Here is a 288,358-nt window from a genome sequence, read left to right as displayed (position 1 = left end):
CACAAGGAAGCCCTTAAAACAAATCGTATTAGTGTACTCCTCTTTGTTCGCTATTTTAGTGCAAATGGCATTTCTCATGTGTTTTGCATGAGCATTTCTGGATTCTTATCGTTCCCCTTACTTTCTGCTTTCTTCTTACGGATCGGTGCTGCTACCCTGGGCAGTGACTCAAACTCAACTTTAAAAGTTGAGGGTGATCCATCTGGATAATAGTTGGCCACACCGGCTGTTCAAATGTGACATCCAGTACTGATGTGATTTCAATTACTTGATGTGGCTCCTGGTACCATGTGACTAACTTCTCTGTTTTATCCCTTAGGCTACATGGGCTTATTGTACAACCTGTTGATTTACTCAGTATGTGGGAAATTACCCCTACACTGCGACACTGTTCCCTCACCTATAAGGGATTTTGCTTTCCTTTTTTGGACCCTCTTTGACATATCCTTCTATGTTTTGGTGAAGTTCCGTTACCAGTTGTCCATTTCTTTACCACATATGTGTTTAACCAAGAAATATTAACCCAGGATTGCCCAGAATACTTCACCTACGTGAGAAAACTTCCATACTCTCCTGGAGTTGTTGCCCTCCAAACTGAAAATCTAATATCGTTGGTTTCATCATTATTTCCTATCCGATGTAACCTACAACATGATGGGTTCAACCACCTCTTACATAAGGGGTCCACTCACCACAGGCACATGACCCCTGTGTCTGACAAGAACTTATGCTCTCTTCTATTCATTAAGCCATTTAAAAAACACTCTGACTCTGCTAACGTGTTCCTTCCACTTAAACTTACTGAGAACGCTGTCCAGCATATTTGGAGTTCCCATATGTGTTTAACAACTGATTACCTCACTCTTTCCCATTTTGCTTCTTATTCATAGTCATACTATCAGTGCGCAACTACTCCACTCCTCTTATATTGTCTCTGAATATAGCACAAACAGCCATTTATACGAGGGCAGTTCAATAAGTAATGCAACACATTTTTTTTCTCGGCCAATTTTGGTTGAAAAAAGCGGAAATTTCTTGTGGAATATTTTCAAACATTCCCGCTTCGTCTCGTATAGTTTCAATGACTTCCGACAGGTGGCAGCGCTGTACGGAGCTGTTAAAATGGCGTCTGTAACGGATGTGCGTTGCAAACAACGGGCAGTGATCGAGTTTCTTTTGGCGGAAAACCAGGGCATCTCAGATATTCATTGGCACTTGCAGAATGTCTACGGTGATCTGGCAGTGGACAAAAGCACGGTGAGTCGCTGGGCAAAGGGTGTGTCATCATCGCCGCAAGGTCAAGCAAGACTGTCTGATCTCCCGCGTGCGGGCCGGCCGTGCACAGCTGTGACTCCTGCAATGGCGGAGCGTGCGAACACACTCGTTCGAGATGATCGACAGATCACCATCAAACAACTCAGTGCTCAACTTGACATCTCTGTTGGTAGTGCTGTCACAATTGTTCACCAGTCGGGATATTCAAAGGTTTGTTCCCGCTGGGTCCCTCGTTGTCTAACGGAACACCATAAAGAGCAAAGGAGAACCATCTGTGCGGAATTGCTTGCTCGTCATGTGGCTGAGGGTGACAATTTCTTGTCGAAGATTGTTACAGGCGATGAAACATGGGTTCATCACTTCGAACCTGAAACAAAACGGCAATCAATGGAGTGGCGCGACACCCACTCCCCTACCAAGAAAAAGTTTAAAGCCATACCCTCAGCCGGTAAAGTCATGATTACAGTCTTCTGGGACGCTGAAGGGGTTATTCTGTTCGATGTCCTTCCCCATGGTCAAACGATCAACTCTGAAGTGTATTGTGCTACTCTTCAGAAATTGAAGAAACGATTTCAGCGTGTTCGTAGGCACACAAATCAGAACGAACTTCTCCTTCTTCATGACAACGCAAGACCTCACACAAGTCTTCGCACCCGAGAGGAGCTCACAAAACTTCAGTGGACTGTTCTTCCTCATGCACCCTACAGCCCCGATCTCGCACCGTCGGATTTCCATATGTTTGGCCCAATGAAGGACGCAATCCGTGGGACGCACTACGCGGATGATGAAGAAGTTATTGATGCAGTACGACGTTGGCTCCGACATCGACCAGTGGAATGGTACCGTGCAGGCATACAGGCCCTCATTTCAAGGTGGCGTAAGGCCGTAGCATTGAATGGAGATTACGTTAAAAAATAGTGTTGTGTAGCTAAAAGATTGGGGAATAACCTGGTGTATTTCAATGCTGAATAAAACAACCCCTGTTTCAGAAAAAAAATGTGTTGCATTACTTATTGAAATGCCCTCGTATATCAGCAGAGAGGATATTTCTTTTAACCCATACTCTTGTCACTACATCTATCACTTCGAACCCCTTATGATGACAGCCAGACCTTTCTAGTTTTCTGTATGTACGCTCCTCGACATATTGGGTTGCAGACCGCTTAGGAATGTGCCCAGTACCTTATGCTCCTCTTCCTGCAGAGGTTGGCAGCCTTCCACCAATCGAGATGTGTAGTTTTTGCACTGAAGATAAGTTATCTAGATTGTAATGACAGATGTTTTAGTACAGATTACTCACTAAATACGTGCACTAGTGTGATTTTTAAGTTTGCTGTTAAAGGTTTTACTTTTTATGTAATATTCCAGAAAACGCAAAAATATCGAGTTGTTATCCTACTATATTCCAGAAAAAGCAAAAATATCGAGTTGTTATCGTACTTTTTTCTACGTTTTGGTGTAGTAAACTGAAAAAATCTCATTTCGTCCTAGAAATGTAAGTATAATGCGCCCATTATTACTAAGTGCATGTTTCTGTAAAGCTTCGTTAATCTTAAGTTGTTCGATTTAGGAGCTTTTGCACTACTAGTTTCTTCACACAGAGTATGTGTACATTAAAGTTCCGTTACAAGATACATTCTGTTGTGAATAAGTTAATTAACATACAGTGCAGTTACTGAGCGCTGAAGTCGTGTTGTAAGCAGAAATAACAAAACCTTTTATTTTATATCATACACCAAGCGCCAATTTGTATGCCTAATTTTTGCGGCTCATAAAGAACGAAAATTCATGGAGTGTAAAGTGAGTTAAGCTTTAGAACTGTGTTTTAAAACGTGGAAGGTATGGACGCTGCTGTAGGATAGTCAGAGAGGGATTGGTACGTTTTGGTGGTGAGTTGGAGTTTCAATTAAGTGATTGTAGTGGGCTACCTGAATGGGGAACTCAAAGAGGATCTCCCATGAAACTGTAGGCTCTGAGAAAAAGGCAAGAAAATCTACCAACATGAGGCAATGATTTCTGCGCTTGAAACTGAATCAGAAAACGTGAAATTGGAATTAGATAGGATGAACGATGGGTGGGAGGGGGAGGGGAATCAAGGAAATGGGTAAGATAACAAGCAATAGGAGACAGGGGAATAGCTTTTCAACTTTTTAATCTACATTCGACATTACACTATAAAATAAATTTGTTTTGTTATCTGAAGTTGTAAGGGAAGAACCTCATCCTGTTGTACGTCACTATAGGGTGCAGTAAAGAAACTAAGAGTAAGTCAGTACCAAAAGAGAACAGGAAGAAAAGTGTGTTGTTGTTAAGTATTAGCGATGGGAGGGATGTTTGCCAACTGGTAAAGGAAAGGACAAATAAGGAAAAGGGTGCCAGGTTAGAAGCATTTAGATGAGTTTGGAGCTGCCTGACTAAGGATAGTAATTACAGCCTCAGAGGTGACCTGGATGAAATAGGAGTAGCAACTGCACACTCAAATCTGAGTTTTTTGGAGGCTCTACAGCACCATGGCCAGGTATGGGTTGACACTGCTGTGAACAAGCTGTTGCTGGCTGAAATGAAACATCAGATGAGCACAGTGCCAGTTGCTACAGTTGGGAAATGGGGATGTATTAGAAATCTGACTAGGAGAGGGAGAGAAAGGTTAACTAAGGTTCTTGCAGAAAATGTATGAGTGCCCACCGTCTCACAAAGCAATATCCTTGTGGTTACTTGTGTCAGAGAGCTATCGTTTTTATGTTAGAATCAGAATTCAGACACCCTGTTTTGAAACAAGTCAATATTGCATCAAAAGTCCACGAAATGCTTAAGAATGCACAGAAAAAAAGGTAGCTTATTTCCCCAAGACTCAGTCTTAGATCCATTATTGTTCCTCACATACATACATCATTTTCCATCTAATATACAACAATCAGAAATAGTTCTTTCTGCAGATGAGGCTAGCATTTTAGTCTGTTAAAGCATACACACAGTGACAGATGAACGGTAAATGAGGTTCTTAACAGTATCATTGGTTGGTTTTATCTCAATGCTCCCACCCCCAATTTTGAAAAGACACAAGAAATTAATTCTGGACATATGTGGTACCACACTAATGACAAGTCTAGCACATGGTGAGGAAATAGTAAATAGGATTGAGGCTTCAAAATGTTTAGATGTCCGTATTGATGCAAATTAAAACTGGGAAAAGGTAATATGGGAACTCCTAAAATGACTTCGACGAACCACATTTCCTCTTACAGTAATTGAAGATCTTGTGGAGAGGCAAATCAGTAAGCTGACATATTTTGTATATTTTAATTCAATAATGTCATATGGAATAATGTTCTTGGGTAACTCATCTTTAAGGAAGAAATCCTTAACCGCTCAAAAACGTGCTGTAAGCATAATATTTGGTGCACACCCATGATCATCACGTAAAAAATGTAAATGCCATGTGGCTAGGGCCTCCCTTCGGGTAAACTGTTCACTTGGTGCAAGTCTTTCGAGTTGATGCCGCTTCAGCAACTTGCGTGTCGATGGGGGTGAAACGATGATGATAAGGACAAGACAACACCCAGTCCCTGAATGGAGAAAATCTCCGACCCAGCAGGGAAGCGAACCTGGGCCGATAGGTATGACATTCCATCGCGCTGACCACTCAGCTACCAGGGGGGGAAGTCATCATGTAGATATATGGTGAAGGAGTTGGTCATTCTGACCACTGCTTCCCAGTATGTTTATTCCATCATGAAATCTATTGTAGTTCAAAAGTATCAATGATGTACATAATTACAAAACCAGAAAGGAAAATTACATTCATTAGTCCACATCAGAGTAGTCTTTAGCATAAAAATGGGTACACAGTACTACAACTAAAATGTTTGATAATTCACCCAGCGGTATAAAATATGTGACAGATAAGTAAGTCAACTTTGAAAATAAACTGAAAAAGTTTCTCCTTGACAACCCATTTTACTCCACTGAAGAATTTCTGTTATTGTACTGTGTGAAAGGTAATGCATAGGAATTACCAACTCAAGTCCATATATTTAATGCTGCTACTATGTCAGCTACTACTACTACTATTACTACTACTGCTACTACTACAACTACTGCTACTAGTACTACTACCACTACTAATATTACTGCTAATAATAATAATATTAATAATAACATAAAGCTTATAAATATTCAGTATGTATCCATATTTTCATATTAATTTGCTACATAAATGTAAAACGGTCCATTACACAACATTACAAATTATTATGCAAATGATCCATGTGACATATAATTAAATAACTTATTTGTTTTGTTATTTCCTGTCAAATCATAGATATTAACATTACTCTTCTTTATCCTCTCGACAAAAATTACCACTGAGTCATTTTGCCTCTGTGGACACCCCACTCAACTGTTCATGAAGGGACGTAGACCTATTTCGGTTCTTACAGTGCAGCACAACACCTTCTTTCAGCTGTTCAAACAAAAGCACATTTCTTAACTTTTCATAATACATCATGTAAGGCTTTGCTTCTCCCACTAGTTTGGTCATCTGTAACACCTGCTCATCTCTCAAAAATTTAGCTTTGTGGTTACATGTGTTGTCTCATCTAAAACGTTGCTAACAAAACTGGCGTTAGCTGAATATAATGAAGGAGATGTCAAACTGGAGGAAGCACTATCTTCTTTCACGCCAGCTGATTCTGCACCTCTGTATTGTCTGATTTTAGCTGAGATACTTGATCTACAAAAGACTATGCCAACTGCTGCGCATCATAGGATGCACCTCATATGGAGGACACTTTGCTTCCACAAGATCATAACGACATATCCGCTGGTCTCGCTGTCGTGGTCAGGCAGCTGACAGCCTTGAGAAACATCCACCATGACGAGAGTGAGAGCTCAAGGGTGGACTGGTTCCACCAACCAGTCACGCCCACCCAACATCTGACAATGCCCACTCCTTGGTCTATGTCATACCCTCTCTATCAGTGATCTTGGGCATACAGTGAAGCACACACAGCTACCCCACCACTGATATCATCAGCCACACCCTCTCACTATACAGCATATAGTTTCCATGTGTTTTCTGCATCACTCACTGCTATGCATCCTGACTGTCGCCCACTGTAGATCTTCACACATTAACAACAATCTCACTGGCTGGGTTCATCTGGTTCCACATACGACTCCCACACATCCACCACAGGGGGTCGATGTTTTACCACACCAAATACAGAACATAAAGGAGGAGCTTACCACAACATGACGCCATTTCAACTGCTGTCATTTCCTCAATACCCCTTCAATTATAGCTGGCAACTTATGGAGTCCCTTCCTAATGTGAGCTCAATGCAATAATGCCAGACTCTGTGATAGCACCTTTGCTTACACCGGCTTCAACAATGGCCCAAAAAGATTGGTACTCAATATTCCTGGGTCAACATGGCCGCCAGCCAAACATGGATGCCCGATGCACAATCTGAGTCTATCAAAGTTCACATTCACTAACAAATTAGCGACTCACATTAAAGGTACTGCTCCCTCAATGTAGCCTTTCACTTTGATTAAATCGAAGTCACTCTGGCCTGCATGGCCTCCACATCTCAATATCCTTGTCACTGACAGCCCAATCCTGTCTTTTCAATGGCATCACCAGCATCCCATGTGGATACACTGGATGCTTCTCATGCGAGCCACACCTATACCACTACTTCAGTGCTCACACCACGCCCACCACGACTTTGAGAAATGGTCGAGTCATGTCTCACACAAATGACAGCCATGGTAAACGACTGGACAAGTTCAGATGCACAGTATCATTCCAGAAATGGTGGTGTCGAGTCTTGAGAAAGAGACTGCCACAGAATGACTGGTCATATACATCTGAACGTACCACATCCTTAGTCCCTGACCTCTATTCTCGTTCTCCCTTCAGCGCTCTGCACTATAGGGCAGAGACTGTGTGGGGTCATCCACAGCGACATACGTCGTTGATGTGCTGTGAGTGCAATAACTGAGAATTGACCAGAGATTTCAGTTTGTCCTTAGCATCTATGGTGTGTTTTTCCCGTGCATACAGTCACTCAACATGGTGTAAGTCTACCGTACCATGTTATACCTCATTTATATCATATCCACACCGTACCTGATTTCCACCTAGTAAAACGTGTTACTAGAATCCCAGATTTAATTTTGTCCCGCCATGTGTTTCTGTTACTCCCATCGTAATCAAATTCTCTCAGTTAACTGTTTTTCATGCTGTTACAAATTATGTGTGGGTGATATTCCCCGCATTTTGTGCTTTTGAACTCAAGGCCCCATAATACCATAACTGATCTGCAGTGAACAGCTAACAGTTTTTTTGACAACTCAGTCATCGTTGTGATGGTAAAATTACGTTTCTTTGGTTGTAACACGTGTTCATTTGTGTTATGTGAGAAACATAATGTCTTGTTTAAGTATGTAACTACAAGATAGCAATTTAATTTATGAACGGAAGGCAACCAGTAACTGTTAAACGATTTTGTTATATACTACAAGAAATTTGCCATAACTGTTTGTTCAAAACTAAATGCAACTTCTTACCGTAACATCTGGTTACTAAGTAAACCAATTTTTCAACTAAAAAATATTTAGCATCGCTTGATTTTTCCGATATATGGTACACTACATACTACCATTTCGTACTGCTGCACCACAGAAAAATTCGGCACATGAATTGTGAATCCTTAAAATTTTGTTCCTACTGTAATCTAGTGCCAGTAAGGCGTCAGTTCTGCAGTCTTGTGGGATACGAACTGCCTTGCACTAAGGCTGTAGCAGCCTTATATTTTACATTTAGATTTGTTGCTCATTGGCTCGCAAATTTTCAGAGAGTAGATGGGTGATGATACGTGGGGAAAAATAATTTATAAGCTTTATTGAATGTATTGGTGGTTTATTTGTTTTTCTGGCGTACGAGATCTTTGAGAAAAGTAAGGAGGATAACAACGTTGTTCTGCTTGTGTAGAACAGTGTGATCATCCTAACAGATGTTCAGTCAGACTTTCAGCCCCGTGCAGTCATCACGTGATTTTTGACATCGCTATTAGTGAAATTGTGTTCTCGTTGTGTTTCAAGAAAATGGAACAGCGAAATTGCAACAATACACCTTCAAATTCTGTGTTAAAATTGGGGAATCCGTTAGTGTGACCTCTGAAAAACTGAAACATGCTTATCACGAGCACAAGTTTTTCGCTGGCACAAATCATTTTTGGAAGGCTGAGAACATGTTGAAGATCACCCTCGCTCAGGGAGATTTTCGACTTTAAAAACTGACGAACTTGTGTGTACTCTTGTGAGATTGGACCGACGTTTAACACTAAGGAAGATGGGTGAACTGCTCAGATACCTTCAGTGAATTTCAAATTCTGACCGAAGTTTCGCACACGCGAAAAGTTTGTGCCAAAATGGTGCCCAAAAAGCCACACATCTGAGCAGAAGTGCAATCGAAGAAACGTGTGCGTTGATATTCTTGAAGGGATTGCCAGTGACCATGAATGTTTCAGCTGTGTTGTCACAGGTGATGAATTAGGAGCGACACAAACTAAGACATCTCAACCCAAAAAAATTCGAATGAACAAGTCACATAAAGAATTTGTTGCTCCAGGACAAATCAGCAACCAAATGCTTTACAAAAATGTCCTTTAAAGGCTTATAGAAAGGGTGAATCGAGTCAGACTGGACACTGAAGACTAATTAATGCCACATCATGACAATGTGCTATATCACACAGTCACTTCCATCACTGGTATTTTGACCTGAAAAGCCATTGCTATTGTTCCACACCCCTGATATTCACCTGATCTAAGTCCTTGTGACTTCTTTCTTTTGCCAAAATTGAAAAATGTCTTAAAAGGACGTCATTTTGAGACACTGTAGAACATTCAAAAGACTGTGATCAGCATGTTAAATCAGCTGAAACCTTTCAATGTTGGTACCAAGACGCAACAGTGACTCTACCAGAGGGAACTGCTTTGAAGATACTATGAAAAGGACAATCTTGATGCTTGAAAAAAAATCTTGGTGCATACAAAAATCAGTCTTAATACTTTTGTCAAGCACCTTGTGATTAGAGTAGAAGTAAAATACGCAAAGTGGTAGAAATAATGTGCTGCTGCTGCTGCTACTACTGCAGCGTGTGTTGCTGCTGCAACAGGGCAAGTGCAGGTGTTAACAGAAGAAAATTTTCGCCAAAAGCAGGAACATGAGGGCCTCCTATCTAGATATGAGGCTCTGGAAGCCGGTTACAGGAAAATAAGGAAGAGTTAGGAATAACTTCTCCTTTTGATCCAGCAGTAGTCACACTTATTAATCCCTTTTGGGGAAAACAGTGGAAGATGTGTTGGTTTTCATTAATGATGTTCAAGCTACTGCCGCAGTGAGCGGTTGGTCAGAAAAAGTTACCCTCTGTGTGGCTAACTTACGTTCAACAGGGAAGCCAAGGCGTGTGTGACATATCATGAGATCCTCAGTAAAGCACAGTCATTTCAGCAGTTCTCTGCTGGACTGTGCCGGCGTTACCAAAAACAACATAGCGCCCAGTTTTCTCCTGAGAAGCTTAGGACTTTGAAACGTAATTAGTCAGTGGAACAATTTTCAGGCAGAATTCTCAAAGTCAATGCTTAGACCTATGTTTCTATGCAGAATGCAGAGGCGAATAACGTGTTACTGCAGGAGGCAGAAACTAGGACGCTAGACGTTTTCTTGCGCAGAATTCCCGCAGAATTGCCACTAGGGGTTCATATTGAGAATATGAGTGATTTAACAGCAGCTCCTAGAATCGTCACTCAATTGCAGGATATTTTGGCATGAAGCAATGGGTAGATCGCTGCACATTCGCTTCTGAGGTCAAACGCTACAGGTGTGGACCTAAGGGACACATGCAGAAACAGTGTAAGCAACCAGTGTTACTTGTATAGGAAAGTGGGCCACTGAGTGTCTGACTGTCGGAATAGAAAGAATGAGAAGCACTATTCAGAAAAGCAGCCGTTGAACTCAAACAAGTATGCTTCAACTATCTGAAATCAGTTCTGATAGACCGTAAAACCGCCCAGATAGAATGCTGCTTATTGAATTTAGATAGTGGTGTGCAACAGAGATTTATTGTAGACACAGGGGTGCATGTTTCCATCATCAGTCTAGACCTAGTGAGCAGGAGGAGACTGACAATAATTTTATCTTGGATAGAAACACTGGAACACGTGAGGCAATACTGACCTTACGACTTATCTTAGAAGAAAGATTAAGGAAAGGCAAACCTACGTTTCTAGCATTTGTAGACTTAGAGAAAGCTTTTGACAATGTTGACTGGAATACTCTCTTTCAAATTCTAAAGGTGGCAGTGGTAAAATACAGGGAGCGAAAGGCTATTTACAATTTGTACAGAAACCAGATGGCAGTTATAAGAGTCGAGGGACATGAAAGGGAAGCAGTTGTTGGGAAGGGAGTGAGACAGGGTTGTAGCCTCTCCCCGATGTTCTTCAATCTGTATATTGAGCAAGCAGTAAAGGAAACAAAAGAAAAATTCGGAGTAGGTATTAGAATCCATGGAGAAGAAATAAAAACTTTGAGGTTCGCGATGACATTGTAATTCTGTCAGAGACAGCAAAGGACTTGGAAGAGCAGTTGAATGGAATGGACAGTGTCTTGAAAGGAGGATATAAGATGAACATCAACAAAAGCAAAACGAGGATAATGGAATGTAGTCGAATTAAGTCGGGTGATGCTGAGGGAATTAGATTAGGAAGTGAGACACTGAAAGTAGTAAAGGTGTTTTGCTATTTGGGGAGCAAAATAACTGATGATGGTCGAAGTAGAGAGGATATAAAATGTAGACTGGCAATGGCAAGGAAAGCTTTTCTGAAGAAGAGAAATTTGTTAACATCGAGTATAGATTTAAGTGTCAGGAAGTCATTTCTGAAAGTATTTGTATGGAGTGTACCCATGTATGGAAGTGAAACATGGACGATAAATAGTTTGGACAAGAAGAGAATAGAAGCATTCGAAATGTGGTGCTACAGAAGAATGCTGAAGATTAGATGGGTAGATCACATAACTAATGAGGAAGTATTGAACAGGATTGGGGAGAAGAGAAGTTTGTGGCACAACTTGACCAGAAGACGGAATCTGTTGGTAGGACATGTTCTGAGGCATCAAGGGATCACCAATTTAGTATTGGAGGGCAGCGTGGAGGGTAAAAATCGTAGAGGGAGACCAAGAGATGAATACACTAAACAGATTCAGAAGGATGTAGATTGCAGTAGGTACTGGGAGATGAAGAAGCTTGCACAGGATAGAGTAGCATGGAGAGCTGCATCAAACCAGTCTCAGGACTGAAGACCACAACAACAACAGATGATAGTAGTGTTGAGTCTTTGGCTATGATGGTACTTGAGTTTACCATTGAGGAAAGTATGTTTACAGAGCATATAGAGGGTTTGCCATGTGGCTGGAGGATATTCAGTGATCTTTCGACTGGATTTTCTCAACAAACGTCATACAGTGGGTACAGATTTGCCTCGTGGGACTTCATACGTAGCTGAGCCAGTCCCAAGGAATAAAGATTTGGATGGTTCAACAGTTTTGTTCAAATGGCTCTGAGCACTATGGGACTCAACATCTTAGGTCATAAGTCCCCTAGAACTTAGAACTACTTAAACCTAACTAACCTAAGGACATCACACACACCCATGCCCGAAGCAGGATTCGAACCTGCGACCGTAGCAGTCCCGCGGTTCCGGACTGCAGCGCCAGAACTGCTAGACCACCGCGGCCGGCCAACAGTTTTGTACGAGGACTCAAACAGGTAAGCTTTCGTGTGAGAAGCAAAACATGCATGAGGAGTGTTAATGGGACATGTATGGTTCCAGTTAGAATAGATAACTTTGGGAGAGGTGAAATAAGTCTAAAGAAAGTTATAGCTGTAACAGTATTAGAGGAGGAAGACTTCTGTAGATCAAGTCAGGATGTAAACCACAAGCAAAGAGTTAATTCAGCAGTGTCATGTGAAAGGTGGGTCACTTGATGGGCAGTGATTGTTGTGGAAGAAGTACTGTTGATGTTTAGCGACTTGTTTCGTACAGATGGGTGATTACTAGCAGTTCCAGTAACTTAGCATCACATACCAGCATGGCATAGAACACCAATTTATAGCAAACCACATGGCACAGCGAGACATTTACCGTCGTTAATAGAGGAGTTCATTGAACAGCAACTACGAAATGGGACCATAGAACCTAGTGACAGTCTCTGAAGTGCAAATATCCTAATCTTCCCTCAGAAATCATTGGCTGCAAAGAAGAAATATAAGTTTCGCTGTGGTTATCGGTTTATTAACGCATAGACCATTACAGATGCTTATCCAATCCCTAATATTAGAGAAACCTTGGGTAATTTCGATCAGTATCTTTACTTACTACAATGGATCTCAAAAGTGGTCACCATCATTAGAAGTAGTACTTGAGGATAAAACAAAGACAGCATTTACCACATCATGTGGGCATTATCAGTATAAGCAGATGGCATTTGGTTTAAAAATGTACGTGCTACTTTGCAGCAGTTATTAAAAGGTTAAGGCCTATGACCTGTATGGTCTATTAAGATGATATAATAGTCATGTGACACGATTAGAGGATGTTTTTAGTACATTACGGTTAGCATATATGACATTGAGCATGGAAAAGAAGCATTTTGCTCAAACTCGAGTTAGCTATCTGTGTAAGGTGTTTAGTGAGTGTTTTCTGCAAGCTGATCCTCAACTTTCAGAAGCAATTCTGAATTTTCCAGTAATGTAGGCGACCAAACAGGTACACTCATTCGTTGGCTTGTGCAACTACTACCGTAAATTTGTAATTTCGTAAAATGAGCAGAATATTTGAACAGTTTATTCAAAAAGGGTGTAAAGATTCGGTGAACACAGGAATGTCAGCAAGCATTCGAGAAACTGAGGAGGCATTGATTTCGGATTTCATGCTGGTTTTTCCAGATTTTGAAAAAGAATTCATCCTCTCTTGTGACGCTTCTCAATGGGCAGTTCGCTGTAATTTGTGTCAAATGAATGATGGACAAGAACACCCAGTAGCATATGCTTTGAGAAAAGGAAGTGCTAGCAGTGGGTGTTGGACACTAATCCCTATACACCAAATGGAAAGAGAAGAACTTCTTGACCAGATATCATGGACTATATCAGGTCGTGGTGATGACCTCACCAGTTAACACAAAGATACAGTTTCCTACCAAAACATCTATTGCGCACTACAGTTGAGTGAAACCATTTAGGGGCTGTTACAGTATTAAATATTTCCATGGTTACCTGTATGATAGATTTAAAGTTGTGACTGCTCATGCATAATTGAAATGGTGGCTATTCGTCTAACACATTGGGTCCTCAGGCTTAGTTAGTTTTATTGCGAGGTTGTCCACAAGTCAAACACACAAATACAGACTTATGTATCATACATGGGGATTTGTTATGCACAGCCACAAAACGTAGGACATGTATCATGGTCCTCGGAGGTGTGTTGCAGGAGGCTCATGACCATGTGTCCACAGGTCATAGCGGCTGATAGGTGTGTTGCCGAATAGTTTGGCGGAAAAATTGGAAGCATGATATGAAGAGTATGTTGGAGACTGTTTACCAAGTGCGCAGAAATACGATATTTCGTATCAGAAAATCGTTACACAGAAGTTAACAAAGGTGTCGAAGTCATTTTAAATGTTTGAGCTCGACATTTATGCGGCATGTATCAGAACACCTGCAGAGAATCGGGGTATACTTACAATCATTGACCATGTTTCTCGCTTTATAGTAGTGATATGAATTCCTCACCAACAGGAAGGTATTGTGCCATTGGCAATAGTTAATAATTACATATTGAAGTTGGGAGTGCCTGATACCTTTGTCACAGATAGGGGTACGAACTTTGTTTCGTAAGTTGTGAGACACGTATGTCATGTGTAGCGTATTTGGGAGTTATTAACCAGCTGTTGGACCAATGGTAGGACATAGAGCATTCATAAGACCATTTCGAAAATGCCAATATTTGACGTGAGTGGTAGGCACAACGTCTAGGATATCTGTCTTCAATACGTGGTTTGCATGTACAACTCAAAGGTTCATGCAGGAACAGGCTTGTCACCATTTGAGGTAGTGTACAGGACGAAGATGCCGTCCCCATGTCACATTTTAAGTCTTAAATTAGGACTGAACTGCGAATCAGTGAAGAAGTTTGAGAGAAGAATGTGGGAGGTATGAAGAAATGTACAAAAGGTGAACATAAATGCCCTGGTATGTCAGGAACAGCCAACTAGAAGCATGGGCAGACCACCACAGCATCGTACAGGGTAGTGGATATTGGTCACTAATCTCTATACACTAGAGGGAAACAGAAACAGTTGTTGACCATATATCACGGACTATATTAGATCGTGGAGATCATCTCACCAATTTGATACAAAGGTACAGTTTCCTATCCATTGTGCGCTTCAGTTGGGTGAAACCATTTAAGGGTATAGTGGACGTGGTACCACAATTAGGTGCCATGGAGCTAGTACACAGAAGTTCAGTAGGCAGAAAAAGGAACCTCTAGCAGCTAGACAGCTCAAGACACAGAACGTGCCTTATGCTTTGATAAATAGCAGCTATTTATGTTGTTATATTCTCTGCAATGTTATGTGAGTGCCAGATTAATTCTTGTTATTTGTTTTATGGATATGCTTTGCATTGAGTTGTGTTCAGATGGATTTAATGTTTTCATGCCATTGGGTATTTTTCTTTTATTGTTGTAGGGTTATTTTCTAGTTGCTATTACTGTTATTTCTTGTTTCTAAATGTAGTCAGTTCCTCGTTTCAGAAGAAGGGAAAGGATAAGGGATGATGGACGGTTCCTTTCCTCAGGTGGTGACATCGTGAGGGCATCCTGGATGATGTCAATGGACGTGGGTTGGCCATACTACATTGGAAGTGGAACAGAGCGCTTAACAATCGTTTAACCATTAGAAATGTGTTGTTCTTTCGGCAATCGGGTATCTTGCTTACAAGCCATCAATGGACACTGAAATCAATAGTAGAGAGACGGTAAGTTAGGGATGAAATCCATAGTTTGGAAGATGCTTTTTCAGAACTATGTAAAGAGGCCCAGGGAAATGACATTTATAGGAAAGTGCATGGGGAGTACCATGAGTTACAGTTTACCTACGATAAATTAAGGACACAGTTTTCACAGCTGGTGGATAACGTACCACACATCATCGTTCTGAGGAAATTAGTGGGTTGAATGTTGGAAGTACATTATAAAAATCGGTGTTTGGGACAGTGGCTGACGAGGACATTAAGACTTGGTCACATCCAGCAAATGGCGAGTTCTACAAAGGGTGTTGTAGAATGGCAAGCAACTCAGTTGTCTGTTTTAGATCATGGTGTATTAAACAATACGAGGGTAGTATGGGAGTTAACTATGGTATAGCAGTGAGACACAGAAGATTTTGAAAATAGATTTGTGGAAGGTACTGCTACAATTAAGTTTGTAGGATAACAAGTTGGCCATTGCAAGGTTGTTGCATGCATTAGCAGATTGGCTGCGTGATGCAAGGAGTGAGATGACCATATTGCAGAAAGCAATTCATCATGTAGTACATGAAGGCTAAGAACTGGTGTTCATTCCCGCACGATAGTTTACGTAAGAATTATGCCTAGCAGAGAAGGATTTCTCAGCAGAATTAAAGTGTGTAGTAAAAAAGATTAAAAGTTTTCAGGGAAAATAAGTGAAACAGTTTGCAAGAAAGAAATCTTGCCCACGTGGTCTTACTTCTAGGAGGTAGGGAGGCATTGGCTGTACTCGGTCTTCTCGCCAGAAACTCTATTGACAAACTGCTGAGAAAGTAATTGAGCATTATTTTTTCTTGTGGATAAGATAAGGCTCAGAAAGGATCGAGCAGGGGTATATACAGTGGTTCACTTACCTTTAGTGGGTATTGGTTCGAAATTTAAGTGTTACATCATTCATCCATATCAGCTAAAATGGGGTAATAGGGTAATGGATACAGATAAGGAGGTGGGACATATTGTCAATTTCGGGTAGTACTCATATGGTTACGTCGTTAGCAGCCTCTCAATGGAGTACTGTTGTCTGTCCAGGAAGACTACTACAGACTGATATGCAGAAACATGAGGTTAGTATGTTTTCAGGGAAAATAAGTGAGGCAGTTTGCAAGAAAGAAATCTTGCCCCCATGGTCTTACTTCTAGGAGGTAGGAAGGCATTATCTGTACTCGGTCTTCTCACCAGAAACTCTATTGACAAACTGCTGTGAAAAAAGGGAAATCTGAGAGGATGAGAAAATTAGAGTTGCAGGGAAGCAGTATTATCATGAACAGTAGAGCTTGAGAGATAATCAGTAAGGATTTCCACCTTATGGACATGCTCACCGGTAGGACTGTCATGAAACTGATCTAGAATACGGGGCATTGGCTGGAAAGGTCACTAAAGATACTAACTAGCCAGAAATTACCTTACCTCAGTGCCATCCCCAACCCCAAACTTAGGTGTTCATTAGACAAATTTGTTGAACGACAACTGGGAAAAATTTCAGTGAAGTAGATGTAACAATATGTTCAAAATTTACGGAGAAATCATAATCACGGGATTATATCGCTAAGTATTTCAGCTACTAGTTGTGGCATGTTTTTTACTAGGTATTTTCATATTTTATTTCTGTAATAAATACAGATGAGTGCGGTCTACAGATCGATCAACCAATCATCTGCCAATCGAGAGGTTAGCGAGGATAGGCTGAGGGAAGACTTGTTGAACATAAAACTCTGTATTAAATAGTATAAGCATTCGATTAAGGATTGTGGTATAATAAGGTGCCGGAGACCGCACTTAGTAAGCTCATGTTAATAGTGGGTAAGGGAGAAATCCATATGGGACAACTCATGGTTGGACTTGGGTGTTGCTGTTAGCATGGCACAGAGATTTTTTTGGGGTTACAAGTCAGTTTAACTAAAGACTTAACTTGGAAAATTTGGGACGAGTCATTCAAAAAAGGGAAAGTGTAATGTGTCCCAGAAAAATTAGGCACATAAACTGTGAATTTTTAAAGATTTATTCCTATTGTAGCCAGACACAGAGCCCAGCCCAGCTGATGTGCTAATCAAGTAAACCACTGAACGGTATTGTTGACGAAACTCTTTGGGTGGATGAGGGTTTGTAACACCAGTCAGCAGTCGAGTGCATGGGACTGCTAACATGTACGATAAAGAATGAAGTACACTTTTTAAATCAGCTGACTTTTGAGAAAATCACACATTGTGTGTTTAACTGGGCCTAGCAACCTGTGTTCAGACCAGAGCAAGAGAGAAAAAGCTGACAGTACCAGTAAACTTACTCTATATCACAAGCATAGCTATAAGCATATACACAATCGAGCTTAGGGGCTCAAAGCATCCAGTCATGCCGTTATTCTCTCTGTATCATCAGATGGAGAGAATGATGGGCTTTTGAGTTTCAAAGGAATCATTGGTGATGAAGATTACCTGCCATCTTCTGCAGCCTCCTAGCCACCTAGACACCATTGGCCATTATCCTGGTTGCTCCCTCTGGGAGTGACTAGGGCATTGGTGTTCAGCATCAGGCATCTGGTGTCGGCTACTGCACTCAAGAACATGACATGGGGACCACAAGTAAGTGTGGGGATATGTATCTGTCAAGACTCCAGAGGACTTGGGAGGGCCATACTCGTTCTTCACCAATGGAGCATGCAAGACATCTACTGCTGGTGGACTGCTTGGTAATTGTGGTAGCTACTGCCAATGAGCCAGGACAATGAGCATCACTAGCAGACTGGAAAGTCAGTGCATTCTGTGATCACCTACATTTGCCAGCACATAACATGGCCCTAAGGGCGGATGGAGCGCCGTATAAGGTTGCTTGAATAAACACCTGTGAGTACTCCCATTGTTTGACTCTATGCCCTAGCGTAAATCTACCTTCTCTGTCACCATTCTTCTCATGCATCCTAAGGCATAGTGGCCCGGAATTGGCCAGGTCATTATGGTAGCATATGTTGTGGGCTGGTGAATCACGAAATCTAACTGCATGGTGTTTTCACAAACATCCAAACTATTTTACACCACCACAAAATGAGAAATTTTGAGTTTCATGCCCACAAGTAATGTCAATAAAAGGCAGCTACAATAAAAAGTCAGTGACGCAACCACTCCGAAAATCACTGGTGTCGTTCGTGATTTCATTCATGCAATTAAACTCTGTGTAACCCTCACCATTTTTCTTCACATAATCTGTGATGCATAAATATTACATTAATGACTAACAAATACTATATGTGTGCATCAATAAATAAATCTAAAACAGAAAAAACGATGCACCACGAACGGATTATCCGAATGGAACAGAAATCGGTACATGTGATGTAACTGTACACAGACAAACAAATATCATCTTCAGAAAAATTGGATGTTTTATTCAAGAGAAAGATCTTCACAAATTGAGTGAGTCAGTAATGCGTTGGTCCGATCTAGCCATTATCCAAGCAGTTATTTCTCTTGGCATTGATTTGTTGGGTATCCTCCTGAAGGATGTCATGCCAAATTTTGTCTAATTGGTGCATTAGATCGTTAAAATACCGAGCTGGTTGTAGGGTCCTCCCATAATGCTCCAATCGATTTCAGTCGGCCGGAAATCTGGCCAAGAAAGAATTTGATAAGCACAAAGACCATCAGTACAAATGCTCGTCGTGTACAGGCGAGCATTATCTTGCTAAAAAGTAAGCCCAGGAAGGTTTGCCATGAAGCACAACAAAATGTGGCATAGAATATCGTCACATAGCGCTGTGCTGTAGGGATGCAGTGTATGACAACCAAAGAGCTTCTGCTACGAAAAGAAATGGCATCCCAGACTATTACTCCTGGATGTCATCCAATATGGCGGGTGACAGTCAGGCCGGTATCCCACTGCCATCCAGGGCATCTCCAGACACATCTTCACGGCCTCTTCCAAGGTAGGAGACGAGATACTGGCAGAAGTAAAGATGTGAGTACCGGGCGTGAGTCGTGCTTTGGTAGCTCAGTTGGTAGAGCGCTTGCCCGCGAAAGGCAAAGGTCCCGAGTTCGAGTCTCGGTCGGGCACACAGTTTTAATCTGCCAGGAAGTTTCATATCAGCGCACACTCCGCTGCAGAGTGAAAATCTCATTCTAGTTATAACAGTTTCTGCAGATGTAAAACTAATTATATTTTCTCAAGAAATTTAAATCTTATTAAATTTTTCTTCTGTATACATGGGCAACCAGACCTACAGTTTGAAGTGTAAAAAATTTTCTGATATACATGATCCTCACAGAGTCATCACTAAAAATGGAAAATAGGATTAAATATCTTTCTACAGTATGTAAAAGCCAAAAAAGTAAATCCTTAAAGATTTTTGTAGGTGAATGGGAGAATCAATCGATCACTCATGAATTATTAGTGAATTATATAAACCAATGAGAAAAAAATTTAAAAGAAGAAATGTAATTTATCTCGGTATTGATAGTATATGGCAAGCTGATATAGTCGAAAGGGATTCAAGTAATTTGAAAGGTATTTTAAATATAAATAAAGGATATAAATTTTTCTTAACTATTATTTTCTAAACATGCTTGGTGTATTCCAATTAAAGATAAAATGTGTGAGACTATAATTGTGTCTTTTGAAAAAATATTTACGCAGACATCACCTAAAAATTTACAAACAGATAACATGAATGAATTCTATAGTAAGAAAAGATGAGGAAACAATTTGTTCTTATTTGTAACTATAAATGGATAGACATCATTTCTGAATTAGTTAATGGATGTGGTATCACGAAACATTCACCAGTAAAAATGAATCCGATAGTAGTTAATGATGAGAATTAACTGTAGTAGCAGCTAATGAAATGTCGAAATTTGAAAAAGGTGATAAAGTTTGCATCAGTAAAGTCAAAGAAATATTTGAAAAAGGATACATTACTATTTGGTCAATAAACCTTTTAAAAATTCAATCTGTTATTAATTCTAAACCAATCGCATAGAAATTAAGAGAATTAATTGGTGAAGACGCTAAAATAAATTTTTATGAACAAGAATTGATGAAAACAAAATATCCATATTTCTATGTTGTTGAAAAAGTTTTATAAAAGCAAGTAAATAAAGTATATGTGAAATATTTGGGATCTGAAAATTCACACAATGCTTGGGTATATAGAAATGACATTACCTTACAAAATTTTTTATACATAAATGGAGTTCCTTACTTTATCATAGTATCACATACAAAAATTATATTGTTTGATGCATGAAGAATTAAAAATAGAGTTTCTAATAGACAACTTGTTTGTTCTCCCTACTTTAAAAGTATTAAGTAAGGAATATCTTTTTGAGATGGCCTATTTCTAGTTTTTTGTTTAACCTTGTCAGTAAAGAATATCCAATTCATATTGACTTTCTCTGGCTTTTAATTTTTATTTCCTAATTATTCTTTTTTATATTTATGATTGTCAACTGATTTCTAAAATCTTTAGCTAGTTATTCTTTATCTTTATATATTGCTATATAGTCATTTGTAGTTTGTATTTGTCATATTTTCTAATTGAAGGTAAAACTTGACTAGCTATCCATTTTTAAACTGCTGAGCCTCTTCTTTCTTAGAAGATTAAATATAAACATGTAAACCAGATTAATTTATAAATAATTGATTGTCTTTGAACTCTGGCAAATCACTGAGGCTGAAAATATCTTCATATTTTATTTTATGATAAACATCTACATGTTTAGAGACAGCATCATTAATCTCCTTATACTCCATTATTTCAGCAAAATCTGTACCTTTACACAATGGTTCATTGTATTTATCAACATTAACACACACTTGCTTGTTGTGGCATGAAATCTTGTTGTTCTGATTTAATTCAAATCCATTCATTTCAGCATTACACATACTTGCAATAGCTGTAATTTATTAAAAATAATTTAAATTAATTCAAAAAAATTATAAGTATAAGTGGATGAGATAAGAATGAAGAAACTTACTCTTTCATTCTTTCTAACCATGTGTTATCTTAATGAAGATAAATCTGTATTTATTAGTCATTTAACAGACGAAAATTTGAAATCTTTATATTTTCTAAAAGGTAATGAAACCTGTATTGTTTATCAATACTATAAAAAACAATTTAGTGTCTAAAGATTGTATGTGAACTATAAGATTTATTGATTTAATTAGATCCCCTTTCATTGATTTAAAATTTCTGAGTCTGCCATTCCAGACCTTGCAGTTCAATAATGAATTTATAGTTAAATTTTGTAAAATGTTCCTTCCAAAAATATTTTCATATTTTTTACAAATCCAATACTATTATATTCTATATGAATCACGAGTCTAAATATTCCAAAAATCAATGAATTCAAAGAAAGAGCTTAAGAGCTAGGATTTAATGGTTTGTTTACATTCGAAATGGAAAATATTATTATATTCATTACTTATAATTTCAAAAATTTACGTTTTAAGGATTAATATAAATGGTACTCAACAACAGCTTCAACATACAGTAATAATATTATTGATTATATTAAAAAATAAAATCCAACCAATGTACTTCAATAGGATTAAGTATCATATTATTACGAATTACCAGAAAACTTTTTGAGAGAAGATGAAGATAAATTCAACTGGTAAAATGCATTACAAATTATCACAAGATTTTATTAGCGAATTTCAAGATAAATCTAATTTAACTTCTTCATAAAGTGAAAAAACTGTCTGTAGATCTTAAAAGATGGGGAAATTTATTCATATCAAAAATAAATGCCACTTGGGATTAGCCGAGTGGCCTAAGGCCCTGCAGTCATGGACTGTGGGGATGGTTCCAGCGGAGGTTCAAGTCCTCCCTCAGGCATGGGTGTGTGCGTTCGTCATTAGGATAATATAATTTAAGTAGTGTGTAAGCTTAGGGACTGCTGACCTTAGGAGTCAAGTTCCACAAGATTTCACACACATTTGAACATTTTTTGAAAAAGAATTGTCAGAAAACTACATAAGAGAATTTCCAGATAAACTGAATTGGATAATATATCAGGTTTTCAGAGAATATCTGAAGGTCTTATAAGAGAATTTATGGATAAATTAGATTGGGAAATTATATCACTTAATTAAAAATAGTCTGAAAATTTTATGAGAGAAATTCTAAAAAAATCAGAATGAAAACGTTATATAATGTCATGAAAAATCTCCAAAGATTTTATGAGCAGATTCGAAGATAAAGGAAACTAGAGTAATGTATCAACGAGACAAGAATTATATGAAGATTTTATAATAGAATCTGAAGATAAAGTTGTTTGGGAACTTTTTTATCTGAGTCATTCTTACAAATCAATAAAAAAATCCTTATTAAATAATGGATCAAGTTATTAAAAAGAATGTAATTAATTTTCACAAAGCAAGAGCTAAAGCTGTCTTTAGACTGGAGACTGGCAAAGCTGTCTTTTGTTTGTGTCTGATTCAAGTTAATTAGTTCATAAATCAACTGTTATTGACTGTAATTATTAAAATAAATCTGTCAACAAATAATTCTTATTGTTTCTTTCATTTGTTGATACAAATTTATTGAATTAGCATTATAATTAAGTCTTAAAATTTCTTCAAATTTAGGATGTTTACCTTCCATACTGTACAATTGCCTTTGTAAATTTTATTAATTAAATTGTTAATGTAATAAATGGGTTGGTGTCGTTTGAATGATTCATACATTGGTTTTGTTCTTGTATGGATTATCACTAACATTCATTATAATTATAATTCATATTTTGAATTAAATTTATTATAGTGAAGTAATATGAGTAAATGACACTAATATATTGTTGGTAAAATTAAATGGCTTTATATGACAGTTTTTAAACTGCTCAACTGGTTGAGCATAAAAATTAAATCCTTTTTCCAAATCTTCTAGTTTTTGTAGTATGGAAAGCATTTTTGATAGCAAACAAAATGCTAAATGGAAGGTAGTTCACCATAACAAGGATAACTGTTCCCTTCTTTTGCCTAGTTTTCAATATTTTTCTTATACTGTTTCATTCTTCTTAGTGACTACTTTTTATAGCACCATTTTCACCCCTACCAAATTTTTTCTAAAATCGTTTTCTGTTTTTTCTCTCTTCAATACTGTAATACAGCGACCTCGATCTATATCTTTGCAAATTTTGCATTAGCAATTCAAACAATGTCATTGCATTTATTATATGATAGTTTTAATTTAAAGAATAAAATTTTTTTAACTAAATGAAACTTCCAAACATGTGAAGTGGATAAGGCAACTGATAACATTTATTCACATAAGTATACAAAGGATAGGCGTATACATATTTGTAAGGAATGTGATAAAATTCACAAAAGAAATATATGTAACAATAAGTAAGTTCTTCTTGAAGAGTTTATATCTATCTATAAGAAACTTTCAAGAGATAAATGTTCCAAAAATATTATTGTCAATGATAAAAGATGAAGAACCTCAAAGTATTTAAAAATTCTGCTTGTTTATACTTTACAACATCTAGGAACATGCTCTCTAATAGATGTAAAATTTGTCAACAAGAAGATAAGAATAAAAGAACAATGGTGTGTAAATGTGGTTAACATGTAATTAAAAGCATTTAACCCATTTGACAGCCCAATCAACTGAAAATGAAATTTAATTTTGCTAATCCCGTTTTTCACGAAGTTAATGTTTCTTTATACTACATAAAAGGAGTGATCTACAGACACCCAACTTTGTGATTATTGCAGAAGGAATTATTTGAGAGGATATAGTAGATTAAGGGAAGCTGATTAAGTCATATTTATTAATGAAAATCACATACCTAAAGCGGGCTCTGCAATTAACGGCAATCTTTGGAAACATCTACCGTTTTATGAAATTGGAAATGATGAAATTTTTCAAATAAAGAATCGAAATCACTGAAATATTTCCAATTTATTATAATGAATTGGAGAAGCAAAGACAAAACAACACTTAGAGATCTACGTGATACAGCATTTAAAAGCAGATTGAAAGCTATAAATTCTGAATATAATTTAAACTCAAATGAGCCTAATCATTTCTTAAATGTGGCAGAACCAAAAATTATGAAAATAGTCAGAGAAAATTTAAAACTATTTAATGGTTTTCAAATAAATTTTAATTTATCTTGTGATGACAGACTGCAGGCAAATGATAAACTTTAGCAATGTGAACAACAAAAACAAACCAATGCTATCATTGTCAAGAAGGATTTGATTAAAAAATCCGAGCATGTAAGGCGAGATATTTTAATTAAATTATCTCATTTTCAAACAAGAGGATCAGGATGGACATTAAATAGAGTTATTGGACTCAGATTAGGAATTAACACATATGTTCCACTGAGACGATCCTCTTACATTGAATTACCAGAAAAAATAAAAGAAAAATAAGCTTGTCTTAATGTATGTATGGTGATCAAAAACGTTTTCTGTGATCTATAAAATATGCATTATATCCTGCAAAAAATATTCGCAAAGGGTTACAAAATATAAAAAAGTTGGTCTTGATCTTGATCAAAACTAGAAAATTTTGAATATGTTGTGGTGTTCACAACATTCCAAAAACTGAGAGTAGAAATAATGTATATATGAACATTTATTCATTTGACAGAATATTCAAGATTACAAAAAGTAAGAAAGAAAAACATGTAAATTTATTATATTTTAAAAAGAATAGAAATTTGGAAACTCATATTATTATTGGATTAAAGATTTATTTCAACTATTATTAGAAAATAATAGAAGAATTTTGAAAACTGAAAGCAAAACTGTAAGGATATGAAGTTGGTTATAAAGCAAAGAAAAATCTAAAGGATTCAAGAAATATGTTGTTAAAACTAAAACCAGTTCAGAAGACTATAAAAACTGTTTATTCAACAACAGACAATAATGCAATATGATGAATTCGACTGGAGCCAAAAATGAAATCTGCACAGTTGAGGTAAACATTGAGCACTCAGTCCTCATGATGATAAAAATATGTTCTGGAAATTAGGATAGATACATTACCATACTGACATTCTTCATTTTATCATCTTCTGTATAGTTTTCATATTCATAATTATTATCTTCTTTAAAAAAGAAACCCCTTAATTAAGGTTTATTATTTCTCATTTCTGCTACGTGTTCAACCATATACAGTGGTGTAGAGTTTTTGTTGCTGTTTTCTGAGTCTATGTATAACATAAAATTTAATTGCAAAAATATGAATAAAAATTTGTCTTCATAAATGGAGACTTAACTGAAGAAGCTCACAATTGAAAATTATGATACAGTGTCTTATGGAAACTGAAGCTGATCTGTTACTTCTAATATAAAATAAAAATCCTTACTATATTTATATTACAAATGGTACAACTTTATTAGTCGATTTTTATTGCAATCTTTGACTTCTAAACCTCTATTGATAGAGTGAGAAACTTTTAAAAATAGTGAATACACTTTAATATAATTTTGTAATATTTTTGGTAAAATTTTTTATTGGTAAATTATAATTTGCTATTTTTTTTACACTCATGAAAGAGAGAGAATCAGAATTTCCTATTTCTTTCCATATTATATAACTTTCCTTATAACTATCAAATCTAATTTTGTATTCTCTTTCTCCTAAAATTTGCTTCAATATATTAGTACTGTTAGCGTGGTCCTGACTTCTCAAATGTTCTATAATTGAAGGCGATTTAAAATATTTTTTTTTACAAATATTACACTAAACTTTTCTCTCTCCTGATTTTTTATTTCTCTCAACAAAAATGTAAAATTGCAATTCATCCCATACATTATTCATGTTTGTAAGTTTAAAAATTGTAAAACTTATTACATTTTTAATTTATAAAAGGAATATTCTACTGAAGAAGTTTAATAACGCAAGTTATTGCAATTTATTTAAAAAGAGGAGAGAGCTAAAAGTAAATCAACTGTGTTACTGTATGTTATAGTGTATTTAAAAACTAGATATGTGTAGAAAATTTGTGTGAAGCTTAATAACGAGTTTAAGATCATATTGCCTGATATATACTCAAAATTTATTACTGGTTGGAGCTTCCAGATCGTGATGATGGTATTATTAAACTGATGTATAAAGGAATGAAGAAGCTAAGAAATAATGGTAACGAGTTCCATGATGTAAAATTTATATTCTGTATCTGCCTGCATTACTTTACCTCGAGTCTATTTGAAAGTATATTTTCAACAACCTTATTAAATTTATACCTGTCATTTTGCTCTCATATGATGGCATGAGCGGGTAAATTGCATTTTTGTGGTTATTTATGTATGAAAATGTCGTTTTCTGTATGCATATTTGCCTTTTGTTTTATTTAAAAACATAGGGACTTTTGATTTTTTACGTTATTTGTGTATAAAAGTACCTATTTGTAAGACTGCGCTTGTGTCCCAATGTACATCTATTCAAAGGCGTTCATAGCCAGTATCAAGAGTCTTGAGCTCTTCTGTGAACGACCTTGCAGCAAAACATTGCTGTAATCAATTGGAAGTATAAGTGTTTATATGTGCTCCTTTTTGATGTCTAAGGGGAGATGAGGACATGTATACACAGTGATGCCCTCTTGCACACTGCAGTTACGTGCTCAGATTTTTATGTTTTATTGCTCCTAGAATCTTTGCTGAGGCAGAGATGTTGACATTTATGACATTTAGGATTAAAGATGTAAAGGATTTCCGATATTTCGTGTAATGAGTCCAGGAGACAGTCAGGACCACTTGGTTTTCGTTTCAGTTGAAGTTTAACCATACATTCACTCAGTGTCGATTTTGAAACTGCACAGATGTCGATATTTAAATTCTCCAAAGCTGTTTTCTAGTTTACTACTTTTGAACTTAGTTATAACTGGAGGTCACCACCATACATGTGGAATCCACAGCACAACAAAAGTGATGATACATCATTGACATACAATGAAAAGAGTACAGGCCCTAATGCCGAACAGTGGGGGGGAATACCTGTTACTGCGTATCACCATTGTCACATATAGAGCTGGACACCAGATTTTGGGTGCGCAAGTAATCACTGCACTGCACTGGTCCAGAAATTTATCGATGACAACATCTTGAAAGGCTTTGCTGAAGTCTAATAAGCGCAAGAGAGTGCCTCTTGTCTATCTTTGAGAAGCTTGATATCGTCTGTTCTTTACTAAGTGGGGTGACAAGCTGCGATATTTGTGGAAACCTGATTGGTGTTCGACTAGAAGGTTGTTTGTAGTTATGTAGAGGGTTAGCTGGTTGCAGACTACATAGTGTGAGGTCTTGAACAGTGTTAGAAGGATTCAAATCGGTCAGTAATGAGCGGGCGCTGTGGCAATGTACATTTTAGGTAGTATCTTTACTAGATCCTGTTACGAAGCCTCAGGTGCAACACATGTGGTTAAGGAGTGGTTGAAAATGCATAATGGGCAGTAGTGGCTAGTCATTTGGCGTGTGAAACAATTGTATCCAGTGGATGCTGTTCTAATAAATACGATGGCTTTTTCCACAATATTGTAGAGAACATGCTTTACACAGAATTTTGCATTGCTACTGTCGTTTATCACCATGAAGTAACCAGTAAGTAACATCTTCGTTTGGGGTCAGTAAATTGTCATTCTCGTTTTCTACAACGCAATTTTCGGCTTCCGAAATAGTGACTGGGAGACAACTATTCGTTTTGCCAAGCACTTAAAGCCAGTTGAGATACTGGCGATGTCTATATTTTCTCCAACTGTACCAGGAATTTTAATCCAGATATTTGAGGTTTCATTATGCTTTTACACCACACAACTTACAAAATTATAAGTAAGCCACATTCAATGCAAAAGCGTACATTTAAAACTCATTGTAGACAATGGAAAACCGAGACATACTTTCATTTACTGCCCACAACACTCTCGCAGCATACAGATTAGCTGAATTTCATGACCGTGCACTATAGAGACATTTGTGCTCAAATGTGATGCTTATTTCCAGTAATAATTATAAAATTATGTGAAGACTGCTGTAATTTGAATGATGATGTCTTCTTATGTCTATTGCAAAGTACTCATGAGCTGCCACACAGTACAAATGAAGACCTCTTCAGCAGATGAAAAGAAATGTAACACAATATGCTACTTTCAGTGAGCGCCTAAGAGTTGTAGGCCATTATTTGAATTTTGAAGAAGCAAGCTTTTGTCGAGTATGTTTTCTTGTGCAACTGCTTTATTCCATAAATAGCCACTTGACGTTTATGAATACGTGCATTCCAAATGATGTGAAAATTGGGGGATTGACTTTTCCATTCCCTGGGAAGACATTTCCGAGAGAGAACTCTCACTGCTGATGGCCTTTTCAGCGGATGGTGCACACATATAGTCTAGTAGTTTCACCATTCAGTTGATCAGTAACTTAATCTCACTGTATTATAACTTATTAGTATTGCCCAGTGTTTGTCTTCTTCCCTGGGAGCTATACAGTGTTCTTAAGCACTAAAATCTCTAATATTCTGGTCATAAAATATAAATTTAATTTTCCGTTTTTCATATTACTAGCAAGTTCTACACTTCATTTAATTTTTTAAAATCTCATGTCATTACGAAGATATTTCTTCATTTTATGCATATTTGTGCTTAACATCTGTTTACAATGCAAGAGTTCATTCTTTTAATGCTGGCAGTAACGAACGAACAGTGCACGTGCCTTGAGGGAAACCATAAGTACATGTTGTAAATAAATTCATGGTTTATCTGCTTAGCTCCGTTATAGCGTCACTTAATGTTGTTCACTTGTCCTTGTTAATGCACTTAAGATGAACATATCGATATTGTACCAAATGGATCGTGTATTTGTGAAATACCATGTGGTGATCATTTGAATTCCTTCTTGAAACTAAAGGAAACATCTAAGTGCAAACTCCAATTGTTTCAACAAATGCTAAATGATTTCCTAACTACTAGCATTCGCTCACCTTCAAGAACCTCTGAATCCTATCATCCACTGTTATAGCCCTAAGATGGTTATCCAACAGCTTTCGTACACAATGTGAAGGACAATTTAAAATCAGAGATGGTGACATAGTCTATATTAAACTGAGTGAAAGTCCAGATCCTCACAAGCTGTTTATTGTGTTTTCACTGTATGACGACCGTTTCCATACCATGAAGGTATACCTTCACGTCGTATCTGTACATAGAATGAAACTACGAAAGTAAATGCGCTAATAACCAACATAACCTACCGAACAAAGTATACACTAAAGCGATGTACTCGCTAAACTAATAGTTCATGTGCCACAAATTACAAGGTACAAGTGCGCATAAAAACATGTCACTCCTTCGTAAAACCTTGGATGAAACACCAGATGGGCATCTGATCCAAACCATACAAGATCAGTAATACAGTTCAAAATACATTCAAATGACGGACAGCTGATGATGAACTTCATATGGTAGGATGAAACCTATGAGCACAGAACATTCTAGAATGAATGTAATGTAAATTAAAATACACCTCGCAGTGTCAGTAGGATATAAGGGAGGAGAAAACTGCCAACGTCAAAATCCATGGGAGAAACAAACAATTAAAAGACACATAAACCTCAGAACTCATCAACATACTAAAATATGTTGGCAAGCGTCAAACGAAACTACACATTACAGCACTAGCCACACACTGAATACTGTGAAGCCAAGCACACGCCATCCCATTGCACCTTGAAGACTGCGACATCTAGTGGTAGAAACCAAAATTAAAAGGACACATAGGCAGGACCTTGGAAATCACAACAACAAAATGTTCTCAGTATCAAATAACTATCCTCTACAGCACACAGAGAATATTACCCATTACACTTATGAGAAGTAAGATACACTTAAAATTGCTTACAGCTAAGGAAACTCAACCACCTGGTTACAGCCACAATCCAACTGAAGCCCTAGTCCTGGATAGCAAAATGTATTAAACCAACAGATATACAAAAATATGTATAAAAATACATAAAAATATAAGGGATATAAAAATATAAAAAACAAAATATCTAAAATGGTGATGCTAGACCAAGTTAACGTAAAAATCGACCTCTACCCGTTTTTAGTTTATGGCTGCTGTAAAAATGGATGATTTTTGGCATGGCTGACGTTAGACTACTAGAGGCTGAATGGTTATCAGTTTAAGTATCTTAAAATAAAGTAACACTGACAGACCGAGTGACACCCATAGCCACAGATATAAGGTTATCAGTTCAGCACTACATGAGAGATTTAAACATATGCACTGGAAAGATAGTGAAGATATGGAAGCCTAATTAACACTCATAGATTTGTTCTGTGTGATGGGTCCATTACTAGCGACGCCTATAACGCAACATAGGACACCAACAGGATGGAACACTCCAGAGCATAGGATGTCATACAGCATCCCAAAGCATGTACAACCATTTATGGAGGGTTTCACCTGCCAGCAGTTAGCCAATGTAATCATTGAACACAATGATATCACTGAAGTGTGAGCATTGTCATCAAGCTCAAATATCGGCAGATGGTACCAAGAACTATAGATTCTATTGCGTGTGTGACTTCCTAAATGGAAGGACTGTCCGTGATGCATATACCATCCATAAAATTAGGCAACGTTCGACAATTTGGACCAATCTAGACACTTTTCAACCATGTGTTTCAAGAGGGGCTACCACCAACCTAAAGCAGTTCGAAAATATGGGCCAAGTCGTTGAATAGTGTATTGAGAAAGAAAAGACTCAAATTCGAATGGTCAGCAAAATGTCAAGCTGCTTTTGAGAAACTGAAACATTCGTTGATATAAGTTATGTCTTGGTATTTTCTGAATTTGAGCAAGTGTTCATCCAATCACGTAATGTGATCAATACAGCAAATTGGTTGTGTTTTGAGCTACATTGTGAATAACAGGATACTTCCAGGGGCTTATGTGCCAAGGCAGTAGAACGAGGAGAATGTAACAATTCCACTACAGAGAAGGAAGTACTAGCTGTCATTTATGGCACTATCTACTTTCAGTGTTATTTATAGGGACAAACATTTAACATGGATCATACTTGCCTTTAGTGATTGTTGAGAGTGATAGACACTTCCAGTATGTTGACACAATGGGTTACATATTGGTGCACATACCATACATGGGAAAAAGCACACAAATGCAGACACACCAAGTAGGAAGATTGGAGCTATGCAAGCACTAGATGAAAGTCTGTTACAGTGGCAGAAGGCACAAGCAGCTGATATAGACTGTCAGGCATTTAGGTCACAGCCATAGTTTGATACGCCTGGGGAAATGTTTGTTATGCAGTAGAAATACGAAATGCAGACTACTCATGGTGGTTCCCACATCACAGAAATAAATTATTATGACCGGCACATGACCATGACTATCATGGTGGACATATGACATCAGACAGGTGTGAAACTGACAAGGTTTGGTGGACCACCAGAAAACAGGATGCTCTACAATATATGAAAGAGAGTGTGCCATGTGCACAAAAAGCAAAGATTGGTGGTACAGTTAAAAACTTTTGAAATTCTGGGTTTGGATACCTGTGGATCATTTAATAGGACAGAAGCAGGAAATAAATATATTCTGACGATACTAGCCACTTTTACTAGTTTGTAGCAATGGTTGCAATGGATTTCAGACCAGTGAGCAAGCACATCACGAAACGGATAGTTACCACTTGGTTATAAACACTTGACATTCCCAATGCTATAATTGCAGATCAATGTACAAATTTTGTGTCAGATCTGTTGAAGCAGCTGTGTTGCCAGCTTCATATCGGAAAACTGTGCACTATCTCTTTCCATTCTCAACAAATGGACATACTGAGAGAGTTCATCGCATAGTTTTTAGAATTTTGAGTCATTATGTAAATAATCAGCATGGTAATTGGGATATGTGTCTTCAACACGTCTTCTCTGCATATAATTCCAAAGTACACACAGGAACAGGTCTTTCACCACTCGAGGTGGTATGTGGTAGGAAGATGCCATCTCCTTTAGAGATTTGGAAACCTAAATTAGGTTCTAATAAGGAATCGGTGGACAAGGTCGGGAAACAGTTAAGAGAGGTTTGGCAGAAGATCAAATGAACGAAAAGAAAGGCACTTGAACATCAAGAATGGATGGGGAAACTTACTGGAAAACTGCTGCCATATTGGATGGGCCAGTGGGTTTTAGTGACAAAACCTTACACACCAAAGTTCAGAACAAAGAAGTTTTTAATTATCATAGTTTACATGAAGTGATAGAGTTGATATAACTCGTAAATGTGAAGATGCAACTTCTAACGAAGACATCTATTATTCGTGCTTGCCAAGTCAAACCCCTGAGTGGAGTGATAGATAATTTGTTACACATTCCATCACTGCATGGGGTACAGAATAAAGTGTCTATGAGGGCAAAGAAGCCACTGTTTTAAAATGATCAGGATACATGCAGCACGTCAGATACACTAAGACTGCATGATAGGTAAAGAGTATTTAATTTCTTTAGTCTCGATACGTATTTTTGTCTGCTTGTTTCTGAAAAACAGTAACTTATTACTGCATCAAATTCCGGTTGAATGGCTACAAAAATCCAGAGCATACACTGTACTACTAAAATGTATGTAGAGATAATTGTTGCTTGCAACTTCATTGTATTGTTACTGATCGTCATTCTACCATATTTCTAACACTACTTTACGAAGATTTCTTAATACTGTTGTATTTCAAGCTATTACAGAATGAATGTATTATATACTTTTCCTAGTGAGCTAAGGCTTCCGCTTTGTTGCTTGTTAGTCATTTGTGGATGAACATAGGTGAAAATTCGAGGATACATTTTTCTGGCTGGGGGGATTGTAGGCTGTATAATAATGATGTTTGATTTAGGGTTGTGTATAATAATTATGTATCATGGTATTATTTATGGTTGTACAAATCAGGGATCCGGCAGAAAAATACGCTCTGATGATCTGTGCCAGAAGACGCTGACCCTGAGGGTCGTTGGTTCGATTCCGCGATGGAGCGTGCCACACCGTGTGGTAGCCTTTTGTTACGAACGCAGCGAGCGAATTCACAAAGAGAAAACCGCGCCACCACTGCAGAGTGTCCCGGGCATGGCTCTGATGGAAGAAAACGCCACCTGGCGCTCTGCTACAACACGAGCCGTCGCCGTATCTGTGGTCACTGGAATGTGCATGCTACCACCCTGTGCAGCTCTGCTGTCGCAAGGAATGGAGCGAGTCAGAACACATTGTACTACTCTGTTTGTTTAAAGGGTCATGTCTCAATAAATGACTGATGGTGGAATCACCAATGTTTCACGTACAACTCACCCACTGAGTCAAGGAAAGAGCCCATCCACCGCCCACAAAGTGTCGCTTTCCCTCCCGCCATCCCCGACAAAATAATGACCTGTGCTCTCCTCTGTCACTGATGCTCAATATCTAGTGTCACAAAACCCCGACCCACTACAGTAGTAAGGTTACGTAGTTTAGCAGATATGAGCAGCCAACCATAATAAAAGATGATAAAAGTACACTACATGTATGAATATAATAGTTGTCACATGTTCATTATAACTGCTTATGTGTCACGAAGAAAAAAAGAATGGAAGGAAGCATAGGCAGAGAAGGCAGAGTATGTGTGCGGGAGAAACATTTGTCTGAAGAAATCAACGTTTCATCTGTGCAGAGAACTGCAAATACCGCAGTCAGCTGTCTTGTGCATTCTACAGGAAAGTCTATGTGTAAAGGGGCATTAGAAAATGATCCGCCACAGACAGCACTTGTGACAGCCATCTGGCAGTAGAATGAATGGAATTGAGAGGAACTGAGAGAATCAGCAGACACATTATTTGCACTCAGAAAGAGAGTGCAGTTCTAGGCTCCTGTGAATTGTGCATGCACAAATTTGGACATGTACATTAGATGGCCACAACTTGCACATACTCAGAAGGGAGGACTCTGAGTATTAGTATGATTTCTGTTTGTTGTTGTTTATGGTCTGCTGTTGTTGACATATGTGGCCAGCAGTTATAGTGCATTTAAAATTAGTTGCGACTTTAGACGTTTGGCTGACAGGAGGGGAACGTGACATCCTTACCCAGTGCTGAAGTAACACCAGTGGCGAGCTGGCTTTACCTACCACACTGTTCTGTAGCCATGAGGTTCTGTAGTGTTCGCACTGCATTAATAAAAACAATGCAGTATATCTGAACACGAGATTTTAAGCAAAAGTATCACCCAATAACACGTTCACTGGCTGGGAAGATAACGTTCTGCTGCAAAACATTCTTTGGAATTCGACAATAGTAATGGACGAAACACCACACTCCTCTGCTGAGATGCATAAAGCTCCAACAATGCAGGGGTTTCAAACAGCTGTTCCTTAAGATAAAGCTGAACCTAGCATGTATAAGGCGAAGTTAGTGTAAGTTGTAATGCTGTACAAGCCAAAATCTCGCACTACCAGGTCGACGAACCGGCTAATGGTAAAGGGAGCAGTTTAATCAGACTTCCTCCTTATCATGCATATTTAAATCCGACAGAGAACATGGGCTTAAGTGAAAAGTAATGCGACAAAAAACAACAAGAAGTTTATGTTCACTGAGGTTGAAATACTGACAAAAGAACCCACTTCAAGTGGTACATGGCAGGATTAGGCTTGATGTGTCAGCCATAACAAGAAGATAGTTGAGGAGACGTTGATTCATGAAGAACTGTGATAAGTTTTGAAAAATGTGTCTTCTCTAGTTGCCATATTAAAATATGCTTCTTTTGCCAAAACACAGCAGAGTTTAGAAATATCCATCTCATTAACATTCTAATATATACCAGTAACAGCGTCACAAAAAAGCCCTTTGCTTGCAAAATGGACGTAGGAGATTTTTTATCTTGTGTATATAGTTGATGATATGCAGAATACAAGTTTCCGATCTTCAAACCCCTCAGGACAAATCTTTTCTGCCAGAAAAAGCACGAAATTTTGCCACTTTTCCAGATTTTCTCCAATTAATCGAAAATTACGCATCCTACTGAAAATTTATCATTACAAAAATGAAAGCGCATTCAATTATTCTTTGAATGACTGTTAAATGTCAAAATCTGTGCTGCCGTTTGGCCACAGTCTGTTGTCAAATTTCGGTCATTTCTTCCCAACTTGGTTCGAAAGCCGGCTCCAACGCCTTAGCTTAGAAAGAGCCACTCCAAATTTAAAATATCAAGTTATTAAAGTTGTAGAGCATGAAACTTCATGTTACAAAAGCATCACGTTTCTCAGTTTTCGACAATATTAATCGTCTTGGGGTTCAAACGGAACAACAGCATCTATTTTATAAGGGTTAAGTGTGCATGGGACTTCAATTTGCTAGCAGTGTGCAGTCATTCGAGTCAGGTATCTTTTAATTCAAGTTTCATCACTTTATCAACAATATTTCGCTTTGCGTAGAGAAGTCTGCTAAGGTTCTCCCAATGGGCATCAATTTCCTAACCACAACAAAAGCTATGTTTATTAAAATCAAATACCTTCTCGTATGATCGAAGATTTTAAGGTGGCTGAAGTTGAAGTGCACAGTTCTTGTCGGAAGAAGCACAAGAATGCTAACATGATTAGATCGTCTTTGACAATATAAATAAACAAAAGGCCCTGCAAATTTACTCCCAAGAGATGCTCATATTGGAAGACTGAATTGATGCTGCTGAATTCAACAAATTTACATCTGAAGGCTACTTCACCATTAGGTGAAGTGTTAAATTTTAGTGTGGCATATGGTCTGATATGACTATAGAGCAAATTTTAATGAAGACAATGAAAGCGAAAGGTGGCTCAATTCACGGATGGGGGTTTTCAGATTCTTTGCTCTTAAAGTGGACTTCAGGGATGGAAACCTTACAGGAGATTTGTAAAAAAATTAAAAATTCTCTGGTATATAAGAAGGAACAAGCGAGCAACATGTAGATTCAAGAGCCTCACGCACAGATGGAAATGTAGCAGACAATGACAATCTGAATAATTGGTTGTTAAAACATCCATCTTTTCCAAAATGTAATGTGATTATGTCAATAAACAGTGGAGTAATGGGTCACGAATGAGTGAACTTTCATGATTTATTAGTAGTGGAAATCAAACGGATCACCGGAATGAAAAGAGAGAACTTGAAGAACATCTCATTTCAACACAACACCAAGGTGCCTTACCACACTTGCGTCCTGCACTACGGCACTCAAGATATGGAAGAGGAGGATTTATACCATAAACTCATTAACATTGTTTTACAGACTATGTGTTACCAAGCAATCTGATAAAGATGTGAAGTTCTGTTCCTCATTTGAACTTTCCCCATCCCCCACGTCGTTGTTCACAGAAGATGGTCTCACTAGGGATACCAAATCATATCGCTATGATGCATTCGCACCTCTCCAACAGATGAAGTACCCAAAATAGAAAGCCTTGTGAATGGAGGTCACCTGCTCCATAAGGCTGCTTGGCACATCAAAGAAAAGTTTGGAATCATCTGTATGAAATATTTTGAGGACGGAGATATTAAAATGGAACAGGCAGAAGAAGTTGCGGATTCATTAATTGTCAAAACGGCTATTTCCCAAGTTGCTGAGTCTGACAGTGTGGCAGTCGTGAGCGAGTACAGTCACTTGCTTGTTCTCCTAATGGGTCGACAAAACAACTACAACAACTTGTGCTTCAATAAACAGGGAAGAGGGAAAGTAAGTTGGAGTGTGGTACTCCAGTAATTCTTTCACTTTGTATCCTGAATTTTCAGTTATGCCTTTCAAAACGCGCTACCACATCTTCTACTTTTTTTGGCGAATGAAACAGGAAATTAATAAGCCTTGTGGAGCAACAGCCACACATCAAAGTGCAAGGTGCTGAATTCGTTAACACCTTAGTCTCTCGAGAAGTTATAGCACAGGTAGGAGAACAGCTGACGTTTGCACTGTTATGGAATTCCAACTGTGTAACTTTCTACGAGCTTTTCGTAAAGTCTTCCAGAGAAAATCTCCCAAACTTGAAAGGCTACAGGCAGCATCGGACACAGCAAGGCGCCACTCATTGCGATCCTACCATCAGGTGCAATCTTGGCTGGGGAAGAAAACTGATCCATGCCAGCTGGGCTGGAAGGAAAACTTATCAGGCTTGTTTCCATGGTGATGAGGAAAGATGTGGCAGCACTCACGGTACTGAGGATGGTTTCCTGCATTAGCAAAACCGGATGCACAGCAATACGTGGATGTCGCAAATATGGACAGAACTACTCCTCGACATGCAAATACTGTTGTGGCTTATCTTGCGTGAATGCCCCAAAAATTGTGTTCGACGAGGGTGAGGAAGGGATCGAAGATAACTTACAGAACAAGTAAGTGGTGAAGGTGACATAATGGATCCTGAAGATTGGACACTGGACCGGTAACTGCCGCAGTCTCCCAAACGACCTCGATAGAATTGAGATTTGTCACAATGTGAATCACTGTTATTTAAATTCTGCTTTCTTAAATACTCTCATGCCCTTTTATTTGTTCATTTGTACACACTTGTGTATTACTCGAACGTAAACACATACTGGCCATTATTACGTACTTGGTTTTCATTTTAGCAACCCACTGCCACCAATAGAGTGATGGATAAAAATGAATAAAAATACACACGAATGAAGAAACATGAAAAGATGTACATAGAAACATATGTGCTCATTACAGAGCCGTCTTCCCACTGGAAATTCATTTCATTGAATAACTTTGCTTGAAAAAAAAAAAAAAAAAAAAAAAGACCTTTGGTTTCAACAGTATGAACACTTTATAGTGACTAAAACTGCAAGACTAGATGCTTTAGTAACATGAAATTTCATGCTCTACAACTTTGATGACGTTTACCATTTGGAGTAGGCATTTTTGAGTTACAGGAGCTGAAGACGACTTTTTAGACCAGTTGCTAAAAATGAACGAACTTTGACATCTCACTGCAGCCAGATGGGTACACTGACATTGGCATTTACGTAATCATTTGATGTAAAATTTAATGCTCCTTCATTTTGGTAATAGTTAAATTCTGAGTAGGATGCATAGTGACCGAGTAATAAGTGAAAACCCGAGAAATGTAGCAAAAGTTTGTGGTTTTCTGTCCACAGAAATTGTCCTGAGGGTTTTGGTGGTCGAAAACGTGGATTCTGCATGCTCTCAACTATATGCACAAGATGAAAATTCTATCTCAGCTTTTGCAACCAAAAGCACCCCGTTACTGGACTAATACAATTGCAATAGCGGCAGAATAATGATATAGTGGTTTAATAAACTAACAACTAAGTGCAAGTCAGGTCAATAGTTTGTGGAACAGCCGAGTCTCAGTATATAGATAAACGTGTGACTTTTTTGCTTGTACTGTTAGAAAACCTACAGCAGTTCTCGTTTCACAAAACATCTATGGTTCTCAATACTTACATTATTTCATTGAAAAAGCCTGGAGTCCCTCGAATGTCGAGACAGAAATGGAAGTTTCACATATTAATCATATTCCAAAACGCTCTCGTGCTATCATTTGCAGAAATCTTGTTTCGGTATCACAGACCATTTATGAGGTACGAGGAAATTTTGAATACGTCGTTCTAGTTTCTCACTGACACATGAATTCGTGATGGAGAGATTTAAATACATTCTATTTTCTCGAGATTGGAAACAGACAGCGATATACTTCCAAGTTTAAAGAATGATTCAATATATTATCTACATTTAATACACAGCAACATATAATCTGACACGAACCAAACACAGATTCATAGCGGTACCTATTTTTCACTACAAACTAAGAATTTCTGGAATAGTTTACCTACTAGCGAAATATCACAATAAATATAACCATTAACGAAATGCTAGATGGTTAATCATGAAGCTGGCGAATTAAGCTATGAGATGCGCGAGAATGAGCGTTTACTGCCGAATAGTTTCTTTAAAATCGTTTCAGAAAGATCGCAGATTGGCCGGCTTGAGCGGCAGTTAAGCGAGCCTGACTGGTTCTGCGCCGAGTAGGTCTGTACTGGCATTACACTGTGGTCACCTGCAAACCCGCCCAACACACACTGGCAAACTGCACTTCCCTCCACTCGCTCTGTGGTGAAGTGTCGAGAGTCGCCACTTATTTTAAACGCACTTAAACTTCAGGTTTCCATAGTGTAAATTTAACGTAGTGTAAATTTTCAATGATTAAATTTTCATAAATGTAATAATTAAACAAAAGCGATATTTTGCCAACAAACTTTCTTTTAGACAAATTGTTACAGGAAATCAGTCTTTGTACTGATTGTTTCGTATCCTACAAATAGAAAGAAATAGACAAGCATTTAGCGGTCTAAATAATGTATTTGGTGAGGAAACGTGTCTGTATACAGTCATCGGCACGTCGGCAACCGTTTAGTTCTGAGTAATTAAGTATATCACATTATATGTGTACTTTCGTTTTCTATATGTAGTGCCATAATCGCTGGAAGGTCACATTTGATTTGATTTCATCTTTTGCTATATTTCAACATGCCAGGAAGAAGAAACTAGCAAGAGTAGGTGAGAGTGCTCGATTACAAAATGAGTAAAAAATGATTTAATGGTCCCTTCTGACTAGATGAAAGTGTCTAACATTACAGTATCAGTTGAGTGAATTACTTCTTGTGTCATCGACAGCCGCTTGTCGAAATAAGCCGCCCCATTCCCACGAAGTTCCAGAATTCCTGCAGATCCGTGTCAGTTCCTTCAGCAATAGGGAATACATGCCATCAACTTCCACCCTTTTTCCCAGCCTGGTTTGATCCCCACAATATCTGCCTTGTGGTCATCATTATACTGCCCTAACCCTGTGAGTGACAAATACTGCCTGTCCAGTAGACCCAAAAACAACTGCATCCTCCAAGTGCATAATGATGTAACAGTGCAGTTCATACAAACATCTTCTTGTGATTCTATATGTCATAACTTGAAACAAACAGTTAAGCCGATAATTCAGAACAGAAATAATATAGTTCGATGATAGTTACATAAGAGAACAACAATTACATAATAAATAATAATAACAAGAAATAGAAGCAATTACTTAATAAATAGAAACTTCTAGTTCTCATGCATTTTTAATTCGAATGAACACCTTTACAAGAAATCAGACAGCCCACCTCAAGATTTGCACATAATTACCATCTAGTGTGAACGCCTGGACTTACACCAGGACTTCTCTGTCTGCATGATGTAATCAAGTGACATTAACCAATGTGCATTTCCAAACATGTACGCTTGGGGCTCTGCTGCATAGGCCTAGGACTACATCTTAGGTACATCATGTAATACAGGCTTAAAACCATACCAGCAACACGCGACGACTTCAAGTGACAACAAGTGGAAGACAGTTTTTGACAATGTTTATTTTCAGTGATGAAGCCAAGTTTTGTGTGTCTCGAAAGGTAAATCATACACACGAGATTATACGAAAAATTCGTGGTTCACTTAACATTAACGTCTTTTGTGCCACGTTATCTTCAAAAGTTTACAGACTACTTTTCATCCTGGAGAAAACCGTGCCTGATTTCGTGTACCTACACACACTGCAGCTGTGGCTTATGCCAGAAGTACAGCAAGCAAGTGAAGGGTTCATTTTGCAACTACAAAATGCTCCACCTTACTTTCTTTCAGACATTTATGATTATCTCAATACCGAACTGCCTCAGTGTCGAAATGCACATGGTTCCCATTGTCACCCTCTTCTCCAGTGGCCCCCCACAGTCACCTGTCTTAGCTTCATATGATTTCTTCTTATGGGGTTAAGTCAAAGATCACCACGTTCCTGCTTCCATAGCCACTTAATTTGGAAGAGTTGAAAGGAAGGACTAATATGGTCACTGACAATGTAATTGGTAATATAGATAGAAACTGCCTTGGACAGATTTAAAAGCACAGAGAACATAACATCATGGCATAAAACAGAAAATTCAGTTTCCAGTTCTTCAGAAGGATGAGAAATGCACTGAACTCTTCCTGGGACTGACATGAAAGAACGCAAAAAACCGATTTAAAAAAATGGATTGGGCTTGTATGCCACACAGTGATAAAAATTTCTCTGTATTCCTATCTGATAGTAAATACATAGCAGATCATATGTATATCTGACACTGAAAAATTTCACACGAGTATTAGTCATGAGCAGCATGACACCAGTAAATGATGTACTCTACAACTAGACAACCTTAGGGTACTGCTAATTATTTTGAGCAGCTTGAGCTAATATGAAGAGACTAACACATTTTTATTCTTTCATTTTTCTACAGTGCGTTTGTGGAGAAAGACGTGTTGCCCTGTGTATGTTTTTACTTGTGACAATTCTGTTTCTAATGAACTTTTTGTCAAACCTGTGTGGAATGTGCAATCCGATCTCCACTGAAATGTGAACATCACATGAGTGATGAATGCACAATGGAACATGATGTAGACCCAAACAAGTTTTTAAAGGTCTGAAGGTGACAATCTTAGCTGTTGAAACCAGTCAATAAGAAACTGTTTGGATCGAAATCTTGCCTATAGACTATTTCTTTGAAGTACATAGAGATCGCTGATTCTCATTTCTCATTGTAAAAAATTTCACAGAAGTTATATGCCAGTTTAAGCTTAGGTAACAGATGTATAATGAGCAGGCTGGTGGAAATATGGGATGAAATATCACAAAGGTGCCATTAGAAAACAAATTTTGTGAACTAATAAAACAAAAATTTTGTACGGCTGTTTGATATGTATTTATGTAGAAATCTATAGCTGGCTGTAGTACCTTTCCAATATAAGGAAACTTTTGAAAGTGGAGTCTTTTTAATTGAAATTAGCAAATTAGAATAAAAAGTGATTGATGAACTTTTGTCATAGACTTTCTTCTACCAGTATGAAGCTTACAGTAGACGCTCAAGTTAACAAAACACACAGACTTGGAGAGGAACAAAGCACAAACTGAGTGTGACTTTACCTTCTGGATTCTTTTCTCGACTTTATTTCTAAACTAATTTTTAGTAAAAATGTGAAAATAAACAGTTAAATATTCATCTAATACACTTCGCACATTTCTTCAACACGATTATTTTCTTACAACATTATAATGTTTTCTGTCATTGTTAGCACTTTTTTAAAGAGGACATTTAAGCTTCATTTGTCTCCTTATTTTTTTTTTCCTGAGGATCGGAGTTCCATGTGACTTTTTAATATAAATACTACATTACTTGTAACAATTATTAACAAAAGGTTTACATGAAGTAATTGTATTTTGAATGCTATAGTCGCTTCCTGAAGCAAAATTAAATCAATCCAAGAATAACAATAATTACCAACTGATGAAACTGTTTCTGTTATGCCACTTGCTGTGGCGTCACTTTCGTTGCAAGTCACTCCTGCACCCCACATCAGTTAAATAAGAGCAAATATTGAAGTTACTCTATAACGAATTTGGAATTATGCTTCGTGCAAGTGCACTTAAAGACACTCTAACACAATTCATTTGCATTGTTAAAAACCACACTTAATCTCTGTAATCTCGTTCATTTCCTATATTAAAGAGTACACTTAATCTGAAGTTATACTGTCACCAGAAACCTCCTTACTTCCTTCCTCAAATCCACTACGTCAGTGTCTAACGCTTTGTACTCTGTAATGGAGATAAAGGGCATCTGTGTACACTCACATTTAAATCGCCACCACCTGGTGACGAGCGTGCCACAGGTAATTGCACAAGCCTCTTTGTGGAAACAATAAGGTCACTGACCAACAATTAGGATATACATTAAAACAAGAAGAACACTTTCATGCAAGCATATTTACATAACCATTACAAACAAAAACTTTTCATTGTTTGATATTTTTTTAATCTCTTCAGGGTGGTCTGTTTCTACTATCATTTTACTCGAATTGTTTACAAATGAATCACTGTCATTATAAAAACTATTGTCATGGAAATCGTTGTTGTTCTAGTTTTCACTTTAAGATTTCTGTACAAGCTCTACACTGTCTACCTCAGAAAGCAATGTATATGAAGAATTAGCCATTTCACACCAACTTACTTGAACTTTGTAATTACAACTTTTCTCTCAACATTATCGCTATAGTTCGACACTGAGTTAACACAGACTTCCCTAAATAGGAAGCAGTCAGGTTCGAGAATGGGGCATGTAAGAGCTACGAAAAGCAATATTTGGAATATCGATCGCCACTGGCCATTGGAGTGGGAAGGATTGAGAGCATTGAAGCTGCCAACCCTAAAATCCGAATATACTGCCAATACTGTATTTAGTTTCACCATTTGTAGAAATGAGTGAGCTAATGTGAAACTACAAATCAACTTCCATAAACTATCCAATAATACTTGCTTACTCAGACAGAAATCTTAACTATGCATCGTATAATGGGACAGCATAAACAATATAAATTAACAATGATGTGCCTACAACTGCAGTGGCCAAACGTTTCATTGCTAGCAACCCTAAATGTAGAAATTAAATATTATATTCCTGTTAATATACACATCATATAGTCACAGTCAGAGCGCATGCTGTTTGGAATAAAAACACGCATGATGTTGTCAAAGTTACTTGGTGCTTACCAATAATGAAATAATGCTCCACATCTTTTTCTTTTTTTGGCTTAAGTACGGTAACATTATTATTGTGATCAGACTTTCACAACTGTCTCTCTGCATTTCAAAGAATATATAGGATATTTTTCAACATGCACACAAAATTAACTAATAATTTCTTTTAGTAGGCTATAATAAAACTTAATTACAACCATACAGTTGCAACATAATTTTTAGTAATAAGTCTGTATGGGTGCCAGTTGGACTGGCAGACACACCACTTCCAGTGGCTGTAGCACAACAAACAGTACTAAAACCGACACTTTTTGTAGAGATCTTTGATATAGCCTAAAACTGAATCTGCATATTATCCTAATACACAGGTATAAATATCAAAGCTACCAATACTGCATACTAGCTTCAGAAGCACTGAAACCATAATGGCAGTTGCTTGATTTACTTCTGACATTAATTAGTGTGGGTGAATGAAAGTGGTGCCAAATATTCAAAACGACTTTATCTTTTATGACATAATTAAAAGTGGCTTCAATTGAGTGATGCCACAGTAATCGGGGTGCTGCAATTTCTGCATAGTTACACAGTTTTCTATATGGCGTCTGTGTCAACTGAAATTATTGAGGCAGGTATTATGTAGGAGTATAGAGCGCGGAATTCGAATAATTAATTACTCATGAAAGAAAATGCAAAGGATACCAAAACGGATTTCAGGCAGGAATAAAATGGAAATCACACATTCACCTTTAAAAGAATTACCATTCAAACCTGAAAATTGTTTTATATATCATTTCTGAATTACAAAAACAAATTTAGAGTACTTCTTGAATCATGTATCAAGCTCCATTTAAAGATGAGGAACACAGATTTTGGACGCAAATCCAGTTTGCCTGAAACTGCAGGTGATAGATACTGGCACGTCAGCGTTATAGTGCCTCTACAGTATCCTCAGAAATACATTTTTGGGGTACTTACATGAGATGCTGGATGATGTTTACAGAAGTAGCAATCACAATAAAATTTCTATCTGTGGGCCACTTTCGAATAACAAGAACAAATGTTGCATAGTTGTAGAGCTGCATATTGGACACCATTTAAAAATCCGATACTCATATTAAAGATGCATTATAAGTTCGAGTGAAACTGCAAATGACACTTCGATGTTTGACATGTGGCATTTACCTGTCATCTCTCCATGTCCCCAAACACAAATTTTTAAATTCTTGCATGTTCTGTTCCATGTTGTGTACTATGACCAGAAGATACAATTGAGAGCTAATATTTTTTCATCCTTGCACACAATATCAGTTAACAATGACAAAACAATAATGTTACTCTATAATAAATTTTGTAGTTATGCTTTGTTCAAATGCACTATAATATAATTGAACTTGAATATCCATGTTCCTGTATTAAAAGCTAGAGTCAAGTTGAAAGTACAATGCCAACAGTAACCTGCTTTACTTCCTTTCTGAAATTCACTGGATAGATGCTCAAATATATGTCGCCAGTACTATAATCTAAATACGTTTGCCAATAGTGTGTTGACGTTCAACTTTTGTAGAATTTAGTGAGCTGCAGTGAAACTACAAATCCCCTTCCACTAATTACACAATGACACATGCTTACGCACAACCAGAACCTACCCATGTACCTGATAGCACAGATATGATACATTTCCACCACATAGAATAACCATTTTTGCTCATATCTGCAATCTCAAAAAACTTTAGCTCTGAACAACTTCGAAAGTAGGAGGTTGATATATGCTCCTACTGAAATAATTTAACTAAAAACATACATATCCAGTTGTAAGAATTGCTTGGTACTCACCTGTACACAACCTACAGAATGATACTGGCTAAGCAGAGTAACAACAGTATTTCTACCCAACTTTCTCAGATTATCACAACATATTTTAAAGAAAATACAGATTGTTTTTCTAACAAAAAAAAACAAGCAAACACCTTCCAAACAGGCCTTGAAGGTTCAACAGTACTGACTGGCCGCCATGTCATCCTCAAGCTTTAGGCATCATCAGATGGGGATATGGAGGGGCACATGGTGAGTACACCACTCTCCCAGCCATTGTCAATTTCCGTGAGCAGCTTTCGTAGACACATAAAATAAAATAACAGGTTTCTAGAGTACAATTTTTTTCATGTAGTGCCAAACATTTTCAGCAAACAATCTTTTTGGTGCCAGATAAATCTGTACACACGCCACTCTTCGAAGATTTTAACGATTTGTTATGTTCATTGATTTAGACATAGTGATTAATTCTTTTTTTGGCTTTTGGCACAAATAAATGACAACTGTAGACAATTTCCCGTGTACCTACATCAACATCTATGCTCTGTAGGCCAGCCTGAAGTCAGTGGTACAGGGTATGTCCAAATATCAGTTATTAGTGTTTCTTCCCATTTCATTCCCTTGGAACATGGGAAGCATGACTGTTTGAACGCCTCTGCATGTGCTGTGATTAATCTAATCTTTCCCTCACTATACCTATGTGATTGATACATAAGGGGCTATAATATATTCGCATAGTCATCATTCAAAGTCGGTTCTCGATACTTCGTTAGTAATCTTTCTTAGGATAGCTTATGTCTGTCTTCAAATTCTGCAGTTCAGCTTCTTCAGCATCTCTGTGACATTTTCACAAAGCTCAAACAAACCTGTGTCCATTTGTGCTGCCCTTCTCTGTATACTTTCAATATCCCCTGTTAGCCCTTTCTGGGACAGGTCACACACACTTGAACAATATGCTAGAACCAATCACATGACTGATTTGTAAGCAATTTCCTTTGTAGACTGATTGCACTTCCCCAGTATCCTACCAATAAACTGGAGTCTACCCTCTGCTTTTGCACTGACTGAGCCACCTCATATTCCTACAAAGGGTTATACCCAGGTATTTGTATAGCTCGCCTCATTGGTATTATAGTCATAGGATACTACACTTTTTCGTGTTGAAGTGCACAGTGTTATGTTTCTGATCATTGAAAGCAAGTTGTCAGTTATTACATGCCTTTGAAATCTTATCACGATCTGGCTGAAAATTTACACAGCTTCTTTCAGACAGTACTTCATTATGGATGACTGCATCATCTGCAAAAACTCTGAAGTTACTGTTAATATTGTATGCAAGGTCATTAATATATGCTATGAACAGCAAGAGCCTAACACACTTCCCTGGGGCACATCTGAAGTTATTACTACATGTAACGACGACCCTCCATCCAAAATAACATGCTGCATCCTCCCTACCAAAATTCCTGAATCCAGTCGCAAAGTTCAATTAATACTCCATATGAATGTACTTTTGATAACAAGCACAGGTGTGGCACTGAGTCAGATGCTTTTCGAAAATCAATAAATACTGCATCTACCTGACTGCCTTGATCCAAAGATTTTAGTATGTCATGTGAGAAAAGAATGAGTTGGGTTTCACATGACTGATATTTTCGGAATCCTTGCTGGCTGGCATGGAGGAGGTAATTCTGCTCGAGATACCTCATCATGTTTGGGCTCAGAGTATGTTCTAAGATCCTAAAACATATGGATGTCAAGGATGCTGGACTGTAACTTTGTGGATTACTTCTACTGCCATCTTATAGATGGACGTGACCTTTGCTTTCTTCAAACTACTAGGCACCATGTTTTGTTTGAGGCATCTGTGACAGATTTTAGTTACAAGGGGGGCTAACTTAGCGTAAATTCGGTGTAGAATCTGACAGGGATTCCATTGGGCCCTCGAGCTTTACTCAAGTATAACGATTTCAGTGGTTTATAAGCACCACTGACACTAGTACTTACTTCCCTCATCTTTTCAGTGTTATGAGTACTAAATTGGGACATTTCTCCTGGGTTTTTCTTTGAAATGGAAAATCTGAAAACAGAGTTAAGCATTTCAGATTTTGCTTACTACCCTCAGTTTCAGTTCCTGTTTCCTTCGCTAGGGACTGGACAGTAACTTTTGTGCTACTAACAGCCTTTACATACAACCAGAATTGTGAAATATTCCTGCCCATCAGTACGTGAGGTCTGCCTGGTCTCGGTTTATCTACGTTTATTCCTTCATAGCTCCACGTCAGAGTCACAGCATCGATATTCGACGTGGGCAGCTGACAGAACATTTGACAATATTCTTCTGCGGCAGTCACTGAAAGCCTCACACATTGATCTCTTGACAGACAAATGCGTTTTATTCAGCAATTCTCTAGCTACAGCTCTACGCTTTGTTTTACATCTATGACACAGTAGTCTCTAGTTCTTTAGCTTTTTCTTTACAGTAACTGTATACTGTAGACATTGCCTCCCATTATGGACGGTTCTATTGGGTACATATCTGCCCAGTGCATGCTCAGCTATTCTTTTAAACTTGAGCCAGCATTCATCTACATATTGCTGCCCTGTGCTTAAACTTTCAGTTCCTCATTGAGATACGACACTACTAATTTTTTTATCTACTTTACTGAATACACACACACACACACACACACACACACACACACACACACACATATATATATATATATATATATATATATATATATATATATATATATATATATATATATATACTTGTTTCAGTTATTCTTTGTACTCTGTTAGTCATTTGCTGCCACAACCATATCAAGTTCACTGATGTGGACATCCTCAAAGAGGTCAGGTCTATTTGTTGCCGTTAGAAACAAGTTTGGAAGGCAGGAGACGAGGTACTGGCAGAAGTAAAGCTGTGAGTACCGCGCGTGAGTCGTGCTTCGGTAGCTCAGTTGGTAAAGCACTTGCCCGCGAAAGGCAAAGGTCCCGAGTTCGAGTCTCGGTCGGGCACACAGTTTTAATCTGCCAGGAAGTTAAATATATATTCATCATGAGTGAGGTTCCTAACTGTCTGTTGTAGTTAGTTTTCAGAGAAGGCAACGGGACCGATGACCTCACTGTTTGGTCTCCTCCCCCAAATTAACCAACAAGCGACTTTAATTTTTTTCCTAGCAGATATGCAGCTCTGATTCCAAGATTGTTAGAACGACCTCCGTGGTAGGTTCTTTCTTCCGCATTTATTGACTTTGACCACAGCAGCAGACGGCTGTAGAGTTTAGTAGTTCGTGTCATGCGTTTGTACGGTATTATGTTGCGTTTTCTGTGTAATATGTAAGTGATTTGATGGTGGAGACAGGAAATCACGGAAACACGCATATTGAGTTTGGTACTAAGTCAATACTTAATTATCATTACAGCTAACTGCCTCGAATGAAGTAGTTTGCCAATGCCTTGTGATGATGCTATAGTAACTGTTCGTACAGTTATTATGTCGGTTTAATTTCATTTATTGGGTACATACGGACGATAAGTTTGTTCCACATTTAATTCTTGTATCATCTTTGGCGCCTCTGGTTATGGTTTGAGATAGCCTTAGAATTTCGTAAGTAATTATTTCAGGTTATGTGTATCAGAACCAAACGCTTGTTATTTTCAGTGAGCTTATGTTTCTGCATTGCGAGCAGGAGGTGACTAGTGTTTAGACAAACATATTAGTGCACATTACGTACCTGTGCTGTTCGGCAATTGCGAAAAATACCAGATCGACGTGTGGGTATGTAATATGCTTGCTGTTTTCGTTCTGTCCGATAAAATTGCTAAATGTTTCCCGTGATTTAGCAAAAGAACCGCCAGAAATTTTGATGTGTTTTCTGTAATGACCGGAAAAGTGTCTATATGTGGTGGTTAGAGAAAGTGCAGGTCAATGTGAAATACTTGGTGATTTACGAAAAAAGGCCCTCATGAAGTTCACACGCCCGCTGCATTCATATTGTTATATTTACTTGTGTTGTGCATGCGAAGTTCGGTAACAATATTTGTAAAGGAAGGAATAGGGACAGTAAGAGTTCACTGTAATCTGATCTGTAGTTAGCCCGGGTTGTAGCGCAAACAGTTGTACTGCCGATACATCAGATTCGTTAGCATACGTTAATACAGAGTACCAGAGATTGGTTATGTTGGTATGAAAGAGAATGCTGTAGAGGGAATTCATTGCGTTGAGTTTTCCATGAATTTTCAATGTGCCTATGTGCTCCATAGTTCAGTAAATAGTGTTAACTGCTGTTTTTAGTAATGTGCACGTTTCAATCTATGGAAGGATATGGGAATGTAATTGACTCTGTAAGGCCTAATGGGTATGTTTAATTGCCACCGACAAAAGCATCCGAAAACCACAGAACATTGTCATGGGTACGCTTATGAGAAAGTAATTTCACTAAGTCTTGTGAGAGGAATTTAATCGTTGTTAAATCTTGACAGTCAAGAATCCTTTATTTTTCTATGCAACGTGCAGGCAGCAGTGTGTGTTTTTTAGTGACTGGGTAAAGATTGCAGCATTGCGCTATATTGAGTTGATAATGTTGAATATAGATGACTGTATAAGGAAACAGTTGTTAAAAATACATACTAAACTGACTGAAAAACAGAAAGTTCTGTCTGTATGGGTGGACTTTCATGTTCTGCTTCTCTGAATACCATGAGCAAATATGGGTTTATAGATTGATTGAAAGTGCAGCCAGTATGATTGAGAAATAATTCTTTTCTGTCTTTGCATACGTTGCTAAGAACAAAATTATAAACCTCTTACACTATTCTGTATATTAAGGAATTTGCAGGATACATTGACAGGCTTAGATATAGCTCGAGACTCATTTTAATCTTTTATTCTTCATACGTAAAATTGTCTACAGTAAATAGATTTGTCTGGTAAATTCACTTTATCTTAGTTGCTTCACATGACACTTAGAAATTTATGTGGAAAAAGCAAGATATGTCAGCTACCATATTCAGAATATGATTGTATACCACAAGCAAATGCTACTAAGTAACAGCAGTAAGTGTAAGTCATTTGTTTCCATTGTGTGTGGTTTTTGTTTTCTGTCAAATTGTGTTTTCCATTAATGACAGTGAGGCTTCAGAGTTCTTATAACCAGCAACTTGTAAATCAGTTCTTTTTATCAGGTTCTTTGTTCCTCAGCCAGTTCTAAATTTTTAATATGCATTGACTCGTTTGCTGCAGCCAGAAAATGCTGCCTGTGCACTATGTTGAATAGTAACAATTTAAACAATATAACTTTTGCTTTCTTGTTTTTCAGTGGATTAGGAGAGCACTCATGGACTCCAAGGGAACTAGTTGGCTGAAAAAAGAGAAGAATGAAGTATATGCTGAACCAGGCTCCTTGGTAAATAGCTTCTTGTATTTTTTACCATTGTTTCATTAATTTCTCTGTGCAATGTGGTGTGTAAACAAGCAGATTACCTTCCCTGTTGTTTGTCAGATGAAATATTTGGTACTGGCTGTTGGTTTTGATTCTTGACCAAATGAAGTTGTCTCTCTTGGCTGTGCAACATATTTGCAATGGATTGGTATCTTGTAATAAATAATGCTGCTCTCCAATATTTAATTTGTTTTGAAATTTCTGTAGCTTTTTGTTAGTGTGATGTTGGCATGCCAGTAGTTAATGATTACAGGTTTTTTGTCTACTAGGAAATAGTCACATGTTCTTGAACAATTGTGGTGTTTGCAATCACTTGCTACAAATTAATTTTCTACTTTGTGATTTAGTTTGGTGTGTTGTTACTGTCTAGATTTGTTCCTTTCTTAGAAAGTGGTATTATTAATGGATATGATAAAGTAATATATGAGTAGGACTTTACTTGCTAGAGTGCAGATGATTCAGGTGGTACTGTAGATCAGTTGTATATATATATATGTGTGGATTTATTGCAAAGACAATAGTTGGCAGTCTATTTGTCATGGTGCCTGATGGAGAACTCTAAACTCATGACCTACAATATTGTTTTCCTGGTGTATTACTTTTGCTATTGCTCATCTAATTGGTTTTATGCACTCAATGTTCTTGTTAGCAATATTACTGTTCGTGATCAGTTTTTGATTTGGGGGCAGGTATTAAGAATCTATTAAATATAGGGAAGTGGTAGGTGACAAAGAGCTGTTGTTGAAATCCTTTGAGGTGCTTAAATACTATTAAATGAAAGAGCAGTTGGTAGTGTAATTTACAACCCTAAGAAGGAAATGGTGGTAATGCTGATACTAAAAGAGTAAAGAAGTGTTAGTTTTAACTACAGAATGTTTGCAATGCTCTTTAACCAGTAGATTTTCACATTACCACTCTAAATATTTGGTAACACATAAATTACTTAAATGTTAGTATAATCACAGAGTTAAACTGTGTGGGCTCAAATATGACACATCTGTAACACACAACATATGCGTACGGATTTGGTGCTCATAAAAGAAGTAATTATAGCAGAATTTCACTGTCAGCTTCATGCAAATTAAAACACGCCAAAGCTACTGTTAGAGCTCACTTCTTGATTCAGTATTTCTGTGATCAGTAGGATTTGAAGTTACCAGTGTGTGGCCATCAACATTCTGCGGATAATTCTCTCCTCATTGAACTTGTTTTGAAAATATATTGTTCATTTCTTTCTTCATAAAAGTGCTGTAATTAATTTGTGTTTTTGTAGCTAGATCAAAACACTTGTGACCCTATAAAGATGTCTTTTCTCTGAATCATTCATCTTGAAAGTTTCTCTAGAAGCAGTGAAAACACAAATGTATACCCATGCTAGACAATGTCATGTTATGAAAGTAGCCCTGACAGGTTTTTGTTAGTGTCAACATCCAAAGTCTGGGTCAAGTAAGACCTTCCTCTACCTCCCCCCCCCCTTCTTTCTATGAACTTGGTATGTGTAATGTCTTGCTCATATTAAGGATGTTCATTCTTCTAGTGGTACTGTAGGTCTAGCATTGATCTCAAAATGTAAGCAGTTGGTAAAGGCAAGTCATCGTAGATTTAACATAATGCCTTTGGTGTTCCAGTCTTCTTATCACTTCTTTTGGGAACAACTACTGAAGTGACGACTACAATGCACTTTCATATCATGTGTTACATCTGTATTGTAAATGTATCTGTTTTTCCATTAGCTCAAATCTGTGTGACTCAGCAGTCGCTGTTCCAGCTTTTCATGTAGATTGTGTCTGTACTAGTCCAACGGTGAAAAGCAAAACTCAGTTGCCGACAACTTGGGTGCCTCAGTTATATTTTCCAAAGAACAGAGAAAGTAAAATCAAACACAGAAAACGTCAGGACAGAATAATGATATACAAAGGATACATTTGTGCTCAACACATTGAGGAGGGCTTTGGTTGCAGGTAGGTAGAATCAATTGACTGCTAAATATTTAAGCTATTGGACAAAGTCATTCATATGAAGTACAGAACAACACTAGAGCATGAATACATCTAATGCAAGCAGAAATCTGTTGGTGTGACTGGTGGCGTAAATAGGTGCTGTGGGGTGGGAAGTGAGGGATAGCAGGGTAAGGGTGGAGGTGATGCTGTGCTTCCTGTGGGATTTTTCAAGGACATACGGTGACAGAATAGGGTTTCTAGGTGCAGTGTTGGGAGGCTGTACAGGGGGTGGGGGGGGGGAGAGTTGTGGGGTAGGTGTGTGCACTGCTCAGTGCTATAATGAGAGCAGGGTAGGGAATAGGTGGGGCGGAGAATACTGACTAGTGAACATTGACGCTATGGGGGGTTATGGGGATGAGTGATATGTTGTAGGAAGAGTTTCCATTTTGTACAATTTAGGAAAGCGCTATCACCCTCTGTGATCACATCCCCCAACACACATGACTTTGTCACTGAACAGTACCTTCCCCAGTGTCTGACTGTCTCCTAACCTACAGCCCATTCCTGGTCGCCATGTCCAACTACATTCTCACACACAATTACTTCTCTATTGAAGGGATTGCCTACAAACAAATCTGCAGCACATCAAAGGCCAACTGCATGTCACCATGTTCTGCAAATTTATTCATAGGCCACCTCGAGGATTCCTTACTAACCACCCAGAATCACAAACCGTTCACCAGATCAAGATTCGTTGATGATATTTTTGTGATCTTATTGGTTTGTTTATTGAACCTGATCTGATTAAGTCCATCAGACCCTCTATTAAATTGGACCATGGTTTCCCTTTTTATATCATATTTTTCTGAAAGTAAGTTTTAATATGGCAAATAGTATTACAATGACTTGAGTGTCTGAAGTAGCAGTGTCAGTGAATAATATTATGAACTAAAAGTTAATACTGGCAGTACTTCTACTACTGCAGTTGCTACCACTAGTGGTTCTGGTAGTGGTGGTGATGAAAGAATTTGTGGGTGTGCAAGGCAGACTTTTTCTGATGCCGTGTGTTATGGGGAAAGGAAATGTAAGGAGACTGCACCAGCTAAGAATATTGGGAAACTATGTGGTTTGAAGGAAATGCTAAGGGTCACACTGAGGCATGCACAGCCTAAAATTTCCTTTACAGTCTTTTCCCAGAAACGGAATTCCCATGCCTTGTCTTGTCAGTTACAAATACAGAAGCGTCCGATTCCACCCATCTGCTTTGACCCATGACGTCACAAATATGGCAGAAACGACCATACACTAAGACTACAATATGGCGCCTATGATGTCATTACATAAACATGACCACTAACACGAAAATACAACTAAAAACCAACACACACGTTCCACAAAAACCTAAGGAAACTAACGGGACAAGCGTGGGAAATGGGGGATTTTTGGGTGGGGACAAAGTAAATACAAACAAATTTACACATACACCGCCATACTAAAAGACACAAAACGACAAAAAAAACCACGGCACAAAACTACTCAAATTCCACTAAACACAATATACAGTGGAATCGGACACTTCGCTTCATCTACATAGCTCAACAGCAGCTCCCGATCCCACAAATTGGAATCAAACATTTCCCTTCACCTGTTATCCTTAAGACACCTCCACATATAGCCATCCCTGATCAGAGATGCCAGAAGCTTAGTAAGCCGCATTTCTTCACAACACACTGAACACTTCCAGACTTCATCCAAAAATCAGAAGAGTTGAAGAAATTTTATTAGAGACAATGCACTGTCCCCCATCATCGCCGACAAGCGAAAACTGTTGACCCTACCAGTCATATCCATACCTACCAAAGACATAAAAAAAGCAGTTTACCAAAATTCACACACACCAATCAAAAAAAAGTAACATTGACATAACAAAACCAAAATTGTTAACTCCCTGAAAAATATTCCACTGAAAGCACAGTCACTACCAATACCACACACATGCAATGCTACCACGCAAATGAACATCATACGCCACGTAACACGCTACCCATAAACACACCACCAGAGAGAACCACCAACTGCAACAATACACAACCTATAAACACGCCACACATGCAAACTAAACCAAAAACATCACCTAACACACAACACATGAACACACCACCAGAGAGCACCACTGATCACATCAAAAAACCTACAAATACGCCACTCTCACAAACTAAATTCCACACCGCCATGATGTCACACACCACAATAGCCTTAAGTCATGGGTCAAAGCCGACGGGTTGGATCGGATGCTTTGGTCGACCCCCATCTCCCACATACTCCTAGAGAAGCACTCCCCTTGCAAGTCAGTACTACCCATGACTGAAGCAACTGAATCACATTTTCTGTCGGGATTTACCCTACCTCTCATGCCTTGAAATGAGGAATAATCTCTCCACCCTTCCCACAGTTGTTTTGTCTCCAATTGAACTGATAAAGTATTCTTGCCCATCGCTACTCCAGCTCTGCTTCCAACCTCTTGCCTCATGTCTCATATCCCTGAAACGGAGCTTCATGCAGGAGATGCATGTTTCCTGCAGCCCTGTCAGACATCTCCAACACAAAGCAGGGCTACCTGTGAAAGCAACCTTGTGATTGGCAACTACCCGCCTGCAGCCACTGTGCTGTATCCTACAGAGGCATGACTCTGTCTGCAGGAGTGACCACTGCCAAAGTGTGGCCAAGAAAGCTGGACCACCCACTTGCTGGAAGTGCCCCCAGCATGATGTGGTTCACTTCAGTAACTGCTTCACAGCTGTCTCCAACTGGATTCTATCTTCTAACACATTATTTCCTGTAACCCCTCTAGACTCAGCCTATGCTAGTCCATGTCCTCTACCCATATCCCCTTTCCCTGCTCTCACTTCACCACACACACACACACACACACACACACACACACACACACACACACACACACACACACACACACACACACACACACACACACACACACACACACACACACACACACACACACACACACACTCCTTTCCTCCCAGTGCAATTACTATTTTCCCTTTCTCAATTTCTCTCCTCCCCTTCCCCTCCCACAGTACAGCTTCCCAAAACTACCTTTAGCAACTCATACTGTCTCTGCCACATCCTTGCATGCTATCACAGAGAACACATTATCTTCCCCCCACCTCTCCTCCCACTTTTACACTGCTATCCCTCTCTCACTGCCCCGTGCCTCCTCATATCTCACAACCCACCCTAACAAATTGTTGCTCATACCAAAAGCAGATGGTCATTCCCAGTTCCTGGAGACAGTGGCCATGCCTGTGTTTGTTGTGTTCCTGTGAATGTGTTCTCTATTTCAGAAGGGCTTTGTCCAGAACCTCAATTTTTTAATACTGTTTCATTGTATTTGTCTGCAAGTCAGTATAGAAAGTAAACATGCCAAATTTCATGTTAATGGGAAAGTGAACTGGAAAAACACACCAACCAAATCTGCAAGAAAGTCCTCAAGATTGTTCTACCTCATGTGTAAACTGAGAGGAGTGTTTGGTTCAGATATGTGTTAATTCCCCTGATATCAGTAACATAATGTGCTAGGTGGAACATACAGTGCCTTCTGTATTTTGTTTACCAGGCTTAGAATACTAATAGTTTTTGATATCTCTATGACTCTGCTGTTGGCATCAGGGAGAATGTTAAAGAATGTGTTCCCAGAAAGCAGTTTACAAACAAGATACTGTAAGTAATGCAAAAATCCACATCCCAAGTCATAGGCTAGCAAGAACAGGAAACTCTCAGTAAGTGAATGGCCTCAAAAATCTCACTTATTATTCCCTCCCTGCTTCATCCACATCATTTTAATATTTCAAAATAAAACTGGGTGATTGGCTGATAGAAAATTCATGTTGCAATTAGTTGTATGATTTGGGTATTGTTGATTTTAATATTAAAGATTCTAGTTGTACCCACTGATTTCATTACACTACTGTTTTTTTATATGGTGCGCATTTTGTATAAAATAGTTAATGAGAAGTAAATAAAGATTATGGAAGTAAGAAATATGATTGAAAATAGCAGCATAGGAAAATGAAGTGCAAGATGATAATAAATTTTCAAATATGTTGTCACTGATCATTGATATAACTTTTCGATCATTACCGTTGAAATACACCTTACTGTCTGTCACTGAGAAGGCCACTCTCTGAAAAGAATGAGTCATTTATTCTTTAGAAGTGTCATAGACTTACAATATGTGATACTTTTTTGTAATATATCTAAAATTGTCTTCTTAAAAGAACTCCTTGCTGATATTTTTTTACTATTCACCACAGGTTCAGTTACACACATCTACCATTAAAGTAAAAGAAGAATTGGATGAGCAAGTGAACCAACAGGTAAGTCTAGAATTTGTGTGACTGTATGAAATTAAGCAGTGTTATCTTATGGCTCAGTTTTGGTGAATATAATATAGATTGGCTTGGTGCACTTTAGTCTACCCTCTATAAACCTCTCAATCTCTGATGACTGTCACCTCCTACATCCATTTGAACTTGCTTCTTGTCTTCAAGCCATAGTATCCCTCTACACTTTTTACCCTCACATATCCCTCCACTACCAAATTGACTATCCCTAGATGCCTCAGAATTTGTGCTATTAACAGGTCCCTTGTGTTAGTAAAATTGGTCCCTATGTTCCTCCCTCATTTGTTTCGTCTACCCATCAAATCTTCAGCTTTCTTCTGTAGCACACTTCAGATGCTTCCATTCTCATCTTGTCTGAATTGCCTATCATTTATGTTTGACTTCCATACAGGGCTGCACTGCAGATATCTTCAGAAAATACTTCCTTGCACTTAAAATTATATTAGATGTGAACAGTCCTCTTTATTAGGCACATGTTCCTTGATTTTCCTAGTCTTCACTTTATTTCTTTCTTACTTCAGCCATTGTCTGTTACTTTGGTGCCCAAATAGCAAAAGTTGTCTGCTACTTTTAGTGTCTCATTTTCTAGTTGAAACTCAACATTGACTGATCTATTTCAGCTAGATTCTATTGCTTTTATTGATATTTGTCATACAATCTCTTCTAGTAATACTATACAATTTTACTCTTCCAGCTTTTACCTCCCACACATCCCTTCATTGACAATTTCAAGATGCTGGTTTTGTTGATAGAATTACATTTTCATTGGTAAACACACAGTTTCCTTTACCTTCCAGATTTCCTTCATGTCTTTCAGCTCTTACAACTGGAGTCTGGTTTCTGTGAAAGTTGCAAACAAACTTGGGCTTCCTATCTATTTATTCTGCTGCGGTCCAAATTCCCAAGAGTGCAGTCAACTCCACAGTCTCAAAAGCATTTCAGTAAATCTGCAAAAGCTGTAAATACAATTTTGTCTTTCTTTATCTCGTCTAAGGTAAGCCATAGTATCAGTATTGCCTTGTGTTACATGTTCCTGGTACCCAAAGTGATCTTATGTAAGGTTAACCGTCTAAAAGCTTTTCCATTCTTGCAAGCATGATACATTAATCTGATGGTCTGGTCTGATAGTATTCACACCTGTTAGCACCTGCCTTTCTTTGAATTTGAATTATTACATTCTGGTTGATGTATAACTTTGTCAGCTATCTCGTATCTTGCACAGAAGTGGAATAATTTTGTTATGGATGGCTTTCCCAAGTATCCCAATAATTCTGAGGGAATGTCATCAACTGCAATGGCCTTGTTAAGACTTTGCTCTTTCAGTGTTGTATCAAATTCTGGCCATATCATAATATCTCCAGTCTTGTCTACAACTACTTCCTTTCCCCTTTCTGGAGCAAGTTTGTTCCCCTTCGCCTTACAACCATTCTTGTTTAGCCATATTGCATGTTCTGTTAACATCATTTCAGTAATGTCTGTATTCCCTTTTGTCTGTTTTAATAGCCACATGTTTGTATTTTCTCTTCTCATCAGTTAAATTCAGCATCTCAGGAGTTGAGTTGTTAAGGTATTTGTACTAGGCCTTACTTTTTACCTATGTTTCCTCCTGTACTTTTTACCTATGTTTCCTCCTGCCTTCACTGTTTCATCTCAAAGCTGCCTATTCATCACCCAGTGTATAATTACCATCTATTTATCACTTGTTACCTAATGCTCATTTTCAAACTATCAATCATTTTTGGTTCATTCAAGTTAATCCAAATCCCATGTACTTAAATTCTACTTTTACCATTTCAACAACATTACTCTGCAGTTAATAAAAACAACTCTATCCAGAGTCCACATCTATCACTGGAAATGTTTTGTAGTTTACAATCCTGTTTTGAAATATTTGTTTTTGACATTACATAATCTGCTTGAAACCTTTTGGTTTCTCCATGTTATTCCACATACACAAGCTTCTTTCATGATACTTGAAACAAGTATTTGCAGTGGCTAATTCATGCAATGTGCAAAAGTCTACCAGGCAGCTTCCCCCTTTCAGTCATTTATGCCATTGGATGTTCTCGTAACTATTGTGCATCCTGTTCCTACTATTGAATTTCATTACCTTCTAGAATTGGCTTTCATCTTCGTTAGCTATTGAATAATTACTCACCAAACTTTTTCCTATTCCATTCTTCTGCTGGTCTGGTTGCCATACAAATTTCTACCACTGTTGTATTTCCTTCATGCCTATTTCAGGTATGGTAATTCATTGACATTGCTGTTGATAATAGCTTACTCATGTTCCTATTTTCTTGCTCATTACTAGGGCTCTCCCTGCATGACTCCTATTTGATTTTTTGTAGATAATCCTGTACTGACCTGACCAGAAGTCTTCTCCTTTCTGCCACTGCACTTCAGCTCTTACTACAACTGAATACAACCTATCAATGGTTCCTTTTTAAAGTCTCTAACCTTCCTAGGCGGTCGTCGTCAGTTCAGAGACTGGTTTCGTGCAGCTCTCCATACTACCCTATCCTCTGCAAGCTTCTTCATCTCAAAGCACGTACTGCACTCTACATCTTCCTGAATCTGCTTAGTGTATTCATCTCTTGATCTCTCTCTTTGACTTTTACCCTCCACACCCCCCTCCTATACTAAATGGGGGATCCATTGATGCCTCAGAGCATGTCCTACCAACAGATACCTTCTTCTAGTCAAGTTGTGCCACAAATTCCTCATCTCCCCAATTCTATTCAGTACCTCCTCATTAGTTGCATGATCTACCTATCTAATCTTCACCATTCTTCTGTAGCACCACATTTCAAAAGCTTCTATTCTCTTACACACACACACACACACACACACACACACACACACACACACACACACACACACACACACACACACACACACACACACACACACACACACACACACACACACACACACACGTGCAGGGAGCTGAGACCACACTGCCAAGCTGTGCTCTCAGCTCTCTGAGACTGCGTGCGAATGAGTGTCTACTGCTGACAAAGGCCTTAATGACCGAAAGCCGTAATTGTGTAAATGTTTTTATTGTGCCTATCGTGACTCAGCATCACTGCTGTATCATGAGTAGCGACTTTCCTTCTCTGGTATTGTTACATTCCATCCTGGATTTTCCATTGTTTGATGTTTGCTTCTATTCGCTTCTTGTTTAAACTGTTTGTCATCCATTTTGTCCACTTCCACACAAGACTACGCTCCAAACAAATACTTACAGAAAAGACTTCCCAACACTTAAATCTATACTCGATGTTAACAAATTTGTCTTCTCGAGAAAAGCTTTACTTGCCATTGCCATCCTACATTTTATATCTTGTGCACATTGACCATCATCATTTATTTTGCTCCCCAAATAGGAAAACTCATATACTACTTTGTGTCTCATTTCCTAATATAAATCCCTCGGCATCACTGATTTAATTCGACTACATTCCATTATCCTCATTTTGCTTTTGTTGATGTTCGCCTTATATTCTCCTTTCAAGACACTGTTCCTTCTGTTCAACCGTTCTTCCAGGTACTTCACTGTCTCTGACATAATTAAAATGTCATCGGCAAACCTCAAAGTTCTTATTTCTTCTCCATTGTTTTTTAATTTCTGCTCCGAATTTTTCTTTTGTTTTCCTCACTGCTTGCTCAGTATACAGATTCAATACCATCAGGGATAGGCTACAACCCTGTCTGACACCCTTCCCAACTGCTCTTTCCCTTTCATGCCCCTCGACTCTTTATAACTGCCATCTGGTTACTGTACAAATTGTAAATAGCCTTTCGTTCCCTGTGTTCGATCCCTTTAACATTCAGAATTTGAGAGACAGTAATCAAGTTAACATTGTCAAAAGGATTCTTCAAGTCTGCAAATGCTAGAAATATAGGTTTGCCTTTCCTTAATCTGTGTTGCAAGACAAGTTGTAGGGTCAGTATTGCCTCATGTTTTCAAACGTTTCTATGGAATCCAAACTGATTTTTCCCAAGGTCCGCTTCCACCAGTTTTTCCATTCATCTGTAATGTATTTGTGTTAGTATTTTGCACCCATGACTTACCAAACTAATACTTTGGTTATTTTCATGTGTCAACACCTTCTTTCTTTGTGATTGGAATTATTATTTTCTTCTTGAAGTCTGAGGGTATTTCACATATCTCTTCCATCCTACTCACCACATGGTAGAGGTCTGTCAGGGCTGGCCTTTCGAAGGCTATCGGTAGTTCTAATGGAATGTTCTATACCTTCAGGGCCTTGTTTAGACTCGGGTCTCTCACTGCTTTGTCAAATTTGTCATGCAGTATCATTTCTTCCATTTCATCTTCATCTACATCCTGTTCTATTTCCCTGATATTACCCTCCAGTATATCACCCTTCTATAGACCCTCTATATAATTCTTCCACCTTTCTGCTTTTTCTTCTTCGCTTAGAACTGGTTTTCCATCTGAGCTCTATTCATCCAAGTGCTTCTCTTTTCTCTAAAGGTCTCTTTAATTTTCCTGTAGGCAATATCTATCTTACCCCTAGTGATATATGCTTATCCTAATAAGATATATAATACTCCACACTCAGACATATAGACTGCCTGGCATGCTTTTCCTGATAACATCCTCCTGAGTAGACTCTGCCTGGAGATCTGAATGGGGGACTATTTTACCTCCTGAATATTTTGCCTAAGGTAATTTCGTGCAGTAGAGCTGCATACTCTTGAGAAGAAAAACAAAGAAAGCTACAGTTTCGCTTTGCTTTCAGCCATTTGCATTATTGGCGCAGGAAGTTGGTTAATGCTACAAGGCCAGGTCAGCTGATAATCCAGACCATTGCTCCTGCAACTGCTGAAAAGTATTTTGCCCCTCTTGAGGATCCATGTCTAAGTTTCATATCTCCTCAGATCATACTTATTTGTGTTTGCACCTAACACTGTTTTCAATGTTGTTGACATGCAAGCAACCCTGCCTCGGCAGTGTCCAAGGTTCATTTGGGGTGGGGACTGTGAACTATTGTTTCAAGTGCTGTCTCTGAGTAGGAGCAACAGTTCTAGCATGTATATCTGTAAAATTACTTCATTATCTATATGAAGATAAATAACAATTCTGTATGACTGCATTGGTACACATACAAACCAACAGATGAAAACTGTTGCTACGTCTCAGATTTGAGGCTGTAACTCCTAGTTTCAGGATCAGTTACTTAAACAATTAGCCTAACCAAGCATGCCTCCAGGGCTGCCAAGGGGATTTCACTTGTGTGTCCTCAGAGATTTTCGTTTTAGGTTCAGGATTTGAAGGTCAGTGGCCAGCCAATTATTTGGTAAAGCAGTATGATACCATTCTCCATAAAAGTAGAAACAAGAAATGCATTTGGCAATTGGGTGATTTGTGAGTGCTGGCAAGTGTAAAAAAATGTATTGTATAGTTGTCTGTAGCTGAGTGCATAGGATAATATTATAATAAACATAAAATTGGTGGTTCAGATCACACTAAGTGCTACCAGTTCTTTTAGTTTTATTTAAATTCCATATGTAAAACAAATGGTAATTTTAATTCATGCTGAGTCATACTTTTCTAATAGTTATTTTTAGTTAAAAGTTACATAAAAATGCGAGTATTGTTAAAAAATTTAATTTTGGTACAAAAATTGAGAGCATCAAATTGAAAATAAATAAATCTCGCATGAATGTATCAAAATTTTTGTTTTAATATGTTGAATGATGAAAAAATATGTAATTTTTACCAAACCATTAAAATTCAGTATTTGTTAAATTTGCAGTTTGTTAGACATGGAAGTTTTTAAAAAGTAGTAGTTCCTACTAGGAGATTCGAACCATCAACTTTTTCATTAAGGCACTTTTATGCTATTCTTCCAATTACCAGCAATTGTGTTAATAAATAGGAAATGTTTTGTAGTAGGCAGCACTCGGCAGTCTTCTGATCTTCAAAGTCAAATTTTTTTAGTTTGGTTACTGCCTAGTGCTGGTTTAGGAATTGATGTTCCAGCACTAAACTCCAAATACTGTAAGTCTGAAGGAAATTGAAGAGGATGATCTGCAAGATACCCTTTTCAGTCAAGTTCTTATTGTCACAGGGATGTGTCCATAATGGTTAAGGTGGCAGCCCATAAAATGCAAGAAATCCAGGTTTAACTTATCAGTGCAGCCAAAATAAATTTTTACATCTGTTGTTAGACAAATCTCTAATGTTAGACAATCACTAGATCACTATGTGAATGAATGTTTCTGATTAGCTTAAAAAACCCGGTATTCAAAATTGTATCGGCTGATTGCATTCAGCAGAACAGTGAGTGAATAGAGTAGTCAATTTTACTTCATGAATCACTGTAGGATTCATTTTTATTAATGCAGAGGAACCGTTTTCTTTCCAAAATCATGTAGGAGAACAAAATTATCTGCTGTTCAGGTCTTTAGCTCCAAACATGTTTGCTGTGCCTCTTCATACAACCTGAAATAGCCTGTGCATATTTCTATTCCCATGAAACGCCACTGTTCCATAAAATAACAGTTCCATTGCCAGTGGTGATCCTGCAACATCCGCTTGTTTTATTTCATCTGATGGCTGCCCCTCCAGGTCTAGTGGTCAATTGTGTAGAAAAAGTTTGGTTTTTCCTTCTCCCTCCTGTCCTCACTTTAGTCAATTACGTATCTGTAATTTTAGTATCTGTGCTGTAGTAAGAAATGTGAAATGCATTTTTATGGTCTTTAATGGAAAAAATTTCTAAGGCAAAGCATTGTAATTATGTCTTTTATGTTAGTCTTCTGTTTTGCTACCATCTGCATCATTGTCAACTATCAACTGTAGAGATGTCATTGATCCCTTTTCTAACATTTTTGTTCAGAAGTTCTGGGGTTTTCGTTTTTTGTTTCATGTTTTGCAAGATATGATCTTGCTTATAAATTAATGGAAGACTTCTTATATAGGCTGTCTTGGTGGTTCTCATATGTTCAACTTTTGGTTGGCCATGGGGATTCAGGGGATTTAGCTTCATTTGAATTTGCTGTACAGATACCTGCTGTCATGTAACTATGTACTGTTAACATATGCAGGTCCTCACTGTATTCCACAACATTCCCCATGCTGGGTGTATTGGCTGTTACGTCATGTCTGATCACTTTATCAGGTTTGTTACGCAGAAGTATGTTCCTGTCTTCCAGAGTTTGTTTTTAACAGTAGCAATCTGTGATGCTTCAGTAGTCCAGTGCTCATGTTCCAATCTCTGTATTTAGAGAATTTACTATTTTGGGCATGTCTATTACTAACAGAATAAATATTTTCCTTTTGTGTGGTTTTTCTGAACAGTTACACATGCTAATTTTGGGAAAACATGTTTTGTAGATATTCACAGGAATTTTTGTTCTCACAGCTGTGCTAATGTCACAGGACATGATTTTGAGATGAAAGAGTTCAGTTTGTCCTCTCAAAATTTAGATCTACATTTTCCATGGATTCTCTAAATCTCTTCAATGAAATGGATGGACAGCATGGCTCATGTTGTCTATATTTGGTCAACCTCACGTCATGTTGTACTTTATTGATGTAATTTTCCTCCAAATCTTTTTTACTGTTTGAATTCATGCATCTTCAATTATGTAGCTGACAAGTATATATATCCTGTCACTGCAGTATGATAGAGGATTTTGATTTGTATACAATATTTACCAGACGATTTCTTAAGCATTAATGTAATATGGTGGGTGGATGTTGGAACTCAAATAGTTACTTTTTCCACATCACATTTGACACTTCAAAATTATTTTTTCCTCACATTTGATACTTATCTGCATGCAGATTCCAAATTTCAGTAACATGCAATGAGATAAATGCAGATTTATCTCATTGTCCTGTACTTACTTTTCATGATAATGTATTACTGCCTGTGTTCTGTGGTGCATTTTTCTAGTGGGTCCTCAGCATGGAATATCTGATTTTGTAGCTAACTATTTCTAGTTTTCCTTCCAGTGTTGCATACAATGCCACTGTTAGTTAATGAAACTCTGGATCTTGTCTATAATGCACATACACTTTTCTAAGAGTGAAAGGATTGCTTATTGAATGGGTGTGAGGCTACAAATTAAAGTGTTCTGGGTTCCATCCCAGGCATCATCTGTCACTTTTTCACATGGAAATTGTCTATGTGGAAAATGACAGTTTCCATTCCAGTATGAAGCTCTAGGTCCTCATGTAACTTACTGTGTCAGTGAGTTCAAAAGTTGGAGGAAGCCAGTGGTGTACCCCATCCAGTAAGACAATGTCTTAACAGAGCACTGAGGTGTTAATAACTAACTCCAGGTTGTTGAAAGCTTTAGTTTTACTTCAGGTTTGAATTAGTTTTTGTGACATTAGACATGTATTTTCCTCAGTACCAAAATTTGGTGACCCACGCTTAGATCTGCATTTAACTGCATATTGTCTTTACAGGTGGTTTTCTGACCTAAAAAATGCATTCTGCATATGACCAGCTAGTTGCTTAATTTCTTCTTGACCATAGTGCCCTCATTGGCTTTGTAGAGGTACCCTATCATCTTCCACTGAATAACATAGGTCAGAAAATAGGGAGCTGAGATCATCATAAAATCAAATGTTCTTATTGGAGCCTTCACCTTGGCACATTCAGAGAGAGAGAGAGATAGAGAGAGAGAGAGAGAGAGAGAGAGAGAGAGGAGTAGTAGTACTAGTAGTAGCTCCTTGGCAAGGATGAAATAATCTCTGCTTGGTTGATATCTGTTGTGTCTACCTCCAAAGTAAACAGAACTTTGATTTCAAATGTTCATCATGTTTTTCTGACATTTCCTACGTCCTGTAGGACCTCCTCAGTATGCATCAATTGGAATGAAAGTAAATCTAATTTAATGTGACATTTTCTTGTTACCTAATGCCAGTAAGTGAATACATGTGATCAATAGCTTTTTAGCCCCACTTGATGTGTAACACAAGCACAAGAACAGCAGCTTTGAATATGCCATTCTTTCTTTTTTCAGTTTCTTCAAGATCCACCAAGGATTGTAATGCCTAGTCTTCGTATAAAGCAAGACCTAGAACTGAAACGGGATTTAGATGGCATTGAGCATGATGTAAGTTTTCACATCGGTGATGCATTGTGCATGAAGTACTGTATGAATATCATGAAATGCATTGGCTGCAGTAAATTCCAGTGATCATAAATGATGAATCATTAAAACCTAGGATATTAGCACTTCTCCAGAATTTTTATAGTATTTCAGTTGACTGTAGGTATATTGTTCTGTTGTATGTAATGGTATTTGAATGAAACTTGTAGGAAACATAAGTTTATTAACTATAACATATGTAAATATTAAATGTCTCACATTCGTTCTTGGAACAAATGTACCGAAGAAGACTTCTTTGCAGCAGCTGTCAATTTGTCTGTGTCACAGTTCTGTAATAGAAAAGATGTAAGATGTAAAGCAATCAACTATAAGCAGTATGTTATCAGATAAGTATGGTATTTGTCATACTATTTCTTTTCACTGAAGTAGTTAATGAAAAACAAACTGCATTACTGGAATTGTTTGCTCTGTGTAAAGACAATGGGTTTATCCAGTATGCATGACATAAATTTACAGTGTAAATTTACACTGCTTGCAAAGAGAAAACATTGTGATAGCAGGAATTCTTGTAAACAGCATTAAATTAGCACATTACAGTGATAGTGTGTGAAATTCCATATTCATTTAATTATCACCATAGTGTACTAAATTTAATGCTGATGAAGGTTTCTCAGGTCTTCAGCTGCATGGTAGTGTTGATATCTCGCAACGTTTTAGGATTTGTCATACTACCCATCTTCTGGCAAAGTGTCGAGATTGGTGGAGAGCGGGTTATTTATATGTGCGGTCACCCCCCTCCTCTAGACCTTGGGTAGCCACGGTGGACCAGTGGCGTACACATGGTGATAGTGATGACAGTCGCCCTTGGCAGCCATGTTTGGTTCTCGGTGTAAGCATTTTGTCTACGTCCGTGGCGGAGGACGTTGACGGGTAAGCTCCCGATGGCCTGCTGCTATCGCAGAGTTCCATGCTGCACTGAGTTGAGATCCCTCATCTCTGTTGACCAGGTTGTTGTGAATCCTTATTTCTATGGATTCTTTGATAATGCTTTCCCAGGAACCAGATGCTCGGCACTGTACCTTTGTGTTTTCGAAGTTTAAGGTGTGTTTTTTATTTATGCTGTATTTTGCTTTGGATGATTTTTCTGTGTGGCCTAGTCGTACACATCTGATATGTTCTTCACAGCGTTTACATGTACAGTGCTGTGTTTGCCCAATGTATTGTTTTATGCATTTGCATGGTACGCTTTATACTCCTGGTGTGTTAAGGATCAGCGGGTCTTTGGCAGTACCTAGGAGCTTCCTGTCTTAGGTGGTAGTTAGAGAACGGTTTTGATATTATATTTGCCCAGAAATAGTGCAATTTTGGCTGAGAGTGGAACCGTGTACGGAAGGAAAGCGAGTCGTTTGTCTCCTTCTACTTCATCATAATCTAGGGTTCTCACTGCTTCCTTCTTCCTTTTAAGTGTCCTGTTGATCTGCATTTCACTGTAGCAATTTTGGAGAAAGACTTCCCTCAGGTGTTGCAGCTCAGATGGTTGGCTGTCTTGGTTGCAGATGGCATGCGTCCTATGTACCAGCGTGGTAAGTACTGTTTGGCCGACCGGAGTGGCCGAGGGTTCTAGGCGCTGCAGTCTGGAACTGCACGACCACTACGGTCGCAGGTTTGAATCCTGCCTCAGGCATGGATGTGTGTGATGTCCTTAGGTTAGTTAGGTTTAAGTAGTTCTAAGTTTTAGGGGACTGATGACCACAGCAGTTAAGTTCCATAGTGCTCAGAGCCATTTAAGTACTGTTTGTCTTTGTGCTGGATGGTGGCAGCTTGTTGCATGAAGGTATAGGTCTGTGTGTGTCTTATTCCTATGTACTGCATGGCCTAGTGAACCATCTGCCTTCCTCTTAATTAAAATATCAAGCAAGGGGAGGCATCCATTTTCCTCCATTTCCATTATAAATTTGGTGTTTGGTTGGATGCTGTTGAGATATTCCTGAAACTCATCTAGCACCTGTTTTCCATGTCCGCATATAACAAAAGTGTTGTCGACATAGCGGAAGAAGTGCTTTGGTTTCTGTCTGGCACTTTGAAGGGCCACCTCCTCGAAATGCTCGATATAGAGGTTCGAATTCACAGGAGCCAGTGGGAAGCCCATGGCGACATTGTCAATCTGTTCGATGAATTCCCTGTGGTGCTGAAAGTAGGTTGTTAGTGCTTGTTCGAAGAGGGTGACTTTGTGGTTCAAAGTGCTGGGCTAAATGTGTCAAGGAGTCTTGAAGGACACTTACGTGAAAAGCAACGTCATGTTGAAGCTCACGAGTAGGTCCTCGATTTGTAGTAGCATGTCCCTGAGTATTTTTACGAATTTGGCTGAGTTTCTCACATGGTGGCTGCAGTGTCCCACAAGGGGTGGAGCAGTGTTGTGAGGCATTTAGCAAGTCGTTAACTGTGAGAGTTGGAGTCTGTAATCTGTCGAGAGGTACCCCTTTCTTATGGATCTTAGGGAGTCCATAGAGGTGTAGTATTGCTGGCACTCTAGGGTACAGCCACTTCTTCCTTGGCTGAGGTAAGCCAGATTTCTTCAGCAGAGCTATCATCTTTCTATTCATCGTCGGGGTTGGATCCTTCTTCAGCATCTTATAGGCCTCGTGTTTTGGCAGCAGGTTTATTTTCTACCGGTACTCGGCAGTGCTTAATAGCACTGTAGTGTTCCCTTTATCTGCTGGTTGGATCGTTATATCACCGTCATCTCTAAGGGACCAGAGAGCTGCTCGTTCTTCCGCAGATACATTATTTGTAGGCAACTGAGATCTGTCGATTATTCTGGAAGTTTCCCGCCTGACTTCCTCTGCTTCCTCCTTTGGAAGCCCTTACTGCTTCTTCCACGCCACTATAATGTCTCGTTTCGGGTTTGTTCTGGGGATGGGGCAAAATTCAGTTCTTTCTTGAGGACTGCGATTGTGGCAGCATCCAGTTCTTTCCCAGCCAAATTGATCATGGCTCCGATGTCATTCATCTCCTTTTTTGTCAAAAACGTCACAAGATATCAATGCTACCACCCGGCTGGAGACCCAAGAAACCTTCAACGGCCTTTGCCGGGAAAGCAAACAGTCAAATTTAATGCTGTTTGCAAAAATTTGTAACACTTACTAGAAATCTATTCTTTGTAACAGTATCCAGCTCTGTGGACTAAGATCAGTTGTGGTGAATATTGGAATTTTTACTAGGTAGACGTGATTGGAAAATGAAAAGAAGGGAACTGAAACATTTCAGATGTGGGATTAGGGAATGCCAGTGAAAATTAAGTGAACTTACAAGGAATATTGAGTCCTGAGTAGAACTGTTGAGGAAAGAAATGTACAGAAAATGCTGACTAAAAGAAGGGACAGGATGATAGGATAAGTGTTAAGACATCAGGTAGTGAACTAGTCAGATGTGTTTCCATCTCACTTGGGGAAAAATGCTACTATTACACATATCAAATAGGAACTTTAAATAGAGTGTAGTTAATTTTTATGTTAGTTACATAGTCAACAGTGGAACCTCATCACGCACTTGCAACTCTAAACTAGTAGATAAAGAAGTGCTTTTTTGAGGAGGATATAGTGTAATTCAGTACACAGCAAGATTTGGACAATGTACTATTTATTCCAATATATATCTTGCAAAATGAGTGTGGCAGCAAAATAGGAGGCATTAGAGCTAATATAGATGCTTCCTGGCAATTGTTCTCCCCCAAACACCACCTTCATTTGGAGTAGGAAAGGTTGAAGTAATGGATGTAGTGGTACCAGTTGTACGCTCTTCCATGCAACATTGGGTGACTACTCTGGTGTAGATGTAGGTGTACAAAGAATCGGATATTAATAGGCAGGGATATGGACTGTAATAACACATTTATTATGAGAGAATAAGGAACCCATTTCTTAAAGATCACAGTACTCACAGACAATGATTGGACAGCACTGTGAGGGTGTTGAAAAACATAGTCATCGTTGTTAAAGTGTGTTCAACATAATACTTAATAAATTAACAGTGATACATTGAATGGGAAAATCTGTGCTTGGCACTGTCATAGCAAATTCCAGAGCTAAAATGGTTGTCCATAGCATGCATGAAAGTTGGTGTGTAGAGCATTACCTGGAAAACAGGTTGAGAACTGTTGACACATGGGTACAAGCTACAGCTGAATTTAAAGCACTAGAACATTAGTAGATCAATAACATTGAAATTATGAAAATGATTGTGTGTAAAATCACAATCTACAGTAAAATTAAAACTGAGGCTTGTGATCTATACTGTCCCCAAAAGTACTTTGGTATTAACACTAGAGCAGGGACACATGGAGATGCAAAATGCAGTTGCCTCATTCTTCCTTGACTGTTCGTATGATCTGACATTTCATTGAACACACTCTAATTTGCATACTAATCAGTGTACAAAGGTGGAAGTGGGTTCTGGGGAAGTTGCACTACATTCTCATTTTAGATTTGTTTGTGGCAATAAATTTTGTTTTATATGCAGAATATTTTCGAAAATCCATTATCTAATGTACCTTAAAATTTGACTCATAGGGTAACTTTGTTACTGAGTTTAAATGACCAATTTGTGTTAACAAAATACTTAGAATATATCTTATTTTCAACAGCTCCAAACTATCAGATGGCTAACATAAGATTAATTTAAATTAAATATTATGTGTGATGCTCTGCTCATGTGATAAGGTATCAGTCATCTGTTTTGTTGAGAGAAACACAGCACAGTATTTACGGTTAACATGACATTACATTTTCTGATCAAACATTACAAATCCATGTAACAAGAAAGTTACCAATTTTGGTAGAGGTAAGGAACTTTAACAGTTTGAAAGTAAGAAGAGTAGTGATAACATCATTCACTACCGTCTAATTACAACAATTATGATTCAAAAAATTAAGATTTTTTTAGTGTCACTAGTGCTGAATTCCTGAGGTGCACTTCATTTGATTGTAGTTGCCAATAAAAGCCTTCTTAGTAATGAAAATACAATCTGCTCTGCAGATAAATACACCACACATTCTGTGGTAATTTTCTTAACAGCTTCATTACTGAGTTCCCCAACTGGACAGTGTACCTTTTTTACTTGTTTCATCAATGTTTTGCAACATAACCTTCAATTTAGGCCCATATCAATTCTGTTGGGTAGAAGTGCCAGTGAGAAGTTATCAGCCTAATTATTTTATGCCTGTATGTTTTTGTCAACCTGTAAGTTTTTGTATGTGGCCAACTGGTTTATTGAGAGGTATTGGATTTATATGCTCCAGCTTTTCAAATTTTTCACTTACTTCCAGTTACGGATGCTGAAGCCAATAATTTCCTCTTTCTATTTTAGCATAAGTTTCTCATCAACAACAGTACATTTGGGAGCACTATCAACAAAAGGTGTTGATGATGTAGGCAGATTATGCACAAACCATTTCTCTCAACTGATTTTATATCGCAGTGCCTTGAACAAGAGTGATATTGATATGTTGTTCTGGTATTCAGTCCTGAGACTGGTTTGATGCAGCTCTCCATGCTACTCTATACTGTGCAAGCTTCATCTCCCAGTACCTACTGCAGCCTTCATCCTTCTGAATCTGCTTAGTGTATTCATCTCTTGGTCTGCCTTTACGATTCTTACCCTCTACACTGCCCTCCAGTACTAAATTGGTGATCCCTTAATGCCTCAGAATATGTTCTACCAGCCTATCCCTTCTTCTGGTCAAGTTGTGCCACAGACTCCTCTTCTCCCCAATTGTATTCAACACCTCCTCATTAGTTATGTGATCTACCCATCTAATCTTAAGCATTCTTCTGTAGCACCACATTTCGAAAGCTTCTATTCTCTTCTTGTCTAAACTATTTATCGTCTATGTTTCACTTCCATATATGGCTACACTACATACAAATACTTTCAGAAACGACTTCCTGACACTTACATCTATACTCGATGTTAACAGATTTCTCTTCTTCAGAAACGCTTTCCTTGCTATTGCCAGTCTACAGTTTATATCCGCTCTACTTTGACCATCATCAGTTATTTTGCTCCCCAAATAGCAAAACTTCTTTACTACTTTAAGTGTCTCATTTCCTAATCTAATTCCCTCAGCATCACCTGACTTAATTCGACTACTTTCCATTATCCTTGTTTTGGTTTTGTTGATGTTCATCTTATACCCTCATTTCAAGACACTGCCAGTTTCATTCAATTGCTCTTCCAGGTCCTTTGCTTACAATGTCATTAGCGAACCTCGAAGTTTTTATTTTTTCTCCATGGATTTTAATACCTACTCTGAACTTTTCTTTTGTTTCCTTCACTGCTTCCTCAATATACAGATTGAATAGCATCGGGGAGAGGCTATAACCTTGTCTCACTCCCTTCCCAACCACTCCTTCCCTTTTATGCCCCGCGACTCTTATAACTGCCATCTGCTTTCTGTACAAATTGTAAATAGCCTTTCGCTCCCTGTACCATCTTCAGAATTTGAAAGAGAGTATTCCAGTCAACATTGTCAAAAGCTTTCTCTAAGTCTACAAATGCTAGAAATGTATTGATATATCCACTGAATAACATTTGCTGAAGTGGCTTTTAGCATTAAGCACTGCACAGTCCACAACTGCTAACAGTAATGACAGGTAACATTGCAACTAGAAGTATATGAAATGAAATGAATGCGAACAAAATACCATAGTGCAGTGAATGCTTCCATAGGACAGCGAGCTTCCTAAAACTGAACTGTACTGCACTTGGGAAATATATTGGCAGTGTGGTGAAGGTATATCCCTTGGGATAGACTGAATGTATGCTCTGCAGTCTTTGCATGTATCACCACACTATTTCATTTCTAGTTGCCAGTCCTAAAGTAATTGTAAATAGAGTTCAATGAAATTACCCTGTTGCTTTCTAGAACCAGGTCCTTGATTGTCACACAGGCAGTCAATGCAAAATAATTTTTGCGGGCTGAAAGTCTTGGATGTTATATTGGGTCCAGTGCAAGACACTATTGTTGATTGGAGAGGAGTAGAAGTCAAAGATTACCAGAACAATAATACATTGCCCAGAAATGGGTGTCAAATGCCTGAACTCATTTGCACTAAAGCTGTGAGTGTGAGAATAATTTAAGTTGATAAATGCGGGCAACAATAGGCAGGTGAAGGCTGAAGATGAGTGATAAAAGGTGTGTGGATAGGAAAAGCACAACACTGCAACATGAGGGAAACGTTTGGGTCACCAGACGATGGTCAGTCAGTATGTGCTGTGCTGTGCTGTGAAGTAACAGTGTAGCAGAGAGCTGTTAGTGTCTCTGCAAAGAGCACAGTGAAATGTACCACAAGGTGGAATCATGGGAATATGGGTTAGAAAAGCTGATCAGCAAATTATATCTTTGTATTACATATTTGCACAAACTGTATTAATTCGAACATATTTGTCATTTTCTTGAAGTTCTGTTGGGACTATCTTGTCACAGTGATTGTATCAGTGAGGATCCCAGACTACATTCGGTGTGGGATGATCTTGAGAATATTGCAAGCATTTACATCACTAATATTGCATGTAGATTGAGAAAAGTTATCGGCTAGTTGAAAGCTAATTGAAATAATCATAGATTGTGAGTTTTCTAGAGATCAGCAGTATATTAGTAACCAGCTGAGTTCGTGGCATTACTGGGGTAGGTATTTATTCCAATCTGTTAGTCCATCTTCTCCTCCCACATTCATTCCATCTCCTCCTTTGCCAGTCTTTTTGTCTCACCCTCGCCCACTATTTTTCCATCTCGTCACCTACTCTCTCTGCCTGTCTAATCCTTGCCCTTTGTCTCTGCCCCTCAACTTCTCCTCAAGGTGTGCAATACACCTATGAGCTCCTTTGCAGGCAGAATGACATACCTGTCTAATTACAGTGTCATGTAGCAATTGTATTCCAGCTACCACCTTGAAAAAAAATGTATTAGTCAGCAATATGAAGAACATACCAAGCAGTAGTAGGAATAAACTATTTCTTATGACTAGACACAGCCATGTTCCAGTTAAAGTTGTGCTCAATGCTATGGGATGGTGGAAACTTGTTGTTAACAAAATTAAATTCTTTTGTTGATGAGAAAGCAATGACATTGCAGAGGCAAATGGTGAAAGAATACACAAAACAAATATTAAATGTCTAATTTTCTGTATGCAAGCTATGGCAAGAATATGTAATACTGAGATTAGTGGAATTGGAATATCTATGCCAAAGGAAAAGCAGTAACATGTACACAACATAAATTCCTGGGCAATGGGAGAAATGTGTTGTATGGCAGAAATTCTGTGAGCTTATGAACAATCCAAAAAAGTACCAACTTTGCTAGAGGTTAACAGCTTATGTTGAAGAGAAATGGATAACAGAACTAGCAAACAGTCTGACAAGGGGATAGGAAAACAGACTGCGGCTGCTGTTATTTAAAGTGCTGGGTATCCCATCCAGAAACCATTTCTCATGGTGGCATTTGTTGCACATGTATTGACAAATTTAAATCTGTTTAAAAGATTACACCTCATTTAGTATAACAGATGAGGTTTGTGGTTCAGATCCTACTACACAATGAATTTTCCTTCTCTTTTCCTCTAAGGAAAATCAGTAAGATACTTCTCATTGCACCATGAACATTAGATGGACAGCTTGCCACAGGTGCATTTAATTTACAATACATTTAAGAAACAACTTACTAGGAACGTTATGCGTCATTTGTTTTTTTTATATTAATTTTACAGCCATTAACCAGTATAAGATTTAAATTCAGCTTTCTTAACCATTATTTTCAGTCATATATGCCAACACATGCTGTCATCAACAAAAATACAACAGGAAGTTTGAAAGTAGCATCAAACCTACGAGCTGTGGAGCCCCATTGTGATATTACAGCACTCTTACCAATGTTAATGCATTTACTGTTCTAATAGGTGGTAGGTCATTTCATCTCATGTGGTTACCATGCATGAAGTTGCTCTGTACAACAGCTCAACAGTGCGAACAGCTTTACTGTAAGATAGCGGACAGCTTAAGATAGGTGACCACTATTCTTCTTCAGCCCCAATATGATGCGCATCCTCCACTTCTGAGGAAATTTGTTCCCTGAATGAAATTCCTTTCTTCACTACACCTGTGTGAACAAATTATCATGCATAAACAATGCAACACAATTTCCAAATCGACTTATCAAACAAATTTTTATGAAAATATGAGGCATATTACTGAAGTGGCAAGTGGTTTATTTTCACAAAGCATGGATTTATGTATATTGTCGTATGATTAGGTACTGCCAGAGCAATCTTGTCAAAAGAACATTGCCACAGTGCCTGTCTTCATTTGTGTTTTGCAGTGATTGACATGCTGATGTCTAGGGTGTTGCATGCTTTGCTTTTTACTGATACCACAGTTTTCATCGTTATGTCCACACAATTCAGTTTCTAAAGCATAAACGTGGCAGTACTGTTGAATAGCCTATGACATAACTAGATGTCTCTTTTCTCAGAGGTACTAATGCTGTAGACACAGTACCTGAACAGTTGCTTGCATACTAATGAGCACAGAATATGGCACTGTGTTTTCAGGCGACCGACATTCAACTGAGGGTGACAGTATTTCCAAAATGCAGTGCAACTGTGGCTGTGATCTGCTATGTGCTGCAGACAAATAAGAATTGAATATGGCAGTACACAGTAAGTGGACTAAACATTGAATGTAAGGTTACAGTTATTGGTAGACGTGTCATCATCTGTTGGAGATTAAACAAGATTTTGGGTTTTTGACATGAACCGCATTTAGGGCAGATACTCACTATCACAAAGAAATAAATGTAAAGGTGACCTCAAGTGTTTGATGAAGGAATGGGACCTAGAAAAGGGCTATGTGGGGTGATCAACACACTACTGTGAGTCAGATGATCACCAGTTTGAATTTGAAGGCAGCAGGTCCTATTGCTATGAGAACTTTACTGAGACAATTGCAATGCATAAGACTTGGTGCTTAACCACATCCAATGCCTACCCATGACTCTTACGCTACTCAGCATATATGAAGATACCCATTTGGTAAAATCTGTAACAAAACATAGTGTTCTTGTTAGTGTTCAATGTAAAATAATTGCCTTTCATGTATTGTTTGTGTTGCAGCCACCTGGTGCATGTACATATCCATGATTAATCTTCATTCTGTTTATACATCTGTATCTGTACTCTGCTACATATGAGTGGCAGTCTTTAAAAAAGTTGGTTACATAATTAAATTTTGCTTTGTTTGCAGGTACATATCAGCCTTGCAGGTACCCTTTTTAATTTTCAAATCACAGTAGGCTGCTTTATGACGAAAAAAGAAAAATTATGGAAAAGCTTTAGTGTAGAGTAATTCATTTCCGGAAGCAGCAGGAATAGTTGAACTGTGTCCAGCTTATCCTGATGACTGACTTAGCTGTTTGGATTGGCTCCCTTAGTGAGGAGGCCCCCCCTCCCCCCACCCGGGCCTCGCCACTCTGGTGGGTTTGTGCTTGACTATGATGGGACCCCAGACTTTACAGCATCTTTTCCCTTTGGTGCTGCATGTCTATCCTCTTGGTATTCTTTTTCTGCTCCTGTGGGGAACAAGTCTGTGGTGTTTCTGGTAATGTTCTGCACTGTCCACAACTGACACAGGGACAATCTCACACTGTTTTTCGTTCCCTTTTCCGTTCTTCATTCACCTTCGCCTATCCTTCTCCACTTTGGCATTTGAGGCTCCTATTGTTATTTTTCTTCCCAGTGTGCTCCTGATGGCCGGCTCATCTGTGTGACACGTAACAGGTGACTTGATAATGTGTAATTCGCAGCCCTGGTTCAACATGTAGGATTCAGAAGTACAAGCCAGGCTCAGGGAGGGGAGATTGCCTGAGCTGCTAACTTTCCAATTTGCCAGTTGGTCTCCCTATCAGATGTTTGGGAGGTGTGACCTGAGGTATGAACAATCACCTAAGGCGACTGTGCCCACTTGTGAAGGGGACCTCTAGTTGAAAAGAGCGTGCCCTTGGAGGCACTTGCAGTCATGGGGGGGGGGGGATTTCCTCACAATGAGCCAATCATCTTCACAATGAATGTCGGTGGTTTGTTGTTGTTGTCGTCTTCAGTCCAGAGACTGGTTTCATGCAGCTCTCCATGCTAACTTATCCTGTGCAATATTTTTCATCTCCCAGTACCTACTGCAACCTACATCCTTACAAATCTGCGTAGTGTATTCATCTCTTGGTCTTCCTCTGCGATTTTTACCCTCCACGCTACCCTCCAATATTAAATTGGTGAGCCCTTGATGCCTCAGAACATGTCCTGCCCACTGATTCCTTCTTCTAGTCAAATTGTGCCACAAATTTCTCTTCTCCCCATTTCTATTCAGTACCTCCTCATTAGTTAGGTTTTCTACACCTCTAACCTTCAGCATCCTTTGTAGCACCACATTTCAAAAGTTTCTATTCTCTTCTTGTCTACATTGTTTATTGTCCATGTTTCACTTCCATACATGGCTACGCTCCATACAAATTCATCAGAAAGGACTTCCTGACACTTAAATCTATACTTGATGTTAGCAAATTTCTCTTTTGCAGAAACACTTTCCTTGCCATTGCCACCTTACATCTTATATTCTCCCTGCTTCGACCATTATCATTTATTTTTGTCCCCAAATAGCAAAACTCACCTACTACTTTGAGTGTCTCATTTACTAACCTAATTCCCTCAGCATCACCTGATTTAATTCGACTAAGTTCCATTATCCTTATTTTGCTTTTGTAGATGTTCATCTTGTATCCTCCTTTCAAGACACTGTCCATTCCGTTCAGTTGCTCTTCCAGGTCCTTTGCTGTCTCTGACAGAATTACAATGTTATCGGCAGACATCGAATTTTTTGTTTCTTATCCATGGATTTTAATTCCTACTCCTAATTTTTATCTTGTTTCCTTTCCTGCTTACTTAATATGCTGATCGAATAGCATCAGGGATAGGCTACAACTCTGTCCCACTCCATTCCCAACCATTGCTTCTCTTTCATGCCACTTGACTCATAACTGCCATCTGGTTTCTGTACGAATTGTAAATACCTTTTTTTTTCCCTGTATTTGACCCCTGCCACCTTCAAAATTTGACAGACAGTGTTAGTCAACATTGTCAAAAGTTTTCTCTAAGTCTACAAATGCTGGTTTGCCTTTCATAAATCTATCTTCTAAGTTCAATGAACTGTCTGCCAGCCACTTACACGTGATTTTCGGAGTATGCATGTAGATGCAGGTGATGCAGATTTGGATAAGTCGTAGGTTCAGTATTGCCTCGCATGTTCCAACATTTGTATGGAATCCAAACTGATCTTCCCTGAGGTAAGCTTCTACCAGTTTTTCCATTCATCTGTAAGGAATTCGTGTTAATATTTTGCAGCTCTGACTTATTAAACTGATAGCTTGGCAATTTTCAAACACCTTCTTTCTTTGTGATTGGAATTATTGTATTCTTCTTGAAATCTGAGGGTATTTCGCCTATCAGGCTATCAGTAGTTCTAATGGAATGTTGTCTACTCTTCGTGGTTTCACTTGCTGAAGACGGTCAGTCCTTCACAACAGTAAATCTGTTTCTAATTCAGAAAGGTGTTGATGCAATTGCAAGCCCTGTGATGTCCTGCTCTCATTTTGCGGAATAGCACTTTGCTTTTGGAAACTGCTTCTGATTCTCAAGCATGACGACTGCTTGCTGCTTTGCTTCTCGATGACATCCTGTTTGTTTTGAGGCCCATAGAACTCTGAACTCTTTCTGTGTTGGTGTTTACAGTAGGCTGCTGGATGGTCTGATCAAGGCCGAAATCCAAACATACCACTCTGACCAGGGTGCCATTGCCGTCAATCTGGTGATGAAAAAGGTAGGTGCCTCCTTAGTGTGCATGCACACGCGCACCCACTCTCTCTCTCTCTCTCTCTCTCTCTCTCTCTCTCTCTCTCTCTCTCTCTCTCTCTCTCTCTCTCTCACACACACACACACACACACACACACACACACACACACACCATTGATAGATTGGCGCTTCTGTCAAAGATCAAAGCAGGCTATGAAGTTATCACAGTCCAGCCATGTATTCTGAATCTTATGTGCTGCTACCGGTGTCATTGTTTCAATCACTCGAATGTCTTGTTTACACCTGGCCAAATGTTTAACCTATGGTGGGGATGCACACAAGGGCAATTGTTCTCTTCCTCCCCACTGTATAAACAGAAATGGCCACCATGCTGCTGCTCTTGAGATAGCCCCATGTATCTTGATGAGTGGGGTGTCCAGGAGATCTAGCTAAAAGAAAAAGTACCTTACTGGTCGCTCGAAAGCTACTGCCTAGTCTCAAACCCTGACTTCTGCTGTCAGGTACTTAGAGTACCGTTCTTGCTAAATCTCGCTCCATGCAAACCTGAGACCTTAAATTCTACTCTGAGGTTGTGAAATTGCCCAGTGTTATGGTAGCATGGCTATTCCTTCTTCCAGTTGTGAAACAAGCCATCCAACTCTGGCCACACAGGGTGAAGTCACCAGTTATACAAGCGGCAGGCCAGGAAGGACAGCAGAAATACTCCTGTGAAGAACTCGTATGACTCAACTGCCAACCACAGACCGAGTCTTCATCTGCTAGCCAGAAAGGTCCGAAGAAGTCCGAGAAAGGCAAATGGTCTTCTCCTTCGCCAATTCAAAGAGCCTCTTTGGTGTGTCGCCACGTGATACCTTGGCCTGGCTGGCCTTTGTGTCTCCGGTGTGCACCACTAACCATTTCTCTGTATTGAACTCTGCAAGCTGTCTGCACAACAAAGCCGACTCGTCTGTAGACTAAATCGAACACAATTGCCGTGGCTCTGTGCGCTGTAGCAGTGAGTCTTGACAGGATGGAAATCGGCATCCTCTGAGGTGACATCCATTCATTGTTTCCTTATCATGACTCCCTGAATGGATGTTCGTGGCCTTCAATGCAACAAAGAGGATTTAGGGCTGCTTTTAGAATTGCAGCATCCACTTGTATTCTGCTCTCAGGAAACAAAATTGTGTCCTCATAACTGCATTGAGATTCTGCACTTCTTCCTGGTCTGATTTGATTTTCCCCAAGCTCATCTATTGGGGAGTCAAGCTTCTCATACCGGATGATGTTCATAGTAAAGCCATCTCTTTGACTCCCCGTCTTCAAGCTGTTCCAGTTCGCCTTTTCCTTCCTCAATTGAACTTCTCCCTTTGCCCCACTTACATCCCTCCATCATTCAATGTCACCAGGGAAGACTCTCGCAGCTTGTTGGGCAACTTCCTCACCCACTTCTGCTGCTCAGTGACTAAAGCACACCATCCCTTCTGCCCCCCATCCCCCCCCCCAACTCTGCAAGTCCGGTGGTTAGAATATGCCCGAGGTATTCCGGCCTGTCGTAAGAGGCAACTAAAAGGAGTCTCATATGTCTTGGCCTTTGTGATGGTCCCCTGTCTGGTTTGACCATCTTTCTAAATTTTCCTGAAGAGCGAGCCAAGTGGGGAAGGGTGCCTTACATGGTGCATCGTGTCCATCGTGCATTGAGATCTTTAACACACTTTTTTGTCATCGCATTGCAGTCCTGCCCATTCTGCATATCTTGGGTGAGACACCCTCCCGGGTGCGTTTCCACCATGCACTATGCAGCGTCACTTTCTGTGCCTATGGTGACCATGGACTTCTTTGCACCTCATATCCAGCACGGTATCTAGTCCAGTGTGTGTGTACCCTGTTGGTTGCAGCGGCCCCTGACAACACAGGGATCACTCTGCTGATGTCTGCGCCATTAACTCCCCACATATGCCATGATGGCCATTTCCCTAGGGCATCGGGACTCCCAGCAATGGCCATCCTGCCAGGTGATCCTTGCTGAGGATGGGTGGCACCTGTGGGGAGGGCCCCTGTTCGGAGTGGGTGGCATCGGGGTGGTGGCATCAGGGCAGATGACACACCATGATGTGTAGTATGTCATCTCATGCTGGTCGTCCGCTGCCAGCAGTCTGTCAGTGGGAAAAGTCTAACTTCAATGCTAAGAAATATGAGCCCAAATCGTCCCCCTCCCTGGCCACATCATGGCAGGAACGCCAGGCTAAAGATGGCAGTGAAGCTTATTCGCCCCAGTACCTCGTATGTACAAGAGTTCATGGGGAATCTTTGATGTCCATGAAACCTCAATTTTTCATGGAGCATTTGGGTGACAAGTTCAGGAAGGTGGAGGGTTCGTCCAAAATGCGCTCTGGGTCAGTCCTTATAAAAACGGCATCCTCTGCTCGCATCCTCTCGCTTTTGACAAATTGGGGGATGTTTCTGTTTCCATCACACACCATAAGATCTTAAATCTGGTCCAGGGTATTACATTCTACAGGGACGGGAACAGAAAAGGGAGGTAATGATAGTGGCATGTAAAGTGCCCTCCACCACACACCGTTGGGTGGCTTTCGGAGTATAAATGTAGATGTAGACCTAGTCTTGCAGTCTGACAACGAGCTGCATGCCAGTTTAGAGCAGCAATGTGTTCATTTCATCTGCCGCATCCATCGGGGTCCGAGGAATAATCAGTTTGCCACTGGTGCCTTCATCTTGGCCTTCGAGGGTGATACATTGCCTGAGAAGGTGAAGGTGATGGTCTACCACTTCGACGTCAAGCCATATATACTTCCCCCGATGAGGTGCTTGAAGTGCTGGAAGTGGCCATATGTCTGCCTGCTGTACTTCCAGTGTCACATGTCGATATTGTGACTGTCCATCATATCCCAATACTCCATTTGCCCTGCTTCCCATCTGTGTCAACTGTGGAGAGCATTATTCACCTTGATCATGAGGATTTTACAAGAAGAGAGGAAATTCGTGGAATATAAGACCCTGGACCGACGGAGGCTAAGAGGAAATTTTAGCACCTACATCCTTTAGCTTTGACCTCTTACACAGCCACTATGAGAACAGTTGTCGCCTCTCGGAACCAGAAGGCTACACCTGCCCCCTGGATGGTGCGGGGCACTTCCCTCTCTGTTGGTCCCGTACTACCTACTATGGGAGCAACCCCCCACCTGCCACACACACACACACACACACACACACACACACACACACACACACACACACACACACAACTGTTCTGGATATCGGTACCCACTTCTGAGCTGGAGAAACGTAAGTCTTCTTTGGATCCTCTTGCTAGGAAGGGGTCACTTGGGTCACTGCCTTCCCAGGTTTCTGCTAGTGGGAAAGATGATACTCACCATTGGCTGAAGAGCCCAAAAGCAGTTGGTCATAGGGCTTCACACTCATCCTCAGTCCCGGAGACTGAATCAGTGAAGTTCTCCCAGCCATGGAACCCAGTGAGAGAAATCCAAAGGCACCGTGCGTACTGGCTGAGGCAGAGACATTGAAACTTTACTGTCTCAGTTCGACCTCTGCCTCTTAAATACTGGGGCCGCTACACGTTTCAGTGTGGCTCATGGTAGTTATTCGGCCATTGATTTATCAATTGGCAGCCGAGGACTTCTCCCATCTATCTACTGGAGAGCACATGACAACCTGTGCGGTAGTGACCACTTCCCCATCTTCCTGCCACTGCCCTGGCGTCAGGCCCATGGACGCCTGCCCAGATGGGCTTTAAACTAGGTGGACTGGGAAACTTTCACCTCTGCTGTCACCATTGAATCTTCCCCACACGGCAACATCGATGTGATGGTTGAGCAGGTAATTACAATAATCGTTTCTGTGGCAGAAAACACAATCCCTCGCTCTTCAGGCTGTCCCAGCGACAGGCAGTCCCTTGGTGGTCGCCAGAAGTCATTGAAGCAATTGAGAAGCGTTGGCTAGCTCTGCAGCGGCGTAAGTGGCACCCTTGTCTGGTGCACCACATAGCCTTCAAATGGCTACATGCCTATGTTCACCTACTTATCAAACAACGGAAGCAGGAGTGTTTAGAGAGGTAGGTTTTGACCATTTGGTGCGGTACATCATCTTCCCAAGTCTGGGCCAAAATCAAACTTGTTTTCAGGTACCTGACTCCAAAAGGTGTTGCCAATGTTAACATAAATAGCTTGTTATCTACCGACACAAAAGTGATTGCCAAGTGCTTTGCTGAGCACTATGCTCGGGCCTCTGCATCAGAGAACTACCTAACAGGCTTTCGCACTCTCAAATGGCTGCTGGAAGGACAAGACCTCTCGTTTACTACACTCCAAAGTGAATTCTATAATGCACCATTTACAGAGTGAGAGATCCTCAGTGACTTGCACATCACCCTGACACAGCTACTGGACCAGATCAGATTCAGTCAGATGATTAAACATCTCTCATCTGACTACAAGCGTGATCTCCTTGTCTTCAACAGAATCTGGTGCGATGGCATCTTTATATTGCAATGGTGGGAGAGCACCATCATTCCAGTGCTCAAACCCAGTAAAAACCCACTTGATGTGGATAGCTGTCGCCCCATCAGCCTCACCAACCTTATTTGTATGCTGCTGGAATGTATGGTGTGTCGGCAGTTGGGTTGGGTCTTGGAGTCAAGTGGCCTACTGGCTTCATGTCAGGGCGGCTTCCACTAGGGTCGCTCTACCACTGATAATCTTGTCACTTGAGGCTACCATCTGAAAAGCCTTTTCCAGCTGCCAACACCCGATTGCCTACTTTTTTGATTTACGAAAAGTATACAACACCACCAGGCGACATCATATCCTTGCCACATTATACGAGGGGGTCTCCGAGGCACGCTCTCGATTTTTAGCCAGAATTTCCTGTCACTTGGCACTTTCGGTGTCGGAGTTAGTGCCTCTCATAGTTCGCTCCATATCCAGGAGAATGGGCTCCCACAGGGCGATGTATTAAGTGTTTGCTTTTGGTGGCCATTAATTGTCTAGCAGCAGGTGTTGAGTCGTCCATCTCACCTTCTCCGTATGCAGACGACTTCGGCATTTCGTACTGCTTCACCAGTACGGGTGTTGCTGAGTGGCGCCTACAGGGAGCAATTCAGAAAATGCAGTCATGGTCTCTAGTCCACAGTTTCCAGTTTTCGGCCGTTAAGTCATGTGACATGCACTTCTGTCGGCATCGTACCACTCATCCGCAACCAGAACTTTACCTTCATGATGATCCAGTAACTGTAGTGGAGCCATATCGATTCTTAGGAGTGGTTTTCGATACCTGATCGACTTTCCATCCTCAACTTCATCAGCTTAAGTGGAAGTGCTGGCAGCACCTCAATGCTCTCCACTGCCTGAGTAACACCAACTGGGGTGCTGATACCTCTATGCTGCTGCAGCTCTACAGAGCCCTCATTCTATTCCACCCTGACTACTGGAGTCAGGTTTATGGTTTGGAGGCGCCCTCAGCGTTGCGTTTACTCGACCTGGTGCGCCACTGTGGCCTACACTTAGCGACAGGAGCTTTTAGGACAAGTCCAGTGGCCAATGTCCTTGTGGAGGCCAGAGTACCTCCATTTCAGATTAAGTATGCACAGCTGCTGGCCAGTTACATTGCACACACTCATAGTTCTCCTGCACAATCAAATCACTGTCTCCTTTCCCTACCCATGGTGGTTCATCTCCTGCATCAGCAGCCCAGGTCAGGGCTAATGATGGTGGTACGTGTGTGGTCCCTTCTCTCTAAACTGGAATCCTTCCCTTTACCACCTCTACTTGCAGTCCATTCACGTACGCCTCCATGGTATACACATCGGCCACAGCTTTGTCTGGACCTTTCAGGTGGCCATAAGGACTCCGTTAACCCTGCAGCTCTCTGCTTTCACTTCCTCTCGATTATTGACATGTTCTGGGGCTCTGGAGTGGTTTACACCGATGGCTCGATGGCTGATGGTCGTATTGGCTTTGTCTACGTTCAAGGCAGCCATATTGTGAACAGAATTCCTTACCTGATGGCAGCAATGTATTAACTGCAGAGCTGGTGGCCATTTATCGTGGACCTCAGTGTGTCTGTTCATGCCCTGGGGAGTCATTTCTTTTATGTACAGGCTCTTTAAGCAGCATGAAAACTGTCGACCAGTGCTACCCTCGTTATCCATTGGTATCATCCATCCAGGATTCCATCTATGCCCTGTAATGGTGCATTCGTTCAGTGGTGTTTATCTGGACCCCTGGTCACGACAGAATACCAGGAAATGAACTTACTGACAGGCTGGCCAAACAGGCTACACGGAAACCACTTCTGGAGATCAGCATCCCCGCAACTAACCTGCTTTCTTTATTATGTCACAAGGTTTTTCAGCTTTGGGAGACGGAATGGCAAAATCTCAGTATGCACAACAAACTGTGAGCCGTTAAGGGGACCACGAATGGGTGGATGTCTTTGATGAGAGCCTCTCACAAGGACTTGCTGGTTCTCCGCCGGCTCTGCATCGGCCATGCCTGGGCGACCCACGGCCACCTCCTCCACTGTGAAGACCCACCTCAGTGTCGGTGCAGCACCTGGTTGACAGTGACCTAAATTCTTCAGCTTTGTCCTTCTTTGGCTGCCCTGTGACTTCATCTTCGGTTGCCAGGCTTATCATTGATTTTAGCAGATGATGCCTCATCAGCTGATTATGTTTTACATTTCATCTATGAGGGTGGGTATTATCATTCGATCTGAGTTTTAGTGCATGTCTGTGTCCTCCACCCTCATACTTTTAGGGTGGATATTTTAATGTGTCGCAGAATGGCTGCTTTTTCCTTTTTATTCTCGTGGTCTGGCAGCCAGTTGTTCTTGATTGGAATTCAGGAATATTTACTGCTTCTTCTTTGCTGAAAGAGTTTCGAAAAACCGTGTTTAATAACTCTGCTTTAGTGGCACTGTCATCAGGGACTTCACCGTTATCACGCAGTGAAGGTATTGATTGTGTCTTGCCACTGGTGTGTTTTATGTATGACCAGAATCTCTTCGGGTTTTCTGCCAGATTTCGAGACTGAATTTCATTGTCGAAATTATTAAAATCATCTTGCATTGAAGAAAGCGCCATATTTCAAACTTCTGTAAAACTTTGCCGATCTTGGGGATTTTGCGTTCTTTTAAATTTGACATGCTGTTTTCGTTGCTTCTACAACAACGATCTGACCCGTTTTGTGTACCATGGGGGGTCAGTACCCTCACTTACTAATTTATGTGGTATATATCTCTCAATTGCTGTCGATACTATCTCTTTGAAAACATTCCACAACTTTTCTACACTTGCATGATCAGATCGGAAGGAGTGTAGACTGTCTCTGAAAAAGGGTTTAAGAGTATTATCAGCTTGTTTAAATAGATATACTTCGCGTTTCTTTTTGATGATTGTAGGTGTTACGGTATTCAGCATAGCAGCAGCTGCCTTGTGGTCGCTAATTCCTGTATTCGTCACAATACTCACTATATGTCAACGATTATTTGTTACTAAAAGGTTAAGTATACTTTGGCAACCATTTACGGTTTGAGTGGGCTCATGAACTAAGTATTCAAAATAATTTTCTGAGAAAGTATTCATTACAATTTCTGATGACGTTTTAAGGCTGCCACTGGCTTTAAACGTATAATTTTTCCAGCATATTGAGGGTAGGTTAAAGTTGCCACCGGTTATAATTGCATGAGTGGGGTACTTATTTGAAATGACTAAAGTTTTGTTTCAACTGTTCAGCTACTATATCTTCTGAGTCGCGGGGGGGGGGGGGGGGGTCGGTAAAAAGATCCAATAAATAGTCTAGTCCAATTGTCAGGTATAAGATCTTTTCATACTATTTCACACAAACTATCTACTTCAACTTCGCTACAAGGCAAACTACCTCTGACAGCAATAAATACACCACCAACTGTATTTAATCTATCCTTTCTGAACACTGTTAGATCGTTCGAAAAAATGTTGGCTGAACTTATTTCTGGCTTTAGCCACCTCTCTGTACCTACAAGTATTTAAGCTTCATTGCTTTCTATTAGGTCTTGGAGCTCTGGTTCTATCCGAACACAGCTACGACAATTTACAACTACAATACCAATCTTTTCTACAACTACCTTACAGTGTTTTACTTGCCTACTTTTAGACGGATGTCCCTCCTGTGGTTCCCTGAGACACTCTAACCTAAAAATCCGCCCAGTCCGTTCCACACAACTGCCAGTACCTGTCTACCCACTTCCTGTGTGTAGTGGGCTCCTGATCTATTAAGCTGAACCTGGAAAACCACCACCCGATGGCACAAGACAAGGGATCTGCAGCCTACATGGTCACAGAACCGCCTGAGCCTCTGATTCAGACCCTCCACTCGGCTCTGGACCAAAGGACCACAGTTGGTTCTACCGATGAGCTCCACCTTAATCTCAGAAGCAAGACTGGCAGTCCTTACTATTTCCGCTAGCAGCCTGAAACCAGATAGTCTCCTCCAATCCAAAGAGACAAACGTCATTGGTAGTGACATGGGCCACCACCTACAGCTGGCTGCACCCTGTACGCTCCATGGCATCCAGAAGCACCCTTTCCATATCTGGAATGACTCCCCCGGAATGCTCACTGGCTTTCTTCCCCTCCTTGGCAGCCATGTTCCTAAGGAGCCCCACTACACGCCTAACGTTGAAGCTCCCAACTACAAGCAAACCTACCCTCTGTGAATGCTCAGACCATGTGGGCCAAGAAGCTTCCTTTGAAACAGGGTGGATGACTGCATCCAGGTCAGACATCAGCCACAGATAACACCTGAAACCTGTTCACCAAACAAACTAGGGAGGCGCTACGATCGGGCCCCTTGGAAAGTTTTATGCTGCATGGAAGACTTTAGAATGATCTTCCACTCGACCACAGGTGAGGGGTCAATCTCAGTGCAGGCAGTACACGGGGCAGCCACAGCAGTGGACCGATCGGAGGACATGTGGGATGTGCTCGACGACCCTCGCGTCCCTGCATTTTATCCCCCATAGTGACGCCCCTGGGCAGCAGCCTCAAGCTGTGTGATGGAAGCCAAAGCAGCCTGGAGCTGTGAGTGAAGGGTCGTCAACTCAGCTCACATCTGTACACAACAATCACAGTTTCTATCCATTACTGCAGTCACTGCTGTTTGAAGCTGGTAAAAATATGTAAGACGCAAGTGGTTTACTTGCATTATTAGTAGCAGGAACTAGTGGTGCTGCTCTCACTGACTGTCTAACTGAACTTATGACCCGCCACTTGACCATGAAATGCAAGTATTCTCACCTCCCACCTAACTGGCATGGTACATGAAGCGGATCCTGATGCAATTTGGAATTTCTGTATAATGGTCTAGATAGGTGTCTGCCTATTACACATTATGACCCTCCTTAACTGTCGGCAGTCTGTGTCAGTTAACAGATGTGGTCGGCCTGTATGCTTTTGTGCTGTACACGTCCATTCACCTTTCCACTTCAATATCACATCAGGAACAGTGGACCTAGGGATGTTTAGGTGTGTGGAAATCTCGTGTAAAGACGTATGACAAGTGACACCCTATCATCTGACGAAGTTCAAAGTCCATGAGTTCCGTAGAGCACACCATTCTGATCTCTCACGATGTCTGATGACTACTGAGGTCGCTGTTATGGAGTACCTGGCAGCACAATGCACCTAATATGTAAAACATATGTTTTGGGGGTGTAGGGATACTTTTGATCACATAGTGTACGTGTGGGGTAGTCCAATATTTAACCAGTACCTCAAAATATAAAGTTGTGAAATAAAATTTTGGTTGTTCACAGGCACATTTGCTGGTATTGTCAGGGTGTAAAAACAACTAGGATCATACGCACCCATGTAAAAACTGTGAAACATGGAGAAAAAGAGGAGATAATTGCCACACATTAATCCCAATCGACTGAAGAGAAGACAGCTAAACACGGGGACATGGAGAAATGTCTACAAAATACATTAAAGAGAAACAGAGGTCCATCACTAAAAATTAAATGGGGTTTGCCATATCGCTATGATGGATAAGAAGTATAATGCAGTCGACAGCCCGCACATCATTCACTAAGAAAAAACGGCCAAAAACTCAGACAGCAAATCCAAACAGGTACAAGAACAGTTAAAAAAGGGCATTCACCGGGAAATGGCAGACAATTACAAGTTGGGCGCAATGTGCACAAATTGGTGGGGAGCACCACTTATCAAATGCTGATGGCTAAAAAGTCAGCACCCAATACACATCGAAATTAAAATGACCTGTCTGCAGGAGGGGGATTGTCCAAGCCGATGCTGAAAAAGCTGGAGCTTATTCCCATGAAGGGAGGACATGTGGCAATGCTGAAGTGACACCATCTCCTGCCAGACAGCAACACACAGATCACCAGAGGGAATGTAAGAACTAGTGGGCTGGGGTACAATGAATGCAGCCTTGGCAGCAGCATTAGCAGCCTCATTTCCTGTCAGACCGACACGACTAGGAACCCACAAACTTCACAGTGGCTCCATCAAGAGTGAGCAAGAGACAGTTTTCCTGGACCCACTGCATTAAGGGATGTACAGTGCACTGAGGCTTTGAAGGTCACTGATAGTGAGCAGATGACAATTGAAAAGGCTGTGTCACCAGACGTACTCCTGCATTGATACAGGGTGCGGAGCTCTGCTGTAGCTACTGAGCAGTGTGCTGGAAGCCAATACTGAAAAACATCGCCAATGATGAAGGCATACCGACACCATTGTCAGTCTGAGAAACATCAGTGTACACAAAGATACTATCACGACGTTCCATACGCATGTCGTGCAACAATGGAATAGAGCAAGGCTGGAGTAGTGTCCCAAGGAAGCAAATGAAGGCCAAGGTGAACGTGGGCCACCATGTGAATCCGAGATTGTCAAGGGTTCACACCTACAAGGAAAGCTGCAGGTAGTGTGAAGTTAAGCTGCTGGAACAAGAGCCGTAAGTGTAGATGCATGAACAAAGCACCGGTAGTCTAATTTCGAACTGACAAGGGATCAGTACAAATGGTGGCGTACCATTGAGGACGTGTAGAACATTGAGGGATCGCATACAGTGGGCTGCAGGTGAGACATGGGAGAACCAAGAAACTTTCCTACTGAGCAAGAGACCTAGGTATTTCAGTTTCCATGAAGAGAAGAGCAACAGTGCCAAAATGTAGAGACAGTGGAAGGAATCAACTGCATGCTAGAAATTCATACAAAGTGTTCTGTCAGTGGAAAAGCGAAAGCCATTGTCGATGCTCCATGAGAAAAGACGATCGAGACATCGCTGAAGATGAAGATGTTACTCAATCAGAAAGGTCCGTGGATAACTGCAATGGATGGAAAAAACAACAAAAAGAGAGCTGGAGGTACCAGGAGGGAGACAGGCCATTATAGGGTTAACGGCAATAGCAAAGAGGACGATGCTCAGGACAGAACCCTGAGGCACACCATTTTCCTGGATAAAGGTGTCGGACAAGGCAGAACCCACACATACCCTGAAAAGTTTCTTTTAAAAATTCCTCACGGAAATTGGGCATGTAACCACGGAAGCCCCACATGTAGAGACTGCAGACGATAACAGTCCTCCAGCACACGATGTAGGCTTTCTCCAAATCGATAGAGACAGCTACACCCTGGGTTTTGTGCAGTAAACCATTCATGACATTGGTGGGCGAAATGACAAGATGGTTAACTGCAGAATGGCACACTCGAAATCCATAGTGTGCAGTCATAAGCAAACTGCGAGAGACTAGCCACCATACCAGCTGGCCATGAATTGTATGTTCCATTACCTTGCAAACACAGCTCGTGAGAGAGATGGGGTGGTAGCTAGAAGGAAGATGATTGTCCTTCTCAGGCTTAGGTATGGGTATGACTGGCTTCACAGCAGTGCCTGGGAAACGTGCCCTCTGCCCAGGTGAGGTTGTACATATTAAGCAGAAAGTGCTTGCCTGCAAGACAAAGGAGCTAAAACATCTGAATGTGAACAGATCTGGTCCTGAGGTGGAGGATCGGGATAAAGTGAGAGCATGAACTAGCTCCTTCATAGTATCAGCGACACTGTAGCACACTCGATTTTGAGAAGGGTATTGCCCGAGCCTCCTCTGCTCGTTTCTGGTGGAGGAAAGGAGACGGATAGTGGGAAAAGTTCGAAATTTCCGAAAAATGGCGGCCCAAGGCGTTACGAGATCACAGTGGAGTCCACAACAGCATCATCTGCTACCGTCAGACTGGAAACTGGAGAATGGATGTTGGCCCCAGAGAGCTGTCAGAGGTTGGCCCACATGACAGTGGGAGTGGAACTGTTAAAAGAACTTTTAAATGAAATCCAGCAAGCTTTTTTGCTGTCCTGAAAAACACGACACTGTGCATGCATTGCTGTATAATGAATGCAATTTGCCTTTGTAGGATGATGGTTGAAAACGCAGATAGCACATCTACATGCCCCAGGACATGGCGTGGTAAAGAGGAAGCGTGAGGAATGGAACGTTCTGCAGCAGTAAGGATAATGTTTGTGGGATATTCCACCTGGTCATCACAACTGGTGAAATCTTCGTCAAAGGCCACCAGGGAGGAGTAAAGACCCCAGTCAGCATTAGTAACCTGCTATGTGTGTGTGCATGCAGGTGTGGTAGGAGTCAGCATATGGATAGCACACAGGAAACGGTCGCTCAAGTAGGTGTCAGAAGTAATGGACTGCTTGAGACCATGGGCAACCTGGGTGATGCAAAAGTATATGTCCAAATAGGACTAGGTGTGTAAGGAGTGGGAAAGGAATGTGGGTGCTCCTGTATTAAGATAGAAGTGGTTAAGTTGGTCAAGGTCAGCTAAGTGGGCACCTGTCTGATAGTTTGTGGGAGAACCCCAAAAGGGATGGGTTGTTGGTATAAAAGAGGGGGAGGAGGAAGGGACCAAACTGCGAGGTCATCAGTAAAAGAATTGGGCAATGGAAAGAAGGAAAAGGAGGCATACACCAAAATGACAGGAGAAAGGCAGAACCAAAATAACAAGTCGGACAACCAGCACTACTATGGAGGAAACAGGTACAAGGGGTAAAAAAAAGAAACAAGATCAGAAACATAGTAGATATCCTCAGAGTAACAAAGCAGTTTAAATCACTTAATAAAGGCAAGGCCTCCGATCCAGATTGTAAACCAGTCAGATTCATCTCAGATAATCCTTATAAAATAGCTCCATATTTAGCAATTGTATAAAACCACTCTCTCACAAAGATCCGTACCTAAAGACTGGAAAATTGCTGAAGTCACTCAAACACCCAAAAAGGGAAGTAGGAATAATCCGCTGAATTACAGGCCTATATGGAACATATTCTGTGTTGAGACATTATGAAGTACCTCGAAGAAAACTTTATTGACACATAGTCAGCACGGTTTCAGAAAATATCGTTCTTCTGAAACAACTAGCTCCTTATACTCATAAAATAAGTGCTATTGACAGGGGATGTCAAATATATGCCATATTTTTAGATTTACAGAAGGCTTTCGACACTGTTCCTCACAAGTGTTTTGTAACCAAACTGTGTGCTTACGGAGTATCGCCTCAGTTGTGCGACTGGATTCATGATTTCCAGTCAGAATGGTGACAGTTCGTGGTAATAGATGGAAAGTCATCGAGTAAAACAGAACTAATATCCGGCGCTCCCCAAGGAAGTGTAATAGGCCTTCTATTGTTCCTGATCCATGTTAATGACAGGAGACAATCTGAATAGTTGGCTTAGATTGTTGGCAGATGATGCTGTCATTTACCGTATTGTAAAGTCATCAGATGATCAAAACGACTTGCAAAATGATTTAGATATCTGTATGGTGCGAAAATTGGCAATTGACCCTGAATAAGGAAAAGTGTGAAGTCATTCACATGAGTACTAAAAGAAACTAGCTAAATTTCGATTATGTGATAAGTCACACAGATCTGAAGGCTGTAAATTCAATTTAATACTTAGCGATTGCAATTACAAATAACATAAATTGGAACGATCACATAGATAATATTGTGGATAGAAGAAACCAAAGACTGCGATTCATTGGCAAAACACTTATAAGGTGCAACAGGTCTACTAAAGAGACGGATTACACCACACTTGCCCGCCCGATTCTGGAGTACTGCTGTGTAGTGTGGGATCTGCATCAGGTGGGACTGACGAATGACATCGAAAAAGTACAATGAAGGGCAGCTGGTTTTATATTATCGCGAAATAGAGGAGATCGTGCCACAGACATGGTACGTGAATTGGAGTAGCAATCATTAAAACAAAAGCGTTTTTCGTTGCGATGGGATCTTCTCATGAAATTTCAATCACCAGTTTTCTCCTTCGATTTTGGAAACATTCTGTTGGCACCCACCTACATAGGGGGAAATGATCGTGACGATATAAGAGAAATGAGGGCTCACACAGAAAAATTTAAGTGCTTGTATTTTCCGCGTGCCATTCGAGAATGGAACGGTAGAGAGACAGCTTGAAAGTGGTTCATTGAACCCTCTTCCAGGCACATAATTGTGAATAGCAGAGTAATCACGTAGACGTAGATAAGTTACACATAAAGCCAGTGAATGCCAAACAACGCCTTGCTTGGTGCAAGGAGCTTAAACATTCGACGATTGAACAGTGGAAATACGTGTGGAGTGATGAATCATGGTACCGGGTACACAATGTGGCTATCCAATGGCGGGGTGTGGGTACAGCAGATGCCCAGTGAAAGTCATCTGCCACCATGTATAGTGCCAACAGTAAGATTCGGAGGTGGTGGTGTTATGTTGTGGTCATGTTTTTCATGGAGGGGGCTTGCACCCATTGTTTTGCGTGGCACTATCACAGCACAGGTCTAAATTTATATTCTAAGCACCTTCTTGCTTCCCACTGTTGAAGAGCAATTCAGAAATGGCGATTTCATCTTTTTACACGATCGAGCACCTGTTAATGATGCATGGCCTGTGGCGGAGTGGTTACGCGACAATGACATCCCTGTAATGGTCTGGCCTGCACAGAGTCCTGACCAGAATTCTACAGAAAACATTCGGGTTGAAACTTCCTGTCAGATTAAAACTTTGTGCTGGACCGGTAGGTAGGAGACGAGGTACTGGCAGACGTAAAGCTGTGAGGACAGGGCATGAGTCGTGCTTGGGTAGCTCAGCTGGTAGAGTACTTGCCTGTGAAAGGCAAAGGTCTCAAGTTAGAGTGTCGGTCCGGCACACAGTTTTCATCTGCCAGGAAGTTTCACATCAGCGCACAATCCGCTGCAGAGTGGAAATCTCATTCTGGAAACATTCGGGTTGTTTTGAAACACAGACTTCGAACCAGGCGTCACCAACCGACATGGATACCTCTCCTCAGTCCAGCACTCCATGAAGAATGAGCTGCCATTCCCCAAGAAATCTCCCAGCACCTGACTGAACGTATGCCTGCGACAGTGGAAGCTGTTATCATGGCTAAGGGTAGGTGAACACCATATTAAATTCCAGCAATACTGATGGAGGGCGCCATGAACTGGTAAGACATTTTCAGTCAGGTCTCTGGATACTTCTGATCACATAGTGTATCTTTACTTCTGTTTTGATGTCGTGTAGCTGGAGTCACTGTAAAAGTCTTCATGTGTTAGGTAGTTCCTCACAAGCATGAGGTCATGTTCATATTGCAGCCCACATTTTGTCACTACATGTGAAATATGGGACCCAGCTACTGGAACAAATGGTGAGTTCCTACATTATGAAATACTTTAAAGAAAATGATCTATTGGCACATAATCAGCGGAGATTCAGAATATGTCTTTGTGAAACATGACTGGTATCATATTCACATGTGGTGATAAATGCTAGTGATAGCGTATCTCAAGTTGATACCATAATCATAGATTTTTAGAAGGCTGTTAACATCATTTGTCGTAAGTGGCTTCCAGTCAAATTATGTGCCTTCAGATTGTCATACTCATGGCACTAGATTCCTGATTTTCTGTCAGTAAGGTCGCAGTTCATAGGAACTGACAGGAAGTCTTCTAATGGGATTGAAGTAATTAGTTGGTTCCCCAAGGAAATGTTTTATGGCATCTTTCGTTCCTAATTTATGTAACTGATATAGGAGACAATCTGAGCAGCTGTCTTTGTTTATAGATCTTCATTTTCTAGTAAACTCATCAGATGAAGACAAATCCAAAATGATTTAGAAAAGATAACTATATGGTGGAAAAATAGCAACTTCTGTAAACTATAAAGTGTGGTCCCCAACATGAGAGTAAGGAGCTTGCACAGAAAGATAGTGTCCATATTTCCCCCACATCGTTTTTGAGAGTAGAAGAGGAAAGAAATATTCTCGAAGTGGTTCTGTGAACATTTGTCAAACACTTAAGCGAATTGCAGAGCTTTGTAGATGCAGATTTAGATTTAGAAGGACTTATATACTACTTGCTGCTGCACCATTGGTCAAGGAGTAGTTGTTAGCATGTCCTTAATGCTGTCTCACGGTTCAAATTAACCATTGTCCATTTGAGCTGCTCTTAATGGTATATGTTCAGTACCTCATGTCAGTCCTGTTTCATAGAAGTGCTGAATGCTTCAGGTTTGTACTAGAATGGGTCGTAAGAATTAGTAAGCCATCTCCTTTGAGGCGCATAGTGTTTTTCCTGTAGTCTACCACTGAACTGATGTCTGCCATTGGCTTTACCTATAGCTAAGCCTGTGTGATTGTTGACTTTCAAATTCCTAAAAATTGCTACATTCAGATATTTGTATGAGTGGACCATTTCCAGCTGTGACTCATTGATACTGTAGTAGTGGGATCCTACATTTTTTGTGAAGTGTAAAATTTTACATTCTGAACACTTACTGCAAGTTACCCATCTTGGCACTACGAAATCCGATCAAGATGTGACTACTTCTGCAGAACATTCCTTGTATAGGTTGGCAAAATATAGACAATGTTCTACTTGTAGTAGACGAGAACCCTCAAGCAACAAAGAAATTAGAAATTCCCACACTCGAGGTATGAATTAAAAAAACGCCTTTAGTCATAATTTCTCGTGTTTTATTCAGTACACGCTGCGTTTCGGATCCTGTGGTCCATCTTCAGGTGTAATTCGTATTAATCCATGTTTTATTTGTTCTCTTGAATGTGATTTAGTGCATATTCCTGTGAAGAAAAGATTTGATGTTAGGTTACGAATTTCATAAGTCAGATGCGGAAAATATGTGCGAAATAGTGCTAAAGATGGTGTACACTTGCAAATAATCCAAGAAAATCGTTTTTAACGATTTAGTAACGGCATAAGTTGTTTCCTCCATCGTTTTCAAGCACATCATTTCATTCAAGAGACACCTTCACAAACAGATGTTCGTAAACACTTCAGACTTTTTGTACAAGGTGTGGTTAAAGATGCATTTTTCATAGTGCTAAATATTTAATAATTAAACAATTGACACATGCAGGAAAAACTTTAGAACAGATCTTTAAAATTACGGAAAAAGCTGTGGCTCGTGAAATTTCTTTGTTCATTTAATATTGATTATGGTTTTTTGATTTTGTGGAGGTGTATCTCCAGTTGTTCTAACAGATCCAGGGTCTTACCATTAGCTTCATTATGTAATACTACCACATTATTTTCTAGACTGTTGATGACATGGTTCGTCTCCAACTTATGTTGTGCAATGACTGATTTTTCAAAGTGGTTGAGCCTGAAAGCATTTACATGTTCTAGAAAACCGGTTTTGTAGTTTCTGCTTGTTTTCTATACATAGTAGGCAGGGCAACTAGGGCATGATACTTCATGCACTCCACTGTTGTATGTTTCAGTATCTGATTTTGTGTTATGGATGAGTAAGTTTCCTAATTTATTATTAGTTGAGAATGAAACTGTTACATTTCTTTCTTTTTTAAAGGTCAGCTATTTTTGTGAGATGGGGTCCAGGTACAGGAGACTGGCGAATATATTCTCTTCTTTAATAGTGTTGTCATTTGTTGTCGTGCTTTTGTGTATTCGTCTGTCTAAATTGTCAATTGATATCGTTGTGTAGCCATTCTTTATGGCAATGCTCTTTGTTGTATCCATCTCATTCTTCAGGGTGTTTCCTTCTAGAGGAAGGTAGTGTACTCTGTGTAGCATGGACCTAAATGCAGCTTGTTTCTGTGTGGTGGATGATATGATGAGTTGTCCAGTCTAATATCTGTGTAGGTGTGTTTTCTGTGTATGCTAAACTTATGTTTTTGTTGATGGTTGGTGATTTTAAGATCCGGGAAATTTATGCTTTTGTTGTCCTCATGTTCTACTGTGAATTTTACGTATTTGTGCAAAGAATTGAATACTGCTAGTTGTTCTTTGAACTCATTTTTTGTTCCATCAAATACAAGAAAGGTATCATCAACATGTCTCGAGTAATACCTTATTTTACTTTTGAATCTATTGTTTTCATTAAAGAACTTACTTTCCAGATGATTGAGAAATATGTCTGCAAGAACAATTGATAGGGTACTGCCCATGGCAAGACCTTCATTCTGTTGGTGAACTTTCCCATTGAATGTAAAGTAATTGTGAGGCAATATTAGCTGCAACTTGTCCTTGACTTGTGATATTTCTGCAGTTAACATTTTTTATATGATATTAAGTTTTCAAAAATTACGTCTATTGTTTCTTCAGTTGGTACATTTGTAGATAGGTTAGTTACATCAAAAGAGGCAAACCTGACACCTGCAGGAATATTTATGTCTTTAAGCAATTAGAAACTAAAATTAATGTTTTTAACTGAGTGTGATTTATAAAATGTATAGTGCTGCTTCAGAATTTTGTTTAGTAATTGGGAGACTTTGAAAGCAGGTGTATTACCAGAATTAACAGTAGACCTCAATGGAACTTGAGATTTAGGTTGAGGTGGAGGAAAGTAGTGCTTAATGTTATGTCAACAATGAGGCCGTTAGAGAATGAACTCAAGCTCGGATTAGGGAAGGATTTGGAAGGAAATCGGCCATGGCGTTTCTAAGGAACCATCCTAGCATTATCCTGAAATGATTTAGGGAAATCACAGAAATCTAAATCAGGATGGCTGGAGATGTGTTAGAACTGTTGTCCTCCTGAATGCGAGTAGTGTGTGCTAACCACGGCGCCACCCTGCTCGGTCTCTCAGGTTGTGCTCTGTCTTCGGGCTGTGGGATTCATTAAAATTCATGTTTTTGCTTCTTTTTCTCTGAAGAAGAAATTACATTCATTAACCATTTTTCTGATTTTGTTTTGGAAATTTATAATGGGATCTTGCTTGAGCTCTGTTACGTTATTATCAGAAAAGAAAGTGCTTTAGAGATGTATTCATCGTTTTTCATAATTACTACAGAATTGCTTTCGTCAACTTTCAGAATCATGCCATTGTTATTGAGTTTCATGATAATGCTGTTTAATAGCTTTCTCCCTTGATGCACTGCTTCGGGGGTTTCGTAAAGGTTACTTAAGCTTTCCTGAATAATTGTATTTATGTTATGTGCTAGGACAGTCTGTTCAGTGTTATTAAGATCAGCTAAATCAACTGCTTTTTTAATGTCTGTGATGACGTTTTAAGGCTGTTAGTACTTAATCTGGGTTCTATGTTGTACTTTAGCGCTTTCCTGAGTAAATGTTGTTCTTTTTCACTAAATGTGATATGAGTTTGGTTAATGACTCCTTTGTAAAACTATTTAGTTGGATGGTTGGTTGTCCTGCTGCTGATGCAGCACCAGATCACCATTTGAGTGTGGATTCGATCCAAAAAGATCAGCATGAATACAGTTCTCCCTTCGATTCTTCCTAATCGCAGTAATTTTTCTAATCTTTGATGTAGAAATATCATTAATTGTCCAATTGTAATTATTTTCAAAACCTCAGACATTATAGTCTGAACAGTATGAACAGTATTTTTTTTATTCTAGTCCTATTACGCGGACTATACCACGAATGAAATAAACGAGCCTTACAATGAGCAGAATAAAGGGTTGTAGTTAACTATAACATTTGAGTTGCATTCAAAAAGTATTGATATAATCAATCAACCTTAAATAGGATAAGAAGCGAAATATTGCAGTCATTTTCAACCTGAAACATTGGTAAATAAAATACCCTTATTCTTATTAATTGGAGCAAAAAACAGGTGTATTACTGTTAATAATATGATTTTAACTATAAAGTTCCAATTAAGGAGATGTTAAGCCAATATGAAAGCTGCTCACTTTTTATATTTGCAGTTAAACTCCGTTAACATTCCTAAAATTTATATAGTTTAAATAAAACATTACATTTTCTCTGTAAAAATAACTCATATTTGTAAATACCTAAAAGTATACTCCCTTCACATCTTCAGTGTCACACTCTAATTATAAGCTCTTTAAGTATAAGAAAAATAACATTCTTAAAATTAACATTCAAAAAATAAAAGTTAAAAGATAAATCTTAAAGTTAGAATCATATCAACCTTGGATATAACCAATTAACTAAATAAATAATCTATGTAAACCTTGGCCAACAAATAACTCACCCCAGCCATATCAAATCATTTTGATGAATAACAACCCAACTTTCAAGGAACATTTCTAACAAATGTAGTTGAAATGAAAGGTATAATCATATAGAACCAGCAAATCTAACAAAATAAAGCACACTTGCAGAAAATAAATTATGAGAACAATCAAACTTAGAAATAAGATAACCCAAATAAGCACCTAAAACAGCTATAATCGTCAAACTTTAAATAATAAGGCAAAGCAATAACATGAGAAATAGGGAGAAATCAATCAAGTTAGGACTACCACCAAAAACAGCAACAAATAATAAACGAATCATACCAAATGAAATATAGTAACCCTCATCATCAAAAGAAAGTCTAGAATAAAAATTACCCCCAGATATTGAATAATAGATGAAAGAATAAGCTGCTGTTAAACCAATAGAAAAAATAAAAAAATTAAACAATTAATTCAACTTGAACAAACCATTTCAAGAATCAAGCCCTTTGAATAAATTCCTGCCAAGAGAGGTATACCACACAGATACAAACCAGAAACATTAAAACAAACAGAAGTTCAAGGTATAAAATTAACAATTGAGCCCATAAAACTATTTTGAGAATCCTTTACATTATAAATTATTGAACCTGCACACACAAATAATAATGTCTTAAACAAAGCATGACCCAATAAATGAAAGAAATCTGACTTTCGATAACCTATAGCCAAAATTCTTATTATTAAACCAAGTTGTCTTAAAGTAGAAAGAGCAATAATCTTCTTCAAATCAAATTCAAAATTAGCACCCAATCCAGCCATAAATATAGTTATACAACCAATTAAAAGTAAAAACCAACAACAATTATAAGTATCTAATATTGGTCTAAAACAAATCAATAAATAAACTCCAGCAGTAACAAGAGTAGAAGAATGAACTAAAGCAAGAACAGGAGTAGGAGCAAACATTGCAGCAGTAAGTCAAGAAGAAAAAGGAATTTGAGCTCATTTAGTTATAGCTGCCAAAACAATTAATATAGTAATAACTTTTATTTCAAAACAATTAGAAATAAAATCATAATGTAATTTCAACCACCAACATTTAATATTCAAGCAATAGAATTAAAGTAGCAACATCACCAGTACTATTAGAGACTGCAGTTAATATACCAGCAGTATAAGATTTTACATTTTGATAATAAATAACGAACAATAACAAACCAAACCTAAACCATCCCATCCTAAAAAAATTCTAATCAAATTAGGACTAATAATTAAAAACAGTACAGAAAGAATAAATAGTAAAACAATAATAATAAAACGATTCATATTTGCTTCTCCTGATATATAATCCTCCCTATAATAAATCACAAAAGAAGAAATACACATAACAAGACACAAAAATAAGAGATATTCAATCCAAAATTAGAGTTATAACAACTATAGAACCATTCAAATTAAAAAGTGCTCATTCAACAAAAACTCTATAATCAATCATTAAATAATAAATACCTAAAATAAAAATTATAGTTCCAGAAAAGAACAAAGAAAAAACTCAAAGAGCAAATAGAACATAAATTCACAGCCTAAGATGAAAAACTCATATCATGGACTCCACAAAACAATATTTTAAATTGAAATACTTAAGCAATGTATACAAAGATATACTCACCCTTTAAAGAAAGAATATTCGAAGGCAATCAATACAAAAGTAAAAGATGAAATTCACGAAAATAACCAAGAGAACAAGTATAAACCCCAGAATAATACTTTTCATGCTGAGAATAAGACTATATATACAAAGTATAAACAGCTCCAAAAAAAGATAAAAAGATTAAAGCAAAAAATCTAAAAGAAGATAAGGACATAATTCTATTTAATAATCTAAGTTCACCTACCAAATTCAGTGATTGAGGTCATCCATGTTTGATGATCTTAAAAGGAATCGCCATAAAGCCATTCTAGGTATTAAAATTTTAAACCCTTGTTAATTAATAATCTTTGTGTACCTAAATGTTCATAAATAATATTAGATAAACAAAATAATCCAGAAGAATATGAACCATGACCAACCATTAAAGAAAGTGAGCCCTTACAACCACATCAATTTATAGTTACCAATCCACCAATAACCATTCTTATGAGCAACAGAAGAATATTCAGTTAAAGACCCCAAATCAACCTGACGAAAACAAATAAATCTAATAACTCCACCAGATAAACCTAAAGATAATCAAAAATAATTAAACCTTAAACCCAAAAAAGAAATAACTTTAATGAACCAAAAATATTGGCGTCTTAACTAAAAAAGCCGAAATTAGAAATACATAAAATATAAAATCAACCAATAAAGGGAAATACAAAGTGTCAGAAAAATCATAAACCTTAAATAAAACCAACAACAAAGGTAATCTAGCAACCAAAGTATAAAAAATTAAACATCAGCCTGCAAACTCTCAGTCTGATAAACTCAACCTAAAATCAAAAGCAAAGCAAGAACTAATATAGCCTCAAAAATATATAAAAACAAACAAGATGCAACCTAGCAAATGAACAATAGAGCATAATTATTATAATTAAAACCATAAAAGCAAAAATTTAGAATGGTAATTCTCAAATAAACTGAATCTTTAGCAGTAATTATTAAAGAACAAATTCAAAACCTCAACAAAATTAAACTAAAAGAAAAATTATCAATACCAAAATAATGTCTAATTATATTTAATTCAGCATATGAATACACAAACATTATAAAAGCAAAACTTGACAGAAACATTAAAGAATTATTTAATAAACAAAGAGGGATCAAAAATAGTTACAAATAAATACTTTAACATGAAGATAACCCAAAAGAATTTAAAAAATCATTACCATGAGACCGAATCATTGAAACCAAAATAGAAAGACCCAAAGCACCTTCACAAAAAGAAAAAACTAAAACAATAACTGGAATGAAATAATCGTAAGCAAATTCAATAAGAAAAACAATAATTAATATAAAGAAAGAACAATATACTCCGATCTCAAAAGAACCATTAATAAATGCTTACATTCAGAAGAAAAAACATAAACACCAGCAAAATATACCAACAAAGATGTAAAAACAGAGAATATAAACATTAGTTTTAATAGTTTAAAAAAAAAAACACCGGTCTTGTAAAACAGATATAAATCTAGCCCCCCACTTTTAACACATCAGAGGTGGGAAGCTTCCATCGTCGGGCCCCAAAACCGATATTTTAAATAAACCAACCCCTGAAATGATTAAAATAATAATTATAACACTATCAAACGTAATAAATATTAATTTTATTAAATTAAGTCATCCAATATCAATAATACTTGTCATTATCATTCAAACTTTCTTAGTTGGATTAGTAACAGGAACAATAATGGAAAGCTATTGACTATCATATATTTTATTCTTAACATTTCTTGGTGGTATATCAGTTCTATTTATTTATATTACAAAAATTGCATCAAACGAAATAATTCAACATAAATCAATTACCGTAATTATCACCCTAATAATATGAGTATTTATTATATCAATATTAATTATTCTAGACATAACAATATTTATAGATTTCTTCAAAACTACTGAAACTACAAATATTGATAATTCAAGCAATTATCAAGAAATAACAATATCCTTAGAAAAATTACATAACAGACCAACATTCATTTTTTGTGCCTGTGTGTGATTTCAGTCTGCATTTTATTTACAATTCTTTCTACATACTACTTAGCAGCTTTTAGTTCTAATAGTGTGGAGTATTAGGTAATTGTAAATACGTGTTACAAAAGAACTTAACAATATCTTTCTTCTTATACTAAGATTTTACTTCTGACTTCTTCCACATTATCTCACATTTCATTTTGGCAACCTGGGCTGCAACATACTTGTCTTTTATCTTCACTTTGACATAATTAGGAAGAAATCCATATGGTAGACATTCTTTGGTGAACTGAATACTAGCACTTGCTTTTATGAACTTTATTTTGTAAATAGTGTAGAGTATACTGCTTTCAGTGCCTGGGTGGTCAAATTCACTTTAATCTTATTCATATTTTGCAGCTTCAAACGTGACTGTACTCAACACATCGAGGTATGAATTAAAAAACGCCTTCTGTCACAATGTTTCATGTTTTTTCAGTACATTATGCATATTTGACCCTGTGGGGCCATCTTCAGGTGTAATTCGTCTTAATAACTGCTTTATTTGTCCTCTTGCATGAGATCAAATGCATATTCCTGTCATGTAAATGTTTGATGTTAAGATCCGAATTTTGGTAAGTAACACGCAGAAAAATGTGCGAAATAGTGGAAAAGTTTAATAGTGTAAACTTATCCAAGTAATCCAAGAAAAGCGTTTTTAACACTTTAGTAATAGTGTAAGTTTTCTGCTCCATCGTTTCCAAGCATACCATTTCATTTAAGAGGCACCTCTCCGAACACGTTTGGGAACACTTCGCAGATGCTTTGTACATGGAGTGGTCAAAGGTGCGTTTTTCATAGTGCTAAAGATAAAATTATTAAACAATTGATGTACGCAGGAAATAACTTCATAACGTATCTTCAGAGTTACAAAAGTAACTGTGGCTTGCGAAATATGTTTGTTTATTTAACATCAACTCTGGTATTTGATTTTCTGGAGGTGTATCTCCAGTTGTTCAAACAGATTTCGGGTCTTACCATTGGCTACATTACGCAGTACTACCGGATTGTTTTCTGGATTGTTGATGACATGCTTAGTTTCCAACATATGTTGTGAAATTACTGATTTTTTAGAGTGATTGAGCCTGAAAGCATTTACATGTTCCTGAGAACTGGTTTTGAAGATTCTGCTTGTTTCCTAATTTATTATTAGTTGAGAATTAAACTGTTACATTTTTGTTTTTCACTTTTCGCACGTATTTTCTGCATCTGACTATGCAAATTCGTATACTAATATCAAACCCTTTCATGACAAGAATATGCACTTCATCCCTTTCAAGAGAACAAATAAAGCATGATTAAGACGAATTACACCTGAAGATGGACCCACACGTTCAGATATGCATAATGTACTGAATAAAAGACGAAAAATTGTGACGGAAGGCGTTTTTTAATTCGTACCTCGTGCATGTTCAGTACAGTCACGTTTGAAGATCCAAAATAAGGATACATTAAATTGAATCTGCCCAGCTGGGCACTGAAAGCAGCATACTCATACAGGAATTACAAGCTAGTGTTAAATTCACCAATGAATGTCTAGAGCTCAAGCAAGATCCAACTATAAAATTCCTAAACAAAGCAGAAAAATGATTAATAAATGCAATTTCTCCTTCACAGAAAAAGAAGCAAAAACTTAGATTTTAATGAATCCCACAGACCAAAGACTGAGCTCAACCTAAGACCCATAAATACCAAGTTACATTGAGGTCTACTGTAAATTCTGGGAATACATCTGTCAAAGTCTCCCAATTACTAAACAAAATTCTGAAACAGCACTATGCATTTGGTAAATCACACTGAGTTAAAAACATTAATTTTAGTTCCTAATTCCTTAAAGACATAAATATTCCTGCAGGTGTCAGTTTTGCCTCTTTTGATGTAACTAACCTATTTACAAATGTACCAACTGTATAAACAATAGACATAATTTTTGAAAACCTAATCACATTAAAAAAATGTCCGCTGCAGAAATATCAGAAGTCAAGGACATGTTGCAGCTAATATTGTCTCACAATTACTTTACGTTCAGTGGCAAAGTTCACCAACAGGATGAAGGTTTTGCTATGGGCAGTACCCTATCAATTGTTCTTGCAGACATATTTCTCAATCATCTGGGAAGTAAGTTCTTTAATGAAAACAATAGATTCAAAAGTAAAATAAGATATTACTGGAGATATGTTGATGATACCTTGCTTCTATTTTGATGGAACAAAAAATGAGTTCAAAGAACTACTAGCAGTATGCAATTCTTTCCACTAACACATAAAATTCACAGTAGAACAGGAGGACAACTAAAGCATAAATTTCCTGGATCTTAAAATCACCAACCATCAACAAAAACATAAGTTTAGCGCGCGCGCGCGCGCGCCCACACACACACACACACACACACACACACACACACACACACACACACACACACACACACACACACACACACACACACAGATATTACACTAGACAACTCATCATGCCATCCACCACACATAAACAAGCCGCATTTAGGTCCATATTACGCAGAGTACACTACCCTGCTCTAGAAGGAAACATCCTCAAGATGAGATGGATACCAAAAAGAGCATTACCATAAGCAATGGCTACACAACCAAATCAATTGACAATTTAGACAGACAAATACACAAAAGCAAGACAACAAATAACAACACTATTAAAGAAGAGAATATATTCGCCAGTCTCCCGTACGTGGACCCCCATCTCACAAAAATAGCTAACCTTTTTAAAAAAACGGCAAATGTAACAGTTTCATTCTCAACTAATAATAAATTAGGAAACTTACACATCCATAACATAAATTAAATATGCATACAAACAACAAAAACAGCTGGGTGTACAAAGTATCACACCCTAGTTGCCCTGCCAACTACGTAAGGTAAACAATCAGGAACTTAAAAACCCGTTCTCAAGAACATGTATTTACATGCTTTGAACAAATCACTCATTGCACAATACATGTTGGAAACGAAACATGTCATCAACAATCTAGAAAACAATTTGGTAGTATTACATAATGAAGCCAATGGTAAGACCCCAAATCTGTTAGAACAATTGGAGATACACCTCCACTGAATCAAAAAACCAGAGTCTGTGTTAAATGAACAAACAAATTTCGGAAGCTACAGTTAGGTTTGTAATTTTAAATACCTGTTCTCAAGTTATTTCCTGCGTATGTCAGGTTTTTCCTGCATATGTCAATTGTATAATATTTGTATCTTCAGCACTATAAAAATGCACCTCGGAGCACACCATGTAGAAAAACATCTGCAAAGTGTTTACAGACGTTGTTCGCAGAGGTGCCTCTTGAATAAAATTACATGCATGAAAACGATGGAGCAGAAAACTTACGGTGTTACTAAAGCGTTAAAAACGCTTTTCTTATATTATTTGGTAAGTTTACACTATCCATCTTTTCTACTATTTTGCACATTTTTCTGCGTGTGGCTTTCGAAATTCTTAACCTAACATCACACCTTTCTATGACAAGAATATGCATTTAATCTCATTCAAGAAGCCGAATAAGGCATGTATTAAGACGAAATACTCTTGGAGATGGACCCACAGGGACCGAAGTGCATCTGTACGGAATAAAACACGACAAATTGTGACTAAAGGCGTTTTTTAATTCATAACTCGAGTGTATTGAGTACGCGTTTGAAGCTGCAAAATATCGATAAAATTAAATTCTTAGCTTTTTGGTTGAACGATTAAATTGTGCCACACTGATTTTTCTCTGGTGTGGTTCTTTCTTTCTTAACACAGCATAATATAAACATGAGAACTAACTGGGAACAGCTTTGTGTTGCTCTGGGATAAGAAAATGTTTGATACCCACAGCAAGTGTAGATTTAATATTAGAACAAAATGAATTTTTAAGTACTACCATTTTTCCTTCCATGTGGGCTAGAGTATGAGCTTGCTCCTAGAGTGACAGACAGAAAAAGAGTGAATTGAATCTTCAACAGCTTGTATGCTTATGCTTAGTTCAAGATTTAAAGCAATCAACCACACAATAATGAAGGCACACTATTCTGGATCAATAATTAGAGGAAGGTTTCATATTCAGCAGTTGAGTGAAAACGTCCTGTCGCATCAAGATTAATGTAAAATATTTATTATGTAACAAAAGAAACCTTTAATTTGCTTATAAATTACACCATTCATAAAAAAGTGGCTAAATCTATGCTAAAAGAACTTTTATCCACATGCTAAGCAGAGGAAGAACCGTAAATGGATGTGCATTTAAAATGTAATCAAAAAATTCAGTATTGAAAATTTGTTCATTTGTCTTTACAAAAAACCCACATGATTCCTGGAAGTCCTGCAGTCACTAGCAACTGGCATGGCAAGTCATGTGGAAATGCCTGCAGGTGGACTGGTTACACTTCATAATTGCCACCATGTGTCCGGAAAGAATTACCTCCATTGGTATAATGTATGGGAAACACCACGTGGATCCCCCCCCCCCCCCCCCCCCAGGGGGTCCACAACTCTCTTGTGGGTGTGTGTGTGGCGAGCACGGGACCCCGAGCTAATGTGGCCCTCTTTCCTTTCTGGACTGCATACCTTCCTTTCCCACATCCCTCCCCATCCCCCATGTCCCTCACCTCGCCTCTGCCTCTGACTCTTCCCCTCCCCTTCTGGGAGTATGGATTGTGCCTATGTCCGGAGACGGACGCTCGTAACTGTAAGACAGTCTCTCTTCACTTTCTATGCTGGAAAGTCTGTCCTTCCTTTGTCCTTCTCTTCTCCTTGCCTCTTCTCTTTACCCTCTTATCTGCTGTGGCGTTTGAGACCTCTCTCCTTTCCTTCCCTTTCCTTTCCTTTCCGTTGTTCCTCCCTTCTCCTTTTTCCTCCCTGCGCATGTCTGAAGGCCGACCCATGCATTCCCATGAGTAGCCGGTGACGGGGCAACGCGTAATTCCCCGCCCCGGGTAGACAGGTAGGACACCTACGTACCCCCTGGTAACGGCCAGGCCCTGGGAGGGGTGATTACCCGAGTTGGTACCTTCCGAACTTGCCGATTGGTCCCTCCGTCCGTTTCTCGGGAGGTGTGACCGCAGGTGTGGACAATCACCTAAGGCGGGAAAGCCCTCGGAGAGGGCCCCCACAAGGAAGGAGCGCGCCATCGGAGACGCTGGTAATAATGGGGGATACTTCTGCTATGGTTTCCTCTCCGACTACAATTTCTGCTCACAAGCACCGGCCGCGGTGGTCTAGCGGTTCTAGGCGCGCAGTCCGGTACCGCGCGACTGCTACGGTCGCAGGCTCGAATCCTGCCTCGGGCATGGATGTGTGTGATGTCCTTAGGTTAGTTAGGTTTAAGTAGTTCCAAGTTCTAGGGGACTGATGACCACAGATGTTAAGTCCCATAATGCTCAGAACCATTTTCTGCTCAGAAGCGAAAGTTAAATTAATCTCGGTCACAGACAATTCTTCCATCAGTGCCACAGTTCCTTGTTGTTTCTCGGTTGGACGGAGGTCACGACTTCTCCACAGTAAACCTTTCATCATTCAAAAAGGTGTCGACGCAGTTGCAGTTCCTGAAAGTCTTGTTCCTGATTACGAAATAGCACCTTGTAGTTAGAAGCAGTCAGTGCCCTCCTGGCACAAAAATTGCTGCGAACTTCCCTGTCCAGGTGGAAGCGCACTGCACACTAAATTCAGCTCCCTCCACGGATTGTTTGACGAGGAAATACAAAACTACCTGTCTGACGAGGGTGTAACGGCTGTTCATCGAGTCTTGAAAAGGGTTGACGAGGACTTGCTTCCAACCCTTACTATCTTCTTGACATTGACAGAGTTCAACTCCCATCGAACATAAAAGCGGTCTATGAGATGATTTCAGTTTGCCCTTACATCCCCAACCCTATGTGTTGCTATCAGTGTCAGCGGTTCAATCATACCAGCCAGTCGTGTTCCAATATGGCCAAATGCATTACATGTGGTAAGGCTGCCCATGAGGGTGCTTGTTCACCTCCATCCCCTCGTTGCATCAACTGTTTGGGTGACCACGCTGCTGCCTCTAGATTGCCCCATTTTCAAAGGTGAACGGTTTATTCAGGAAATCAGAGTGAAGGGAAAGGTGTCGACATTTGCTGCTCGTAAGTTATTCGCCAGTAAAAAGCCCACTGTGCCTCTCATAGGTAAATATAGCACTGTCCTTGCATCTCCTCAGTCCACTAAGGTGGCCTGAGCTCCCAGTTGGTGCACATCGACAGCGCAGAAATATACGTATATACCTTCTTTTCTGTGTTTATTTCGTAGATTCTTACTTACATTTCGTGGGAGTTTCGTATAGGAGGTGTAATTTCGAGTTTTAGTTACTGTAATCGTAAATTCAGGCAGTGTAGCGCAGTCGTTAGGCATTTGTTTTGTAATGGAGCCCTTTAGGTATATGGCGGCTAAGGAGGGGAAGAAATCCAGTGTGCACTCCGTGTGGAGTCATTCCTGATGTGGAAAGGGTCCTTCCGGATGCCATGAAGAGCACAGAGTGCAGGCAGCTGCAGGTGGTGGCACATGTCGGCACTAATGACGTGTGGCGCTTTGGATCTGAGGAAATTCTCTCTGGATTCCAGCGGCTATCTGATTTGGTGAAGGCTGCCAGTCTTGCTTAAGAGATGAAGGCAGAGCTCACCACTGCAGCATCGTTGACAGAACCGACTGCGGACCTTTGGTGTAGAGCCGGGTGGAGGGTCTGAATCAGAGGCTCAGACGGTTTTGCGACCGTGTTGGCTGCAGATTGCTTGACTTGCGCCATAGGGTGGTGGGGTTTCGAGTTCTGCTGAATAGGTCAGGAGTTCACTACACTCAGCTGGCGGCTACACGGGTAGCGGGGGCTATGTGGCGTGGACTGGGCGGTTTTTTAGGCTAGAAGGCCTCGGGAAAGTACGGGGTGGGCTGCAATCTCAAAGGGTGCATGGCAAATACAGGACGTGCTTGGATCAGGGAACAGTCGGAATTGTAGTTGTAAATTGTTGTAGTTGTGCTGGGAAAGTCCCTGAGCTTCAAGCGCTAATAGAAAGCACAGAAGCTGAAATCGTTATAGGTACAGAAAGCTGGCTAAAGCCTGAAATTTCTGCAGAAATTTTTACGAAGTCTCGGACAGTGTTCAGGAAAGATAGGGTAGGCAGAATTGGTGGTGGAGTGTTTGTGTCTGTCAGTAGTGGTTTATCTTGTAGTGAAGTCGAAGTAGATACTCCGTGCGAATTGGTAGGGGTGGAGGTTATACTTAACAGCCGAACTAAGTTAATAATTGGCTCCTTCTACCGACCCCCAGATTCCGATGATATAGTTGCTGAACAGTTCAGAGAAAATTTGAGTCTCGTAACAAATAAATACCCCACTCATACGGTTATAGTTGGTGGGAACTTCAACCTTCCCTCGATATGTTGGCAAAAATAATTGTTCAGAACCGGTGGTAGGCAGAAAACATTTTCCGAGATTGTCCTAAATGCTTTCCCCGAAAATTATTTCGAGCAGTTAGTCCACGAACCCACGCCAATTGGAAATTGTTGCGAAAACACACTTGACCTCTTAGCCACAAACAATCCAGAGCTAATAGAGAGCATCTTGACTGATACAGGGATTAGTGATCACAAGGTCGTTGTAGCTAGGCTCAATACCGCTTCTTCCAAATCCACCAGAAACAAACGCAAAATAATTTTATTTAAAAAAGCGGATAAAGTGTCACTGGAAGCCTTCCTAAGAGACAATCCCCATTCCTTCCGAACTGACTATGCAAATGTAGACGAGATGTGGCTCAAATTCAAAGATACAGTAGCAACAGCAATTGAGAGATTGATACCTCATAAATTGATAAGAGATGGAACTGATCCCCAGTGGTACACAAAACAGGTCAGAACGCTGTTGCAGAGGCAATGGAAAAAGCAATGGAAGTTCAGAAGAACGCGAAATCCCGAACATTGCCTAAATTTACAGACGAGCGAAATTTGGCACGGACTTCAATGCGAGATGCATTTAATAGGTTCCACAGCGAAACATTGTCTCGAAATTTGGTAGAAAATCCGAAGAAATTCTGGTCGTATGTAAAGTACACAAACGGCAAGACGCAGTCAATACCTTCGCTGTGCAGTGCCGATGGTACTGTTACCGACGACTATGCCGCTAAAGCGGAGTTACTAAACGCAGTTTTCCGAAATTCCTTCACCAGGGAAGACGAATGGAATATTCCAGAATTTGAAACACGAACAGCTGCTAGCATGAGTTTCTTAGAAGTAGATACCTTAGTGGTTGTGAAGCAATTCAAATCGCTTGATACAGGCAAGTCTTCAGGTCCAGATTGTATACCGATTAGGTTCCTTTCTGATCACGATGATACAATAGCTCCCTACTTAGCAATCATATACAACCGCTTGCTCAATGATAAATCTGTACCTACAGATTGGAAAATTGCGCAGGTCGCACCAGTGTTTAAGAAGGGTAGTAGGAGTAATCCATCGAACTACAGACCTATATCATTACGGTCGGTTTTCAGTAGGGTTTTGGAGCATATATACTGTATTCAAACATTATGAATCACCTCGAGGGGAACGATCTATTCATACGTAATCAGCATGGTTTCAGAAAACATCGTTCTTGTGCAATGCAACTAGCTCTTTATTCGCATGAAGTAAAGGCCGCTATCGACAGGGAATCTCAAGTTGATTCCGTACTTATAGATTTCCGGAAAGCTTTTGACACCGTTCCTCACAAGCGACCCTCTAATTAAGCTGTGGGTCTATGGGGTATCGTCTCAGTTGTGCGACTGGATTCGTGATTTCCTGTCAGGAAGGTCGCAGTTCGTAGTAATAGACGGCATATCATCGAGTAAAACTGAAGTGATATCAGGCGTTCCCCAGGGAAGCATCCTGGGACCTCTGCTGTTCCTGATCTATATAAATGACCCGGGTGACAATCTGAGCAGTTCTCTTAGGTTGTTCGCAGATGATGCTGTAATCTACCATCTAGTAAGGTCATCCGAAGACCAGTATCAGTTGCAAAGCGAGTTAGAAGAGATTGCTGTATGGTGTGGCAGCTGGCAGTTGACGCTAAATAACGAAAAGTGTGAGGTGATCCACATGAGTTCCAAAAGAAATCCGTTGGAATTCGATTACTCGATAAATAGTACAATTCTTAAGACTGTCAATTCAACTAAGTACCTGGGTGTTAAATTTACGAACAACTTCAGTTGGAAAGACCACATAGATAATGTTGTGGGGAAGGCGAGCCAGAGGTTGCGTTTCATTGGCAGGACACTTAGAAGATGCAACAAGTCCACTAAAGAGACAGCTTACACTACACTCGTTCGTCCTCTGTTAGAATATTGCTGCGCGGTGTGGACTCCTTACCAGGTGGGATTGGTTAGAGGACATCGAAAGGGTGCAAAAAAGGGCAGCTCGTTTTGTATTATCACGTAATAAGGGAGAGAGTGTGGCAGATATAATAAGCGAGTTGGGATGGAAGTCATTAAAGCAAAGACGTTTTTCGTCGCTGCGAGATCTATTTACGAAATTTCAGTCACCAGCTTTCTCTTTCGAATGCGAAAATATTTTGTTGAGCCTAACCTACATAGGTAGGAATGATCATCAAAATAAAAGAAGAGAAATCGGAGCTCGATCAGAAAGGTTTAGGTGTTCGTTTTTCCCGCGCGCTTTTCAGGAGTGGAATGGTAGAGATATAGTATGATTGTGGTTCGATGAACCCTCTGTCAATCACTTAAATGTGAATTGCAGAGTAATCATGCAGATGTAGCTGCAGACTTGTGATCTCACCTTTAGTGCCACGATCGTCAGATCGGCCAGCGAAATGTTGTCCATTCGACCTCCCCACTATCACCTGCTCACTCTACGACTCGCCCTTCATCCTTTGCTGAATCGCGAGCCCCAAAATCAGACATCCGGCATTCAAAAAGGAGCCTATTCGTGAAGATTTTTTATGTACCCTGACTTCACAACCATCGATTCCTCCCTCATCTCAACGTCCTGTTTCCAAGAAGGCTCATAAGAAACCCAGTTCCCCTCCTCCTCCGCCACGGCGTGTCTCATCTACAGCGCCACCTGGCGGTAACCGCCGTCGGCCATCTTCCGTGTCGCCAAAGCGCACTGCTGGCGGCCGATCAACCGGCCGATAGCTGGTGGCAGGAGCTGCTCCCAAACAACCTATGGATCAGGATCTTCTGCCTTTGGCTGAATGCCGTTCCACGCTGTCGGCCGCCAGCCCTCAGCAGTCGTTGAGTTGAGAACCACTGTGATAAGATTCTTCCCTTTTCTGTCCCCCATTGGCATATCCACGGCATTAGAGCCAATCGGGATGAATTGTCGATCCTCTCCGATCCTACTCGCCGGTCTTCTGTCTTCAGGAAACGAAGCTGCATCCCCATGATAACTTTCTTCCCCTCATTTGCAGTCGGTCCAGTTTGATCTCCCCTCGTTGATGGCACTCCAGCACATGGAGGAATCACGATTCTTCTCCATTATACTGTCCATTATCACCCAATCCCCTTAAACAGTTCCTTCCAACCTGTTGCTGTCGGTCTTTCCCTTTCTGGATACATCTTCTCTCTATGTACCGATACATTCCATCGTCCACACCGATGGCAAGAGGTGATCTCCTTCATATCCTTGGTCAGCTCCCGCTCCCCCCCCCCACCCCCCCTATTTGCTGGTTGGGGACTTCAATACCCACCACCCGATTTGGGGATCTCCGCGTCCTTGTCCGCAAGGCTCCATATTGATTGATGTCTTCCACCAAGCGGATCTAGTTCGCCTCAACACTGGGGACCCTACGTTTTTGTCTGCCTCCACGACAAATTTCTCTCATTTGGACCTCTTGGGCGGTACTGTTCAGATAGCTCGGCGCTTGGAATATTTCGCTCTTGCTAATACATACTCGAGTGACCATTTTCCATGTGTCCTTAAACTGCAGCCACAACTGCCATCTATGTGCCCGAGACGCTGGAAGTTTGCCCAAGCCGATTGGACACTTTTTTCGTCTCTAGCAACATTCGATGACCGTCACTTTCCCAGCGTCAACGAACAGGTCACTCATATTACAGAAGTTATTCTTACAGCCACGTATCATTCAATACCTTGCACCTCCGATTTGCCCTCGGGCCCCCTACTTCCATGGTGGAACGAGGCATGCCGTGACGCAATACGTGAGCGGCGACGCGCTCTTAGCGTTTTCCGCCACCATCCTACTTTGACCAAGTGTATCCACTATAAGCAGTTACGTGCGCGATACCGTCCGCGATAGCAAGAAGGCAAGCTGGGACTATTTTACTCGCTCTTTTAACACCTTCACTACCTCCTCTGAAGTTTGGAGTTGAATTCGACGGTTGTCTGACGCACCTAGTCTCTCCCTGATCTCTGAGCTCATTGTCGTGCATGATACCTTCGTGGACCTCGTCGCAATTTCTAACTCATTGGGTCAACATTTTCGCTGAGATTTCGAGCTCTTCAAATTACCCACGAGCCTTTCTCCTGCAGAAAAATGCAGCGGAAGTGCGACCTCTTGCTCTCTCCTCTCAAAATAGCGAAAGCTATAATACTGCTCTCTCCGTGCGGGAACTCCAACACACACTCTCTTCTTCTCGCACCTCCGCCCAAGGACTGGATGGAATCCACATCCAAATGTTGCTATATTTATCATACCTTAGTCTGCGCTACCTCCTTCACCTTTATTATCGAATTTGGACCGACAGTACTTTTCCCAGAAGATGGCGGGAAGCTATCGTTGTTCCTCTTCCGAAACCTGGAAAGGATAAACATCTCCCATCCAGCTATCGCCCCATTTCTCTAACAAGTAGTCTACGTAAGGTTTTGGAGCGTATGGTGAATTGCTGTTTAGTGTGTTGGCTGGAGTCCTGAAGCCTTTTAACACCTGCCTAATGCGGTTTCCGAAAGCATCGTTCTGCAGTCGACCATCTTGTTGCTCTCTCCACTTACATCACGATCAGTTTTCTCAGGAAACGCGAAACAGTAGCAATATGTTTTGACCTGGAGAGAGCATATGATACCTCTTGGAGGACAGGCATCCTCCGCTCACTGTTCTCTTGGGGCTTTCGAGGTCGGTTGCCTTTTTTATTCGTGAATTTATGGGAGAGCGCACATTTAAAGTGCAGGTTAACACTACTCCATCCCGTACTTTCTCTCAAGAAAACTAGGTACCCCAGGGCTCTGTGCTAAGTGTTGTGCTGTTTGCCATTGCCATAAATTCAATTATGGATTATCTGCTTCCCGATGTCTCGGGCTCCCTCTTTGTGGACGATTTTGCGATTTACTACAGCTCTCAACGGACCAGCCTTCTAAAACGATGTCTTCAAGGATGTCTCGATCGTCTCCACTCTTGGAGCATCGAAACCGGCTTCCGCTTTTCTCCCAGTAAGACCGTTTGTGTCAATTTTTGGACTCGTGCAGCGTTCCTTCCACCTTCCCTACATCTAGGCTCTGTCAACCTTCTGCTCGCGGACGTCACTTAATTATTGGGTCTTATGTTTGACAGAAAACTGTGCTGGTCCTCCCACGTTTACTGTCTTTCAGCTCTCTGTCTGCGATCCCTCAACACCCTTCGTGTCCTGAACGGTACCTCCTGGGGAGTGGACTGACTGGTTCTTCTCCGCTACTATCGCACCTTAGTGCGCTCGAAATTGGTCTATGGAAGCATAGTTTACTTCTCTGCACGGCAGTCGATTGTTCGGCATCTAGACTCTGTCCACCACCGTGGATTGCGTTTAGTGTCTGGAGCTTTTTACACCAGCCCTTTGGAAAGTCCTCATGCTGAGACTGCTGAACCTCCACTGTCCAATCGGCGCGCTGTCCTGAGTCGCTACTCTAGCCACCTGTCTTGCATGCCTGCTAATCTGGACTATGACCTTTTTTCGACGCCGCCTTGGATTTAGGGTACGCAGGCCGCCCTTCCTCTCTACTACCACCAGGAGTCCGCTTCCGTCAACTGCTACGTTCTCTTTCCTCCCACTTTCCTAAAACTTTCTTGACAACTTGGTGTACAGCACTGCCTTGTTCCGCCCGCAGACCTGCCTGCTCTGTGACCTTTGTCAGTTTCCTAAGGATGGTACCCCTTCTTTCGTTTATCGTCGGGCATTTGCCGCTCTATGTGCGCAAATGAAGGATGCCACATCTATTTACACTGATGGATCAAAAACATCATTTGGTGCTGGGAGTGCCTATATTCTTGGCGACATGCATATCGATTTCGGCTTCCTGACCAGTGTTTGGTTTTTACTGCGGAGCTTCACGCTGTTCTCCAGGCTGTCTAATACATCCATCGCCATCAGCGTGTACATTATACTATATGCTCAGATTCGTTCAGCTCTGTCCTCAGTCTTCAAGCTCTCTACCCTGTCCACCCTCTGATCCACCAGATTTAGGACTGCCTCCACTTGCTCCACTTGGGGGGAGGGGGGGGGGCATTTCTGTGGCGTTCCTCTGGATCCCAGGACACGTTCATATCCGTGGAAATGAGGTGGCCAATATAGCGACCAAGGCTGCAGTCTCTCTTCTTCAGCCTGCTGTTAGCATGGTTCCCTTCGCCGATCTACAGAGTGGTTATGTCGTCGTTTTGCTCTTTTATGGCAAGCACATTGGTCTACACTGCCCATTAATAAATTGAGGGACGTGACAGCACTTCCTTGTGCTTGGACCTCTTCCTCCCGAAATCGTCGTCAGGAGGAGGTAATTTTAACTAGACTCCGGACAGGGCACTGTCTTTTGACATCGACAGTGAGACACCTTTTACTTGAGTGCCCCTATTTTACTCTGTTACGCGCCCGGCTGCAGCTGTCGCCTGATACATCTTCCATTTTAGCAGATGACATGCCTCAGCCAATTGCATTCTCAAGTTTATTATCTGTAAAGAGAAATTATGTTCATCTAATAAATTTGATTGTGTACAATGCACTACACGATTCTTCCTTTTGTTCTTCTCCCATCATGTGTTAGGTGATTTCACCTCTACTGGTCAACATGTTCTAGCAATCCCTTCTGTTATCTTCACCTCTTTCTTGTCCCTTGTGGTTTGTAATCAAGAATTAGTTTAGGAAGTTGCTTTTAGGCATTCTATCTACATGTTCCCACCATCTATTTCCATTTCGTGTGCATTGAATCAACTTCCAATTCATTCCTAATGTCTTCATTTCTGGAACTATGTTCCCTGCTCATATCCATATGATTCATAATAATTGAAGAAAATGAAGAGAATCTTCAGAGAGCTGTCCATCATCTTGATTTGTTGGCTTCTGAATGTCACATGAAAATCTCCATTAATAAATTAAGTGTTAAGGTAGTCAAGGGAAAATTCATATATCAGATCAAAAATTGTTATAAATAATGTAATACTGGAACAGGTAACTCACTTTCAGTGTCATGGTTTTGGCATAAGATGAAATTCTTGCAATGATATTGATAAGATCCTGAAATTTGAAACAATATGTCTCCCATGATAAAAGTGAAACTACACATGTGAGAAACAATCTTACTGTAAAGTGTATGTTTCTGTGTATGTTTATATATGTTGTGAGATAGGAATCGTACTTTTAAAACACACATCAGATCTGTATTGTTGTGATGATTCATTTCTTAAAACACAATTGGAAGAACTTCTTATTTATAGAATAAAGGATTATTACTTGAAAATCTGATTTAAGTAGGAAACAGAATCTGGTTATAAAAACAGCTGTGTTTTAGAAAATAATTACAGTACGTATTGAGACAGTTGCAAGATAATAGTGAGGGGAAACAGAATGGCCACAGAGGTGTACCACATGCCACAGCAGTTTGTGTGACAAATCACATCTGTGTGTTTATGCAGGCCAGTCTGCATCAACCACCATCTTTCCATGGCTGGCAGACATGAAAAAAATCCACGTTGATTGGAGTAGTGAGCCACTGGAGATTGTATGTTTACTGGAGAACATAGTCATAAATATAAATAAGTTGTGTAGGAAAATATGTTTTGTTCATTAATACTCTTTTCTTTTGGAAGTATAAATTTGCTGCTCTTCAAGCATTCAAGATACCCCTCTTTCCAGCTACGTAAAATCATCTTGTTGCTATTGTCAGTACTTCTGATTTTATGGTTGTTGACAAATGTGTAACTTGTGCAGTTTAACTTTGTGTAACACTGTTTTATGTTACATTTTTAGCACCAGTGACAAACTACACCTGGCTGAAACGAGTACAAATAATTTCATGTTTTAATGTTATTTGCAGTACCATTGTAAGCGTCAGCATTACAGTGGTACTCAAATAATTTTTTGTATTGTTGCAAGTCATTCTTCCATACACCAACCTAGATCTGGAGATGACCTGCCATTCAAACCAAAACTGGCAGTTTTTTATAAAAATATAGTAAAAGAGATAATGTTTTTCATTGATTAAAACAGCACTCGAGATTGCCATAACATTAGTTTATTATTACCAGTTTCAGATTATGTTAAAGCCATCCTCAAATTTTTTGAACCCCTATGGCTGGTGCTGTGCACAATCATGGTATTGTGAAGAGCTGATCAGTTGCCAGCACCAACCATAGGGGGCGTTAAGTCTGAAGATGGTTTTAACAAGAGCCGAAACAGATAACAATAAACGAATGTTAACGTGATATTGAAAGTTAGTTGGATCAAAGTTAGCATCAGGTTGCTGCACTCCATAGACAATGCTGTCTAAATTTATTATGTTTTTCATTCATTAGGCAGGTTATTAACAGAAACCTAACTAGTTGCACCATGTGTGGTGACTCTTGAGTGGGTCAATGCTAATTCCTGTCAAAAGTGATTTCCTTTTGAATAATCCCAGGTGCAGACCCCTTGCGTGAGTTGGTGAGTTTTGAGAGGGTTACAAGCCAACCTAGCTTTAATCCGGCTAGCCAATATATGATGCTTTTAGTCACTATTTGGTAGAGCCCCCAAGTCTTCACATTTATCTAGCACTAGATATATATTTCTTCAGCCAACATATAGTGCATGATGGATGATACCTTAGGCCACCAATGATCATTAACATTGTGTCACACTTGCAACTGGAATGATGGAGAATTGACTGGCTATATGCTTTCATAGGAGCCCTAACTTTTTTATCCTGCCTTCTTAAGCCTTCTGAGATGTATGTTGGTGGCAATGTATCGTTGTAAAGCCTGTTGCATAAGCTGGTTATCTGAACTTTCTCACCAGCAGTTTGTAAGAACACGTCCCTTCTACAGGAACCTAAAAATACTGCCCAGTTCCCTTCACACAGGTGCCACTTCCTGTGTATAGTGGACTCCTGACTTATTAAGCAGAACCCAGAAACCCACCACCCTATGGTGCAAGTCAAGGAATCTTCAGCCTACATGGATGCAGAACCATCTGGACCCTTGATTCGAGCCATCCACTGGCCTCTGTACCCAAGGACCACAGTTGGTTATGCATACGATGCTACAGATGGCGAGCTCTGCCTTCATCTTGCAACCAAGACTTGGTCTTCACTACTTCAACTAGCCACTCAAAACCATAGAGAATCTCTTCCAATCCAATGCAAGACATCTTTTTAGTTCCAACATGAGCCACTACCTGCACTTGGCAGCACACTGTTTTTCATGGTATCTGGAAGCACCAATTTCCCATCTAGGATAATACCTTCCAAAATTCCTCCTTATATGTGCACAGTGCACAATGGATTCCTTCCCCTCCTCAGCAGTCATATCCCCTAATGTTGGAACTCCCAACTACCAATAACCCCCCCCCCCCCCTGTGAATGCCCAGACCTTGTGGACTGAGAAGCTTGTTCTGGAAAAGAGGAATGCCTTCATCTGGCTCAGGAATTTCGTCAGCTACAAATATCTCCCAGAACTTGTTTGTCATACTATCTGGGCTGGAACTCCGATCAGCCCCTCAGAAATTCTTTTGCTGGAGCTACTTATGACTCGACTGCAGGTGGTGGGTCAGCTCCAGTGCAGGCAGTTCCGAGGAGGGCCACAGTAGTTGACCAATCGGGAGATGGGTGGGACATAGTAGATGTCTAGTCTTCTATAGTGATGCCCATTGGCAACAGCCTGAAGCTGTGTGGCCGAAGCCAACACCACTTGGAGCTGTTTGCTAAGTCACCAACTAGGCTCAAATCGGAACAGAGCAGTCAGTCCCTATTCATACCAAAGATGGAAAAACTGTACACTACCCAGTTATTAGGATGCTAGACTATGCCTGGTAAGTATTCAGACATGCAAGAAATTAGAAAGTAAACTGTATCCACAAAGGTAACTGAAAATAAGTCGCTGCTGTTTGATGCTTGTAAATACAATTTGCAAACAAATGGTGTACTCGCCTTATCTGCAGCAGCACATATGATAGGCACTCTGGTGGTCCAGCCAAACTGGCCCAATAAAAACAAAGCAAAAAACAAGAAAATGACATTATAATACAGGGATCAGTAAAAGTGTCAGTCAGATACTCCACGCCACACTGTGGAATGGACAGTTCTCTTGACACAATACGAACGCTAGCCCTATCTGGGGCATTGCCACATGGTCAGTTATAGCAATCAACAACTCCATCCAGATAGGGTGCCTCCCTCTTCCAGATGCTGCACCAAGCTCACTTATGTTTTATAATTTCATTATCATCTCCTTTAAACCATTTATTGACATTGGTCCTCCCCGCAGGCCTTCCTGTATCGGTGCAGCACTGTAATTCCTGCTCTTAACAGAAAACTGTTTCACTAACAGCCCATGGTCTCACTTGATAGCCACACTGTTCACTCATGTTATGGATTGTCAAATGACAGCATGTATGTCATAGTGTCAGACAAACAGTGTACAGTGTCAAATTTTGCACTGGGGTGTCGAAAGTCGGAACTGGCTTTTTCCAGTGTCAACCAGTTCCCCCATTAATGCAGCTACCAAGTTTTGCTTTGGTATGATGATCAAATTCCATACTGAACCTGTGCAAGTAGCTGCTCTTTAATTACAAGCACCTGGTGCTGAGGTCCCATGTGTATAGCTCCCATATGTGTCGTGTCAAAATTAGATTTATTACCGATTTCATGAACACATTTAAACAGTCATTCTTCCTGCGCTCCATGTGTGAATAGAATGGGGAAAAAGCCAGTGGGATGTTACCTCTGCCGTGCACATCACAGTGGTTTGCAGAATTAAGATGTGAATGCAGAAAGACCTCTTCAATTTATATAATACTGTAAGTACCAGTTCATTATTTTTACCATGAAGTGCCCACAAATACCTGTCGATTCAAACCTATGTAATAAACATTCTTCATACTTAGAGAACTCTATGATGGCATTTAATACTAACAATCCTTGTGGATCACAAAAGGATTTGTTTATTGTTGTTGTTGTTGTTGTTGTTGTGGTCTTCAGTGCAGAGACAGGTGTGATGCAGCTCTCCATGCTACTCTATCCTGTACAATCTTCATCTCCCAGTACCTACTGCAACCTACATCCTTCTGAATCTGTTCAGTGTGATTTGTTTATATCTTGTGTTATATTTCACTGCTTAAACTAACATTATTGATTGGCATTATTGCTAATTACTTTACATTACATTGCTACACTTTGTTCCAAAAAAGGTGTTTAACTTTCATTGGTGTCTGTATGGTTGTATAGCGGTCTTGGCACATTCTTCATTCCCATATCAAAATATTGCTTTATTTTCTCCCTTTTATGTATATTGCCATTTTGTAGTAGACTGGTACATGGCATTCTGTTTTAACAATATGAAATATAATCAGTTTTCAATACATACAGTAACTGGTCATACCTGAAGAGTATATTTTGAAATGAATAGGTAAGGATACGATTTCAATCAGTCAATTTCTTCAAACAAAATAATGTTCTGTGCTTCAGTCCGGTAGCCTCCAAATCCAATGCATGAACAGAACAGTGTATAGCAGTTTTGTTACTTCGTGACCCAAAGTACAAGTGCAGTAGCTCAGCAAACGTTTCATACTTTGCTTTATATTGATTCTCCAAAGACCTACATTTATTATTTTTACCATTATATTTCCACCGAAAACCTATTGATTCTAACCTATGTAATGTCAATTCTTCATACTTGTTACGAGATATGCTCATTGATTTCTCTAACAATCCTAGATCATGAAATACTTTGTTTCATCCTATGTTTTTTCCTCAATATATAAATTAATGGTAGTGATGTATACAATCATATTTGGAATAAAAGGACCTGGCAAGGAGTTTGTAATCACTCAATTCAATTGGCTGTAAACAGCTCTGTGCTGATTGTTGCCATGAAGGCTGTGGGAAATGGTAGTTGAACTGAACAATAGAATGTGTGAGGTCCCCCACACCAGAACTGTAGAACGCCACTGAATTTTGGTTTACATGATAAATCATACAGATTTAATGATTGTAGATTCAACAAAACACCCAGGGACTAAAATTACAAAAACCTTAACTTAACATAATGTTGTGGGGAAGGTGAACTGAAGTGTTTCATTGGCAATCCACGTAGAAGGTGCAACAAATCAAGTAGACTACCTACACTATGCTTGTCTGCTATCTTCTGGAGTATTGCTGAACAGTATGGGATCCTTAGTAGATAGGATTAATGGAGGGGACCGAAAAAGTTCAAAGGAGGACAGCTTATTTTGTATTATTGCAAAATAGAGGGGAAAGTGTAATGTGTATGTTATGAGATGAAGTGGCAAACAGAAGAAAGGCGTTTGTCTTTGTATTTAGTTCTTTCCTCAAAATTTCAATCACCGACTTTTTTCCCTCTGAATGCCAAAATATGCTTCGACACATCTACATCAGGAGAAATGATGATAAAATAAGAGGAATCGGGGCATACACAAAGGGAATTGTTAATTTCAGCACTGCTAGATTAGTCTCTGTCCATCCATACACACGCAAGTAGTCTCAAGAGGGCAGAATTAGACTTTTATCTGTACCTCCTAACTGTTAGTGACGACTAGCAGTGCAGTTCTTCACATGCCACTACTCTGAAGGGACAGGAATTGTGTGTTCGTGTGTTTTGAAGTGAGAGCAAGGAAGGGGATATGGGTAGAGGATATGGACTAGCATAGGTTGAGTCTAGAGGGTTTAGGGGGGTGGGGGGTGGGTAGTCTACTGATTGCAAGTACAGCAAACATCCTTTCAGTGCACTCGAAGTGTAGAGTCTAGCTCAGTAGAGATGTTGTGTTGTATTATTATAGGTGAATGGAAGGAAAAATGGAAAAAGAGTGAACATTTACATCCATGTCCTCATAAAAATCCATACTCTGGAATCTGGTGAAAATTATACGGCAGATAGTACTTCCTACTGTACCAGTAAGTAGGGCTTCTTCCATTCCATTAAAAAACTGAGTGCAGGAAAATGGCCATGAAAATGACTCTGTGCAGCCGGTCTGGGTGGCCGAGCTGTTCTAGGCGCTACAGTTTGGAGCCGCGCGACTGCTACGGTCGCAGGTTCGAATCCTGCCTCGGGCACGGATGTGTGTGATGCCCTTAGGTTAGTTAGGTTAAAGTAGTTCTAAGTTCTAGGGGGACTGATGACTCAGAAGTTAACTCCCATAGTGCTCAGAGCCATTTGACTCTGTGCATACTGTAATTAGTCAAGTCTTGTCTTTACGTTCCCCGGGGAAGTGATACATAATAGGATGTAGTACATTTCTAGATTCATCACTTACAACTGGTTCTTAAATCACTGTAACTAGGCTTTCATAGGATAGTTGGCATCTATCTTAAAAACATCGATGTGTCTCGTTTCTTAGCATCTGCATGACACTGTCACATGGGTCAAACAAACTTATGAACATTTGTGGTGCTCAGATGTGATAGTCATATGTGGTGCAGGTGCCACACACCTGAGCAGGCTTGCAGTATGAATTGTACAACTGTTTTATAAGCAATCTCCTTTGTGGACTAGTTGCATTTTACCAGTGAACCAAAGTGTGCTATATAAGTGCAGTTTTACATTTCTGAACAGACTGATGACCTCAGGAGTTTGGACACTTTTCTGATCATTTAGAGCAAGTTGACAATCTCTGCACCACTTTGAACTCTTATCCAGATGTGACTGACGATTCATGCAGCTTTTCCCGGTATAGGGTGACAAAATATAAACAGCATTACAAATGACCTGCAAGCAACAAATTCGTATTCCTTGCTTTTATACAATAATTAAATTGTGCCATCACTATCAAGTACAGGTGACTCTTCTTCTGCCTCAACACTGCATAATATGAGCATGAGAGAACTACAGAGGAATGTATTTGATACCTTATGAGATAGGAAAATGCTGATTTTTTTTTATATGCACAGGAATCTTGTGTGGATTTTTAACACAGTGAGACCATTAAATAATGTGAGAGGAAGAAACACTTGGTTATTTGAAAAGAATTTTTAACACCACGCTAATGAGGGGAAGAACAATGGGATGTGTTATGTATGGCATAAGAAATATTTAATATTGGAAAACTTTTTCATTTCTTACAAAAATCTCAAGTGATCTCCTGGGCACTGGTTGCAGATCAACAAGATACTTTCTTCATAATTGTTTGCACCTCATGTATGCATTATCACCATTGGTATAATGAATGGAAACCACCATATGCATCACTATTATCTGTAATAAAGATGGTCAGTTTTCATAGGAATAGCAGATAAGTCCCATATAAAAGTTGGAAAAGGAAAAAGGAGAGAAGACAATATAAATATTACGTGTGTGTAACACCATAAAAATAGTGATAATGTTACAAGAAATAACATCAAATCATGGTCTCATTCATATCCAGTGCTGTAAGCTGTAGATTGCCAGTAATGACAATATTTCACAGAAAACTTTAAAAGGTATAGAGGATGCAATACGTGGACTGAACGGGTGTGGTGAAAGAGCGAGAAATTGTCAGAACAGTATGGAATTCTGTAAATGATGGTGATAAGTTAAGGAATGCTGTGTTCATTTGTCCAATGACCACTGAACTCTCTATTTATAGCCCAGTCTGTGAAGCCCAAAGATGTTCGATTAGGGGAAAATATCGTGTAGCCCCTAATTTTTGACTAGTGCCAATAGGGAGTGTCCTGATCAGTATGCTAAAAATCCAGAATGGTAGGATGTGTCTTGGGATGGGGCAGTGATGTTTAAAGATCACTTTTTACGTTTTATTTCGAGTAACTCAAAAACTGCAGTTTCGACTGAAAATGTTTCCCCACACAGAATCAAACTACATGAAATTTCCTAAAAATGTTCCTTTTGCATCAATGAGTAATAGCTTCTGCATTTCAGGGAATAGAAAAACGAATTATTGAAAATACTGCTTTAACTATACGAAATTAATTATCTTTACATGGAGGGGTTTAAAAACAAATTTGTGTACCATGTGTAAGTGTAGTACAGCCATATTACAGTACAAATCATGTTATGGGAGTGCAACAGGGTGATGGGCAGGTATGGGGAGTAGAAGCAAAGGAAAGATAGGTTGCCAGATTATGTTCATGCTCTTCCTTCCATCACAGGTCTGCAAACTGAAGGTAAAGGTAGTGATTCCCCATTCGATCTATCCCACTATGTCACAAGAAGCAACCAAACGGTGTCTCACAAAGTTATTACAACTTTCCACAATGTGCCTATGAAGAGCTCACTACCACAGTCTGCAGATATGCCTGGAGGCCATTTATTTTCCACAGAATGCGTCAAGACTTAATGGAAAGCTGATATTAGTTACTAATGACATTAACACAAGAAACACATACAGACAGAGTCTCTGAAAATCTTTCCAGACTGTTCTACGCTGTTAGAGGGGAAACTGATTGTGTTATCCTTTATGGAGGTTGTAGCCTTCTTGTGGGAGGTGAAAATTGCTTCACCATGAGTGCTGCTTGCTTTTCAATTTAGATAGATTATACCTCCCCAGCATTTATTGTCCAGTTCGCCTGTGTGAGTAGACAGAATAACTTCACTGAGCTCATGTTTGTACAGTGGAGTTATTTTCAGTTTGTTAAGGAAGTAATGTGTTGTAGTTGTTTGGTGAGGTATTATGTAAAAAAAATCTCAACAGAGGAGCTGTGAGTGTCCCCCACACTGAAGAGCCTGTCTGAACTGTAACACTCCATCAATATATATGTGATAATGTCAATTTCTTTGTCTTTTCTATGCCTTTCTGGAATATTTTTCATGGCATCAGGGATTTCAAAATGCACGTCTTCAGGTTTTGCTTACCATCATATGAAGAGACCCAGAGTCTTAAATTACATTTCTCTACAACAGAGATTGGTAACCTGTTATAGAACGTAATTTATTTCAGCATATGACAAGCAATGCATTACAGCAGACTACTGTTCTAGATGTAATATGGTCAGTCCCATTCCATCAGACATACTCACACCCATCTTGGAAGATATACTATAGATGTATGGTACGTAGGTCCACTCAGTGCAGCCCATTTCACAACTGCAATAAGTTCCACTTACTCCTAAACGTAAAAGATTTATGCATCCTATCACTAACACAATCAATAGTGAGAGATCTGCAGTACCTTTCTGATGATTTGTTAATTCACCAAGTGACAGCAACATAATTACACAGCTTTACAACATGCTTTCAATGGTAGACAGCAACAAGGTGACACATTTACCAATCCAGTCCCTTTGCCACCAACACTATCACATCTACAAAACTAAGTACTTCTCGGCCCTAATTTCAGGCTTCTATTTTACACATTACCTCACATAATACATGCAGTGAGTATTGATTTAATAATCTGAAAATAACACCACGATATAGAGTGCTTTTTCCACCATTTACAAACTACAGGGATTGATGGATGAGGGGATACAACACAGAAAAGATCCTATGTCCAGAAATGAATGATTTCCATGCTAGAGACCATTTATTAAATCACACATTGTTACATAGAGTGTGTCCTAATATGTACCATATCATCCAGCCACAGTTACTGTATGCATGGTTTCCTACTAGAAAGTAATACTGTTTCTCATACATATTGCCATAGGATCCTCTCCTAACATAGTAATTGGTAATGTCTCCGATTCACTTCTCTTATTGACTCACCTTGTAGTGGATGTGATACAGCATTGTACACAATCGTTCCATATTCGTATTAAGAGCTTGCAAACGTGATGTTTCCTTATGGAAAGGCGAATGGCGATGGCTAGCAGGGTTGTATCAGGACACCTATCCCCGCCAATAACAACCACACCATTCAATGTTGGCAACAGTGTTTCACTGTTTGTCTAAGACAGGGTTGTTTCAGGAAGCAGGAAATCATGGTGTACCCCAAATATGCAGACACCACACTTGGAGAATAATGTAATTAACACTGTGGAAGGCAACTGCTGTGTTAGTTCCAGACAGTCGGCCTGCCAGTACAGTGTAGCCCAGATGACAAAGTGGAACATTCTCTATGACAATTGTTGCTACCATTAACTCTTAAGACAACAGGGCTTGCTTGCTAGTGACAGATTTTCCACATCAGGAGCAGTTTCGTCTCTAGTCCCTTCACCAGACAACCACAGTTCTAAGATTTGTCATCCATCCTATCCACAGATGAGGTCACCTTTATGCAGAGTGGTATCGTCAGCTTTCATAACAGTCATCTATGGGACAGTATGCAGACCCCCGTGGTATGGTGACAGTGAATCATCAGGATCAGTGAACAAAGGATTATGTGGCTGTATATGATGGTGCTCCAGCCCACTTCATTGTTGATGTCTGGAACCCTCTCAGTTGTCTCCACTGGTAGATGTATCTGTATTTGATGAGGGGGGGGGGCTAAAGTTGCATGACCTGCTCATTCACCAGATCTCAGCCCATTCGATTTCTGGTTATCTCAGAAGGACTGTATATGCAGAGCCCATTGCAGATGTGGAGACATTGCAGCAATGTATTTATCCTGGCTTTGCCACTGTTTACTTGCAGCTTGACCAAACAGCTTGAGACAGAACATGCTACAGCACATACTCACATGTAGGGAGTCACATAGAAGCCATTTCAGTACTTATTGCGACTGTGGCAGCTTGGTACAGCACAGTCTAGGTCGCAGTCTCTGTATGATTACATAAATGGTCTCTAGCAAGGAAACTATGCATTCTAGCCATAAGTTCATTAGACCTTCTTTGTTCTGCATCCTCTCATCAATCAATCCCTAGAGTTTCTACACGGTGGAAAAAATCACCATGTATAAATGCCAGCTGAGTGAAGTTATTTTGTCTACTTACAGAAGAGGACTGGACAGAGAATGCTGGGAGGTATAGACTGTATGTAAACTTAAAATCGAACTACAGTTGTAGTGGGGGAAGTTGCTTTCCCTGGAAGAACATTTTAGTTACTGTACTGGATGACACACACAATTTCTCCCTCTGGCAGTGTAAAACAGTATAGACATTCATACAGATTTTGTCCATATGTTACTTGTATTACCATTATAAGTGAAGTGTTAATGCATGTTGTTGAAAAGGAACAAAACACCTTCACGTTTACCCTCCACCCTCCACCTTCCCCTGCCCATGCCATGGGCATATCTTCATACTGGGTCCCCAGTAATTCATTAACCAAACTGTGGAAGGGTCCATATTATTTTGTGAAATACCCTGCTCTTAATTTTTGTAACACTGCTGTTAAGAGAGTGGGAAATTTCCTGCTCACCATTTTGCAGGCTTATTAAGGAGTGAAGTGTATGAACGCAATCCTGCAACTTACTTTCCATTGTGCTTCTACTAAACACATCCCACTCTTCACATACCCACACACCCCGGTACATAATTTATATGTTAATATTACTGTATTGCACTTAAATGTGGTACAAGCCTTTAATATTTGATTTTAACCTGTTTCATTTAAAGTTACAAATTAACTATATACCGTTAAAACTGCTTTTTTCCATTCTCTGCAATAGTATCAATATAAACCCATCCATGTGATGTCACCTGGCAAAGGATGACTGTCACACATGCATGGTACATGTAGTATCAGTGAGCATCCTCTATGTGTAGAATGGAGAAGATGTGTGATCAGAGTTTGACTAAGGGCAGATTGTGTTACTCCAGAGGCTCAGCACGAGTATTTCGGAAAATGTATGACTTGTCAGGTGTTCGATGAGTGCTGTGGCAAAACCAGGGTGAAACAACATCCAGACGTCGTGGAGCTGGGTGACGTCCCCTCATTACAGATGTCAGATGTCATAAGCTAGGCAGACTGGTAAGAGGATGGGCAGCAAACTGTGGTAGAACTAACATCAGACTTTAATGCTGGTCAGAGAAAAGGGTGTCTGAACACACAGTGCACATAACACTGCTGATGGACCTCTGCAACCTACGACTCTTGAACATGCCAATGTTAACATCACATCATCAGCAACTAAAACTGAAATGGGCAAGTGACCATTGGCACCAAACGTTGGCACAGTGGCAGTGTGTTGCATGGTCTGATAAACCCCCTCATCATGCCAGTGGGAGGGCGCAGATCTGTCGTCTTCCATGGGAACAATTCTTTGTCTTGAAATTCGTACTACAGCTAGAGACAAACTGGTGGCAGCTCCATTATGATCTGGGGATCATTCATGTGACCATCCATGGATCCAATGGAACTCAGGAAGGGCACAGTGATGGGCAAGGGCTATCATACACTAGTTGCAGACCCCATATGCCACTTCATAAGTAACGTATCGTGACAGCACTGGCATTTTTCAACAAGACAATGCACCATGCCACAAGGCCAGGAGTGTGATGGAGTAATATGGAGTGGTTAGAGGAACACAGTGGTGAGTCCCAGTTCATGTGCTAGCTCCTTCTCCCCCAACTCGCAAGATCTGAACCCAATCGAATGTTCTGGGATGTGATTGAACATAGTTTCAGAGCTCATTGGTCACCCCCCCCCAAAAAAAACTCCCTTCAAATACCTACCAAGGCCTCATCGCTTCCAGACCACAATGCCTTGCTGCTGTTACCCATGCTGCAATTGGAGATACTGTCTATTAGTTAGGTGATCATAATGTTCTGTCTGATCACTATATATCTTTGTGTTTTAGTAATAGTATCTAGCTTTGTAAAACAAGAAGAGCTAGAATCATCTAGATGGAGGTGGAATACAGAAAAATAAAATAACTGAACCATCTGAGATGTGTTATTACAAAAGACTGATCAAAATAATTGAACTGATATGACTGGGTGATTGGGAATGAGGTTCTCCATAGAATTACCAAAAAGGAGACCGGCACAGGACCCCAAGTCATGACAGCCCACATCAAACCAGTCAGAAGTGTCCTCCCCTGTCGTGGACAAAGAATACCATTTTAATGTTATGTATGTCAAATAGGTACTGTAAATGGAGTGTTATTAGTGTGTGCATTTTGTGTGGTGCATAGTGTATACACATGTAGTACAAAGGAGGCAGCTCAAAACTGGTAAGTAATGTGTTTTTTGAGAACTGTATGCTATACATACATCTGCACAGAATTCTGTAAGAACAGTGTGACATAATATTTATTCCAGTATCGGACTACATGACTGTGATGTCTAAATTACAGTTTTGAGCACCAACATATGCTTCCTGACACTTGTTGACACAAGCACTGCATTCACAAGCACCTGAACTACAAAAGTGTTTTTGCAAATGTCAGATGTTTCTACAATATTGCCTCTGTTGTGGGTTACTGGAAAAAGAAAGTTGTATTGGTATCACAAATACCCCGACACATAATGTAAATTGCCTTGCACAGTTTAACTGTAGAAGCAATTGGAAGTCAGTAGGCAGCAATGTGAACTTTAAATCACATTTATGAGGGCATGTTGAAAAGTAATGGCTCCAAATTTATGTGAAAACTCGTACAGATTTAAACTTTATAAAGATTAAACACCTTTATTCTTCATCTCTACATGTTTGTGTTGCAACAAAGCCTCATTGACAATGAAAACATTTCTCCCAGTGAGTGATCGGTTCATTGATACTGTCGCTGCAGGCTGTTCAACTTTGTTGATGGAGCCACAGCCTCACCTCTACTTGCACAACTTTATCACTATAAGACTTAATTCTTCAAAGATGTCTTTAAGTGTTGGCCTATGCAGCTGTCCACTTTGAGCTGAGGTTAGGAGTTCTGTTTGCTTCATTATGAGTATGAACAACTGAATATTTTGACAATACTGACGTTGATATAGTGAAAACAATGCACTGGTTTCGTTCTTCTGTGGATTCAATTGAAGGCCCATTTTGTGCAGTTACAAACTCTGATTAGAGCACCCTCTTTCGCATGCAATAACATAGTTCCATTGCACACTGCAATGTTACACACTACAATTAGAAGCTGCATAATAGTAATGTTGCAACTTGTCAGTGAAATGGGAATTCGACCACGTAATATGCATGATAAGTAATACCTCAATTGATACTGAGAACAGAATAAAAAAATTCGCCAGCATTACTTTTCAATGAGCCTCCATATTAGGAGACAATACGGAGAAGTGCAAGGAATTCAATTAACACATTTCTTCAGTGTTAATAGATTTTTCCATCACAGGACAATGGTCACAGACAGAGTATACACAACAATGTGAGGGAGTGTTGAAATCCAAAAAGTTAGTGGGTGTAGTGAGGAGATGGACAGGGACAAGAGCAAAGGTACGGATATGAGAGAGAAGATGCCCTGTACATTTAAAATGCGTACTGATTTGGCACAAGATTCTACTTGTCACCATGAATGCTCAACATAATATTTGACAGATTACTAGAAGTAGCAAAGACGTCAGCTTGATATGGCACATAACATAACAGTGAGGTTTGTAGTCCAAAACGCTAAGAAGTCATATGTGTTGACTCTGCCCTCAGGAGTGGTGCAAAGTGACCCAGTGCATACTGGAAATTTCATTTACAACCGTAGAGAAATTTTGTTGTGTGGGCACAAACTTACATCTGGATGTTAAATGAGGCAGCATTAGTCAGTCAAAGCTCTTAAACTATGAAAATGATTGTGACTTAACTTAGCAACACTAAAATTTAGGCTTATAATAGTTACAGCCCCAGGGTTGGTCTATAAACCTAGTTCATAAGTATTGTAAACACAGAGAGAAAATCTCATCTCTATGATCTTTTGTCCATTCTGAGACAATGATGATATCTCGACAGAAAGAAAAAACAGTGTTGGAAATGACATTGTTGGAAAAGTCTCATACGCCAGAAAATATTCAAACCAGAGCTGTGAGCATGAGAATGTTAACCTGATAAATCCAAACAGGAATAAATAGGCAGGTGATTTAATTAAAAATTAAGGACAAGTCGTTGAGTGGATGGAAGAAACAACACTGTGACTGCAGGCAAACGATATTGAGTAGAAGAGGAAACGTGCTGACTACCATAGTTCAGTAGTTCAGCAGTGAGGTATCAGTTCGTCTACTTGTGACCCACAGAAGTATGTGTTACAATGGCAAAATCAGCAGACTGACCTACATTGTGGACCTTAGATATTATATGGAATACAAAGGTTTTTTTTCAAATATGTTTTCTGCTCCAAAACTCTGTATTGGTTCTTTTGTTGCAAATATCCAGATAACATCTGCATTTCTCTTATGCATGACGTCAACGAAAATTCGCGTTTATGTACAGTTTCTGCAACAGACAATGAAAGTTTTACAGGAATGTACTGGCAAGCAAATTGTAACTTATCCAAGCAGAATTAGTCTTACTGATGGGTGACGATTGCAACTCGGAGACCTAGAGATACCGAAATGATGCTGCTGTTGGGAGAGAGATGCAACCTCTTTTCCAGAAGTATTTAGGTATTTCTAAGGTACTATTGGTGGCTACTCTTAGCGGCCAGTGTGTTATTTCAGAACCAAAGCTTTTACTATATTGGCTAGAACGCTTCCCCATTTCATCAACTTTTTGTAAGCCTGTGCGTTTTGTACAAGGCATCACCAAGAGAATAAAAGTGTGTCGACAAAGTTGTTCATCTATCTAATAAATAATCCCGTTGATTCTGGAGAACTATCTTGTCGATAATTGAAGTTGATGATGCCATTGTTAAAAAGTACATCAGTTTTATCACATCAACCAAAGGTTACTCAATTCATGACGTGGATAGCGTAAGAAAATTCCCATATTCTTCTGGTCTTGTCAACCGCATTTGATATTGAGCAAGGAACTTTATTTTTTATGTCAGTAATTCCTAGACACTGCTGGACCTCCTTATTCAGTCTGTACTGTACCATAAGAAGTGCATGCAACAAGTGTCATTCTGGCTTGATCAACCTGGATAATTACTTGAATCAATATATGCTAGACATCACTAGGAGTGACATAGTGATTCGAGTACACTAAAATAGGGTGAATACAGTTACGCATCAGAGCAACAGATATGAACACCAGAGCAATGATAGGCAAAGTTATTACTACAGTAGTCCGAAGTATATACCCATAAACTGACGAAACAAATTTTCAGCGAAGTGTTACTGAAATGTAAATTTCCTTGTGCTTTACTTCATCAAAAATCAGGGTATCTTTGTTTTTATTCGTTCTTTCAGAAAATAGTTCTTAATTGTTCTACAGCCTCTTTGTTAATTTCACATGAGCATTTGAAATCATTTAATTTTGGAGATGTTTCAGAAGGTTGTTGCAACAATGCGTGCTTCAATGTCTATATTCTTTGAGCTGCTAATGTTCAAGAACGCGGTATACAGAATGAATTAATTGTCACATCACATAATGCATTTTTTTTAATTGGCATTTCTTTAACATAGTGGCAAATATGATTTTCTGTTTTTACTGAGTTTACAATGATCTAGGACATTTGACTGAGCCATTTTATGGTTTTCATCTAAGACTTGCTTTTGGAAGAGATTTATTTCGGCATTTGCTGTCCTTAATTTATCACGTAATCGGACAGTTTCCAGTTCCTGGTACATCAACATCGTTTTAATGTGATTACTACTCCATTCAGTACTGATATGCTCCCTATATTTTACTCAGCAAAAGCAGCACTGGCAGACATCGAAACTGCAGCTTGTTTACTGTCTTCTTTCCACAGATTCCCTTTAGCGAGTGCTTGACGGACGATTTTCTTTTGTGTAATATTTTCGACAGATATTTGAGTAAACTGGGAAATACACGAGGAACCACTGAGCCGCTCTCGTTTTAAAAGACCACCCTTGTCTTACAATTTCAACTTCTTTACTGATGATAGAGATTTGTTGTTCCTCACTAAAATGAGAATAACAGACAAAACAACTCTTGAGTCAGATTGCCTTTCTGGGGAATTGCTGTCAACCATTTTGAAATTATAGTTTAGTTTTTGGAGACCTACAAAATATTTACCCTTAGTTTCTCTTCAGCCATATCGGTTCACTGGATCGAAAAACGTGGACATGTTTTGTTCGTTATCTTCTATAATTACCAATAACAACAACTCTCAGCTCGTCTTTATAACCACAGCCTTCAACTCTTAACCATTCACTCAAAAGTTCTAAACAAACTCTCAGAATAAATTGGGGCAGAAGCAACAAACGCCATCCGATCACATGTCAACTTAAGTCTCAAGTGACAGTGCTACTCGTAGTTCTTGGCTATATGAAGATGGTACCCGTTGTTTCGGACATTTACAAAAGAACAGATACCATCTTCAAGGCTCACTGGCTATTTGACCGTCTTCTTCTATGCGGATGCACAAAGAGTGTCTGAACTCTTACGGGAATCGGTAAAAAGCTGCGAGTAATGAGTATAATGGGCAGGGGCACTATGAGTATAGTGTGGGACAATAGGTTGGGAATGTGGGTCTCACGGTAGGCGTGCCAGAGATAAGTTGATAAGTCCCTGCAGTTGCACTACCCTCCGTGTCCTCAGTGGCTCAGATGGATAGAGCATCTGCCATGTATGCAGGGGGTCCCAGGTTCGAGTCCCAGTTGGGGCACTTATTTTCAACTGTCCCCATTGATTTATATCAATGCCTGTATGCTGCTAGGGGTATTCATTTCATTGTAGTTCTCAGGCTCGCCACCTCTCCTGTCCGACTACGTTTATGCACAGGGAGTAAGCACACTCTCTTCTTCTTGCTATGGGCAAAGTGTGACGTTCCCAAATGAAGGATAAGGGTCAGTAAGCACCATGAAGTACACTATGTACTGACTGATTATGCGTAAAATTAGTGCAGTATAGCACAGTGTGAAATTATGGTGATACGTGTTGGCAGAATAACTGCTATATTCATAAAAAAAAAAGAAATATTGGGAGCCATGTCATAAGTACAGAAGGGTACAAGTAGTTTTAACTGAGACTTTTTCTCTCTTTCAGTGTCTTGAAGATAATTCGGTAATCTCTCGGCCAAATGATTTTATCAAGGAGGATCCTGAACTAAATTTGGAGGTGGGTGGAACTGAGAATACTGTAAGCACTCCCATCTCTGATTTATTGCATGTAGAGTGATAAAAATGTATTTGTCTAATTGATGTAAGAAATGCATTACTGTGGGACAGGCACAGATTGTGAGTTTTCTTGACCTAAGTGCAATTAATAACTTTACAGTACTCTTGTGATATTCCACTTGATGTGGATTAGCAACTGTTATTTGCTTATTGTTCGGGATGGAATCCAAATGGAATTTGTAACAATATGTTTAACCATACTTTCTGTGACCCTCCTGGATGTTAAACAGTTCGTATAAGTTTAAACCATGAGAGTGTAGATCATTTGAAAAATATTCCTCCTTCCAGTAACTTATGATTAACGGATTGCAGAATACATTGGACATGGTTTATCTTTTCAGTGAATCATTGATATTTGTCAGTTTGAACTAAAACTTTTCAAAGTTGCCAAAGGTACGAAGTGTGCTACTATTTTTATGTGACAGATCACCCTTGATACATTTATCTCAAAATGGTTACAGTATGGCTACCTCAATGGTATATGTTGAATTACTCACAGATTTGTCAGTCACAGAAAAACTCTTGGACGTATGCAGATAAATCCATGTATTACCCACCATAGAAGTCATAGCAGATCCAAATAAATTATCTTCTTGGCACAACTTACAGCTTTGATAAGGTCTCCTCGTATAAAGTATAAAACTTAATCCAGTAAAATAAAATGTTGTATTAATTTTGTCCATCTTGCGTAAGAGAAAATGGATGGTTAGATTCATAAACTTCTCACAGGAATAAAACATAATAAACATTTGGGAATATAAGGTAGAGGACTGAAAACGTACGCATAGTGCTTAGAGCCACTTGAACCATTTAAACAGAAAAACGTAAATCCGAAGACATACTATGCAAGACACTGTATGGTACATGGCGGTGGGTATGTTCCACCACTGTCATTTCCTTTTCTTTTTTGCTTGCAAGCAGAGTGAGGAAAAAGCGACTGTCTGTGTCCTCCATAAAAGCCCTAATTCCTCGTCTTCTTTTGTTGTCTGTAAATGACCCTCATGCACATTGATGCCTGTTGATTGTGCAAGCATACCACTGAAGGAAAAATGCTAGGGACAGCGGATATGGTATAAAGGGTGTTACAAAAAGGTACGGCCAAACTTTCAGAAAACATTCCTCACGCACAAATAAAGAATAGATGTTATGTGGACATGTGTCCAGAAACGCTTAATTTCCATGTTAGAGCTCATTTTAGTTTCGTCAGTTATGGAGAGTGCTACGAGAGAACCAGTTGTTTCCATACCATGTACAGCGTGTGCATGCACTATCAGCAGCTATTGGCCTCCACGGGTACACTTTTCCGAATGGTTCATCCAACAATGTGTCAATCCTCATTTCTGTGCAAATGTTCTCTTTACGGATGAGGCTTCATTCCAACGCGATCAAATTGTAAATTTTCACAATCAACATGTGTGGGCTGACGAGAATCCGCACGCAATTGTGCAATCACATCATCAACACAGATTTTCTGTGAACGTTTGGGCAGGCATTGTTGGTGATGTCTTGATTGGGCCCCATGTTCTTCCACCTACGCTCAATGCAACACATTATCATGATTTCATACGGGATACTCTACCTGTGCTGCTAGAACATGTGCCTTTACAAGTACGACACAATATGTGGTTCATGCACGATGGAGCTCCTACACATTTCAGTCGAAGTGTTCGTACGCCTCACAACACAACAGATTTGGTGACCGATTGATTGGTAGAGGCGGACCAATTCCATGGCCTCCACACTCTCCTGACCTCAAACCTCTTGACTTTCATTTATGGGGGCATTTGAAAGCTCTTGTCTACGCAATCCCAGTACCAAATCTAGAGACTCTTCGTGCACGTATTGTGGACGGCTGTTATACAATACGCCATTCTCCAGGGTTACATCAGCGGATCAGGGAGGGTGGATGCATGTATCCCCGCTAACGGAGGACATCTTGAACATTTCCTGTAACAGAGTGTTTGAAGTCACGCTGGTATGTTCTGTTGCTGTGTGTTTCCATTCCATGATTAATGTGATTTGAAGAGAAGTAATAAAATGAGCTGTAACATGGAAAGTAAGCGTTTCTGGACACATGTCCACATAACATATTTTCTTTCTTTGTGTGTGAGGAATGTTTCCTGAAAGTTTGGCCGTACCTTTTTGTAACACCCTGTATAAAAAAATGTGAACCTGGCATAACTGGTTCCTGCATCACATTTTATGTTCCCAAATTAAGCATTTGTTTGTTAGGCTTCATTCCGTTGTATATGCGTGGTGTAATAACAATTTTCTGTTGGGCACAGGCATAGTAGTTTTTGCATATGGTATTCACTTTGGAAAATGTGTCCAATATTGAAATCAGTTCATTTAGCTGAAGTTTTCCTTTACTGTCACTGCTCTGATATTTTCCCACATTACATCAGTTCACAATAAGAGGTAGATTGACACCTTGGACTATTAACTTAGTTGTTGGCATTGTGGTTCATAAAATTTTCCATTAGTAAATGTGCCTCTGCATCATTTCCATGTTTCTGCGTTCATGCTATTGTGTGGAAAATCAATTTGGAATGCATAAATTTTAGTTCCATTTTGTCCACTATCTTTACAATCCACAGCGCACCAGAAAAAAGTATTTGTCTATGTTTACAAGTTCACGATCCATGACTGTATACTGCCCAACAGCAACCTTACATAATTGATCTCCTCCCATTGTTATGACAAAACTCACTATTTATTGGTACACATCTAAACTCTGTCTTCTGGAATATTACCATCACTAAATCCTATTAAACGTGTTCTATTTCAGTATACACAAACAGGTGATTTGAAAATTAACAAAAGACATTAGATGAAAAAACAGTAAACATAGAAAAATAAAACTCAGTATAAAAATCGTGAGATAAAGCTGGGAAAATGAGATCAAAATCACTACCACATAATTTAAACCTGTGAAGAAGTTACAAAAATGGAATTTTCTGAACTCCGCTTTGTGTGTGTGTTTCAGATAGACTCTGTTCTTATAGCCAATAAGGATATAAAAATACCCAGTGTAAAAACAAGAAAGGAATTTTTTAGTCACTTCAACGTCTCCTGCATATAAAGATTAGATTTCAACCTGTCGGAAAAGAAACACATATGAATAAATCAGTCATCATTAATCCATTAACACCCGTATTATGAGTAAGAAATTTTTGAACAAATTATTCATTGATACACCATAAATTGTAAGAAACTTGCAGACATACTGAAAACCATTATGAGATTGTGCTAACCACAAAAGAGGAGAAAACACAGGTAGTGGAACATTGTCTATGATCACGGTCTAGTAGATGTGAGGCAACAAGTATTGAAAATTTTAAATAGTAACAAACCCTATAAAATGGCAGGAATTCTTAAAAGTATAGGAAATAATGTTCAAGGCTATAAAAAAAGAATGTAAACTGGTCACTATAACCAACATAAAAATAACAATTTTAGTCTATGACTTCCACTCAGTTCTTGACTGTGTACCTCTGAAAGAACAACTAGATTTTGGAGGCGAAACAATTCAGATTAAAAATCATCTGTTGAGGAACTGAAGGAAATCAGTACTCTGGAAAATGACAAGTCATCAGCGGGAACAGAAACTCATAGCAGAAGTATGAAGATACGGATACTGAGCAACAGTAATCTGACACAAGCAACTCACAGAATTATGTTAAACATTTGTAAAATTGAAAAAATTACTGAAGATTGGAAATGAGCATAAATTGTTCCTCTTCATAAAAATGACATAAAACCAGTCTGAATAATTGCAGGGAATTTCACTGCATCCTGTTATGTCCAAAATACTTCAAAAAGTCCTGTGAAGTCAACTGGATGAACATGTAGGCCCATTAATAGTCGAGTATAAGGCACGATTTTGCAAAGGGTAAACATGTAGAGAACAGATATGGGAACCAAAGTCAATTTTGCAAAGATGGTGATGTGTAAATACTGTGACAACTTATGACAAGTGTCAGAAAGGCTTATGATTTGATAGAAGAAAATCTTGATTCAGTACTTCAAAGGAATTCAAAATTGACAGGAAAACAGTGGCAGTTATCCAACAGACATTAATGGGTACAACCTCAAATGTTAAATTGATTGGAGAAATTTCAGAAGCATTTGAAATGCACAACAGTGTGCAGCCAGAGATCCACAATCCCCTCCAATTTAAAATAATTCTGAAAAAAGTTGTGAAAACATAGGGAAGGAGATGAGGGAATCAAAATTGAAATTAAAAAAGAGCAGAGAACCAACATGAGGTGTATGGCTCTTATAGACGCCCACAGTTCTAAGAAACTGTAGAGAAGCCAAACTTGTCCTGGAGAAGCTTCATAAAATGTCACAGAAAACTGGTCTACAAATCATCTGTGAGGAAACTCAGTAATTGACAGGAAACCTGCAGATAATCTCTCCACTATAACTTGGTATGAGGAAGTGTCACAAGATTTATGCAATAAATATCCAGGAGAGATAATCCAATCAGCATTTATTTTTTTTTTTTTATTTATGCTAGTCTGACAAGGGCCATCAGGTTCTCTTCTGCATCGGACCAGGGTTTCACACACACATCATAGTTACCTAAGAAACAACAGTTTTAATATGACAAATAGTATTAAAATGATTTGAGTGTCCTAAGTGGCAATGTAAGTAAGTAATACTTACTATGAACTAATAAAGTTAATAATGACATTACTAGTAGAATTACAGCTGCTGCCACTAATGGTGGTGGTGGTAACAGTAGTAATGACAACAATAATAGTGGCAGGTATAAAAAGGATTTATAAATGTACAAGATAGTTTTCAGATATAGTGAGTCCCGTAGAAAGGAAATTTAAAAAGCCTTCACCAGCTAAGAATTCTGGGAAAAGAGGAAGATCTGGGTGGAGCATCATTATATGCTCACATGTCAGTTCAAAGAGCAATTTAAAAGCAGCCAAATGTGGCTACTTCAGGACGTTTGTAGAGTACACACATGGGTGACTTTCTGTTAATGGATGTAATCTACATGAACATATTCCTCTTGTTTATCTTCATGATTGTTGGATGTGTGTAGCACATTATGTGATAAATCAAGAGTATGCGTATGCCGATAGTCCACCCAGTTGTCAGTTACACCTGTTGTATCTTGAAAAGATGTAGTCTTCTCAATTTACGGAACTTGTGGACATACTTTGTTTGAGCCACATCTCTGATAGAAGTATCAGATGTATGTCCATGCCTTGAAATATGTGACACTTTGTTATGATGAGGTGGCAGAGATCGAACATTTGCGAGTGCAGTGTGATGTTCAGTGCACTTGGCTACAAGGCTCATGAAGATGCTAGATAGTAGCGACTTTAGGCTGGTGAGGTTAGGAGAACAATGAATACCAAAGTGCATTGTGGTAGGGGAGCAAGGTTCCTTGACGTGAAAGTGGGAGATATCTCCAGGAGGAGGGAGGTTTTGCGGCCAAAGCCAACAGGCTTTGCACTGGTCAGTGAATGGTCAGCTGAGGACAGGAGGAGAAAGTTCCTGAACAGAGCTAGAACAGCCTCTGCACAACAATACTGAAAGCAAGATAAGTGGAATGAAAGTAGTCTGTCTTACTATTGGTGCTAATGATGAGTAACCACAGTAATATGATGATAAATTGTTAAAGTAGAAATAAGACTGTAATTTTTATCATCTGAATCAGAGCCTTGTGAACATAGAATAGTAATAGTGAATTAATGAATAGTATTGGTCTTGGAGGTATGAGAATTCAGCAGAGAATTAGTACTAAAAGTAATCATAGACAAACAGAGAATAATAAGAGGGGAAACTGTTTTAAGTATAATATTAGTAAAACAAATTGTTTCTTTGCAAAATAGACATGAAAGTAAACACAAAATTAGAGGCAACAAGAGTTGAAATTTTTTTTAGCTTAAAACGTCCTGTCTGCATTGCAGACTGATCATTCCTATTTTAGGTCTTCACCATCATCCTGCCATCATTTGTCCACAAGTTTTGTAGCTGAAATCTTGAGATCACACTGTTCAAAATCTTCAGTCTTTCAAAAGTGAGATCCCCCTTATTGTCAAACGTAACTTCAGGAGTTTCTTGCTCAAAAGCTTGTCAACTGATGTGGAGTTGTCGTAACAAAAAATCTATTTTAGTCAATGCAAAACTACTGCTGGAATAACTCTTTACTGTATAAAATACTGTGATTCATGGTCAAACACAAATGACTGACTGAGAAGCAGGAAAGAAAAATTCTCAGGAAAATATTTGTTTCAGTTTTCTGTGAACGAATTTGGATAAAGAGGCCCTTTAGAGAGATCTATAGATAGACAGAAACAATAACGGACACCTATAGATAAAAAGGGATAAAATTCTGTGGATGCATCACAGGATGACTGACTACAGGCTCACAAGGCAGATCTTCGAGGTAGCAAGCACTAGCAAAAACAGTTCAAAATGGATCATAGGTACAGAAGAAGTTGGACTCTCACAAGATAACATAATAAATCGAAAAGATAACGTAATAAAGTCTAGAAAGACCATGAAACATACTTAAAGAGCGACACATGGAAAACAGAAATGGATCTAAATATTTGGAACACCACAGAGGACATACACTATGTGATCAAAAGTATCCGGGCACCTGGCTGAAAATGGCTTGAAAGTTCGTGACGCCCTCCACCCGTAATGCTGGAATTGAATATGGTATTGGCCCACCCTTATCCTTGGTGACAGCTTCCACTCTTGCAGACATATGTTCAATCAGGTGCTGGAATGTTTCTTGGGGAATGGCAACCCATTCTTAACAGGTGTTTGCACTGAGGAGAGGAATCGATGTTGGTCGGTGATGCCTGGCATGAAGTCAGCATTCCAAAACATCCCAAAGGTATTCTAAAGGATTCACGTCATGTCTCTATGCAGGCCAGTCCATTACATGTTTGTTATGGTCGTGTAGCCACTCCGTCACAGGCCATGCATTATGAACAGGTGTGTCCAATCGTGTTGAAAGCTGCAATTGCCATCCCCAAATTGCTCTTAAACAGTGGGAAGCAAGAAGGTACTTAAAACATCAATGTAGGCCTGTGCTGTGATAGCGCCATGCAAAACAAGGGATGCAAGCGCCCTCCATGAAAAACATTATGACACCATAACACCAGAACCACCTCCGAATTTTACTGTTGGCACTACACACACTGGCAGGTGATGTTCACCAGGTATTTGCCACACACACCCACCCACCCATCAGGTCACTACATTGTGTACCTTGATTCTTCACTCCACACAACGATTTTACACTGTTCAATTGTTCAATGTTTTCGCTCCTTACATCAAGCGAGGCGTCATTTGGAATTTACCTGCGTCATGTGTGGCTTATGGGCAGGTGCTCGACGGTGAAGTATAGGTTTTCTCACCTCCCACCTAACAGTCGTAATACCTGCAGTGAATAATGATGAAGTCGGGAATTCCTGTGTGATGGTCTGTATAGATGTCTGCCTGTTATACATTACGAACCTCTTCAAGTGTCAGCAGTTTCTGTCAGTCAACAAACGAGGTAACCCTGTACGCTTCTGTGCTGTATGTGTCCCTTCACGTTTCCACTTCACTATCTCATCAGAAACAGTGGACCTAGGTACGTTTCGGAGTGTGGAAATCTGGCATAGAGACATATAACACAAGTGATACCCAATCACCTGACCAAGTTCAAAGCGCATGGGTTCCGCGGAGTGCCCCATTCTGATCTCTCATGATTTCTAATGACTACTCAGTTCGCTGATATGGAGTACCTGGCAGTAGGTAGCAGCACAATGCACCTAACATGAAAAACCTATGTTTTGGGGGGTGTTTGGATACTTTTGATCATATTGTGTATGTAAAGAAATTGGGAAGGATATAGGAATAAGAAGAAAATTTTAAATTTAGACACTATCTCTTATAAGTTAATGTATGGAATGATGACGATGACGACGACGACGACTACGATGCAATCTGGAAACATCTCCCGTAATTATCAGTGTGAGGAGATTAGAGGTATCTGACTGTCTGTACCCTTATCTTTGTTATTACTTATTTTCAGTGCAGTTGTTATTTTTGAAAAAAAAATTAACGGATTTAATTACCTTAATTCAACTTGCTGTCATAGATGACTCAGTCTTTACTGTTAATGTGAAATAGTTTGTTTAATCTGACATGTTTCTCATTAGGTGATCATCTCTGGGTTTGATGACTGAATCTTTAGATTGTCCTTGATCTTAATGGTCTTCTGCTAGACTCGAGTAACACTTATTTTACTGCCATTGTAGTTGTCCACATGCTCATTGATTCTTCATATGTATTCATTGTATGTGTGAAAGCACATTCAATCATTTGAAGAGGACACTGTCCTCATGTTAACCATGTTGTTTATTTCCTATTTATGATAATACACGAATCTTTGTCATTTATATGCCTATAAATTAACAGCACTTCATGTAATAATTCGTATAACTTTCATGTCATGCTGTACTCCATAATTTCCTCTGTGGATGAAACTGATGTGACATTTAACGACTTTGATGTTCCATGCAGTGAGCTATCTCAAGAGTATGGCATAATATTCAATGCTACAGATGTGAAAAAAATACGTTCAATAGCAGTTCAGATAGAACTTTTTTCCAATTCAGTTCTTTTCTTTACCTGTTTCATCAATAAAAATTGGACGATTTTGTACATTTTTCTCTGGTACTTCACCTTACTGTATGTGCATGGCAGGTGGATGATGTTTCACGCTTTTAATTTTGAAGTATCAAGTAGGAAATTTGTTTTCAAATAAATCAGTGTCTTTATAATTATTTATAAAGCTAAAAGCAAAGTGCTAAAATGAAGTGTTAATTTTTACTTATAATTTCCTTCAATAAGTGTTACAGTTTTGTTGTGTCTCTTTGATAATAATATTTCCAACTATTGTTTGGAACAATCAGATGTTAGTGGGTGTTAATACAATTTTATTTATTTACTGTTTCATCAATTTTAAATCACCAGTAATTCTTTGTATTGTTTCAGGTGGCAGCCTCAATAAGAAATGCATCTGATAGTTTAAGGTACGTTTTTTATTATTCACTGCAGAATTTTTTGAGCAGTATAAATTTTTAATTACTCCATGTGAAAGAAAAATAATAACCCCTAGGGATCAAAATACCAGAAGTTATTTTTAAAAAGTTCAGTTTTTGGAGTTCTATTTTTCTATATATTAACCATTTGCAGTATATGCATACAGTATATACAGACTACAGCAATATTATGCATATTACCAGAGAAAACACTACTATATCCACTATTCTATTACTGCAGAAGATTAAAAAGGAGCTTTACGATATTACAACGTACATCAGTCCCATTTATAACAGTGGTTTGCAATAACAAAACAAACAGCAAAAATGAAAACTAAAGCCCTTACATTAAATACTGTACTGTAACCTGAAAAATTATACAGTCAACTAATGTTCTAAGTCTAGTACATTGTGCTGTCACAGAGAGGAACAAAAATGCCTGAAAAATTGCACTTGCAGATAACTTTCTAATGGCAAACATTCAACACATTGTGCTGCCACAGAAAGAAACAAAAATGCTTCCTAACTAGATGGCCAGCTGTAAGAACGTCTGTAAAACTAATGATCTGTTCAGATGTTGCAGCAAAACTTTCTAAAGTGTCCAAGGCATTTAACACTTTATGGTGGGTAGGCAAAATGGTCTTGTCCTCCTCACATTCTTCTGATGTATTTTGCACCTCAGACAGAAATGTTTGTACACCAGGTTCAGGATTTTAAATGTCTTGCAAAATTTTCCATTGTCAGGTGACGTGATATTGTCGTCACCATCTAACTTGCCAACATAATGTCTCCAGGCATTCCTAAAACAGTTCTGTAAGTGTTATGAGGAAACTGATGGAACTGATACCCAGCTTATATTGCATCCAATGCTTCCATCTCGTTTTCAGCAATAAGGATAGCACAAATGGCTTGTGATACAATGTCTTCATAGCAGCAGTAATGCCTTGACTCAAAGGCAGAAGGCAACTTAACATATTTGGTAGTAAAAAGTGAACATTTTCATTAGTTAATATTAAAACAAAAAAGCCATTTATCATTAACTGTCAATCCAAGCTTTCCAATAATGAGAGTAGATGCAAGGTAAAGCATTAATTTCATGTTCTTAAAACATATCACTTTCTCAGGTTAACTGATCACCCAAGATTGTTGTTCATCTATCTTGTATGAATTACAGACAAGTACAAAAGTTAAAAACATTGTTCACTGCTGGCCCCACCATGCCACATGTCACTTTTATTTTGTGGGTTTGACTTGGCAGAAGTTGTAAAGAAATCCTAGTTTTGCCTGCATTGCTGGCGTAATATATATCAAACTTTTCTCTCACTTGGTCAAATTCATGCAACCAATGCTTGCCCCTTCTTCATCAACTTTATTCATTTAATTGCCAATCACTGAGCATGAAATTAGGCTTCTATTCTGGAACTTACACAGTCCACAAGCAAAACACCTGATGTCTGTTTTGAATGTCTAAATTTTTTTCTGCAGTCTCATTTGTTGTTGATTGAATTATAGTTCCACTTAAAGATACATTGGGAGTGCACATACAGCTTGAACCATTGTAAAAGTAAATGTTCAGCATCTTCATGCATAACACTGTGAAATCACCTTTGCACCTGGAACCCAGTGCAACAGAATTAAGAATTTTTCATTTAAATAGTGTGGATAATCTAAATTTGCTGAGTCTAAGCTTTCCGCCAGTTGTGCTGTTTTTCAATACATCATGTTCTGCTTCCTGCAGAATATTTAGTTTCGCTTGCTGATCTATGCTTTGTGCTTCCTGTTGCATGACAGCCCTTTCACTGCTTGGAACACAATGTTACTAATAGTGGCCCTGTTTAAAGAATATAAAAGCACACCTCAACATGGAATTGCACTTGTTGATGGAATCTAGTTTTCCACACTGTTGGTGTCACATTTGTTTTCCTTGTTGATGGCGAATGTTGAGCAATGTTATGCATAAAGGTCAGCTAGAGAAACATTAGGAAAAGAGAAAAACCATTGACAATTCAGGTTTAATGAAAAATGTAATGATGCAACAGACTAAAAAACAGTTTGTAATTCATGATGACTGAAATTTGTTAACCATTAAAACATTGTGTAATATCATGTACATCACTGCCGGTACAGATATTTTGCTGGTGTTAACCAAGTGTTCACCTTAAGTGAGTTCATGTTCAGCATGATTGATTGTTCATTATTATTCGTAAGTAAAAATATTACAAAGAAGTAGGGTTAGTAACACATTCTATAAAACAGCTGGTTTGTGTATTGGTTCCTTAATAAAAACAGTGTACTTCTTTTATTAAAAAGAAGCAAACTAAAGTGCAGATGAAGTGTCAGCAGCTGTATAGTGCTAACTATTCTAATTGAATATGACATGGAAGTCATAGAAATTCAATGTGATGGGTACAAGCTAATGTCCTACCATGTAGAATGAGTAAGAGGAAAGGGTGAGTGGTTATATACCCAAAAACTGGAGTCAAGTTTAAGCCCCTTCAGATTAATGAATGTTGGGGTGAACAGCTCTTGAATACATGTGTCAGCAATGTGGATTGGGAAACATAAGCTTGTTGTATTGACAGTTTACAGGCCACCATCATGATCTTAAATTTCATAAAGCAGCTGTAGTCAGCTTTAGTAAGGTCATGAAGACTTAACTGGTGAGTCATCTTTTGTGACTTGAGAAGCTACTAACCAAGGATGCCTAGAATTACCAATGTGTGAATTTGATAAATGTAACACAGCACAAGTCCCCAAAAGGACTTAATGCACACATTGCAAACTTGGCTGATTTGGGAGCAAAACTGACAGTGATTTATCTGGCAATGACAGTAAAATGAATACTGATCAATTGTGCTTAGATCATAGAAGGAAAGTATTGTCACCACAGAATTAGAGTGAAATTACAGGACAAATGTTATCAATTGTGTTAATAATTTTCCTAATATTCTTATTCTCTAAAAAACCATGATACTGAGTGGAAGTAAGAGCAAGGGAAGAATAACTCCTTGGACTTAATTATCTTGTGCAAGGTAGACAGAGCTCTAACTACTTCAGAAGACAACAAACTGTGCATAGTGAAATATTCTGTTATGCCGTCTGTAGTGCACTATCAGATCTTCCTTTGTGTTCAGTAAAGCTCTTTTTTCCTGTCACAAGATGTTTTCATCCCAAATTGTGGCTATGCTTTTTTGGTGTTCGAACTGTAGTAGCCACTTGACCTGTTGTATAGGAAGGCTGGACTCATGAGGTTGCAAAATCATTTTTAGGAAATAATTCAATTCCTCATTTACTGTGTATATCCATGGTAAACATTTACCATTTTTCACCTAGTAAATGCTCACAGATGAGTGTGACCGCTATGCCTAGATCTACATCTGTTCCTTGCAAAGCAATGTGAAGTAAAAGATTAATATCCCTGGTTAGATCTATTTGATATACATCTCACACCCTTTAGCAATGTTCTGAGGTGAGTCACACAGTTGTTTTGAAAGCATTGGATTTCCGTGGTATCCCAGCAATGGACTGACTGCTGTATCTACAACTGAACCAGTGCGATGATTCCGTTGGTATCTCCACATATTGCAACACTCAAGAATTTATGAGTGTAGTGATAGGGCACTGTGTTTCTCCTTTTTGTGAAATTCACTATTTTTAATCCTAATGGTTGAAGGCTTGCTCCACTTCAAAATTTTATCTAGGTACAAGCTTATATATTCTTTTAAGTTCTTCATAATTGACAGAGCTAGTAATTATATGTGCCTGTACAATTATGGATAGTTTTGCCTTTTTATCTGTGTTACCTATGGAACTGAGTCAACAGTACTGTTCATAATAGTTTACTTACATTTCTGTATTATTATTTATAATTACTTCTACTCATGCATTACTCCTATTTCATTTTGTGTTGATAACTCTGCACTCACTTTACCAGAAATGTTGTTCTTCCTCCCATGCACCACACTAATTCCCACCATATCAAACTTCCAACTTATCCATTTCTGATTTCATGTTCTCTGACTCACCTAATCAATCAAGGGACTTAACATTCCACGCTCTCACTTATAGTGATACTGTTTCTTTCCCCTGATGATATCCACCAGAGTAGCCCCCTCCCAGAGATCTTATTGGGAGGCTATATTGCTACTGGAATATTTTACCCAATTGGATGTCATTATCATTAAACTATACAGCAGAGCAGTATGTCCTCAGGAATTGCAAAATAATTTCCCTAGCATATGGTATGGTGGTGGCTGGCACCTTTACTACTAGAAAGACCGGCCATCCATCTTCATTAACCACATGTTAGTGTGTGAACCCTCCCTAGATATCCTTTCATTGCAGTTTTATATACTGTATGCCTCCCAGTTTCATTAAGGCAGGCATGACACTTCACTTCGGCAAGATAAATGTTTCATATGGTAAGTGGGTGCCACACAACTGAAACGTGTCAAATAATTTAGCTGTTACCAAAACGTCACAAAATTAGGAAATCATGACATTGTGCTGTGGAGATGCTGATAGACTTTTTAATTGTACACTAAATATCATATGTTCTCACAACACTATAGTAAGTTATTGTTTATCGTAAGTTATTTTTCAGATGTTACACAGCAATTAAGAAGGGCTGGTAGAAATGAGGCAAGACATTCTTGAGGAAAATTATGAATAACTAAAATGGTAAGATGCAGTTAAGAGATATAATATTAAACTGAAGTTCATAAGGGTTAACAGCATGTGTTACTGCTCCTGTAATCAATCTTAACATGATGCCATAAGTCCCAAATATCACAAGCTTTGTTGTGGGATTTCACTGTGTCATTTAAAGGACAAGAACTCTATGAGAAATATCAGAAAGCTGCATATGAATCAGGAACATAAGTGTTGCAACAATTCTACCAGCTTGAACCATGACTGTCCAGCAATAGACTAGGATATTTGCTGTGTCATTCACTTTTGTTATGGGAAGGTTGTTCCAATGGGACATGTTGGTATATTCAGTTTTGGAACTTTCACTAGCAATGTCTTCAAGAACACATTTGATGATGGCTTGAGGGTTGTGGCAACTGATAGGGGTGTTACTTGATGTTCTACTTTATCCCAAAAGAAGAAGATAGAAAATACTTAAAACCTAAACCACCTCCATACTCACTGGAGAAAAAACATACAAGATAATAACTGTTCAAATAATGAGACTTGGCACTTCCGGAGCATCAGGTACAAATACCCTATATCCCATGAATCACATGTGATGCAAACATTGATGGTTTTGTGATGGAACCACAAAGTTCCACAGTGAAAACCTTCAAATTGTCATCTCACTAATGCCTTGTAGTAATAACACAAAAGCTTATCATTGGTTTAATATCTATTATACTGCAATGGAACATTCATGTTTTGATAGCACATGTGGACTGAATGAAACTTTTTATTTGTAAAAGATCGCTGTATTTCACATAAGTCACTTCGTAAATGTTTCAATACTCCCATGCTGTCAGGGCACAGTATCTGACTGGTTGCCACTGGGGGTAAGGACAGCTGGATGGGCAACCTGTATTATTTGCTGTGTGTGAGGGATAAGTGAGGACTGAGATCAGACACTAGCTGTATGAATTCTTAGGGCAGTTACTCAATGATAACAATAGATTTGGTTTTTATTTGCCAAGATCCTCTTTGCAAGAAGCATTGCTAATATTGTCCTAAAATTTTGCCAGCCATTTCATTTGTAGGAGATATTAATGTCAGTAATATGCAGGTGTAATGCCAGCATCTCCTGGTGGGTTGTGAGATGATCTATGTCTTCTGAATACAAGTGCTAGAATTTACTTCAGCACAGTTATTTATTTTCTCACAACTAATCTCTAATCCTGCTTAATTATAATTGTAACCTACACACATAGGCATGTCAAAAGGTCACTGAGGTGGGTACCACATGGAGCAAACAGAGGATTGTTTTACCATCCGGTGATATTCAAAATTGCTTACATCTTGCCAGACTATGGTTATTGCAAGGTAGATTCACCACACTGTTGGTGCACTTGTCCTGTTGTGGAAATAAGTGTCAACTCACAGTATTCACCTCTTGCAAAGCTTGGTGATAGTTCCAATGTTGTTCATCTACAGTGAATATTTAGCCCAGAACAGCTGTCTACATCATTTCTTTTGTCAGCTGGCTCGACAAAAATATGAGTAATGACGAGGAGGATTAATTATTGTTTTGATAGCCCATAAAACTGCTGTATCAGTCAGGAACAAATCTAAAAACCAGAGGGGGAAAAGGAGTTCGCTCAGACAGGGTGGATGTAATGCTGCAAGAAACCTAGATATGACTTTTTATTTTCAAGGAGTGCTACATAAAAGCTGAACTAGTAGGAAAATTTCAGCTTCATATGAGAAAGCAATATTGCCTGTTCTACTGAACCCAGGGGAAAATGATACATTGCACAATAATTACTGTAAAGTGGCCCTCACCAACTGTAAGCCAAATGACAAGAAAAATTCGATCAGCATGTGGCATACCTGGTCTGTAGAATCCAAGCAACTACGCACTCACATCCAGTGTACATTTGAAGGATATTGCTCCACCCTGAGAATGTGAATGGCTGGAATACACTGCCTTTCCCTAATCTGATAATATGTTGGAAATGTGTGTAGTTGTGGCTGTGTCCTTGTGTATGTGTACAAAGGAGTGTTTGGGGAAAGTCAGTGCCTGCCATCTATGCCATCTGTAAGCTTTGAAAGTGGGAGGTGTTTTCAGCCACTTTGATTATGGGCACATCAGGCATCTACTCTTATAATCTGGCAGATGTGGAAGCAACTGTATAAGAAATATACCTACATAGGGCATACCCAAAAGTCGTGTCCTTTTTAAATTCAACATACAGTACTGTAGTCAGTGGGGTATAATATTGTACATTAACTTAGCGTCTGATGATTTTAGACAGCCTTTTGTAGCCTTGAATTTAAACTCATGTCATAACCTTACCACAACTACACTCCTGGATATTGAAATAAGAACACCGTGAATTCATTGTCCCAGGAAGGGGAAACTTTATTGACACATTCCTGGGGTCAGATACATCACATGATCACACTGACAGAACCACAGGCACATAGACACAGGCAACAGAGCATGCACAATGTCGGCACTAGTACAGTGTATATCCACCTTTCGCAGCAATACAGGCTGCTATTCTCCCATGGAGACGATCGTAGAGATGCTGGATGTAGTCCTGTGGAATGGCTTGCCATGCCATTTCCACCTGGCGCCTCAGTTGGACCAGCGTTCGTGCTGGACGTGCAGACCGCGTGAGACGACGCTTCATCCAGTCCCAAACATGCTCCATGGGGGACAGATCCGGAGATCTTGCTGGCCAGGGTAGTTGACTTACACCATCTAGAGCACGTTGGCTGGCACGGGATACATGCGGACGTGCATTGTCCTGTTGGAACAGCAAGTTCCCTTGCCGGTCTAGGAATGGTAGAACGATGGGTTCGATGACGGTTTGGATGTACCGTGCACTATTCAGTGCCCCTTCGGCGATCACCAGTGGTGTACGGCCAGTGTAGGAGATCGCTCCCCACACCATGATGCCGGGTGTTGGCCCTGTGTGCCTCGGTCGTATGCAGTCCTGATTGTGGCGCTCACCTGCACGGCGCCAAACACGCATACGACCATCATTGGCACCAAGGCAGAAGCGACTCTCATCGCTGAAGACGACACGTCTCCATTCGTCCCTCCATTCACGCCTGTCGCGACACCACTGGAGGCGGGCTGCACGATGTTGGGGCGTGAGCGGAAGACAGCCTAACGGTGTGCGGGACCGTAGCCCAGCTTCATGGAGACGGTTGCGAATGGTCCTCGCCGATACCCCAGGAACAACAGTGTCCCTAATTTGCTGGGAAGTGGCGGTGCGGTCCCCTACGGCACTGCGTAGGATCCTACGGTCTTGGCATGCATCCGTGCGTCGCTGCAGTCCGGTCCCAGGTTGACGGGCACGTGCACCTTCCGCCGACCACTGGCGACAACATCGATGTACTGTGGAGACCTCACGCCCCACGTGTTGAGCAATTCGGCGGTACGTCCACCCGGCCTCCCGCATGCCCACTATACGCCGTCGCTCAAAGTCCGTCACTGCACATACGGTTCACGTCCATGCTGTCGCGGCATGCTACCAGTGTTAAAGACTGCGATGGAGCTCCATATGCCACGGCAAACTGGCTGACACTGACGGCGGCGGTGCACAAATGCTGCGCAGCTAGCACCATTCGACGGCCAACACCGCGGTATCTGGTGTGTCCGCTGTGCCGTGCGTGTGATCATTGCTTGTACAGCCCTCTCGCTGTGTCCGGAGCAAGTATGGTGGGTCTGACACACTGGTGTCAATGTGTTCTTCTTTCCATTTCCAGGAGTGTAGATGAGCTGCAGTATATCCAAGAAAACAGATATTAACAATCTGCAGCACAACTGAGATCATGATTATTTTGTTCAGAGCATTTGAGGCTAACCTCTATGAGCGAACTCATGACAGAAAAATTTCTTAATACGTTACTTTGCACAGCCATCTACTGCAGCAAAATTTCAGTTTTTGATGAAAGCAAACTGTAATGTTTCACTGTCATTGGTTACTTGAAACCACATATCCATCAAAAAGCAAAACAGTCAAAAGCAGCAATCAGGATAGAATAATAGCATGCAAGTATGTGCATGCTCCTACACACCCACAGCCATATCCACACTCAAATGACCTCATTGGGAAGCTCAGAGATGTCCAGTTCCATTGTGATGGAATGGGGTAGCTGCAGGTGGAATGATTCGACCCAGAGATCACACAGGTAGACCATGCACCTGCTGCCATCACTTGGTCGCAGAAGACTATGGTAGGATGGACTGTACATGATTTGTGCTGATGTCACCATTGATAGGGGTGTGTGATTCAGTTGAGGATGTTTTGGAACTCCAGGCGACCAGGAGTTGTGAAGATACTTTCGAATGGGAGGCTGTAACTGCATTGGCATCCTCCCTGACAGACAATATGTCAATTAGAAAGGGCTACACATAAGCTGTGCTGCTAACAACACACTCTAAAGTTGGAATAATTTGTGTGTGTCTTTCACATTTGTTCATCAGTCTGGAAATTTATGTATGTGTTCCTGTACAGGTGTTGTCCACCTGGTTGATGGCCATACTACCTAGCCAATAATAAATGTGATGTTTGTGGTAGTTGGGGATTCATTTGGAATCAAATAAAATGCCATGCTTCATTGCTTTGTGAAATAAATTTATCATGAGTGCTTTTAAGAATTTATCCTCTAGTCTCAAAGCCTTCTCCAAAACAAAGAAAAATCCACTTGGAGAGAGTGACTTATTTTTATTTTAAAATCATTGATTTCTCTTTGCTTTTCCTTTATCTTTGGGTGGAAACTGTTATGTCAAAAACTGGAGGATATTATATCTAATAAAAGTAATAATTTGGTCTAAAAGATTGTTGAACAGTATTTTAAAAATATTACAAGACTTTTAAATAACAGTACCTACTAAAAAATTAGGAAACCCAGTCAGCACTGAATGAGACTTGTCGTTATTGAATTTCCCGTGATAATTTGCCTTATAAAAATTCTATCGCTCTGGCAGAATGTCATGATAATTTTAAATCACTTACATGTACTGACTAAGTTATCTGTGACACCCATACATTTTTATCTTTCGGTTTATAGTCCCTGATTTTGTGGATGGTGAAATACTGTGTTTTGTATCGTGTAAATCAACATTTCACACCTCTTTTCTCCTTCCTCAGTTTCATTCAATGTGCTGGTGACAGCTGTAACGTTTCGTATCAAGAAGCATTACATCAAGGACTAGTCGATGACGATCTGGAGATAGATACAGAGATGTCAACAGATGTCAGTATGTCTCATAACTATACCACGTTACGGACTTCACAAGAAGACAGCTTATGTTGCACGAGTTTAAGTTGTAGCATCAGGGAAAAGGAATTCCATAAGTTTAACTGTAGTTTCTGCCTACAGAGCTTCCCTTCAAAATACAGACTCATAATGCATATCTTCATCCACATTGATGGTGTGCAGGCACCTGCATATGTGTGCAAGTCATGTGGTGAGGTATTGCCCACTGATGACAGCTTGAAAGAACATTTGAGAATGAGTGAGGGTGACCAAGCATTATCAGCTGCCAACAGTGAGAAACTTCAATGCAGTGATGACCATGAAAACAAGATCTCTTTAGAAAGTGTACGAGAAGAAATCGTGGAACAGACTGAGAAGCAATCTTCATCCAAGGAAACCAGGAAAACTTTAAGAAAATCCTTTAGTGACATATGCAATACACATACTGTGACACAAGTTGCAGAGAAACTCGGATGTGATGACTATGGAATTTCGTGTACAAGTGATCATGTTAATGTCCACACTGTGCTAAGTGCAAAGAGACATCACAAATGTGATGTTTCTGGTAAATTGTTTACTCGTTCGGGCAATCTCAAGGTACATGAATTAATACACACGGGAAAGAGACCCCACGAATGCCGTGTTTGTGGAAAATCGTTTACTCAGTCGAGCACTCTCAAGACACACGAATTAATACATACAGGAAAGAGACCCCATGAATGCGGTGTTTGTGGAAAATCGTTTACTCAGTCGGGCAATCTCAAGGCACATGAATTAATACACGGAAGAAAGAGACCCCACGAGTGCGATGTTTGTGGAAAATCTTTTACTGACTGGAGACGTCTCAAGAGGCACGGATTAATACACACCGGTCAGAGACCCTACAAATGTACTGCTTGTGGAAAATCGTTTATTCGTTCGGGCAATCTCAAGGCACACGAATTAGTACACACAGGAAAGAGACCCCACGAATGCGGTGTTTGTGGAAAATCGTTCACTCTGTCGAGCCATCTCAAGACCCACGCGGTAATACACACTGGAAACAGACCCCACGAATGCGACGTGTGTGGAAAATCGTTTACTCAGTTGGGCAATCTCAAGAGGCATTTGTTGACACACATTGGAAAGAGACCCTATAAATGTAGTGTTTGTGGTTAATCGTTTCCTCAATGGGGCAGTCTCAAGAAACACGAATTAATACACACTGAACGGGGACCACACAAAGTCAATGTTGGTGGCAAATTGTTTTCAGAACTGGGTCATCTAAAAACACAGAAATTAATACACGCGGGAATGAGCCCCTACAAATATGATACTTGCGGTAAATATTTTTCTTACTCTGGTAATCTCAAGGAAATAATTAGTACACACCGGTAGATGACCACACAAATGTAGTATTTGTGGCAAATTGTATACAAACTCGAGTAACCTCAAGAAACAGCTATCACTATACACTGAAAAAAAGGCTACACAGATGTGATATTTGCTGGGAACCTTTTACTGCGGTCTATCATCTTTAGAAGCATGCAATAATACACATTACGTAGAGACCACTCAAAGTATTGTTGAGGTCTGTAGACTCAAACATGTTCAAAGGGGACCAAAAGTGTGTTATGAATATTTTTCGCGTGTGCTACAGAAAGGTCACAAAAAATATGACAAATCCGTTTTCACAGCTTCATGTTCAAAGAAGTTGCGTACTAAATAAAATATATGAACACACAATTGCAATTTTTTGTTGTAAATGCTCCATGCTATAATGATCTGTCTACCAGAAATTGGTGCATCGAGAGATATCTGTTACTCGTTTGAGTAGAAGTCCTATGCAGTAACCAGGACTCCATATTCTTCAAGAGAATTTACCAGTATGTTGCTAATTATTTGAAAGAAACTGCCATTTCAATATTCATGAAGCTGTAGGCAGTACCCAGGCGACAGCATAAATGTGTTTATTACACATCCGTCACTCAGGCTATTTTTCTCAACGATGGAGAAAGATAAAAAAATATCATGATTACGCAAACATGTTACTGAGGTATGCCTCCTTAATAGTAATGCTATTTGTGTGATCAAAATTTCCACACATGTGAACTATCTGTGCTACTTCTACATTAGGATATAACTAATGGTGGCAAGTATGCAGAGATCAGGCAAAAATTGTAATCATCTGCCTAGTAGCATTTTGATTCACCTTCAGACTGAAATACAACAATGCTTCTGCATGGTATGGACTCATTAGTTCTCTGTTAGTTTTCCACTAGTAAATTTGACTATATGTGTACACACGTCTCACACAGTTCCCATTAACTGCAGGCTATCAGTTTGTTGCTGTGTAGTTGGTGTGCAATAGCATCCCAAATTCGTTTCATAATGATCTAATGAGGTGGGAAAGACAACAGTGTGAGCTATCATGATGCTCAAACCATTGCAGTGTGATTCTGACCTTGTGATTTGGACAGTTATCCCGCTGTGAGATGTTGTCACTCTGAGGAAATACATCAAGCATTAAATGACACAGAGGTTGCAATAATGTTCGTGTTCTCCACATCTGTCATGGTGCTTCCAATTATGACCAGCTGTTTCTTGGCGTCACATATGAATATCCCCCATAGCATGACATTGCCCCCATCTTTCTGCACCTGTTGTGTTGTGCATGTGTTGAACGTCTGTTCATCTGGATGATGGCACATCTGGGCACAACCATTGACCTAGTCCACAAGAAATGTCACTTATCCCAACACGTGACACATCTTTATTGGTATGCAGTCCAATCTCAATTATCCCATTTGTGTTACTATAGTAACTGACAATGTTGTTAGATCAACATGGGAATACGAAGCTGTTATATAACTTGTGGCCTCATGTTGAACTGTGTCTGCTGAATAGCTTGAAACTCTTGTGCCTGCTCAAGCATTTTCTCCTGTCTCCACAGATTGCCATCAATCCCACTTTACAAAGCAGCTAGGTTCTGATCTCCTTGTTGTAGGTAATGCATGGTAATCCTACAACCTTTTGTCAACTTGTGGATATCCCATCTTTCAACGATGTTCCATAAAGGCTAATGATAGAAGCATCTGAGCAGCTGTTTTTAGATGCACTTACCCAGGCACCAGGCAAAACCATCTGCTCATTGGCAAAGTTATTTATGCCAGTTTTTTTACACATACTATAACTAGAATGATTACCCATTCATTGCTGGCTATATAGTTTCGTTACTACGTGACATAACCAAAATGCCACTGGGTAGCACACACTCCTCCTAGGGAAGTGGGTATAATGATTTGGATCAACAGTGTATCTTGACACAAAAGGATCTTTTGGTAAATTGCGTAGTTATTAAAATTTTCATGCTTCATTAAATTTTATGCCAATACACTATTGTCATTTTAAGTGCCATATTTCTTGTGAAAAATATTTGTATTAAAAATCACTGTACATAATTCTGATTAAATGAAGATTAATTTTATGCATCAAATCTTTTAATTATTTCTCTGTTTTTAAATATCATGTAACTACTGTACAAACATCAGTGGCAAAACTGTCATCATGTAGTGTCAGATTATAATTCCAATTGTTTGTATAAACATGAGGACAGTTAAAAGAGCTCAGTGTGATTACTAGAATATGAATTTAATCCAAATGCATAATTTTTATTGTAATAAGTTAACATATCAAATGTGCTTTCTTTCTAATTGCTTTGTTTTAATGTGATTTTTTTGGTTGTCTTTTATCTGCTTTAAACATGATTTCATAGTGTGTATTTTCCATAATTTCTCTGAGTAAATGTGAGGTTTTCAGAAATCTTTACTAATGCTTTATCTTATATTTCATAATGTTTGTTTTTGGTCAGTGTTTCCGATTTCTCGCCAATTTCTTATTTGTGTAAGGAAGTTCGTTTATAAGTTTTGTCATACTTTTAATAACTTGAGACTATTTTTATTAAGTGATGGGAATTTCTGAGGTTTGTGACACTTTCAGCTGTGTGGCTTTTTACTGTAATGAGAATGTATCTCTCACGATGGTTCTTGCAGCATAATAGTGTGCTGCTATCTAGGCTGCAATACTGCAGTGGCTTTTAAATATTTAGGGAATGCTGATCTATTTATAGTTTGTGGGCTCCCATCCTCATACACACTTCATTAGAAATTTTGGTTGTGACTTGGAAAAAAATTGCATGGATTTTAAATTGTGTTGTTCTCCTTATAGTAATGTTGTTACACTATTCTGTCCAGCTATTTAGTTGCATATTTCTACTTCAGTTCCTGTTGGTACTGTGCTTTTTGTGGTTGGTCTATTTTAATCAAAACAGAAAAATATTTTGTTCTCTCAGTAATGCTTGCTGAGACAAACATCATTACTATTATTATTCAGGTAAGAACAGAGCCTTGAATTCACAAACTTACAATACTATACTCACATGAAGCTTAAATTCTGGCCTGTAACTCTTCTATTTTAATAGTCTCATCACTGAAAATACGCTTGTGATGATTCTAAAGATTCTTAACAGAAATTATGTAACCCACAGTGATCAATTAAAATAGGAGTTCAAGTGACAGAAGAAATATTGACAATAGTACTTTGTCAAAATAAAGTGACATTAATTGTTGTAATGTGGTATTTATATAATAAGACTGAAACAAATGTCATTATTAGTAACTGGTTATTATTGCCGTTATCTTATGATGTTCCTGACCGAGCGAGGTGGCGCAGTGGTTAGACACTGGACTCACGTTCGGGAGGACGACGGTTCAATCCCGCGTCTGGCCATCCTGATTTAGGTTTTCCGTGATTTCCCTAAATCGCTCCAGGCAAATGCTGGGATGGTTCCTTTCAAAGGGCATGGCCGACTTCCTTCCCCGTCCTTCCCTAATCTGATGAGACCGATGACCTCGCTGTCTCGTCTCCTTCCCCGAAAGAACCAACCAACCTGACCACTTTTAGATGTTTTCTGCTGAAATATATGCGGAAAATTTCATAATGGCTGTAATGAATGCCTTCACAATATCACCACTGCACTTCAAGCTAATATGGGTGGCATTTTATAACCAAAAAGTTCTTAGGAACATCATTTAGACACGATAATTGTTGCCTTGCACTCCTGTCCAAAATGGATCTTTTGGAAACCTGTATTGTTAGACATCTGTCGAAAGAGTAATGTTAGTGTTAACTTGAGTCCAAACTGAATCATAAATCAAGAAAGTATGATTTTAAATATTGTTGTAAACAGAAATGGAGTACTTTTTGTTTGAAATTACTTCAGTGAATGGAGTTTGTTGGAAGATGATACAGGTTTCATTTAAAGCTAGAAAAGCTGCTTTTCACTAAAATATAAAATTGTGAAAATAGTTTGCAGATTCATGCTACTTATTTGGATTCTGCATTATGTATTCCTGCTACTAAAAATTTTTTTGGTTTATGTTTAATGTGGCTACGTTCACTAAGGGTAAGTTAACTAGTGTGCCACATAGGACTGCAGGTGTAACTCACTCATACATTTATACCCATAAATTTGTACAAGTTGGAGCTAGGCAGTTGGACATCGACATAGTTTCATATCTCTGGTTACAGTGCGTGGCACATGAGATAGATCTACGCAGTTCATACACTGTCTCATAAAGAACAGATTGAGATACACCAGTATCCCCCTGTGGATGTTCCATTAGCTAAGTGTATTTGATTATACTCAGGTTAGTTGATTTTCAACAAATATTGCCGTAAAGCACGCTATGGGACATTTTTTAAGCATTTGCATTACTACAAATAATTATGATCTCTCCAGAGTTAAGGCTACATCTAATAATGGGGTACACGAAAGGAGCCTCCCTGATTGCAATGTTTTATGATAAATACAGAGATATGAATTGCAATCAGGTGTACCCTGGGAAATGTCAGAATAACCTGGCAGCTGATCCTTTCACACCAGAAGTATTAGAGACATCAAATCAACAGTCGTTTTTGGGCCAGTGTTGACTATAATATCCATGAATATTGAAGGAATACCTTCCTGCAAGCAATAACTCTTGCAAGACATGGTCCACACTAAGTACTGTGATATTTTGTGTTGAAGAAATACATAGATACCCAGCAAAGATGTCCTCCTGTTCCTGGAATGAAACTGGTTGCTGAAACACATGATGTACAGTATGGAAGCGCCATCCTTATAAGACCTGACCTTGAAGTCTGTAGTATTCGTCGGTCAGATAACAATAATGAAATTATTACTGTTAAGTAACTGTAGAGTCAATCAGCATATAAACCTCCAGCAACAGATTTTTCCTTCACCCCACCTGAATATTTTATTACAGGGAAAGATTCTATTGTGATAACTAATTTCAACAGTCACAGCCTTGCTTGGGGGTACACTCAAGAGGATCAAAATGGTGAGGCTATCCTCATGTGGGCTGAAACTTTCCATCTCTCACTCCTTCATGACAGCAAACTACCTCATTCCTTCTACAGTGGACGCTGGCTATAATCCGTATCTGCTTTTCGTTAGTGAAAGTATTTTTAATACCTGCACTAAATCCGTCTGTAAGCCCATGCTGAATACACAACGTCGACCTATTATGTGTCAAGTTCTCCCACAAGTAAGACTTCAAGAAATCCCTTTCAGACGAAGGTACAACTTCAAAACAACTGATTGGCAGAAATTTTCAAAATCTTTAGATGAGAAAATTTAACTATAGGTCCTGTGATAGATCAATATGAGAATTTTGTTAATATCGTTAATGCCTCCTCCTGAGCATCAATTCTAAGGGGATGCAGAATGAACTATATCAAGGGTATATAACACATGAAACGACCACTCTTCTTAAAGAGTACTACAGGGAGTTGCAAGAAGATCCTTTCAGTGAAGCCACATCAAGCCTTGCACAGAATGTCCTCTCTTTAATATCTGAGGCTAAGAGAGAAGAATGGATACAATTAATGGCCGACTGTGATGTGAGTAAAAGTAGCCAAAAGGCCAGGAGGCTATTACATCGCCTGAGTAATGATAACACTCAGGTCAACATGTATGTAACATTAAACCAGACCAAATTGCTTACCAACTCCTGATTAATGGCAGATCAACTAAACCCACAAATATAGAGAGGAAACAATTATTCAGGCAAACAGATCAAGATAATAGTATCTTATTTCCTTATTTCTCTGTTGAAGAATTGAATTCAGCCCTGAATAAATGTAAAGAGGGAAAAGCAGTAGGGCTGGATGACAGCTGAACAAATCAAGAATTTTGGTTCCGCTAAAATGCTTTGGTTACTGCAATTTATGGGCAACTGTATTCGAGAGTGCAAGATCGCTAAAGTATGGCGAAAAATCAAGAGTAATTGCCATACCGAAACATGGAAAGGATAGCAAAGATCCCAAAAATTATAGACCAACCTCTTTACTCTGTCACCTCTACAAAATACTGGAGAGGCTCATTCTTCAGAGAATGATTAGAAAGGTGGAGCATCTTCTAATACCACATCAAGCAGCTTCAGAGAAGGGAAGAGCCACACATCTTAAATATTAAACTTAACACAACATATCGACGATGGATATGAGAAATGGCTCATTACAGGTGCTGTATTTGTCCATCTATCCACAGCTTATGATACGATCAACCATCGGCTCCTTCTGAATAAAGTTTATGACATAACTAAAGACTTCACATGCATGTGCAATATTAGAAACCTTCTCCAGAATTACAGATTTATTTATTTATTGTGGGATTTCAGGGTAAGAAAAGTAGGTGGAGAACTCAGAAAAATGGGCTGCCACAAGGCAGTGTGCTTGCACTGCTATTATTCAATATCTATACCAACGATCAACCTATCCCTGAAGGAACCCTAAGCTTTATTTATGCTGATGACTGCACTACCACTACTCAGGCTTACTGTTCTGAGTCTGTAGAAGATATGCTATCAAAATCTCTGGAAAAATTCACTGTTTACTATTATGGGAATTACTTCAAACCTAATCCTGCCAAGACTCAGATCTGCGCTTTCCACCTGAAGAATAAACAGGTAAATAGATCGTTAAATATATCCTGGGGAGACATCGTACTTGATCATAATCCTACTCGCAAAAATCCTAGAGTAATACTGGATTGCACGCTAACATATAAAAAGCGTTGACTAAACACCAAACAGAAAATGGCATCCAGAAATAATAACAGTGCGAAAATTGACAGGTACATCAAGGAGTGCTAAACCATGCACTGTGCGCTAAGCGCGTTTTTCTGTGTTGTTCCACTGCTGAATATGCATGTTACAAGTCCAGTCATGCCAGGAACGTAGATGAGGCTCTAAATGAGCCTTGCCAGATTATCACGGATTGCTTAAGACCTATTCCTGTGGACAAACTCCATTGCCTCACTGGCATAGCGCCTCCTGAAATGAGATGTTAGGTAGCTGCGAAATATGAGAAAAGTAAGGCCACAACGAAGGAAGCCCAACCACTATGAGGCTGAAATCAAGAAAGAGCTTCTTGACAACTATTGAGGCTCTCATTGAGAATCGACATGTGGCAAGGAACTTGCGATGTCGGGAGAAATGTCGGTATGTGGGAGAACGGATCGCTCCAAAGAAAGAACTCACTCATGGATATTCGGAGAAGTGGTCAATATGGGGTCTCTCAGTAGATTATGATCAAACACAACGTGCAAGACCAGTCTGCAGACTTGGCGTTTCTCTGTAAATTCAGTTCTTTGCCAGTGTGGCGTTGAGCAGACTAACAGCCATTTCCCCTCAGTGTTCATCATCACCAACCACCTGCACCATGCAAGACCTGTTGAGAGCTACACCAAATGCACTTGAAGTGTCCAATTTTTTGTATTCTTTTGTATATATATTTTTGACACTTCTGTTCTTTTGACATGACAAAGAATCTAATAATAGTAACTTCAAGAAAAAACTATATCATTTGGTTTTAATGTCCAGTGAAAAAAAGATTATTCATATGTTAGTCGAGGAGATATGACAAGATGGCTTTTGGTACAGTGATATTAGCAACGAAATGAACCTAATACGGCATCTATTTTGTGATTAACTAGACGGAATGCCACAATCATAGCATTAACTCTCATCATTTAGCAGGTACGAAGATGCACAACCTACTTAATAGAAACACAACTTGATATTCCTTCTGACAAGAACAGAGACAGTAAGGATATCGTCGAAAGTATTAGTACTCTGTGTATGAAAATTATGAAACACTAAAAGGATGCTGGATAGCAGCAGCTACAAGAGTTGGCCTGAACAAAAAGAAAAACGAGTGAAATCCTAGCATGAAATAGTATCAGCATCATTTGTGGTAATATAGGAGGTGCTGCAGTGCAGAACACCAGGTGGATTGTGGGCAAGATAGAGTCGATGGTTGCGTGATTGTGTGAGGGCCAATTAAGAGTCATAAATGTAGTCAGAGAAGTCTGCAGTTATTACAGTGCTAGCTTCTATTGGGCCCTCCAGGAAAGATGAAGTTGCCAGTCTCGATAGAAACAGGGATGGGTCAGCTGGTCTGTAGCAGAGATAAAACACAATTGAGGCTGTTGTAGATGGCACAAACCATGTTTGATTTAGCACAAGTAAATAAAAAAAGACTCACAAGCATATCAGACTAAATCAACTCCCCTGTACCAGCATGTGCACCTAGCTATGATTGAGCACAGAAAGTGAAACCGTAACGAAAAAGAAAAGACAAAAATTATTAATATCTACGGATCCTTGTTGGGACTGGCAAACAGAGTTGTACATTCTTAACCTTTCACCCTTTCGAATAGGCCACGGATGTAGGAGAGAGGACATTGTTAGGAGCAAAAAATTACAGGGCAACAGTGTTTGTTCAGATCTGAGTTTGGTTTATATTACAGTAACAAAATAAAAAAATATCTGTCCATAATAAAAGGTTTGCTGGCCATTAGATGACCCAGGGTAGTTGTTGTGGTATTCCAGATCTGGCAGAACTGTTGAAGTGACATACTCTGGAAAAGAAAATATTTGAAACACTTGGACAGGCGTAATGGAAGGAGTCTTCAGAAATAGTGTAGTAGTAGTAGTAGTAGTAGTAGTAGTAGTAGTAGTAGTAGTAGTGGTAGTAACAACAACATAAATAAAAAGGCTGTGTTGATACTGAAGATAAATGTAGTAAGCAATAATAATTTTAACAAAATTAATTAGAAGTACAAAGTGCCAATACAAAAAAAATGGCTCTGAGCACTATTGGACTTAACATCTGTGGTCATCAGTCACCTAGAACTTAGAACTACTTAAACCTAACTAACCTAAGGACATCACACACATCCATGCCCGAGGCAGGATTCGAACCGGCGACTGTAACAGTCACGCGGTTCCGGACTGAGCACCTAGAACCGCTAGACCACCACGGCCGGCAAAGTGCCAATACATTTACTATGAATATAATGATACTGTGCAAAACTTACAATATGTTCAAAAATGGTAGAAATTTGAAAATTTATTACCCAGTCCACAACAGAATTATAAGAAAGAAGAAAATACAGTAAAATGGGACAAATTCAAAAACAAGTGTGTACATTGTTTTAGAAACTAGAATCCCATATTTTGAGAGGCAGTAGTATATATCATAACAAGAAAAACTGTGTAGGAGACATAGGCTCTAAAATACTTACTGTACATTAAGGGTGGATATAATGGGAAATGCAAACATTTATTTAAAAAATCATTACAGCCATATTTATTAATGTACAAATATAAAATTTCGCGAGGGCATGCAGATTTACTGTATGATTAAATGATAATGGCGTCCTCTTGGGTAAAATATTCCGGAGGTAAAATAGTCCCCCATTCGGATCTCCGGATGGGGACTACTCAAGAGGATGTCGTTATCAGGAGAAAGAAAACTGGCGTTCTATGGATCGGAGCGTGGAATGTCAGATCACTTAATCGGGCAGGTAGGTTAGAAAATTTAAAAAGGGAAATGGATAGGTTAAAGTTAGATATAGTGGGAATTAGTGAAGTTCAGTGGCAGGAGGAACAAGACTTCTGGTCAGGTAACTACAGGGTTATAAATACAAAATCAATTAGGGGTAATAAAGGAGTAGGTTTAATAATGAATGGGAAAATAGGAATGCGGGTAAGCTACTACAAACAGCATAGTGAACGCATTATTGTGACCAAGATAGATACGAAGCCCACACCTACTACAGTATTACAAGTTTATATGTCAACTAGCTCTGCAGATGACGAAGAAATTGAAGAAATGTATGATGAAATAAAAGAAATTATTCAGATAGTGAAGGGTGATGAAAATTTAATAGTAATGGGTGACTGGAATTTGGTAGTAAGAAAAGGGAGAGAAGGAAATGTAGTAGGTGAATATGGATTGGTGCTAAGAAATGAAAGAGGAAGCCACCTGGTAGAATTTTGCACAGAGCATAACTTAATTGTGGCTAACACTTGGTTTAAGAATCATGAAAGAAGGTTGTATATCTGGAAGAAGCCTGGAGATACTAAAAGGTATCGGATAGATAATATAATGGTAAGACAGAGATTTAGGAACCAGGTTTTACATTGTAAGACATTTCCAGGGGCAGATGTGGACTCTGACCACAATCTTTTGGTTATGACCTGTAGATTAAAACTGAAGAAACTGCAAAAAGGTGGGAACTTAAGGAGATGGGACCTGGATAAACTGAAAGAACCAGAGTTGTGCAGAGTTTCAGGGAGAGCATAAGGGAACAATTGACAGGAATGGGGGAAATAAATACAGTAGAAGAAGAATGGGTAGCTTTGAGGGATGAAGTAGTGAAGGCAGCAGAGAATCAAGTAGGTAAAAAGACGAGGGCTAGTAGAAATGCTTGGGTAACAGAAGAAATATTGAATTTACTTGATGAAAGGAGAAAATATAGAAATGCAGTAAATGAAGCAGGCAAAAAGGAATACAAACGTCTCAAAAATGAGATTGACAGGAAGTGCAAAATGGCTAAGCAGGGCTGGGTAGAGGACAAATGTAAAGATGTAGAGTCTTATCTCACTAGGGGTAAGATATATACTGCCTACAGGAAAATTAAAGAGACCTTTGGAGAAAAGAGAACCACTTGTACGAACATCAAGAGCTCAGATGGAAACCCAGTTCTATGCAAAGAAGGGAAAGCAGAAAGGTGGAAGGAGTATATAGAGGGTCTATACAAGGGCGATGTACTTGAGGACAATATTATGGAAATGGAAGAGGATGTAGATGAAAATTAAATGGGAGATACGATACTGCGTGAAGAGTTTGACAGAGCATTGAAAGACCTGAGTCGAAACAAGGCCCCGGGAGTAGACAACATTCCATTGCAACTACTGACGGCCATGGGAGAGCCAGTCCTGACAAAACTCTACCATCTGGTGAGCAAGATGTATGAAACAGGCGAAAAACCCTCAGACTTCAAAAAGAATATAATAATTCCAATTCCAAAGAAAGCAGGTGTTTACACATGTGAAAATTACCGAATAATCAGTTTAATAAGCCACAGCTGCAAAATACTAACACGAATTCTTTACAGACGAATGGAAAATCTGATAGATGCCGACCTCGGGGAAAATCAGTTTGAATTCCGTAGAAATACTGGAACACGTGAGGCAATACTGACCTTACGACTTATCTTAGAAAATAGACTAAGGGAAGGTAAACCTACGTTTCTAACATGTTGACTGGAATACTCTCTTTCAAATTCTAAAGGTGGCAGGGGTAAAATACAGGAAGTGAAAGGATATTTACAATTTGTACAGAAACCAGATGGCAGTTATAAGAGTCGAGGGACATGAAAGGGAAGCAGTTGTTGGGAAGGGAGTAAGATAGGGTTGTAGCCTCTCCCCAATGTTATTCAATCCGTATATTGAGCAAGCAGTAAAGGAAACAAAAGAAAAATTCGGAGTAGGTATTAAAATCCATGGAGAAGAAATAAAAACTTTGAGGTTCGCTGATGACATTGTCATTCTGTCAGAGACAGCAAAGAACTAGGAAGAGCAGTTGAATGGAATGGACAGTGTCTTGAAAGGAGGATATAAGATGAACATCAACAAAAGCAAAACGAAGATAATGGAATGTAGTTGAATTAATTCGGGTGATGCTGAGGAAATTAGATTAGGAAACGAGACACTTAAAGTAGTAAACGAGTTTTGCTATTTGGGGAGCAAAATGACTGACGATGGTCGAAGTAGAGAGGATATAAAATGTAGACTGGCAGTGGCAAGGAAAGCGTTTCTGAAGAAGAGAAATTTGTTAACATCGAGTATAGATTTAAGTGTCAGGAAGTCATTTCTGAAAGTATTTGAATGGAGTGTAGCCATGTATGGAAGTGAAACATGGACGATAGCTAGTTTGGACAAGAAGAGAATAGAAGCTTTCGAAATGTGGTGCTACAGAAGAATGCTGAAGATAAGATGGGTAGATCACATAACTAATGAGGAAGTATTGAATAGGATTGGGGAGAAGAGAAGTTTGTGGCACAGCTTGACTAGAAGAAGGGATCGGTTGGTAGGACATGTTCTGAGGCATCAACGAATCACTAATTTAGTGTTGGAGGGCAGCGTGGAGGGTAAAAGTAGTAGAGAGAGACCAAGAGATGAATACACTAAGCGGATTCAGAAGGATGTAGGTTGCAGTAGGTACTGGGAGATGCAGAAGCTTGCACAAGATAGAGTAGCATGGAGAGCTGCATCAAACCAGTTTCAGGACTGAAGACCACAACAACAACAACAACAAAAACCAAAAGAGCTGTGTTTTAACGGAAAAATGTAATAAAATTTGCAGGAATAATATTTTGCCAGAAATTTTAATTTTTTATTTTTTATTGTCTTTTTTTATGAAAAACCTCAACTCAAATTCTAATCACGCAATTAATCTGCAAATTCTATTTCAGTGTTCTTAGAAGGTTATAAGACCGCTGAACTACAGTTATTAATATGTGGTACAAATTGTATCATTAACAGAGTTTTGATTTTACATATCCAAAATAAACTTTTTTCTACATGTCTAAAAATATCTACATATCTAAAAATTTGAATTTAATAGCAAGCAGTTCCTGAAAATTTAATAGCATTTTCTGGGGAAATGCTTCTAATAACGTGAGAAATGTAAAACAGAGATACGAGGTTCAAAAACTTTCTTATCATACTTCTAGATGTAATAAGATTACCTCAGTTTTAAAATCGTCCATACTGATACATCTGCCAGATTTTTTATCTTTTCGAATCTCCCTGCCCCTTTTTTTACAGGTCAGACACTGATCTGTTAGCTTTCTTGACCCAGCCCTCATCGATGGTCTAAAATGATTTTGTTTTAAACACACCAGGATCTACACCAGCTCTATCCATCACCTCAGTTCTGCCATTATTTCCGTTGTTGTAACATAAAACTAGCTCAGATGGAAACCCAGTTCTAAGCAAAGAAGGGAAGCCAGAAAGGTGGAAGGAGTATATAGAGGGTTTATACAAGGGCGATGTACTTGAGGACAATATTATGGAAAGGGAAGAGGATGTAGATGAAGACGAAATGGGAGATAAGATACTGCGTGAAGAGTTTGACAGAGCACTGAAAGACCTGAGTCGAAACAAGGCCCCGGGAGTAGACAACATTCCATTAGAACTACTGATGGCCATGGGAGAGCCAGTCATGACACAATTCTACCATCTGGTGAGCAAGATGTATGAGACAGGCGAAGTAAGACTTCAAGAAGAATATAATAATTCCAATCCCAAAGAAAGCAGGTGTTGACAGATGTGAAAATTACCGAACTATCAGTTTAATAAGTCATGGCTGCAAAATACTAACGCGAATACTTTACAGACGAATGGAAAAACTGGTAGAAGCGGACCTCGGGGAAATCAGTTTGGATTCCATAGAAATGTTGGAACACATGAGGCAATACTAACCTTACGACTTATCTTAGAAGAAAGATTAAGAAAAGGCAAACCTACGTTTCTAGCATTTGTAGACTTAGAGAAAGCTTTTGACAATGTTAACTGGAATACTCTCTTTCAAATTCTGAAGGTGGCAGGGGTAAAGTACAGGGAGCGAAAGGCTATTTACAATTTGTACAGAAACCAGGTGGCAGTTATAAGAGTCGAGGGGCATGAAAGGGAAGCAGTGGTTGGGAAAGAAGTGAGACAGGGTTGTAGCCTCTCCCCGATGTTATTAAATCTGTATATTGAGCAAGCAGTAAAGGAAACAAAAGAAAAATTTGGAGTAGGTATTAAAATTCATGGAGAAGAAGTAAAAACTTTGAGGTTCGCCGATGACATTGTCATTCTGTCAGAGACAGCAAAGGACTTGGAAGAGCAGTTGAACGGAATGGACAGTGTCTTGAAAGGAGGATATAAGATGAACATCAACAAACGCAAAACGAGGATAATAGAATGTAGTCAAATTAAATTGGGTGATGCTGAGGGAATTAAATTAGGATATGAGACACTTAAAGTAGTAAAGGGGTTTTGCGATTTAGGGAGTAAAATAACTAATGATGGTCGAAGTAGAGAGGATATAAAATGTAGACTGGCAATGGCAAGGAAATCGTTTCTGAAGAAGAGAAATTTGTTAACGTCGAGTATAGATTTAAGTGTCAGGAAGTCGTTTCTGAAAGTATTTGTATGGAGTGTAGCCATGTATGGAAGTGAAACATGGACGATAAATAGTTTGGACAAGAAGAGAATAGAAGCTTTCGAAATGTGGTGCTACAGAAGAATGCTGAAGATAAGGTGGGTAGATCACGTAACTAATGAGGAGGTATTGAATAGGATTGGGGAGAAGTGAAGTTTGTGGCACAACTTGACTAGAAGAAGGGATCGGTTGGTAGGACATGTTTTGAGGCATCAAGGGATCACAAATTTAGCATTGGAGGGCAGCGTGGAGGGTAAAAATCGTAGAGGGAGACCAAGAGATGAATACACTAAGCAGATTCAGAAGGATGTAGGTTGCAGTAGGTACTGGGAGATGAAGAAGCTTGCACAGGATAGAGTAGCATGGAGAGCTGCATCAAACCAGTCTCAGGACTGAAGACCACAATAACAACATAAAACTGCATCATAGACACCTATTTTGAGTACTTCAAGTCCACAGAATGTTCTTTTTGAGCATTTAATCTAAATTAAATTCTTGAGACTTTCATTTGCATATTGAAGACACTTCGTCAATAAATCAGGGTTTGCAAGAAACATGAACATGAAAACTTTACAGCCTGGCAGAGAAGCTCTAAATCAATAAGTCTGAATCCAGTGGAATCCATATCAACATCATTAACCTGTACAATTATCCAGTTGCTGAGAACAAGCTGAGAGCTTATGTTCTTCAATTCGAGTTGCTTCCTCTTTTTTTGTTTGTAAACCGATTTCCATGAAACCGTTTCCTAAACACTGTTTTTCCACCACCCATTATGCATAAATCTTTATTTCCACGTAAAGGTTTGCGAATTCAACCCACACCTACTAATATGTGTTAGTATGGTCAAAACGTAAATAAACTACATGCAAGAAATTTTTCAGGCAGAGGTATAGATGTCAGCCGAAGATATCGAAAGAATATAGCCTTCACACTGATAAAAATTCCGCGGAAGCAAGCAGTTTCCCAAATGTTGGAAAAGGTGGGAGTGGCTGCCAGTGCAGAGTTAATCAGTTTAACAATTTAAATGCCTTTCTGAAGTTGCTATCACGGTATAATTCACAAAAAACGTAGATTAAACTCTGTAGATCAAGTAAATAATGTTTTTTTTAAAAAATCGATTTTTTGACCAAACCCCACTACATCCCACCGCAAGAGATAAGAGTACTTGTTGATTTTAGTACTGTGAAACATCTCTTCTCCTGCAACCTCTTTTTTTCCAAAAGCTACCAAACAAATAGAACAGTCTATAGAAGGTAGTAAACAATGAGTAGATTGCAACAAATAAGACGACTGTATTCTGTTCTTCCAATGCATCTTCTAATGTATACAGCCAGCATTTGTAATCCATCACTGAAGGAAGTGTCCATTATGATGTCCATTCACAGTAACGCAAGCTTCTATCTATGTCTTAGGGAATCTTGGGTAACCACATCCTGTGGAGAAACTCTCGTGTGTGACAGATGTGTTGGCAGATGTTGATGATGTATTTCTGTAGTGTCTGAACATTGTTAATAGCGCGTCCATACACCAAATGTTCGAAGTGTTCCCACAAACAAAAATTCAAGGGATGGCAGTTGGGGGATTGAGCTGGCCAAAGTACTGGGTCACCTCATAAAATCCATTGTCCAAGTGGTGTTCTCATACATTTAGCAGAAATTGGGCTGATGCTCCATCTCCATTCGTTGGTGGAATGCTATATTGTCTAGCAGTGCAGACAAGTCAATTGTTTGGAATTAATGATACCTCATACCAATCAACATGTTTGCTAGCGTTTGGTAGTATAAAGGTTGCAGTAGAAGATCTGATGTATTTCACAGTGAAGAAGATGAACAAGTTCTCATAGTTCTTACAGTATGCATTTTGAAGTCCATATTGACTGTACATTTTTGTCTTGTTTTGATTCATACTACCACATCTAACAAAGTGGAGTACTTTTTTAACACCCAGTATACAGCAGCATAAAATTATCTCACAAAAACGAAAAACAGAGATATGCTGTGTCAAAATCAATTGTGTGAGGCATACATGCTGCGCTGTGGAGCGACCAGTATGGCTGAAAATAAACGCACTTCATATGCTGAGGTCAGAGTGCAGGCAGTTTTATATGATAATATTCACCACCACTTGCATGGACAATATGAGGATTTTGGCTGTGTGCTTTTTTAATATTTGTGTGCGTTTTACCAACTGCGCGCATTTCATCAACTACATTTTTATCATGAAATTTATACATGCAGAGTGCCTTTTATGCTTTGACTTCATGAAATGTAGCATGGAAATTTTATAGCAAGTTACAGAAGATCAGATGATGGCAGCATAAGACTGCCATATTGGAGCAAAAGAGTGTGTACACTGTGATAGTGGCATATGAAGTGTGCTCATTTTAAAACCTATTACAATAAAACCTAATATTCCTATGAAACTAGGTTGAGAAAAAGATAGCAGAGCATTTATGTAAACGACAACTGTAGCCCTAACTGTTAACAAGCATGAAAAACTTACAAATGCTTGTATTAAATATTGTGAACATTCTATCTCCCATAGTCACAACTACATGTTTTTCTCTAATTCTTGCTTGCCTTGACCCATTTTACGATGGGGGTTGACATTTTTTTTTGGGTTGTGGTAATGTTAGTGACAGTGGGTGACTGTGTGTCCTTCCTGATGCCACTATTCCTCCACTATTGAGTCTGTATATCCTCTCTGTCTGCATCTAGAGTAAATTTCATGTGAAAATGAGAGAACATTTTGTTTTAAATTTTTGTGTAGTGAGTATCTGAGGTACGACAACACTAACCAGCCTGTATTTACATAATTGATTCTGGGAAATCGCCTAAAAATCATACCCTGGTTCATCAGCCGTCCATGAGGCTAATTCAAACTAGTGTTGGCTCGCCTCCCCAAATCCTGTAGATGGTACATAAACATGTGTGGCTATCTGGACAGGCTGCAGCATCAGAGTTATATAAATAACAGATAATTTAACCCAACAAAGATGTGAAGCAAATGGCAGCAACAAGAGCAGCAGACAAAGAAGAAATTGTAATTACTCATTACCACACATTATAAAAGAAATACTGTGTTGTTTTTCTGTTTCCAAAAATAACCTTCAAGAATTATAATGGTGGTAGCTTGTTTACTTGTTTTTCAAGAGCAAAGACCTACACGATTTTAATTGTAAACTTCTGTGAAAGAAAAATGAATCACGTGGGAATGGATGGTCAGGAGGCCTGCAGTACGTTACTGTAGGCGGTGTAGCAGGAACATGGTGCGTTGATACCAGATCGTTGTCTTAACATTTCGTGATGAGAAAGCATAGCTGAAAATTCCATTTATTCCATAACCAACTACAACACTCGTGACGCTCCTGGAAGGAGGGCAACATCCTCAAGTCACTGGACAGACTCAGACAGTGACAGCACGCTTGCCTCAGCAATGGCCTGTTATATTGGGCAGTATGTAGAGTCAGGTGAAGGGATGTGGTCAGCACAGCAGCACAGATGCCGATTAAGACAGCGAGTGGCAGCCAGCAACAAAGGTCAGACAGACTTGACACAGTTACACAGCTTGGACTGAGGTACGCCATAATGTGCAGAATGAGACTGTAGACTAAGTGTGGATGGCCGTGATTCACAGCGATGACGAGTGCCAACACAGAGAATGGAAAACAACTACTGTGTTTGCCCACATGAGAAGACAATCGACAACAGTGTTTACGTGCTCAGTCGAGTGCACCTTGGCTCTGCAACACAGAACACCAGGTTAGGTGACAAGTAGTGGTCAGTGGTTTGCTAGTGGGTCCGAAGTCAGCAGCATTCAGATGCAGTACAGGTAGCAGACCCACACTTGGCGGAAGCAGAGTCTGACAGTGGCAGCTTTCTACACATTTAGTGAACTGATGTGGACCTCCACTCTTAACTAGTGTCTGGTGAGGACTCATAATACCTGTCGAACTTTGGCGGTATGTGTATAAGCTGATGTGCTGTGGTTTGGAAATGGTAGCGCTCCTGATCTGTAATTAATAACAGGGTCGAGACTGACCACAGAGCAATCATGACATCACTGCTCCATCTTGCCTGTCATATCGGCAACTTCACACCATTGACAGTGCTTGAATGGTGTAGTAACTTCTTTCATAAGGCCAGGGCGATGTCATCACCCCCCTGATTATGGCTTCTTTTCCAAGAAAACTCATTCATTGTGGTTGCTGAGACTCCCTGCATCACCACTGCTGTGACATTGCCTATTAAGCTGGTCACAGGCTCTGTGTGTGCCTCCAGGCAAGGCCTTGGTGCTACTGCATTGTGCAATCAGGTAGCCATAAGGCTAATAATTAAAACAGAAGAAAATCGGATTTCTCACAGGACAAAAATAACTTACTTTGATACCTGATTCCACTTGCAGACCTGTCTGCCATATGACAACCACTAACTTTACAACGATTTGCAACTGCATGTGACATAAATGAGACAACATTCTGAGATACTTTTTGCGTGAAGTCACACTGAACAAGAGGCTCAAAAGACGATGCGCACTAGCCGGCTGTGGTGGTCGTGCGGTTCTAGGCGCTGCAGTCCGGAACTGCGGGAGTGCTACAGTCGCAGGTTCGAATCCTGCCTTGGGCATGGATGTGTGTGATGTCCTTAGGTTAGTTAGGTTTAAGTAGTTCTAAGTTCTAGGAGACTGATGACCTAAGATGTTAAGTCCCATAGTGCTCAGAGCCATTTGAACCATTTTGAACGATGCGCACTATGAGGTGCGTTCAAGTTCTAAGGCCTCCGATTTTTTTTCTCCGGACTGGAAAGAGATAGAAACATGCGCATTGTTTTAAAATGAGGCCACGTTCATTCTCAATACGTCCCAGAGATGGCAGCACCATACGACAGATGGAATTTTACCGCCAGCGGCGAGAATGAGAACTGTTTTAAATACTTAAAATGGCGATGTTTTCCTTACTTGAACAGCGGGCAATCATTCGCAGCAGTTTATTCGTGATAACAACTTTGAAGTGATTCCTCATGCTCCATTCTCACCTGACCTGGCTCCTAGTGACTTTTGGCTTTTTCCAACAATGAAACACACTCTCCGTGGCCGCACATTCACCAGCCGTGCTGCTATTGCCTGAGCGATTTTCCAGTGGTCAAAACAGACTCCTAAAGAAGCCTTCGCCGCTGCCATGGAATCATGGCGTCAGCGTTGTGAAAAATGTGTACGTCTGCAGGGCGATTACGTCGAGAAGTAACGCCAGTTTCATCGAGTAGTTAATTAGAAAAAAAAAATCGGAGGCCTTAGAACTTGAATGGACCTCGTATCTTCAATATTCGTTACCTGTATAGAAATCACAGTAGAAACGTACCAAAACGACAAATGTTTCGATGTGGGGAAGTGCTAAGGAGCGTTACAGAATAGATCGAATGGAATTTCAGGTAAAATAATGCCCCCAAGCTCAAGTGGGCAGTACAAGAGTCGACGTGAATTTCTCTGACCACAGACGTTGGGAGGGTAACATTGGTGTGGTATTTACAAAGAAACACTCAGTGGTAGCTGTTGTGTAAGAGCATGAGAGCATGTGAACACCCTAACTTTTGACACCTTTCGGAATTTTTGGTAATTTTTCTTTGAATGCTGGTAAAAGTAATGTAGAAGTGATAATCTGAAACATACGGCGCTAAATCTACCACGCTGCACTACATTGCTACTCCTATAGAGTGTGTGAAACTTGGTTTCACGGTCGAGAATACACTTTCAGTTGAGCGCGACTTATGGTGCTTTTTCTCATGCACAACTGGCGTGACGCAATTGACTTATGGGCCAGATACGTACGAATTTGATAAACAACGTCCACGGTTCATGGTGGGCACAGCTAGCCCTTTCTATTCAACTAAAAGTTCATGTCAGTGGCCCCAAGTGGTAGCAGACTGCAGCAGACTCTTTTCGCCATTCGCTTCTCATAAATCCCATTACACCATTGCACACTCCTCAGATACGCCAATTCACTCACTATATAGTAAAATTGGATCGGATGTCAATGGATGTTATTCTTACACTGACAGAAAAATATATTTTGTAGTATTATGAGTAAGATATAATATATTAAGTAATGGATTGTATCATACAGTATTCCGTTTGAAGCACTGAGAACCATGAAGTATATCATTGTCAATTGTGACACTGTAGCACGATTTCATGCTTCAGATAGCTGTTGATTTTATCGTGGGTCAGGTTTATCTGTGCTGTAGGCCCACATTGTAAATATGAACAATCACGAGAAGCTCTCTCACTGGTTTCTTTGATATTTAGTTAAATGTGTGATCAATGATAGTGTGCTTTTGGTCTGTATGGTACTCAGCGCCTCATTTCTATTCTTGTCAATTGATCGTGTTGGTAGACAATACTACATGAATATAATCATTTCCATAAACGGTAGTTTGTGTTAGGAGTTGGTTGTTTAGTGTGCTAGAATCTGTTTTCGTGTGTAGTGTCAACATGAACTCTGTCGAATATGTTTTAAGTTCTAACAGAAAAGAAAATTAGTAGAAAAAGTTGGCTGCAAAGTAATTAGGGCTTGCCAGATCACCTCCATTGCCTGAGAAAGTGATGAAATCAAATAAGTGTGACTACAAGCGAACAAAGGAGTGTGTAATAAACGTAAGTTGTGTGGGTGTAATGTAACAGTATCTGATTTTCAACCTGCCACTTAATTCGTTAGCTAATGCATGTGATAGGGAACTTGTACATTTATCCGAAAAAATTAAAATGCATGCAGACTGCCATTTGCACAAAAATTCGAAACGGAGAGTTGCACATTATTTGCACTTGCACATTATTTCGTTGTTGCCCTAAACTGTATTTAATTATGTATAAAATAACAAAATCAACCAAAAACAATTCTTTTTTCAGGCAAGTTTTGCATATTATTGTTATTATTATTATTACTACTGTTCTTATTATTGGCAGAGGCTGCAGTTGTGTAACTATGCTGATTATACAGAAGATACTATTAATTTCATACTCTCACTATATATCTGAGTCGATAAATTTGTGAACCCACAGAACGTATGATCATGAGCCACTACTGGCAACACTGGTGGGAAACAGTCGTTCATTCAAAAAACCTCACTGAACTATAAAGCTGAAAATATGTGATTATTGTCACTTGTTGTGTGAGATACTTTGACACAAGAATGGGAAAAAATCTCTCAGAATAGAACATAATGAGCTTCATTTCAGAGGAATGGAGTACTGCATTCACAAACGATTCTCAGAGTGTCTGGTGCAGTTGGTGCTGAGACATTAGTACGTATTTCTGAAATAGAATAACTGTTCAGGTATACTGAGTCCACCTTGCATACCACATAAATAAAAGTAACAACAAACGGAAAATGTGATACCCTGCAGGGAAACATCGATATTCCTCTGACAAGCAAACTTGTTACAGAGAACTGCTACACGCCTAAGATGGATGGTAGAGCATTGGTGTAAATGTACATGTAGACGAAGAATTGTCATCCTTCGAGACCGCTCCCAGATAAATGGCAGATTTCAAAAAGGAATAGACTGCAAGGCAAAGTTGACACGTCCTTTTCACTCCCAAAGAGTACCTGATGAAAGAAATACAACAAATCTGGAGACTATTACAGATATTTAGAAAGAAGACAAACTACATTTCCGACACTACAGAGAATTCAAAAATAGTTGACAGATACTACCGACATTGGCGTAAATATATTAGCCTTCGAGTGTTATAAAACACTTTGAGCTTAGACGAAATTAAATTTTTTACCAACAAACACAGAGCAAAGCAGTAGAGGAGGAACTATTAAATTGAAACAGAAAAAAATTATGTTTTTCACTGAAACATAATTAACTCTTTATTCAAGTGAAGAGGCAAATGCTTTCGACAGATCTCAAATTGATTCCATATTTCTAGATATCCTGAAAATTTTTGATACCATTTCTCAGAAGACACTTGTAATCATACTGCATGCCTATGGAATGTTGCCTCAGCTATGCGAATGGATTCATGATTTTCTGTGAGAAAGATGATAGTATGTAGTAATAAAGGGAAAATCATCGAATCAAACAAAAGTGATTTTCCCCTAGGAAGTACTATAGGCCTAGTACCGTTCGTAATCTACATAAATTATTTAGAGGATAATCTGGGCGGTCCTCTTAATCGTTGCATATGATGCTGTTATAGTGGAGTAAAGTCATCAGAAGATCAAAACCAAATGGAAAATGATTGAGACAAAATATCTGCATGATGCGAAAAGTGTGAGGTCCTCCTCATGAGTACGAAAAGAAATCCATTAAATGTTGGTTACATGATAAATTACTCAAATCTAAAAGCTGTCAATTCAACTAAATACCTAAGAATTAGAATCACGAACTACTTAAATTGGAATGATGATGTAGATAATGTTGAAGGAAAGGAAAGCTAAAGACCGCATTTTATTGGCAGAAGACTTTGAAGATGCAACGGATCTCCTAAACAGACTGCCTACACTACATTTCTCCGACCTCTTTTTAGAGAGTTGATGTGCACTACGGGATCCTTATCCGGCAGGAATGACGGAGGACGGCGAGGAACACCAAAGAATGGCAGCTCGTTTTGTAGTACGCGAAATAGTGGAGAGACAGTCATGTATATGATAAGCGAGTTGGTATGACAGTCATTAAAATAAAGGCGCTTTTCTTTGTAGCGAGATCATTTCACGAAATTTCAAGCACTGATATTCTCCCATGAATGTGAAAATATTTTATTGTCGCCAACGTACAGAGGTGGAAATGGTAATCGGAAAAATAAGAGAAATCAGAGAACATATAGAAATATTTTACTACGCACTGTTAGAGGGCAGAATGCTATAGAAATAGTCTGAAGGTGGTTCGAATAACCGTCGGCCAGGCAATTAAGTTTGACTTGCAGAGTAATCACGCAGATGTTGATCTATTTCTTCCATGTCCATTGTAATAACCAGAAAAATATACAAAGGGCATGGATTACTCCCATTAAATTCTTTTTTAATTGCAACCTAAGAAATAAGTGTTTTGGAAGCGATGCCCGATGTCTTTTAGTTGTTATTTACCGCTGTTTTGTAATAACTAAAAACATCATTCATCATCTACATATACATCTATATCAATATCAGAAAACCACTGTGAAGTGCATGGCAAAGGGTGCCACCTATTCTACCAGTTATCAGTGTTTCTTCACATTCCATTCACATATGGAGCGTGTGATGAATGATTGAACACCTGTGTGAATGCTGTAACTGTTCTAATCCTGTTCTCATGATCCCTATGTGAGCAATACTTGGGGAACTCATCCGAAATTTCAATGTAGAATCGGACAGGGATTGCATTGGGGCCTAGAGCTTTGTGCAATTTTAACGAATTTTAACGAAATCAGTTCTTTCTCTACACCACTGACACTAAAAATTATTTCACTCATCTGTCACTTGCACAAGGGTTAAATTGGGGCAGTTCTCCTAGCTTTTCTTTGAAAAGGAACATTTGGAAACGGAGTTAAGCATTTCAGCTTTTGCTTTGCTGCCCTCAGTTTGTGTTCCTGTCTCATTCGCTAGGGACTGGACACTAACTTTGGTGCCACAACCAGCCTTTACTTACAACCAGAATCTTGTTGGGTTTTGTACAAGATCATTTGACAATATTCTGCAAAGGTAATCACTGAAGACATTGTCCTCTTGATAAGGAAATGTGTTTCATTCAACATCTCTTTATCTATAGTGCTGTTCCTTGTTATACACCTGTTATGCACTAGTTTCCGTTTCTTTAGAAGTTTCGTTACAGTGACTGTATACCATTGATGATCCCTCCCATTACGAACTGTTGTACTGCATACATATCTGTCCACTGTATGGTGAACCATTCCGTTAACTTGAGGTATAGTTCCCCTACATGCTCCCGCCCTGTGCTGGAAGTTTCAAGTTCCCCATGGAGAAATGACACTACCGATTTTTTATCTAGTTTAATGAACACACATATCGTTTTGCTTGTTTTAGTTGTCCTTTGTACTTTGGTAATCATTCTTGCCACAATCTCATCATGATCACTGATACCAGTTTGGATGTAGACATCCTCAAAGAGATCATGTCTGTTTGTTCCCATTAGATACAACATATTTCCATCATGAGTGGGGTTCTGAACTATCTGTTCTAGGTAGTTTCCAGAGAAGATATTTAGTACTGTTTCACAGGATGACTTATCATGCCCACCACTAACAAAACTATAATTTCCCAATAGATTCTTGAATGACTGAAGTCTCCTTCAATGATTACATTATGACTGGGTAACTTACATAGAAGTGAAATGAGGTTTTCTCAGAAGTTTCTGGTTACATCAGCAGATGAGTTTGGTTGGCAATAGAGGGTCCAATTACCTTTTCATGTCAACCACTGACACTGAATCTTGCCCAGTCAGTCTCTCATCCAGCTTCAATTTCTGATACTGAGTCTTGCCCAATCAGTCTCTCACCAAGCTTCAGTTTCTATCTCAGTGGATTTCAGTTTTTGAGTACTGTGACAAAAACATTGCTTACATTTCCCGTTAGCCTGTCTTTACAATGTCCACTTAAATTTTCCCCCAAAACCTCATTGCTATCAATTTCAGGTTTCAAATGGCTTTTTGTATTATGGAGGCTTCATTGCTTTTCAGTAGTGTTTCGAATTCTGGCACTTTGTTGCGAATGCTTGAGCAGTTAACCACTAGGATTTTAATACTCTCACCTGTGGGAGGCATTTGTTTCGATCTTACACAGATACTACTTCTGGATTTACTGCAACTCTTGTTCCCAGGATTGCATGGAAGGTCGCCTAGTCTAAAAAACTTTTGTTTGCTCCCACATACAGTCAGCTACCTGGATAGCAGCCTCTGATGTGTAGTGCACACCTGACCCATCGAGAGGCACTCTACAGTTCTCCACACAATGGCATAACTCCAGGAAGTAGCAATCTAGCTTGTCACAGAACTTTTGAAGTCTCTGGTTCAGTGCTTCCACTCAGTGCAGAACCAATGATCCACAATCTGTTCTGGAGATAATGCTGCAAATTGTGAGCTCTGCTGAAACTCTGTGCACAAGGCTGGTCTTCTGAGCTGTCTCTATCAGTTTCTGAAATGATCCGAGTATGACCTCAGAGCCCAGACAACAGGCTTCATTTATTCCAACATGTGCAACAATCTGCAGTTGTTTTCACCTCATTCCCTCAATGGCTGTTGGAATAACCTCTTCAAGATGTTGAATGAGGCCTCCAGATATACACACTGGGTGCACCTCATGCCCTTTCCTGCCCCTTGCTGCCATTTCCCTAAGGGGTACCACCATTCCCTGTACAATTGAACTTCCAACTGTTGAAACACCTCTACCTTTTTGCGTTTACCTCCTACTGACACTGGACAAAAAAGGTTTCCCGAAAACAGGTGAAGTCAGTCTCACTGGCTTAGTTTCAGTTTCGATTTCAGTGAAAGACAGCACCTCGAAATTGATATTTAGGGTATCAGTACCACACCCCGAGTTCTCCATGGTCCCTGTTGACACTGTGGAGGATGCCTGGATCTACCACTGAAAGGCCACTCACAGTCTAGTGCACGAGCAATGAGAGATTCTGTACTCTCTGCAGAGGAGACAGCGTCCATAAAAGAAGACAGTTCTTGAGTCACCACTGATACTGGCACCACAGGTATATGACTCTTGGGAACTCTTCATCACACTTATATGCAGCGTCTGACAGTCCTTTGACAGTTGTCAAGGCGATTTCCCGCTGCCTACAAAAGTCAACCAGCTCATCCCATGACTGAATAGCATTCACTGCGGGGCTGAATTTTGGTTGGCGCAATGTATTGCAGGACAGTGAACAAATAATTTCAAATTAACCCTGCTGATTACCTTTTATGTCCATTGAGCTATAAAGCTACTAATTCCCGTAAGACCTGAAGCAAACATAGAGAATGATATTTCTATTAAGACAAGAGAGTAAAATTTTTAGGGTTAGTTATAGCTATTAGGAAACTTTAAAATGGAGTTAATTTATGATAAATGTAGGTAATATGTACGTTCTTTAATGGAAAACTATGTGTCTGCTACAGTGCCTAAATCACCAACTTTGATTGACAACAAGTTAGATTATGCACAGGACAAGCAACTTCTGAAAATTCTCAAAAATGCACGTTTATTTGCGTCGATACACCGTGAAATTTGGGGTGATTTACTCTTCGGCAGTAACTGTGAATGACAAATACTGATTTTCTACTAAATAAGTTATCCAAAAACACTTGCGAAAATATAGTTTTGTAAGCGACTGAAATTTCTCACAAGTAACGTATTTCTCAATTAATTATACAGTGCAATTAGAAAAGGATTATTTTCAAAAGGATAGGCCTACTGTTCTAAAAAAATTTATGAGAGCAAAATTGAGTTAAAGCCTACAATTAACAATAACAGTATGCATTGATTGTGACACTTGCGAATATTGGAATTTCACAATAGACCACAATACAAACGGATATTGATACAGTCAATAAAACATTGTGCGGAACTGACGTGATCAGTAAAGTATGCGAATCTAGAATTTGAAATCGGCTCTTCAGTCTCACACAAAGGAAAATTCCGAAGTCGACTTTTATATATAAATAAACGTGCTAACTGCACGAGTTTTTAAGTTAGCTGTTTCTGTGCCAATTTCTTCCATGGCATGCTGAAGAAAAACACTGCAGCATGTGTTAATCAGTCGAAATATACAAAAATGTGCAGCACCAACAAAGCACATCTTCTGCTTCTTCCTGCTAGCTAGATATCTGGAAGTACAATATGAGTTAGATTTTCAAGACCAGCACAGAAGATAAAACCTCTCTCGTGGTCTCGCGGTAGCGTTCTCGCTTCCCGAGCACAGGGTCCCGGGTTCGATTCCCGGCGGGGTCAGGGATTTTTCCTGCCTCGAGATGACTGGGTGTTGTTGTGTCGTCTTCATCATTATCATTCATCCCCATTACGGTCGGAGGAAGGTAACGGCAAACCACCTCCATTAAGACCTTGCCTAGTAAGGCGGTGTGGGTCTCCCGCATCGTTCCCCTATGCTCTGTAAAGAAGCATGGGAGTGTCTGTGTGTGTGTGTGTGTGTGTGTGTGTATGTGTGTGTGTGTGTACCTGAGCGTGTGCATGTGTGTGTGTGAGTCAGTGTGTGTAATTGCACATAAAAATAAACAAAAATTTATGAAGCAATTTTCATTAAATAATTTGAAGTTAGGCTTCACTGGCTTGTGTAAGATACCAGTGCAAGATATGCTTTTATCTCATGATCATTAAATTCATTATACTCAACGTCTGTAACATAATTCGTCAAGATTTTATGAACTTTTATTACTCTCATCAGTGTCATTATCGTCATAAAACTCTTATGACAACATAAATTTGTAAGCAAGCTTGAAAATATCGTCAAAATATGTATCAACGTAAAACTTTCAGTGCACATCCCATTCCTCCCAATCCACAATACTCGCTGTAAGAGTGACAAGAAACAGTGCGTACATTATATTTTTTCAAAGTCATGCTGCTGATTATCAGGTGCACAATACTACTTTAGAATTTGCCCACTTACTGTCAAATGCATTTAGCCTCAATGTAATTGATCCGTGGCTGGTTCACCTTATGCCCTACATTAAACCTTGGTTGCTATTCTGTGATTAGTCTCCTGCAGTTATCCTGATCATGCTGTTATCCTCTCTCTCCGCAAGTGGCAGCAGCAGCGTGTATCGATATTCGCACCCTTGTAGTATCTTTGGCCTCGTGCTTATACTTTCCGGCTGTGCGATGCTGGCAGTTGGTTGGTTGCCGTGGGGCAGTGAGGAAGTCTCTGTGGTGCGTGTCTCGCCGGACCTGCTGGCGGAGTCCACTCATTTACGCCGCTTTCCACATGTTAAACTATCTGTCCTGTCCTTTGAGTATCTCAGGGGATCTCAGTAATATCGAATGAGGTTGAAAAAAGTAGAATGATAAATTGCAAATAATCAAATGTGATGTCAGGAAGAGTAAAAATTGAAGAAACGTCCCACATAACTCAAACACTACATGCTCATTAGACACACTGCCATAAAGGTCGACTCACACATGAGAGAATAGAACAGCAAAAGCATTTCACATTGTACACTCCTGGAAATTGAAATAAGAACACCGTGAATTCATTGTCCCAGGAAGGGGAAACTTTATTGACACATTCCTGGGGTCAGATACATCACATGATCACACTGACAGAACCACAGGCACATAGACACAGGCAACAGAGCATGCACAATGTCGGCACTAGTACAGTGTATATCCACCTTTCGCAGCAATGCAGGCTGCTATTCTCCGATGGAGACGATCGTAGAGATGCTGGATGTAGTCCTGTGGAACGGCTTGCCATGCCATTTCCACCTGGCACCTCAGTAGGACCAGCGTTCGTGCTGGACGTGCAGACCACGTGAGACGACGCTTCATCCAGTCCCAAACATGCTCAATGGGGGACAGATCCGGAGATCTTGCTGGCCAGGGTAGTTGACTTACACCTTCTAGAGCACGTAGGGTGGCACGGGATACATGCGGACGTGCATTGTCCTGTTGGAACAGCAAGTTCCCTTGCCGGTCTAGGAATGGTAGAACGATGGGTTCGATGACGGTTTGGATGTACCGTGCACTACTCAGTGTCCCCTCGACGATCACCAGTGGTGTACGGCCAGTGTAGGAGATCGCTCCCCACACCATGACGCCGGGTGTTGGCCCTGTGTGCCTCGGTCGTATGCAGTCCTGATTGTGGCGCTCACCTGCACGGCGCCAAACACGCATACGACCATCATTGGCACCAAGGCAGAAGCGACTCTCATCGCTGAAGACGACACGTCTCCATTCGTCCCTCCATTCACGCCTGTCGCGACACCACTGGAGGCGGGCTGCACGATGTTGGGGCGTGAGCGGAAGACGGCCTAACGGTGTGCGGGACCGTAGCCCAGCTTCATGGAGACGGTTGCGAATGGTCCTCGCCGATACCCCAGGAGCAACAGTGTCCCTAATTTGCTGGGAAGTGGCGGTGTGGTCCCCTACGGCACTGCGTAGGATCCTACAGTCTTGGCGTGCATCCGTGCGTCGCTGCGGTCCGGTCCCAGGTCGACGGGCACGTGCACCTTCCGCCGACCACTGGCGACAACATCGATGTACTGGGGAGACCTCACGCCCCACGTGTTGAGCAATTTGGCGGTACGTCCACCCGGCCTCCCGCATGCCCACTATACGCCGTCGCTCAAAGTCCGTCAACTGCACATACGGTTCACGTCCACGCTGTCGCGGCATGCTACCAGTGTTAAAGACTGCGATGGAGCTCCGTATGCCACGGCAAACTGGCTGACACTGACGGCGGTGGTGCACAAATGCTGCGCAGCTAGCGCCATTCGACGGCCAACACCGCGGTTCCTGGTGTGTCCGCTGTGCCGTGCGTGTGATCATTGCTTGTACAGCCATCTCGCAGTGTCCGGAGCAAGTATGGTGGGTCTGACACACCGGTGTCAATGTGTTCTTTTTTCCACACAGAGTGTGAATGGCATGGAACACTATAGCAATGTCAAGGTTTTTTGAGAAGAAAGTATTGACACTGATGCTAGGTGGAGGGGGGAGGGGACGACGATGACGATGAAGTTGCTGTTGTCATCTAATACCACAAGTCAATCTACATTCACAATGCTTCACTCATGTTACAGTACTGGATTTCGTACATCTGCGTCTTACTAGTTCTTATTTTAATATTATACTTTGCTTTCTTGGCACATTGCAGACTTTCTATGGCAAGTTGGTTTTTTTATTGAATGTTCTTCCACAAGACTGGCTAGATATCTGAATGCACAATATGTGGTAGGTTTTTTGGTAGCAGCACAGATGAAAAAAATCAACACAGAGTGTGTGTGTGTGTGTGTGTGTTGAGAAGACTCTGCATAGTATTCCAGTTTTGTTAGACATGTTTCTACATTTATAATTTCTTTAGCAAATGTTAGAGTCGATGTTCAGAAATGTTTAGGCCACACGTTTCCTAGTGATTCAGTTCCCAGTAATTTAACGTCCATTCGTTGTAAAGAACATCCTTATGAATTTAGCTTTGGCTATTAATAAGCTTATGTCGGTTCATGGCTCATATCGGTTCCAATAACGTGTGTCTCTTTGGAGCAGAGGAGATTCTCTCTGGTTTCGGGCAGCTAGTGGAAATGGTAGACTGCCAGTCTTGCTTGCGGGATTGAGGTGGAGCTCACCATTTGCAGCATCGTTGACAGAACCAACTGTGGTCCATTGGTGCAGAGCCGAGTGCAGGGCCTGAATCAGAGGCTCAGGTGGTTCTGTGACCGTGTAGACTGCAGATTCCTTGACTTGCACCATCGGGTGTTGGGTTTCCAGTTTCCGCTTAATGGGTCAAAAGTCCACTACGTACAGGAAGCGGCTACACGGATAGCGGGGGCTGTGTGGAAGCGTCTGGGTGGTTTTTTAGGTTAGAAGGTCTGAGGGAACCATAGAAAGGGCGTCTGTCGAAAAGGGGATGGGTAAATCACAGTAAGGTAGTTGTAGTAACGATCGGTATTGTGGTTGTAAATGGTCGTAGCTGTGACGGAAAAGAACCAGAGCTCCAAGCCCTAATAGAAAGCACTGAAGCTGAAATAGTTATAGATAGAGAAAGCTAGTTAAAGCCAGAAATAAGTTCAGCAGCAATTCTTCAAACGATCTAAAAGTGTTCAGAAAAGATAGATTAAATACAGTTGTTGGGGAATATTTATTGCTGTCAGAACTAGTTTACCTTGTAGTGAAATTGAAGTAGATAGTTCCTGCGAAATAGTATGGGTAAAGGTTATACTTGACAATCGGACAAAACTATTAATTGGATCATTTTACCGAGACCCCAACTCAGAAGATATAGCTGCTGAACAGTTCAAAGGAAACTAAGTCTCATTTCAAATAGGTACTCTACTCATACAGTTATAGTCGGTGGTAACTTCAATCTACCCTCGATATGCTGGAAAAATTATACGTTTAAAGCTGGTGGTAGGCATAAAGCGTCATCCGAAATTGCACAGAATGCTTACTCAGAAAATTATTTTAAACAATTAGTTGATGAACCTACTCGAAGTGCAAATTCTTGCAAAAGCATACTTGACCTCTTAGCAACAAATAATCCTGGACAAATAGTGAGTATTGTGATGAATATAGCGATTAGTGAACACAAGACAGTTGCTGCTAGGCTGAATGCTGTAACACGTAAAACCATCAAAAAGAAAAGAAAAGTACGAGTATATCTATTTAAAAAATCGGATAAAAATGCTCTGATCGCCGTTTTAAGAGACAGCCTTCACTCCTCCCGATCTGATCATGTAAGCATAGGAAAGTTGTGGAATGATTTCAAAGAGATAGTTTCAACAGCAATTGAGAGATATATACCATATAAATTAATAAGTGATGGTACTGATCCCCCATGGTACACAAAACAGGTCATATCGCTGCTGCCGAAGCAGCGTAAATACACTCCTAATGCAAAAGAAGGCAATATCCCCAAGACTGGTAAAGTTTGACAGAAGTTCGAAATATAGTGTGACCTTCAATGCGAGATGCTTTTAATAATTTTCACAACGAAACTGTGTCGCATAATATGGCAAAAAACTCAAAGAGATTCTGGTCATACATAAAGCACACCAGTGGCAAGACGCAATCAATACCTTCCTTGCGCGATAACAACGGTGAAGTCACTGATGACAATGGCCGTAAAGCAGAGTTACTAAACACGGTTTCTGAAACTCCACCAAAGAACACAAAGTAAATATTCCTGAATTCCAATCAAGAAAAACTGCCAAGATGAGAAACATAGAATAATCAGTGTCGCAAAGCACCTTAAATCACTTAATAAAGGCAAGGGTCCTGATTGTATACCAGTCAGGTTCCTCTCAGAGGATGCGTGTTGATTCAATAGCTCCATATTCAGCAATTATATACAACCACTCGCTGACGGACAGATCCATACCTAAAGACTGGAAAATAACCAAACAGGGAAGTAGGAGTAATTCGCTGAATTACAGGCTCATATCAATAACGTCGATTTGCAATAGGGTTTTGGAATGTATACTGTATTCAAACCTCGAAGAAAACGATTTATTGACACATAGTCAGCACGGATTTAGAAAATATCGTTCTTGCAAAACACAACTGCCTCTTTATACTCATGAAGTAATAAGTGCTATCGACAGGGGATGTCAGATTGATTCCATATTTTTAGATTTCCAGAAGGCTTGCGACACCACTTCTCACAAGTGTCTTCTAACCAAACTGCATGCCTATGGAATATCGCATTTGTGCTCCTGGATTCGTGATTTCCTGTCAGAAAGGTCACAGTTCGTAGTAATAGATGGAAAGTCATCGAGTAAAACAGAAGTAATATCCAGCGTTCCCCAAGGGTGTGTTACAGGCCCTCTGTTGTTCCTGATCTATATTAACGATATAGGAGCCACACTCTGAATTTATAGATAATTGCAATAGTGATTACGAACTAGTAGAACCAAAGTATAAAAGATTGTTTCTTAAATATATTATAGGTCAAATAATGGGTTCTGCCCGCAGTAAACTTATCGTTAGAGATTACACTGAAACATGGTCAGAAGTGAGGGAGATTCTCACAGAGCATTATGCAAACATTATGGCATTAGATTTCTATACGTGCAAAATCTTTAATAGCCCGCAAACGAGGGATGGAAGTGTGGTGCAATGGGGAGCCCGAGTAGTTTCTCTGCAGTTTCATTTCAGAGAAGCCATGAGGAAGGCAATGATGGCAGACGAAATTCCAGGCAGTTGCGCATTGATAGGAGAATTAGGGAGAGCTGTTTTTATACAGGGACTATTTATCGAAAGGATAAAGACGAAAGTGCGAGCACAGGGAGAGAGAAGCACTATGTCAGAAGCAATTGATTTAGCATCGACGGAAGAGAGTGCAATCCCCTCTGAAAAAGAAAAATATCGGCAGGTAGGATATCCAAAGCAAATTAATAAGAAGGGGTGCCATAACTGTGGGAAAATAGGGCATTTAGCGAGAGAATGCAAAAGCAGAGTACAAATAAGTTCAGCCGGAACAAGGGGGCTCCATCCAAACCCATGAGAACTAAACTACCCATAAAGGAAATAGATGTTGACGAGCTGTGAGGAAATGGTGCTCACTGAGAATGTTCTCTGCCAATAAGGTGTGTAAAGTGTAACCTAGTAGGTCATTCCCTGCTTGTAATAGTGCAAAACCTGTTACGTCTTTCACATGCCGTCACACAGGACACTATGCTAGTGAATGTAGTGAGAGTCGTTGGACCAACATACATCAACTAGAGAGGACCAACATATATCAACTAGAGAAGCCGGGAAACTGACCACAAACGTAATGCAGCAGTTCCATTACGTTGTGATGACAGGAATAGTACGTACAGCAGACTGCATTAGTAAAAATGATTACTTACAATAGAGAGCAAGATAGGGCTGTTAGTGGACAGCGGAGCACATGTAAGTATAATTAAAGCTGAGGTTTTAAAGCAGAAAATAGTAGACACCAGAAAGGCAGTGACAATAAGGAGTATCGCAAATGAGGAAATTAGAACTGAAGGACAAGTTATAATACAGCTGCAGACGAAAAGAGGTAAAGGATATTACCACGAATTCCAAGTTGTAAGGGCAAAAATGTATTTGCCATTCGAAGGGTTACTAAGAAGGGGTTTACTAGAAAAGCACAGAGTAGTGTTAGATTACGTAGAAGCTTTAAGTCTTGAGTTTAATGGTTAGAGTTGAGGGAAGCCACAGAAGACGCACTGTTATCGAAGCCATCTCGAGTAGTAAACAGAGAACGGGCCAGTTACGCTGCAGTTACCAAACACGGACGAACGGGAGCGTCACCGTTAGCAGATAAGCAAGGTATGCAAGTCGAAGGCCACGAGGACCGGATAGACACATATCGAGAGACACAGAGGAAATTTCACAGATAAAGAGAGAGTGCCATGCGTTGACAGTGAGTGTAAATACGGAAATTAAGAAATATGAAGAAGAAAGAAGAGAAAACGATAAAATAAGGAAGGAAAACCGTTATTTAAAAGCTAAAGTGTATTTCGTGGAGAGTGAATTAGAAGCTGCCAAAAAGCAGATAGAAAAACTGAGAAGGGAAATAGCTCATCCCAGGAAATCAGTTGAAGGTCAGATAATTAAAATGAAGAATAGCACCGAGAAGGCAGAAGAACATAGATTCACAAGAGAGAAACTGCTACTTAAGGCCAGTAAGGGGCAATCAGTGAAATGTGGCTAGCAGGGCAACCAGTAAAAGATTTTAAGTATGATTAATATAGCCAGCGGGGGCTAGCATCGCGCAAAATTACGATCGGTTCCAGGGAGGAAAGATTCGTATGAGTATCGAAAGTGAACAGTACAGAAGTGATAATTCCGAAACAGGGACGTGATTATCCCCGAGGCAATAGTAACAGTCCAAGGAGGGACTTGTATTACTAGTATATTAAATACTCGTGAAGAAAAGGTACAATTAGACATGCCAGACGTGTTAGCAGAAGGATTTCCGCCACCAAGTAGTTATAAAATTAAAGTATGCACCAGAATGAAGAGCATAAATACGTCAAGGCTCTTCATGTAAAGAGAAAGCAGGCGAACAAAACATTTAAATAGGAAGTACAGGCTTTCGAGAGGATGTTGTATTTTATTTACTTGGAAATGTATTGACTCATACTACAGTAGTGGAACATAGTATACCGTTAATGCCAGAAGCAAAAGGAGTGATAATAAATGAAAGGTCGTATGGAATATCCCAGGCGCAGCAAGAATCGCAACAAAAGAAGTACAAGGGATGCTAGCTGATGGAATAATATCCCATAGTACTAGCCCATGGAATTTCCCCATATTGATATTGCCAAACAAACTAGATGCCAGTGGTCGGCAAAAATGGCGAATAGTAGCGGATTATAGGAAGTTAAACGACATTCCATTAAATATGGTTTATCCCCTTCCCAGGATAGATGAGATATTAGACATCCTGGGAAAACGAAGTATTTTTCAATGCTAGATTTAGCGAAGGGGTATTATCAAGTATTGATAGACGAAAAGGACCGAGAGAAAACAGTTTTTAGCACTCCCACAGGACATTATGAGTACAATAAAATGATCATGGGACTAAAAACCGCGCCGTCGACATTCCAGAGACTAATGAATACGGTACTCAGTGGAGTACAAGGCAACAGGGTTTTTATTTACCTCGATGATATTGTGGTAGTGGTTGCAACGTTAGAGGAACATAATGCACACCTGGAAAAAGTATTCGAACGTCTAAGACAAGAAAACTTGAAATTACAAGTAGATAAATATGAGTTTCTAAGAAAAGAGGTAACTTTTCTGGGCCATGTCCTAACTGCATCAGGACTACAGCCAGATCCTGCAAAGATAGAGACCATCAAAAAGTACCCACCGCCAAAGACAACAAAGCAATTGAAATCATATCTGGGGCTCATTGGATAATACAGGCGCTTTATAAGGAATTTTAGCAAAATGGCCAAACCCCTACATGATTTATTCAAGAAGGGAATTCCGTATGAGTGGGGATCGAGCCAAGAAGAGGCATTCAAGCAGTTGAAGGAAAAACTGATTAGTCCACCGATATTGCAATACCCGGATTTTGAAAAAGAATTTATAGTAACCAAGGACACCAGCAATCATGCAGTCAGAGTTTATCTAAGCCAGAGACAAATGGGAAAGGATTTAGCCATAGCATTCATATCGTGAACATTAAATAACGTGGAACAAGACTATAGTACGGTGGAACGAGAATTACTCGCTTTTGTATGTGCTGTGAAATATTTTAGGCCATATGTATTTGGTGTGAAGTTTAAAATCGTGATCGACCACAAGACACTTGTGTAATTAGGAAGTATATCAGATCCATGATCGAGATTAATGAAGTTCCTGTTGAAGGTAGAAGAATACGACTACCAAATATTGTACTGAAAGACACATTATCACGGATTACGAGTATGCAAGAAGGAAAACCAGAGGCAGTGCCGAAGACGGAAGACGAAGCACCGGAAGAAACAGAAACTGCGACCAGGGAGGCGCAAGAGGAACAAAAAGGCATAGAAGAGGCAGAGCAAGAAGCGGCGCCACCGATGGACTCAGAGATTGCATTGAGTCAGGAAGAGAAAATGGATATTTTAAAGCAGATGCACAGGTCACCGATAGGGGGACATAAAGAAATGGGGAGGACATATGAGCGAGTAAAACAGTACTGCAGTTGGCCTGGAATGAAGACAAATATCGGAAAATTTATGCGTTCTTGCGAGAGTTGCCAGAAGAATAAGATAACACAGACGAAGACAAAACAGCCATTGGAGATAAAGCCAACGCCAGAGTTTTTTTTTTTTTTTTTTTTTTAAGAATTGTGCCGTTGACATAGTAGGTCCTATGACGCTATCGAATGCAGGAAACAGATACATCCTGATGTTCCAAGATTCTCTGACTAAATTTGTTATAGCAGAACCAATAGAAGGGCAAGATGCGGACACAGTTGCAAGAAAACTAGTAGAAAGTGTAATCTTGAAATTCGGAATACTAACATCGTTGCTAAGCGGTATGGGAAGTAAATTTTTAAGAGAGACTATGAAGCGGGTGTACAAATTATTAAAGATTGAGAAAATACAGACAACCAGCTTCCAACCACAAATGAATGGGGCTCTGGAGTGCACACATCATACACTAACGGAAATGTTAAGAAATTTTGTAGCAAAGGATCAGACCGATTGGGATAATTAGATACCGTTTGCAACTTTCGAATTCAACACGAAGCCACACAGTACAACAGGTTATACGCCTTTTGAATTATTTTTTGCGAGAAAGTGCAATATTCTGGGAATATTACAGAAGAAGCCAGAGAACGTAATATATAATTACAATGAGTATGTGACAGAAAGAAGGCAAAGGATGCAGATATTACATCAAGAGGCTAGGGCTAACACGCAGAAACGCAAAGAACAAAGTAAATAACAATATGACAGACACAGAATCCGAAAGTGTAAGAAGAGGGCTTTCGAAGAAACTAGATAGTCAATTGAGAGGATCATTCATTGTTGTAGATGTAAAGGGCCCAAATGTAGTAATAAGGATAAAAGGACAGAAGTACGTAATAGTGCATCCAAATAGACTAAAAGAGTTCTTTTAATTACTCATGATTGCAGGAAAGATTGGAGAGTAATAATAATTGGAAGCTTCTCAGTGGCCAGTGTAACAGAAAACAAGATACTTCCACAGGAGGTGCAGGTGCAGAGAATCCAGTCAGCACCTGGTACATACAACGATAATCAAGGAACTGTACAGCTACACAGGACATCGCGGCGAATAGCAAGTTATTTTAATTTGCAGGCATGGCACAATAAGTTTGAAAGCACAAATCAGGTAACCACAAGGGCAGTGGCAAATTGCATAAGAGAAATAAAGAAGGCGAGACTAAGTACCGTAGAATGTGAGAATGAAAACCAAACCATCAGCTGGCATAGCGGGCAAATTATGGAAGCGAGGACATTAATAAATCAACTAGCCCGACACCAACAAGGACGTGCGAAACGAGGCGTTTTGAATTTTATAGGGGAAACAAGTAAAGTGTTATTCAGTACATTATACGAGGAATATGCGTAATTTTTTGAAGTAAAGATAGATGTTCTCGAAGAAAAGCAGCGAGAATTGTTAAGGCTGTCAAAGGAACAAGTAACGATCGTAAGGATATCATCAGTGGGGTTCAATCAGAAAATAATTGCGGTAACTTAAATATGAGGAAATTATACAAAATTGAATACATAAATTGAGCAAACATATAGAGGAGTTCGAAAATAGTACAGATAAGAAAATACCGCTAACATTGATTTTAGTAGCAGTCATGGAACAATTAGTTCAGCTAACGATGATATTTAATGAGTTAGAAACAGAATATGATCTGTTCATATTGGCAGTTGCAAATGCACGCAAAAAATTATTAGAGCTGCACTTAATAAATCCTATTCCAGTGGTAAAGTATTTGGGGCTAATTAACAATGAATTGAGAGATAAAAAGTTTCTGATTGAACACACTGAAGACTATGGGTATCAGCTATTACTTGTAATAGACTTAGATGTATTTTTAGCCAGCAGTACATTAAGTAACGTACTAATTGTACCATCAGTGGATAGAAATGAGTACTCTTTATATAAAATATGGTCTTTACATGCAGACTATGATAGTAATATGAGGTAATTTACATATATCATCCCAGAGAAAGGGTTTCTCATAATTGATTATGGAAAGAGGCAATACACACAAATGGCAGGACTCAAACTTGTGTGTGAAACGATAACCATGAAGCACAAAAAATATAAACAGAATTTTATATTAATTTCGACGTATGACCATGAGAGGTATGAAGCCGGAATGCTTCAATCAGTTAGTACAATACTGAAAGATTGCAAACTGAAATATATTATAATGAACGAAAGTATCTGGACGCAGATATGGGGAAACAAATGGTTATTCGTAGTCCCAAAAGAGGAAGGATTGACTATACTATGTAATGACTTGCCACCCTCCGATCTCATAATAAGAGGAACCGGAAATTTGAGTTTTAAGAGTGAATGCAAAGGATATGGTGCTCTAATAATCTTACAATCAGACGATAATTCTTACCAATAATACTGTAAAAGATATAGTCCACCCTTAAATATTGATATCGATTGTTGTACACTGGAAGATGAGACGCAGAAGGTGTCAGAAATAATAGTGATGTTACTACTGGAGCATATAGTAACTCATTTAGATGAATTAAAAGCAGCAGGACATAAGATAGGTGACCTGCAAAACGAAATATAATATCAACACTGGACCATCTTCCGAGGCTGGTCAATGAGTACATATTCCATGTGGGGATACACGTGGTGTGTAACAATAGTGTTAATTATTTCTATCTGTTGTATATTGCAAATGTTGTCGAAAATGCGGACTAAGCATGTGTGAAATAAGTAGAGGTTGTTGTGCGAAAATCTGTGTAACAAACAATGTTGTAAGCAGGAGCCAAAAAGGGAAATAGTGAGGTATAAGTACACACAGGCCTCCGAACCTATGAGGCAGAAGACGAACTAAACACTGTAAGTTTCTCAACCACTCCAGTTAGAGCATGGAGAGAGAAAAATAAATCGCCAAACATGTCCATAGCATCAAGAGCAACCACTCCCATGGTTGGATCGCCAAGAACATGCAGAGATAAAAGATAGATAAACTTGTAAATTGTAGTAATAAAAGGTAATGTGTAAAGAAATGTCCACTGAAAGAGTATTAAGGAAAATGTGTAAAAAGAAAAATTTTGTTGATATGTATTTAAAAAGAAATGGTAGTTGCTGTATTACGTATAAAGGAAAGTGATGAATGGAAAAGAGAATTCAATATTAAATGTTGTAAAATTATGTGTGAGTGAATTTTCATGCGTCCAATCAATGTTAATGGACGCCATGTATTTTGATGGAAAGATATTGTAAGAATGTATAAAGCTAATAAACAAAAGAGAAATGTTCCACTCACACTGAAACAGAGGTTTCAGAAATTTTATAGCCTCTCAGAACAGACCTTATAAAATTTCCCCTGGGGGAGGGAGGTGTTACGAATCTCAATCAGCGGCGATTGTAAATTAAATGTATTATGACTTATTCAGCTGGAAAAGCGGCTAGGCTCACGCTCCAGGAAGCACTGCAACAGTATTTGTAGGTGAAACTGACCAGCGCTGATGAAGTGGCGCCATGAGACAAATGACGTTACGTGACTAAATGACTGCTGTGGTGAGACTCAAAACAGGGATCCAAGTATCTTTCAAACATCACATGATGATGGAAATACAACAAGTAAGCGGTCAGCCTCTCTGCAGTAGATATAATATGTTCTAGAAGCTTTCTGTGACACACGAAAGCTGTGTAAATAGGGGCTCAGGAGGACCCTGTAGTCAGTCGAGATCTGCTGAGTATAACGACACAAGCTCAGTGTCGTTCTACGACAGACGTGGGAACTTTGTACGAATCGCAAGCCTCAGCTCCGTAGGATTTAGGGAGATAGATTCCAGATAAAAGGGTTCAACTGATAAAATTATTGCAAGGCATTGCCAGTAGGCTTTTCAGTTGTCAAGCTATAGGAATTTTATGAATTCTGCCCTGAATAAGTAACCACTCCTTACCGTGTTACGTATCCTTCTCTTTAGCAATAGCTTACTCCTTCAAGATTTCGGAGTTGCAGAAGCTGCCTGCAACTCCTTCCAATCTTCGAGAGGAGTGTCGATCTAACTCCCTCTCTGGACATCACAAATCTTAGTAGCTGTCTTAGATTGTTTGTAGATGATGCTGTCATTTTCCAGCTTGTAAAGTCATCAGATGACCAAAGCGAATTGCAAAATGCTTTAGATAAGATATCTGTGTGGTGAGAAAAGTGGCAATTGACCCTGAATAAAGAAAAGTGTGAAGTTATGCACATGGCTACTAAAAGAAATCCACTAGATTTAGATTAAGCGGAAGTTATGCACATGGCTACTAAAAGAAATCCACTAGATTTAGATTAAGCGATAAGTCACACAAATCTGAAGGCTGTCATTTCAACCAAATACTTAGGGATTACAATTATAAATAACCTAAATTGGAACGATCACATAGATAATATTGTGGGTAGACTGCGATTCATTGGCAGAACACTTAGAAGATGCTACAGGTTTACTAAAGAGACCGCTTACACCACGCTTGTCCACCCTATTCTGGAGTATTGCTGTGTGGTGTGGGATCCACATCAGGTGGGACTGACGGATGACACAAAAAAAGTAAAAAGAAGGGCGGCTCGTTTTGTGTTATCGCGAAATAGGAGAGATAGTGCCAAAGATGTGATACGTGAATTGGAGTGGCAATCCTTAAAACAAAGGCATATTTCGTTGTGACAGGATCTTCTCACGAAATTTCAATAACCAGTTTTCTCCTCCGATTCCGAAAACATTCTGCTGGCACCCACCTACATAGGGAGAAATATTCATCACGATAAAATAAGAGAAATCAGGGCAGGCACAGAAAAATTTAAGTGCTCGTTGTTCCCGTGAGCCGTTCGAGAGTGGAACAGTAAAGAGACAACTTGCAGGTGATTCATTGAACCCTCTTCCAGGCACTTTGTTGTGAGTAGCAGAGTAATGACGTAGATGTAGATGTAGAGATCATTGCTAGGTTCTTTATTCTGACACTGTATTCAGATTTTTTGAATTATGGACGACATAACTTGACTTTCGTCATTCAGTACTGTGACAAGCAAAGTGATATCATGTTGGTGTTCCATCTAGTGTGAGGATGTTACCATTTAACCATTGCGTTGCCAGCCACTATTGACCATTCCATTGATGTGTAGTGTTAATCAATCTAAGCTGTCAATTCCTGTTTCTGGAGATTGAGTAGTATTGTTGCTATATATAATATTTTCAATAATAAGGAATTTTGCATGCCTCTCAGCTTTTAGTTTACTTGATATTTTACATGTTCTAACAAGCTACTTTACAATTACCAGACGTTTACACTATACATTGAATTACCACTTATTTTGTTAATTTACTACACATTTTATACTTCACTGCTCTTGGAAATCTTCTACTCTTCAAAAGCAGTTATTTCGAGTTTGTTTTAGAAACACCTTTTAGAAACTGTTGTCCAATCGTAGAGGGCAGAGCAGTCTGTAAGGCCCCGTTGTTAACTAAATTGCAGCATCTTCATATACCATAGTAAACACCCATTACAAAATATAAATCTGAAGAACAGTGCACCAAGTGAGGTGGATCTGTTGTCAGCGCACTGGATTCAGATCTGGGAGGACAACAGTTAAAACTGGCCTCTGACCATTCTGATTTAAGTTTTCCATGATTTCCCTAAATCACTTCAGACAAGTGCGAGGGTGGTTCCTGTGAAAGAGTACAGCTGACTTTCTTCCCCATCCTTTCCTAATCACGAGGGACTGAGAACCTCATTGTTTGGTCCTGTCTCCTAAATCAATCAACCAACCACCAAATAATGCAGCCCTCTAACACTGTTTTCGAATGCACAGGAGACAGCACTTCAAAGGAAATACAAGTGAGACACACAATAAAGCAATATTTCCTTGCAAATCTGCTCTTCACCATCACCTGCAACAAACAATGGCATCTACTAGATGGGAATTTCTCCTGCATACCCAGTTCCCAATAGGCTAAACACAAGGAGCATAACATTTATTCTTTTTGGCTTCCAGTTCCCATAGATAGAAACAGCTATGACACAAGGAAAATTCTCTGAAACAAAAGCTGTGGTGGTGGCGAAAGCACATGGAAAACTGTGTGGCAACTGTTAGCTGTGCCACTTATATCACGGTGGCATCAGAAAGCAATGTGGAGCTGGCTGCAGTGCCATCATGCGCAGTGGCAACTGACCAGTTACAAACTCTTAACCTGAAGCCTTATTTACAGTGGCGCAAATGCGAGCAGAATAAGTGAACAAGCATTTGCAAACAACTAAACAGTGTTTACTACCATTTGTTTATGCATCTTCTAACGACTGTCTGTTATACTGATAATAGTGAACTAAAAAGAACGCCTTTATATAGCAATCGACATGCAAAAACGATTATTTTTGCGAAAATTAAGGTAATTTTATAGTAGTGGTGACAGTAAAATAGTATTACTACCATCTTCTAGGCAATAAGAAGTGGTTCAAATGCTTGATATCATTTTTCAGTAATCAGATCCATATCAAGACTGAAACACCCTTTATATGTTACACTTGTGAATTTATAACAACGTTTTTCTTTCATGGCATTGATAGATAATTTTTTAGGGTCAGAGACAAAATTTTGCTTATCTTGTATTTCAATAGTAGAACAATTACACATGACTGACTCATTCAAGGCAACTAACTGATTACCAGTATGCAGAAATGTCACAATTGCATCCCTAAAGGTACTGCTATGCATATATATATATATATATATATATATATATATATATATATATATATATATATATATATATATATCTGTGTGTGTGTGTATGTGTGTTTAGAATGATATAAATTATTGATGTATTTGTTAATATTGTAAATAAAAATAGTACTCATCTATTAATTCTTCTCTTTTAAATTATTTCTGCATCACGAAATATATGATTTTATTTATTTTTATATCTACTGGATGTAATAAATATCTGTATGATTAAATGTCTGGTGTATACATAGTCAGTTATGCATATTATATTTATAGAAGATAAATAAATAGTAACAACTAAAAAGTATGCTAATAAACCTAGCTCCCAGCAAAAACCAATAACTGCACAAATAAGATCACAAGTGGTACCATATGTATATATATGGAAACTACCATTGGTAGATTCAGTTTTGATCAGAGGCTGTCAACCTCATCACCCTCACAGAATGTTATGCATAGCTCAATATGACATTTTGTGCCCCATGGAAACATAAATTGCACAGGAACAGTCATCCAGTACAATTATGAAAGCAAAGTTTTCAAATAGTCGGACTGTCTTTATGATATGAGAAGTTTTGAGGGAAGTAGCTATTGTTAGTGAAAAGTGTGACAAAGCAGCAATTAATCATGCATCATATTACAAACTGAACAATACTGTTCTTAACAAAACAAAATTTCTGGATTTTATCAACATGTTGTAAATAAACATACAACTGGTTAATTAGGTCATAAAAACAAAAGCAAAATATAGAAGTTTCAGATCTGATAACTCAAAGACGTTAAGTGTGTAAAGAATGGCTACATTGTTTTTGAAATTGATGTTAAATCTGCAAAAGATGTAGTTTATGTGAGTGTGTGTGTGTTTTATCTATAAGTAACAAAAGCTGATATGACTTATCAAAGTTTACTTTGATATGAAACCAAGATCAATAAATGATTTCAAACATAATCCCACTTTGGATGAATGAATCATATGGACTGAATTTACAACAAATTTTAAACAAAGTTCATAAATGTATGACAACAAGCAGAATGTGAACTGATATTTTACAACTATAGAACTTTATATTATCTTCCAGAAATCAGATTGATGCAAATGAATGAATATGTATTGTGGTGTTAGTTTTAAAATGAAAAGTGCAATTACAAATTCATGGCAAAGAATAATTATTGCACTTCTTTGACAAAGGTAGGTTTTAAACCCATTTACACACTTCTACTAGTTGGAAATAAAAGCCGAGAATAATGAAATTCCAAAAATACTTTCACAAAAGTCATTAAATTGCAATCAGAAGCACTAAATTAACTACTAGTCACACAAATCTGAAAACGCTTGAATAATGCACCAATTATATAACAAGATATATTTCTGTACATAGTTGTAAACTGAAATTATTGCCAATGCTCAGCCTTATCTCATGTAGCTACTCCACTTATTCCTTCAAACGTAAGGAAAACATTATCCCTGGAAAATCTCTACTGAGAACAACTTTACCAAATGACATGACAATACCGTTCAAAAATAGTTAATTTTCATAGAATATTGCCAATATCTTCGTCATAGAGTTTGACCCCTCCACAACCACAATTTATTATTACTTTTTAAACAGCTCTTTGAGACTCAAACTTCACAAGTAAATCCATATAATGATTATTCAAAATAGCTGTATCTGAATTCATAGTAGTGGAGACCAGTGACAAAAGTAACAGGGAATGAAAGTAACGTTCCCACTCCATCTTTGCATGTAGCTCCGAAAATCACATGTTTCGAACAATGAATGTCCTTGAACATTCTGCACTGCTTATCAGTCGATGGCTGTTATTGGAAAGGAACTGCTTAGTGTGACGCAATAAAACGTGTTCTCAGTACTTCGAGTAAGTTTTCTCAAACCTCTTAGTTTTGTGATAAGGGCAACGGAACGCTGTAAGCGTAAGTCTACTATAATAATCTAACTATGTTACGCTCATTTTTGTGCCACAGTTAGTATCAATGTTTTTATTATTTGTATAGGTCTTACCTAAAATACGAATTTAACAGAAAATTTTGGCTGGGGCGAAAGTAACAGTGCTGCTGGGGACAAAAGTAGTACTGTTACTTTCATCCCTTCTTTCTATATATTCGCAATACATTACATTTGTCTATGTTAAGGGTCAGTTGCCACTCCCTGCACCAAGTGCCTATCCGCTGCAGATCTTCCTGCATTTCGCTACAATTTTCTAATGCTTCAACTTCTCTCTATACTACAGCATCATCCGCGAAAAGCCACATGGAACTTCTGACACTATCTACTACGTCATTTATATATATTGTGAAAAGCAATGGTCCCATAACACTCCCCTGTGGCACGCCAGAGGTTACTTTAACGTCTGTAGACATCTCTCCATTGATAACAACATGCTGTGTTCTGTTTGCTAAAAACTCTTCAATCCAGCCACACAGCTGGTCTGATATTCCGTAGGCTCTTACTTTATATATCAGGCGACAGTGCGGAACCTTATCGAACGCCTTCCGGAAGTCAAGAAAAATAGCATCTACCTGGGAGCCTGTTTCCACTATTTTCTGGGTCTCATGAACAAATAAAGCGAGTTGGGTCTCACACGATCGCTGTTTCCGGAATACATGTTGATTCCTACATAGTAGATTCTGGGTTTCCAAAAACGACATGATACTCGAGCAAAAAACATGTTCTAAAATTCTACAACAGATATAGGTCTATAGATTTGCGCATCCGCTCGACGACCCTTCTTGAAGACTGGGACTACCTGTGCTCTTTTCCAATCATTTGGAACCATCCGTTCCTCTAGAGACTGCGGTACACGGCTGTTACAAGAGCTCAAGTTCTTTCGCGAAGGAAGAAGACAACTTTGACTAGCTGGGAAGGTTAGTCATGGCGCTGGTTCAACACGCGTGAAGCGGTCGACAGCGAGAAAGAAAGAAGAAGACAACTTTGACTGGCTGGGAAGGTCAGTCATGGTGTGGTTTCACCACGCGGGAAGTGGTCGACGGCGAGAAGAAAGAAGACGACTCTGACAGGCTGGGAAGGTCAGTCATGGCGCTGGTTCGACATGCGTAAAGCGGTTGACAGCGAGAAAGAAAGAAGAAGGCGACTTTGACGGGCTGGGAAGGTCAGTCATGGTGCAGGTTCAACATGCATGAAGCGGTCGACGGCGAGAAGGAGAGAAGACAAATTTGACTGACTGGGAGGGTCAGTCATGGCGTGGTTTCCACAAGCGTGGAGCGGTCGAGGGCGAGAAAAGAAGAAGAAGACGACTCTGACGGTCTACGAAGGTTCATCACGGCACGGTTTCGACATGCGGGAAGATGTTGACGGCGAGAAGAAAGAAGAAGACCACTCTGATGGGCTGGGAAAGTCAGTCATGGCGCGGTTTCGACATGTGTGAAACGGTCGCCGGCGAGAAAGAAAGAAGAAGACAATTTTGACTGGCTGGGAAGGTTAGTCATGGCGTGGTTTCAGCACGTGTGGAGTGGTCGACAGCGAGAAAAAAAGACAAAGACGACTTTGACGGGCTGGGAAGGTCAGTCACGGCGCGGTTTCGACACGTGGGAAGTGGGACACGGCGAGAAGAAAGAAGAAGACGACTCTGACGGGCTCGGAAGGTCAGGTATGGCGTGGCTTCGACACGCGTGGAATGGTCGACGGCGAGAAAAAAAGAAGAAGACGACTCTGACAGGCTGGGAAGGTCCGTCATGGTGCGGTTTCGACATGCGCGAAGTGGTCGACGGCGAGAAGAAAGAAGAAGACGACTCTGACAGGCTGGGAAGGTCAGTCATGACGCGGGTTCTACACGCGTGAAGCGGTCGATGGCGAGAAAGAAAGAAGAAGACAACTTTGGCTGTCTGGGAAGGTCAGTCATAGCGTGGTTTCGACACGTGTGGAGTGGTCGACGGCGAGAAACAAAGAAGACGACGACTCTGACGGGCTGCGAAGGCCGATCACGGCGCGGTTTCGACACGCGGGAGGTGGTCGACGGCGAGAAGAAAGAAGAAGACGACTCTGACGGGCTGGCAAGGTCAGTCATGGCGCGGGTTCGACATGCGTGAAGCGCTCGACGGCGAGAGAGAAAGAAGGAGAAGATTTTGACTGGCTGCAAAGTCAATCATGGCGCGGGTTCGACACGTGTGAAGCGGTCGCCGGCGAGAAAGGAAGAAAAAAGACGACTTTGACTGGCTGCGAAGGTCAGTCATGGCGTGGGTTCGACACGCGTGAAGCGGTCGCTGGCGAGAAAGAAAGAAGAAGACGACTTTGACTGACTGCAAAGGTCAGTTATGGTGCGGGTTTCGACACGTGGGAAGCGGTCGGGGACGTGGCGAGCAACGAGAAGCGGCGCACGAATCAGCGCAGACCACAGAAACACTTAATAAGGTAAGAAAAATCTTCTTGGTACAAAATTCCACTGTCATGGCGGGCGGAATCAAACAGTAATTACATTGCGCAATCATGACCAATCCGGCAAAACATTACTTTGAGTGATGCATTAGAGTTATTGCCTCAGCATTTTGATGCTAATAAATTTATGCTCAAACAGTTTCTAGACAACTGTGATAGTGCGTTTGAGTTAGCGGCCCCTGAACAGCACAATGTGTTACTAAAGTTTGTTAAGGCGCGCATAGCGGGTGCAGCTAGAAGTAAGTTATTAGTTAGAGGCTTGACAACCACTTGCTCTGATGTACGTACTATACTTGTTGAAAATTACGCGTGTAAACTGTTTGCAAGTCGTCAGGAAAGAGGTGAAGGCATCCACAGTGGGGTTCACATATTGTCGCGTTACAACATCATTTTAGAGAAGCCATTCGAGGTGTGATGACAGAAGCCGAATTGGCTGGGAGTATTGCGCTAGTGTTGAAATAAGGAAGAGCAGTGATTATACAGGGTCTCTATGACCTCAGAATCAAAACAATAGTGAGTGGTAGAGGAGAGTCCGTGACACTCTCTGAAGCCGTTGACATTGCTGCTACGGAGGAAAGCGCGATAGCATCATCTAAAGAGAAGCCGACCGTGAGATATATGGTTCGAACACCAAGGACGGACAAGGCCATCGTGTTGTAATTGTGGAAAGCCAGGACACATTTCGAAAGACTGTCGTCCACACAGGCGTGTACAAGTTTTCGAAAAAGACGCGGATAGAAAGCGTAGGGAAGAGAAAGAAAATACAGAAAGGACAGTGAACTTTGAACAGGAAGAAGCGGGCAGGCTTGCGGATATAAATAGAGAATTTAAGGGGCATTGTAGAGAAATAGAGTGTATGTCACCAGTTAAGTGTTCTTAGTGCAATTTGTCAAGGCACAAAGCACCATGTACATATTCGACTGATGTATTACGTTTCAAATGCAACCAGAGAGCAGAGAGGACATTACGCAAGACAGTGTAATGAATGCCCATGGTTGGCGAAACGAAAGAATAAGAGGCCGGTAAACTAGGAGGAGGCGCTATGAGGCAGTCATATTGCGTCACATCCAGTAAGGTATTTACAGTAGACTGCACAAATAGAAACGACTTTATAGAGTTAGGGTGAACAAAAGGAAAAAGAAATCCAATGAAGTTTTTAATAGATAGGGGGGCAAAAATAAGTTTAGTAAAAAAAAAAAAAGATTGTAGAACATTGGGAAACGTAACCCAAGAGACGGTATTAGGATAAGGGGGATCACTAATACTGTAGCAAAGACTGATGGTCCAATAGAGTTGGAATTGCAGATTGCAAGGTATCTGCTTGAAAAACATACAGAGGTAGATCTGCCGTTTGAAGGTCTGCTAGGGAGAGATATCCTAACAAGACAGATTTCCGTGATAGATTATGGAGCAAAATGTGTATGGATTCGTGGAAGGCGAATTGAGTTAAGAACGGCATGGGTACGTCAGTCTACAGGGAGAGAATCCTGTAGAAACAGCTATAATGGTAGCGCGGTAGGAGCCACGGAAAAAGGTGTACTTGTTCGGATGTGGTCGGAGCTGCGAAACCGAGAGAAGTCAGATCGAACATGGTCGGAGCCAGTTCAAAGGCGGCGGTAGCCGCGAGAGAGAGCTATTGTAGTGAGAAGGCGGTAGGAGCCGCCGAGCAAAAGTGTAAATGTTCGTTTGCGGTCGGAACCATGAAACGAAGTAAACATCTATCGAACGCAGTTGGAGGTGGTTTGATAGCGGTTGGAGCAGCGAGAGAAGAAAAAGACACGTCGAACGCGGTTGGCGCCGGTTCGATGGCAGTAGAATCTGCAAAACAGTGCGAAAATACGATTACGGTTGGTGCTATGACACAGAAGTTAAGTCAGTGCAGACGGGAAACCGCAAGAGCGAAACAGAAGGGGCAAAGAATAGTAATGGGCCCTGGAGAAGAGAGAATTCTTAGAATCTAAGTCAATGCAAGGAATGAATCAGAGGTGATATTCCTAAACAGGAAATAAATCCTGGAGTTTATGTACCAGAAGCGCTGGTACGAGTTAAGGAGTGCACTTGCATAACAAGTGTACTAAACACAACAGATGAGAGAATATCTATGAAGTGTCCAGTATCAGTGACAGGGAAAGTGCCACCCGAGGAGGTGTATAAGGTACGGTAAGGGAAGACAGGAAAGCCTCAAGTGAAGTCACGGGCTAGTAAGTTAAAGCAAAACCTGAGGGTTGAACATTTAAATAGTTAGGAAAGGAATGCCATTTTAGAAATATGCGTGGCATATAATGATATCTTCCACTTGCCAGGAGGTAAATTAACATACACAGACGTCGCAAAACACGAAATTAAATTAATACCGGAAGCAGAAGGGAGAATAGTGTGTTCCAGGCTCTACAGAATACCGCAGGCGCAAAAAGAGGTCATGTAAGAGGAAACTGATAAAATGTTGCAAGACGATATTGTAGTTCCAAGAGTGCATGGAATTTCCCATTATTCATGATCTCTGAGAAAATGGATACTAGTGGGAGACAAAAATGGCGAATTGTAGCCGATTATAGGCGCCTGAATGAGATCTCAATTAATAATGTGTATACTCTCCCAAGAATAGACGAAATCTTGGACGGACTAGGAAAGGCAAAACACTTGTCGACACTTGATTTCGCTAAAGGGTACTATCAAGTATTACTAGATGAGCGAGATCAAGAGAAAACGGCGTTTAGTACGCCCTATGGGCATTATAAAAGGATGCTAATGGGTCTAAAGACAGCCCCGAGTACATTTCGAAAATTAATGAATTCAGTGTTAATGGGACTGAAGGGAGAAAAGATATTCATCTACCTAGATCATGTAGTAATATTTGGATCCTCACTGGAAGAACGCAATAGTAGACTTGAAGAAACATTTGAAAGATTCACAAAATATAATTTAAAATTACAAGCCGACAAGTGTGAGTTCTTACGTAAAGAAGTGAGATTTTTTAGGCATCTTCTCACAGCAGAAGGATTAAGGCCAGATCCAAAAAAGGTCGAAGCAGTGAGACAATATCCGCAGCGAAAGACTACTACACAGTTAAAAGGTTTGCTCGGACTCAGCGGGTATTATAGGAGTTTTATAAGCAATCATAGTAAAATTGCGAAAACCCTTTACGAACTGCTAAAGAGAGGAGTAGTATATAATTGTGGAATGGAACAGGAGGAAGCATTTCATCAGTTGAAGGTAAAACTGATAAATCCTCCAATATTGCAGTATCCAGATTTTGGGCAGGAATTTATAGTAACCACAGATGCTAGCCAAAGTTCCATTGGAGCCGTTTTGAGTCAAGGAAAAATGGGTAATGATTTACCAGTCGCATATATTTCAAGAACATTGAGTAAAGCTGAGCGATCATATAGCACCACAGAGAGAGAAATGTTAGCTATATGTTGTGCAGTGAAATATTTTCGACCGTATTTGTTTGGTCGAAAATTCACAATTTGCACAGACCATCAGCCATTAACGTGGGTAAGCAGCGTTACCGATCCGTCGTCAAGGTTAATGAAATTCAGATTGCAACTAGAAGAATATGACTACAAAATTCTGTATAAAAGTTGTAAACGAAACCAGGTAACAGATGCCCTATGCCGAATACGAAATTTGAGGGCAACGACCGAGGTAGATGACGACAGGGACGCAACGGAAAGGAGTCAGGAACAGATAATCGGAACAGCTGAAACAGCTGCGGTGAGCAGTGACTTAGAAGCGGTCTCTGAGGTCGCAAGTGATGACGTAAAAGATCCAGCTGCAGGGCAAAGCGCTCAGGCCATGTGGAAGGCAAAGGTACACAGGCCGTCACAAAAAAGGCAGCCGTGCGGGAATCGGCCGCTAATTTGAGTTTAGAGGAGAAGAATACGATCCTCAAACACTTTCACGATTCGCCAATTGGTGGTCATCAGGGACTAGGAAGAACTTACCAAAGAATAAAAGAATATTGTACATGGGAAGGCATGAAAGCCGATATAGAGCAGTATATTCGCAAATGCGAAAGCTGCCAAAGGAAGAAAATTACACAGAACAAAAGCAAAATGCCCATGGAAATTACGACTACCCCTGAGCATGTATTTGAAAAGTGTGACATTGATATTGTTGGTCCAATGACTTCCACAGACAAGGGCATAAGTACATCCTTACTTTTCAAGATGCAGTAATTGAGAAACAAGAGTCCGAAACGGTAGCAAGAGTGCTAGTACAAAAGACCATTTTGAAGTTTGGTATACCATCCATATTATTAAGTGATATGGGCAGCAACTTCGTTAGTGAAACAATGCGAAGAGTATGCAAATTGTTACGCATAGAGAAAATTCAAAACATTTGCTACCATCCGCAGACTAATGGAGCGCTAGAAAGAACGCATAGAACCTTAACTGAAACGCTCCGCCATTATATAGATCGAGCACAAACTGATTGGGATACATGGATGCCATATGCGGTCTTTGTATTCAACACAACACCACATAGTGCAACTGGGTACACACCTCACGAGTTGTTCTTCGGGAGATTGCGTAATGTACCGGGAGTCCTACAAACGAACCCAGAAGAAGTAACATATAATTATGACGATTACGTGCTCGAACTAAAAGAGCGAATGCACCAGTGTGCGCGAAGCTATAATGCCCAAATTAAATTAAAGAACAAGGAATATTATTACAAAACCCAGCATCCGAAAGTTTTCCAATCCGGAGACAAAGTCCTCCTGTACGATGAAAGTGTTAGAAGGGGAAGGTCAAGGAAATTTGATAGTCAATGGCGAAGCCCATACATAGTAAAAGAAACTAAAGGACCAAATGTGGTCATGCAGATAAGAAAGAAAAAGTAACTGACGGTACACGCCATTCGCCTGAAAGAATTTTTCTGATTACAGGATGGCGATGACACGGCTGGTAATTGGAATGGCCATATTAGCCTTCAGGATTACTTTGGTCCAAACAGTGGTTCTTCATCCGGATCTTCACCTTACAAAATTCCAATCATCACCAGGACTGTATTATGACAACAAGGGGGTCAGTCTTTACGGTGTTACATGGAGAATTGTAAGTTATTTTAACTTGCTAGAGTTACAAAAGAAATTTGAAAACACCGAAGTATTAGCTACCAGAGCTGTGACATTCTGTCAGAATAGATTCGCTTTACTTAATATGAGTGCCTTAGCATGCGCTGTGCGAAACGTGAGTTGGAATGGCACATCGGAAAAATGGAATAATCTCAAAGTCTAATTAAACAGTTAGCTCGCCATGAAGAAAGAATACGAAAACGGGAAATACTACATATTTTTGGAGAAATAAGTAAAGTTTTATTTGGAACTCTAGATGAAGATGACGCATCATATTTCAAGTCAAAAATTGATGTGTTAGAGGGAGAACGGAAACAGCTGTTTAGATTAAGCCGAGAACAAGTCACAATAGTAAAGGCCACTTTAACGAGTTTTAATCAAACTGTCAGCTCAATAGCCAGAAATGAACAGGTAATTACTCAAGGAATGGAAAAGCTCAGTCAAAACATTATAAAGTTCGAAAACAGCACTGATAAGCGGCTACAGAGAGCAGTTATTTTGATAACCATTAATGAGCAGCTAATTCAGCAATTGTCCATTTCCCACGATCTAGAACGCGAGTATGATTTGTTAATCACAGCAATTGTAAACGCACAGAAAGTTATTTTAGAACTGCATTTAATGAATCCTGTGCAAGTAGTTAGATATTTGAAATTAATATAGGATGATATAAAAGACAAAAGATTACTAATTGCACTTACAGGGAACAATGGTTATCAGTTACTTAAGGTAATTGACCTTGATGTTTTTGAAGCTGGTAACATATTAAGTTATGTATTATTCCCCTGGTAGATAGCAGTGTATTTGATGTGTATAAAATGTGGCCCCTACCAATTGCAGTAGACGCTAAGAAACAGCTGTTTACATATATATCTCCAGAGAAAGAGATATTATAGATGATGCGAAAAGACAATATCTGAAGTTAAACTATGAACAATTGTTATGTAAAAAATTAGACCAAGGTCGCAGAATATGTAAGCAAACATTTGTTCTTTTGTCTACTTACGATCATGAGATGTGTGAGGCTAGAATGCTACAACCAGTTACCAGTATACCGAAAGATTGTAACCAGAGGTATATAGTATTAAATGAAAGCGTATGGACGCAAATCAGAGGTAACGAATGGTTATTTGTAGCACCTACAGATGAAGGTCTTAAAGAGTTATGTAGTGCTAATGGGCCCTGGGATGTAGTTGTTTATGGTGCCAGCAAGTTAAAATTTCTTGGAAAATGTAAAGGTTATGGTGCTCAAATATTAATACAATCTGAGCACATAATTAGAACAAATGTAACAAATGATGATATTGTTCCAAATCTGAATATGGAGGTAGATTGTTGCATTGTTAACGAAGAAAAGCAAAATATAACAGAGCTTACCTTAAACTTGCCAGTCGAACATGTTGTAAGATAGTTAGACGACTTAAATACAGCTGTACATAAATAAGATGAATTGGAGAATGAAATTTTATACCAGCAAAGGTCCACCTTTTGCGGATTTTCACTAAACAGTATGTCCATCTGGAGTTACATCGGCTCAAGGATTGTAACTGTAGTAATCCTTTTATGTATTTGCAGATTCTGTAAATGTTGTAGAGAATGCTACAAATTTATGTTTAAGAGTATGAGACACGATTGTTGCAAAAAATCTGTCTAAGAATTAAAATTATAAATCAGTATCCAAGTAGGGAAATGGTTAGGTACCAACCTGCTCGTAGGGAATTTGGAGAAAATGAGGAAATTATTTTAGAAAGAATGCCTATCAGATATGACGCCAGAGATAGCGGCCATGTGAGTTACGAAAGAAGAGTAGTATCAACAAGATATTCGGAAGGGATCGAAGGACGATTACCGGTAATATTAATGTCAAGATCAGACAAGAGATAAGAGAATAAGACTATTAGTGTAATAATGGAGATGATATTATGTGTGTGCCTCAAGATGTACTTATTTGTGTGCTCTTGAAGGGAGAGAAATTATGATGTTCCCATGATTTGTGTAGATACAAATGTATACAGAAAGTAAATTTTTCTGTTGTGTTAAGAACAGATATTATGTGTGCCCTTGACAAAATATTGTTTGTGCGCCCATTGAAAACAAAGAAACTACAATGTGCCCATAATTGTACAGATAGTAGAAATTTCTAGTGTATTAAGACTAGATAATGTGTATGTCCCTGTGCTGTGTTCCTTGAAAATAAAAAAAAATTGTGCTTATGAATTGTATACAAAGAGAGTAAATAGTTGCAATATGGAGGATGAATAACTATGTGTAGAGTTGAAGACGATTTTTAAATGCTATTGAAAACAAAGGGATAATTCTATTAATGAATTTGTATATTCATAATAGGATTTTATAAAATACCATTGAAACGTAAAAGTATCAAGTGCCTTATGCTAAACAAACGGTTTTAAAAGATGTTAATTAACTTTATAGAAAAAGAGTAAATGTATAAAGTAAATTTAAATTTCAATTTAATAAAAAGTCGAATGCTAGAGGCATAAGCTAACACATTGATAGCAAAATTTTGCAATCTCTGAGGACAGTACAAAATGTTCCCTAGGGGAGCGAGGTGTCGCGAATGGGTCGCGGATGTGAGTAGAAATGCATAAGATTTCATAAGGTGAACCTGTAGGAAAGCTACCTAACGTCTCCCACGGCGCTGGGAAGCAGGAGAGGCAGCGCCTTTGTGGTAAGGGACGCTGGAGCTACGTGGCCAGCTACGACAGAATGTCCTAGAAGGACGACCGGACACGGGAGGCGCACGTGATCGCGGGGGATGGCATCAGACGGGCCTATATAAGCAGGGCCGCTGCTGCTGCTGGCAGACTCCTTCGACAGTTGCCTCAAACGCTGGACCTGTGTTACTCTGGCCTCGGGACGGGACTTGGTTTCTCGTGGCACTTGGCTGCGCACGGTACATGCAGGACTCAACAACTTACATTCAGTGTGTTTGTGCCTCTTAGGGTTCGACAGTAGTCTTATCCTACCTCGTGTTTCGTCTCAGTTATTGCATCAGAAGTATACGTCCTTTATCTCACCGAGTTCCCTTATCTGCACAGAATTTCCAGCTTGTTTTCCAGCACCAGGACTTCGAGTTCGACGAGCCACCTCATTACTGGATTTAGCGTCTGGCTCCCATCCTGCTCTGCTCGCAGGAAACTACAGACGCGACACAACTTTTTCATTAAGTTTCCGAGCTAATTCTTACCAACACTGTAATCTCTCCCTGATCCGCAGCCCGGTGCACATGAATGCAGAACTTCAGTCGTAAAAATGACGTCACGTTTGTAGAAACTGTCTACTGTAGGTTACCCTTAACACTGTTGCCAAGTCAGACCACAGTGCTAACTCTGCGAAAGACGAAATGTTAATATTAATAGAAACCTCAGGGTTTTTTTTTTCAGACGATCCAGTTATCTATGTTGTACTGTCTGAAAGATGCTGCATAAATATTCAGTCACATCTTGATGCCGGCCGGAGTGGACGCGTGGTTCTAGGTGCTACAGTCTGGAACGCGCGACCGTTACGGTCGCAGGTTCGAATCTTGCCTCGGGCATGGACGCGTGTGATGTCCTTACGTTAGTTAGGTTTATGAATTTCTAAGTTCTAGGGGACTCATGACCTCAGAAGTTAAGTCCCATAGTGCTCAGAGCCATCTGAACCATATCTTGATAAGATTTCAAAGTGGTGGAAAGACGGCAACGTGATTTAAATGTTCATCACGGTAAAACTGTGCACTTCTACATGTACATCTGCATCTACATGATTACTCTGCAATTCACATTTAAGTGCTTGGCAGAGGGTTCATCGAACCACAATCATCTCCCTACCATTCCACTCCCGAACAGCGCGCGGGAAAAACGAACACCTAAACCTTTCTGTTCGAGCTCTGATTTCTGTTATTTTATTTTGATGAACATTCCTACCTATGTAGGTTGGGCTCAACAAAATATTTTCGCATTTGGAACAGAAAGTTGGTGACTGAAATTTCGTAAATAGATCTCGCCGCGACGAAAAACGTCTTTGCCTTAATGACTTCCATCCAACTCGCGTATCATATCTGCCACACTCTTTCCCCTATTACGTGATAATACAAAACGAGCTGCCCTTTTTTGCGCCCTTTTGATGTCCTCCATCAATCCCACCTGGTAAGGATCCCATACCGCGCAGCAATATTCTAACAGAAGACGAACGAGTTTAGTGTAAGCTGTCTCTTTAGTGGACTTGTTGCATCTTCTAAGTGTCCTGCCAATGAAACGCAACCTCTGGCTCGCCTTCCCCACAACATTATCTTGAAAGGGTACAGTACCGCCCGACATTGAAAATAGGTACGAAATACTTCATTGTTTTTGTCAGAACAACACATTTTTTTTGTAAAATAACTCAATTTCAATTAATACAGCGAAGCCGGATACCAGTGTGGGAAAGAATGACAATTTATTTATTTAATTGATCGCATGTGAACTTCCAAAAAGTAAATCCCTACATCCAGTTTGGTGAGATCTGTGAAATGAATGAATGTATGGTCGTCTGCTAACCACAGATGGTGAATGTGAATATATGATCATCTTTGAGTCGATCCTTTGGCCACCTTTGGCGGGACCAAAGACATGAAATTTTACCAGAGCTTTGAGCGCCTGAAATGTGGCTGACCAATAAGGTAGCAAGGTGCTTCTCCCACTTCGAATGAGGTGCGAGAGAACCTGAATACGGTCATGTTTCAGCACTCTGCCGCTGGATCTTGTGCTGTTAAGACCTGTTTTAGTTGTGCTCCGTAATAACGAAAGAGTGGAGACATGGTATGCATGTGGAATATTTAAGAGTAGTTTGAAATAATAATTTCTCTATCTCAGGAACTTTTGTGGGGAGAATTAAATGTCAGGCAGGTAATATTAATGGGATTGTAGTAATCTTCGGAAGAGACCAACGGTCACAATGAAACCACGTGTAGCTATAAGTTGAAATACTTCCGTGTGCTTAAGTTAAGCTAAATTACTAGCGTGTGTACAATAAGTTGAAATACACTCCTGGAAATTGAAATAAGAACACCGTGAATTCATTGTCCCAGGAAGGGGAAACTTTATTGACACATTCCTGAGGTCAGATACATCACATGATCACACTGACAGAACCACAGGCACATAGACACAGGCAACAGAGCATGCACAATGTCAGCACTAGTACAGTGTATATCCACCTTTCGCAGGAATGCAAGCTGCTATTCTCCGATGGAGACGATCGTAGAGATGCTGGATGTAGTCCTGTGGAACGGCTTGCCATGCCATTTCCACCTGGCGCCTCAGTTGGACCAGCGTTCGTGCTGGACGTGCAGACCGCGTGAGACGACACTTCATCCAGTCCCAAACATGCTCAATGGGGGACAGATCCGGAGATCTTGCTGGCCAGGGTAGTTGACTTACACCTTCTAGAGCACGTTGGGTGGCACGGGATACATGCGGACGTGCATTGTCCTGTTGGAACAGCAAGTTCCCTTGCCGGTCTAGGAATGGTAGAACGATGGGTTCGATGACGGTTTGGATGTACCGAACACTATTCAGTGTCCCCTCGACGATCACCAGTGGTGTACGGCCAGTGTAGGAGATCGCTCCCCACACCATGATGCCGGGTGTTGGCCCTGTGTGCTTCGGTCGTATGCAGTCCTGATTGTGGCGCTCACCTGCACGGCGCCAAAAACGCATACGACCATCATTGGCACCAAGGCAGAAGCGACTCTCATCACTGAAGACGACACGTCTCCATTCGTCCCTCCATTCACGCCTGTCGCGACTCCACTGGAGGCGGGCTGCACGATGTTGGGGCGTGAGCGGAAGACGGCCTAACGGTGTGCGGGACCGTAGCCCTGCTTCATGGAGACGGTTGCGAATGGTCCTCGCCGATACCCCAGGAGCAACAGTGTCCCTAATTTGCTGGAAAGTGGCGGTGCGGTCCCCTACGGCACTGCATAGGATCCTACGGTCTTGGCGTGCATCCGTGCATCGCTGCGGTCCGGTCCCAGGTCGACGGGCACGTGCACCTTCCGCCGACCACTGGCGACAACATCGATGTACTGTGGAGACCTCACGCCCCACGTGTTGAGCAATTCGGCGGTACGTCCACCCGGCCTCCCGCTTGCCCACTATACGCCCTCGCTCAAAACCGTCAACTGCACATACGGTTCACGTCCACGCTGTCGCGGCATGCTACCAGTGTTAAAGACTGTGATGGAGCTCCGTATGCCACGGCAAACTGGCTGACACTGACGGCGTCGGTGCACAAATGCTGCGCAGCTAGCGCCATTTGACGGCCAACACCGCGGTTCCTGGTGTGTCCGCTGTGCTGTGCGTGTGATCATTGCTTGTACAGCCCTCTCGTAGTGTCCGGAGCAAGTATGGTGGGTCTGACACACCGGTGTCAATGTGTTCTTTTTTCCATTTCCAGGAGTGTATTTAAGAAATAGCGTGTGTATCATAAGCTGAAATATTTAAGAAATGGCGTGTGCAGGACTTGAAATTAGAGACGAGTACTTCCACGTGGTGAGTACTGTGTGAGTCTCAATCTGTGTATGAGACAAAGGATAAAGAGAAGTACTCGTCCATGGTATTAGTTGAGGACTCGCGTGTGTGATGAATATGTTCTTAATGTTATTCCGTGTGCCGCTAGATTTAAACTCTGAGAGAGAATCAAGGTGAGTCGGCCGTCTATCCAGCAACGCCACTTGGCTTGCATTGCACAGGAAGACGTGCATATATCTCCAGAGTTCATAGTAGGAAAGTAGAATTACAAAGTGGGGCAGTGTCGTGTGAAACTGGGATAAATATTAATTGAAGTGGGAAAGCTGAAAGTGATAATTTTGTAACCATTCTCTGTGTAGTATTTCATATTGTTGTGCGGTGTATGTCATGTAATTTGGGTATGTGTGGTTTGCATGGGAGAGTAGCAAGGTAGTTTCAAAATATTAGTGGGTTATGCTTGTTCCTTCGGTACCGCTCGGTCTGGAGGAAAGTTTCCTGATGATGAGTGTGAGGTATAATAAAAGATCCACCATCCTATCCAGAAAGTGCACTGTAGAGTTAAATAATTACGAGACCATAATATAGAGATTCACCAATGTAAAGCCATGCCCACTGGGCGGAATTTCTCATGTGTTATTGTTGTAGGTTATAGAATTTGTGTGTTTAGGTTAGAGAATTTATCGGAATAAATAACATAGTGAAAAGAAAAAGATTGGTGGACTATTCCTTCGAATTGTATGTCGTCATAATGTCCCAACTTTATAATGTGTGCACCATTCATATTCAGTGCGGTGGCCACGTGTTGACAAAAGCCGTTAAATAAAAGACAAAAAGTAAATGTGGTATTGCCAGTGCGTAGTGTACAGTCAGAGTTCTGCAAATTACTGATAGTCAGATGTGTGTTTCCGTTGCGTATTATTCATACAGGAGAATAATTTGTAACTAAATAGTAAGATACGAGAGTTCATGTTACTCGATAAATTAAGAATGAATCCACTCACTTGGCAGACCACTCATCTTGCAGGCCTGACTGCATGATGCCACAGTATGAGCAAGGCATGTGGGTGCCTCTCATAATTTCGACCCTGCCAGGATGGTTTTCTTCCAGGATATTTTTTGCCAGGAAATTATTTGCTGTTAGTGTTTGCTGTTAAGATTTTTTTTAATTTTTTGTTGGAATATATTGTGATAACGCTAGGAAGTAAAATTTTTTCTGTTTGCAAGTTCTTTCTGGATTGGTGAGGATCTTTTATTTTTTATGTAATTAATTGCTATATCGTCCAAGGCTGGAATATCGTGGTATAATTTTTTTTGCGTAATGTCCGTAGTAACTAGGTCGCAGTCGAAAAGTGTAGCCACCATGGAGAATAGCGATTCTGGGGTGAACGTAGCAGTGCAGCAGGAAGTAGCTGTTGACCATGGGTTAATGAGCGAGAAAGACAAACAGTCAGAAGGGGCTGAATTGTTCATTGGACCGCTGCTAGGTGACCCTTTATGCGGCGGGCTTTGTTCACAATCGGGGGCTTTTCCCGACGATGCGGGCGAGCCGGGACTAGGTCAGGTATGCAGTGAAAGTGCAGCTATCCTTACCAAAGCTACGGTTTCTCAGGCGAGCGAGGTGAGCACACCGAAAGTAGCAAATGACAGTGTGCTACTGCAGTTTTTACAGAGGATCGATAGAGATAATAAGGAAAGATTAGAAGCGATGGATGGATATAATAAGGAGAGAGATAGGGAGAATAAGGAGAGAGATAGGGAGAATAAGGAAAGATTTGAAGCAACTAACGAAAGATTAGAAGCGATGAATAAAGATAGTAAGGAAAGATTGGAAGTGATGAATAAAGATAATAAGGAAAGATTAGAAGCGATGAATAGAGATAATAAGGAGAGAGATATGGAGAATAAGGAAAGATTTGAAGCAACTAAGGAAAGATTGGAAGTAAATAAGGAAAGACTGGATGCAATGGATACGGGAAATAAAGAGGCAATGAGGAAGCTACACACAGTTATCGATGAGCGTCTGTCCGCAGTTAATAATCGGTTAGATGAGGGGGAGAAGAATCTGGGTGCGATGAAGCAAGTATGTGATGCCATGAAAGAAAAAACCAATAATTTGGAGGGACGAATAAGTGCAATAGAGAGCGATATTACAGAACGTAGGGACGTGTTGCCGGATGAGTGAATCAAAGAGGTAGTGGTCAGAATGAATACGATTAGTGCAGATGTAGAAAAGAGCAGTATGAGGGGCGAAACAGGCTCTGACAGTACGCAGCGAGAGGTTTATGCCGACCAGGAGGAGATACAATCACTATTACAGTTTAAAGAGGCACAATTAGAAACAAATAGGAAACATAGGGAAGAACTAGCACAGTTGCAATTAGCGTGCAGAAGCGAAGGTGAAACACCACCAGGTAGACTGCAGAGGGAGAGTGAGATAAATTCAAAAAACGAAAATAGGCAGAAAGAGGATGACGAACTCAGAGAGTTAGAAGAACGGTTGTGTCGGATAAAACAGGTGGCAAACCCAACTGGGTATAGCCCAAGGTCGGAAAACATAAATGCGGAAGAAGAATGTAGGAGGCACTTCGTGTCGGTACAAACGTACACCTGTTTTCCGGATCCGGATAATTACCAACATCCATGCCTGTGGCTGTCTCAATTTCAAGATTCATTACCTTCAACGTGGGGACCGCTCCTCAATATGAAGTTTGTGTGTAACCATTTGAGGGACGAGGCTAGAGCGAAAATGCAGGAAGTTATTAAAGACTGTAGTAGCTACAAGATATTTTGTGACAAGTTTTTAAATGAATTCTGATCGAAAAGTAAGCAGGACCAGGTTACGCAAAGCATATTTATGATGCCAAATTGTAACGAAGGTGGTATAAGAGATCCGGTGTCGTGCCATCAGGAAATGCTAAGACGAAATAGGTATTTGGATGTGCCATACGAAACTGGGGAGCTCATTAGAATCTGTATAACGAAGTTGCCAGTGAGATTGCGCAGAGATATAGTGATAGCAGGCAGAGGCTTAGACGATTCTGCGTCATTTCAGCACTTGTTACAAGGATTGGGTAATGAGAGCAATATCGTGAACGGAGACACGACTCATAGGTCAGATAGTGTCGAGGATAGGAACGGCAGAAGCTATCAGAATGACAGGAGAGCATGGAATCCTGGCATTTCTTTCTTGTCGTAATAGATTGAAGGATAGGAGAAACTAATCCAACATATCAGCCCTTAGCATCTTGCCTTAAAAACACATGCAGCTGGCACTGAAAATTGTCTACGTAGCAGACATACTCTACTAATATGTATTAATGCAAATACCATACTTCTGATCAGAGAATAAAACACCAGTAATGGCATGTGTTAGGCTGGTCTCTCAGAGCAAAATTTGCAAAGTTTTATTTGGAACACTAAAGCAAAAGGACTGTTTCCTCAAAGAATCCAGTTGCTAAAAATGTTATGTAATAATGCCAATGAGTCCAGTTTAATTAGTATGGTGTGACTACTGCAGGTACTTAACACGTAATGTAAAAAGTAAACATTGTGATCTGTATGGAATAGGGTACGTTTATACTGCTGTTACAGGTAACATCAGTAATGTGATCGAAGTTTTTAAATTAGATGCCATCTGATCTATAGTATGTCATTGTCTTAGTGACAGTTATAATAAAGTGCTGCGTATGGTTGTTCGGAATCTGGTGTTAGGGAAAGAGGCCGCTAGCACCAAAGTTCCTAACACTTGGGCTGTCCCATCTCTCCCAGCTTGTATATTCTCTGCACACATTTAATTTTCATGTAAACTGAGATTCCTAACTAGCAAATTCTTTACTGTGTATAGTGGACCATTCAGAGTGAGGCGGATTGTCCATGAAAATGCTGTACTGATTGAGACGATCAAGGGAAAACAATCTCGTGGGCTTCATCACATTTCTAACATCAAAATATGGAAAAGTTAAGGATAGATCGAAAGTAGGCAATTTATGGTAGATAGTCAGTGTATTTACACTCCTGGAAATGGAAAAGGAACACATTGACACCGTTGTGTCAGACCCACCATACTTGCTCCGGACACTGCGAGAGGGCTGTACAAGCAATGATCACACGCACGGCACAGCGGACACACCAGGAACTGCGGTGTTGGCCATCGAATGGCGCTAGCTGCGCAGCATTTGTGCACCGCCGCCGTCAGTGTCAGCCAGTTTGCCGTGGCATACGGAGCTCCATCGCAGTCTTTAACACTGGTAGCATGCCACGACAGCGTGGACGTGAACCGTATGTGCAGTTGACGGACTTTGAGCGAGGGCGTATAGTGGGCAAGCGGGAGGCCGGGTGGACGTACCGCCGAATTGCTCAACACGTGGGGCGTGAGGTCTCCACAGTACATCGATGTTGTCGCCAGTGGTCGGCGGAAGGTGCACGTGCCCGTCGACCTGGGACCGGACCGCAGCGACGCACGGATGCACGCCAAGACCGTAGGATCCTACGCAGTGCTGTAGGGGACCGCACCGCCACTTCCCAGCAAATTAGGGACACTGTTGCTCCTGGGGTATCGGCGAGGACCATTCGCAACCGTCTCCATGAAGCTGGGCTACAGTCCCGCACACCGTTAGGCCGTCTTCCGCTCACGCCCCAACATCGTGCAGCCCGCCTCCAGTGGAGTCGCGACAGGCGTGAATGGAGGGACGAATGGAGACGTGTCGTCTTCAGCGATGAGAGTCGCTTCTGCCTTGGTGCCAATGATGGTCGTATGCGAGTTTGTCGCCGTGCAGGTGAGCGCCACAATCAGGACTGCATACGACCGAGGCACACAGGGCCAACACCCGGCATCATGGTGTGGGGAGCGATCTCCTACACTGGCCGTACACCACTGGTGATCGTCGAGGGGACACTGAATAGTGCACGGTACATCCAAACCGTCATCGAACCCATCGTTCTACCATTCCTAGACCGGCAAGGGAACTTGCTGTTCCAACAGGACAATGCACGTCCGCATGTATCCCGTGCCACCCAACGTGCTCTAGAAGGTGTAAGTCAACTAACCTGGCCAGCAAGATCTCCGGATCTGTCCCCCATTGAGCATGTTTGGGACTGGATGAAGCGTCGTCTCACGCGGTCTGCACGTCCAGCACGAACGCTGGTCCAACTGAGGCGCCCGGTGGAAATGGCATGGCAAGCCGTTCCACAGGACTACATCCAGCATCTCTACGATCGTCTCCATGGGAGAATAGCAGCCTGCATTGCTGCGAAAGGTGGATATACACTGTACTAGTGCCGACATTGTGCATGCTCTGTTGCCTGTGTCTATGTGCCTGTGGTTCTGTCAGTGTGTTCATGTGATGTATCTGACCCCAGGAATGTGTCAATAAAGTTTCCCCTTCCTGGGACAATGAATTCAAGGTGTTCTTATTTCAATTTCCAGGAGTGTATTTGTGGTGTGTAACGTTGTGCAGGGTCCAATCGAACATAAGAATTTTCAGGCGGGATGTCAGGAAGTATGACGGAATAGACTGGTCGAATGAGTCATGAACAGGAGTCGACAGAGTGGTGTATGTACGTATTTTTTGTCATATGAATAAGGATCAAGCAGAAACGACGTGATGATTAATGAGTGGATAAAGATGGTAGATAGAGAAGCGACGTGATAAATAGTAGTGGGTAAAGGTGATATATAAGGAGAGAAGCGACGTGAAGCAGTGTGATTAATAAAGAGAGATTCGACGTGATGAAACAGTGGTAAATAAAGGTGAGTAGAATTGAATAATGTGGAGATGTCTTAGATGTATGTTACAGAGAGGCCTGTGTATGCTGCAATAGAGATTGATGCCAATGGCTAAGGAAGACCAGGAAATGATGGAGTAATGGACGGACGGAGAGCCGAAATACGAATGAAGAGATGAGGACAACTGCACAATGTGAAAGGACATAAAGGGAGTATGAGATCCAGGTGGTGAACGATGTGGAATACTGACGTAAGATGTAATATAAGTGTAGATCTAATTCTTAGCATAACATTTGCGATTTGGCAAAAATAATATTTTTTGTTGTTGTTGAAGCCTGGTACCAGTATAACTAATCAAAACGGTACCGATAATGTGTACTGTTATTTTGCAGGTTGAATAATTTGTGTATTTTTTGTTCTTAGATGAAATGTCGCAATTCTAAGTTGATATTTAGCATAAAGTGAATGCAGAGGTAAGCCGATGGAGAGAGGTGCCAGAGTGAAAGGACGAATTCGGAGACTGGAAAGCTATCTCCGAAACAACTTCATGTGTTATGCGGTTGAGTATATGGGAGGAAAGGTATGGTATGTTGTCGTGAGTGTAGTGGTGTTATGAGTATAAGGGAGCAAAGGTATGATATGTTGTCGTGAGTGTGATGGTGTTATGAGTATAAGGGAGCAAAGGTATGGTATGTTGTCGTGAGTGTGGTGGTGTTAAGGTTAGCTGACTTCTAGACCTATTCTGTTAGTGTATTAATGGATTGAATGAGAAGGAAAATGTGATGTCTGGTGAGTGACAGTCGTAGAGTAGTGTGATCAATGCGCACACTCCTGTAAAGGGGATGCTACCGATCTGTAACTAAAACATTATTGTGTATTGTTTGATTTGGATGAAGCTCGATGGCAGGTCAGGATCTGACATCATGTGGGTGGTTCATACATGTCCTAGAAATGTTGTTATATATAATAAAATGTAAAATATATAAAGAGATACTAATTTCAGTCTGTCACAAGCACAAAGGTGCATTGTATGTTGTAGATTTAGAGTCATCAGTTTCTAAAATGTTTATTGTGTTAGGATGTTAAAGTAGTTTACTATTTAACAACATGTGGTAGGTAATTGTGAGTTGTGTAGATTATTTCTTATTTTTTTTTTGTTAGAACACTTTCAAGGGGTATTAATTTCAGTCTGTCACAAACACAAAGGTCCATTGTATATTGTAGCTTTAGAATCAACAGTTTCTAATATTTTCATTGTGATAGGATGTTAGAGTAGTCTACTATTTTATATTGTAATTATGAGTTGTATAGATTGTTTCTTATTCCTATTGTTTTTTATCTTACACTTTCATGTTTTGTATGAGGGACGACAGGTACAATCAATAGCAAAAGTGTGGGCTGTTTATAGAAAAGAGATAAATGTTGATGTTGTATGTGTAGAAAACTAGGGTGTATAATTTTATGTTTTTTAGAACAAAGATTCTTTTATTACCAATGTATCTAATAGATCATACATGTAATCAATGAGTATTTAAATAATGTAAGAATATGCTTTTGTCTGAAATGTTGCGAGATGCACGGAAGGGTCTGACTGAATGGGTGTCGTAACGCCCATACCTCTAGCGGGCCGAGCTGACGTTGCCATGGTGACGGGCGACAGAGCCGCGGCACTCCCCACTCCATTGCCGGTCGGGGTACATGCACCCGCTACAGCAGGTCAACGGCCTGGGGCGACACGCACGTACCACTGGCCATTCATGAGTTCCGCCACCCTTACGACTGGGGAAAGTATCCCGCGGAGGCAACAGCGGGTGTTTTCTGCTGCGCAACGGGTCGCGCGGCGGCGCCACGGCAGAATGAACGACGCGACGCAGAGTCCGGCGGGCATTTGTTACCAGCAACTCTTAACTAGTACTGGACTGTGGAGCTGTGAAACAAGATGACTGCTCGTTACGTCTCCATAAGGTGGAAAGTGAACGACTGGTGTTCCCACGTTGTGAGTGGTGGAAAAGATTTTGTCTTTAGCAGACAGGACGATCGTTTTGTTTTGTCTTGACCACCGAACGGTGGGATCCATAAACTTTTGGCAGTGACTTGTTAAGTGTGCTTTGTGAATTGCATGTGGGACTCTTGGTATTCTTGAAGAGGACAGTTGTCGTTTGGTGACTAATTATTGTATGAACGCAAGAAACTAGAGTGGGACATTGACATTGGCATTTGTAGTAGGAGACATTTCTTTAATTGGTGCGGGAATAAGTGCTGTTTGTTGGAACTTACGACTTTTAATTACACTATGAACTGAAAGGACAGAACTGTGGGTAATAGTAGTTGTAGGGCCATTTCTGGACGACCAGATCCGTGTGGATGGTACGCTGAGAGTGACTACGACATTTGTGTTTAATGTGAGATACAGTTTACTGTTCAGTGCGTGTTCAAAATGCCGATTTGAGTGACTTAAAGACTTTCGTCCGGGTAACCATGGGAGAGCTTTGACACCGAGACTGTGTTTCTAGGGAATCTGTCAGCAACTTTTTAGACCCCAAGGAAATCACAGAATGAAATGATTCCGTGTGACTCGCAAGATAGGGAATAATGTATTTGTATTTGTAATTGTGTAAATGTTTTTTTTAGATGTTTCATTCCTGAAGGGACAGCAAGTGTAATTGTATTTCATCAACATTTGTGTTTAGAATAGTTAGTGTTTTTTTTTTTTGTTCTGGGTTATCATGTTCACGTAGCATGTTTATTAGAATATTTGGTACAATGATGCTTTAATTATTAGCCAGTGGCGTAATAATAACGTAGCGGCCCTTGTTGCGTTGGTCAGTAAGATTGTTACAGGGGACAAGAGTTTGCATTGCACAACAAACATCGGAATTAACTGATGCTTTTTGATGTCATGGACAGTAATGATCTTGTTGCTGTGTTTGACTGAAGCCACTTATTTTCATTATCACAGTGGTGATATTTCACATTGAAGGGTAACGAAGGCTAGTCGAAATGCAAGTTCTTGTCGTCCAAATGTGTAACAACAGAGAAATGAGCAGTAGAGTAAGATACGAGAGCTACTGGTGGATTCAAGCACTTATTGCTAACTATTTATTGCGTGTATTGATATGGAGCCTGACTTCTACGTGTAACTAGTGTACGCAATTTTTTTCTTTTGTTGATTTTGTTTTGTGTTTAGACATTGCCGTGTAAAGATTATTACAACGCAATTTATGAATGTCAGATTACTAGCTCTGTGTTTGGACGGTGAGCTATTTAAAATTTCATGAGTACAATTAGTATTTTTTTTATTTGTTTTAGAATTATTGAAGTTTGGATTACTCCTAAAATTAACGGAGATCCCGGTAACTAAGCCAATTATTATCTCACCATTATTTTTTATTTGTATGGCGTGATGTTTTATTTGTCATTTGGATTGTTGTAAATATGGATGTGTATGTTACTCCGGATTGTGGAGAGTACAATAATGCAACAACTGTGTCAATAATTTGGTAAAGTAACAACATTTGGTCGTCAATTTGAGGTCACCAGGGGCTAAGGTCTCCTCCTGGTTATTTTGATGACTTGCTATATTTGTTCTAATACAGTTTTCTTAAAAAAATGTTCGGAACTACCCTCGAATTGCAAGAATAGTACCGTGCCATTTTTTTCTGCATGGGTAGCTGGTGGTGAAAGGGTACAGTACCGCCCGACATTGAAAATAGGTACGAAATACTTCATTATTTTTGTCAGAACAACACATTTTTTTTGTAAAATAACTCAATTTCAATTAATACAGCGAAGCCGGATACCAGTGTGGGAAAGAATGACAATTTATTTATTTAATTGATCGCATGTGCACTCCCACAAAGTAAATCCCTACATCCAGTTTGATGAGATCTGTGAAATGAATGAATGTATGGTCGTCTGCTAACCACAGATAGTGAATGTGAATATATGATCATCTTTGAGTCGATCCTTTGGCCACCTTTGGCGGGACCAAAGACATGAAATTTTACCAGAGCTTTGAGCGCCTGAAATGTGGCTGACCAATAAGGTAGCAAGGTGCTTCTCCCACTTCGAATGAGGTGCGAGAGAACCTGAATACGGCCATGTTTCAGCACTCTGCCGCTGGATCTTGTGCTGTTAAGACCTGTTTTAGTTGTGCTCCGTAATGACGAAAGAGTGGAGACATGGTATGCATGTGGAATATTTAAGAGTAGTTTGAAATAATAATTTCTCTATCTCAGGAACTTTTGTGGGGAGAATTAAATGTCAGGCAGGTAATATTAATGGGATTGTAGTAATATTCGGAAGTGACCAACGGTCACAATGAAACCACGAGTAGCTATAAGTTGAAATACTTCCGTGTGCTTAAGTTAAGCTGAATTACCAGCGTGTGTACAGAAATATTTAAGAAATAGCGTGTGTACCATAAGCTGAAATATTTAAGAAATGGCGTGTGCAGGACTTGAAATTAGAGACGAGTACTTCCACGTGGTGAGTACTGTGTGAGTCTCAATCTGTGTATGAGACAAAGGATAAAGAGAAGTACTCGTCCATGGTATCAGTTGAGGACTCGTGTGTGTGATGAATATGTTCTTAATGTTATTCCGTGTGACGCTAGATTTAAACTCTGAGAGAGAATCAAGGTGAGTCGGCCGTCTATCCAGCAACGCCACTTGGCTTGCATTGCACAGGAAGACGTGCATATATCTCCAGAGTTCATAGTAGGAAAGTAGAATTACAAAGTGGGGCAGTGCCGTGTGAAACTGGGATAAATATTAATTGAAGTGGGAAAGCTGAAAGTGATAATGTTGTAACCATTCTCTGTGTAGTATTTCATATTGTTGTGTGGTGTATGTCATGTAATTTGGGTATGTGTGGTTTGCATGGGAGAGTAGCAAGGTAGTTTCAAAATATTAGTGGGTTATGCTTGTTCCTTCGGTACCGCTCGGTCTGGAGGAAAGTTTCCTGATGATGAGTGTGAGGTATAATAAAAGATCCACCATCCTATTCAGAAAGTGCACTGTAGAGTTAAATAATTACGAGACCATAATATAGAGATTCACCAATGTAAAGCCATGCCCACTGGGCGGAATTTCTCATGTGTTATTGTTGTAGGTTATAGAATTTGTGTGTTTAGGTTAGAGAATTTATCGGAATAAATAACATAGTGAAAAGAAAAAGATTGGTGGACTATTCCTTCGAATTGTATGTCGTCATAATGTCCCGAATTTATAATGTGTGCGCCATTCATATTCAGTGCGGTGGCCACGTGTTGACAAAAGCTGTTAAATAAAAGACAAAAAGTAAATGTGGTATTGCCAGTGCGTAGTGTACAGTCAGAGTTCTGCAAATTACTGATAGTCAGATGCGTGTTTCCGTTGCGTATTATTCATACAGGAGGATAATTTGTAACTAAATAGTAAGATACGAGAGTTCATGTTACTCGATAAATTAAGAATGAATCCACTCACTTGGCAGACCACTCATCTTGCAGGCCTGACTGCATGATGCCACAGTATGAGCAAGGCATGTGGATGCCTCTCAATCTATGTAGTCTTTCCAACTGAAGTTGTTCGTAATTTTTACACCCAGGTACTTAGTTGAATTGACAGCCTTGAGAATTGTACTATTTATCGAGTAATCGAATTCCAACGGATTTCTTTTGGAACTCATGTGGATCACCTCACACTTTTCGGTATTCAGCGTCAACTGCCACCTGCCACACCATACAGCAATCTTTTCTAAATTGCTTTGCAACTGATACTGGTCTTAGGATGACCTTACTAGACGGTAAATTACAGCATGATCTGCGAACAATCTAAGAGAACTGCTCAGATTGTCACCCAGATCATTTACACTCCTGGAAATGGAAAAAAGAGCACATTGACACCGGTGTGTCAGACCCACCATACTTGCTCCGGACACTGCGAGAGGGCTGTACAAGCAATGATCACACGCACGGCACAGCGGACACACCAGAAACCGCGGTGTTGGCCGTCGAATGGCGCTAGCTGCGCAGAATTTGTGCACCGCCGCCGTCAGTGTCAGCCAGTTTGCCGTGGCATACGGAGCTCCATCGCAGTCTTTAACACTGGTAGCATGCCGCGACAGCGTGGACGTGCACCATATGTGCAGTTGACGGACTTTGAGCGAGGGCGTATAGTGGGCATGCGGGAGGCCGGGTGGACGTACCGCCGAATTGCTCAACACGTGGGGCGTGAGGTCTCCACAGTACATCGATGTTGTCGCCAGTGGTCGGCGGAAGGTGCACGTGCCTGTCGACCTGGGACCGGACCGCAGCGACGCACGGATGCACGCCAAGACCGTAGGATCCTATGCAGTGCCGTAGGGGACCGCACCGCCACTTCCCAGCAAATTAGGGACACTGTTGCTCCTGGGGTATCGGCGAGGACCATTCGCAACCGTCTCCATGAAGCTGGGCTACGGTCCCGCACACCGTTAGGCCGTCTTCCGCTCACGCCCCAACATCGTGCAGCCCGCCTCCAGTGGAGTCGCGACAGGCGTGAATGGAGGGACGAATGGAGACGTGTCGTCTTCAGCGACGAGAGTCGCTTCTGCCTTGGTGCCAATGATGGTCGTATGCGTGTTTGGCGCCGTGCAGGTGAGCGCCACAATCAGGACTGCATACGACCGAGGCACACAGGGCCAACACCCTGCGTCATGGTGTGGGGAGCGATCTCCTACACTGGCCGTACACCACTGGTGATCGTCGAAGGGACACTGAGTAGTGCACGGTACATCCAAACCGTCATCGAACCCATCGTTCTACCATTCCTAGACCGGCAAGGGAACTTGCTGTTCCAACAGGACAATGCACGTCCGCATGTATCCCGTGCCACCCTACGTGCTCTAGAAGGTGTAAGTCAACTACCCTGGCCAGCAAGATCTCCGGATCTGTCCCCCATTGAGCATGTTTGGGACTGGATGAAGCGTCGTCTCACGTGGTCTGCACGTCCAGCACGAACGCTGGTCCTACTGAGGTGCCAGGTGGAAATGGCATGGCAAGCCGTTCCACAGGACTACATCCAGCATCTCTACGATCGTCTCCATCGGAGAATAGCAGCCTGCATTGCTGCGAAAGGTGGATATACACTGTACTAGTGCCGACATTGTGCATGCTCTGTTGCCTGTGTCTATGTGCCTGTGGTTCTGTCAGTGTGATCATGTGATGTATCTGACCCCAGGAATGTGTAAATAAAGTTTCCCCTTCCTGGGACAATGAATTCACGGTGTTCTTATTTCAATTTCGAGGAGTGTATATAGACCAGGAACAGCAGAGGTCCCAGGACGCTTCCCTGGGGAACACCTGATATCACTTCAGTTTTACTCGATGATTTTCCGTCTATTACTACGAACTGCGACCTTCCTGACAGGAAATCACGAATCCAGTTGCACAACTGAGACGATATCCCATAGGCCCACAGCTTGATTAGAAGTCGCTTGTGAGGAACGCTGTCAAAAGCTTTCTGGAAATCTAGAAATAAGGAATCAACTTGAGATCCCCTATCGATAGCGGCAATAACTTCATGCGAATAAAGAGCTAGCTGCGTTGCACAAGAACGATGATTTCTGAAACCATGCTGATTACGTATCAATAGATCGTTCCCCTGGAGGTGATTCATAATGTTTGAATACTGTATATGCTCCCAAACCCTACTGCAAACCGACGTCAATCATATAGGTCTGTAGTTCGATGGATTACTTCTACTACCATTCTTAAACACTGGTGTGACCTGCGCAATTTTCCAATCTGCAGGTGAGCAGTTGTACATGATTGCTAAGTAGGGAGCTATTGTATCAGCGTAATCTGAAAGGAACCTAATCGGTATACAATCTGGACCTGAAGACTTGCCCATACCAAGCGATTTGAGTTGCTTCGCAACCCCTAAGGTATCTACTTCACGAAACGAAAAAAAAAAAACATAGTAGTCTATTACTGTTATATCAATGAGTCACTGTAGGAATCGGCCAACACGCTTAGTTGTAGGTAAAGCAGGTGACAGACTTCGGTTTATCGGCAGAGTACCGGGGAAGGGCAGTCAGCTTACAGACGAGATTGCTTACAAACCACTAGTGCCACCGGTTCTAGAATATTGCCCAAGTGTGTGGGACCCGCACCGAATGGGAGTGACACGGGATACTGAACGTATACACAAAGGGCAGCACGAATGGTCACACGTTTGTTTGACCCGTGGGAGTGTAACAGAGATACGCGAGGAACTAAACTTCCAGACTCTCAAAGACAGACGTAAACTATCCCGAGAAAGTCTGTTAACAAAGTTTAAAGAACCGGCTTTAGATGGTTATGCTAGGAGTATACTACAAACCCCCACGTATCGCTCACACAGAAATGGTGAAGATAAGGTTACAATAATTATTACACGCAGAGACGCATTCAAACAGTCATTCTTCCCGCGCTCCATACGTGAATGGAACAGGAAGAAGCATTAATAACTGGTACAGTGGGACGTACTCTGTGCCACTGTCGTCTGCAGTGAATGTAGATGTAGATGCGGATGTAGAAGATGCTGTTTAGCATCGTATTGTCATAGCGTCTTTCTTAGTTTCTCGCCATTCTCGCCCTCCTTTCCTTTTTTTTCTTTTCTTTTTTTTATTTTTTATTTTTTTTTTTTTCGCAGTGCATCTTAATTTTCGTTTCATCACATACGCAGGAATTCTGCTGTAGATCTCTTCTGCACTTTCTTGAGCTGGCTTATTCATCCACAGTTGTTCCTACATGTACTTCGGTCGATTCCAAGTGGAGCTCCCATTTTCTCTTTCACAATTATCTAATGTTGTTTCTCATGTCAACTCGCAAGTACTTTGGATTCCTATAAAATTTTAATTATTCCAGTTTAAGTGGACTGCCTGTAGGTATTTCTTATGATTCGCCTATGGCTTCTGTGCAGTTACTATATCTGGAACATGGAGCGTTTGCTTAACTGGACTTTCCACTTCCTATACTCATGTTTTTTCGCTCCCAAGTGTCTCGGTAATGTCCGTACTTGGCTTACATATGTTGTCAATTAACACTGGCATTTGCACTCATAGCGTCCACCGGAAGATAATAACGTATTTACAGCTACTAGTCCAAAATCAAGTAGTCTGTTACCGGTAGATGAGTGAAAGTCGGACACTTGACAATAATGAAATCACATTCGTTGAAGTGGAGACATTGAATTTTGACCTCAGAACACAACTGAATGCTCTTTTTCACAAGTATTAGGAGATTCTTAAAGTAGTTTGAATAGTTACTGGGAGTTCTTTCAGAAGCAAATGAGTTTGTTGTATCGGCGATAATCCTTCTAGACTTGATAACATTTTCCTGAATTGCCGTTTTTTACAGAAAGAATCATCAGGAAAAGAAGGGTCAAGTATGTCCATTAAGTTGTTCACACCCTTCGTGCGTCATGGCGTTAACTCACTCCTCTCGAATCTTACAGTTTTTATTCCACTCAAGCATTTTGTGGTGTTTGTCTGCTGAGTAAACTAGTCATCAACTGCACAGCTAATCTCGTATGTTGAACCGACGTCTGAGGCAAGAGAGTCGGGAGTTAATTTGAGGCAAATTTTCAATACAGCCAAATCTTTGGAATCATCATGTGGATAACCCAATCGATCATCATTGTAATACATCACCTCATCGCTTACAAGTGCATCAGTTTCATGACAAAAATTATGTCTCACGGATTTTGTTCAACGAATGGCGTCTGAAAAATCATTTTCCCCTGATATGATCAATGTCATTCGATCTGGAACAACTAACTTTACTACCTATTGTCGATATTCACAGAAATTTCCAGATCGTTCATCCGACTGACTGCCCTCTGGAGTAATCACAGTAATACTTGTTCCGGCTCCCTCAAACTGGGTAGGCCGGTCAGTCAGCATGTGTGAGATGAGGTAACCAGCACTTTACGTCACCACTCGCATACATTATGAGACGTTTTTAATGCAACACAGGAACAACCATTAAGAGCAGAAAAATATTCTTGAGTTTATTGATAGTAATCTCTACTGTATTTCCGTAAGTTAAGGAAACCGTTCACTCTCAGACAAGTGTTCAAATGGCTCTGAGCACTATGAGACTTAACAGCTGAGGTCATCAGTCCCCTAGAACTTAGAACTACTCAAACCTAACTAACCTTAGGACATCACACACATCCATGCCCGGGGCAGTATTTCAACTTGCGGCCGTATTCAGACAAGTGTTAGTGAATTGTAATTTTTCTTCGCTTCTGGACGAAAATCGGAACACCGACCCGTTTTTTATCTAATATCCAAAAGTTGTTACTGATCGCTTCCACGGCATGTGTACGAAATGGTATTGGCGTCTGAGACCCTGTACTAAATTTCGAACCTGTATTGTTTAAGGGCAGTGGCAAGAAATCGTGCTTCAATGTCCACATACTTTTGGGTTACTTACTTCGTTGAACGAACACCGTCCAGAAGAAAATAGTTATTAAAGCGCATTTCCGTATATCGCTGTTGTAATTTTACATAGTGTCCACCAATATTTTTCGTTTCTTAGTGATTTCACAATGTTCACAGAGAAGTGATAGGGCTTTCTTGCGGTTTCCATTTGCGATGCGTTTCTGCAGTAGATTCTTCCGGCTCTGGCTCTTCTCAGTGTATTTCGTAGTCGCACAACTTCTGGGTTCCTTACACTTCAGTTTTTCATGAATCTGTTGCTGCGTCCAGGAGCAATTCGTTCCTCGCATTTTCGTGGGCGGAAGACACTTCAGGTTTACACGTCTTCTCTGTGGCAACTTTTCTTGTTCTAAGGCAGCCATCTTTATGAAAAGTAAATAGGGGACAATCTCGTCGACGTCTGTGGGTATGAAGGATAAGCGATTGAGGGTGTCGGATGTGCTGAACGTAGGCAAGGAATATACGCTACCGAAGTAGTAATTTGTTTAAATATACATTTCCGACATAGGTGAAATTTTATTAACTCTGGGTTTTGGTTTAGAATTTCACTGCATTATTCATAGCTCCCTACATTGTTTTACTGTAAACACTGGACGTAGCGTTCCAGCTTCGAGTTGCTTATTTGCTGATCAGCGGAGATACCTGCCAGCAGGTGGGTCCGTCGCTGGCAGACAAGAGAAGGCGGTGGGCGATGACCAGGCCGGCTGCCTCTGGCGTCTGCCGGGCGTTCAGTTTTCGGAACACCTCTCACCACTGCTGCTCCGTAGCGGTCTCCATCTCGGCCTCTCTCTTCAGAACACCGTGGTCCGCGTGATTTGTGGCGTAGCTTACTTCGTCGAATAAGTTTCGTTTGACTATAGTTTCTTTGTTCATCGGTCTACTGACTGGTTTGATGCGGCCCGCCACGAATTCCTTTCCTGTGTTAACCTCTTCATCTCAGAGTAGCACTTGCAGCCTACGTCCTCAATTACTTGCTTGACGTATTCCAATCTCTGTCTTCCTCTACAGTTTTTGCCCTCTACAGCTCCCTCTAGTACCATGGAAGTCATTCCCTCATGCCTTAGCAGATGTCCTATCATCCTGTCCCTTCTCCTTATCAGTGTTTTCCCCATATTCCTTTCCTCTCCGATTCTGCGTAGAACCTCCTCATTCCTTACCTTATCAGTCCACCTAATTTTCAACATTCGTCTATAGCACCACATCTCAAATGCTTCGATTCTCTTCTGTTCCGGTTTTCCCACAGTCCATGTTTCACTACCATACAATGCTGTACTCCAGACATACATCCTCAGAAATTTCTTCCTCAAATTAAGGCCGGTATTTGATATTAGTAGACTTCTCTTGGCCAGAAATGCCTTTTTTGCCATAGCGAGTCTGCTTTTGATGCCCTCGTTGCTCCATCCGTCATTGGTTATTTTACTGCCTGGGTAGCAGAATTCCTTAACTTCATTGACTTTGTGACCATTAATTCTCGCTGTTCTCATTTCTACTACTTCTCATTACCTTCGTCTTTCTCCGATTTACTCTCAAACCATACTGTGTACTCATTAGACTGTTCATTCCGTTCTGCAGATCATTTAATTCTTCTTCACTTTCACCCAGGATAGCAATGTCATCAGCGAATCGTATCACTGATATCCTTTCACCTTGTATTTTAATTCCACTCCTGAACCTTTCTTTTATTTCCATCATTGCTTCCTCGATGTACAGATTCAAGAGTAGGGGCGAAAGGCTACAGCCTTGTCTGACACCCTTCTTAATACGAGCACTTCGTTCTTGATCATCCACTCTTATTATTCCCTCTTGGTTGTTGTACATATTGTATATGACCCGTCTCTCCCTATAGCTTACCCCTACATTTTTCGGAATCTCGAACGGCTTACACCATTTTATATTGTAGAACGCTTTTTCCAGGTCGACTAATCCTATGACAGTGTCTTGATTTTTCTTTAGCCTTGCTTCCATTATTAGCCGTAACGTCAGAATTGCCTCTCTCGTCGCTTTACTTTTCCTAAAGCCAAACTGATCGTCACCTAGCGCATTCTCAATTTTCTTTTCCATTCTTCTGTATATTATTCTTGTAAGCAGCTTCGATGCATGAGCTGTTAAGCTGATTGTGCGATAATTCTCGCACTTGTCAGCTCTTGCCGTCTTCGGAATTATGTGGATGACGCTTTTCCGAAAGTCAGATGGTATATCGCCAGACTCATATATTCTACACACCAACGTGAATAGTCGTTTTGTTGCCACTTCCCCCAATGATTTTAGAAATTCTGATGGAATGTTACCTATCCCTTCTGCCTTATTTGACCGTAAGTCCTCCAAAACTCTTTTAAATTCCGATTCTAATACTGGATCCCCTATCTCTTCTAACTCGACTGCTGTTTCTTCTTCTATCACATCAGACAAATCTTCACCCTCATAGAGGCATTCAATGTATTCTTTCCACCTATCTGCTCTCTCCTCTGCATTTAACAGTGGAATTCCCGTTGCACTCTTAATGTTACCAACGTTGCTTTTAATGTCACCAAAGGTTGTTTTGCCTTTCCTGTATGCTGAGTCTGTCCTACCGACAATCATATCTTTTTCGATGTCTTCACATTTTTCCTGCAGCCATTTCGTCTTAGCTTCCCTGCACTTCCTATTTATTTCATTCCTCAGCGACTTGTATTTCTGTATTCCTGATTGTCCCGGAACATGTTTGTACTTCCTCCTTTCATCAATCAACTGAAGTATTTCTTCTGTTACCCATGGTTTCTTCGCAGCTACCTTCTTTGTACCTATGTTTTCCTTCCCAAATTCTGTGATGGCCCTTTTTAGAGATGTCCATTCCTCTTCAACTGTTTTGCCTACTGCGCTATTCCTTATTGCTGTATCTATAGCGTTAGAGAACTTCAAACGTATCTCGTCATTCTGTAGTACTTCCGTATCCCACTGCTTTGCGTATTGATTCTTCCTGACTAATGTCTTGAACTTCAGCCTACTCTTCATCACTACTATATTGTGGTCTGAGTCTATATCTGCTGCTGGGTACGCCTTACAATCCAGTATCTGATTTCGGAATCACTGTCTGACCATGATGTAATCTAATTGAAATCTTCCTGTATCTCCTGGCCTTTTCCAAGTATACCTCCTCCTTTTGTGATTCTTGAACAGGGTATTCGCTATTACTAGCTGAAACTTGTTACAGAACTCAATTAGTCTCTCTCCTCTTCCATTCATTGTCCCGAGCCCATATTCTCCTGTAACCTTTTCTTCTACTCCTTCCCCTACAACTGCATTCCAGTCGCCCATGACTGTTAGATTTTCGTCCCCTTTACATACTGCATTACCCTTTCAATATCCTCATACACTTTCTCTATCTGTTCATCTTCAGCTTGCGACGTCGGCATGTATACCTGAACTATCGTTGTCGGTGTTGGTCTGCTGTCGATTCTGATTAGAACGACCCGGTCACTGAACTGTTCACAGCAACACACCCTCTGCCCTACCTTCCTATTCATAACGAATCCTAGACCTGTTATACCATTTTCTGCTGCTGTTGATATTACCCGATACTCATCTGACCAGAAATCCTTGTCTTCTTTCCACTTCACTTCACTGACCCCTACTATATCTAGATTGAGCCTTTGCATTTCCCTTTTCAGACTTTCTAGTTTCCCTACCACGTTCAAGCTTCTGACATTCCACGCCCCGACTCATAGAACGTTATCCTTTCGTTGATTATTCAATCTTTTTCCCATGGTAACTTCCCCCTTGGCAGCCCCCTCCCAGAGATCCGAATGTGGGACCATTCCGGAATCTTTTGCCAATGGATAGATCATAATGACACTTCTTCAAATACAGGCCACATGTCCTGTGGATACACGTTACGTGTCTTTAATGCAGTGGTTTCCACTGCCTTCTGCATCCTCATGTCGTTGATCATTGCTGATTCTTCCGCCTTTAGGGGCAATTTCCCACCCCTAGGACAAGAGAGTGCCCTGAACCTCTATCCGTTCCTCCGCCCTCTTTGACAAGGCCGTTGGCCGAGTGAGTCTGACTTCTTATGCCGGAAGTCTTCGGCCGCCAATGCTGATTATTTATCAAAATTTAGGCAGTGGCGAGGATCGAACCCGGGACCGAAGACGTTTTGATTATGACTCAGAGACGCTACCCCTAGACCATGGGTCGAACTATAGTACGGCCCACGAACGACGGCAGATCGCGCAGGTCGAGAAACGGACTGCGGCTGCTCTGGTGGCGGTCCCAGGCGGCGGCTGCAGGGCGGGCTCTGCGCTCCACGTGAGCGCTGAGTCTCGCAAACCGCTTCTGTCACTCGACTGCGTCGAATGCGTCGCCTAACACCACCATCAAGCGTGGCAAGTCGTAACAAATGAGATAAAAGTTCATTAAGTAACTCGCTAGGCTAACACTGGGTACCATATTCAGAGGAGAGCGACCAGAACACCGCTGAACGCTCATTGGCTGTCGGAGAGTGCGTGACGCAGGCGCGCAGAACGAGCGTGAGGCCGACCGCCGTCGTCTGTGACTCCAGCTGCAACACACGCAGCTGTCGCAGACAGACCCGCACCTCAGACTGCTGGTAAGTCTGCTCATTTGGCTGGTTAAGTATTTTCTACAGTGTAATGTACGAAAACAGCTGCAGTGTTCTCTAACCAATGTGGGTGCAACACGGTGCTGTTTCAGTTGACACAGACCTACGGCTGGAGACTGCTGTGGATGTACACATCTTCCCAGCGCAGTCCGGATACGCTCTGTGGGGGACAAAACAGTGGACTGCCCAGTTCTCTCATCGGATCTCGGAATTTTACTTCACAGTAGCTAGGTAGCAGCGGGGCTGTTAATCACAGGCAGTTTAAACCTTTCTCACAGGTTAAAGCGAGGTTGGCGTCCCTTACATCAGACTGAATTAACACGTGTGGCCGAGTAGGAAATTCATGCGGGTTGCCACATCACGTGTCAGGCGGCAGTGGTGTGGAGTCTGACTGCTTCCACGAGTGGAGCTAGGGGAGGGGGTGGGGGAGGGTCTGCAGGGATGGTTGGGGAGGGGAGGGGAGGGCCGCCTCGGCAGTGGGGATCGTCTCTGGTGTCAGCGTCTCTCTGTGATCAGAGGTGTGGGTGAGTAAGCCGTACCTGGTGGTACATAGCTCGTGACGTACCAAGATGGCGAGTCATGCTGTAGTCTCCAGTTCTGTTGTGTCCTAAGTGGCAACTCTTCCTTCCCAACATTCACTGTTAACATTATGGATGGTTGGTACGTGAGTGATTATCGCTGTAATTTGAGTGTTTCTGACAATTACATCTATATAGTACCAGTTCTTGAGTGGCGCTGATATATTAAATTCACACAGGTAGCAGTTTCATTTCCACTTGTCGCTCACTCGTATTTTACTCAAACAAATGGCCATTCTTTCATTGATACCACATCACAATAAACAGTACATAATATGCTGTTACACTTATGGAAAAACGTGTGTCCTTTCAGTTCAAGTTCTGGCACATGTCTTTCCTACCACAATACTATCTGCGTAAATCCTTTTTTAAATAATGTTCTTCCTAGTTTAAGACTACAACACTGGGTACACGTTACTTTTTAACGTCCTGTATATCACTTTTGTGTACCTCTACATCAGCAACTCAACATCCCATCTCACAAAAGCACATTAGTCCAGTCCTATGTAAAACTCTTATTTAACTTCTTTGTGTTGACTTGAGATTACGTAGCACACCTAGAACTAATTATTACAGTCTTCTATGCAACCACATGCAAATAAGTAATTAATTGTAAATAAAGAATCAATTATAAATCTGAGGCACTCTTTTGTGAAATCAGTCGCACATAATTTTGTCTCATCTGCCAGGTTCTGTCTGTATGACTAATCACATGTTTCAGAACTGTCTATAGTGAAAGACAATCTTTTGAGAAGGAAGCTTACAGAGGTTACAATGAGGATTCTGCAACGGCTGCCTGTTCTTTTTTTCCTCCTCGTTAGATTTCTCTCAGCCGCTGAGCACAGCTCTTGCTCTGGGATGGTGGTGTCTGGGTTGAAACACTCCAGTATCCTCTTCTTGAGTATGGGGAGCGTTGTTCCATTACAAATGAAAAAAACATACAGCAGTGGTTCCTGCACCATTGTAGCTGTAGACTAATGACCTCAGCAGTTGAGTCCCATAGTGCTCAGTACACAGTACGCAGTACACACGCAGTACACGCAGTACACAAGCTGTGCCACGTCCTGTACCTGGTGAAACTCAATTCTAATAATAATCCCAATTCCACTTGACATTACAGTTTTAACTGACATAAAAACAAGTTCTTCCTTTGAGGCAAATTTACCCTTACTACAAATTTTGTGTTGCTGCATTGAGTTCCGAGTTCGTAGGTACATGATTCCCACCAGTCCGAGACAAACCGAGTTGAAAGATATCGATAGTGAAATCGCCCCAAGGAATATTATCCGACTGTAGATCACGTAATACTTGCTCGTGAATTCCAAAGTGATACACGTTGTGCATGCTATACTCCAGGGTATTAGCACACACAGCACCTGGCGACGAAATATCCGGCTTGCTTCCGTAGGTGCTAGCTCGTTAGGAAGCCTCAGATTACGGACACATGCGTACTTGTGGTAGCAGAATGAGTTTAGCCAGATACAGCTGAGAAATGTGAGGGCGCTATCGATCAGTACCATTACAGATAAGTCGGGGACTCCTGCCATACGATAAACGACCTCAGAACACAGTATCTGGACTATACCCATGATCTGGAAGGACAATAATATCTTTCCAGGCAGATTACGCAAATGGGGAAGGCGCATGTATAGTCCGGCAGTCAAAAAGCGGAAAAGAATATTTACCACTACTAACGATATTTCTAAACGTTTCAACCAGTCGATTTTAAAATTCTTGTATTTCAAAGTGGCACTATGTAAACTCTCTTTGTAACTCAGTGTTCTTTCTGTTGGCTTTATATAACCTCTGAGGGGATTTGTCCACGTTGCTTCGAAGTCACTTGGGTACAGTCCAGCTCCATAATATCTGACGGCACACAGCTCAGGAGATTTATGGAAAGAGCAATCGCGACCCTTCAGCAACAGAATAGCTCTGGAAACAGAGCAGATGGCGTCTGTGGTGTTCGATTCCAGACACGACTGGTCGTCGGGACTGTCGAAGTAGCAGCGAGCATCGTGCACGGACTGCACGATACTGAATGGGACGTCATGGCAAAAGTCGAACGAGTTGACAGCCATCCAGGCCAGCAGGCAGAGGTTGATGTTCGCCCTCTTCGTGTTGGCCAGGTAGCTGGTGACGGGTATGTGGGGCGACCTCTGCAGCATGTCGCCCACAGCTGCTCGCGGACTGTAAGCGCTGCTGGATGGTCTCCAGTGGAAGGTCATCCAGTGGACAAGTGGGGTGGTCCAGGACATCAGCCAACAGCTGCAGGCAGTCAGTGTCCACGTTGAGCACGGCGTTGCTTTGGTCCTCCAGCTGCCACTTCTCATCTGGAAAAAACGACAGCAAGAAGTTGGTGCTCAAACGCTACAGTTGGCTTTGGAAGATATGACTGGGAGTCGTTCAAATAAATCATCGATCATCAGTAGTTATGGTAGATGATAAACAACAAAAAACCAGGGGTATTTATCCAGAATGATGTAGGGCAGAAAGTGAGCATAACAATAAGTGTTCACAAGGAAAGATAACATAGGTTCATTGAGCCAATACTATGCAAGCTCATTTCATCTAAAGAGTGTCCAAGGAGACCCCCATATCCCCTTCGAATTTGTATAATTGAGATAATAAGTAGGTTTTATTAATGTCTCTGTTTTGATGTAGATACACTATGTGATCAAAAGTATCCACCTCCAAAAACATAGTTCTTCATATTAGGTGCATTGTGCTGACGTCTGCTGCCAGGTAATCCATATCAGAGGCCGCAGTAGTCATCAGTCATCGTAAGAGAGCAGAATGAGGCGCTCTGCGGAACTCACAGAACATGGTCATGCGATTGGGTGTCACTTGTGTCATACGTCTGCACGTGAGATTTCCACACTGCTAAAAACCCCTAGGTTCACTGTTTCCGGTGTGATAGTGAAGTGGAAACGTGAAGGGGCACGTACAACACAAAAGTGTGCAGGCCGACCTCGTCTCTTGACTGACAGAGACCGCCCACAGTTCAAGAGGATCGTAATGTGTAATAGGCAGACAGCTGTCCAGACCATCACATAGGAATTCCAAACTGCATCAGGATCCACTGCAAGTACTATGACAGGCGGGAGGTGAGAAAACTTGGATTTCATGGTCGAGCGGTTGCTCGGAAGTCACAAATTATGCTGGTAAACGCCAAACGATGCCTCGCTTGGTGTAAGGAGCGTGATGATTGCACAACTGAACAGTGGAGAAACGTTGTGTGGACTGACGAATCACGATACACAGTGTGGCGATCCGATGGCAGGGTGTGGTTATGGCGAATGCCTGGTGTGTGTACTGCCAACAGTAAAATTCGGTGGCGGTGGTTTTATTGTGTGGTCGTGTTTTTCATGGAGGGATCTTGCACCCCTTGTTGTTTTGCGTGGCACTATCACAGCACATGCCTACACTGAAGGCGAAGTGTGTAGTATCGCCTAATTTATGGAGGATCAGCTTATCTCAATGTGAAAATTCTGTTTCCAGTGGTTTTATAATATTATCTAATACATTAAAGGATACCTACCTATATTTTGAGAACTGTGGATCTTCAATGTATTCATCTGTCATTTCAGCTCTACTCATGGAATTTTCAGGCTGCGTCTTAATCGAGCTTTTCGTGAAATTTAGAAAGTCGACCAGTTTACCTTCATTTTTTGTTTTTCATATGAGCGATACATTCTGAGGTAGCATTGTTTTTTCTGAAGAATGTTGAAAACCATATCTGTTTTTAGACGTATGCTTTGAGAAACAGAGAGAAGAAAAACAATCTCAGCCTCTATGAGGCTTTCTTTGAAAACGCATGCTTGTCTTCCATTAGTTGCACTAGACTTTGTACTGTCAATTACTTCATTTTTGAACCTCAATTAGCCAGGAACAGTTTCGGAGGACGGTAGATTTTTTTCTGGCTTTACAATTCCATCTCGTTTCATTGTTCGAACGAGCGCATTCATCAGTAATAGCGTTGAGACTTGCTGTGCGTCTGAAAGACGGGTAGAAGAGAGCCGGTGTACCCTGAAGCTTGAAGAGGAAAGATCCCTGCTGGTTTCCACCAAGGACAGCTCTGCTGGGAAAGTAAATTCAAGCGATGTTCAGAACAGTGAGTGAAAACAGCTCGGGAGGCAATTTCACGGATCTTAGCTTGCAGGCCATTTAATTCTCCTGCCAGAAGAGAACCACCATGGTAGGTTTAGGTCGCCAGTGTTGTGAGGAAGCAAGCTGGGATATTTTCACTGCCCAAATTGTTTTGCCATCTGCCCCCTTAAATTCGTGTTTTCACTTTTAACTAATTACCATTAACATACGTTAGTATAATCTGTATTTTCATAGAAGAAAAAGGTTGTCACTCAGTTTTAAAGAATATAACACCAGATCTAATTTTTTGCTTAGTTTTATGTATGTAATTGATTTTCTAATTTATTTCGTCTATTCCTAGTTAATACTTTCATTATTGGGTGAAATCAGTGATTGTTTCGTAACTTAAATTCTGTTGTTGACATACAAACAAATATAAATTCTGTAATAATGATAAACATTTGGAGGAACAACTAATAGTATTCTTAAAGGATCTATTTGGCTCTATTCCAAAACATGTTAGCAAAGCGAACCCTCAATTAATTCCAAAGCGGTTACCAGTTTCTTCAAATGTATTGTTTACTTAACTACATCTCTTAATTTCATCACTTAAACAAATAATTCGACCTAACTCTTGTAGTAGAAGAAACTGTTAAAAAGACGGAATTTTTCGATGTATTCCGTTAATTTAATGAGTTAAGTTTTAATTGTAATTTTTGTAAATTAAACATCAAGCAATGTGTGTTTTCAGTGCCTATTATTGTGATGATATATAAGGGCCAGATTTTTCGTTAAAAATGGTTCAAGTGGCTCTGAGCACTATGGGACTTAACTGCTGAGGTCATCAGTCCCCTAGAACTTAAAACTACTTAAACCTAACTAACCTAAGGACATCACACACATGCATGCCCGAGGCAGGATTCGAACCTGCGACCGTAGCGGTCGCTCGGCTCCAGACGGTAGCGGCTAGAACCGCACGGCCACTCCGGCCGGCAGATTTTTGATACCGAGACAGTCAGTCCACGGCGGAGTTTCAAATGAGAAACCTGTGTTGCTTAGAACAAAAACAGTGCTTCAATCTAACCGTGAAATAAGTGCTATACCAATTGGACGTGTGTTAAAGCAAGGACAGTGTCTGTTCAATTTATTTGAAAGACTGTGAAATGCGTGGTTAGGTTTTTACTGTTTGTAGACGCTAAACGGTAAAGTATTGTAGCAGTATGTTGATGTCTGCCTGCAAACTATTAATGAGGCTTATCGAGAGTTAAACAATAGTGCACTGGCCGTATAACTGTGTATTATTGCGAGGAAGGGGGGTGGGGTTGGTGAACAGTGAAAGTAAAGAACTGTGAAACTCAAATGTGCACCTGTCAGCTACATCATTTAAAGTAGCGAGTGTTGAACTTCCACCCCCCATTTCTCAGCCAGTGTAGCAATGCAGTACGTCGACACCGAGGAAAGTCAACGAGGAAATGAAGCAGGCCAACGTCACGGTGTGTCGCTCACATCAGAACTCTGGAGCACGACAGCCGGCACAGTGGATGGAGCAGCAGCAGTTTTAGTTTGGCTGACATCACGAAAACCAAGAAAGTGTTCTCGAATGTCGCGGTCGCGGTGTACCAGCCTCACAACAACAGTGTGTTGCGACTTGTCGGAAACTGTGGCTTCGTCCTCAATGCAGTTAGAAAATGGTCCCATCCAAACTTGAATGTAAAGGGTGATTATAATTAAACTTTCAAAACGCTGTAGAAATAACACCACTGGTCAGAATAACGTCAAATTACAAACGGATTATTCTCGGAGAAGGGGGAAAATGTATGGCAGAAGAAGAAAAATAGTGAGAAAATTGATCAATACATGGCGCTGTATGCGTCACAATACGTAAATGAAAACACCTGTCACGCGCACGACCCATTGAAGTATGTGTAAACATGCCGGGTACACGTCTTTTCCCCCTTTGGCGTCTGCTACAATCGCCTTGACTGTCTCAATGCACGATCGCGCTCTGATTCTGAAGCTGTATTACAAGAATCATGACTGTGCACGCGTCGTTCTGCAGAAGTTCCGGACACTGACGGGGTTTGAAAAAAGGCGTTGGTCCGATGACTGCTGTGGGTCAGGAGAAAATGATTCGGAAATTCGAAAAGACGGGTTCTTTTGGTCTCCAGCCTGGTAGAGGGAGGAAAAAAATTGGTTCGACTTCGCTGAATCCGTTGCCACAGCAACGCAGGAGGAGACGAGTGGTGGTGTGCAAACGTGTAGTGCAAGGAGAGATGCCAGAGCATTGGACATACCCGTGAGCACGGTGCGTAAATTCCTACGAAATATCCTTCTTTGCTATCCATTCAAAATTACCGGTGTGCACGAGGTGCTTGCTGTTGACCTGCCAGCAAGAGAGACCTTTTCTTCAGAATTGCTCGCATGGAAGGGAACAATGATTGGCCGCGGAAGATTTTGTGGACAGACGAAGTCCACTTCCATGTGATATAATATGTCAATACGCAGAATTGTCGAATATGGGCAGCGGAAAATCCACACACAAATCAACCAGTACCACGCCATCTTGAAAAGGTCACTGTGTGGTGCGGGTTTAAGGCAGCATTTAACATAGGGCCATATTTTTTCGAAGAGACAGATGCTTCCGGCCCCGTCACCTCTACCGTCACTAGTAAGTGCTGGGAATGTCTTTTGGGCAGCCACGTCATTCCACCTCTCCAACAGCTTTCATATGTGGATGTGACCATTTTTATGCAGGATGGCGCACCTCCACATATTGCAAATCCAGTTAAGCAGCTGCTGAAGCGACAATTTCGGAAATGCTAGACTAAACACAGTTGGCGGAGGCGTGCTTGATGCTGTCACAAGTAGTCTAACTTGTCGCGAAATTGAAGTAGATACTTCCTGTGAGTTAGTATGGGCAGAGGTCATTATTGGCAACCGGAATAAAATAATAACTGGATCCTTTTACCGACCTCCCAGCTCAGATGATACAGTTGCTATGAGGTTCAAAGAAAACTGGATTTTGATTTCAAACACGTACCCGACTCATACAATAATAGTTGCTGGTGACTTCAATTTACCCTCGATATGTTGGCGAAAATACACGTTTAATTCCGGAGGTACGCATAAAATCACCCGAAATTGTGCTAAATGCATTCTCTGAAAATTATCTCGAGCAATTAGTTCATGAGACACGCGAATAGTAAATGGCTGTGAAAACACACTTGACCTCTTAGCAACAAATAATCCTGAGTTAATAACGAACATCAAAACCGATTCAGGGATTAGTGAACACAGGGCTGTCGTAGCAAGACTGAATATTGTAATCCCCAAATCCTCGAAAAATAAGCAAAAATATACCTATTCAAAAAAGCAGATAAAAATTCACTTGACGCCTTCCTAAGAGACAATCTCCACTCGTTCCAAATTAATAATATAAGTGTAGACCACATGTCGCTTGGATTCAAAGATATAGTATCGGCAGCAATTGAGAGATTTTTACCAAATAATTTAACAAACGACGTAGCTGATCCTCCTTGGCACACAAAACGGATTAGAACACTGTTGCAGAGACAACGAAACAAACATGCCAAGTTTAAATAGACGCAAAATCCCCAAGATTGGCGATCTTTTACAGAAGCTCGAAATTTAGCGCGGATTTCAATGCGAAATTCTTGTAACAGTTTCCACAACGAAACTTTGTCTCCAAACCTGGCAGAAAATACAAAGCGATTCTGGTCGCGTGTGAAGTACGTTAGAGGCAAGAAACAATCAATGCCTTCTTTACGTGATAGTAATGGAGATACTATCGAATACAGTGCTGCCAAAGCATAGTTACTAAACACAGCCTTCCGAAATGCCTTCACAAAAGAAGACAAAGTAAATATTCCAGAATTCGAATCGAGAACAGCTGCCAACATGTGTAACGTAGAAGTAAATATCCTTGGAGTAGTGAAGCAACTTAAATCACTTAATAAAAGCAAGTCTTCTGGTCCAGACTATATACCAATTAGCTTCCTTTCGGAATATACTCATGGATTAGCTCCATACTTAACAATCATATACAACCATTCGCTCAACGAAAGATCCGTACCCAAAGACTGGAAAGTTGCACAGGTCACACCAATATTCAAGAAAGGTAGTAGGAGTAATCCACTAAATTACAGACCCATATCGTTAACGTCGATATGCAGCAGGATTTTAGAACATATGTTGTGTTCGAACATTATGAATTACCTCAAAGAAAACGGTCTATTGACACACAGTCAACATGAGTTTAGAAAACATCGTTCCAGTGAAACACAACTAGCTCTTTATACACATGAAGTGCTGAGTGCTATTGACAAGGAATTTCAGATCGATTCCATATTTCTGTATTTCCAGAAGGCTTTTGACACTATACCACACAAGTGGCTCGTAGTGAAATTGCATGCAAACGGAATATCGTCTCAGTTATGTGATTGGATCTGTGATTTCCCGTCAGAGAGGTCATAGTTCGTTGTAATTGACAGAAAGTCATCGAATAAAACAGAAGTGATTTCTGGCGTTCCCCAAGGTAGTGGTATAGGCCATTTGCTGTTCCTTATCTATATAAACGATTTGGGAGACAATCTGAGCTGCCGTCTTCGGTTGTTTGCAGATGACGCTGTCGTTTATCGACTAATGAAGTCATCAGAAGATCAAAACAAACTGCAAAACGATTTAGAAGAAATATCGGAATGGTGCGAAAAGTGGCAGTTGACCTTAAATAACGAAAAGTGTGAGGTCATCCACATGAGCGCTAAAAGGAACTCATTAAACTTCGATTACACGATAAATCAGTGTAATCTAAAAGCCGTAAATTCAACTAAATACCAAGGTATTACAATTACGAACAATTTAAATTGGAAGGAACACACAGAAAATGTTGTGGGGAGGGCTAGCCAAAGACTGCGTTTTATTGGCAGGACACTTAGGAAAGGAGAACAAGTTTTATATATGGACCACGGCAATTCAGCCCGGAAGTTTTAATTAATAAGACCTAAGGAGACTGCCTACACTACGCTTGTCCGTCCAGTTTTAGAATACTGTCGCGTGGTGTGAGATCCTTACCAGATAGGACTGACTGAGTACATGGAAAAAGTTAAAAAAAAAAAAGGCAGCACGTTTTGTATTACCGCGAAATATGGGAGAGAGTGTCACAGAAATGATACAGGATTTGGGACGGACATCATTAAAAGAAAGGCGTTTTTCGTTGAGACGGAATCTTCTCACGAAATTCTCCTCCGAATGAGAAAATATTTTGTTGACACCGACTTACATAGCGAGGAACGATCACCACGATAAAATAAGGGAAATCAGGGCTCGTACGGAGAGATATAGGTGTTCATTCTTCCCGGGTGCTATACGAGACTGGAATAATAGAGAATTGTGAAGGTGGTTCGATGAACCCTCTGCCAGGCACTTAAATGTGTTTTGAAGAGTATCCATGTAGATGTAGATGTAGATGCTAGAATTATCAGCTGCCATTTCCCTACAGCCTAGCTGTCCTGATCACCTGCTCTGATCCGTGTGACTTCTGGCTGTGGGGCTGTCTGAAAGACTTTGTGTTCATTGTTCCAATCGCAAAATTACCTGCATTAAAGGCAGGCATTGCACAACACATTCTGAACGTGACCCTGGAAACACTTCGATCAGTTGTGGAACATGCTGTTTCTCGACTTCAACTTGTTGCAGAAAATTGTGGATAGCATATTGAGCATGTTTTGCACCAGTAACACGGAAATTAATAATACGATCTGACTTTGATTGATGCTTTTAATGAGGTTTTTGCCCACAGGACACTTAAAAATCGACGTGATTGATGAATTTAATGCTGTTATTGGCCTCAGGACCATTAAAAACCCATTTTTCGCATCCTGTGTGATATGACCTTGCTGTTGTGGATGGGCTTACATAACTAACAGTATCACAACTGTACACCCAAGCAAACTGAGTAGTACAGTTTGTTTAACATCAAACGTACACCTCAGGCATTGTCGTATGATTCATTTGTCATTTGTAGTCGACCACTATTAAATTATGATGCTTACAGCGCCACCTATGGCTACAGTTCATAACTATTTATTTTTCTTCTGCCATACGCTTTCCCCCTTCTCTGATAATATTCCGTTGCGTTTTGACGTCATTCTGACCAGTGGTGTTATTTGTACAGCGGTTTGAGAGTTTAATTATAATCACGCTGTATATATTTACAAATATCCTCGTATATACAATCAACCAGTTCGTTCACTCTGTAAATAGAGTATTTGAAAATCTCCGGAAATAGCCCATCTTTCTTCGAGTCTGCTTTCAAATCCTTGTTTACGTTTAGCGCAAGTACAAAAATGACTTTAACATTTCATCGATTCAGGGAATCTTCAGTTTCATGATGACCGCTGAAAGTTTGCTCCCGCTTACAGAAAAGACTTGTAACATGAGCTGCAGTTTTCGTGATCTCTCTGGTCGCTTTTACTTCGTTCTTGTGTCTGATTTTCAGGAGTTCATGAACGACCTCGGAAATACGAAAAACTTGTTTCGATAGTTCTGAAATAAAACTAATTAGACTATCTTTTGAAGAAGCGTGTTGTGCTAAACCTCTAGACAGATTTTTCAGAACGTCGAAACCCTCACGGAACCGTACGAGTCTTCTTGTTTCCAGAATGAAATTTTCACTCTGCAGCGGAGTGTGCGTTGATATGCAACTTCCTGGCAGATTAAAACTGCTTGCCGGAACGAGACTGGAAGTTTCGCAGGAGAGCTTCTGTGAAGTTTGGAAGGTAGGAGATGAGGTTATGGCGGAAGTAGAGCTGTGAGGATGGGTCGTGAGTTTGGTACACAATTTAAATCTGCCAGGAAGTTTCAATTTTTCTTTTGCTTAAGACCAAACATGGCCAGCACAATCATTAACCTTTTGTAGGTCCCACACATAACAGCTTGTACTGAAAACACCATGAACTTTGGAATGCACACGTGTTCTGAACAAGCCGATGCTGGATTTGCTTTCTTCAAAATTTCCAGTGTTCCTGTCTTTCTGTGAACAGTTACCTATGGCTTCTTCGCAGTTAACTTTGTAGTGTCTATGCTTGTCTGTCCAACATCTATGATTGGCCTTTTTAGGGATATCTGTTGCTCTACAACTTGACTACCGAGTCTGGACTTCTGTCTCATAGTATTAACAGCCTTATTGAATTTCATGTGCGTCTCATCATCCCTTAGTTCTTCAGTAACCCATTTCCTTCCAGAATGATCCTTGTGGATGACTCTTTTAATATCTGCTCCTATGTACATCTTACAATCCAATATCTGATTTCGGAATCTGTGTCCGACCATAAAGTAATCCACCAACAATCTTCCTGTGCCTCTGGGAAAGCATACTTTCTTCTCTTGTGATTTCTGAACACAGTATTCGCTATTACCATCTGAAATTTATTGCACAACTCAGTTACTCTTTCTCCTCTCTCATTCCTACCGCCATGCCCATCTTCTCCATTAACCCTTCCTTCTACTCCTTCCCCTACTACTGCTTTAAAAAAACCAAGATTTCCAGATTTTCGTGTCCCTTTACGTACTGAATTATATGTTCAACATCGTTATATATTTAATCCATATCTGTATCTTCTGCTTGCGACGTTTGCATGTACAGTTGAATTACCGTTGTCGGTGTTCGTTTTGTGTCTGATTGATCAACCCTATCACTGAACTCTTCATAGTAGCTCAAATCCTTGCCTTGATTTTCTGTTCTTAATTGAAGTTACTCCTCTTACAGCGTTTTCTAGTGTTTTCGATACTAGCCTATACTTGCCTGACCATAAATTCTTATTTTCTTTCCGTTTCGCTTCACTAACACCCGGTAAAACTAGATTCAGCCTTTTGTGCACTTTTCTACCTTCTCTACTACGTTGAAACTTCTGACATTCCAAGCTCCGAGTTGTAGAACGTTGCCCCTTCGTTGATTATTCCATGCCTTCCTCGCAGTCACCACCTTTTGGCGGACCACTCTCAGTGATCGGAATGGGGGACTCATCTGGAATCGTGCCCCAAAGGAGAAATCATCATCAAACTCTTAAATTAAGGGCCACATGCCCTGTGAACGCACACTACGTAGCTTTAATGTTGTGGTCTCGAGTGACATTTACGTCCTCAGCCTGTCGATCAGTGCTGACCCATCCGCCTTTTAAGGGCAGTTATGGCAGAAGTCTTTGGCCACCATGGCTGATTACTTCTATTCAAAATTTTAGCAGTGGCAGACTTCGAACCTGGGACCCAGAACGTTTAGATTATTAGTCAAAGATGCTATCCCTATACTACTGCTTGATTACATTATTTAAAGGAAATTAAAATAAATACTTTTTTGTGACTGGTCCATGTCATATGCGCATTGTTCCTACTATGGCTCCATGACAGTTTTAACGCTGGCAATGTTCAAACAGCCGATGATAAGTATACCTCCAGACACGTTTCTGGCCCCGTATGGGTTTCTTTTTGTGCAGAGAGCTGAAGCACTTGGTGTCTGAGACACTGATATGCAGTCTAGAACATCTGGTTGTGCCTTATGCTCAGGTTGCAGCCATTATTTGTGAAACACTTGATTTTCTAAGAGAGTTAGACAGTCATTAGCCTGTAGATGAAAGCTGTGCGTTATTGACAACGAAAATTTTCCGCACAATTTCTAAAACAGTATTCATCACGCGGCAGTTTGAATACCGTCTCCGTACACCAGTAACGCCAAAACCTTCCTAAGACGGAAGCGATGCATCTCCGACGTTATTGTAACATAAAAAGTTTTTTTTCACCTGTTATAAGCACTCAGTAATTCTGCATACGTAGTCGTTCTACACCACTTAAAGTGCAGGAGTCAGTAATATATCAAAATCAAGTAGTTGGCTTGTAATGGTTCCAGACAGAGAGCCGCCAAGAAATCGGAAAGCTTTCGTTCGAAAGTAGACCTTGCATGGGAATCACGTAAGGTCTAAAAGTGGAAATTCAGAGGGGGTTCTGAACCTCATTAGTCGAATTACAACACAGTCGGAAGTCGTCACTGCACAGACCTGCAGTGGATTAACCCCAGTATTAAACTCACCTATGATGTCTCTGACAGATGGGCTATATTTAGTTCTGCCAGTTGATTCGATAGAAGGAGTATACCGCGTCGGCGAGACCGAACATCTCTAATGCCTTTGGCTGCTGCTCCTTGCACTGCGCACTGAAGTCGCCGTGAAAGGAGAGGTACCACTCCTGGTAGTCCAGCAGGCGTTCACTCAGCACCGGCCGCCTGTAACACTAAAAATGCGAGGTTAAAATCAGCGTTTCAAATCATGTACTGCAGCGCGTGGGAGAATGCAAAAATATTCATGATGAATTTTCACTCAGCACTGGAGTGGGCGCTGACTTCAATCTCCTCGATGAATAAAATCTCGTGTACACCCGGGACTCGAACACAGGACCTTCGCGTTTTTTAAATAAAAGTCTTTTACTGGCGCGGAAATATACATCAAAAAAAGTTTGGCATCACCTCGGTTCCGGAACCTGTACAGAAAATTGGAATAGAGATCAACATAAACATTACTTCCGCCCTTTTTATTGCTCATGAAAACCACTCATTGAATGTTGTACCACCATACAGCGAGACCTTCAGAGGTGGTGGTACAGATTGCTGTACACACCGGTACCTCTAATACTCAGAAGCACGTCCTCTTGCATTGATATGTGCCTGTATTCGTCGTGGCATACTATCCACAAGTTCATTATAGTGCTGTTGGTCCAGATTGTCGCACTCCTCAATGGCGATTCGGCGTAGGTGCCTCAGGGTGGTTGGTGGGTCACGTCGTCCATAAACAGCCTTTTTCAATGTGTCCAACGCATGTTCGCTAAGGGACATGTCTGGAGAACATGCTGGCCACTCTAGTCGAGCGATGTGGTTATGATGAAGGATGCCATTCACAAGATGGGCACGACGGGGGCGCGAATTGTCGTCCATGATGACGAATGCCTCGGCAATATGCTGCTGATATGGTTGCACTATCGGTCGGAGGATGGCATTCACGTATCGTACAGCCGTTACAGCGCTTTCCATTACCACCTGCGGCTTTCATCGGCCCCACATGATGCCGTCCAAAAACAGCAGGGAACCTCCACCTTGTTGCACTCGTTAGACAGTGTGTGTGTAAGGCTTTCAGTGTTACTGGGTTGCCACCAAACACGTCTCATATGATTGTCTGGTTGAAGGCGTATGCAACACTCATCGGAATGAAAACTTGATGACAATACTGAGCGGTCCATTCGGCATGTTGTTCGGCACATCTGTACTGCGCTGCATGGTGTTGTGGTTGCAAAGATGGACCTCGCCATGGACGTCGGGAGTGAAGTTGCGCATCATGCAGCCTATTGCTCACGGTTTGAGTCGTAACACGATGTCCTGTGGCTGCACGAAAAGCATTATTGAACATGGTCGCGTTGCTGTCAGGGTTCCTCCGAGCCATAATCCGCAGGTAGCGGTCATCCACTGCAGTAGTAGCTCTTGGGCAGCCTGAGCGAGGCATGTCAACGACAGTTCCTGTCTCTCTGTATCTCCTCCACGTCTGAACAACATTGCTTTGGTTCCCTCCGAGACGGCTGGACACTTCCCTTGTTGAGAGCCCTTCCTGGCACAAAGTAACAATGAGGACGCGATCGAACCGCAGTATTGACCTAGGTTTGGTTGAACTACAGACAACACGAGCCGTTTACCTCCTTCCTGGTGAAATGTACGGAACTGATCGGCTGTCACACCCCCTCCGCTTCTCATGTAGAGATTTTTACATCTTTGTGTGGGTTTAGTGACATCTCTGAACAGTCAAAAGGACTGTGTCTGTGATACAATATCCACAGTCAACGTCTATCTTCAAGAGTTCTGGGAGCCAGGGTGATGGAAAACTTTTTTTGATGAGTATATATATATATATATATATATATATATATATATATATATATATATATATATATATATATAATTATAGCTATTTCTTCCAGAATTATCTCCGTTCTCTGCTGATTTTGAACTGATATTAGATGAAAATTAGAGGAATTCAATAGCAAAATTACTATAGAATACATGTTACTTATACCTATAATAATAAGAAAACCGTAAAACTGTCGTGACTGCCTGACTCTCTGTTTGAACGCTAATCTCCAAAACTACGAGTCGAATTTTCATGCGTTCTTCACAGGTAACTTGAGCGCAACTTGGGGCAACATGTTGACGTTATTTCACCAAAACTGTATGACGGGAAAAAAGGTAACGTGATTTGAAGATTTATTTAATACCATCTCGTTTAAAGATTTATTGAAAACCGTACCGTCTGTTTCAATCCATTCGTCTCCAAAATTAGTAGACCAATTTTCATGGACCTTCCACAAGTGACCTGTGAGTAGCTTGAGGAAGCATATAGTGTTTATTTCATAGAAATTGGAACTCGGAAAAATATACCTTAATTCAGATATTTTATCTAAAATCGTCTGCTAGCTTAGTAGTTAAGATGTTTAATCATCACGGTTTGTACTCCAAAGATGCAATAGATGGCACTGATAGATTTGTATTACACCGAAGAACCAATAGATGGCATCCTCAGTTTTTCAACGGCTGCACTTTCGGAAATTTGCGTCAGTGACAGAATTAAGTGCCGAAATCTTATTTTAACAAATAGAAACCTACAGAAAATTTACTAGGCTACGATGTAGGGATTTACTGATTTCGCTTTGTGTATGAAGAACTTAACGATATTGCCCATTGCTTTGCTTCTTTCAATACGTTGTATTCACTTTTTTGCTGGAAGGGATTTTTAGTTCAGTGACAGAAATTTTTCGGAAGTTTGCTTCAATGACAGAGTTACCGCCACAATCTTTACGGATACAAACTGACATTGAATTTATTTACGATATTTTTGATATTACAGTGCCCGTGTTGTTCCGAATTACGATGCCAAGTTCGTACGCATGTCCAAAGGAACAGGAAAAGCGGTGACTACAGCCGCTATGAAATACAAGAAACGTATTCGCAGTTGCGAATACGGACTACCATCAGATGTGTAGTGGAATGGCGACAGTGAAAATTTGTGTCTGACCGGGACTCGAACCCGTATTGCCCGCTTATGGCAAGCGGTCGCAATAATGCTTATTCGCCGATATAAAGCAAATCACTTTCAAGTGAAGTGTCTCACCTCTGTGGGAATACACGTGATGGATGTGCGACTACAGGCTGTGGGCGCGTGGTTGGTCTGGCCGCGCGCCGTTCTCGGGTGGCCAGGTGGTCGAGGCGGCCGCTCGGGATGCCCGGGAAACCCGGCTTCGAGTCCCGGTCCGGCACAAACTTTCGTTGTCGTCATTCCATTCTACAGCTGATGTTTGTCAGCATTCGCAGCTGAGAATACACTGCATGTATTTCATATCGGCTGTGGCCGCCACAGCACCTGTTCCATTGGATATGCATGCATCTCCAGAGGAACTTTGCATTGTAATTCGGAATAACACGAGAACTGGAATATCGTATATCGTGTGCGTTTCCATGGAGCTTACACCAGCTGTCTTAATATAGTTACTGGAACCTGAATAAGCGTTACTGATCCGTACAAATATAAAAATACCAGCTACGGATGTTTTATATGTGTCAACTAGTGGATTTGAACATTAACACTTTACATTGTTTTTACAGTATTGGGGAACGTCAAATTTTTCTGGAATGGAAATTTTGTGAAGATCACTTTAAGAGCTATATACTGTTTGTGGGCAATGGTTTGAGATGGACAGTATTGTGTAGAACTTGTCGCCACAAATCATAATTTTTGATTGCAACTGTGACAAACAGAAGATAAAGATATATTTCGTAATGCAAGCTGATCGTCCTCACTCCTGCATTATGCTGGAACTTCTTCCTATGCAGTGTTGTGAATATTTACTAAATCTAGAGTTTTTTTAGGCCTGTATGATGTTTTTCCCATCTTTCCTTGCTCCCTGTTATCTCGGATAAACGGCGCACTTGTGGTGGTAAATAATTTGTCTAAGCAGGTTCCGGCCCAGGATGCGATACACTGTCCGTTGGTTTAGGTAGTACAGTTACAGGCAGAAATAGAACAATTTTGGATAGAAAGGGGGCAGTAATTACATCCTAGTGCACCTGACCCGGAGACTATCAAAATGTCACTGGTAACCTTTGTAAGTAGGCTGTTTAGGTTTTTATATTGGTAACGCCACGTAGCGCTCTGTATGAAAATCACTGGCTGTGCTGTGTGCAGTCTGTGGCTGGTTTGCATTGTTGTTTTTGTAGTGTTGGGCAGTTGGCTGTTAACAGCGCGTAGCGTTGCGCAGTTGGAGGTGAGCCGCCATCAGTGGTGGATGTGGGGAGAGAAATGGCGGAGTTTTGAGAGCGGATGATCTGGACGTGTGTCCATCAGAGACAGTAAATTTGTAACACTGGATGTCAGGAACTGCTATATGTATTATGAGTTTTGAACACTTTTAACGTCAATACATAGTTTGTTTTCTATCAAAATCTTTCATTTGCTATGCCTATCAGCAGTTAGTGCCTTCAGTAATTTGATTTAGCTGGCCGTAGTGGCGCTCGCTGTATTGCAGTAGTTCGAGTAACGAAGATTTTTATGAGGTAAGTGATTTGTGAAAGGTATAGGTTAATGTCAGTCAGGGCTATTCTTTTGTAGGGATTTGTTAAAATCAGATTGAGTTGCGCTAAAATATTGTGTTTCAGTTTAGTGTTGATCAGAATAGGCAAAGAGCGAAATGTCTCTGAGTACGTTCAGTTCTGCTCAGCTGTTTGAAAATCAAATAATGTAAGAGGTTTATCAGCACAGTAATTCATTAATTTATCTAAGGGGACGTTTCACCATATTTTATAGTACACTTGGTGAAGATGTGTTGGCGATTTTTGGCAATTTGGATAACCCTGGCACGTCAAAAAAATTGGTAGTGAGTTATTAAATGTAGGCAGGCAGAAATGAGCAGGGCGTGCTAGGGTTTATATAATATCTCACTACAAATTAGCGGTTGCACAGTAGTTTGCTGACCTTTGGAGAAGGGTTATTGAAAGGATATAGCAGAAAAATACGTCGAACTACTGCCATGACAAGCTTAACGGGGTATCTCAGAAACACGGAGATCAATATGGAGTTTTGTAGGCCGAATTCGGAAGATTAACATCAGCACATACGAGCTCACGGAATATGTTATTACTAATCAGGCTATTTTGCAGAATTCGAAAAGACAGCACTTTACGTGTTTACATAAGCATCAATAACATATGTGCCACTTAGGTTTTGCATGGAATTCATCAAGATGTCTGGTATGCACTGGCAGAAATTAATGCGGCTACCAAACCGCAAGAAAAGAAAGTGATGTTTAACACACACAAGTGCTTTAAATGCCGTCGTCCAGGTTATACAAAGCGTAACTGTAGAGAGGAGCAGTATCAGGCATGGAAAAGATGGAAGCATGCTATACGGAACTGTACATGCAAGGGTTTCCAGGGACAAGTGTCGTGACTGCTATGACAGGAAAGGAACTTTAGCAGTTAGTAGTGTTAACACAATGCACAGGTGGTGCTGGGCCCACAAAAGGAAATTTCTGGAAATTCATGATGTAAAATACATTAACAGCCATCCACAAAAATAGCTATGTGGTAACTTGTGGTGAGAACAGCATCCCAAGGAACCTTGTAAGCTCAAAGATAGCACTAACCAGTCAGACTGTTCTGGAAAAGTTTTCGTCATGAGGAATTCAGAAGAATCAGGGGAAAGTAATGTGAAGAGAGAAACTCGTGAAAGAGCCCTGAAAATTCAGTACACAGTCGACCACTACTAGAGGCCAAGTGTGTCTGTGCCGTAAATTAGGAGTGAGCACCAGGAAGCAGTCGAAGAGGCAGCAGAGAGCAGCTGCCAGGAGCTGCACCGCTGCTGGGTCTCGAAGCCAGTACGGTGTGGGGCGTGGACGCTGCTGCTGCAGGGAGACGCCGGGAAGACTGTACACAGCTGAGGGAGGGCAGCTGAGTTCCAGATCGGTATCCAGCAACAGCTCGTACCCAGACTTTACTTCCAGTCACAGAGGTGGATACGATATACGCTTCCTGTCTAGCAATAATTCTGTCTGTCAGAGTATAGGGAAGAACAAGCAATGTGTCTTACTTATCACCATTTATGAACGAATTAGTTGACTGCATATGTTCGGAATATAAAGAAGAAAAAGTGCTGTCCCACACATGCCCTCGAATTGTGGAGAAAGGGTGTGGCCGAGCGGTTCTAGGCGCTTCAGCCTGGAACCGCGCGACCGCTACGGTCGCAGGTTCGAATCCTGCCTCGAGCATGGATGTGTGTGATGTCCTTAGGTTAGTTAGGTTTAAGTAGTTCTAAGTTCTATTGGACTGATGACTTCATATGTTAAGTCCCATAGTGCTCAGAGCCATTTGAACCATTTTTGTGAAGAAGGTATGTGACAGTACAATCGCAAGGAGGAGTAGTTGAGATTTTCGGTCCGTCGGAATATACGGAGGACAAGCGCTGTCTCACACTGGCCTCCAGTAGTGGTTAAAATATTTGACTGTACTGTCGGAAACGGTTACGAGCAAAGCGCTCATCTCTGGTAATGAAAGGCACAACTCAGGAATCATGAGTGGCTGAAAATACCTTACATATAGAGTGACAGGGTCTACTCATTGATTTGTGAAGATACACAGCCACTGTAAGACGTCTCTCCAAATTAAACTAAACTATTGGGAAATTAAATTGTTCTCGAATTCATCCCTTAAGGGTGTGCACACTTATTCAATTTCTACGAACCGCAGCTTCTCTCTGCTCGAGAATCACCTTGCACTCTACGAAACTTTGTCCCTCTCACCCCACCAAAGGTAACTCAGGAGACCTCAGCCCACTCTGTTGTCAACGCCCTGGTTGGGCTACACATGTCGTACAGTTGCCCAGGCCGGTGACAGGACTTGCACCGAGAGGACAGTACAATAAACAAGAAATTGCTGTCACATGTTGAGTGCCTAATGTGCAGACGCCCTCTCAAGTAGGAAATCGTGCGAAATAAGTTGGGAGGAGAGGTAGGAATACTCTCGGAATCAGTCTCTCTAATCGTGTACAGCGAGAAAGTCGATTACCAGGACTGTGAAACAGATGAGGAGAAGCAGTAGGCACCCACAGAGTGCAGCAGAAACTTGGTGTACTCATCAAAGGTAGACAAGTTGGAGGAGAGTTCTGCAGAGGAAGGAATGCCTGTAGAGGGAATTAAAAGAGGGCCACCGGAACTACAACATTAACTGCACACAGAGTTCAGGAGAGTGACAACAGAAATAGTTCTATGACACTGTGTATGTTATAGCTGTGAGAGACCGGCGAGTGGTACACGGCAGAGAATGGAGACGTGAAGCCGCCAGGCGGGGGAGCTGCTGGAGGTATCCCTAACAAGGAACAGGCAGGACAGACGAACAAGTAGGGCACGGCAGACACTGCAGCCGACCAGGACACAACACGAGGCACGCGGGCGAGAACTGGTGTGATGAAAACACAGCAACACTCCAAACACCGACAGTATGAACTCGTTCCTCAACACACGGAACTGGAACGCATTATGGCGGGGATACACGCGCGAACTGTGGCGAGTACCAGACTGCCGGGGCGGGTTTGCACCACTGGCTTTGAGCCCATAATTACTGAAGGTTCGGTGGACTTATTCTAGTGCCTTCTGTGTAAGGTCCGGGGTGCGAAGAGAGGGGTTTACCTACTTTGTATATCTGTTTGTGAGTGTGTAATGTTGCTGTGTTTAGTATGGTAGATGGTGTGGTGTGTTATGCTCTGAAATGCCGAGTGGTTGTGTTCTTCGGGTGTTTGTAGTTTACATGAAGGGGATCGGCACCTAGTGATGAAATGAGGTAGAATGGTGACTTTTCTGTTTTGCCGTAAAGTGACTGCGTCCTGTTCTGAATGATGGTGGTGATTTTTGGCATGTTTCTGTCGTTGTCTGTGTGTGTGTTGGGGACGAACCAAGGTGCGTCAGTGATGATTCTTACAACTACGTTTTGTAGGACTTGCAGTTTGTGTAGGTAAGTGTCTGCGGCCATGCCACAGATCTCACAGCCATAAAGTACAGCCGGAAGTACCAGCATATTCCAGATTAGAAGTTTTGGTATAGTGGCTAGGCCATTGCCCAGGAAGAAAGGATACAACTGGTAAATTCTAACTGAACTCTGATTACATAGGTCTGCAATGCGTTGTTTCAATAGTAGCTTATCATCGAATTTCAATCCTAAATAGGTTACCGTGTCACACCATGGGAAGTCCTGCCCGTCTACAGAGAGTTGGCGGTTGGGAGGTCTCCTTCTGGTAGTGAACATAATTGCATTGCATTTGTCAGAGTTAATTTTTATCTTCCAAATGTTGCACCATTGATTGATTTCCTCAAGGTGCCGTTGGAGTCGCATGACGATGTAATTGGGATTAGTGTGTCTAGCGTACACAGCAGTGCATTTGCAGAGAGAGAAGTGACTATTACACCTGATGGATGTTTCAGGAAGACGCCCAGTGGAAGCAATGGAATCGTGGGGAAATAAAAGTAGATGCGTTACCAAAATCGTGCAGTGAGGCAGTTGCCAGAGTGGCAACAGAGAAAAGGTGCATTAGAACTGGTATGTGCACTAGGACTGACTTATTCCATACATGGCCTGGCAAGCGACAGGATTCAGACAATTGTACAATGTTCAGCTGGGATAATTACCTGAAGTGCCACAGAGGAAGTAGCCTTGCAAGTTCAAAGCATGCTACTGTCCATGGATGAAAAGTGTTAGTTCCTGTGAGCGGTTGGTAAGTAATTTTAGCACTGGATGACTTTCCTATTGTGTACAGAGGGATCAAATTGCCAGAGGCTGTGGAAAACCAAGGAGGAACGATGGATAGTGACACTCATGAAGACAATAAGGTAAGACCCTCCAGAAATTTTATTATTACTGAGATAAAGCAGGTCACGTGGACGCCGAGTATAAAAGAGTAACCATATATAAAAGTGCAACAGACTCAGGTATCACGCATAATAATGTAAAACACTCAAATGCAGGAGCTACCGATATGGGTACATTAGACTCGAATTAAATGAGAAATGAGGGACCATAATCGCAGGTAGAAAGAGAAACTAAGATTGTGGAACGTGAAGTAGTAACGTATTGCTACGACGATTGTGCTAAAGATTGGGGTCATAGACTGAAAAATAAAATACGAAATTATGACAATATATTTTTAAGAATTAGTAAGAAAATTAAGATTATTAACAGATAACAGTGCTCATGTAAGTCTTATAAAAGACGGCGGGCTCAAGAAAGAAGCGGTAGACTGAAGTGCGTGTAACACAGTTGCAGTTGTCGCATTAGGAAGAACGGATCTGCTGCTACCAATGGTAGAAAAGCACAAGTGGAGCAAGAGTTCCATGTCATAGGATGAGGGTCAGGTGTTCATTATGACAGTCTAGTAGGAAGTTACTTGCTGAGAGAGCCAAGGTTCGAATAACTTTGGTGAGAACGTGATTAGAATACTCTGTCAAAATATTCCGCTGCTGACAGTACTACAGACAGAAGTAATACCGTAAGTTTCTAGGAAACCTTTGAGCCAGGTAGCTGCCACTCGTAATGCAAAACCCTAACTAAAGCAAATAGAGCACTCACTGCAAATTATCAGCATTATGAGTACAAAATGGGGCTAATGAATGCTCCAAGTACATTAAGGTGACTAATGGAAGTTGCTTTGATGGGATTGCAAGGGACACAATGTCCGGTGTTTTTAGATGACATTATTTGCTACGAAGTTCATTAAAGGCACATATTGTGAAGCTGTAGGGCACTTTGGATCGATTAGGGGCTCATAGGTTAAAGTTACAACAGTATGTTCTGGCAATTCCTGAGAAAAGAGGTAATATAGTTAGGACACGAAGTAACATATGTAGGTGTAGAGCCAGACAAGTGTAGTGTGGTAAAAGTGAAGAACTTTTCAGTTCCGAAATCTATGAACGACTTAAAAGGACATTTGTGGCTTATTGGTTCATTCCCAAGATCAGTAAAATTGCAGATCCGTTACACAAATTTCTGAAGACCAAAGGGTCACACGAATTGGGAAATAAGCAACAAGTAGCATTTGAAGAATACCTTCCCATACCGAGCTACCCAGATTTCCAGAAGCCGTATATGATATCGACAGAAAGCAATGCCGTTGGCGGCCATTCTATCACACGAGAAGATTAGCACTGGTTTACCAATCGTCTATTTTCCACAGTCACTGAATAAGTCTGGAATGAAATATTATGCAGATGAGTTAGAGCAACTAGCAAGTATATGGGCCACAAAGTGATTCATACCATATGTCGTGGGAGTCTTCCAACACAGTAAGAGATCACGACGCACTGACGTCAATTTTCAGTGTCAAGTATCTATCATTAAGGCTGAAACTAGAGGGTGTTCTCATGATACTACGTAAAACGTAAAAGTCTCATTGCCAATGAAGTGTTACGTCATTTGGGGTATGATGATGTAGAGGATATAAATGAAAGCACGGGACCCACAGAAGTGGTTTCGGAAAATTAAGAGCAGGAGGAAGAAAACGAAGAAGTTAGCACAGAGGAAAATGCCGAACTTACAAAGTATATGTACAACAATCCATTACGCAGCCATGTATTTAATAGAGTTACCAGTATGCTACTGGTTATAATTATATTATTTGTGTGTATCAGTTACGAACTAGAATGCAATAAACACACTGAGCACCACGAGAAAGGATAAAAGAAGCAAAATACAGTATATCAGTAAGGCTCACTATGACATGACGGAGAAAGCAAGGGTACTTCTGTGGGGAATTGTAGGATAACCCTTAATGGGCCAGGTGTGCGCTACACGCACAAAGTCGTTACTAGGGTAGTGGAGTACCTGTGATGTGAGGTTGTGGGTTTTTTAGGGTAGAAAAATGTCCCTACAGCTCTTGAGTCAAGACAGAGTAGTATTCGTCAGAGTAGATCAGAGAAATAAAATGGTAGTATATTACTAGTTAACAGCAGGAGCCTGTATGGAAAGACCCTGGCACTAATCTCGCGCATAAACGGCATCAGTGGCCACACAGGGCTGGGGACAGAAACCAGATTTCAAAAGCAAAGAAGTTCTAATTTACGATTGGAATGTACACTGAAGCGTCAAAGAAACTGTAATAGCCATGCGTATTCAAAAAAAAAAGATATGTAATTTTGCTGCTACAATGGCAGGTTATCAAGAGTTACGTGAGGCTGAACATGGTGTTATAGTCGGAGCACGAGCGATGGGACTCAGTATCTTCCAGGTAGCGATGAAGTGGGGGTTTTCCCGTAGGAACATTTCCCGAGTGTACCGTGTATATCAGAATCCGGTAAAACTTCAAATCTCCGACATCGCTGCGGTCGGAAAAACATCGTGATAGCAAGGGACCAACGACGACTGAAGAGAATCTTTCAACTTGACAGAAGTGCATCCCTTCCGCAAATTGCTGCAGATTTCCATCCAGGGCCACCAACAAGTGTCAGCGTGCGAAGCATTCAACGAAACATAATCGATATAGGCTTTTGGAGCCGAAGACCCACTCGTGTACTCTTCATGACTGCAATATACAAAGATTAAGGCCTCGCCCGGGCCCGTCAATACCGACGTTGGACTGTTGATGACTGGAAGCATGTCGCCTGCTTGGACGGGTTTCGTTTCAAATTGTATCGAGCGGATGGAGAGGGTTGGTTCAAATGGCTCTGAGCACTATGGAACTTAACAGCTGAGGTCATCAGTCCCCTAGAACTTAGAACTACTTAATCCTAACTAACCTGAGGACAACACACACATCCATGCCTGAGGCAGGATTCGAACCTGCGACCGTAGCGGTCGCGTGGCTCCAGACTGTAGCGCCTAGAACCGCTCGACCACTCCGGCGATGGAGGGGGGATAGAGGGCGGAGAGAGGGGGGAGGGACAACCTCATGAACCCATGGACGCTGCATGTCAGTGGGGGACTATTCAAGCTGGTGTCGGCTCTGTAATGGTGTGGGGCGTGTGCAGCTCGAGTGATACGTGACCCCTGACACGTGTAGATACGACTCTGACAGGAGACACGTACGTAAGCATCCTGTCTGATCACCTGCATCCATTCACATCCATTGTGAATTCCGACGGACTTTGGCAATTTCAGCAGGACACTGCGACACCCTAAATGTCCAGAATTGATACAGAGTGGCTCCAGAAACACTCTTCTGAGTGTAAACAATTCCGGCAGTCATCAAACTCCCCAGAGATGGACATTATTGAGCATATCTGGGGTGCCTTGCAACGTGGAAGAGCTCTTCATTCTCTCGTGCTCTTACGGATTTATGGACAGCCCTGCAGGATTAATGGTGTCATTTCCATCCAGCACTACTTCAGACATTACTCGAGTCCGTACCACGTCGTGTTGCGGCTCTCCTGCGTGCTCGCGGGGGCCCTACACGATATTAGGCAGGTGTACCAGTTTCATTGGCTCCTCCGTGTATATCGCAAAGATAGTTTGAACGCTGGTAGTGGAAGTGCGGCTATACCCATAAAAATGCAATAATATATTGCTGGATTGGTAAAGATATCAAATTCTAAATAATCTGGGTGAAGACAAGTGTGAAAGATGGATCAAAAATGATCACCAGATACGTTTATACACACCTTGGCACTGCAGCAGTAGAGGCACAACAGTTGAGGGGAAACTTGGAGAATATTTGGCTTAAATTTCCTGGTCATTTTATAGTTTCACATGAAAACTTACCTGTTTTATCCGAAAGTAGGTTTTAACAGTTAAACAAAGAACCGTCTCGTGAAAATAACATCTCAGTCCTGTTGGTGACAAACAGACCGGAACTTTTCGACTTGTGCCGGCCGGAGTGACCGAGTGGTTCTAAGCGCTACAGTCTGGAACCGCGCGACCGCTACGGTCGCAGGTTCGAATCCTGCATCAGGCATGGATGTGTGTGATGTCTTTAGGTTAGTTAGGTTTAAGTAGTTCTAAGTTCTAGGGGACTTATGACCTCAGCAGTTGAGTCCCATACTGCTCAGAGCCATTTGAATCATTTTTTTTCTAGACTTGTGTAGCGTAGAAGAGGGAACCAGGGATCACAAGACGGTTACAGCATCATGGAATACGGTTGTAAACAAGGACACAAGAAGAGGCACGAATGTCATTCTGATTAGCGAGAGAGACAAGAAACAAATTTAAGAATACTTGAGCAGTCAGCACGAAAACTTTATCTCCGGCCCTAACAATGCTGAATATCAAAGGATAAAAGTTCAAGAGTATTCTACAATATTCTTTAGAGAGGTACGTGCCGAGAAAAGTTCGGAGGAAAGGAAAAGACTCGCCATAGCTTGACAGCGGTGTTAGAAAACTGCTACAAAAGAAAAGAGAGCTCCACTGTAAATATAAAGGTAGCCAAGGCCTCACAAACCAAAAAGAAAAGAAAAAACATAGAATGAAGCGAAAATTTGCGTTTGGAGAGCCATGCGTGGAGCGCCCAACGCGACTTGACAAAGTATGCTAAAAAGTCTTGGCCTTATGTTAAATCGGTAAACGAATCCCAGTCACCTCTCGAGGCACTGTGCGACCATAATGGAAGTAAAAGCTCGACGAGAGAGAAAAAGGCGAAGTACCAATTTCCTTTTTCCGAACCTGGAGGAGCCAAGCGTTGCTGATGACTGCCAACCAGCACAGCTCACTCCTGTGCTGAAGTAGGGTCGTCAAACAGACTCACAAAGCTACAGGTGACATCTTACATCGGTGAATTGTAGAAATTGGAACGTGTCTTATGCACACTTATTTTAATATTTGCGGAGGCCGAAAATCTCCTCTAGCAGGAACCAATATTGTGTAATGGAAACAACAATCTTCAGAAACCCAGCTGCCTGTGTTGGTCCACGAGATTCAGAAAGCAGTAAATAGAGGCGCATGGGTAGGCTCCGTGTTTCTTTACCTCTGGAAGGCGTTCGATATACACTGAAGAGCCAAATAAACTTGTACACCTGCCTAATATCGTGGATGGGCGCCGCGACCTCACAAAAGTGCGGCAACATGACGTGGCTTTCAGTCGTCTAATGTGTGAAGTAGTGCTGGAGGGAACTGACACCATGAATCCTGCAGAGCTTTCCGTAAATCGGTAAGATTTCTCTTCTGAACAGCACGTTGCGAGGCATCCAAGATGTGGTCATTAATGTTCATGCCTTGAGAGTTTGGTGGCCAGCGGAAGTGTTTAAACTCAGAAGTGTGACTTGGAACAACTCTGTAGCAATTATGTCGTGTAGGTGTCGCATTGTCCTGCTGTAATTGCCAAAGTCCGTCGGAATGCATAATGGACACGAATGGATACAGGTGATGAGACAGGATGCTTACGTATGTGTCCCCTGTCACAGTCGTATCTAGACGTATCAGAGGTCCCATATCACTCCAAGTGCATACCGCCCCGAACCATTACAGTGCCACCACCAGCTTGAACAGTCCCCTACTGACATGCCAGTTCCGTGGATTTTCGAGGTTGTCTCCATACCCGTACTCGTCCATCTGCTCGATACTATTTGAAACGAGACTCGTCCGACCAGCAACATGTTTCCAGTGATCAACAGTACACTGTCAGTGTTGACGGGCCCAGGTGGGGTGCAAACCTTTGTGTAGCACAAGCTTCGAGAGCACACGAGTGGGAGTTTTTATAAAAGTAAAGAATGTGAGCTATGGAGAAAAGTAGAATAAATATATCTGAATCATAAAGAGTTGGTAATAGTTCGAATGTACATGGCCATTACAGTACCTAAGTATATAGCTTCCAGGCGCCTTCTTGTCTTCTTCCAGCGTATAGTTCGCTATTTGCTTTCTGATGTACTGAACATCGCGTTCCCAACCCCTTAATTTCGTGTGCAGCATGTCTCTCACATGTCTCATGTCCTTAATCCATCCGTTGAGCAGCTCATCACTGACGTTTTTACTCTGAAACATACAGAAAGTGTAATATTGACAACAGCAGCCCATCTTAACTTATAGGCACAGTTATTACATAACATTTAAAGTAATGGACTTGGGTGACCACACATTCAATTTTGTACAACCAGCACAACATTAAAGTAAAGTAAGTATCTAACGATGTGTTATAAGGGGTAATCAAAACGTTTCTGTTCAAAGGCTGTATGGTCCAGAAACGATATGCCAGTCAGGCAGAGTCGATCTGAGTATGGAGGCAATCATTTCCCTGACACACGAGGCTGAAGTTATCCGTTTGGCAGATCACCGCATTCTGCTGCATGAAGAAGTCTGCAACTGCCTGCTGTACATCCTCAACCTACAGGAACCGCCGACCATTCGAGGCCTTTTTTAATGGACCGAAGGCGAGGTACTCAGACGGGGAAACATCAGGACTGTAGACTGGGTGCTCGCGTGTCTCCCACGTGAGTCATCCACAACGGATAAGGCTGGCCTCCCAGACCAACCAGTGGCTCGTGCCGACTCGCGGGCAGCGTGGAACTTGGCGCACCATTCCACAATGCTGGATTTCAGCAGATGTGCTGCCCCATCGTTCTGTCATGGATGTGTACCAGTGTTTGACAGCCAAGAAAAGAACAACAGCACGTTGGTCCTGTCTGGATGCATTTGGTAATAATGTTGTCACAATTCATTTGTCACACTCACATCACAAAGACACGAATGCCACACTAATCCATTTTCTACATGTCAGTGCTTATATACCAGCAATGCAGTTGTGCTATGTTGCACAAACGTTGTAGCGACGCTCCCAGAGGGAAACATTTCATCGCCCCTTATACAATTCACAAACATTTCTCAGCCTATAACATCACATAAGAGCGCTGTAGATATTTTGAGGTAGTTACAGCACAAATGTTGGAATGTGTGAATGCGTGCTCTCATGGCAGTGCGTCTGAATTAGATCCTCTTGGGCTGTGAGCAGGGTCAAGCTCGAACACTTGTAGCCGCCTAACGTGGCTGAGAGACCAAGAAAATTTTATGCAAACTTTTCAACGGTTTTCGAAATGACAATCCGGAGATCGTTGACTACTGCATCAAATTCTTGCTTGTTACCAATACTGTGGAAAGGTGGGTACAAGTAGGGACCATTTCCATATGTAATGATAGGTAACAAGCACTCTGTATCAGAAATATTACCTTAACTGGTCGTGCACATATTAAATGTCATCATTTGCCTGTTGCCTCACTGCACGCTTTCCCTGAAAATATTCGTTTGTTGTTCGTCGCTTGACGTGATCGTCTTTTTCTGAACATGTCTCGAATCTAGCAAATTTGAAAGCACGTAGCAAAGTTTACGGATCTTACGAGTTTCAGACGGAGAAAAAAAGAGTCCGTCAGAGAAGGTGTATCTGATGTTCACAGAAGCAAAGTCCGAGAATATATGCCAAAATATCTCCGTTGCTTATAAAGAGAATACTGTGAAATGACGGTTTATACACACATGGAGCAGAGAATGTTGCTCACAGACAAAGCTATGGTCAGGCGTGCCCAGAGAGGTTTGCTAGGAGCGTTCTTGTTCTCTCTGTGCGCACGTCGTAGTTCAAAAGTGACTGTACACACTTAGTAGGTGTAATGAATGCATCAAAATAAGAGTAAACTATTGAAGAAAGTTTTGACTCAAATTGTTTTATTTCCAAGTTAGGCAGCAGACTAGGGATCATGAGTGTACGACAGGCAACACAAAATAAATTCTTCTCAGAAAGCAACGACACGAGGGTACCTGAATTAGCAACACAAGGAAGTACCGAATATTCACCCCAGAACGTGTGAAAACGCGCTCAATATCTCACCACTCTCAGAATTTTTCAGGCTACTTTCACCTCATCCTGCATAGCTGCACATCCGTTTCCCATTTAGTGCTGTAGTTTTGCTACATTCTCAGTTGCAAAACCATACACTAGCTCCTTGAGATGGCCCAAAACTTACATGTACAGTACGTTAACATCTAGAGATCTGATGGGCCAAGTACCTGACTCTACATTACCTATCCATCTGCTGGCACAACCAACACTGAGGTTCTCTCTGAAATGTGCAGCGTCAGTGTCGTGCATAAACAGTAAGTTGGTTCTCGTAGCAAGTAGGCGGCCATGAAGCAGACCGACCAATTCATGTTCCAAAAACTGTTGATACACTCTGCCAGTCAGGCGCTGTGGAATAACATGCAGTACGAGCAACTGATCATCCACTATACCACACCGAATTTCAATGCAAAACCATGTTCATATCCTTGCACTGCAGTTACACAAGTATTGTCATACACCCGCATGTGCTCGTTATGAGGACTCACAATATCCACACAGGTACAGAGGCTCTCATCCATAAACAGTATCCTACGACCAAGCAGTGTATCAGCAGCATGGGGCTCGAGCAACCACTGAGAGAAATCCTGACGTCTAGGGTTGTCTACTGGTGTCAGCTCCTGTACTAACTGAAGACGATATGGGTGGCATTGTCATCTCTGAAGCATGTGTCATACAGGGATCGCCACTTATGGTCGAATCTTCATCCACCATTTCCAGGATCTCCACAACACCCACTCCACTGTGTTGAGGCCAGCCTGTCTGCAGTGCACCACGAATGCCATATTCCCTTAAACAGCTGTACACAGCTGCGAAAGTCTGATGGTTTGGTACTCTTCCATTAGGAAACATTCCACATAACGTTGTCCTGCTCCTCATACATTGTCTTCTGCTGTGCCATAGAGGAACTTCATATGTGCGCATTCACCAGTTGAGTATGCCATTGTACTGTTCACAAAGACTGCAGTCCATGAACTACCAACAGACTGAATGCACATAGTACATCTGGTTACCAGAAGCCACAAAACCTTTTGAAATGATTAACGTGGATCTTATCGGCCAATTTAATGAGATTACAGATGGAAACGATTTCGTTTTAATGATTACTGCCACCTCTCATGATATGTGAAAATGAATAACATCTTCCATCAGAGAGCAACTATGGCGCCCAAGCTGTGGTTACCCAGTTCCTCGAGTTTGGAGTACCTGAGACATTATTCAGAAATCAAAGGAAATCTTCCTCTCGGACTCAGTGAAACCAATGTATCGCTTGCTATGCGTTGAGAAACTGCAAACTAGTGCACTGCATCCAGTAGCAAATGGTAGAATGGAGCGAGTTCATCATATTGTTGGTGGAGTGCTGAGCTGCTGTGTTCACTTCGCCACAACGACTGCGATGCACGTTTGTCATTCTTTGTGTGTGCGTACAAGTCAAAGGTTCAAGTGATACTGGGATATACAATTATCAGGTAGACTATGGAAGGAGGATGCCATCGCCAATTGATATGGTTAGAATGATAACTTTGAAGACAGAGAGGCAGTCCGTAATTTTGCAAAAATGCTGAAGAGATACAGAGGCATGTGCAGAAAACTAACACCAAAGCTCTGGCATGGCATGAAATGATAAGGAGACACACAGGGACTTCACTGTAGTAAAGGGTATGGGGGAGGTAATGCTGTCCAGCACTTATACACTTAAGAGTAAAACAAGGAAGTTTGTAATGAGGTACAAATAAATTTAGCAAGCAGTAGAGACATCGCCCATCAACATCAAAGTTCATTTGCCAGTGAGAACAGCAATAGTTCATTTCAGATACCTTGACCATTTCAAGACACGCCAGATGCATTACCAGAAGAATCAATCACGGAGAAAGAGAAAAGGATGAAAAGTAAGAAGAAAGCTGAGTGCAAAGATGTTGCATGGTTGGTACAAGAAATACATCATGGATTGAGACCAAGAGAATAGGGAAAAGTTGTGTTTTCTGCATTATGTTGTGTTCGGATAATGGCGTAAGGTAGCATTAAGGTAAGGAAGGTGTGTCTGTCAGTGACCAATTTGGTTGTATGCAACATGAACAAAATTAGTTCGTATGTCACTGTTTAAGAAGTTTATCAGGTGACTGCATTTTCTCGAATGGAGGTCGGTGAGTAACAATGGCTCCCTGTTCCCAGGTTTCTGTGTGACAATGATGATAATGGAGGAGACCCTAGTCGTGGCCATCCTGCACCTGTTTACTGAAGACAGAAGGGGGGAGGGCTGTGGGATCAGTACTTCCAGAGTGGAGTGCTCTTCACCAAACAGGAAGATGTGGTTCTCAGCAGTAGTCAATGGAATCTGATGCTGGGTTTCAGTTCATGGGAAATCAAGTAAGGAGACTGTATGAGGTGTTCGCAGGGTTGCAAAAAGAAATAGAGAGAAAGATCATAGTGAATGAAGAATGGGAAGAGTATGATGGACTGCAAAAATTGCACAAACATTTATGGGGGTAGATGCAAGAAGCATAAGATGTGGTACCATTCACCTCGCACTGATGCAAGAGGAGTTGGTTGGATGCTGGAGGACAGATATTAAAACTGTGTTCCGAGTTGCAGATGAGTATGACATCAGAGAACTAAACAGTATCATGGAAGGAGTGAGGAAGATGGCAAAAGACAAGAAATCAATGATAGATTGTGGTGGTGGAGCGACATACAATGCAGATGGTGGACCTGCAGAAAGAAGTGTTGAATAATACTTGCTTCCTAAAGGCACTGACAAAGGAGGTGATGCGGTATGTGTAATCATCAGCTGGTATCTTGAACCAAGATCTGGGAATGTTGCAGTCTCATGTCAGTGCATTAGACGAAAGAGCTACAGTTGCAAGGTTGCCGCAGACATCAGTTGATAGCATTTGGGTTGCATGAATGGAAATAGCAAGTTTGAAAATAGCTTTCTCCACGCAGGACATGGAAAACTAAGTCCAGCATCAGTAACTCGAGAGCAGCGTCTCAATCACTTACAGAAAGGACAGAAAGAGCTGTCACCTGAGTTATAATCTTCACAGAAACGATTGAACGAAATTTTCCAGAAGTACTACTACAGAGAAACCATGGAATTCAGTACAGACTGAAGTAAATGCACTAATTATGATCCCAATTCCAAGTGGACACACATGGTTTAAATGTTTCACCATCAATGCTTACCCATATTAGAGCCACAACCTTGCTTTCAGCAAGCAGGGCTACACTGCATTTACTCAATGTATAACACCATAACGCTGGTACCTAATTTTACGAGCAGGGTGGTCCCACCAGGGCAAAGAGAGTGTAACTATATGACTGTGGGTTGCAATTAATGGCATATATTGAAACATAAGTGGACAGACATTACTTCTGTCAAGAACTGTTTCAGGGGTTACCAAGTTGAACATGACATGACTAGAACTTCACTGGCCAAAGAAATCTGTAGGAGTGCTTCCAGAGAACGATACGAACTATTTCAACAACACGTAGAAGCCAGACCTAATCCTCAGCCAACTCATAGCTAAACAAGAAGGACATATTCAGAGAAACAGATGTGTCACCACATTTAGCAGTAACAGTAAAGTGACCTTGAGTGTGACCATAGCAGGAACCACACCAGCTCTGACCCTGTTCTGTGCAGCCTTCATCTACCTGAGGCAGAGAGTCGTCCACCCAAGTGAGCACCCAGTCTAGTTCACTAATCATGCACAAATCACAGAGGTTGGAGGTGTGAAAAGAGGAAATGTTATGTACATATACATACATGTAGTGTTAGAACTGTGGAACTTAGTACTTAAGATGTTGTAAAAGTTATTGAGCTTGACTACTGATTCTTCATAGACTCTTAGGAATTTTGAGTGATACAAGGAGTGATGCAGAGGTGGAACGACTAACTTACTGATGGTTGTCCGGCAGTGGCATCACAGTTGTGGTTCATGTGTGTTAATAAAATTTAGTATTTAGTTATATTCAGCAACTGTTGGTATATTTGTTTAAAAAATCAACAACCATTTGCAAAAAAGAGATTTTATTTCTATACTGGCTTCAGGCATCAAGCCGCCTTGTTCAGAAGATTACAATTATCTCATAATTAGCGAGCGCGAAAAATAAACAGGTTTATGCAACATGGTATGGTAGTCATGTATAAACATTGTATAAGGGCACGAAACAGTAAGAACTCTTTCGTGCTGTCTGCACGTGTTGTTTGATCCCATTATATCTCATTTGTACATGATTACGGTACTATTTTGCATAACCTGCTTATTTTTGACACATGGTAATTGTGTGATAATTCTACTGAAGAAGAGCACTAGTCGCCTGAAATCTGTAAAGTAACAAAATTTCTTTTGTGCTGCTAGTTCTTAATTATTTCATCAAAAAAGTTAATGAAACGCATTACCCTTCACATTCGTTTACTTGACCCACCAGTAACTCATCGCTCAAAACAGTCAGCCGCCACTATCAAGCTATGTATAGCGGTGGACCATCCACCGCTGGTTCACTTCAGTGTTAATCTGTCTCTGGAGGCATCTCTGACTAGACTAGAAAAACAAAGAAAATATACTTAAGGGGTCTGCACCAGACATTCGTCACCAGTTAGAACAATGTGGAAGATTATCGCTTGCTACAGAAAGCAGCGAGTTATGCATTGCAGATTCAAACAAAATGGAATCGCTGTTTAGATGCACAGTCTGAACGCTGTTAAACCATGTGTAAAGAAAAATACGTTGGACTCGTTATGTGAATTTCAAAGCAAGATCGTATCTACGGAATTGTCTATCACCACCACAATGTTTTGGTCATACGAGAAATTGCTGAACGTAGCGAAGTTACCTATACATTTGTTCAAGATGCCACTTACATGGAAGATGCTGTGACAAAGGAACAAGTACTCAAGTCCGTCTTCAGAAATTGCTTCAGCAACAAAGTACGCATTTTCTATCGCGGCAAACAAGTTAAGACGACAGACAACCAAATCAACAAGTATCGAACTGAAAATCAGCTCAAATTGCCTATTACAGCAAAGACCACTGGACATAATGGCAAGTGTGTTAAATTCGTTATCGAGTGCCTGAAACAAAAGGACCAACTTCTAGCAACAGATTATACTATCCAGATAAAAAAATCAAGGGTACCTCTGCCCACTAACTTATCAATTCATTGCGCGAAGACCCCCAAATTTTGTTTACAAACGACCCAAGCTGACCCACTCGCAACACTTTAGGGACTGACACACTTTCACAGACAACACAAAAAGTTGCAGTAATAGACGGATAATACTGCGTTATTTTGCTTTTCATGTACAGTAGTGTCAGAAGTCAGAGGGGCATAAAGCCCAGAGGAGCTTCTACCACTTACAGACTGCATGGCCTTCACTCAGCATTACGAGAAAAATGGCGAGGGAACGAACATGAGTCAGAAGGGAACACTCCCAAGTGCAAATTAGCAATCTTGATGAAACTTGGCAGGTATGTACAGGGGTCAAAATAATGCTACGCATATTTTTTGAAGAGGGTAAAACACTTCTTGAAAGGTATTTTAGCATAATAAGTTTAGAGTGAATATCTTCGAAACCATGACGTATAAAAACTGTGTTCCATGTAAAAGTTGAAATGTAATTACCGTTCTTCAAAACTGTATCACCAACTTTTGTGGTCATTTGAAATTTTCCAAAATACTCAAGCATTTTCAATCAATTTTGAAAAATGGAAACTTGTTATGAGATCAATTAAATAAGCCCTCAGCCCACATCCATCCATTTGCAATAAGACTGGTTTCAGAAATATCATGTTAGGAAAATAAGTTTTTCACACTGTGCTGTCAGAATATTTTCCACATTCCTAATTAATACATCTAAATGTTCATTACTATTCTAGCTACACGTTTTACTTATTTATGTTTTATATTTTAAATTGTTGTTTTACGTTTTTTGCTTGCTTTTTAGGTTACCGTATCATATAAGTGAATTTCATTAAACGAAGATAATAAGTATCTCATTCTTATGATTAAAATGGTTACAATAATGATTATCTGTAAATTAATGCTTAAAACAATTTTTTATACACCATGCACATAAAATGGTAGAAATTTCTTCACATAATAAACACGATGGACCACATAACACAAAATAAAATTTAGCATAATTCGTAATTTGTGCCAGGCGATCCCTTAAATATTTTTATGGTATGTGTTTGGCCCCTTAGTGTAGCGTAGCGTACTGCTGTGTATTGTACTGTTGTATACTAGTATAATCCAGAATAGTGTAACAGACCAGTAGCATGTGCCTTCCGGATTCCGGATGAACAGAAATCTGTGTGCCAGATGGCCAAGTGGTAGGACGTAGATTCTATTTTGTTATTAGTTTCTTTTACATAGATAGTCTGTGTAGAGTTTTTCCCTCTTAAACAACATAATGCTTAGTCACTAATAATAAAATTTTAATTTTTGTTAAAATACTACGTGCTGCTTTCATGCCAAATCGTGCGCCACATTTGGTATGTTCTTTTATGCAGTTAACAGACTAGAAGAAAATAGCTAATAAAATAAAAAGTAAAATAGTGGAATCTAGAATTGTCTTCAGTAAATACGTAGCCAAGTGGACTGGGCTTGTACGAAAGAGGACAAACCAAGCCACTTACCATGTAGCTGAACGCGAGGGGAATGAGCAGTCGCGAGACGTGCGGCACTCCAAATGAGAGCAGCTGTGCGTTGTCTCACCAGTAGTGGGAGAGCTCTTGCAGGACGACCGCCTGGAATTCTGGGCAAGAAAACAGAACACATACTAGTGAACAATCCCAGGGTCAGACTTCTGTAGATGCACAACATTCACCCTCGACGTTCACCAGCTCACACACTGTATGAAAGTAGAATCAACATTTTGAAACTACACTGAAACGCCTAAGAAATGGTATAGGTATGCATATTCCAATACAGAGATACGTAAACAGGCAGAATACGGTGCTGCAGTTGGCAACGCCTACAAAGACAAGAAGTTCTCACGCAATTGTTAGATCAGTTACCGCTGCTACAATGGTAGGTTATCAAGATTTAAGTGAGTTTGGACGTGGCGTTATGGTCGACACACGAACGATGTAACAGCGTGTGCGAGGTAGACATCAAATCTCGCTGAGGCCCGAAAATAATTCCGCAAGAACGGGACCAATGATGACTGAAGACAGTCGTTGAACGTGACAGAAGTGCAATCCTTCCGCAAATTACTTCACATTTGCATGCTGGACCATCAACAAGTGTCAGAGAGCGAACCATTCAACGAAACATCATCGATATGGTCTTTCCGAGCCAAAGGCCCACTCGTGTACACTCGATGACTGCACGACGCAGAGCTTTACGCCTCGCCTGGGGCCCTCACCACCGACACTGGATGGTTGGTGACTGAAAACATGCTGCCTGGTCGGACGAGACTCGTTTCAAATTGCATCGAGCGGAAGGACATGTATGGGTATGGAGGCAACCTCATGTTTCCGTGGACCCTGCATGTCAGCAGGGCACTGTTCGAGCTGGTGGAGGCTCTGTAGTGGTGTGGGGTGTGTACAGTTGGAGTGATAAGGGACCCCTGATATCTCTAGATACCATTGTGACAGGTGGCACGTATGTAAGCATCCTGTCTGATCGTTGCATCCATTCATATCTATTGAGCATTCCGATGGACTTGGGCAGATCCAGCAGGACAATGCGACACCCCACATGTCCAGAATTGCTAAACAGTGGCTCCAGGAACACTCTACTTAGTTTAAACACTTCCACTGGCCACCAAACTTCCCAGACATGAACACTACTGAGCATCTCTGGGATGTGTTGCAGCGTGCTGATCAGAAGAGATCTCCATCCCCTCACACTCTTAATGATTTATGGACAGCTCTGCAGGATTCATGGTGAAAATTCCCTCCATCAGTACTTCAGACATTAGTCGAGTCCATGCCACGTCACGTTGTGGCGCTTCTACGTGTTCGCGGGGCCCTAAACGATACTACGCAGGTGTACGAGTTTCTTTGGCTCTTCAGCGTAGGTCAATATACAACGTTACAAGTGGCTAGAGTTACAGGATGGACACCTTTACCGAACGTTACCAAATTAACACGTCATTATTTGTATGCCTGCACGATATGCTGACCGAAATTTCGCCCTTATGTGAACATATTTCTGAACAGTGAAAAAAGACATTATTTCAGGTGTTGTCAGTGCATAAAGGCTACTGTGCGTGTCTAACGCTGGAAATACTGAGGGGCATATCGCAAAAGAGCATGTGCAGTTTATCATCCTGTTTCTGACTTTGAGGAAGGCCAAATCATTGGCATGAGTGACCAGAGAATATCACAGCGACGGACCGCACAAGCAGCCGTCTGCGGCGGAATGACTGAAGAACGTGTGGAGGCGAGATGGACTCTGGCCAAGAGTGGGGCTAGGAGACCACTGACCGTCGGCAACAGGTAGGTGGAAGCTGGGTCGAGATCTGGAGTGTGTCGCTCACCACTGGTACCACGCCATAGATAATGGAGACCTGCATGGTGTAGAGCCAGACTGAACTGGCACACTGAGAGGCGTTATATGGCGATTTGAAACGCTTCTACTTGTGGTTGAGTGGTCGGCGCCGTCTTGTCTGTAGACGACATGCTGACCAGTCTCAGAGAGTAGTGATTCTCTATAGGCCTATCTCTCCCACTCAGAGAGTCATGGTTTGTCGAGCTGCCAGATATGCCAGCAGGACTGATTTTGGGAATGTTGAAGGGAGGCTGAATGCTCTCCAGGATATGACAAAAATCTTAATCCCTATTTTAATGCACTGAGATGACAAAAGTCACAGGATAGCGATACACACATATACACATGGCGCTAGTACTGCGTACACAGGGTATAAAAGGGCAGTCCATTGGCGGAGCTGTCATTTGCACTCAGGTGATTCATGTGGAAAGATGTTCGGCGAGAGTATGGGGCATTCATTTTCCGAAATCGTTAGGGAATTCAGTGTTCCGAGATGCTCATCGTCTTGAGCGTGCCGAGAATACGAAATTTCGGGCATTACCTCTCAACAAGGAGCATGCAGTGGCCGACTGCCTTCTCTTAATAACTGAAAGCAGCAGCGTTTGCATAGGGTTGTCAGTGCAAACAGACAAGCAACACTGCATTAAATAACCACAGAAATCCATGCGGGACGTACGAGGGATGTATCTTTTAGGACTCTGCGACGAAATTAATGAGCTATGGCAGCAAACGACTGAGTGCCTTTCCAAATAGCACGACATCGCCTGCAGTGCCTCTCCTGGGCTTGTTACCATATTGGTTGGACCCTAGGCGACCGGAAAACCGTGGTCTGGTCAGATGAGCTCCGATTTCAGTTGACAGAAGCTGATGATAGGGTTCGAGTACGCCGCAGACCCCGCGAAGCCATGCACAGAAGTTGTCAACGAGGCACTCTACAAGCAAGCTCGTGGTGGCTCCGTAATGGTGTGGACTGGGTTTACATGGAATGATCCTCTACACATTCGGCTACTTACAGACCATTTGTAGCCATTCACGAACGTAATGTTCGCAAACAATGATGGAATTTTCATGGATGATAACGCCCCACGTCACAAGACCACAACTGTTTGCGACTGCTTTGAAGAATATTCTGGACAATTCAACTGAATTGTTTGACCAGCGAGACTTTCCGACATGAATCTCATCGAACATTAATTGGACGTAATCGAGAGGACAGTGCGTGCACAAAACCCTGCACTGGCAACGCTTTCGAAATTATGGACGGCGATAGTGAAAGCAACACTCAACGTTTTTGCAGGGAACTTCCAACGATTTGATGAGCCCACGCTACGTGGAGATGCTGCACTATCCCTGGCAAACAGAGGTCCAGCACGATATTGGGAGGCACCCCATGACTTTTGTCACCTCAGTATAACTGAAAGAGTTAAGCTGTTGTTCGTTGTTTTTGGAAACAGGACTTGGGCGTTGAATATTTCATCTAATAACAGAAACTTATTTGCTTTCCATGTGTCCAAGAAGTAGCTTACTGTATTGTTTGATGTTCTTGCATCTTGTATGTTACTGTGTTGATTAACACAGTCTTCCCTTAATTACTCCTATTTCTCTAGGGGAATATTATTGTAATTTTTATCCAGTTAATTTTCTTAAAGGGTGCCGTTTTTATTCAACTAGTTGTGCATAATGGGTCGTTTCCCCATGTTAAATGATTTGCTTTTTGTAAAACCAAAAATTACTTTACAGTTTTATTCTGAATACTAGCCAAACCGTGAACCTTGATTTTGATGCAATACAATATGTACCTCATGACCTCGTGATTGAAAGAACACCTGGAGAATCGTATGTGGAGCACTACAAATACACTCTAACCGGAACTTTTTATAATCTTCGATCATGAGAGTCTTTGAGACTGTATGATGCACACACATAGCCCAGCCATGGCTGACACCAGCATCCATACTGTATGCATACATTTTAAACCTGCGCCCTACACACTCCACAATTTCTAATCCATTCACCTTGTCTTTCATCATGCTGATACCCTCCTTGTCCTTAGGTGTTATGCCATAAGGATTATCAGCCATATATCTAGACATTTGAATGTGTTTGTACAAAATTACTTCATACGAATCAGACTTTTACCCAGTAGATGAAAATGTCCCTAGCCTTGTAAAGTATTTTCGGATCAGCGAAGTTTGGCTTCACCAATCCATACTGGAATTAGTACCATTGGATTTTGTAGAGGTGCAGAATTATATACCGATACAGACAGGCTTCATGAACTGCACTGAAATATTGTCCGTCTCCACAGCAATGCCCTTCAAACAGGATTGTTGGCAGTTTAAAACTTGGCATAGCGATGTAATCAGTTGCACCATGACCCCCACTCCAAGGGCTAACTAAATTAATTTCAGGGTGTGTAATATTTCCCATGGTCTTGTTGGAAACAGAATTGTTCATTTATTTATTAAAAAAATGTTATCAAAGTCACACTCCCTGAGAGCTTTCTTTCTGGTATTTACATCATTCAGCCAGTGTCACTGCTGGAAGGAAATTCTGATAAATTTCATCCCCTAACTGAAACGCTGCTGGAGATATCTGTAGAGGAGAATATATGTCATCGGAATAGCGACCGAACCACTGTGTGGGACTATGCATTGTGACACAGCAGCAAGTCACTGTATGTAAATGGGAAGAATATTACAAGTCTGCTTCCAAGAAGTACCCGCCATCAAAATCCACTGCCACATGCTGATGGTTTCCTATTCAGACAGCCAGCAAAGCCCTCCAAATGACAGAACTTGTGGCCTTGCATGCCCATAGAGGTAATTTACATACATCTAAGTGAAGGGTGGAACTCAAATCATGAGATGGCCTGTACTAGTCCACATTCATTTGTGCATTATTTGCCTTAGTGTATCTGTGCACATACCAGTAAGCACCTCCTCCTGTTGCCCACAAATCAGTTAGATATTTTCACAAGTCCTTTTTAACAATGCATACCACATAAGCTGTGGCACTGTGTAATGGAAGACAGGATCAAGAGTGTATGTGTCCATGCATGGACTTTGGGATTTGTCAAAAATATCTGTGAGCAGGTGTATGTCAGATTCCATGTAAAGTCAAACAGATTCCACTAAATCAGAGATGTTGAACTCTTTCTAAACATTCGCATGGCCATACTCTGTGTCCATTATATCAGTACCCGTGAATTTACTAGTAAATACAGTTATTATCAGGCAGTGTGGTTACACTGAGTCTCCCCTCTGAATCCAGGTATGACCCCCTTCTTTGTCACAAGCTGATACTTTGTATCGTCGGTGTATACATTGTTGGGGGTATGCATATCCACGTAATGCACTGTCTCACCAAGTTTCTGACGAGGCGTTTGCATGAATCCTAATGAATCAGGAAGTGGAGCGTTATTCTCGGCATGTATCTCTTAGAAAGCGAGATGTAGTTTTCAACATGTTTGGGTAGGACAGTGAAATTATCATTTTTCAAGCCGAAATCATCGACGTGCTCAACAAGAATGGGAGCATCGCAACCACTCAAATTATGGAAGAAGATGGGTATGTGTCATGGCAGTTGATATTTCACGATGCACGTATTGTAATTTGCACTGCAGAACTTCCGTGTTTGATGATAGTGGTCTGTAAGTGGAATTTCCGCTTTCCTTTCAATGACATCCCACAAATATGATAGTGAACTCCTGCTCATATAAGGCATCATCATGCTGCGATTTGGTCATTGGAATGTTTCTCCTGCAGTTAGCATCAACGTACCATACAAATTTTTGAAGCTCACACAGCAACCATCTCGCAGGGTTACCTCTGATGTATGATTTGATTTGATGGAGATTAGAGTTACATGAGCATACAACTTGATACACCACTGCATATGGTATGTGCTGTTCAGTGAAGGGGGAATGAGAGGCAGTGCTATCAGCTTCACAACTCGCCAAAGGAGGTAGTAAAGACTTAAAGTCAGCATGTACGACAAAGAGGCAGCGCCCCCGGTGATGGGCATTCTTAAACATGAAGAACTTTTTATCCTCAGTATGCTCTCACACATATTGCTCCTGACTGGAGTAATCGATGAGATACGTGCTCTCAGTAGAAGAGTAGACATCTATGGGAAAACTACTGTGAACCATGTCGTTTCGACAGTTGGGAAGAAAGTTGGTGGGACATGATCTTGATCCAGACTTAGTGTTGCTTCTCACCCTTGGAGAATAGCAAGAAATCTGTGTGTCTGCAACAGTAATTGGCTGCGTTGGAGGTGTCCATTTACTTTATGCTTGACTACTTTTCACACAGAGTTTTCTTTGTCATCTAGCTTGCTTTTATCTACACCCAAGCTGTAAACATGAATAATCTGGGTTCAGCCTCTCAAATTTTGTTACATTCCGGATTTTGACATGGAGTGAAGTTATAACATTTACTTTCTAGTAGATATTTGTTATATATCTGTGCAATGAGTGCCAGCCAGAAGCGACCTCTCGCACTAATATTCAAGCCCCTTGCTTATGTTCTGGCCATTAAAACATGCCTCTTTTGTAGCTATATACTGTGGGACACAGATGAAACTAGACAATCTTTAATGGGATACAACATGCGAGGACACACTGAGGTGGATTACATGGCTGAATGCCTTACCATAGTCTCTTCCCTGAAGTTCGGCATTGGTCCAGTAGGACACTCTGGTTAAAAGTACTGAAACATACTGCAGTTGAGGCCCCCTGACATATCACGCTGTCTTCTCCCCAAATTTTGACAACACTTTTCTCGTCAGCCTCACTGGTTACTCTGATGGAGTGTACGAACTCACAGCACAGAACCGCCTTGCACCTAACTACAGGACACTGCAGGTCATTGCCCATTTCACGGAGCTCCCTTCCCAAAGTGAATTGACTGGTATTGAGGAGAGCGGCAGGATCTATGCCGTCTTCACTTGTGTTGTCAAAGCGAACTTGTAAAATTCTGTCCCCAAAAGCGCCAGCAATCACAGAGCACTCCAATATGGCTTTATGATTTCCCTGGTGATAAGTAACAGAGAACACTATGGGGCTTCTGTTAGATATCAGCCATTGTTGATATCTTTATGGTCTAGGGCGGAGGATAAGAAACTAATCACAAATAATAGAATTAATGTAAAATTTGACTTTGAATTTGGAAAAATAATGTATCAATGTCAGGTTTGATCGACGTGGCTGCAATTTTTAGGGTGTTGTCAAGGTGTTCGTCACAGGTTTTGGTTCTATTTTTACTCTTCGTATTCTTTAATCTTGAAAATAACTGTTCAAAAATGTACGTGTTTTTAAACAGGGGTGACTTAGATATCGCATGACTCTGCAGCAAAACGTATCTGTCTCTGGGCAAGTGTGATTTGCAAGCAAAGATACATGATCAAACTTATCTTTAGCTGGATGCGAGACAAAAATTTAAATCCTGAAATCGATTTTCAAATTCTTCCATCAAACCGAGAAGTATGTCTTTGAATATGATGCGATCTTAAGTATTATGTTCGGCCAGCGTGTTAAACTGAAAAAAGAGTTGCCTGCATTGGTTACGCTTGCCATGATATCATTTTCATTTGGAGTGCGTTTATTTTTTGAAGCATTGTACTGATATGTAGGTTTCTTCTTAGGAGACAGCTGTTTAGGTCACTTAAATGAGCATTGAAATCCATCAGATGTGCTAAATATGCAACCCAGTTGGCATGATAAAGTTCTGGAACAGATTTTTCTTTCGACATCATGAACGATTTGATGTAATTAATTACGGTATAAAATTTTTTACCTCTGTCTTTCACTGTGCACCTTTCTTCCGTAAAATACTGGATATCCCCATACTCCACATCCGAACTTCTGAGAAATTCCTGAAATGTCTGATGTTTCAGTCCTCTGGCTCCAGTGAAAGTCACGGTTCTAATGACAATCTACACTGCATAAAGTGATCCATTGTAAGGTGTCAGGCAAATCCAACACCTTCCATGAAAACCCTGACATGATAAGCAAATCCGGCAGTATGTCACATAGCTCCGAATAAATCTCACATTAAATTAACCGAAGTAATAAGATCAACGAGTGAGCAAATGAAATACCACAGACTAACACAAGAACGCGAGAATGCCTAAATGCATGTCATACCTTCCCATCGTGAAACAGACGCAGTTCCGAGGGAAGAAACGAGAACAGAAGCCGAGAGCAGAACCATGTTAAGCTAGAAGGCCCTACGATAAGGGACGGACACCCACGTCGCCAGCAAACCACCAGGACCACCCTCCAGCCCATGTTAAAAGATAGAGCCCTCCAGAAGAACACTATAGATCTTACGATAACACTAAAAGGGCCACACCAGCTGCAACTTTTAGCGTGAGACTTTTTCGCGTCTGTTTAACGTTTCAAACGTTAAAAACATTGACCGACCAAGAAAAGTATAACATTTCTCATTGGATAGACAGAATTTTTGTAGGCGGAGCTTAAGGTTAACATTGAGAACCTGATTGATCAGATGAAAACACAGCCAGATAGTTCTTTTCAAACCAACTTCGGTAAACTGTAGTAAGGAGAAGTTAGGAGAGAGTTGCTTCTGAGACGGCGAGGTGCGTGGAGCTGTGCCGCCCGCCGCCCCCTGACGAACACCGAGAAGGTAATGAACGCACGTGATGCCCATTTTTGAGCGCATAAGGCTTCACTCAGAACTGCAGAAGTCTCATCTGTTACATCCCCTTTTTACGTAATACTAGTGTCGATCGTCAATTGAAGCTCATGGTATTCACATTTGCTACGTAAGTTAAAATCTGAAACGCGATGATTTTTCTGTTATATAATTATTGAGAAGCCACATCAGCCACTGTAATTTACGACAAGTTAGATGAGTAATTAAAGACAATTGAGAGTCACTGTAGACCATTTTGATAGTTTTCTCTTTTGTGAAACTTAATTTAAACCTAGATTACGGATGTGATATGGCATAGGTCATCCTTCAATCTATTGTAGAACTTGGAAACCCACTCAGGGAATATTCATCCACATTTTTGTTGAATGCAGTTGGTTTTTATCACCCTGTATTAAAATATTTCCTTTTATCAATAGTGCAACTTATAAACAATGTTTTGTGAGTAGAATAAAATTTCCAATGGTAAACGTAACTGCTTTTTCGACGTTATTTTACCAGATAACTAAAAATAGGAAAGCCTTGAACCCCTTCCACTGAATTTAGTTAGTATTAAGATTATTTTACAGGGAGTGCAGTGGAGCTGACACTGAAATCATTAAGTATTTGATTATATCATCGCTAGTCTCACTGAACTCTTCTGTACATGTCATGTGTGGTCTGGCGTCTCCTTACCAGCAACAGTTCCCAGGTTCAAACTAGTCAATTCCCTAAAAAACACGCTCAGAGCATCGTTGCGCGAAAGTGGTAGGGAGACACAACTTAGAACAAACAGACACCACGCAGAATGTTAGAGAATGGCGACCCTGCCAGGATGGTAAAATACCATGATTGAAGGTCGACCACATGCCTAACTAGATCAGAGAAATATCTTGTTGAAAAATTTTTGTAACAAAAATTTTTTCCTAAAGTTATAAATAGTCGAAAACAGTAGCTGCAGCGATAGATAGTAAGAAAGTTTTCAATAGAACGTGAGAGAATCTAGCAGAGACAATAGCATAATTAAGTTATGAATTTTGATATTGTTAGAATTAAATTTTCTCTCCAATGCAAGCGCACAGGTGGCGGATACATCGTTTACAAGTTAAATCTGACCCAACAAGTAAGTGAATGGATTGTCAAGTCGTGTGTGCAAAAAGTTTATGAAATGCATGAGACCGTATAGCGCATGTTGACGCGAAGTAGGGCGCGTGAATTGCTTTTAAAACAGAAAATAAGGGATTCGGAACGATTAACAATGGTAGATCGAGACATTGACCGAATTGAGGCAGAGACCCAGCATGAAGACAGACAGAGAATAGAGGACAGTACAACAGACGATGCAGTATCGCGAGAAATAGGACAGATAACGCACCATAACGAGGATAATGTACGTCAAGGCATAGAAAACATAAGCCAGCATACTACAGAGGAGCAGGAAAGTAGAGATACAGCCGATGAGGATTCTAACTTGTGTCTTGAATACGTAGAACCCATAGTACAAGTAATCACAGCTCCCTCACCACAGAGTACAAGGAATTCGAGCAGAAACGTGTCACAGCACAGTTCAATGCAATCGGTTGCGAACCAACACTTGGGCGAAAACACAGAGCGTAGGACGTCGGAAGAAAACGCAATAGGACCCACCAATCTGGCACAATTATTACAACAAATGACGGAAACCATGACAAGACAAAATAAAGAAATTGCGAACCAAATTAAAATTCAGAATGCAGAAACGACGAAACAAATCGCAGAAACCACGAGACAAATGCGTGAGATTAAAGAACAAAACAAAAAAATTCTGTTACACCTAAGTCATATTGAAGACGAGGCAAAAGAATCTGTGATAGGAAACTTAATAACAGGTCACAATCAATTGAGAACAGACATTGACAAGGTACAAGCGGACGTACAAACATTGCGTAATGACATTCAGGACGAGATCAAAACATTACGTAACAACACCCAGGGAGAAGTCAAGAAACTAGAGAAACAGATAAATGTAATTACTAGACAAGCAAAAGGTACAGCGCGTGAAATTGTTGAAAACAGTGTGTTACACAAACGTATCACAAAAGCAGCGCTGAAAAGATATGATAACTGCATAGTCAAAATAGAACCGCAAACGAAGCAACAATTTCAGAAATTGCGAACAGAGTTGTTGCAAACCATTGAAGAGCGTAGTTAACAAGATCGAACAAGCACTAAGTCTGCAACCACATCCGTATCTGTAACAGCACCGGAAAAACAAGCAATTAACGAAGATATCATGCATTTTGGATTCCAATCACAGGTGGAAAATGACATACGTGAAAACAGACAGCCTGCACCACAACAAACACGTTTCGAAATTCTTGATGAATAAACGGCATCACAAACACATGCAGAACCACAAATGTATGTTTCAAGACAGTCTGGATCGTGCAATGAAGCGGCAAGGTTAGCCAGACAAGATACCGAACCAATACGTCAGAATGGAAAGCCAGGTCGCGAAGAGTACAGTGCAATGCATTCAGCTACACGTTCACAACCGATGGAAGAAAATTATTGCGAACCACTTCAACGATACTACGCAAGGATAGACGAAAGTTACAGTGGACAATATCCAATGGATCTACCACAACCGGAAAGAACGACGGGAGAAATGATCAGAAACAAAAGTGGCGAAGAATCGCGAATTTCATATGGAACCATGACGAAGTACGACAACGATCATTTCCTCACAGTCAGACAATTTCAACACTTTCGAGAAGGAAACTCATTACATTCACGAACTTTTATTGATCAATTCCGAGTAGGATTACCAGAACACTGGACGCTAGCACACAAATTAGATTTTATACATTTTCTTCGGGTATTGTGTAGTGGTATTACATCAGATGAAAGTTTCCAACAGCAACGGATCTGTCTTCATTAATTTTACAAGCTCCTGTTTTTTACCCATCATGCCTGGGGCACCACCCATTCTATGATAGATATATTAGCAAGAGACAGTGAAACCGCTGTAACGTTATTTTGTTGTGTCATGACGACAAACAGTTCACCTGAGCAGATGGGATCGTAATCCTTCCATTCTGGACCTGTTTGCTTGTCTGATTGAGTGTGTGGGTGGCTTTTTATCTGCAGCTAGCAGTTGTGTGTGCGAGTGTACGCATATAGCTGGATAGCTCATTTGTCATACGTACATATAAGCATATGTGTGAACGACTGCACAATATGTTTATGTAAATACCGTGTGTTACAATGTGCACTATGATTGTATGTATATATTGTGTACACATATATGTGTGTGTGTGTATTTATGTGTGGCTTCCTTAACCTGCTGCTGCCAGTCCATTCATGTCCCATATCTTGTACATCTTGTATTAAGGAGAATCATAAAAGTAAACTATTAAATTTAAATATCGTATAACAAAACATATGGGCATAAAAACCGGCGAGGAAATCGGAAACCTGTACATAGATTCTTCATTGGTTTTACCGTAAATACAATATGTATTGAGCCCCTCAAAGCGTTGATCTTGCTAGATTGGGACCGGGCCGTAGTTTTGTGGCTGTTTTTCAGAGACACAGACCAAGTGATGGAAACCAGAGTGTCGCAGCGGGTGGCAGTGGGAGCTAAGTTGGAGAGCAGAGTTTCGGACAGAACGGCGAGTATGTAACTTATTCACTTGTAAGTTTTCTCAAAGATTAATTTTAGATCATTTTGTTTTTGGTAAAGACCGTCTGGAATGTAGTCGAGTTAAATCAGGTGATGCTAAGGGAATTAGATTAGGAAATGAGACAGTTAATGTAGAACATGAGTATTGCTACTTCGGAAGCAAAATAACTGAGGATGGTCGTAATAGAGAGGATACAAAATATAGATTGACTATGACAAGGAAAGCGTTTCTTAAGAAGAGAAACTTGTTACCATCGAATATAGAATAAAGTGTCAGGAAGTCTTTTCTGAAAGTACTTGTATGGAGGGTAGTCATGTGTGGCAGTGAAACATGGACGATTAATAATTTAGACCAGTAGAGAATAGGAGCTTTCGAAATGTGGCGCTACAGAAAAATGGTGAAGATTACATGGGTACATCACATAACTAATGAGCAAGCACTGAACAGAATTGGGGAGCAGAGGAATTTGTGGCACAACATGACTAGGTGAAGGGACCGGTTAGCAGGGCACAATTTAGTACTGGAGGGAAGCATGGAGTGTGAAAATCGTAGAGGGAGACCAAGAGATGAACACAGTAAGCAGATTAAGGACGATGTAGGCTGCAGTACTTATTCGGAGGCGAAGAGGCTTGCACAGGATAGAGCAGCATGGAGAGCTGCATCAAACCAGTCTCTGGACTGAATACCACGACAACAACAATTCAAAAGTTCTACTGTAATAGTCTTCTCCACTATCCTTGTAATAAGATCTTAATAAATTCTTAAATTTCTTTGATAGCTGGGATAAATCGTCTTCTAGATTTTAGTGAGTTTTGAGTATTCGAACTTATGCAATGGTTCTGGACAATTAACAAGCTGATGAAAATATTTTTCAATGATTTCGAAATTTTCGACTAATCGTCAGTCTGTGTGCCAGATCGCTACGCTACGGCGCTCTTGCAACAATAGCTACTGAAAAATCCCTTATACCCTCCGCTCGCATAGTCTGCCAAACGCAGTTTCAAAGAAAGATACTGACCTGACGCTGCGATCAACGTCACACTTGCAGTGCTGGAAGCGATGACGTCACATCAGACCACGTGCAGTCGGAAACAGACAACTGAGTCCCTTCTGTGAGTTGATCACCGTGTGGCTGATCAGCGTTTACATCCCTCGATACCGATTTCTAGTAATCGCAGAGGGGGCACTATAAAACATATTTTCGTCTTTTTCATTTGCATAACAGCACCCATTCGAAGATAAACGGGTAATTTTATTTCGATTAGAGGCCTGCATTCGAAGAGAAATGGTGTAACTTAAGTGTGATTTCAGCTGACATTCAAGGAGAAATGGCTTAATTTTAGTGTGATATTTGTCGACGTTTACTTCAATATGAAATCGTTCCAACCGAGACACGATAGTTCTGAGTGCCGTCTGTATGCGTGAATTTATGTTCGACGGTCTCCAATCTTGCGCAAGGGTGGCTGTGTCACCCGCGAAGATGGCTGACGTCGTGTTTTGTGTTGCTGGAAAGTCATCAATGTACGGATAGAACGAGATGCGCCCCAGGATGCTCCCCTGGGGCAGTCCAGCTTGGAAACCGCGTTGCGTCGATTGTTTGCGCTGCACGTTAGTGTCGAAACATCTGTTCGTGAGATGTGAGTGTATGAGACGTACGAGTCCGTCGAGGAAACCAGCACCGCTTAGTCTGCGGATAGGGCCGTTGTGGCAAAGACGCTCGAAAGCTTTTCCGACGTCGAGCAACACGGCCCCTGTGGCTATGTTCGTGTTGTAGCCGTGTGTTACATGTTCGGCTACTCAGGGAAGTTGGCGATGCCTGAAGCGGAATTGCTCTGGTCTTAGGGTCTCATTGGCGATGCAGTGCATAGTGATGCGTCTAAGTATTACCTTTTCAACAATCTTGCTGAGCGAGCACAGCAGACTGATGGTTTGGTAATTTTCTGCGAGAGAGTTGTCTTTCCCTGGCTTTCTGAACATCAGGACATTGGCCGCCCTCGAAAAGTCATTAAAACTGTCCTAGCTAACCAATTTATACGCTTCCAGTGCCCACATTTGCAGACGCCAACAGTGAACTGTAGATCCATACAACCTCGCTTTACCAAACTGCGATGTTAGAAACTCTTTTATAGTTGGTAAATGCGACAGTTTGTTTCCTATGAAACGATCACCTGCTCGCCTTTTGCAAGCCCCCTACTTTAGATTCAGTCTCCAATTTTATTTACTTTTAATACATCTACAACGCCTCACTAGTTTGCTATATAAAATGAATCTACGAAAGTACTAGTCCACAAATTTACTCTAGTACGTTGCATTAAATGTCTTGTAATGCACTCTGTCTCGACTGTTTAGGTGGTGACA

The 288,358-nt window shown here is 40.6% G+C and overlaps 1 protein-coding gene across 1 annotated transcript; it reads left to right on the top strand.

Annotated features, from left to right (window-relative positions):
* The first annotated feature begins 49,058 nt into the window (after nt 1–49,058).
* On the top strand, nt 49,059–239,498 carry LOC126212648 (zinc finger and SCAN domain-containing protein 26-like). The gene is made up of 8 exons (XM_049940073.1): nt 49,059–49,097; nt 51,113–51,199; nt 57,510–57,572; nt 66,609–66,701; nt 136,081–136,152; nt 145,239–145,276; nt 155,083–155,788; nt 239,181–239,498. The coding sequence occupies exons 2-8, from the start codon at nt 51,131–51,133 to the stop codon at nt 239,496–239,498; spliced, it is 1,359 nt and encodes a 452-aa protein (XP_049796030.1). The 5' UTR covers nt 49,059–49,097; nt 51,113–51,130.
* The last annotated feature ends 48,860 nt before the right edge of the window (nt 239,499–288,358 follow it).

Source organism: Schistocerca nitens, chromosome 11 (genome assembly GCF_023898315.1).
Source record: "Schistocerca nitens isolate TAMUIC-IGC-003100 chromosome 11, iqSchNite1.1, whole genome shotgun sequence".
Classification (NCBI taxonomy): domain Eukaryota; kingdom Metazoa; phylum Arthropoda; class Insecta; order Orthoptera; family Acrididae; genus Schistocerca; species Schistocerca nitens.
This window is presented reverse-complemented; position numbering and strand designations above follow the sequence as displayed.

Bases quoted from the DNA above. Each gene is read 5' to 3' on its own strand.
- LOC126212648 (XM_049940073.1), top strand. From the start codon at position 51,131: ATGGACTCCAAGGGAACTAGTTGGCTGAAAAAAGAGAAGAATGAAGTA. The intron at 57,573-66,608 runs GTAAGTCTAGAA...TTCTTTTTTCAG, and splicing joins ATGAGCAAGTGAACCAACAG to TTTCTTCAAGATCCACCAAG. The intron at 136,153-145,238 runs GTGGGTGGAACT...GTATTGTTTCAG, and splicing joins ATCCTGAACTAAATTTGGAG to GTGGCAGCCTCAATAAGAAA.